Source organism: Carya illinoinensis, chromosome 3 (genome assembly GCF_018687715.1).
Source record: "Carya illinoinensis cultivar Pawnee chromosome 3, C.illinoinensisPawnee_v1, whole genome shotgun sequence".
NCBI classification, from domain to species: Eukaryota; Viridiplantae; Streptophyta; class Magnoliopsida; order Fagales; family Juglandaceae; genus Carya; species Carya illinoinensis.
Genome location: NC_056754.1, coordinates 48,102,211 through 48,351,016, shown reverse-complemented (window position 1 = coordinate 48,351,016; position 248,806 = coordinate 48,102,211). Strand labels below are relative to the sequence as shown.

The 248,806-nt window shown below is 36.1% G+C and overlaps 18 protein-coding genes, 4 non-coding genes and 2 pseudogenes across 33 annotated transcripts; 11 read left to right on the top strand and 13 right to left on the bottom strand.

Moving 5' to 3' along the window:
* Positions 1 to 4,694: 4,694 nt before the first annotated feature.
* Positions 4,695 to 9,630, top strand: LOC122305003 (proline-rich receptor-like protein kinase PERK1). Of its 2 annotated transcripts, XM_043117266.1 has the most exons (8): positions 4,697 to 5,612; positions 6,468 to 7,040; positions 7,298 to 7,384; positions 7,496 to 7,566; positions 7,779 to 7,855; positions 8,206 to 8,347; positions 8,438 to 8,599; positions 9,141 to 9,630. In XM_043117266.1, exons 1-8 carry the CDS (start codon positions 4,952 to 4,954, stop codon positions 9,447 to 9,449), a joined length of 2,082 nt encoding a protein of 693 aa, XP_042973200.1. In that variant the 5' UTR covers positions 4,697 to 4,951; the 3' UTR covers positions 9,450 to 9,630. The 2 variants fall into 2 exon arrangements, with proteins under 2 accessions (XP_042973199.1, XP_042973200.1); XM_043117265.1 differs by having other exon boundaries at positions 4,695 to 5,612; positions 8,206 to 8,599.
* Positions 9,631 to 13,622: 3,992 nt separating this feature from the next.
* On the top strand, positions 13,623 to 16,211 carry LOC122305005 (ras-related protein Rab7-like). Its single transcript, XM_043117267.1, has 7 exons — positions 13,623 to 13,891; positions 14,352 to 14,378; positions 14,503 to 14,602; positions 14,717 to 14,863; positions 14,953 to 15,033; positions 15,339 to 15,484; positions 15,861 to 16,211. The coding sequence occupies exons 1-7, from the start codon at positions 13,839 to 13,841 to the stop codon at positions 15,925 to 15,927; spliced, it is 621 nt and encodes a 206-aa protein (XP_042973201.1). The 5' UTR covers positions 13,623 to 13,838; the 3' UTR covers positions 15,928 to 16,211.
* Positions 16,212 to 17,034: 823 nt separating this feature from the next.
* Positions 17,035 to 31,431, bottom strand: LOC122305000 (subtilisin-like protease SBT6.1). 3 transcript variants are annotated; one of them, XM_043117261.1, is made up of 11 exons: positions 30,673 to 31,431; positions 29,951 to 30,079; positions 29,673 to 29,825; positions 28,317 to 28,433; positions 27,894 to 28,078; positions 21,000 to 21,263; positions 19,803 to 20,874; positions 18,841 to 19,335; positions 18,651 to 18,711; positions 18,475 to 18,565; positions 17,035 to 17,614 (listed from the first exon to the last, which is right to left on the bottom strand). In XM_043117261.1, the coding sequence occupies exons 1-11, from the start codon at positions 31,270 to 31,272 to the stop codon at positions 17,509 to 17,511; spliced, it is 3,273 nt and encodes a 1,090-aa protein (XP_042973195.1). In that variant the 5' UTR covers positions 31,273 to 31,431; the 3' UTR covers positions 17,035 to 17,508. The 3 variants fall into 3 exon arrangements, with proteins under 3 accessions (XP_042973195.1, XP_042973196.1, XP_042973197.1); XM_043117262.1 differs by lacking the exon at positions 17,035 to 17,614 and adding an exon at positions 17,630 to 17,792 and having other exon boundaries at positions 30,673 to 31,430; XM_043117263.1 differs by lacking the exon at positions 17,035 to 17,614 and adding an exon at positions 17,630 to 17,787 and having other exon boundaries at positions 30,673 to 31,430.
* A 3,277-nt stretch (positions 31,432 to 34,708) lies between these two features.
* On the bottom strand, positions 34,709 to 37,695 carry LOC122305001 (receptor-like protein kinase FERONIA). Its single transcript, XM_043117264.1, has one exon. It carries the CDS (start codon positions 37,660 to 37,662, stop codon positions 34,879 to 34,881), a length of 2,784 nt encoding a protein of 927 aa, XP_042973198.1. The 5' UTR covers positions 37,663 to 37,695; the 3' UTR covers positions 34,709 to 34,878.
* Positions 37,696 to 57,298: 19,603 nt separating this feature from the next.
* On the top strand, positions 57,299 to 60,413 carry LOC122305002 (annotated as a pseudogene).
* Positions 60,414 to 75,928: 15,515 nt separating this feature from the next.
* LOC122304992 lies at positions 75,929 to 78,701 on the top strand (annotated as a pseudogene).
* A 3,425-nt stretch (positions 78,702 to 82,126) lies between these two features.
* On the top strand, positions 82,127 to 87,318 carry LOC122304986 (pentatricopeptide repeat-containing protein At5g21222-like). 2 transcript variants are annotated; one of them, XM_043117251.1, is made up of 5 exons: positions 82,127 to 82,289; positions 83,703 to 83,801; positions 84,075 to 84,341; positions 84,652 to 85,561; positions 86,117 to 87,318. In XM_043117251.1, exons 4-5 carry the CDS (start codon positions 84,689 to 84,691, stop codon positions 87,008 to 87,010), a joined length of 1,767 nt encoding a protein of 588 aa, XP_042973185.1. In that variant the 5' UTR covers positions 82,127 to 82,289; positions 83,703 to 83,801; positions 84,075 to 84,341; positions 84,652 to 84,688; the 3' UTR covers positions 87,011 to 87,318. The 2 variants fall into 2 exon arrangements, with proteins under 2 accessions (XP_042973185.1, XP_042973184.1); XM_043117250.1 differs by lacking the exon at positions 83,703 to 83,801.
* An 828-nt stretch (positions 87,319 to 88,146) lies between these two features.
* LOC122304984 (chloroplast processing peptidase-like) lies at positions 88,147 to 91,453 on the top strand. 2 transcript variants are annotated; one of them, XM_043117248.1, is made up of 5 exons: positions 88,148 to 88,895; positions 90,120 to 90,257; positions 90,568 to 90,654; positions 90,910 to 90,977; positions 91,102 to 91,169. In XM_043117248.1, coding segments are annotated over exons 1-5 (855 nt in total). In that variant the 5' UTR covers positions 88,148 to 88,334; the 3' UTR covers positions 91,103 to 91,169. The 2 variants fall into 2 exon arrangements, with proteins under 2 accessions (XP_042973181.1, XP_042973182.1); XM_043117247.1 differs by lacking the exon at positions 90,910 to 90,977 and having other exon boundaries at positions 88,147 to 88,895; positions 91,102 to 91,453.
* A 474-nt stretch (positions 91,454 to 91,927) lies between these two features.
* LOC122304983 lies at positions 91,928 to 94,119 on the bottom strand. The gene is made up of 4 exons (XM_043117245.1): positions 93,764 to 94,119; positions 93,169 to 93,664; positions 92,880 to 93,065; positions 91,928 to 92,479 (listed from the first exon to the last, which is right to left on the bottom strand). The coding sequence occupies exons 2-4, from the start codon at positions 93,631 to 93,633 to the stop codon at positions 92,201 to 92,203; spliced, it is 930 nt and encodes a 309-aa protein (XP_042973179.1). The 5' UTR covers positions 93,634 to 93,664; positions 93,764 to 94,119; the 3' UTR covers positions 91,928 to 92,200.
* Positions 94,120 to 94,857: 738 nt separating this feature from the next.
* On the bottom strand, positions 94,858 to 94,940 carry LOC122305939. The gene has a single exon (XR_006241368.1). It is a non-coding gene; the product is annotated as a small nucleolar RNA Z43 (small nucleolar RNA).
* A 552-nt stretch (positions 94,941 to 95,492) lies between these two features.
* LOC122305930 lies at positions 95,493 to 95,580 on the bottom strand. Its single transcript, XR_006241361.1, has one exon. It is a non-coding gene; the product is annotated as a small nucleolar RNA snR60/Z15/Z230/Z193/J17 (small nucleolar RNA).
* A 92-nt stretch (positions 95,581 to 95,672) lies between these two features.
* Positions 95,673 to 95,755, bottom strand: LOC122305949. The gene has a single exon (XR_006241376.1). It is a non-coding gene; the product is annotated as a small nucleolar RNA U83 (small nucleolar RNA).
* Positions 95,756 to 96,159: 404 nt separating this feature from the next.
* Positions 96,160 to 96,259, bottom strand: LOC122305940. Its single transcript, XR_006241369.1, has one exon. It is a non-coding gene; the product is annotated as a small nucleolar RNA Z43 (small nucleolar RNA).
* A 17,576-nt stretch (positions 96,260 to 113,835) lies between these two features.
* Positions 113,836 to 126,823, top strand: LOC122304980 (protein CONTINUOUS VASCULAR RING 1-like). Its single transcript, XM_043117242.1, has 7 exons — positions 113,836 to 114,123; positions 115,167 to 115,219; positions 116,897 to 117,006; positions 124,343 to 124,510; positions 124,597 to 124,694; positions 126,050 to 126,176; positions 126,523 to 126,823. Exons 1-7 carry the CDS (start codon positions 113,968 to 113,970, stop codon positions 126,618 to 126,620), a joined length of 810 nt encoding a protein of 269 aa, XP_042973176.1. The 5' UTR covers positions 113,836 to 113,967; the 3' UTR covers positions 126,621 to 126,823.
* A 1,895-nt stretch (positions 126,824 to 128,718) lies between these two features.
* LOC122304981 (dynein light chain LC6, flagellar outer arm-like) lies at positions 128,719 to 129,942 on the top strand. Its single transcript, XM_043117243.1, has 2 exons — positions 128,719 to 129,162; positions 129,351 to 129,942. The coding sequence occupies exons 1-2, from the start codon at positions 128,836 to 128,838 to the stop codon at positions 129,492 to 129,494; spliced, it is 471 nt and encodes a 156-aa protein (XP_042973177.1). The 5' UTR covers positions 128,719 to 128,835; the 3' UTR covers positions 129,495 to 129,942.
* Positions 129,943 to 130,217: 275 nt separating this feature from the next.
* Positions 130,218 to 135,524, bottom strand: LOC122304979. Of its 4 annotated transcripts, none has more exons than XM_043117239.1 (6): positions 135,223 to 135,524; positions 135,026 to 135,111; positions 134,885 to 134,931; positions 132,157 to 134,729; positions 131,814 to 131,958; positions 130,218 to 131,257 (listed from the first exon to the last, which is right to left on the bottom strand). In XM_043117239.1, the coding sequence occupies exons 4-6, from the start codon at positions 134,275 to 134,277 to the stop codon at positions 130,617 to 130,619; spliced, it is 2,907 nt and encodes a 968-aa protein (XP_042973173.1). In that variant the 5' UTR covers positions 134,278 to 134,729; positions 134,885 to 134,931; positions 135,026 to 135,111; positions 135,223 to 135,524; the 3' UTR covers positions 130,218 to 130,616. The 4 variants fall into 4 exon arrangements, with proteins under 4 accessions (XP_042973173.1, XP_042973172.1, XP_042973174.1 ...); XM_043117238.1 differs by having other exon boundaries at positions 132,157 to 134,280; XM_043117240.1 differs by having other exon boundaries at positions 132,157 to 134,280; positions 135,054 to 135,111.
* Positions 135,525 to 147,805: 12,281 nt separating this feature from the next.
* On the top strand, positions 147,806 to 161,253 carry LOC122304972 (transcription factor MYB3R-1-like). 3 transcript variants are annotated; one of them, XM_043117231.1, is made up of 12 exons: positions 147,806 to 148,001; positions 148,104 to 148,343; positions 148,432 to 148,486; positions 148,569 to 148,626; positions 149,197 to 149,291; positions 149,438 to 149,541; positions 151,073 to 151,201; positions 151,299 to 153,012; positions 153,474 to 153,757; positions 154,549 to 154,666; positions 160,460 to 160,687; positions 160,839 to 161,253. In XM_043117231.1, the coding sequence occupies exons 2-12, from the start codon at positions 148,243 to 148,245 to the stop codon at positions 160,968 to 160,970; spliced, it is 3,018 nt and encodes a 1,005-aa protein (XP_042973165.1). In that variant the 5' UTR covers positions 147,806 to 148,001; positions 148,104 to 148,242; the 3' UTR covers positions 160,971 to 161,253. The 3 variants fall into 3 exon arrangements, with proteins under 3 accessions (XP_042973165.1, XP_042973164.1, XP_042973166.1); XM_043117230.1 differs by having other exon boundaries at positions 154,543 to 154,666; XM_043117232.1 differs by lacking the exons at positions 147,806 to 148,001; positions 148,104 to 148,343; positions 148,432 to 148,486; positions 148,569 to 148,626; positions 149,197 to 149,291 and having other exon boundaries at positions 151,304 to 153,012; positions 154,543 to 154,666.
* Positions 161,254 to 163,080: 1,827 nt separating this feature from the next.
* LOC122304974 (rho guanine nucleotide exchange factor 8-like) lies at positions 163,081 to 166,284 on the top strand. The gene is made up of 7 exons (XM_043117234.1): positions 163,081 to 163,720; positions 163,870 to 163,986; positions 164,257 to 164,411; positions 164,504 to 164,578; positions 164,670 to 164,942; positions 165,034 to 165,354; positions 165,488 to 166,284. Exons 1-7 carry the CDS (start codon positions 163,423 to 163,425, stop codon positions 165,908 to 165,910), a joined length of 1,662 nt encoding a protein of 553 aa, XP_042973168.1. The 5' UTR covers positions 163,081 to 163,422; the 3' UTR covers positions 165,911 to 166,284.
* A 225-nt stretch (positions 166,285 to 166,509) lies between these two features.
* LOC122304975 (probable protein ABIL5) lies at positions 166,510 to 168,874 on the bottom strand. Its single transcript, XM_043117235.1, has 8 exons — positions 168,501 to 168,874; positions 168,344 to 168,426; positions 168,074 to 168,221; positions 167,794 to 167,893; positions 167,647 to 167,683; positions 167,204 to 167,334; positions 167,033 to 167,097; positions 166,510 to 166,946 (listed from the first exon to the last, which is right to left on the bottom strand). Exons 1-8 carry the CDS (start codon positions 168,609 to 168,611, stop codon positions 166,860 to 166,862), a joined length of 762 nt encoding a protein of 253 aa, XP_042973169.1. The 5' UTR covers positions 168,612 to 168,874; the 3' UTR covers positions 166,510 to 166,859.
* A 1,171-nt stretch (positions 168,875 to 170,045) lies between these two features.
* LOC122304973 (proteinaceous RNase P 1, chloroplastic/mitochondrial-like) lies at positions 170,046 to 175,784 on the bottom strand. Of its 2 annotated transcripts, XR_006241008.1 has the most exons (9): positions 175,644 to 175,784; positions 173,846 to 175,536; positions 173,677 to 173,766; positions 173,394 to 173,575; positions 173,132 to 173,252; positions 172,845 to 172,913; positions 172,546 to 172,675; positions 170,316 to 170,807; positions 170,046 to 170,210 (listed from the first exon to the last, which is right to left on the bottom strand). XR_006241008.1 is itself a non-coding variant. In XM_043117233.1 (8 exons), the coding sequence occupies exons 1-8, from the start codon at positions 175,690 to 175,692 to the stop codon at positions 170,569 to 170,571; spliced, it is 2,571 nt and encodes an 856-aa protein (XP_042973167.1). In that variant the 5' UTR covers positions 175,693 to 175,784; the 3' UTR covers positions 170,182 to 170,568. The 2 variants fall into 2 exon arrangements, 1 of the variants encoding a protein (XP_042973167.1); XM_043117233.1 differs by having other exon boundaries at positions 170,182 to 170,807.
* Positions 175,785 to 189,660: 13,876 nt separating this feature from the next.
* LOC122304963 lies at positions 189,661 to 193,517 on the bottom strand. Its single transcript, XM_043117224.1, has 3 exons — positions 193,266 to 193,517; positions 192,772 to 192,890; positions 189,661 to 189,941 (listed from the first exon to the last, which is right to left on the bottom strand). Exons 1-3 carry the CDS (start codon positions 193,421 to 193,423, stop codon positions 189,922 to 189,924), a joined length of 297 nt encoding a protein of 98 aa, XP_042973158.1. The 5' UTR covers positions 193,424 to 193,517; the 3' UTR covers positions 189,661 to 189,921.
* Positions 193,518 to 207,836: 14,319 nt separating this feature from the next.
* On the top strand, positions 207,837 to 217,837 carry LOC122304953 (peroxisomal fatty acid beta-oxidation multifunctional protein AIM1-like). The gene is made up of 18 exons (XM_043117215.1): positions 207,837 to 208,030; positions 208,129 to 208,200; positions 208,532 to 208,594; positions 208,700 to 208,756; positions 208,911 to 208,978; positions 209,627 to 209,708; positions 209,824 to 209,879; positions 210,489 to 210,791; positions 210,958 to 211,044; positions 212,166 to 212,340; positions 212,515 to 212,636; positions 212,886 to 213,049; positions 214,332 to 214,586; positions 215,072 to 215,193; positions 215,300 to 215,421; positions 215,582 to 215,730; positions 216,793 to 216,931; positions 217,585 to 217,837. Exons 1-18 carry the CDS (start codon positions 207,937 to 207,939, stop codon positions 217,627 to 217,629), a joined length of 2,175 nt encoding a protein of 724 aa, XP_042973149.1. The 5' UTR covers positions 207,837 to 207,936; the 3' UTR covers positions 217,630 to 217,837.
* A 2,245-nt stretch (positions 217,838 to 220,082) lies between these two features.
* Positions 220,083 to 228,338, bottom strand: LOC122304951 (protein tesmin/TSO1-like CXC 5). Its single transcript, XM_043117212.1, has 8 exons — positions 227,606 to 228,338; positions 226,372 to 226,479; positions 224,570 to 224,747; positions 223,425 to 223,784; positions 222,083 to 222,186; positions 221,913 to 222,007; positions 221,359 to 221,772; positions 220,083 to 220,754 (listed from the first exon to the last, which is right to left on the bottom strand). The coding sequence occupies exons 1-8, from the start codon at positions 227,914 to 227,916 to the stop codon at positions 220,483 to 220,485; spliced, it is 1,842 nt and encodes a 613-aa protein (XP_042973146.1). The 5' UTR covers positions 227,917 to 228,338; the 3' UTR covers positions 220,083 to 220,482.
* A 9,301-nt stretch (positions 228,339 to 237,639) lies between these two features.
* LOC122304940 (transcription initiation factor TFIID subunit 15-like) lies at positions 237,640 to 243,187 on the bottom strand. The gene is made up of 3 exons (XM_043117200.1): positions 242,855 to 243,187; positions 238,866 to 239,169; positions 237,640 to 238,422 (listed from the first exon to the last, which is right to left on the bottom strand). Exons 1-3 carry the CDS (start codon positions 243,057 to 243,059, stop codon positions 237,807 to 237,809), a joined length of 1,125 nt encoding a protein of 374 aa, XP_042973134.1. The 5' UTR covers positions 243,060 to 243,187; the 3' UTR covers positions 237,640 to 237,806.
* Positions 243,188 to 248,806: the final 5,619 nt, after the last annotated feature.

Genomic DNA, 248,806 nt, shown 5'->3' with positions numbered 1-248,806 from the left:
GAGACATTTTGATGCTGATCTGCCTAATCATCAAAATTCTATAAATTATCTTCTACTATGGGATTATTTTGTGGATTGATGGAGAGGTAAAAATCGAAGGCAAATAATCTTATTGATAGATTAATTCATCTTATTTTAATTTTTATTATATCTATAATCGCTACGAAATAAACATGAAAAGTTGTTAAAAAAAGAATACCCAACAAAATAGAGGATAGATTTTAATTGTTGATATTGAAAGGAGAATTTCTAGAACATAAATGCTAAAGACAAACATTAGGCCTGAAAACCGACCTTACCGGTTCGGTTTTGCGCCGAACCGACTACCCCAATTTTCTACATTTGCCGACCGACCACCGACCGTACAAGGGGATGGAACCGGCCGGAACCGATTCCGGTCGGTTCACCGGTTTGGGTCATTGTTTTGGGCCCCTTTTCAGAGGCATTTTGTCTGGTTTGGGCCACTGTTTTGGACCTCTTTTGGGCCCTTTTTGGCCTTTTCAGATAGTTTTTTTTTTTTTTATTTGCTCACTTCAATTATTTTTTGAGCCTTTTCTACTCAATCTATTGAATCTATTAATCAATATTCACAATATTTTAGACTTTTCTTCTTATATTTTTAAAATTCATTACTAGTTTAAAACCATAAAACTAATATTGTTTTAGAAACTAATAATAGTAAGTAGTAGTAATTACTAAATAATACTCTAAAATCTAATAAGTTAGTTAATAACTATTAACTACTAACTACTAAGTAATTAATAAAAATGTCCGCTAAATGAATAGATGTTTAATACAAATACAAATCAACACACATTGTTTTAAGTAAGAAGCAACCATGTGTCACACATGGTGGATCACGATTGTGGGTTTTTTTGTTGTTGTTAATTTATTGATTAATAAAATGTTTTTTAATGATAAAAATGAATTTTACAATATTTTAGTGCCACAAGTATTCTTGAATAATATTAAATATTTAATAATTATTATCAATTTATTATTTATGTCTATTTTTATGATAAAAAAATATTAAATGATTAATAAATATTATGATTCGACTTCTTATCATCTATCATTCATTTTAAACTCTAAAATTTAAATGTATATACACATATATATATATATATATATATATATGTTTTAAAAAACTTTGACCAAGAGTAAAATATCATTTGTGAAAAAACCTGAACCCCCATAAAGCGCTATCTATCTATCATTATTATTAGGTTTACAAACATTGATTGCTTTAATAGGGCAAATAATTTGCTTTAATTATTATTACTTTTTATATAGGACCTGTTTGGGATTATAATAGAAATTTTAAAAAGTGTTTAAATAGTATTAATAGTTTTTTAATAAAAAAAATTAGGTCGTTTGGATATTATATATTAAAACACTTTTAATTTCAAATAAATTAAAAAATAAGTTTGAGGAAAAGCTTAATGTCCTCAAATGTGGTTTTTTAGATAATACGGAACTTGATTCAAATTTTAAAAATATTGTTAATAGATGAAAAATCCATACAACTTTAAAATAATTATAATTTTAAAAATTTTAAAAATATGATCATAATTTTTAAAAATTTAAATAATCGTCACTTCTACATCAGAAAATATTTCTTTAATTTATTTTTAAATAAACGTAACATGTTTAAAAATGTTTTAAATATATGATTATTAAATAATAAATAATTTTTTAATAATTAATCTTGTTACTTAACTTATAAATTATAAATCTTAAAATTATAGTCTATATTTCCGTCCACAATTACAGACATGCACATTGTCAAGGAGAGGGTAATAAAGCCAGACCCATTCTCCAAAAAGAGACAAAAAAGCATGTGACAATTTAGAGTGTGTTTGACGCGGTTTGGTATATTTGGCTCGTGACCCGATTGTCATGCCCCTAATTATGTGGAAAATATATATAATAATTTTGCCATGTGATGTCAATCTTCACATGCTCCCACCCCCCATGCCATCAATCTATTTTACCTTGAAACTTATTTAATTATAAATAAAAAAAAAAATATCACAATTCCGAAGTCAACTGCCCATCTTTTTGAAAAAGGTTCCGTAATATGGAGATTATATGCATAAAAATTGCATAATTGGTAGTTAAAATCGGTAGACTTTAGCTCAATTGATATATATCATGCATAGTAATTATCGGATGAATGTCTTTTCTAAAAATTTAAGATTCTCGAAGAGAGATAAATAAATAAAATGAATTTTATAATATTTATTATTAATTTAATATCGGCCGGCTAACAATATATTTTTCCATGCGGTTCAAATTTGCATAGTGTTAGAAATGTCAAACTTTGCCATAAACGTTTTGATAGGATCTCCTAAGACTTTGTGTTTTTACAGTAAATTTGATCTAATTCCTTATAATTTCTTTCATTTTAGGAAGATATATAGGGAGTATTAAGCATTGATGGCCAGAGAAAGCCCTTGATGATAAAAGTGGAGGATGACATTTTCAAGTCAGATGTGCCCATGTTCTCAAATGCCAGCCGACTCACACGTCTGAATATGACTTCCCGCCGGCATATGGACGGCTAAGCAGCAAGGACTTCTGTTTTATATAATTGCATGCCGGCAGCTCATCCTCCCTTCCCTTCACACCCTTCATGTTTATTATTATAATATTCTTTAAAAATTTATTTATTTTTTAAAATGGATCCTATTCATTTTTTTTTTTAAGTTAAGTGTACAGTCCTTGTGCATTTAAGTATCATTTCTCAAAATAGAAATATCAACAAAATCTTCTCAATTAGATTAAAAGACTCAGTCCATATTACCAATTTGTAATAATTTAAGGATGCAATGTATCATTATTAGTTGGAGGTTGACAATGTGTAATCTTCTTAAAAAACCACTTTTTAAAGTTAATATCATTTGCTGCATGGACTATGCAGTGTCTTTGATATCATGAGGGCCGGTTTGGATAGTGGGTTAAGTTGAGATGAAAATTTAAAATATTATTTTAAAATTTTAAAAAGTTGAATTGTTTATTATATTTTATGTTAACAATTAAAAAAATTGTAATGATTAAATGAGATGAGTTGAGTTGAATTTAACTGGCTAATAAAATGAAAGCATATAATGTCTTATTCAAGGGCAAAGAAAATCAAAGAGGAAGTTTCTTATGTTTAGACAATCTACAGACATGCTGTACTTTTTATGTTTTTGTTGTTAAATTCAAATGAAAATTAAAAAAAAAATATATTTTTATCTCCTCAAACTAATTATTTTAAAATATTTATTTATTCATTTATTTTATCTTTGGGTTTTGATTTAATGAAAGAAAAATCATAATTTTTATTTCAAAACTACTCTAACATAATTTAAATTATAATATACTATCTGGTTAAATCTTTTATATATATTTATTTATTTGTATTTAAAATATTACAAGTTGAGTCTCACCATTTATTTCTTTAGATGGATAACAAGTCTACGTCCATTTGTTGGGGTTAAGTTGGCATCCAGCTGTTTTTATTTTTGCCCTTTACTTAGAGTAACAGTCACTGCCCCTCTGATGGATGGGCTTTGAAAATTGGGAAAATAAATACAAAAATACAAAATAAATAAGCTACCTAATCTTTGACCTTTTTTTAATTGACCAATCACATAAAACGTAGGCATATTTTCTTTCCTTTCGAAGTTTCTCAAAATATTAAAAAATCAATTTTTTGACAGCTCTCTTTCATATTAATGAAAATTTTCCATGATTGATGCCTATTTTTTAATACATTCAAAGATAACATTTTTTATATATATATATTTTTTCATTTTGGGTAAGAAAATAAAATTTAGAGTTCATGTACATATAATGAATTATTCTATTTTTAAGCTGTATGTAAAGCATATTATTCATATAATTTAAATAATAAAATTTAATTTATAAGATTTACTGTAACACACTGGGTGCGTGAAAAGAAAAGAGACCCTCAAATTTCTAGGCGTTTGGTTGAAAATTTAATGACTTTGTTGGGTATAATATTGAATTAGGCACAAACTCCCTTCATCTTCGGGGTACAAAGTCACGACACTACAAGAAAGAGAAAATAAAGAAGAAGAATTTAAAGTGGAATATTTGTAAAGGTAAGACTTCAGCTCAAAAATTAAAAATTAGAAATTTTTTAATATTTTTTTATATATTTTATTGATGTGATTGATTAAAATAATTATTTTATATTAAAAAATAATATAATTAATCACATAAATAGAATATTTAAAAGTGAATGTATATAAAATTTTTAAATTAAAAAAATTATTATTTAATTTGGAGGAACTTATAATTTATGATATTTTCATCTTAAAAAGAAGAGACGTATATTTTTTTTCATTTTAAGAATATTTATCAATTGATGACGTGATATTTTAAGTGATTATTATATAATTCTTTGATAGAAGAAATAATATCAAATATTATATATTATTAATTATCATTATAATTAATAAAATAAAGAATTGCAGAGTAAAATTAGTTGTTGAATGAATTAAAAAAAAAAAAAAAAGGGAAAAAGGACTGGAAATTTGATAAAATAAAAGAATTCTAAGCTAAGAGAAGCGCGGAACAGACGCGTTGGGCCCCGCCCACCCACAAAAGACACACAACACTACGACACGACACTCGCATCCCTGATCTGCTGGGTCTGTCTTCCTTTTGTACGCTGTAGTGATTAGATGGAATTATTTGAGGTGTTATTGCGGTGCGCGTCGCACAGCCGAATACGAGGTTATTCCCAAACTGTTCCACAGCTCTCGTGTGTTTTGTGTTCAAACTTCACACTTCCAATTTTCAAACCTCTTCCTCTTCCTCCTCCATGTGCCCTTACCATTAAAGGGCTCTTCTCTTTTCCATCCCCAATTCATACTACGCAACCTGTATTCTCTCTCTCTCTTTCTTGAGAGAAAGTTCCTTCTTTTTTTTATAAGCCATGTCTCAGGCCCCGGGCACGTCTCCAACCACTCCCTCCTCGCCTGCTCCTGCCACTCCCTCTGCTCCGCCTCCTTCCACTCCCTCCGCTCCTCCTCCGGCCACTCCCTCCGCTCCCCCTCCGGCCACTCCCTCTGCTCCTCCGCCCGCCACTCCATCTGCTCCTCCGCCGGCTACTCCCTCCGCTCCTCCTCCGTCCACTCCTTCTCCACCAGCACCTTCGACTCCATCTGCGCCACCACCATCCCCGCCTTCTTCTCCACCGCCGTCCACACCCTCTGCCACTCCCCCGAAAGCATCTCCGTCACCTCCTTCTACACCTACTTCCTCTCCGCCACCGAGCACACCGGCTTCCTCTCCTCCTCCTCCATCGAGCACTCCGTCACCCCCGGCGACGCGGAGTCCGCCGCCTCCGTCTAGTTCTCGTGACACCCCGACTGTTAGGAGCCCGCCGCCCCCGCCCACTAATTCGTCGTCGTCGCCGGACTCCTCGTCGAATGGTATATCTAGCGGGGTTGTGGTGGGGATAGCGATCGGTGGCGTGGTGATTCTGGTCGTGTTGAGTATATTGTGCGTGTGTTGCACCAAGAAGAAGAGAAGGCGCCGTGACGAGGAGGCCTACTATCCGCCTCCGCCTCCACCTCCACCTCCTGGACCCAAAAGTAAAAGCTCTTTTTTTTTTTTTTTTTTACCTAGAATAATAATTCTAGTTAATTGCATTGCATATCTGAAAATGAGATTTGATTTCATTCTTGGTTTTTTGAATTTTGACTGAACTCCATCAATTCTAAGTTTTTGTGTGTGTGTTTTCTCATTATGATTTCGTTGGGTTGTCGGAGAAAGGATTGTTTTGGGGAAGTTTTTAGTTTTGATCAAGTATTCTTGATTTCTTCTGCGATTAGAGTTTATAGGTTTTTACCTCACATTTAAGTTTTTTTTTGGTAATTTACTAGGTTTTGTTTATTTTTAGTTTTTTATTTTTATTTTTTGAGTTTGAGATATTGGATCTGGCCGCATGCCTGGAAAATATTTTATTAAAAAATAAGAGGATCTAATTTAGTGTGTTTTTCCTTTCCCAGGTAGTCATAGATTGACGTGCATGAGTGTTATTAATATGGGTTTGGATAAAGATCTGGTTAATGTGTAATTGTTGTCTAGTTGGACATTTTTCAGCTATAACATTCCAAGCTGTTTTATTATGTTTCTCACCCAAAAGATAAGTTTCGAATCGATCGCGTAGCAAATGATTTTGCGTTGTTGCGTTTCTTGTTGATCATTTTTCAGTTATTTTATTTTATTTTAGATTATTGCTTTCCATGACAATACCTGACTATTTGAAGCAATACCAATGCCTTTCTGCTACTGTTTTTTTTATTGCCATTTCTCAGTTGTGGAGCTCGTGGAAATGGCAAAATTAACTCATTAACTTAATTTTGATCAGAGCCTGACTGCAACAAAATAAAAAAAAAGCATAAAAATATTATTAGCTCATTTCTAGTGTCTTTTGGAATTTCCAGATGGCCCTTACGGTGGTGCACCGCAGCATTGGCAACAGCACAATGCTCCCCCACCTGCAGATCATGTTGTCGGAGCGTTTCCAAAACCCTCTCCTCCACCAGCAGTTGCATCACGACCACCCCACTCATCAACAAGTTCTCTTATGACACCAAAGGCCCCACCGCCACCACCTTTCCTGAGCAGCAGTGGAGGTTCGGGCTCCAATTATTCAGGGTCAGAAAATCCACTCCCTCCACCTCATCGAGGAATGGCATTAGGTTTCTCAAAGAGCACTTTTACATATGAGGAATTAGCAATGGCAACAGATGGCTTTTCGGATGCCAATCTCCTTGGACAGGGTGGATTTGGGTATGTGCATAGAGGAGTTCTTCCAAATGGCAAGGAAGTAGCTATTAAGCAGTTGAAAGCTGGAAGCGGGCAGGGAGAGCGTGAGTTTCAGGCAGAGGTTGAGATTATTAGCCGAGTGCATCATAAACATCTGGTTTCATTGGTTGGGTACTGTATGACTGGGTCCCAAAGACTGCTTGTTTATGAGTTTGTTCCTAACAATACTTTAGAGTTCCACTTACATGGTAAGTTTGTTTCTTCAGCAGTTTTTGTTGGTAATTAATATGTAGAGCTTTCTTGTTAAGCACCAAATGGGATGCTCCCCAGTTTCCTCTAAATTTAGATGCTTTTTTCTTTGCTGTTTTTACATGATTTTGGCTCAATTGTTTGTTTCTCATTTTGCTACTAATAAAAATAGTTGGTAGATGCTTCATGTGTTACAAAGCATTGAGGTGCTCATTGTTATGCTGTTGCTGAGATTGATAGAGGATTCTTATTGCAGGGAAGGGACGACCTACCATGGATTGGGCCACCAGACTTAAAATTGCTTTAGGATCTGCAAAAGGACTGGCATATCTTCATGAGGATTGTGAGTTCTCTCTCTTTATCTCTCTCTCATATTCGAGCAATCATTCTTTTGTTGGGGTTGCTGACGTTTTGTTTAAACTTTGATTAACATTGTAAAACTATATGCATGTAGGCCATCCCAGGATCATTCATCGTGATATCAAAGCAGCTAATATACTTTTAGATTTCAAGTTTGAGGCAAAGGTATCAATTTCAATACTGATTTCTTATAACCTGTCACCTTTTTTATTGTCATAAATGGAAGTTCTGCCTTTTTTTATTGAAACATTGACAATGGTCTGCCCATTGTTGATCTTTTTTATTTGAACCAACTTATTCTCTATTTGGAAATTTAATAATTCTATTGTTTTCCTCATGAGATCTGATTTAACAAATTTGGCAATACTGTTGCACAGGTTGCAGATTTTGGACTTGCTAAGTTTTCTTCTGATGCCAATACTCATGTCTCGACTCGGGTGATGGGAACTTTTGGGTAAGACCAACTCCTTTCATATTCTTGTTGCTTACTTTTGTGGTTTTGATAGTTAATATATTTGTTGATATGACCTAGTGTGAATTGGATTATCATAGTTTCTTCTCTTCCAAAATTATGTTTGTTGTAATCTCTTTATAGATTAATAAGCCTTGGTGCACCCAGATCTAGCATATAGGCTGTTTCTGCATGCAGTTGTTGCAACTGAAAGGTCCATGTGAATTCCTGCTGGCATTGGTGTGTTGCCAATTATGTTCATCTGAACAGTGAACTGTGCTTGATGCTCTGCCGTCCAGTCTTCTGATTGTCAGGATATATTCTCCAAGTTCTCACATACTCTCCTGTGGCAGGTATCTGGCTCCAGAATATGCTTCAAGTGGAAAACTTACAGACAAATCAGATGTTTTCTCCTATGGGGTCATGCTTTTGGAGTTGATCACTGGACACCGACCTGTTGACACAACCCATATGGAGGAGAGTTTAGTAGAGTGGGTGAGTGAGGAATTCTTATTTCTAATGACAAATACAATTTTTCAAAATCGGATGTCAGATATAAAAACTAAATCTCTGCTGGCATTACAGGCAAGGCCTTTGCTCACACGAGCTCTTGAAGAGAGAAACTTTGATGCTCTGGTTGATCCAAGGCTGAAAAATGATTATGAACCCAATGAGATGGCTAGCATGGTTGCTTGTGCTGCAGCTTGTGTGCGTCATTCAGCCCGGCGTCGCCCACGACTGAGCCAGGTAGAGTTTAAATTTTCATTTTTGATTGGCCTAGGTATTTGCTTGCCAGACAGCCTATTGATTGAGTTGACCAACTGCAGCAGTTGTATCTGTTGAAACAAACAAATAGTTTTTATTTTGGATTAGGCATACTAGAAAGTTTGTTCTTATCTAAAAAAAAAAAAAAAAAAACTAGAAAGTTTGGTCTAATGAGTATGGGCACTTAATATCTTGCATATGTACCTTGCTAGTCAACTTGGAAATTAGAAGCCTATTCCATGTATATTTTGGCTGGTGGATCTGTATGGTTTAAGGAAAGGGGTAGAATCTGACGAGACTATCCAATGCCATCTTTGCTGGCATAAAAGGTGGAATGTTGTCCAGAAAAGTCATGTTTTTTAATATTGCTCCTTTTGACTATACAGAGTTTCTGTTGCTGCTGGTGAGGGCCATGCTTGGGTCTTTACTAGCGTTGCCAAGACCTTTAAACGTCATCTTTGTATTTTCTATTCATTACAATTGAAAGGCTTCTAAACAGTAATTATTAACCGGAATTATGCAGATTGTTCGAGCTTTGGAAGGAGATGCATCTCTAGCTGATCTTAATGAAGGAATCAGACCTGTACACGGCACTGCATACAGTTCTCATGAAAGCTCAGACTATGACACCAGTCAATACAATGAGGACATGAAGAAATTCAGGAAGATGGCATTGGGAAGCCAGGAGTATGGTGCCAGTAGTGAGTACAGTGGACCAACCAGCGAATATGGTTTGTACCCTTCTGGCTCTAGCAGTGAAGGCCAAAACACCCGAGAAATTGAGACGGGAAAGATGAAGAAAAGCAGCCAAGTTTTCAGTGGAAGGTCTTGACAACTGATGCCCTTTCATTCTCATGTAAATGATTTTTACACTTGGTCAATTTGATCACAGGATGACATGTTCTGTATGAGTTAACACATTTTCTTTTTCTTTCAACCTATCGGTTTTTTCAATGTATTTATCAACAGTGCTTATACGAGAAAATAACAGAGAAACTTGTTCGATTCTTTTATTCTTTGTTAAAATCTGCTTAATGCCTTATCTCGATACGTTGTCTTGTCAGTTTTGCTTGTATTGGAAAGTTAAAATTAGGTGGGATGTTGTTGAAGAGGTGATGGCAAAGCACTGTTAAGTTATTTCTGTATTTTGTAGTTTTCATATCTGCAACTGTACCATGCTGACCATGGCAATCTATTTTAGGTTGAAGTAGTTGTTACAGATATGTTTGGTAAGCAATCTTTTTTGATCAGGGATCGGTTCCGGGGTTTTGGTTGATGTAATGCAACATCTGTTGGGTTTGCTTGAAAATAAACAATGGTTTTGGAGCCAAAATACTTATTTTTTTTCGGTTGAATTTGAAAGCGAGTCACTTCCTATCATGTATCGTGTATGTAAGCCAGTGAAAGGGAAGCACTCACAAATGCAAGCACGCATGCGTGCGCAAACGCACTAGAAAAGAAACACGTGAAGCCAGCAAATCTGCACACTTGATAAGGTCACAGACTCACATTCATGCCAAAGAAAGCAAAGTCTTGTTCCTCTCACGAAGTCAGAACAATGGTATTTCGTCAAATGATTGACAAAAAGGGGGACCAAAATGGTCACCAACATGGGTGAAAATAAGAAAACGATCATGGCAGCCAGTGGCTCTACAGCCACACATGGGAATCCCGACACCGTTTTTTTTTTTTTTTAATGCATTTTCTCAACATTAAAAATATATATATGTTTTTTAAATTACAACTCTATTAAAAAATATTTCCTTAATCATTAAGTAAAAGAAAAACCTGTTGGATCTTCCATCTGAAAGAGCAGCATTGCTCAATGGCAGCCAGCTCATATAACTTGGCTTTTCAACGAAATTTATATTTTCTTTTTGGGAAAAAAAAAAAAATCTATAAAAAAAATGAATTTTTATATGATCTCAAATGTGTTTTATTTTTTTCAAAGACCAACCCATGGCCTACTTTTGAGCGTGAACTGAACCCTACACCCATAACGCACATGCTTAAAAGATGCTGGGTTTAGTTGCTCTCTCTTTGCTTCTGCAATTGTCAATTGAGCTGACGATGATGATGCCAAATTGGTGTCGCTTTTCCTCTTTCTTCTTTTTTGGGTCGTTTGTGACCGTTGGTCAGTGGCCCCACTATAAACTGCCATATGTACTTTCGTCCTCGTCGCATGTGGAAGGAAGCATTTGCCATGGGAACCTTCTAGAGCTATATATATATATATATATAAATTTTACATCATTTTTTAATATTTAAAAAAAAAAGAAAAGAATTCATAATAATATTAAATAAAATTTTCTTAATCATTAAAAAAAAATAAAAAAGAAAAAGAAAAAGGGAGCAGTAGCTCCCAGCGGATCCCCAAGCAGGATCGTAGCTTTATTCTTTGCCATGTTCTTGTTATTGGGATTTGAGTTCGATGGGCCTAAATCCAACTTGCATGATACCTCGCCTTTTTTGTTTTTTTAGGAAATTTAACCCTTTGTTAGAATTTTTATCTTTTAGGAAGTTTGAGACTTTCATATTTTTTGAAGGGTTTACTTTGAGTCCAATTTTAATTGAATGCAATTATGATTATTTGGAGAAACAACACCATTGGGCAAAGTAAGAGAAGTAACAGTGGCTTTCCTCCTCTTGTTAGCAACCATACGGTAAAACAAAATGGTTGTGTGTGTATTATTACTCAAAATTATATCATATTCTTTTTCTATATTTTGTAAAAGAAACAGATTAGAAACAACCTTTTAGAGACTTGCAAACAGACCTTTGCAGCTTGTATTTTGTATCTTAATTTAACTAGCGTAAGGAATATAATGCCAAAAACTAGTGAAATCCATTCCTTGAGAGTAAGGATGGCAATTCGTATTTTTAGATCGTATTTGTGTCATGTCAAGTTACGAATATTCGATTATATTGATTAATTCGAATCCGATTTATTAAACTAAACGTATCAAACTTTCAAACACTAATCTAACCCATTTAGATAACAATTGTGTCGTGTCATACATTTTGTCCTGTTTAATAATTAATTAGAAATATGTTAGAATGACACGCTTATTTTAATTCGTTTCATGTAAATAGGTTGAACTAACATGCATAATTCATTTGACCTGATTAACATAATTTCACATAAAATTTAAAATCTATATTTATTGGTAGCCACAATATCTTAATATATATATATCAATATTTTTCAAATTTTAACATGTAATAAAACTAATATTATAAAACGTACAATAACAATTATGAGTATAGATCTAAAATTACAATCTAAATAATAAAAAAAATAAAAATATAAGCATACTGAGAGATACCAATATTACAAATTAACAATAATAAAATTATAATTTTGAAATAAAATCTAAACGGGTTAAAATAGGTTGATTTCGGGTTAAGCAGATTGACTATTTATAAATTATATCTTAACGGATCAATCCGTTTTGACTTGAATTGTTAATATCAAACCCAAATTCATATCATGTTTATATTGAATTCACAAATCGTATCACATATTACTATTTCTACTTGAAATAATCTTCAACCTTTTTTCCGCTTGAAAGCCAACTTCTTCGTACCAACAAAAGTGCAGGCTTGCCCCCAATTAGCAAAACCAAAATCAATAAAACCAGGATGTTTAGTCCACATCTTTTGAAAACTAAAGGAAGAGGGCCCAAACTTCAAAAGTTGTTTGTATTCAAGAAGCAAAGGACAATGCTTAGAGTATATTTTTTCGAAGTAAGAGAGGGAAGGGTGGCCACTTTGAGAAATTTTCAAGCCCAAACCGCAATCCGAATTTCAGACTACATCAAAATCGCTTTATGCAGTTCTCTTATGTGAGGACTGGGTCGGGCCAAGTTCTCAGCGTTAAATTCCTCTTCTTTTTTTTTTAATTTATTTATTGGGATGATTGTTAGAAACTTTCACCATTTCAACTCTTGCATCTTGAACTGTTATATATATATATATATATATCTATAAATCCACACATACTATGGAAAAAAAAAGGTTTAGATCATCATGACGCCATTAACATGCTTATCTAGTGCAGAACAGAGTCAAGCTTAATCTCCTCAAGCTTATCATCACCAGGCAGCCTCTCCACAGGAAGGGCATTATCAGGAACGAAAGCAGGTTGGGTAAAAACAACTTCTTCAGTTGTATTCATCCAAGAGAAGGAAGCAATAGGATTTGTTTAATCAAAATCGGGCAATAATGGGGTTGAGGCAGCTTGAGCAGTTTTCATATCATGAAGCCTTTTACAATCAATTATATTGTGGCCTTGCAACCTACAATGCTTGAAGAAACCAGGAAACCTCTCTCGTATATGAATTTTTGCCAAAACCAAACCCGTCATCACCAACCCCTAATAACATTTTCTTGTTTGATTGTTAAATCCATTTTTATACACACTATAAGTTCTGGTCGAGCACTTGTCAAAGTGGGTATATCATTGTGAACAAAAGCTTTTGTATAGGAGATTCATCTTTGGTTGTGAAGTTCCACTGTTGATTAGAGTCTGATCAATACATGTGGTTGTCGATAAGACCCACAAAAGGAGGTTGAGCAAGGTTTCGTTGCAACAGAGTATGGCCACAGATGGCATCCATTGAAGGTCTACCATTAGAGAACTTAGCAATTAAAGCAAACTGAAGAGGAGTGAGTTTAAGATCTCTCAACTCAGCAATTAACAAAATGTTAAGCCTATGGAAGATTTATATAAATAATACTTATAGATTGTAAAATATAATTTATTATAAAATAATTTTCACGTCTAAATTATAAATGTATTTTTTTTTTATAATTATCTTTACACATTTAGCAAATCAATCCCAAATCTTCGAGCTGTATGTGATTAATTGAGCATAATTTCATTATTTATAGTGGCATTTTTCAAATATTAATCGTTTAATCACACACATAAAAAATAAAAATTAATTTTTATAAAAAATTCCCTGTTTTTTATGGTACCTCTGACCAGAACTGGGCGTGGGAGACTGGTTGTTAGATTCCTAAGTCATTCTCTGATTTTTCTGATCATCTATTTATGATTAGTGTCGGGGGAAAAACAGAATCCTCGCCTTGTGTATTCTGAAACATACATATCTAGAAAAGAACTAGGAAAGTTTCAATTTTTCTCTGTTCTCCTCACTCACAGAGAAGGAAACCGTAATTTTCGCGGAAAATTTTAGTGGCCTCTTCATTTCAATTTATGGGTTCTCGAAGGCGTATGCTTCTAAAGGTCATAATCCTCGGTGACAGCGGGTGAGATTTTCTTCTTAAAAAAATTTGGGCCTCATTTTTTTTACCCTCTGTTTGATTACTCAGAAAGAGAACTGCTTTTTTTTTTTTTTTTTTTTTTTTCTTTGGTAATTGAAATCAACTAATTGCTTTAGGTAGAACTGCGAGGAGATCATTACTTTCTAGGGTCCCTGATTATAGATTAGGCTTGGGTCAAATTCTGGATACAATGATGTAGTAAATGGAATAAATGCTTGTGGTTTTAATGGAAGTAATCTGTGCTCTCTGAGAGATTGAAAATGAATAATTATCAATGGTTCAAATTGTTGGATGATTGCGAAGAAAATGGCAAACATGGTATTCAATATGTAATCTTTCCTTCACTTTTCTAAGCAACCAAACATCGACTAATTGTTTATGTTTCTTCAATTGTATTGGAGTAATTTTACTAATGCTCGTTTTGTTTTTTTCTTAACTTTGACAGGGTCGGGAAGACTTCTCTGATGAATCAGTATCCTCTAACGTGCAATATATGGTTTGCTTGCATATGCACATACAGACTGGCATTCAAGCACACACAAACACACATGTTGTTGCAATTTTTGTATCGTGATTTGCCTTATACTGGTTATTAGATTTGTTAATCGCAAGTTCAGTAATCAATACAAAGCAACAATTGGAGCAGATTTCTTGACGAAAGAAGTGCAATTTGAGGATAGGCTTTTTACATTGCAGGTTTATGATCCCAAACCTCATACATCAACTTGGCTTTTGTGCAATATTATTTTATGATCAGTAAGCCGATTCCTTCTCGTTTTAGACTGACAATCTGTGATACTATTATTTTAGATATGGGATACTGCTGGGCAGGAAAGGTTTCAAAGCCTTGGAGTGGCATTTTACCGTGGGGCGGACTGCTGTGTTCTAGTTTATGATGTGAATGTCATGAAATCATTTGATAACCTCAAGAACTGGAGGGAGGAGTTTCTGATTCAGGTAGTTATTGATCCATCAACATTTGACCAATGCGATTTTCAATTTGTATTGGTGATTGAATTCTTTCTGATTTGGATTTTAATATTTAGGCCGGCCCTTCTGATCCAGAAAACTTCCCATTTGTTGTTTTGGGGAACAAGATAGATGTTGATGCTGGCAATAGTAGGGTGGTAAGATGAGTTTCTTTTCTTCTGACTCAGATTCCTCATTTTATATTGGATATGTTATCCAAAGTTGATCAGGCAGGAACTCATGTTATTTACTATTATACCATTAGAGCGGAAGGAAGTGATGAAATAAACTTTTTATGTAAGGCTGCTTTGAGCAATTTTTGCATGCTGAAGTAAAAAGTTTAAATTTGAGGTTTCCGTATAGCGAGTCAATGTTTTGCTTTCTGGCTTTGTTTTTGTTTTTCTGTCCTCATTTCTCCCTGAACTCTCTTCTTATATTATGCACTTCTCATTCTAACTTTCAGGTATCTGAGAAGAAGGCAAGGGCATGGTGTGCCTCCAAGGGAAATATTCCCTACTTTGAAACTTCTGCAAAAGAAGGTTTCAATGTAGAAGCTGCTTTCCAGTGTATAGCCAAAAATGCTCTAAAAAATGAACCTGAAGAAGAAATGTAAGAACTAATTTATGCACCTGCCATTATTTTATTTTTTTGTGATAATCAGTTTTTGACTTTCCTGATTGATAGGCATATGGCTTTCCCATCACTTCTACCACATTGCATATGCAAGTTTTAAAATCTGTCTTGGTTCCATCTATGGCAGAGTTTTGTTTGGGGTTTTTAATGCATCATGTAAGATTACTGTGTTTGGCAGAACTTGGAAGGAGTATCCTAAGATAAAATCCTGCCATTTTTGTTTTCCAAATACTTGGGTTATTTGAATTTTTCAATCACTCCTTTGTTTACACTATCGTTTCTGCATCTGATAATGACACATGCAAATATCATGGTGGATGCTGATTTTCAATTTTCTCTGTTGATGATGAAGCTACTTCCCTGACACCATTGATGTGGTTGGTCGACAGCAGCAAAGATCATCGGGTTGTGAATGTTAGAAGTGATCTCGATCAAGTTGTATGCATTAAGCAAGGAAAATAGGCAACTGTGAAACTCTTCTCCAGTTGCCACCCACTAATGATATAGGGAAGTTTTTTGGAGGTTCCATGTACATTAGTAATCACCCGAGGATAGGGAGCTTGATATGGCTATCCATATTTTACTTGTTCTCTTTCTCATGTTTAAATTTTGTACTCTATTCTGTCTCTAGTATATAATCCTTCTGTACTGATCTCTGCAATCCTTCTGATCTAAGTAATTTGACTGTTTTATCCTCGGATTACTGGGGTGTGCGGTGCTTTAAGCTGAACTTTAATGTCATTACCCAATCGAAGACCGTCTTCTTGTTCTTTAAACCAAATTTTGCTCTCTCTCTCTCTCTCTCTCTCTCTCGTCGAGTACTCTGTGCATTGGAGTATGATTCCAACGTGAACACAGAGCATCCCAAGGTGGGGTTTTGCGATGAGCTCACTAAGGGAGGTGAAGGATTTATCTGTCAGGTGCACGCCGCACGGTGAGCACAGATCCAACTTTTCTTTTGCCTTTACCTGAACTCTCATTGCACAAAAGTTCAAACTAGTGACTGCTAAATTTTTCTCCTCTTTCCCTGTCGCTCCTTTGGGATATCTCTTCAAGCAAAAAATGGGATCTGCCATGTTTGATTTAGGAGAATGGCTTAGGCAATAACGAAATTTCACAAAAATAAATGTATAAAATGATGTAGTATTATATGATACGTTAGATTGTAATGCTATTTTAATTGTAAAGTAGATATTATATAAAATAATATTAATTTGTGATTTTACTTTTATGTCATCTCTTTAGCTGTATCAGTTCTCTTGATTTAGTGCAGAGAGCAGGCTTATTATTATAATTATTATTTTGAAATCAAGAAGAGCAGGCTTATTAGGATAACAGGAGGCCTCCCAACCAACCCTTCTTCTTTTCAGTGCATCACCTCATACTTGGAAATATGGTTGAAGGACAAGTAATTTCTCTATTAAAAATGAATTATATTCCCATTCCCATTTCTGGGTCACTGAGCTACTTTGCCATGCGTCCAAACCCTAGACTGGGACTCTCCATCTCTGCAATTGGCGATAAACTTCATTCATAAAGCTCAATATTTCTGCAGAATATTGATTAGAAATCTCTCCATCCAATCAACAAAGGAACAGAGGAAATACGATTGCCCTTAACAAAAACAGGAAAAAAAAAATTAAAATAAAAAAAGAGTGTGCATTCTTTTTCTCAAGCCTACCGCCTAAACCACTTTTAGACCGATGCACAAAGAGGATTCTAGAGGCAGGGTATTTCGATCAAACTATACAGAATTGAAGCTCCTATTCAATTTCTTGCCTGTTATCATCTCCATAATGATTGGAAAGAGAGAAACTTCGATAAATAGGATACTTGCAAGCTCACTTCTTGACTTTCTAGAAAATTCTTCATCCACCTTGTTAAGTCAGATCTCAATTTAAGTCTTCAAATTCAAACTTATTTTTTTGTTTTCGGCAAGAGATCAGATCCATGGACATCTCCTTAAACTCTAGCCTGCATTGCTTGGGTATCTGAATTTATTAAAGCCTCCCCCTCCGACCAGCAAACCTCAGCCATTTTGAAAGTTGACAATAAAACTCTGCCAGAGATGCTGGACTTTTGCAGACCTGGTTTTGTAGTCGAGTGCTGATATAAATTATAATTACAACTCTTTTACAATCATGCCACTTCAGTAAAAATGGCTTTCAATTTTACAAAGCTACTATTCATTTAGTATACAGTTCTAGGAGAAATGCAAGTTATTCATTTTCCTTTATAGCTTCCTCTTGAATGCATGTAAGAAACCAGAGGACCTCTGTCTATTCTGCCACATATTAACACATATTAAGAAGGAAGAAATATAGAATAATTCTATTTAAATGTCTTCACACCACACACTATCCACAGGACATAATTTAATTTGGAAGATAATTTTTAAATAATAGGCATCTTACATTTGTACCACATCTATTTGTTGGTTTTTTGTTACAATGTATCAATATATGTAGTTTGTGCAGCAAAATTTAAAATGTTTGATAAATTGGAAGAGTAGCACACATTTTCCCTGACTAATAACTAACCATAACATGACCTACAAGGTATCTGCCAACTCCAAAACGTATGCTAACCTCAAAAGCAATTTTTAGTTTTATTTCTTATTTATTTTTCCACGTTTTTCTTTATCTCAAGGACAAGGAACCATGATTTCTCTCTGCAAAGAAAAAAATTTGCCAGAAATTTGAACTCATAACTTTTATGCTCCACAGAGGTTAGAACTTTCCACTATGCTGATAACGGTGATTGCATGCTTCACTATATTGAAAAATTGTGCCACTGAAGAGCATCCTAGCAAAGAATAAAACTACAAACCTATGAAGAATACAAAACTAACTTCCTGTGGTGATGCCCAAAACAAAAATCTCGAACATGTGTAACATGTTACAAAGAAATTCTATGGTAGTGTAACAATGATACAGGGTTAAGCTACAGAAACTTCAATTCCTTACTACAGATTGGTAAAACGACCAGAGCCAGATCCTTTCCTTCGTCGGCGCCGCTTCTGTCGAATTCGCCAAAAGCTCAAAAACAAAAGAAGACCTGGCAAACAACAGCAAAACATTAGAAAAAGGACAGATATCTACAAGCATCAAAATTCAGAGATCATAATTCAATGATCACTAACCAGTTACTGAAACTACTGCAGGAACAAGCCAATGACTAGCAATTGTTACTGGTGCCTCAGCCTGCAAGCAAGAAGGAAATGGGTTAGTTGATGTTATATAAAGAAAAAAAAGAAGGAAAAAACAACACTTTGTGTTGGAAGTTGGACAAAGCCGTTAGGAAGAAATCCACCCGAAGTTTCTGTTTCTTACCTCATCCCCGTAGATCAGGTCCAAGTATCCCTTTCCCGAATCACCCTTATTTTTCACAGGCAACTTGGGATGCCTCAAATTGGAACTGTCTACTGTTGAATTTAAACCTCTCCCCAAATCAATGAGAGGATAACCAGGCAGTTTTCTGTTTCTTCCCCTAACCTGTAAATTGTAGCCCTTAGTCCCCCAAATTTCATATCTGGAGTCACTCCTGCAGATCAATTCCTTTCCCACAACAGCTGAATAAGTAGAGAAATTAACATCAGTTCTGCGCAAAGGTAACTGGTTGTCTTCTACATGCAAGCGTGTATCTCGTTTGACTGAATCAGAGAAAAGCACTGGATCTCTGATGTTCCTGCTAGTGTAATCCAATATTTTTCTCAAAAGCCAATAACAATTGGTGACCATGTGGCTGCTGTCCAAACAATTGGAGTCTCCATATACTGCAACCCGACCATCACCCACACCTAAAAGACCAAGAATGGGAGAGTCTGCCTGCCATTGATAGACCCCATATATTAGCATTTTCACAGACCATATACATATTTCTGAAGACAAAAATTCATGCCTGTATGATGGAATAATTATATTGCCCTATAAATGAGTTGGTTGAACTTAAATTTCAGATCGATTGTTTTATATTTGATACAGCTTTCTAAGAAACTGATTGACAAAATAATTTGCGATTTGCATGTCTCTGTTTGTGTGTGTGTGTGTGTGAGAGAGAGAGAGAGAGAGAGAGAGAGACAGAGAGACAGAGAGAGAGAGAGACAGAGACAGACAGGCGGACACATATTTGCACCCTCGTTCAGATATTAATCGTAGGTGCAATTTAAAGTACACATTAATAGATCGGTGGTAGTTCAGCAGTGCAAAACATAGTTTTCCCAATTTTAAAAGGCTTTCCACTCTTCAGAATCAATGGAAGGGGGAAAAAAAAAAAACACCCCTTGACTGCTCACCTTGGTCATGCCTGAAGTCAACAATACATTTTGAGTGGCCCCACTCTCTGAGCTATCCAGGAAAGGGAAGCTGTGCACAAAACCACCTGCTGGAAACCTCACTATATCTGTTCCAGATGCATATCGACTCTGCTCACCGTCAATAGAAAAATCACCATTAAGAATCTTATCTCCAAAAGCAATCCCAAATGGGGCCAAAAGATCATTAAGTGCGGGAATATTTGCACCTCCAGTAACTGGAGTCCACCAGCTGCGTGTATTATCATCAAAAAATCTCATTTTTACCATTGTTTCCACATTATACCACTCAGCAAATACAGCAAGCCCCAGCCCAGTACTAATAACATCATCTCTCAGCTTTTCAATCTCCTCCTCAAAGTACTCATCTTCAAGATCTACCAGCAGAAGTGTCCCGTACTGGTGAGCATCAAAGCATGTAAGAGGAGAACCAAGAGTTTCAACAAAGTATCCAGCATCTCGCAACATGTTGAACATGATGTGAAAATTCGTATGCAGGTGATCTCCATGCCAATCAAGAATGTCATTACGAACATCGAGAGAATCTCTTGGAATATAACCAGGAGGGTACTTAATACTGTGGAACTGATCCCATAAAACACGTTTTGACCTTTCTGGAGTTGGGACCACTTTTAACTTCAAGTGAAGCACACATGTACTGATTCGAGGGCGATTCTCTCCTAGAGCTGGAGGACTGTACACCTGAAGAGTTACATTGCCGTCAATCTCTCCAAAAAACTGGGAACCTTCCTCCTTAATTTGCATGTGAAGCGCTAAATAACCAGTCCAAGGCCAGATGACCTCAGAATAAGTAAAGTGAATGCTTAACAGATTCCCTTCCTCATTGGAAGGATGCCATGTTGGTGGACTTTCAACATAGCCAATTACACCCATCCCATTCAAAATAGTGGCATTAAAGATGACAGGCATGGCACCTGCATAGAGTGGTTGACGACAGAAAGGCCAGGAATAAGGGCAATCTGTATAATCCAGAACACCAGGGAAGATGCTTGCCCGTGGTTGGTAGTTCTTAAGGATTTCAAATGATTCTAACCTGATAAATTCCAAATTTAGAACTTGCAGCAAAACAACTAAAATATACTGATCATGGCAATAACTGATAACCAAGAAACAAAATCTTGCATAAGACCAAGGGACCCAGCTAACTAGGAAACTTACAGATCAACTCTGCCTGCACCCTGCTCATACATATTGGGACCTGAAAGCTTAGCAGCTCCCTCAACCAATGCTTGTTTCATGCTTGCTGGATTTAAAATGTCTTTCTGTCTGCTTTCAGGGATGACACTAACAAGCAAGCATACAACACCAGCAACCACGGGACTTGCCACACTAGTGCCCGATAAACTTTTACAACCAGTACTGATCTTGGAACCCATAATTTCTCGCCCATAGGCAACGACATCCGGCTTTATACGACCATAACTGTAAATGCAAATTTAACAGAGCTAAAGCTTTGTACAGTCATAAGCATAACAAAGCAAGCATGCACAGGGATAAAATAAACTACAGATCCAAGTACAAAATTGCGACCGTTGTTTAGAGAAGCACTGATGACAAAGGAAGGGGATGTTTGGAAAAAATTTCCATCTCATCCCATCACATCTCATCTCATCTCCTCCCATCTCATTTCCTTCCCAAACATTATTCAAACACAAACACTTTCAAACTAATCATTACAACTTTTTCAAACAAATCATTACAACTTTCTCAAACTTTCAAATAAAAAAATAATAATTCAGCTTTTTCAAATTTCAAAACAATAATTATATTAAAAAATTATATTCTAATAATATTTTTACTTTATAATATTTTTTATTCAAAATTTTCTCTCTTCTTCCAAAACCTAATAAATTTGTTTTTTGATAAATAAACAAATTGTGTTGATCAATGGCAAAGCCAGTATTACAACACTAACGCCCTAACTAGGTAGGCACATTAGAGATAAGAAAATCATGCATGGCCATGCCATTAAAATCCACAGCAATGGCCCAGCTATAAAGTGTTCTAAAAAATAACAGTTTAAGCTCCTCCACTGATCTTTCTTGATCCTCAAAGGTCCTCTCATTTCGCTCCTGCCATACGCACCACATAATGCATAGAGGGATCATCTTCCAAATATCTTTGATTGGTTTTCTGCCCCTTATATTTGACCAGCTGGCCAGCGCCGCCTCCACTGTTTTAGGCATCACCCAAGCCATATCCAGTCGCGATAATACCTCATTCCAGAGTACCCTTACCATATCACAGTGTAAAAGGAGATGGTCTACCGACTCTCCCCCTCTTCTGCACATGCAACACCAGTCGGCGATAATGATCCTCCTTTTCCTCAAGTTATCTGTAGTGAGTATCTTCCCCATGGAAGCAGTCCAAACAAAGAATGATACTTTAGGAGGAGCCTTATTTCTCCAGATTTTTCTCCAGGGACATATAGAAGTGGGCACATTGGTAAGGGCCTTATAGAAAGATCGAACTGAAAAATTACCTTTGTCTGTTAGAGTCCACCACAGCACATCCTCTTGCTGGCTACTTGGTCTTATAGAGTATAAGAGGCTATAGAATTCTGCGAAGATGCTTAATTCCCAATCTTGTGCAGCCCTACTAAAATTAATATCCCAAAGAATCTGACCCCCCTCTAACTCCATAACATCTGCCACTGAAGCTTCCTTATCTCTGGCCAACTGGAACAAGGGAGGGTACATTTCTTTCAAGGCCCTACTGGCACACCATACATCGCTCCAGAATTTGATCCTTGATCTCGTGCCCATACAAAGCTTAACATGCCAGTTAAAGACTCCCCATCCTCTTCTTATATGTTTCCATAACCCCACTCCATAGGCTCCCCTTACTTCTCTAGTACACCACTCCCCCCATAGGCCACCATACTTCTTCTCAACCACCAATTTCCATAGAGAGTCATGTTCCTTGGCAAATCTCCACATCCATTTGCCTAATAGCGCACGATTGAAAGTCCTTAGGTTTCGAACCCCTAAGCCTCCCCCTGATAACGGACGACACACTTGCTCCCACTTAACCAAGTGGAACTTGAACTCCTCCCCCAAGCCCCCCCATAAGAAATCACGTTGGAGTTTCTCAATACGTACCGCCACACTTGCTGGAATTGGGAAAAGAAATAGGAAATAAGTAGGTAAGTTAGAGTGTGCTCTTTATCAATGTAATCCTTCTACCTTTTGACAAGTACAACCTCTTCCACCCCGCCAATCTCCGTTCTATTTTTCCGATTACTGAATCCCAGACCGCAATCGTCCTCGAGGCACTCCCTAAAGGAAGTCCCAAGTAAGTCATAGGGAAAGAAGATACCTTACATCCCATTGTTCTCACTAGGTGGCGGATATTAGAGACTTCCCCAATCGGCACCAACTCTGATTTTTCCAAATTCACCTTTAGCCCAGAGACGGCCTCGAAGCAGAATAGTACAGTCTTTAACACTTGCATCTGATTTTGTTCTGCTTCACACAGAATGAGTGTATCATCTGCAAACAGTAGATGAGAAATGATAATTGTATCCCTGTCTGGATTACCGATCTGGAACCCTTTTAAGAGTCCATGTTCAACCAAGACCGAGAGCATCCTACTTAGGGCCTCCATGACTATCACAAACAGTAGAGGTGACAATGGGTCCTCTTGTCACAATCCACGTGAGCTCTGGAAGAAACCAACTGGTACTCCATTCATCAACACAGAATACTTTACCGTGGATATACACCAGTGTATCCATGCCCTCCACCTTTCCCCAAAGCCACATCTTCTTAGCAAGTGTAAAAGGAAGTCCTAGTTCACATGATCATAAGCCTTTTCCATGTTGAGTTTACACATGATCCCTGACTTGCCGTCCTTCAGTCTACTATCAAGGCATTCATTGGCAATTAGCACCGCATCCAAGATCTGTCTGCCTTTTACAAAGGCATTCTGGGGTTTTGTAATAAGCTGCCCCATAACCTCACTCAGTCTGTTTGCAAGAACTTTTGAAATTATCTTGTACAACCCATTCACTAAACTGATAGGCCGGAACTCCTTTAAATCCATCGCCCCCACCTTCTTGGGTATCAGTGCAATAAAAGTGGTATTTAGACTCTTCTCAAATTTCCCAGCCATGAAAATTTCCTGAAAAACCTTCATAAGATCCTCCTTTATTACTTCCCAACAATCTTGGAAAAAGCCCATAGAGAAACCGTCCGGTCCTGGGGCTTTATCCCTGGCCATCTTCCTTACTACTTCAAAAACCTCCGACTCCTCAACTCCCTTTCCAAGCGAGAAGCATCATATAACCCAACAGTGTCAAATTCCATCCCGTTTAGGGGAGGCCGCCAACCCTCCGGCTCTGTCAGTAGGTTCTCATAAAAATCAACTACATGGTTGTGGAGTACCTGCTCATCACTGCACTCCACATCATCCACTATCAGCTTCTCAATATTATTATTTCTCCTATGGGAATTTGCAATTCTGTGAAAGAAACTTGTGCTTCGATCTCCTTCCCGCAACCACAGTGCCCTGGACTTTTGCCACCAGGACATTTCTTCTAACAGGATCAACCTCTCAATCTCAGTAACCAACTCTGATCTCCTGTCTTGTTCTTCCTGCGTGAGTGGTCGTACCTCTTCTAGCCTCTCAAACTCCTGAGAGTTCCAACAACTTGGCTTTCTTGTTTACTCCAACGTTACCAAAAGACTCCAAGTTCCGTTCTTTTAGGTCTCTTTTTAGGGCTTTCAATTTACCTGCAAAGATGAAACTCGGAGTACCTTGAAAATAATAAGAAGACCACCACTGATTGACCCTCTCCACGAACCCTTCCGATTTTAACCACATGTTCTCAAACTTAAACGGCCGACGACCATTATGAACTCCTCCGCAATCGATCAAAATAGGCCAATGGTCTGAGCCAATACGGGGCATTCATTTCTGCCAAACATCCGGGAAGTGACTTTCCCAATCTGGCGAGATTAAGAACCGATCCAATCTTGACCAGGACTGACTGTTTGACCAAGTCGCGATGCCCCCAGCAAGTGGCAAATCCACCAAGTTCAGATAAAAAACAAACTCCGAAAAATCCTCCATGGCTGGTCTCAATCTTCTAGTGCCCGAGACTTCACTCGGGAATCTTACCACGCTGAAATCTCCCCCTATACACCATGGAAGTCCCCACCATGAGTGAATCCCTGCTAGTTCCTCCCACATAAGTTTTTTTGTCGAATCTAGATTAGGGCTATAAACACCTGCAAAAGCTCATAAGAAATTATCGGAGACACACTTAAACGAGCATGCTACCGAATACTGCCCAATGCAATCCTCCACTTTCTCTACTACCCTTCGATCCCACATTACCACAACCCCTCCTGATGCCCCGTTTGATGCCAAGAAAGACCAATCCACATGACTACCCCTCCATAGGCTCCTCACAATTTTCCTATCAATCAACTTCAGCTTCGTCTCCTGTAAACACACAATATCCGCCTTCCACTCCCAAAGCAAATTCCTAACCCGTAGACGCTTATTTGCCTCATTTAGCCCAGGGACATTCCAAGACACAATTTTAGGCTTCATTGAGGAACAGACAGCCCCTTCCCTTTCACCCTTCCCCTACTAGCACTACTCTCCGAGTTCATCGACCAACTCAATCTTTTAAGCTCCCTATGCTTCTTCGTTTCGCCTTTAGATTTTTGTTTGTGGCCCTCTTCGATTGCTGTAAATAGAGCCGTAAATTGCTCCTCAAACCCTTCACATTCAATCCCCACAAGTTTTTGAATTTCCCTCACCTTGTGGAAGACCCAATCTGAAATTTCTGGTTGCGCTGGTAATCGATAGTTCAATGGCTCTGTTCCGGCCCAGGAAGGACAGAGGACTCTGATAGACTCAGATGGTTAACTCAAACTATTATTTCACTACTATTCACAAACCATCTTATTACCATTCACAAAATTCTCATCTCATCTCATTTCATTCCCCAAACATCCCCTAAGATATGGTAATAGTCCTCAGTATCAGTTTAAAACCTCAAGGGAACGACACAGATTATCTAGTAGAGAGAGAGCAAGGATTGAACTGGTTTACAACCAGAACGCTAAGTAGATGGATCACATATCCAAGAAACCCAATTGACACACTCTAGAAATACTCTGGAAACCCAATGGACACACGCTAAGTAGATATGGTAATACTCTGGAAATATTTAGTGACCATGGTGAAGTATCGCCACAAAGGATCTTCCAAATGCCCATGCCAAATGACAAACATAATGCTAAAAAGAGAAGCAGAAATATAGTTCTCGTGGTTTTTTCCATACTTTTCAGTGTTAGTTAATGGAGATCCTTGTGGCTTTTGCTGCTGGATTTTTTTTTTTGGGGGGGGGGGGGGGGGGGGAGGGATCTGATTGTGGGCAGATTCAAGCCTTAAGGGCTGTGTTATTATGTTTTGACTTAAGGTGAATTTGGGCAAGTTGGAGATGGTTCCAGCAGGGGGGAGGTGCGGAATATTAACTGTTTGGCAGATTTTTTGGGGTGTAAAGTTGCTGCTTTATCTATGAAATATCTTGGCCTTCCGTTGGGGGTGTCTTTCAAGGCTAAGTCTATTTGGGATGGAGGATTTGAGAAGATTGAGAAAAGGTTGGTGGGTTGGAAGTGGTTATACTTATCAAAAGGGGGAAGAATAACTCTTATTAAAAGTACTCTTTCCAATCTCCCAACTTATTACTTTTTTTTATTTATTTATTTCCTTTGTCTGCAGGGCTGGGAAATAGGATTGAAAATTATTTTGTACATTTTTTTGGGGTGGAATGGGTGAGGAGACTAAAATCCACCTTGTTGATTGGATTAGAGTTTGTTCTCCTATTTCAAATGGTGGTTTGGGGGTTCGTAATTTGAGTAGCTTTAACAAGGCCTTGTTGGGGAAATGGTTGTGGAGGTATCCATTGGAAGGGGAATCGTTGTGGAGGGAGGTTATAGATCGGAAATATGGGTGTGATTGGGGGGTGTTGTTCTAAGGAGGCTAGGGGGCCTTATGGCACGAGTCTTTGGAAATTTATTAGAAAGGGATGGGAGAATTTTGTTAAACATACGAACTTTGTTGTTGGTGAGGGTTCAAGGATCCATTTTTGGTTAGATATTTGGTGTGCTGATTGAGCTCTTTTTACTGTGTTTCCGGTTATTTTTGATATATCAGCTCATCGGAATGCTTCCGTTTCTGATTTCTTAGTCCATTCTAATGGAACCTTGCAGTGGGATGTTGGTTTTTTCAGCTTCTTATATTCCTTGTGGGTTGGGGGTAATGAAAGGGATAAAATGATATGGAAGCATATGGATAGCAAGAAGTTCTCAGTACGGTCTTCCTATAAGGTGTCGACTGTTCAGCATTGTTCTCCTTTTCCTTGAAAGTGTATTTGGAGTTCTCATGTGCCTTCCAAAGTTGCTTTTTCATATGGACAGCATCACTTGAAAACATTTTGACGATCAATAATTTGAGAAAGTGTGGATTTGTTATTATGGAGTGGTGTTTCATGTGTAAGAAACATGAATCTGTGGATCATTTACTTCTGCACTGCAAGGTGGCAAAGGCTTTGTGGGATGGTGCTTTCAGTAGAGTTGGGTTGGTTTGGGTGATGCCTATGAAAGTAGTGGATTATCTTGCGTGCTGGATGGGGCTTCGAAGTTCTACTCAAGTGGCTGCTGTGCGGAAGATGGTTCCACTGTGTCTCATGTGGTGTATATGGTGTGAAAGGAATGACCGATGTTTTAACAATAAGGAGCGCACCATGGAGGAAATCTGGAAATTCTTTGTATTTTATTTATTGCAGTGGCTTTCCACAATAGGGCTTGATGAAGTTTCAGTTCATGATTTTCTGTTTTCATTTTCCTCTTTATAGAATGTAATTAGGTGTTTCTTTTGTATACTTCCTGTGTACACGGGCTTTGTCTATTACATTCGTTGAATAAAATTCTATCTTACTTATAAAAAAAAAAAATTATTTTTTAACCCCAAAAAAGTAACAATGTAATACTGTGGACAAATTTAAAGTCTATGACATGAATGCTGATAGAGTACCCATGAGGAATCTCCCAAGTACTCATCCCACGTGAAGAAAATGAGGCTATGTGGTCATTGTAGTCGATGCCACCAACGCCGATGACGTCACTTTGGTCTGCTGGATTGTTTAAAGTACCATAAAGTGGTCCATCATTTCCAATTGCCGAGACCATAATTATGTTATTTGCTGTTATTTCCCAAACCTAGAGAGCAAAGCAACAGAAACTATGTAAAAGGGGAAAAAGTGATAGCAACAGCATTAACTTCTACAAACCAAAGCATAATTTGTGAAATTGAGTGGTAATAGCAATGCGGTGGAAAGGTATGCTGCAAAAAAAAAGGTTATTATATGTGATGGAGATTATATGATTCTGATACATATTTTTCCCCCTTTTTAAAATTACTATTATATCAAATTATATCAAGCCAATGGCATCTTACCTTCTCTACAAATGGGAGATCCAAGTAATCAGGTCCTCCTATACTCAAATTGAGTACATCCATATTGGTTGCCATGGCATAGTTGAACGCATCAAGGAACCATGATGTGTATGATACCTGCAATAGGCTGAATGAAAGTTTATTATAATCTTAATAATTTTCTTGACAAAATCCAAGTGTTCAAAAAATAATAATAATTTAAAATACAGTTCTTCTAGGGACAGTCACTTTCATGCATGCCTGCGCACTCCAAATACTAGATTTATATATATGGGACAGGTCGTTTTATGTTAAAAAAAAAAAAACTGCAGAAAGAAGAATATGACGACAAAGGCAAAGCCATTTGAGCCCCCCCAATCCATCTTCCCATTCCTCCGTCGTCACCCCGTTTTATCTATCGTATCAGGAATCACCTTACAATAGTAACGGCTAACTGCTGAGCTAACCAGAGAATACTGATCACAGAAAATTGTGACTGGGCAAAAACCTGAATATAAGTGCAAGATAAAAACCGTCTGTGTGATTCTGAGTGTGTGTGTGAGAGAGAGAGTAATATGAAAAGGGGTAACATGCAGCCCCCCAAAAATTCTTAATATATATTCGTTCTCCCACAGGGTACATTGGTACAGCTCCACACCACTGAGGAAGATTTCAAACTTCTGCAGATTTACAAATCCAAACCCAGATTCGCAATATTCATGGCTTTTTGGGTCAGATTCTAAAAGAAGATCCCTTTAAAATATAAGGAAAAAGAGATGAAAAGAATAAACTGGAACAGAGAAGCAATGAATCAGCTTCATCTTTCACCATTTTCTCCAAAAAATGGAAAAACCAAACCCAGTGCACAACCTAATCTTCATCCGAGCATGGATGTTAGAGATTGGCAAGGAATTGTGAGACCCGTCTCGTGGTTGAAGCCAAACTCCTCTTCAGCTTGTTGCAGTAGGCTCTGCAACTCAGGTTTTTCCCTTTGTATTTCGTCTCCTGCCCATGTCACTGTGCACCGTTTCATTAACCAGCCATGCCATGTCATTTTTGTGCACAAGGGGTTCGTGAAATCGACTTCATGTAGAGCTTTTGTTTAAAATATATACGAATACTCATAATTAACAAAATCCAAACTTTTCAATAACCTGCTGATATGAATTTAGTGAACCATCGAGAGAGATAAATCCATATCCATCTGTGAAGTATAAATCTTATGGACTAACTACAAAGCAGGATTGCACATAATATACCAATGTGAAACCACATAGTGAGGAAAAAAAGTGACGCATAAATAAAACTTCAAGTTAAATGGGGCAGACAGAACCTTAAATATACACAAAGCTGTAAAACCTGTCAAATTTGCTTTACCTGTGCATCAGTAAACACACGAAAAGCATAAATCTCTGTATCTGGAGCAAAACCAAGACACTCTGCATCTCCACCAGCTATAACACCAGCAACAAATGTACCATGTCCGAGATTGTCATTTAGTGTATCCTCATTGGTCCAGTTTGTGCGCTCCTGATTATAACCTCAATATTAATAATCGGTTTCTCCACTAAAGCCTCATTTAAAAGCACATTTTGTTCCAATCTATAAAAATACAGAAACACAACACTCCAGGACATTTTCACAATCAGTGTTACCTTGATATTACGAAAATGTGGATGATTAGCTCGAATGCCAGTGTCAAAGATTGCCATTTTGACCTTTGCACCAGTGTAACCTTTTGACCACAGAACTTCAGCTCCGAACAAGGAAGTAACTTGAGACTTCTGCAACAATAAAATAATCCTCAGAGCATAAGGATACATCCAGAAATTGAGAGCTTGTTCTACCAACTGTATCTCGAAGTTCAAAAAATTAAAAGGAACTTTTCAGTACACATGTAAAAGGTTCAGCACGTTCTTAATTGTTTATATCCATAAGCAGCATAAGTTTACAAAAGTTCAGAGGTGTGTCTTCGGAAATTATTTTGTTGTTGATAAGTAGGTGTGCGAGTGTCTTCGAAAATATAATATGGATTGTGCCTAAAGGAACAGAAACTCTCGGATTACAAGCTTCCAGCATCGTATAATCTAGATATATTACCAATGACATGCACGACGCTGACAAATGCTCCCTATCAGTAACCAAGAATTTGACCGATATTAAATTCCACTGACTAATAAACGCGGGGCTCTTCATATCTTATAAGCAACCAAATTATCCAAAAAAGAAGAAAAGCATAAAACTTCCCCAGATTTCAATCCCTTCCCCTTCCCCTCCTCTCTCTCCCCCCCCCCCCCCCCCCCCCCCCTCCCTCCTCTCCCTCCTCCCCGGCCCAAACCAAACAGAATCCAAATCATAAAGTTCAAGGGAAAATTACCTGCATCAAAAAGTGGCGTCCCCACCTAATCGAAGAATTGCTAATCGCAGAATAATACTCCCCCCCGCCATTGCCCTCGCTAAACGACATCGCCGTAAAAATCTTTCCTGGTCGCTTATTCCCGTCGACAAAAGCGCCAACCCCGGCCCTATCCCCAGCGCCAGCCTTACCCTTCCTCTTCTGCCCAAGTAAGCCCCTCCTGTAGGTCAAGTCCACATTTACATCCTTCACCAGCCCCAATTTCCTAATCTCCCCAATCACACTCTCCCTCGCAATCTCCTGGATCGAAACCAACCCGAAATCGGTCGGGTACTTGGATGATGGATTCTTCCGTTCGATCCATTCCCAGCCATCGGATCGAACGCTCGACTCGAGATAATCCCGATGCTCCTCCGCGGGCTTGTACTGGAGAAACCGGACGATGTAGTTGTTGCAAGGGGGAGGGGTTTGGGGCAGAGTTGAATTGGGTTGTGAGGAACTTAGGGTTAGCGGTTGAGAAGGGAGAAGAGAGGGTTTGAAAGGGAGGAGAGAGAGAGAAAAGAGGAGGAAAAGGATAGAGAGTGAGAAGGAAGTGAAAGCGGAGGTTTGGCGTCTGATCATGGCGGAGAAGACAACGTTATAAAGCTCGACTAAGGGTTATAGATTCGGCGGGAATGTTCCCACATCGGAGAGATTGTTTTGTTGAATCTGACGCCTACGTTCAGTTCAGGTGGTGGGAGATTTGTTTTGATCTCCAGACGATGAGTTCTTCGTTCGTAAAATGGTTTTGTGGGGGAAAAATGGACAATTTAGTAAATTAGCTTTTCCATAAATTATCCGTTACGTTCCAATATATTATCTTAATTATTGATTTGTTAATCTATATTTTTCGTGTTTATTTAGATTAATATTAATTTTTAATGTGATTTTTGCCTCTCCAATCATGCCGTTTAATGAAATTAACTAATGTGATTTTTCCAATAATAAAAAAAATTAATGTGATTTTGTTTTAATAAAGAGGTTGGCATTTCAATTTCCTTTATTTATATATACTAATGAGTAATGATATCAAAATGTAAGGCTTCAGTACTCCATTTAAGTTGAGAGGCAAACGGTACTGTAGTGCGAGTCTCCCTCTCCTTCTCTCTCTAGAGAACAAAGCCCGATAGTCCTCCCAAGAGGGAGGTGGGAGCCTCGGCCTCCCCCTCCCTCCCATCTCTCCGTTTCCTTTTGGTTGTTTAAAGTACTAAAAATAAGGCTTAAAGTGGCTGTTTAACGGTGGTTTAAGGGCTGTTTTGTGTGTCTCTCGCGTAGTGGATCTAGAAACCACCTCTACTCCGGAGTGATGGTTTTGTGTTGGCGTTTGGTAGGCATTTGAAGCCGGGTTTCGGCATGAGCTTACGAGCTCTGTTTTCGTCTAGAAAAACAGAGGGCTGAAACACGTCTGGGATGGAGGGGTGGTGACATGAACAGATCGTCCAGCCAAACCGAAATGCTACCAGCCTTTCCGGGATTCCCTGGTTTGTGTGTTGGAGTTTGATTAGCCTTTGAAGCTGAGTTTCGGCATGAGCTCACGAGCTCGGTTCATCTAGAAAAACAGAGAGCTGATTTACGTTCGAGATTGAGGAGGAGGGCAACATGAACAGATCGAGCCAGCCAAACCAAAGCATGCTACCAGCCAAACCGAAGCATGTTATCGGTCATCCGAAGTTGTCTGCGAGTGGTCCAAGGCACGTACGCCAGACTGTTTTGGATTTCCTGTGATCCGAAACTTCGTCGGGAACATACGAAGCATGCTAAGCAGATACACCGGACTGGGGTAAGACTGGGCAAACGGCGGCATGAGGGCGAGGGCCGGGCCGATCTTTCAGTAATCTTGTGAGGAGGCCTTCCAGTACGCTGGTGCAGGGGACTCGGCGGGGGATGATGCAGAGGAAGGAAAGAGGAGATACGGGTGGCGGCGGCAGTTTGTTTTTGGGAACCCTAACGGGTTTGGGCCGGGCCCCCACTAGCACTTAGTCTGGGCTTTTGTCTCAGGCTGGGCCATTTGATTTTACAGCCCATAAGCCAGTTTTATTTGTTTTTTTGTATTTGTTTTTTTTGTTTTTTTAGTTTAGTTTAGTTTAGTTTAGTTTTTTTAATAAAAAAGAAATGGGTTTGTGTCCCACTCCTCTTTTGGAGGTAGAATGTGGGTGTTAGTCCTACTCCCCCTTTGGAGGAATGTAGGTGTTTGTACTCTTCCTCCTTGGGAGGAGAGAGTGTGGTGGTACTCCTCCTTGGGAGGATGGAGCTTGAGTGTACCTCTCTTCTTTGGAAGAAAGGTCGTTAGCTCTGTTTTGACAGAGCGCTTTCTCTTTTGACTGCAGTCAAGAGAGAAGGTGTTAAAAGTTTAGACAATGTCCGTCATAAAGAAATTTGTTGACGGGGAAGCTCCTGAGCAGTTGCGTTAGTTGACTTATAGTCTGGTTTTCTTGTATTGATAAGTCACAGTTGTAACTTCGTTTATGAATGAATGCAGTGAAGCATATTCCCATCAAAAAAAAAAAAGTTGAGAGGCAAGCGATTTCACAGCGCAGTAAAAATGAAACAGGTGGGGAATATGTGTGCACTTCTGTATGTATAGACCAGAAATTTTAAGCACGGATACATGAAATGAATCTAACTTATATTTAGTGCAGAACTTAATGACATCTTGTTTAAAAAAAAACTCAACCACATTTTGTCTCAACTCCATGTCTTTCTAGTATTTCATGTCAGATACTCTTCAATGGTCTAAACGGTCTAAACGATATGTCATTTATGAGATTCAACTACACTGATGAGGTTTTATTATAAACTCAATTATCATTTATATGTTGGTTTGTTGAGAATATCCATTGAAGTCTCCTAACATTTCTTGTCAATGGCCTCATTTGTTGACCCAATTATATAACCATTCTTTTAATTGGTTATCTTTTCAAGAGAAAGAATAATTATTAGCATTCTCCAACATGAGAAATTGTCCTTAATTCCGCTAAAATACGAGTGAAACAAGTATCACAAGGACATTAATATAAATTTATAAAAAAATTTGAGGGTGGTCAAGGCAACCCCTGTTGCCCCTCTAGCAGTAGCCATAATGGATGGGGTGGCCATGGGATGCCCGGATTGTCTTCGAAAGGCTTTGATAGGTGGTGGTCCGGTCAATCCTAGGCTTTTTTATAAGTGGTCGGCCACCATTTTTTTTTAATTTTTATTTTATTTGAAATAAAAACTTAAAATAAGAAAAATGGCATTTTTGTTAAAAAATTATGAAATTCTCACTTCAAGTCCTTTTCCAAATAAACATGTCTTGACATCGATCGAGAATGGCAAGTAGCCTGAGTCACAGACTCACGCAGGTATAATGTGCATATAATTTCTCCCTTCTCTTAACTTGATATAAGAAGTACTATCCATTATTTTTAAAATCGTACCGTACCGGCCGGTACGGTTGGTATATTCCGTACCGGCCACCGGACCGGTACAAAAATTCTTATATTTCGTACCGGTTCAAATACCGGCCGATATTTCGGTCTCGATTTTTTTTTTTCATTTTTTCAAACTATAAATTTATTTTTTTACTCCCAATTTAGACTAAACTATTTATAATTTATATAGATATATGTATTTATGTATAATTTATTTGTATATAAATTATTATTTTGAAATATAATTAATATATATATTTATATATATAATTTATTTATATATCGACTATTTCGAAACAGTACACGAAACGGTACTGGTATCAAAATATTTCGTTTCAGTACCTTGACCGGTACGGTATCCGGTACGGTATTTAAAATATTGGTACTACCTCACACGTTGGGAAGGAAAACATAGAAAAAGAAATGGAAACGATGACTGAAAATTAAAAAGAAATACAAGTAAATCACTTATACGATGCAAAATTAACGTGATTATATCCATGTAATTGTAAAAAATATTATTTTTTGAGGAATCATAAAATATATTTTTGAGACAAAATTTTACTATTTAGAGCAATCATGCTGTTAAAATAAACATATATGGAACTTTCATTATTATTTATAAATAATTTTATTAATATTTATAAAATTCTTATTTTATCTCAACCCTCAGATCTCCCTGTGCTACCCAAACCCAAGAAAAAACCTAAGCAAAGTTGCTGTTATCCGTGAACAAATCTTCACACCTATCCGTATCGATTAGACTCAGGTAGCTAGGTCATCCCTTGGAATGGGACTGGCTCGGGCAGCTGCTGCTCAGCAGTGCCGCTCTCGACGATGTGACCGTATTATGACTAATGAACCAAGTCCCACTATCGGATTCCGACACATGTCCACTAAAGACGTTATCGTATCGACAAGCTCCGGTGATGTCGGAAACATCGAATGTTAACACTTCCGTATAGGCTTCCTTGTCGGCTGGATTGGCCTTCTTCACGTACTCCGCTTCCTTCTGCAGTCGCAATGCAAAGTTGAGGTTTTCCATAACATCGTTCATGGTGGGCCGTTGGATCCCCTGGTCACGTACGCAATTCTCTGCGACATTCATGTAAACCTTGAAACACTCCGGAGCTATATTGCCCTTAAGATTCGGATCTATGATCTCACCCATGATCCCCTTCTCTATGCATTTCTTGGCCCAGTTGGCCAAGTTCCATTGCTCCTCCTCCAGTTTTGGGTTCAGTGCTTTTCGGGCACATAATACTTCAAGCAGGACTACGCCGAACGAGTACACGTCCGATTTTTCGGTCAGTTGCCGACGTCTTGCGTAATCTGGATCCAAGTACCCGAACGTGCCCTTTACCATGGTACTAACAGCCGCGTTTTCCAGACCCACTTTGGACAACCCGAAATCCGAAACCTTGGCCACGTAGTTTTCGTCCAGCAAAATGTTGGTTGTCTTTACGTCACGGTGGATGATGGGGTGCTTCACTCCCGTATGCAGGTAGTTCAGACCACAGGCTGCTCCGATGCAAATATCGAGCCTTTGTATCCACGGGAGGGGATCCCTGTTCGTGTCGTAGAGGTAGTCTCGAAGTGTTCCATTGGCCATGTAGTCATAGACGAGGATCATCTCGCCCCCATCATTACAGTAACCAATGAGAGAGACGAGGTGGACATGGCGAAGTTGCGAGAGCATCTCAATCTCTGTCAAGAACTCTTGGCGACCTTGCTTTGACTCTGGGTTCAAGCGTTTGATCGCCACGGTCATTGTACTCTCTTCAACGAGACCCTTATATACCTTCCCAAAGCCACCAACGCCAATAATCAATTCTTCATGGAAGTTGTGGGTTGCTGTTGTGATTTCTTCTAGGGAGAATCGGCGGCATAGCTCTCCGGGCAGTGACGAGTCTTTTCCCCGTGTTGACTTTCCTTTGTCAGGCCAGCACCAACACTTCGTTAGTGAATTGTAAGAACCACAGTCCTTATCCCTCGGTTTCCAAAGAGCCTTGCAGCAGCACACTAGAATTGCGACGGCCAAGAAGCCCGCAACACTTCCGATGGCAATTGATATTGTTTTCTTTGCCCATGACGACTCGTTGGTTATTAAAGCAGCTGGATCTTGAGCCACAACCGTCGTAGTAGCTTCTTGAGCCACAGTCATTGGAGCAGTTTTTTTAGCTGGCAGTGGAGAGGTCACATATTCAAGATTGGATCTGGGAAGGCTCTGCTTTGATTTGCTAACCAACTTGAACACTTGAATCACGTTTAAAATGTCATTTTTGTAAGTTGTGGGAGTTGCTATAGGATGTAGTGCAATGAAAAGCTTACGCTTGCCCTCAACTCCCGGATCATTTTGGATCATTACCACGTAGTCACGATAAACAGCCCGCGTATTCCTACCTTCGCTCCAAAGCATTACATCAGCGACATGTTTGGCTGTGGTATTATCTATATAGATGATAAATTGCCTTTGACAAAAGCTTGTAACGTTCCGCTCCGCTTCGCATAAATGGAGCCTCACCAGATACTCAAATCCCGAATCGACGTGTAAACCCCAAGTCAAATTAGAGAGCATATTGTTGGTACTCATGTTATCATGACCCATGGATATTGCAGACCAATAGACCTCAGTGGGTGCAATGTAATTTGAGATTTGCGTGTATGTGAGGTTCAAGTACGGCTCACGAGGGGGTACGGCGCCATCATAATTTCCATCCCCGGACCATTCTCTATACATGTATGCATCTTCAATCAATGAGATAAATCTCCCGTCCACATGTAATCGAAAACCCATCTCCAGTGCCGTGTCGTAGAATCTGTAGAACATAGAGTTTTGGCCTATGTAAGGTATGCCTTCCCCTTCTGGCTTGTAGTACAGGTCGTCTGGCATGGAGACAATCTCAATTCCATTAATAAAAGCATAGAAATTAGTAGAAACACTTGGACTTGGGATGAAAGTTAAAGTCAAATTCTGATCCTTTTCAATATTGAGACAGAACTCTTTAGAGAGAGTATATTCGCCCAAGTGATTAGCAAGAAGGGAAGCACTGAAGTTTCGAAGTAAGATGAACGAACCCACTTGGACAGTGAAGAAGTCCTTAGACCTATCAAAACCAAAGTAAGAAGCCGGGTAAAAGTACAAGCGAAGGATTTTTTGTCCGGAGGCCGTGATTGGAAACACGTACGTGAATGCGGAATTAGATAAACGGGCAGTTGAGTAGGGGACAGCATCGACGATGTCTTGTTGTTGGGCTGTAGAGGTAACAGATTTGGGGTTCTGATGTTCGAGGGGAGTGAATTTGGAGTCCATTTCTCCGATCCATAGGCGCCCATTCATAGCCTTTGATTTGCCAAAAGCACCGCAGTTAAGTGAAATATCATCGTCATCTGCAGTGTAAAGAGGTGTAGGAGGAGTAGCTATGAATATATGACATAGAAGCTGGAAAGCTAAGAAGACGAGCAAGATCTTCATAGGAGTGAGCATGGAGATCGTGTGTAATAACTTGAGAAACGAATAAGAGAGGATGAAGAGCTCCGATCCGTTTTGTTCCAACTCCATAAAGCAACCTATTTTAATTTACATGGTTTGATCAGGTTTCTCCTCCAATAATTCAGCACTAACGTCCCAATTACGATTAACCAACTTTCTTTAGGCGACAAACTGAAAAGGAAAGAAAAAAGACAGACAAAATAAAAAAATCCACCATCTTTCCGATCTATTAGTACTTAATAATTTAAAAAATAAATAAATTATTCAACATTTCTACGCAATATATCTGTTTTTTTTTTTTGTTTTTGGTTTTTTTAACAGGTATATAGTCCTTAATCTTATGATCTTGTACCAACGAATAAGGTGTAGTGGCGTACGTTAAAAAAAAAAAGAATTTATAGCTAAATTCGGCTGAAAGCCCAATTAATTTTGGTTCTTTCTTTTGTTAGCTTTTTATATTTATAAATTAATAAGATTATTTATTTTTCTTAAAATAACATTGTGTTGCGTTTCGAAAGTTAATCCATCGTCAAGTGGTTTGCCACGTACTCTGAAAGCGATTCATGATATACATACCAACTTTAGCTTTAGAAGTGGACCATATTTGGAAAGTTAATTTTAGCCTTTTAATTTACAAATTCTATAAATTACCTATTGACATCAAAATGAAGCAAAATACATACATATATACATATATATATATATATATATATATATATATAATCTATTATACAGCTGGTGGGTAGAGTATACCTAATAAAATAATTACATTACATAATTTAATTTAAAAGATAATTTTTAAATTTTAAAAATCAAATATTATCATTTTAATCATATAGATGGTATACGCTACCCATCACCTTGAAAATAAAATAACTCATATATATATAATACATTTTATTCAAATTTTTCTCCATTCTATTACCATCGGCATGTTTATGCTTTCTTAAAGATAACAAAAATAATTAAAAAGAAAGTACTCCTAAAGCAAAATTTTCTATTGGTCGCATTCATCTCTGTATTTGCAAGTAGAAAGATCTCTATCCATGTTGCTGGAACTTAACCGAAATGTGCAACATGACATTAATAGTAGTGTTTTGTGAGTCTCATTGAGATGCATTTGAATGTAAATAAGTTGAGATATGCATTTAAATGTAAATAAGTTGAGCAGAAACGCTTCAAACCGGTCGGGCTATTAATCACACAAAAACAGCCAGCCAATCATCTTATGCCACGTAGGAAAAATGACTAAAAGGTTAGTAGACCGTGAAGCAGGGAATCAGAACGTAGCAGCTTGAGTTTACGTCTGCTCTTCCCACGATCGCGAGCCACGCGTTTTCTCCCTTCTGCCATTTGTCTCAGCCCGACGCCGACGGACGGCCAAAATCACAACCCATCGCCGACGAAAGTATCTCAGCCCGACGCAGACCGGTCCTAAGGATTTCTCAGATTTTATAGAGATTTGCGCCGTCGTTCCTATGCTCTGTTTTCTTCAGTTTTGGTCTTCTAAAATCGGTCTGTATCGTAGCTGTTCTGCTGAGTGTTTTGAAAATAAGTTAATCCCGAGTTTGCCTCTTGTAGGGCCGGAGAAAAATCTTGGCCATAGATTTCTAATCCCATCAATCTGTTGTGGGTTATATTTATTTGTATATCTTACAGTAAATAATTTCTCTTACTTTCGCATTTCCTCTCTGTTCTCATTTCTGTTTTAGAGTGGAGGGAGAGAGCAAGCAAGGTTGCGGTAGCGGATTTATGTCGGCTGAGTTTGTTTTGTTGCTGATCGGGGCTCTATTGCAGCTCTATGTTTTAGCTATTACTACTCTCTCTGCGCTGTTTGCTCTCGTCTTCTGCTGGTGTATGTTTCTCTGCTGTTTCAGGCAGAGATTGAATCTGGTGCACCGTTCCATTTCGATGCGTTTGAGGTCAAAAAGGTATTTAATATTATTTTTTTGGGGTTATTTTGTTAAATCTTAGTTAAACCCTTCATTGGTTTCTGGGGTTTTTGGTTTGTTATTCTTTGCTGAATCTCAGATCCGTTTGTGGATGCCATTGGATTTCTGCAGGACTTGTTCTGGAGTGAAGTGTTTTGGGGCCTTTCATATAAAGCAATTTTCTTTCCTCTTCTTGTTCCTGAGAGTGGGTCTCACTTGATAGCTTGCGATCCTGGGGCATATTTTGCACTAGTTTTCAATTTCTTCCCATTTTTGGGTATTTGAGGGGTTTACGAGAGATTTTTTCCATTTAAAAAAAAAATTGAGTGAGCCCAACAAACGACTTGCGAATCAAAATTTCTACAAGAAATCTAGAAAAGCCAAACTTCTAGTAGAAATGATGAGGAGAGTCCGTATAATTTGAAATGGCGAGCGACGGCAGGCTGTTAATCGGTCCGATCGTGCAAACGTGAGGGATCGCTTCGTGGTTTCACAGGCTGAGATCAGAGATGAATATTGGAGAAATCACAGGCTGAGATCGCGTTAGGGCTTCAACGTGAGGGAGGGTAGAGGGCTTCAGGGTGAATAAGGGCAGGGGGCTTCCACGTTCGGGAGAAGGGCCTCAGGGTGAATGAGGGCAGGGGGCTTCCACGTGATGCTGGTCCACGAATTACTCGGTGGAAATCCTACGTGGCATAAGATGATTGGTGGGCTGTTATTTGAGTATAACCAGCCCGACCGGTCCTAAGGATTTCTCTAAGTTGAGATATGTATTTGAATGTATGAAATAAATTGATATGAGTTTATTTTTTTTATAGAAAGTTGAAACATTAATGAATTCCATGATTCGAAATGAATTAAAGCAATCTTGACATCTGCACATAGAGTTAGGTACAAATAAACTATAGAAGAAAGAAAAAAATGTTAATAAATTTTCCAAAAAGAAATGTTAGGTCATGACTCATACAGTCAAAGTCACCAATTAGAAAGTTGAGTCCACTCGTGTAGGAGTAGCAGCTATGGATATACATATTATGACGTAGAAGGAAAGCTAAGAAGACGAACAAGATCATAGGTGTGAATATGGAATCATGTGTAACAACTTGAGAAACAAAATAGAGAGGATGAAGATCAGCTCCGGCCGATTTGTTCCATTTTTAAGCATTATGCCATTATCAACTTTAGCATTACGTCTAATTAGTAGGCCCATTCCCTTCGGCAAAAGCAGAAAAAAAATCTTTAAAGGTAAAGGTAGCATAGCACTACAAAATTATAAATGCATTAAGCCCTAGTGGTGCCATCTTTTTAGCTATAATTTCTCCTTTCTCACTGCGCTTTTGCCTTTCTCCTTTCCTTTCCAGGAATGATCACCACGTTCCTAACATTTAACCCATAAAAAAGAATGCAACGGGAGGTTTGCTAAATAATGAAAGTTAGAGATTGAGATTAAAAAAATAAATAAATAGAGAAAAACTCTGAGATAAGCTCTGATATTAGGATTTCTTAAAAAAAAAAAAAAAAAACGAGCCTCTTATGAAACCCATAACCTGGGCTTAAATAGATAAAGAAAATCAAAATTCCAATTATAGCCAAATAACAAAATTCGGAATAAGCTAAGTATCTCACTAAAATCCAGTTTAAAAATTATGAATAAAATCGTTCATAACATTAAACATTATCATAAAAGAAAATAACTTAAAATAGAAAAAGTAACTTAAAATGATGATTAAGAGGAAAAATAAAGAGGATGATTTTGGGATCAAAATGGGTATTAACAAGCATAGCATGGTGACAACGATGTGCACACCAAAAAGAACTTTATGAATTTGGGTCATATGTGCGATTCTGATACTCGTAGTCAAAGTTATAACCAAACTATGACATGTGCGTAATATTGCTTGTTTTCTTCACCCAACTGAGGAATGCTAACGCTAAACCGAGGAATCTTCACCTTTTTCACTTTGGATTTCCATTGATCTAACTTCTCAAGGTAGTTAATCTCTCTAGGTTGTAACAAACTCGCCCTTGAGTTCACGTAGGCATTGATAAAGCACGGACTGATCATGTGTTTAATGTTGAACACGTCAGAAGTCTTTATATGACTGGGAAGAAGTAACCTGTATGCATTGTCGTTGATATTCCGGAGAACTTAACAAGGTCCAATCTTTCAGTCCTTCAACTTATTGTATTCACCAACAGAAAAATGATCATGGGTTAGCATAGTTCAAACAAAATTCCCTACATCAAAAAGTACCAGGTGACGACGATTTTCGGCTTGAGCCTTGTACTTTGCATTGCACGCCTGGATTGCTTATTTGACTGGGTCTTGTACTCCCTAAAGGTGCACTGCCATCTCCTCAGCTTTAATGTTTAGGCAACCAATACATAGAATGGGTGCTAAGTCAAGTATGCTTGACGGATTCTACCTCTACACAACCTCAAATGGGCTCAGCTATGTATAGTCATGTTCTTTGATCGATTGTAAGCAAACTCGAGCTAAGATAAGGTGAGGTACTACTATTCCAGCTTAGTACCTGCCAAGCTACACAGAAGATTGCCCAAATTACGATTCACCACCTCAGTCTATTCGTCTTTTTGAAGATGTAATGCACTACTAAAGTTTAGTATCGTTCCCATTTTCTCCAACAAACTTTGCCATGAATATTTACTCATGAACTTTGTATCCCGATCTAAGGTGATGGACCAAGAAATACCATGCAAGCTAGCAATTTCCTTGAAATAAAGATGGGCAATCTGTGTGGCATCATTGGTCTTTTTACAAGTTACAAAATAGACCATCTTGGAACATCTGTCAACTACAGCCAATATTGAATTCATGGCTCATTGGGTTTGGGGTAAAATCCATGCTAACATCTAGTCATGGGCCCTCAGGTATAGGTAACGAAGTATAAAGCCCAACATTGATGAAGGTCTCCTTGCGCTCTGGCACATAAGGCACCTCTTCATGTAATGTGCAACGTCACTGGTCAATTTCGGAATATAATAATCTGTGGTGATCAAAGCTAAAGTCTTTTCTCTCCCAAAGTGTCCCTCGGTATGTAATTCTCATATAATGTACTTTCTCAAAGAACAATCTGGAACACACAAATGTAGGTGATGAAACTGAAAACCATTGTGTAAAAGAAAATCACTCCACTTACCCTTAGTTACCACTATAAAAATTTTCCAGAATGAAGGATCTTTTGCATATAGATCCTTGAAAGTGTCAAGACCCACCACTCAGGCGCTTATGGTAGTGAAGAGTGACATCTGTAAACTCAAAGCATCTACAACTCGATTCAAGCTCCCTGATTGGTGTCTTAGTGACAATGTGAACTCTGGCAGATAGGCGACCCACTTGGCATGTTATCTACTTAGCTTCTATTGCCCATTAATGTACTTCAATGCCTTATGATTAGTAATTAGAATAAACTCCTTTAGAACCAAATAATGTGCCAATGCTTTAGAGACTATACAATGGTGTAGAACTCCAAGTCGTATATAGAGTAATTTTTCTCCAATCCTGAAAAATGCAATGGGTTGCCCTTCTTGTCTCATAATACTGCCAATACCCACTTCAGAATCATCACAGTTTAGCTCGAAGATTTTCTAAAAATTAGGGAGTGCAAAAACTATTGCTTCTATCATCTTCTACTTGACTAGTCAGAAACTAGTCTTTGCTTCATTGGACTACTGGAATGCTCGGCCCTTCAAGCACTTTAGGATGGGAGTAATTAGAGTGCTAAAATTTTAGATGAATCGACGATAAAAGGATGCCAATCCTTGGAAACTCCCATATTGTGTAAGGTCTTGGGTGTTGGCCACTCCAAAATGGCTTTTACTTTGGACTGATTTGCATGGACACCATCAGTAGAAATAACAAATCTAAGAAATGTGATAGAAGTAGTGAGATATAAACACTTCTTTTGATTAACGAACAAACACTCATTTCCTAACGTCTCAAAGATAGCTTGGAAGTACTCTATTTATGTCTCTCACATTAGACTATATATGAGATTGTCATCGAAGTATACAATGACAAACTTCTCCATAAATGGCCGCAATACCTGATGCATAAATCTTATAAAATTCTCCATAGAACTCCTCGGTGTATTCCTCAATAGATCTCGCTCCCTACCTCAACGTCGTTGAAATAAGGTTTGGGTATATTCGAAGGTCAAAAAGTAATCTTCTCCGAATCAGCAATCTTGGCCTTGCCTTATCGCTCGACTCTCTCCTGTGACCCCTTCAAGTGCTCCCATGAGTAGACGTTTGGCCCTTAAAGTCAATGGTAACCGATTTCACCTTCATATGATTTGGGACATCTTTGTAATAAAAAATACGCTCACCTCATGTAACCATTTGATTAAACCCTTAGCCTGTAGAGTACCAACAAATTTTGGTAGGTCAACTCTAAAGCCTAGGTCTCCATCTCGCTCCTCCCTACCACAATACTCTTGAAATGGAGCACGATTTTGATACAGGTTCTCGAAGCTAGAGTTAGAATATTGATCATATGTTTGACCCTCCAAGTTTTACGGCTCTAGACTCTAGGATAATTTTTCTATCTGACTATGCGATCATTGTGTCTTTTACGTTACAATCATGGTGAGGAACTTCCTCACTCGGAAATTCCATACGCCAACCATGACCTCTACCACCAATCATAAAAACTGATCATAAATCACCCCAGGGAAATGCTAAAGCTTTGATGTTAATTGATGTCGAAACAGAATAAAAATTATATTGACAGCTATCTAAATAGCGAAAGCTAGAGATTGAGATTGAGAAAAATGAAAACAGAAAGAAAACTCTGAGATTAGGGTTTCTTTAAAAATAATAATTGAATCTCTTCTTAAGCCCACAAGTCAGGCTTAAATAACTAAAAAATAAGCAAAATTTCAATCATGGCCTAATAACAAAATATGGAATAAGATAAGTATCTCGCTCAAATCTAGCTCAAAAATTTGGAATATAATCATTCCTAAAAATAAATAGTACCATAAAAGGAAAATGACTTAAAAGAAAATAAGGAACTTATAATGACAATTTGGAGGGAAAAATGGATGATTTTGGGATCAAAATGGGGACCACCAGGCATAGTGTGTTGACCACAACATATGCGTCGAAAAGATTTTTTCGAATTAGGATCATATATATAATTCTAATATTCGTAGCTAAAATTATGGCCAAAATATTAACGTATGCACAATATCACCCATTTTCTCTTCAAACCGAGGAATGCCAACCTTTCCTTGCCAAATCAAGGAATCTTCACAATTTCGTATCAGATTTGCATTGATATGTCTTTTCAAGATAGTCCAATACTATTAATGTTGAATTTTTCAGCTCAGTATAATCAGATCTGATGTCGAACTCGGATCCATGCGTCAACGATTCAACTACGTACTATGTAACACGTATTATATTCTAAATTGTTGAGCTACTTTCCAAGGTTTGCTAATCACACTTTTCCAAATGCACAAAAATATCCTTTCGACTCCTACAGTATTCAAAGCCACCAATTGGAGAGTTGAGTCTGCTAAGGTAATAGTGCACTTCAGAATTGACTTGTTCGAAGCCTATTCAAAGTTGAAGGAAATGTTTGGAAAAAATTTCCATCTCATCTCATCTCATTTAATTTTATTCCTAAATATCATTTAAATACAAATATTTTCTCAACTTTTTAAATAAAAAATAATTTAACTTTTTCAAATCTCAAAATAAAAATAACATTAAAAAATTATATTTTAATTATATTTTAACTTTATAATATTTTTTGAAAAAATTTTTTTCTCTTCTTTTCCAAAACTCAATAAATATTTATCCGATCACTATTATTCATAAATCATCTTATTACTATTTATAAAATTTTCATTTTATCTCATTCTCCAAGAATCCCTAAATGTTTGTAATGTCACTTTTCTTTATGGGTCTTGTGAACGAATCAAGTTAGAACTTTATTATAAATCAAAATCGATAGTCTTTTCTATGGAATCTTCATGAGCTGTATTCATGGGGAAAAAAGCATTTGGAGTCATGTCAAGAAAAGAGAAAAACTTCGGAAGATGCATTATTTCCACCACCTAAAATAGATATTGAGGATTAGGCTCATGTTGCACTTGATGTATATAATACTTAAATCTATCCATTTACAAGCTAGCTACTTAAGTCTTAACACAAATTAATAACTAATATTTAATATTAGATCCAATCTCAGGTCCCAAAGATCATCTTATGATCATTTACTTTAGATTTGTAAACCATGATTCTCACGGAACAGTATTGAATTGGTCCCAAGGATACAACTTCACTAGTGCCCCTTTTGAAGTGAACGCATCATCCATCTATTCATAAAGTTAAAACTCATGAGTAGTGCAACAATAAAATAATAAACGTAAAGTATGTCCCCTTGCTCGAGTTAGCTTAGTAGTGGTGGGCTAGATAGAGACTACTTTAGTGTATGAAATGCTTGATCGAAGTCGTCGTTCCAAGGGTATACCTTGTGCACGATCCTAAAAAAATGATAGGCATTTATTTGTCGACCTGGACATAAACCTGTTCAATGCTACTACTTTGCCAGTCAGTCTCTAGGTCTCGTCGATGTTTGAGGGGGCTTCATATCCATGATCACTTTAATTTTCTCTGTGTTGGCTTCTATTCCTCTTCCAGACACTATGAAACCTAGAGATTTTTCGGAGTTAACACCAAAGGCACACTTGGCTTAGTTCAGATTCATTTTGTATGGTCATAACATGGCGAAGGCTTTCTTTAAATCCTCTAGGTGTTGGAATTGTTCTTTGCTTTTAACCAGCAGGTTGTCGACATAAAACTCCCCCCCTCTTTCCAATCTACTTTTTGAACATTCTATTTATGAGTCTTTGATATGTTGACCTAGCATTCTTCAACCCAAAGGCATGACTTGATAGTAGCACAATCCTTGATCTATTATGAACAGGTCTTCTCCTTATTTGCCGGGTTTATCTGGATCTGATTGTACCCTGAGTAAGCATCCATAAAGCTCATAATCTGATGTCCCTTCGTAGAGTCGATTATCAAATCGATCTGCAGCAGTAGGAAACTTCCTTTGGGCATGCCTTGTTGAGGTTGGTGGAATCCAGGCACATCCTCCATTTCCCATTAGATTTTTTTACCAATACTACATTGGACAACCATTCGGGATAGTGAGCCTTGTTGATGAATCCTACAGTGAGTAGTTGGTTGACTTCTTTGACAATGGCCACATACTTCTCTGTGTTAAATGACCTCCTCTTCTGTGGGACCTTATTGATGGTTCGGTTAACACAAAGGTGATGCTTAAGGATTGCGTTGTCTATCCTGAGCATGTCTTCGTGCCTCCAACTTTGAGGCTTTTTAAGAACGAGCACTCCAGTATAGCATTGTAAGATAATGGGGCCTTGACCATTAGGAATTTGATCATCGCAGTGGCGGTTTTCAACCTCTTCTCGGTTATGTTTGGTAGGGTTATTGCACCCAAATATTGTACTATATCTCCGGAGAATCCCTTTAAGGGTGTGGATGATGGTCGCAATTTGCTAAGATCGATGCCCATCTGGGCAAAAGCATCCCAAAAGAGAATATATGTTGAGCTTCCATTGTCGATAAAAAATCCTCCTGGTAGTATAGTTGGCAACTGACAATATTACCACTAATGCATCGTCATGTGGATATAGGAACCCTTTGCAATCTTCTTCCCTAAAAGGGATGCTTTCTAGGCTCCTTTGCCTTGGTTGCTTGGGTAGTCTGTCTGTCGTGTTTAGTTCTTTGTATCTCATCCTGTGAGCATGCGCCTTTCTCCTGGATGCAAAGGTTCCTCCCAGATGAACCCTCCTGCTATTGTACAGATTTTGCTCAAGGGTGCCTTGCTATGGTTTGGGTTCTATCAATGAGCATCTTAATCATCTTCTCTTGGTGGACGCCGCCTTTTTGGGCTCATGCTTCGTCAGTCATTTCAATCTTGCTTTGTTCTCCACCCAATTTCTTGCTTCACAGGCTTTGAACATTCCATGACCAGCGATTTCAACTTGCGGCTTCCCTACAACTCTTCGACTCTTCTTTTAATTGTAAAGCAGTATTTTGTCCAGTGATTGTCATTCTAGTAGGTATAAAAATGTCGTCCTCTCCTGGCCCCGTTGCCTTCACTTTGGTCCAATGACTCTCTTTTGATTGCATATTCAGATTGTTAAGAACAGATCTTGAACCTCGTTCGTGAGGAGGTGCTCATCTTTCTCACCTTTTGTCATGCTGGTTGTGCCCCAGTTTCTTTAAGGTTTTTTGTTTGCTCGATCTCTGAGGGTCCTTACCTTCTCCTTTCATCTCTACTTTCAATGGTGCAATTAGGCTTGTAGTGTGTTTTCGATATTGACAAAGTCATCGACCCTATCTATGAACTATCTCAGTATTGACGGAGTCCTTCGTGCTAGCTCTACCATGAATGGACTTCGAGGCCATACGCCCCTTAAAAGAACTGGCAGCATAATTTTCTTGTCTTGATCATTAGTGGTTAATTACTATTTGTTGAATTGGGTGAGGTATGCCTTCAAGCTCTTTTCTTTTTTCTGTTTAGTGGTTAGGAGGTATGCTACGGGTCATCTTTGCCTCTTGCTGGCCATAAATTGTATCAGGAATTACTCGGCCAATTCTTCAAATCTATCTATTAATCCCAGTCATAATGTTTTGAATTAGCCTCTTTCCACACGTTTCAACGTTAATAGGAAAGCTCGATATGCTATCTCTTCGAGGAAGCCGTGAAGGGTCATGTGCTTTTTAAACTTCTCTAAGTGGTCAACTGGATCTTGCAACCCGTCATATAGCTCTATCTGTAAGACTTTAAACTTTGATGAGAGCGACACAACCATCACCACCATGCTATATGGCAAATCTATGCAGTTAAGTAATTGATCAATGGAGGATGAGCCCCACATCTTCTTAGCCATCTTCTCATACTTATCAACAATACTGTACAATTTGTCATGAGCTTTTTCTTTTCTACCTCCTCTCTATTCATTTCACCTACACTATATGCCTCTTTTTCTTGTTGTTCATTGTGGTTTGGTGCGACACCCACTCTATAGTCTTGATTTTTCTGTCCCAGACTCTTGTTTTCTCGCTACACAGCTTCCATCACCACACTCATCTTCCTTAATTGTCTTTCGATCTCCAACAACCATGCTTCCATATTTGTAAAATCGATTTCTTAGTCATGAATTATGTGGGAGTGTGTAGCAGATATTTGAAAACCATGTTGAAAAGTCTTTACAAAATGTAAATAAAAAAAGTTTACAAGAAAGAAAAAAAATGTAAATAATAATTTTACAAAAAGAGTTGTCAGTCATGACTCACAGTCAAAAGTCATAAGCAGCTTTACACACTGACTGGGTTCTGCTACATATTATTAGTGAATTCCATTTATTTAAACAAATTAGAAAACGAAAAGAAAGGCTTTTAGTTTTATTTTTATTTTTACATAATATTCCTGATAATCACGAAAAGAAAGGAGCTACTTCGTTTTGGATGATATTGTATTTTCCCTTACAAAAAATAAAAAATAAAATAAAAAACGTAGGTATATAGAAGCTGATCATGCATGAACATTCAAGCTGATCATGTACATATATACGCATGCATATTATATGCATTTAAGGCCCCCAGGTTGATCGACTGACCATTTTTTTTTTCCTCCCTTCCTTCCTTCCTAAGCAAGCTTAATATCATTACACTAAAAAGATGATACATAAGAAGGGGGTTAAGTTCCCTAACAAATATCCCAAAATAATAAATAATAATACATAGAAGTGGGAAAAAAAAGATTTATTTGAGACCAATTTCTTGGTCCCTACTCATGTCTTACAAGAGAACGCCGTCTTATAAAAAGACGGATAAAAGGTGTTCGCATAAAAGCGAACAATGGAACCATTGCTTGAGGTAGTGGGACCTTCGCTGGAAGCGATGGAGATGGCAAGTGCACTGTCACTTGTTGTCTTGAGATGATTTTTAGAGAGATCCTTGATCCCTCTTGCAAGATCATGGTTTAGGAAGAATAGTAACATAGGGTAGCACCCGAAATCTAAGTCGAGTCGCCAGCGAGGGGACAACACCGTCGGTGGTTGCGCGTGCAATACCCATGCTGCCTTAAGAGGAGAGCGGACGAGCTGATCCAAAGGATCAAGGGTTGGTGAAGTTGAAGAGAGCGTGCGTGGCCACAAAAGCTACTCCAATACGTAGCTTCACGTGAAAATGCACACTGTAGGGGCTGTGCATGCATCAAACGCGCCGAGCAGAATCATAGTTTTCTACTGCGAGCATGAAGATCAGCGGCTGTAGAGGCGGCACGTGTAGGAATGAGGATGCCGAGAAGCAGCAGATTGGCGAGAGTCTGCACTACAGAGAGAAAACAAAAGAAAAAAAAATGAAAAGAAAACAAACGGATGAACATATAAACAGAAGAGCCACTGGGGCTGGCTAGGGGAGGAGGTGGTCAGAGCCAAAGCTCTAAACCTCCTCTGCCCAGTGATGGGTGGAATATCCTGAAAACGATTGAGGTTCGATGACTATATAGAGAGAAAAAGAAAACGAAAGAGATTAACTGACTTGGATCAAATTTAGTTTGATCAACTGACTACTTCTTTAGAATTGCATGCATTTCTTTGTTGTATGCAGTTTGATGATCTAGCTACTTCTTCAGAATTTTGACTACTTCTTCTTCTGCAGTTTCATTTGCATGCATGCATTATCCTGTCCTTTATATACGATCTTCAACTTTGCATTAGTAATTGTGATCTAGATCGATCATCTTAGCTATCTTAGGTACGATTAATGATTCAGATGAATATGGATTGCACATCTTTGAATAAATTATCAAGTAAAAAGGAATAATAGGATATTGAAATTAGAATATTAAGGATGTGGGATGCAACAACTATAGCAAATCAACAATGATCTTTTTAGCCTTGATTTGATACTAACAGATATTAATGTAAATTGTTTTTAAATACTTTTTCATAATTAAATTTTACATTTATTTAGACCCTACTAAATTTGTTCTAATATATCTTTTCATTTTTATTTTAAATGGGACTTTAATTCATACAAGCATAAACAAAAATTTGGTTCAGCGATTCTGACCATTCTTGACATAACGGTTTACATATGTAATAAAAAACTTTGTTGTTGAAGAATGTAAAGGGAAGTATCTTTCGGTGGCTACAAATGATAAGATTCTCTCTACATCAACGACTTTGGTCATTAAGCTTGATGGAATAAGTCAATCAAATATCACATTAAATAATATTGCAAATAAAAAAATATTAATGACTTTGATCGTTAAGCTTTATTAAATCTTATTTATCAAGAAACTATCGTAGACACCGATCTCAACATCAACTCAAAAATATAAAGGAAGAGGATTATAAATCTCAGGCTACATCATCCAAGAGGAGAAAAATTTAGAAAAATATTAATTGAACAATCGTGTCTCATATTAATTCTATCTATTTTACATTGTTTTAAATTGAACAACTATATATATATATATGTATTACATTTTTAATATTATAAATTGACCATCAAATATATATTAGTAAAGTGAACTCTTTTATATATGCATGCTCCATTTCATATATATTTGATATACATTTTATTTATAGTTGTAGTAGTGATTATATACAATAAACTATTTAAAGTTATAAAATTCAGAATAAATAACGGTTCACGTATTGTGCAGGTTATAAGCTTGTACAATTTATGGTACGAGCGTTACACTCAGTTCAGTTTCTCTCTCCCCATTTCTGTTACAGTGCCGTGAAACCCACTCAATGCCTCTCTCTCTCTCTCTCTCTCTCTCTCTCTCTCTCTCTCTCTCTCTCTCTCTCTCTCTCTCGCTTCTCAAGTTCTAGATCTCAAGTTCTAGAATGCAAAATTTTGTCTGTAAATTAAACCTCAAAGTTCACAGCTTGTATAGAAGATTTTTTAGGATCCATATTGTTATTTTCTATTGACTAAAAGCATGAATTTTTGTTCTCTGGAGTTGAGTAATTCCGCTACCGCTTCTGCTTCAGTGAAATTGCATTATTTAGTCTAAAATGATGCCACTCGGTCAAGCCAGTAGCTAGGGAAGGCTCTCTACGTCTGTGATAAAGCCTGGTCTCACGGATACTTGAAGGGTCTTGAGAGGATGCTTGATTGCATCATTCTTAATCCTTAAGAAAGTTTTGGGGCGTTAGAGACTCACTTGCAGGAGGTTGAATTTAAAGACCTCAAGCCTACCTCGACTGTCCTCAACCACGTTGAAGAGATTGGGTGGGTGATGATTCCAAATGCCTTCCTCTTGGAGGATGATGATCCTCTCAACCTCTCTCCTAAGGACGATGCATGGTGCCGGCTTCACTACAAGAAAATTGCTTATTTGCGATCAATTATTTTCAGCAAAATGACTATTTGTAACTAAAATGAGTTTATTTTCATCATAAATAGTCTTTTTGATTGTAAAAAATTAGTCGCAAATATCTATTTTTCTTATAGTGCTTAGGGAAATGGAGCTTCAAAGAGGCCGGGGTTTACCCTGTCAAACCTAGATAGAAGCCGGGTTCTCCCGAGGTGAGCCCTTCTAACCCTGAGGAGGATAAAAGAACTTCTCAGCCTTGACTCCACTTAGTGCCGTTATCTTCTTCTTTTCTTTTGTAACTTTTTACCTTTGGTTTATGCCCATAGAGATTGGGTGCACCACATGTCTTTTTTTTCCTGTATGTATATTGGATGTAATAATATATTCCCTTTACACCTTGATTGTCTTCCAATACCTTTTGTTTCCTTTTTCATACTGTCTATTTGTCTGTCTGCCGTAGAGTTTCCCTTTTCTCAAGCGTGAGAGGGGGCGATTCGTATTTCGCCTCTCTAGTTTTCTTATCGTACATTATCTTTTAGTTTTATCATGAGAATGGTTCAGTGGTCGATGTCCTGTTTGTGAATCTGCAAGGATCTTGAGCGGCTGGCCATTTAATGTACGCCTGTTGGTGTCCGCGCATTTATGGCGTTGGATAACGAATGGCTATGTTTGCCTTTGTTGAATCACGTTAACTTTCTCTTAACTAGATCTAATTTGCTACTTTCTTAACCTAAATCTCTATTATTTTTTCTTAGGTTGTTTTTTTTTCTCTCTCTTGAGAAATTAAGAAGAAAATAGAGACGTAAGAAAGTGATTAGCTTTTCTCAAAATGTTAAGAGTTTGAACATGAAAAATGTTGAAGAGGATGAAAATGACGATGATAATTATTGTGAAAAAAGAACTGAAATCTTCTTGATCTACTTATTGCTTTGCTGCATTATTTGTTGACTGTGTGAGTAATTGTATAAAATCAATAAGAAATTTTGAATTGATTGTAAGAGAGAGAGAGAGAGAGAGAGAGAGAGAGAGAGAGAGAGAGAGAGAGAGAGAGAGAGGACTCAACAGTAGGGCAAAAGAGCAGATAATATGTAAGGCAACCCACCATAAGTATCAAGAATTAATAATTAATGATGTGTTTCTCTTCCATTGGAGGGTGTAAGAGCATCTTCATCCCATTCCTTATCCTCATTCCTATAATTTAACTCAAAATCACATTTCCTTAAATTTTTTCCTAAATTTTATTCATCTTTCAAAAACTTCCTACATCCCATTCCCCATCCATATCTCTATTCTATTAAATAATATTTTTCTATTCTTTTTTATTACTTTTTTCTTTCACTACTATTTACAAATTTAACTACTCAATATTTTTTTCTTATTTTTTGAACTATTACTCTACTGAATATTTTAAACAAAAATTTAAATTATTTTTTTGTGAATATGATAATATTTTTAAAATGAATTTTTATATATTTTCATAATTAATTAAATTATTTTTAAAATTATTATTTAAAACTATAATAAATATGAGTATGAGAGAAAGTGTAGATGATTGAAAAATTATTTATTTTATATATTAGAATAAAATATTGATAAAAATGATTTAAGAAATGAATAATGAGTCTCCAAATACTGTTTATTTCCTAAATATTTTTCCAAAAATAGAGATCTGGATGTGGGAGGTATTTTGATCAAAATCCAAAAATAAATCTCAAATTATAAGAAATTCTTTGCTTTGGAAAACTAGATGGGAATGCTCTAATTCGCCCAAAAACACCCTAGTACTACAGTTTGAAGATAATCTCATTTCTAAAAACTTCTAGCCAAACTCGATATTTAATGATTTTATTTCCTTAAAAAAGTTTAGGATCCAATATTACACGTTTTGTGTTTTTCTAGATCATGTGCCTACTTGTTTCCTTAATAATATATTATTTTTCTAGATGTACTAACAAATAATTGTGATGCATTTTATATTTTTTTACAACAAATTTAAATGATATAAAAAGTTATTTTTCTTATAGTGATAATACTTGCGATAAAAATAGTGTTATAAGGTATTTATTTTTATAGAAGTTATTCTATTTGCGAATTGTTGTGGAAGATAGACCACCCTCTATGCCATCATAAAAATCTAAAATAAAAAAGATAGTTGTATAAAATGAATTTTATAATATTTTACTGTTATAAGTGTTCTTGGACAATATTAAATATTCAACAACTATCATGAATTTACTAGTTTATATGTCAATTCGCTATGATAAAAAAAATATTAAATGATTAATAAATATACATGTATCTATATTTTACAAAACTTTGGCCAGAAGCAAAATATCAAAGAACTGAACTCCATAAAGCAATATCTATATGTCACACCCTGGTCATGCAGAGGTCAGAGAGGAACTTCATATCAATTAAACTCATATTTTAACAATATAATTATAGACTCTAAATTCGCAATATCATAAAGATATTATGATATAAACTAATTTTCTTGACATAATTAATTTTCTAAAATGCTAAGTCAACAAAACACAATAAAATTTCTTAATAAACTTCGTCAATACACACAGAAACTTTCTAAGCTTAAACCACTATTCTTAAATCATTTTACCCAATGCTTCATAATTTGATCGATCCTTAGCTGAAATATCTAAAATTATTTGAAAAATATTGTGGAGATAAGAGGTGAGTTATCAACAACTTAGTAAACAGAGCACATATATTAGTGTGTACAACATGAGCTTTTCCATAAAGTTTCAAATATAGGAAACAAAAATATTTCATTTTCATATGTAGATATCAAAATATATTATCAGGAAAAATAGAACAACATTTTAATTTTTTCATATTTAGAAAAACTAATTGATCATATTCAAAAACACTTTGATATAATATAACTTAACGTTGAAATATGAATTTAATTGATGGGAAGTAACTATCCGACTTATGTGGGATCGAGACATTACACTATAATTATTATTTGGTGTACAAACATGGATTGCTGTAGAAGGACAAATAATTGGAAAAATTTAGTTATAAACACATTTGTGTATTAATATGTATATTAATTTATTATAATTGGTCAAAAAGTAGATTTTATTAAAAATAATATTAATTTAAATTTTAAATATGAAAGAATTAGTATTGATATTTAGATTAATATGCGATTTTATTTGTAACTAACAAAACTCTAAATAATTTGCTTAAATTATTATTTTCTTTATAGCCAAGCCAATCCTCTAATAAAAAGACAAAAAAAAGCATGTGACAATTCAGAGGTTGCTTGACGCGGTAAGTCGGTCTTTTTCTCCTACAGTACCATTGACTCATGACCCGACTGTCATGCCCCTAATTATGTGGAAAATTATATATAATAGTTTTGTCACGACCCGATTGCTGCATTATTTGTTGACTGTGTGAATAATCTTATAAAATCAATAAGAAATTTTGAATTGATTGTAAGAGAGAGAGGACTTGAGAGAGTACCGAACTCCGAGAGAGAGAGACAGAGAGAGAGGATGAACGGACTCAACAGTAGGGCAAAAGAGCAGATATCATGTAAGGCAACCCACCAGAAGTATCATGAATTAATGATGTGTTACTCTTTCATTGGAGGGTGTAATTCGCCCAAAAACACCTAATCCGGTTTGAAGATAATCTCATTTCTAAAAACTTCAAGCCAAACTCGATATTTGATGATTTTATTTCCTTAAAAAAGTTTAGAATCCAAAATTACACGTTTTGTGTTTTTCTAGATGTGCCACTTGTTTCCCTAATGATATATTATTTTTCTAGATGTGCTAAGAAATAATCATGATGCATTTTGTATTTTTTATGACAAATTTAAGTGACATAAAAAGTTATTTTTCTTGTACTGATAATACTTGTGATAAAACTAGTGTTATAAAGTACTTTAGTTTTATAGAAGTTATTCTATTTGCAAATTATCGTGGAAGATAGACCACCTTCTATGTCATCATAAAACATCTTGTTAACGTCGTGTTTCGTATACCCTTAAATCGGGTTGTTAGTGGCGCGAGTCTTCACTTGCAGCGGGTCCTGAGGAGGGAGAGAGGTGGCTTTGCGGTAGCCTAGGAAACCTTAAATGCCAAAATTAGTATAGAGAATATATAAAAATGTTTAAAAAAAAAAGACAACATTTGTGTATAATTAAGAATAGACTTGAATTCGTCCTCCCTTACCTCTCAGTTCTAGGCGACCTTTTATAATGGGTCCTTTAGGTTAGGAGGGCCAAGTCTTGTGTTCTAGAGCAGATGAATGCCTTTCCCTAGAGTCTCTACCACCGTACTACATTTAATGCAACGTAATTTCCTTGGTATCAGTCATTTAATGCGGCGTGGTTCTCTAACAGAATTGCCGGATGCTGTTTCTTCCCTTTTCCCCTATCATGGTTTTCCACATCCTTATGCAACATCTCATCTTAATGTTGATGATTATCTTCGACTTGCACAGGTTTAGAGTCCACCCAACCTACATAGGTCTAGGACCCGTCCTAGGCTATCAAGGGGGGGCCCTTCCGAGCTCTGGCCGGCATTCTTGGAGCTTATGGAGCCTGCGAAGTAATAGGTCTGGGACGGTATTATGAGTTTTAGGCCCTGAAGAAAATATCCTCTAACACATATTTTTAAAAACTTTGGCCAAAGGTAAAATATCAAAGAACCGAACCCCATAAAGCAATATCTATATGTAATGCCCTAGTCCCACAAAGGTTAGAGAGTTACTTCCTATCAATTAAACTCATATTTCAACAATATAATTACAGATTTTAAATTCCCAATATCATATAGATATTATGATTCAGACTGATTTCCTCAACATAATTAATTTTCTAAAATGCTAAGTCAACAAAACATAATAAACTTTTTTAATAAATTTCGTCAATACACATATAGAAACTCTCTAAGTTTAAACCATCATTCTTAAATGATTCCATCCAATGCTTCATAATTTGATCATTAACTGAAATATCTAAAATCATATGAAAAATATTGTAGAGATAAGAAGTGAATTATCAACAACTCAATAAGCAGAATATATATACTAGTATGTACAATATAAATCTTTTCATAAAGTTTCATATGTAGGAAACAAAAATATTTTATTTTCATATACAAATTTCAAAACATATTATCAAAAAAAATAAATTAACATTTTAATTTTTTCATATTTAGAAAAATTAACTGTTGATATTTAAAAAAACTTTAACGTAACATAACTGAATGTCAAAATATAAGTTTAATTGATAAAAAGTAACTTCGATCTCTGCAGAATCGAGGCGTTATACGATAATTATTATTCGGTGTACAAACATGAACTGCTGTAGAAGGGCAAATAATTTGCTTAAATTATTACCATTATTTTCTTTATAGCCAAGCCAATCCTCCAAAAAAAAAGAAAAAGAAAAAAAAGCACGTGACAATTCAGAGGTTGCTTGACGCGGTAATTTGGTCTTTTCTTCCTACAGTGGCATTGACTCATGACCCGATTACCATGCCCCTACTTTACGTTTATAGAAGTTATGCTCATTCGTTTCTCAAGTTATTACACACGATCTCCATTCTCACACCTATGCAGATCTTGTTCGTCTTCTTAGCTTTCCAGCTTCTATGTCATGTATCCATAGCTACTCCTCCTACACCTCTTTACACTGCAGATGATGATGATATTTCACTCAACTGCGGTGCTTTCGGCAACTCTAAGGCTATGGATGGGCGCCTATGGATCGGTGAAATGGACACCAAATTCACTCCCCTCGAAGATCGCAACCCCAAATCTGTTACCTCGACAGCCAAACAACAAGACACCATCGATGCTGTCCCCTACACAACTGCCCGTTTATCTTATTCCCCCATTCACGTACGTGTTTCCAATGACGGCCCCCGGACAAAAAATCCTTCGCTTGTACTTTTACCCGGCTTCTTACTTTGATTTTGATAGGTCTAAGGACTTCTTCACTGTCCAAGCGGGTTCATTCATCTTACTCAGAAACTTCAGTGCTTCCCTTCTTGCCAATCACTTGGGGGAATATACTCTCTCTGAAGAGTTCTGTCTCAACATTGAAAAGGATCAGAATTTGACTTTAACGTTCATCCCAAGTCCAAGTGTTTCTACTAATTTCTATGCTTTTATTAATGGAATTGAGATTGTCTCCATGCCAGACGACCTGTACTACAAGCCAGAAGGTGAGGGCATACCTTACATAGGCCAAAACTCTCTGTTCTACAGATTCTACGACACGGCACTGGAGATGGGTTTTCGATTACATGTGGGCGGGAGATTTATATCATTGATAGAAGATGCATACATCCATAGAGAATGGTCCGGGGATGGAAATTATGATGGCGCCGTACCCACTCGTGAGCCATACTTGAACCTCACATACACGCAAATCTCAAATTACATTGCACCCACTGAGGTCTATTGGTCTGCAGTATCCATGGGTCAGGATAACATGAATACCAAGAACAAGCTCTCTAATTTGACTTGGGGTTTACATGTCGATTCGGGATTCGAGTATCTGGTGAGGCTCCATTTCTGCGAAGTGGAGCGGAACGTTACAAGCTTTTGTCAAAGGCAATTTATCATCTATATAGATAATACCACAGCCAAACATGTCGCTGACGTAATGCTTTGGAGCGAAGGTAGGAATACGCGGCCTGTTTATCGTGACTACGTGGTAATGATCCAAAATGATCCGGGAGTTGAGGGCAAGCGTAATCTTTTCATTGCACTACATCCTATAGCAACTCCCACGACTTACAAAAATGACATTCTAAACGTGATTCAAGTGTTCAAGTTGGTTAGAAAATCAAGGCTGAGCCTTCCCAGATCCAATCTTGAGTATGTGAGCTCTCCACTGCCAGCTCAAAAAACTGCTCCGATGACTGTGGCTCAAGAAGCTACTACGACGGTTGTGGCTCAAGAACCAGCTGCTTTAACAACCAACGAGTCGTCATGGGCAAAGAAAACAATATCAATTGCCATTGGAAGTGTTGCGGGCTTCTTGGCCGTCGCAGTTCTAGTGTGCTGCAAGGCTCTTTGGAAACCGAGGGACAAGGACTGTGGTTGTTACAATTCACTAACGAAGTGTTGGTGCTGTCCTGACAAAGGAAAGTCAACACGGGTAAAAGACTCGTCACTGCCCGGAGAGCTATGCCGCCGATTCTCACTAGAAGAAATCACAACAGCAACCCACAACTTCCATGAAGAATTGATTATTGGCGTTGGTGGCTTTGGGAAGGTATATAAGGGTCTCGTTGAAGAGAGTACAATGACCGTGGCGATCAAACGCTTGAACCCAGAGTCAAAGCAAGGTCGCCAAGAGTTTTGGACAGAGATTGAGATGCTCTCGCAACTTCGCCATGTCCACCTCGTCTCTCTCATTGGTTACTGTAATGACGGGGGCGATATGATCCTCGTCTATGACTACATGGCCAATGGGACACTTCGAGACCACCTCTATGACACCAACAGGGATCCTCTCCCATGGATACAAAGGCTCAACATTTGCATCGGAGCAGCCTGTGGTCTGAACTACCTGCATACGGGAGTGAAGCACCCCATCATCCACCGTGACGTAAAGACAACCAACATTTTGTTGGACGAAAACTGCGTGGCCAAGGTTTCAGATTTCGGGTTGTCCAAAGTGGGTCTGGAAAACGCGGCTGTTAGTACCATGGTAAAGGGGACGTTCGGGTACTTGGATCCAGATTACGCAAGACGCCGGCAACTGACTGAAAAATCGGACGTGTACTCGTTCGGCGTAGTCCTGCTTGAAGTATTATGTGCCCGAAAAGCACTGAACCTAAAACTAGAGGAGGAGCAATGGAATTTGGCCAACTGGGCCAAGAAATGCATTGAGAAGGGAATCATGGGTGAGATCATAGATCCGAATCTGATCGGCAATATAGCTCCGGAGTGTTTCAAGGTGTACATGAATGTCGCAGAGAGCTGCGTGCGTGATCAGGCGATCCAACGGCCCATCATGAACGATGTTATGGAAAACCTCAACTTCGCATTGCAACTGCAGAAGGAAGCAGACATTGTGAAGAAGGAAGCCAATCCAGCCGACAAGGTAGCCTATACGGAAGTGTTATTATTCAATGTTTGTGACATCATCGGAGCTCATCGATACGATAACGTTCTCAATGGACATGTGTCGGAATCAGATAGTGGCACCTGGTTCATTAGTAATAATATCGGGGATGACCTACCCGAGTCTAATTGATACGGATAGGTGTGAAGGTTTGTTTACAGATAAAGTGCAATTTGCAGAGGTTTTTACTTGGATTTGGGTTTGTGGAGCGTCTGCTACTGTGGTGATGACTCAATTTGAAAAGATTTTATTATAGTTTTTTGGGTGTATTTTTAATTGAGTTCTTCTACATAATAATAATTGTAGTAGCTGCACACTTGTACACCATACTTGATGTCTTTTTTTAAATTTTTCTTTTTTTTAATAATTCAAAATGTGCGTTTTTATAAAACCTTATATTTCGGTTGAAACACAATTTCAAATTCCTCCTGCGAAATCCCTCCTCCCTCGCCCCCGCGTCACCTTCCTCCGCCCAGCGCCACCGGCGACGCCGTCTCTCTGCCCAACGACACCGAGCGACGCTACTTCATCTGCATAGAGCCGCCACTGCCTGGAAATCATTGAACGGATGAAACAGTTGGAGTGGGAAGACCCCCTCCCCACGTCCCTTGCCTCCGTCGCTGCTCATACGAAGGTAAAACACATGAAACTGAGAATGGCGGGGTCAAACCATTCTGCTGAGAACTGAAAATGGCCTGCACAAAAGTGTTAATATTGTAAACGTATATGAACCAAAAAAAAAAAAAAAAATAAGAAGAAAGAAAGAAAGGGTGAACATTTAAAAAAAAAAAATAAGAGTAGAGAAGTTTCGAAATCTCATGCCTAACTCGCGGTCTCTCTCTGCTGAGAACTGAAAGTGGCGGGGTCAAACCAATTTCAGTATCACTAAAAAAAAAAAAATGTAATCATCTAGACCCGATCGTGGTTGGGACTCCGGAAATCCCTAGGGCAGCTCATGGTTTTTGCGTCCTATCAGATCTCCTTAGGACTACATCTCTGTCTGGTTTTTATGACAATTCATCTGCCCCATGCAATCAAAAGCAATCGACATTGGAGCTTCGCAAGTCAAGCTGAAACTAGTTTTCCAAATAATGGCTTAAACTTCTACGAATATCTTCATTTCTTAGGTTTGAGAGAGCTTTCCTTTCAATCTTGCGTATCCACTCCTTGGTGACGTGGAGAAGCCTCCCTGTCTCCTCAAGTGACTTGGGCTGGTAGTCCTTGAGTCCATACCTTAGGAATACAACTTGCCTCTCTCTTGAATCCAAGTTTTTTAAAAGATCATGAATTTCTTTTCTCATGTGCTGCCTCGTGACAGTTTCTTCAGGACTTCTTATTGAAAGGAAAGCTTGGCCAGACCAAATCACTCAGCTTTGGGTTAAAAATTTCCTATAGCTTGTGCGAGACGAGGGGGAGAGTGGGTTGAGAGTGCTGGTATACGAGAACTGAGTCGAACATCGAGAAGGAGAGAGGAGGGAACTGGAGCTCTGTTTCTCAAAAGTTAAACAAAAATCAAATGTTTGCTGGAGCTGAGGGAGGGAACGGAAAGTTAGGGACAATTTTGTCATTAGTCAATGCCACGTATGGTGTGCGTCCGGCTGCTCCCAAACAGGAGTTGACGCGAAGATTAATTCCTTTTAATTAGGCTTGTAAAATGGAGTGCAGACTTTGGTGGATAGGCTTATCTGACGTTGCATAAGGTTGTTGAGATTTGTTAAGTTTTTTTTTTTTTTAATGAATAGTAATAAGTTGAGATTATAAAATGAATTTTATTAGAATCACTTAAAATAAGTTTAGATGTATTTAAATATTAAAATAAGTTTTGATAGATTTACAGAAAGTTAAAAAATATTATAAATCTTATGTGTAAAGAGATATTAAATTAAAAAATATTGTGATTCTTACGTGAAAAAAGATTTCTTTTATGCTATTATTCTAGGAACGATAAATGAAGACATGTTTATTAGGAAATGTAATTAAAGTTAGAATTTCTCAAATTTTTTTTTTTTATAAAAACTCCATTTTTCTTACTTTAAAGTTTTCATATAAAAAAAAAAAAAAGACCTCACATTAGAGTGGCCAGCCACCTATAAAAGCCTAGGGGGTGACGGGACGCGGCCACCACCTATCAAAGCATTTCGAAGGGGCAACAGGGGTTGCCTCGACCACCCACAAATTTTTTTATAAATTTATATTAATGTCTTTGTGATACTTGTTTCTCTCATATTTTAGTGGAAGGACAATTTCTCGTGTTGGAGAATGCCAATAACTATTCTTTCTCTTGAAAAGATAACCAATCAAAAGAATGGTTATGTAATTGGGTCAACAAATGAGGCCATTGACAATAAACGTTAGGAGACTTCAATGGATATTCACAACAAACCAACATATAAATAATAATTGAGTCGATAAAGAACCAATAAAACCAAACCGATTTAGTTGGATCTCATAAATGACATATCGATTAGACCATTGAAGAGTATCTGACATGAAATACTAGAAAGACATGCATGGAGTTGAGACAAAATGTGGTTGAGTTTCTTTTTAAACAAGATGTTATTAAGTTCTGCACTAAATATAAGTTAGATTCATTTAGTGTACCCGTGCTTAAAATTTCTCGTTTATACACATAGAAGTGCACATATATTCCCCACTTGTTTTATTTTTAGTTGTAGAGACTCGACTGCTAGAGAGTAGTAATATTGTTTTAAAGAGGAAGACTACAAACATAACATTAAATCGTTTCACTTAAAAGACATTTTTTTAAATGTCCCATAATTCGGTATTAACCCAATATCCACATTATAATTCGAATACCCACCTGGATGATCCAGTTTTCCAACATTTGGATTGGATTAGTAAAAAACTAGCCTAGATGTACTAACCTCATTACGAATAGGCCACGAGGTGCAAGCACATGACTTCTTGTTGGAACATATTCATTAATGGTTGTTAATTAGATTGGGCATTGTAAACTAGGGGTGTAAAAATAAATCAAAAAACCAATTGGACCAACTCGTAATCATCTGGTCTGGTTTCGGTTATTAAAAATAGAAACCGATTCGGTATCAGCTTTTATATCTTGAAAACAGGTTTGAACTAAACCGAATGGATATATATTTTTAATTTTTTATATTATATATAAAATATTTGTTATATAAGTTTCACTACAAGAAAAAGGGCCTAACTCGGCGATTTTGGAACTGCTGCAAATTAAACCGCTGCAAATAATCATTATCAGTAGCGATTGCATTCTCGCCGGTCTTATTTTACATTAAGCTCACACGTGGGCCTGATTTTAATTTTTGCGCCGATTATTAAACTAAAAGCAATGATTTACGTCACTGCAATTAGAAAAATAATATCGCGGTGGGGGTCCCTACTTCGAAACAAGCTCACGCGCGAAAATTAGCCCAATTTTATTTTCCCCCCTCTTCTATTTTCCTTCTTCACCGTCCCGACTCTCACACCCAAGCCGATTTTCCTTCTCTAATTTTCGCCTACCTGCAAATCCACCCACCCAAACCATTTAATCCACTCAAAATTTCTGAGTTTGTGGTTTGGCCTTCCGCAGTTCATATGACCCATCGTTCCCGAGAGCATACGAAACCTATTTGCTCTACCTCCATCTTAGTTTAGCTTGTGACTGGGCACAGGCATTCCACCATCGTCATCGAAAAATCTGTGGCTTCAAAGCTTGGGCCTCTGTTTCGTGAACCACAGGTATTTCATTGGGAAATATCCCCATTCGTTGCTTTCCAAAAAATGTGCATTTTTAGCTTGTAGAACAAATTTTTTCCTAACTGATTGTGAAAGCTTGTCCGGCATGGACGTATACAATGTGTTTTACTGATTTTTGGGGTTAATGTCTTACTGCTGCTTCCTGTTTGACACCAAATTACATTTTTCCCCTCTAAGAGTAAATATATAAATATAGATATATGGATGTAGGCGTCGAGTAATTTGCCCTTGTTGACCTTAGTTGCTCCGGTTGTCTTCCTCAGCTACATTAAATTAATCAAATTCTAGTTACGTCACTAATATTGACTATGATTATTTATTGAAAAAATCCATTGGAAGTTACTCGAGGCAGGTATTGTGGATAGATAGTGGTACTTTTTTTTTAATCCAAACATGTTGATGGATGATTGAATCAATAGATGTTAGTATGATTAGTTTATTTCTTTTCCAATGATTAAGTTGCCTACCATCAAAAGAAACTTGCCCAAAATCTCTACTTATTGGGAAAATTAGTACATTGAGAGAGGATTAACTCCTAAAAAATTGCTCCTCTTAACAATAACATTAACGACAACAACACTAACTGGTTGGGTTTCTCTCTCTCTCTCTCCTCACATGACCATGGAGATTTCTTTAGGCCCTCATAACCATCAGCAAATGCATCCTCCCTCAGCTACTCTTTCTATAGCAGTCTCGGCAATCTTTTCCATTCGGGACCTCACTTGTACTGTTATATTTACCATGGAACTAAAGGAGATGCTAGCTTGTATGCCCCTCTATCTGCAATACCACTCAAGTATAGTGGCATTGGTTTGGTAAATTCCAAACCAACTAATTTGTACAACTCTGATATTGATGGCTTTTCTTGTTGGTCAATCAAGTAAATTAACAATGATTTGAACCCTTTCAGTGTTCGAAATCCTGGTGTCCACCTAGAAATTAAATGACATTGTCAACTGTTCTTACGTCATTGATTTCTTTATATATTCTAATATTACGAAAGAACAAATTTATACAAGTTGAAATATATTTTTCGAATTGAAATAGTAGCATGCTGCATGTTGCATGTCTTATGCAGTGTTGTAGTGCAATGCACAACTGCACTATGGAATTGCTAGCCTCTCAATTTATGCTACAGTGCAGTGCACAGTTGCACTTTGAAACAGGTTGTTTTTTTTAAACTGCTTGGCTCTCAACTTATGCAGTACTCAGCTGCACTGTGAAACTGCTTGCCTCTCAACTTATGCAGTGCATAGCTACATTGTTGTGGTGGTATGGACACACCAGGTTATATCAATCTCGCTTTCAAATTATACAAATTACTGGTGCTTTATTCGAATAGGATATATGCATGCTTCTTCAAAGTGTTGTGATCTTCATAAGATGTTAACATGAAGGAAAATTATATTGCTACTTTGGAAAAGGACGTTATGGTCCTATGGGCTTACAAACTAATAAAATGGAAAAATGTTAGAAATCAATGGAGGTGGTAAACTGGAAAATCCATATCGAGCTGGACTAGATCGAAATCTAAAAAATCTAAAGGTTGGACATTTCAAAATAAGGACTCTGATTTTGGAAGGGACCACCAAGGAGAAACATAAATGAATATGAAATTCACTTTTTATTTTTTTATTTTTATTTTATTGAAATAAGATATCATTTTCTTCGAGATCATGTGCAGAAAGGCGATATAGTACTAGAATTCACAAACACACACGATCAGTTAGCAGATATTTTCACAAAGCCTTTACCAGAAGATAGATTATGTATGATCAGAAGAGAAATAGGTATGATGCATGATATGAATATCTTTTAAAAGATAGACCAGAGTCAATAAAAATAGAGATAAATTTTTTAAATATTTTTACATAAACTTGAGATTCTTAACCTCATATTTGAGACGCTCATTCTCCTCATACAATATCATGTCATTATTATCCATGGGAACCGGCAAGTGGAATGAAGAATCTAATAAAGATTTCAACTGTTTATTCTTCTGCCGAATAATTCCTTCCCTTGTGTGAGACTCTTGAACAATTCGTTGAAATACAACAATTTGTTCTTTGGGCTTTTCAATTTCATGATTTTTGGCTTGTAGCCGCTGGGAAAAAACAACAATAGAGGAAGAGTAGCGAGTCCCAAGACTCACCAAGTCATAAATAGCATCAGAATCTGACTTATTAGTCAGATTATTATTTTCTTGCTGCAACATGGCACTAATGGTAGCTGCAGAAAGGACAGGAAGTTGAGATGCAGAATGCCTCATGGATGGATCTAGAGAAATGTTAGAAAAATGAGCCATTGAGAAAAGAATAGAAGGCTTAAAACGAGAATGTTAAAGGAATGCAGATGAGTTATAGAGATGAGAAGAAAACTTGATGCGGATTGGATGAACTTCAAGACTGATTTTATAAAGATAGCACAAAAAACCAGATGAGCTATCATCCAAGTCAAAGAGCAATGTGATTTTTTTTTCCGATCGGTGAAAATGCAATTTTTTTAGAAACTCGGAGCCTTCAATCTCGTTTGTCAACAACATCAGACAATTTTTTCAAATCTTCAGCCACACTTGTCGGGTTACGGACGAATCAAATTTATTTATTTTAACTATTTACAGTGTCTACTAACGCACCGTTTTCTTCAAGTGCATTTACTTGTTATAGATCCTTTTTAATGATGCCAAAAGGGGGAGAAGTGTTAGATTAGAACATTAATATTGTTTGAATTGCTAAACTTATTATATATGCTTGGAATTATATTTATACTTTTGCTTGAAAAACTAACGCACATTGTCAGGGGGAGCTTAACTATCAATACAAGTTTTAGCTTTTATCAAGTATTTGTCATCATCAAAAAGGGGGAGATTATTGAACCCAAGGTTTCAAATTTTGTGTAATTATATATCTACACGTGAATTTTGATGATAACAAATGAATTCAAAGAATAAAGAAGTCTCAATCTCAAGTTGTCTACACAATGGAGTCAAGCACATCAAGTAAACAAGCATGAGCAAGAAGGAAACAAGTTCACATTAAAGTTATAGAATAATGTTGTAAATCTCTTCAAAATTCGAAATTATGATTAATGCTCAAAATTAATATTTTATCATAAAGCATTAAAATACATTTTCTACATGTGCATGAATATTTTTGAAAATTAAATTTGAAAATTTTGAAAAATGATTGATTGTCATCTTTTACATGTGCATGCCTTGATTAAAGGGTTGAATTTTGAAAATATTAAAAATGATTGATTGTCATCTTTCATATATGTATGTTTTATTTGAATATTTTCAAAAGTGATTGATGCTTTTCTTGACTTATGCAAAAGGTAGATGATTTTGTTTAAAATATTTGAAAAGTAAAGTGAGCTCCTTTTGTCATATGCAAAAAGTAAAAGATTAGGTTTAAATTTTTTGAAAAGTAAAATGTGCTCCTTTTGTCATATACAAAAAGTAAAAGATTAGATTTGAATTTTTTGAAAAGTAAAGTGTGCTCCTTTTGTCATATGCAAAAAGTAAAAGATTAGGTTTGATTTGTTTGAAAAGAAAAATGTGCTCCTTTTGTCATATGCCAAAAGTAAAAGATTAGATTTGAAATTTTTGAAAAATGAATGATGTTGCCTTTGACAATTGAAAAAAGAAGAACCTTTTATTTGAATTTTTTGAAAAAGTGAATGATGTTGTCTTTGACATGTGAATTTTTTTTAATTTGAATATGAAGTCTCATATGTCTATAAATAGATCATTTGAGAGCTTCACATTTACAACACCAAGAGCATACAACATTCATTCAAAGCTTTCATTATCTCTTCTCTAAGCATTGAACCTTAATCCTTGTTCATTTTGAGAGATATAGTTTGCGCTGTATTATTCTTATTTCACTCATTGAGGAGTATTTTCTGATAACCTACCCACTATCAGCTTTTGTATCAGAAAAAGGGTGTGTATAACTCTTGTGCGTGTAGAAAGTATTCTACACGGGGAATAGTCAAATCACCACGTGTAAGGTGATTGCAAGTGTAGAGGGTGTTCTACACGGATCCTTTGTAGCGGTGTTGTTCAAATGTGTAATAGGTTTCTATCTCTACCTGAAGGAGGTTGAATAGTGAATTTGAAAATTCTCAAGGGGTAGCTTTAGGCGAGGACGTAGGTAGTGGGGCCGAACCTCGTTAACATACTGAGTTTGTTTCTCTCTTACCCTTACTCTTTATATTTATTGTTATTTCATATTTTGTTTATAGTTTATATTATATATTTGATTTATAATTGTTATTTTTTTAATACAACTCAATTCACCCCCCCTTTTGTGTTAGTCATCTGGGCAACAACTTTAATTAGAGTCTCGTAAAAATGAAGCCTAACCAAATAAAAGAACCCAACATCCACAGGAAAATCCAAGTAAGGTAGTATTGCAAGTTCACATTAGAATCCTTACCCTTGCACGGGAAATACTGTACACAATCTCCGGTGTTGTGTATGGTGGAGTGTCAATATACCTAATTGAAACATTGGATGGGTGAGGCATGGTTCCAAGTGCCCTCCCAAAGATGTAATCCTCATCCTCATCCCACACTCAGAACATTCCAGTATCATCCACATTTGAAACAACTGCGCCACCCACATTTAACCTATACAACGTCTCAAGAGTGAATGGGTTATTTTAGAAATTGAAGATTGCGCTCAGGCTGCTTACAAGGGTCACTGTAGATATGTCTTGATTATGAATTATATATAAGCTATTTGGCATGGAAACAACCTTGGGAGCATTGATGAAGGCATAAGAGCTTGGAGATGGAATGAAGGTTATGTCAAGGCTTTGATTGTTTTGCACGTCGATAATGAATTCCTTAACAAGACATGCCGTGGAAGGATTTGAAGAGAAGACGAAGAAATAGGCGTTGAAGTTGCTTGAGAGGGTGAAATTATTGGTGATGACAGAGAAAAAGAATTTGGTTAAATGTCACGGTTGGAGTATGATGCAAGGTAAAAGTACAGGCGGAGAAACTTTGGGCCGGACGAGACAGGGAAGGAATATGATAGGTCCCAACTTAGAAAAAATGCGAAAGTAAAATAAACAAGTATCTCTTCGGGTGAGAAAGTACCGCAAGGTTTGAATAACAAATGATTTCTTGGCTCTTCATTGACGATTGTAGGCTGCTTCGTGTGAGAAAGTACCGCAAGGTTTGAATAACAAATGATTTCTTGGTTCTTCATTGATGATGTAGGCTGCTTAAATAAGCAAAACCTCATACAACGTAAACCACGTAAACCGAAATAATAGGACTAACCACAAGACACAAACACACGTAAACAATACAAGAAAAACATAACACAACTACATGAATTAAAAGGAACGTAAATCACGCAACAATAACTACTGAAGATCCATTTGCAACTGAAGACCGACTCATTCGCACGTCTCTCTACTAGACGACGACCCAGTCTTGCCCTCCACTTTCCACGTGCCTTATTGGTTTTGTCGACTGCCCACTATGTTGCATGCAGCATTCTTTCACGTATGGTTTCATCCCAAATATCTGGGATTTGGCTTATGGGCCCTCCCAGATCGCTGTGGCTTATCAATGCCTCCCCCAACAAGCGGATCCTTGTCCTCAAGGTCCAGACTCGAAAACATTTCCTTCAGCTTGGCTGTTGATTCCCAAGTTGCCTCCTCGGCTGGAAGATGTTTCCACTGCACCAAGCCTTCTTCAACCAGCTGAGTTCCTTGCTCGACCCAACGGTAATCTAAAATAGTTTGAGGTTCTAAGATGACTACCCCATCGTCGGAGAAGGGTGGTAGCTCAACTTGTTTAGTTTCAGCCATCTCCCCGTTGACTTCCCTGTTAACCTGGTAGCGTTTAAGCAGCGACACATGAAACACCGGGTGAATGCGTGCTTCCTTCGACAGCTGTAATTTGTATGCAATTGGCCCAATTTTCTCGAGAATCTGATAGGGTCCGTAAAAACGGCTAGCGATTTTTTGGTGTACCCATTTAAAGACCGTTTGCTGACGATATGGATGTTGCTTCAAAAGCACCCAGTAACCGATATTGAACGTAATGTCCCTCCTCTTTTGATCTGCCAACTGCTTCATTCGATTCAGCGATCTTTCTAAATTAACCTTCAATTGTCGTAGCAGTTCATCTCAGCTCATGAGTTGTTGGTCAACTTCGTGTACTAGAGAAAGGCCATCCTTGTATGTCAGAATGGAGGGTGGTAACCATCCATACAGTGCCTGGAAAGGAGTCATCCCAGTCGAAATGTGGTATGTTGTATTATACCAATATTCAGCAAGGTAAGTAGGAACACCATTTCCGTGGCCACTGATGAACAAAACACCGTAGATACTGTTTGACGCAATGGTTGACAACTTCCGTTTGGCCATCCGTTTGTGGATGGTATGAGGAACTGAGCTGCAGTTTGGTGCCCGACATCCTAAAGAATTCTTGCCAAAAATTGCTGATGAAAATCGGATCCCGATTGCTAACAATAGACTTAGGCATCCTGTGAAGCTTGATAATGCCTTCCACAAATTTTTCTACCTCATTTTTTGCAGTAAAAGGAAGACTTAAGGTGAGGAAATGTGCAAACTTACTGAATCTGTCGACAACTACCATTATGGTATCCCTTCCTTGTGAGATTGGTAACCCTTCAATAAAATCTAGGGAGATGTTGTCCCATACTTGGCACAGAATTGGTAGTGGCTGAAGGAGTCCGGCTGGAGCCAAGGTCTCTGTTTTAATTTTCTGGCAAACTTCACATCCTTTTACGTAATTCTGCACTGCTCCATGCATCCCAGGCCAGGAAAATTGTTGTCCCAGCTTCTTAAATGTACGTAAGACACCTGAATGACATCGTGGGCACCGATTCTAGCCGCTACTCGCATGGTCTTGGGCACTGACCAACCCGTTAATGCATGCAACGTAATCTCTGGTTCGAGATTCTCCTCCTGGTGTCTTCCCGTATTTCTTTCCTCATTGACGTCATCACAGATAACGTTGTTATAGTCCTCGTAGCCCTCCAACATGAGTATCCGGGGCCCCTGACATCTATGACCTGAAGTAAAACGTTCATTACAATTAAACATAAACCTTGGAGACGTCGTCACTGCGTTTCCTCCCAACTCAGTCGTCGAACTGGAGCGACAGGTGCTGCCCGATTTGCTGGTGGAAGAGTTGGGGGAGCTCGTAATGGTGGTGCAGCTCATAAGAACCTCCTTTGTCTCATTAGTTGGTCATCTCTCATCCTTGCAAATCGTATAGCATCTTTCAAAGTCTGTGGTTTAAACATATGGATTCCATCCGAAATTTCTGTCCTCAAACCACCCATGAAGGTGCCCACCAGAGCCTTCTGTGTCCAACCTTTGACCCGGTTGCCTAATTGTTCGAATTCCCGTTGGTAATCACGCAGGGAACCCGTCTGCCGAATTCGGGACAAAGCCTCGTCAAAGTCTTCGCAGTCCAATGGCCCAAAGCGCGCCCATAGTTCCTCTTCAAAATCGATCCATGAAAGAACTTGACCTTTCTCTTGAAAAGTCCTGCGAATCCATTGCCACCACTAGTTGGCTTCTCCTTCCAAATGGTAAGATGCTAAAGAAACCTTTTGGTCGTCGAGAGTGTTTTGGAACTCAAAATACTGGTTCACACGGTTGAACTACTCCGTCGGATCATCTCCTGAAAATCGAGGAAATTCTAACTTTGCCGTTTTGGAGGATACCACAAGCCGTCCCCCATTGTGACCTTCACGGTATTGAATTCCCTGGTTTGGAGGTTCTTGGTCGGCAAGGAGCACATCAGAGAGACGGTTAAGAGTCTCTTCAACATGCCCAGTCGATCCGCCATGCCTAGCTCCATCCAGTGTAGCCCCTCTTGAACTTCACCGAGTCCAGCCTCCAGATGTTCAATTCTCTCTTTATTGGTTCCCATATTAACCTGGCTCTGAGGCCAATGATAGGTCCCAACTCAGAAAAAATGCGAAAGTAAAATAAACAAGTATCTTTTCGGGTGAGAAAGTACTGCAAGGTTTGAATAACAAATGATTTCTTGGTTCTTCATTGACGATTGTAGGCTGCTTAAATAAGCAAAACCTCATACAACGTAAACCACGTAAACCGAAATAATAGGACTAACCACAAGACACAAACACAAGTAAACAATACAAGAAAAACAGAACATAACTACATGAATTAAAAGGAACGTAAATCACGCAACAATAACTACTGAAGATCCATTTGCAACTGAAGACCGACTCATTCGCACGTCTCTCTACTGGACGACGACCCAGTCTTGCCCTCCACTTTCCACGTGCCTTATTGGTTTTGTCGACTGCCCACTATGTTGCATGCAACATTCTTTCACGTATGGTTTCATCCCAAATATCTGGGATTTGGCTTATGGGCCCTCCCAGATCGCCGTGGCTTATCAGAATAGGTCAATTTTGACTGCTGATCAAATATACTAGCCATCATGTAGGGGACTTGCGAAAGTGAAGGGTCTTGTTCAGAGGCTTTGGATGACGATGAAGCGCTATAAATGTTGCGGGGGGGAAACTTTGAGTTGGAATCACCTTCCCAGCATCGGCTATCAAGTGAGGTAGAGTTGGAGGAGGGCCACAATTGAGGAGAAAATAATCGGTTGGAGTGTAAGGAGGTAGGGTTTCAGAGGTGGTGATGGGGAGGCTGATTTTTAAGTTGGAAAGAAAGATGCATCTCAGTGTTTAGGATGAGTTTTTGCTCTATATGTTCACTTGCTAGGTTTATCAGGAATTAATGATCTTACATGGGTGATTATTTTGATGGAAAGAAATGCCAGGAAATCAAAACATGTTAAATAATGAATGCATGCAATCAATTTATTGGACGCTGGATCGTATTTTTCATTCATGTTACTTTTGTGTTTTCGGACCACCCCTTGCACTGTTAAATTAAGAAATAAAAAATAGCACACCATGTAAACTTTTTCACAACCTGAACTTCTCTCGATGTAGAAATATTTAGCATTGTTTTGTATGTGCCTAGGTATTTGCCACACCATTTGGATCCTTTTGGCTAAATATGGGTGCAGTGTAATTTGTCTCCTGCGTTTTATCAGTAACCAAGCAGAGTATATGGTTAAAAAAAAAATGATCGGTCAGACTACATAGCAAAAAATAAATGAATTAATCTTTCAATAAGATTATATGCCTTCGATTTTTACCTCTCTATCAATCCACAAAATAATTTCATAGCAGAAGATAATTTTTAGGATTTTGATGATTAGGCACATCAACATCGAAATATCTCAACTTTGAAATATTGCATTAATTTTTTTCAACGTAGAAAAATGAACAGATGATAATATTCCGCCATAAGTCTACATGCATTTTCAATATCAAAAGGTGAATAAGCACCCAGCTTTGATCTAAAATGTTGGCCGATAGTGATTGATGGTACAACCATTCACTTCAATTCCTTGAAAACCGTCAAATTTATAAAAAGAGAAAATAAAAGAATCTATAGAATTCGTATTCCCATCTCATCGTCTCGTGCCCCCGGTGAATGCGGATCCACCTCGATAGGTGACAGAGATTGGAATTTTCGGGCATTCCAAATTCCATTAGAAAATGCTTTTTCAAATAAAAAAAAAAAATGACTTAGACTTATCTGACTATTAAATTATAAAAAAAAATAATTATAGTCGTGAACATGTATAATCACTTAAAAACAAGTAAATAAATAAAGAACTTATATAGAAAAAATTAAATTTTTCTAATAATGCATCTTTTTTTTTAAGTAACTGTACAGTATTTATACAATACTTCACGACTGTATATAATATTTCTGTTAAATTTACGATAGTGTAAGTTTGATACATTTTTTAGAAAAAATGATGAGATATATTATTATAAAATAATTTTTTTTTTTTTTTTAATAAATTGGAGAGCTAGTTTCGTGAGTACAAAGACGCCTATAAACAAGGCAAGCCCAAAAGGCTTTCTTTTTTCACGATATACCAATCAGAATGGAGGCCCTACCTACATACATGATTGATAGAATCACTGCATAAGGGGAGTTGGTCAACTCGATGTGGGAGAGGCATGAGTGCACTTAGATTTTGTTGTGTATTCGTTTGTAGGGCGTAGGGCTTCTTTCTCGTTAATCAGTTCACCTCCGCCCATGGGAAGAGTCGCTTCTTTCTTGCTTGATAGCGGGGCTTCCATTCACCAACACAGACGAAAAGTGCTCTCCAAACCGTGCTGGATAGTCACCCATCACATAGCTCTCAAACCAACCTGTGGTGGATCCAGGGGGACAAAGTCAAATCGCTTGATCCTTAGCCCCATACATTGAGATGCTCCTCCCTGTCGATCAAATGAATAAAAATGTATTTACAAAAAAAAAAAAAAAAGATTTATATAGATCATAATTTATTAAGCCAAAAATGTATTTATCAAGATTCTTACCCGGACAATGTTAAATTAATAATACATATTATAAAATTCAGTTTATGTATTTATCTCGTTCAAGAATCATATACTTTTGAAAAAGACCTTCATCTGTAGTGGCAGAACCAACAATTATATTGAGTGGGACTAACTTTTCTACTTTAACACATTTATGTATAGAGTAATAATAGATATAATTGTAGGGTTGCAAATATTATGCACTTTCTTTGAAAAACAAAGTAAAGTCCACCATTAAAAAACCATATTTTCATGGGAGTTATAAATTTTCCTACTTTTTTTTTTTAAATGGAATGTGTGGAACTTACACATCTTAGGACTACTAATATTATTTCTCATACGTAAATTAAAAAAAGATTGAAAAATCATAAAAATATAACTATATATAAAAGTATATCTCAGTAATCTGCTACGTATATGTAGAAATAAAATTATAAAAACACAACTTAATATATGTTTCAGATTCTGAAAATAATGTTTCATGAAATAATATTCATCCATTGCTATTTTTGTAATGAAATATTTAGAATTTATTTTTTTCATATAAACTATCTATAGATCTTTTAAAATGTCATCTTTTATTCTATTATGTAAGCTACTTTATCAGATTTTATATAAAATCTAAATATTTTCATATCACATTAAACATATAATGTTATAATTGAAAATTTACATAAATTTTTCTCTTACTCAATGAAGTCTAGAGAATAAATTCTCGCAACTATTTTTCATATACGTCATCTATCTTAAATAATTTTTCTTATATTTTTACTTTAAATTCCATATTAAGAAGTCAAATATTGTATAAGAAAAAATTTTGGGATCTATATATGTTAATAAGCTTATTATTTCTCTTAAACTTAATTTTAAGTTTAATTTCGAAAAGGCCATATCCTTAAAAATAAATCATTTATAGAAATTAAACGAAATTTTGGGACTATATAAATAATAATAATAATAATAATAATAATAATAATAGAGAGATGCATTTTTAGGTATATTAAAATTTTAAAAAAATTTAGAAAATATAGAGAGATTATAAATTTTTTTAGAGTGCCATTTTCTATATTTATATAATTATATATAAAATTTAGAGTGATATATTGTGTTTTCAAACAGTTTGTGGGGGCCATGGCCCCTCAAGGCCAACGTGGGTCTGCCACTGTTTATCCGATAATACACTATACATGAAATATATCAATTGAGTTAAATTCTACCAATTTTAACTACCAATTATACAATTTTAATGCATATAATCTCCATATTACTGTACCTTTAAAAAAAAAATAGGCCGTTGATATCGGAATTCTGATTTTTTTTTAATTATATATCTTGAGATAATATTTGATGAATTTGAAAGAGATGGGGGGGGGGGGGGGGGGGGGGGGGGGGGGGATGTCAAGATTCACATCACATGTGATGACAAAACTATCATATATAATTTTCCACATAATTAGCGGCATGATAATCGGGTCATAAGTCAAATTTACTGTAGAAGAAAGAGACCAAACCGTGTCAAACACCCTCTGTCACATGCTTTATTTTTGTCTTTGTTTTTTAGGATTGGCTTGGCTTTAGTAGCCTCTCCTTGAATATAAAGAAAATAACCCTATCTTGACTTATACAGTCAAAAAGTCATAAGCAGCTTTTCATACTGGTCGGGTTCTACTGCATATTATAAATGAATTCCAAGGCAACAACAATATGCAACTCTACCAGCACCCATGGTAATCTTCGTTCTCTACCTCTCCACCATCCTCAATCTTTTCTCGTCCCTCCCCATCACCACCTCTGAAACCCTACCTCCTTACACTCCAACTGATTATTTTCTCCTCAACTGTGGTTCCTCCTCCAACTCTACCTCACTTGATGGCCGACGCTGGGAAGGCGATTCCATCTCGAAGTTTTCCCCCCGCAACATTCATAGCGTTTCATCATCATCTGAAGCCTCTGAACAAGACCCTTCCCTTTCACAAGTCCCCTACATGACAGCTCGTATATTTGATCAGCAGTCCAAATTCACCTATTCCTTCCCCGTCTCGTGCGGCCCAAAGTTCCTCCGTTTGTACTTTTACCCTACATCATACTCCAACCGTGACATAACCAAATCCTTTTTCTCAGTCATTGCCAATAACTTCACCCTATTAAGCAACTTCAATGCCTATCTCTCCATCTCTGCTTCAAATCCTTCCAAGACATATCTTGTTAAGGAATTCATCATCGACGTGCAAAACAATCAAAGCCTTGACATAACCTTCATCCCATCTCCAAGCTCTTATGCCTTCATCAACGGTCTCGAGGTTGTTTCCATGCCAAATAACTTATATATAAGTCGTAATCAATACATATCCACAGTGACCCTTATAGACAACCCAAACATGCCCTTCTATTTCCAAATGAACCCATTCGCTCTTGAGACGTTGTATAGGTTAAACGTGGGTGGCGTACTTGTTTCCAATGTTGATGATACTGGAATGTTCCGAGTGTGGGACCAAGATGAGGATTACATCTATGGAGCAGCGCTTGGCACCATGCCTCACCAACTCAATGTTTCAATTAAGTACACCATAGACACTCCACCATACACAGCACCGGAGGTTGTGTACAGTACTTCCCGTACAATGGGTGAGGATGCTAATGTGAACTTGCAATACAATCTCACTTGGATTTTTCCGGTGGATGCTGGGTTCTTTTATTTGGTTAGGCTTCATTTCTGTGAGACTGAAATTGAATTTACGCATGTAAATCAACGGGTGTTTTCTATATTCATCTATAACCAAACAGCAGAAAATCAAGAGGATGTGATCGCACAGAGTGGCGGCAGTGAAATTCCAGTGCACAAAGACTACGTCGTGTTGGTTCCCAAAAAAACCCAAGCTAGGCAGGATTTATGGCTCGCACTGCATCCATATAGATCTAGAGGCAAGTTTTCAGGACCACAGTATGAAGATGCTATCTTGAACGGTGTGGAGATATTCAAGTTGAACCAATCAGACGGTAACTTAGCATCGATGGTGGGTCCAACATCCTCAGCACCGGAGAACAAGATGAGGCTATTGATGAGGCATAAAAATCGCCTCTCGCCGTTTATGATGGCAATTGGCTTTCTCATCGGTGCTTTGCTTGCATTACTCAGCTATATGTGTTTCTTAGCTCACTATAAGCGAAGGAGGAGGAGACTGGATGAATTCAATACCGGCTAGGCAAAATGCCTGTACGTCCCATTTTCCAAGATGTGGAGGTCCACAGGCAAGAATGTTTCAACATTGCCATTGAATCTATGTCGTTACTTCTCGATCATGGATATCAAAGTAGCCACGCAGAACTTTGATCATCAATTAGTCATAGGAGCTGGAAGATTCGGAAACGTTTACAAAGGGTACATTGATGGTGGCTCCACCGTGGTTGCGATCAAACGGCTAAACCCACTATCAAAGCAAGGGACCCGTGGGTTTTGGACGAAGATCCACATGCTCTCCAAGCTTCACCATGCTAATCTCGTAGCTTTAATAGGATACTGTAATGATCAAGATGAGATGATCCTTGTGTACGAGTACGTGGCACGAGGGACCCTCTATTCTCATCTTTATGAAACCGAGAACCCTGTGCTTACATGGAAGCAATGCATTCATATTTGCATCAGCACGGCGCATGGGTTGAACTACCTTCATACAGGTGTGAAGGACACAATAATTCACCACAACGTGAATCCTACAAACATACTGCTAGATGAAAGGTTGTTGGCTAAGGTTTCAAATTTATGTCTGTCAAAATTGGATCCCACAAGCATGTCCCAATCCCACTTCAACACCCTTGTGAAGGGTGGTTTTGAGTACATGGACCTAGAGTACTACCACAGACAAAAGCTAACAGAAAAATCTGACGTGTGGTGGTTCTATTTGAGGTATTGTATGCTAGGCCAGCATTAATGCCAGACCTACCAAAGGAGCAAGTAAACTTGACCCAATGGGCCAAGAATTACCATAGTGGGACCCTTGCTGAGATCATTAACCCTTGTTTGAGGGGTGAGATTGCTTCTGAATGTCTTCATAAGTTTGGGGAGATTGCAGACTGTTGCATACGTGATCGTGAGATTGATCGACCAGCAATGAAGGATGTGGTGTGGGCCCTTCAACTTGCACATCAGGTTCAAGATAATGCTGAGAAGGACATGGACAATGTAAACAGGGTTGAGGTTGGGATTGAGGACGATGGCTTTCTGGGCTTTGACACAAGTGGGACCAAAGCTATCCCATCTACATCACATGGACACATTGAAGGAAATGCTTGGGAAGCTTAGCTAGCTACCTAGCAAGGAAGGAAAGACTAAGCATACGTTTAGATAGTGATGTGATTTTAAATGATTTGTAAATAATAAAAAAAAATATTAAATAATAGTAAATTATAGTAAAAAGTAAAAAATAAATAATGATAAAATGATAAATAATAGTGATTTTGATAGTGAATTGAAATGAGATAAATTGAGATTATTTGTAAATAGTAATGAGATAATTTATAAATAATAATGAGATAATTTGAAAAGTATTTGTATTTATAATGTTTTAATATTGAGATGAGTGTACAAAAAAAATATTGGGATGAAATGAAATCATTCCACTATCCAAACAAGGCCTAAAGAGTTTTCAAGTAAGATCAAAGTTTTGAAGACCGTTTTGGTGACTGTTTCGGTTAAGGCACTGAACAAAATATTTCGATATCAATATTGTTTTGGGTATAATTTCATAATAGTCTATATATAGATAAATTACTTATATATGTATAAATTATATTTCAAAATAATATCAATACAAGTCTTAAAAAATTAAAAACACATATTTATAAAACTCGAAGATACTTTTAAGTTCTCAATCCAACTATTTAAAAAAATAATCACTCATTTTCATCGTGAAAAAGGGAGCGGAGATTTGATTTTAGTCATCAAGAAAAGGGGATTAAAAAAAAGTTAAGAAAATAGTTTTTAAATATGAGAATTTGAGTGCAAATTACGAAAAAGTCAATATTTTTACATTAATTATAAAAATACAATAATTTCAGTAGATACACTGAAAATAGACCGGTATTGTCTAAATTATACCGAATAGCTGATATTTAACTCAATACGAAATACATACATTCTCTTTACCGGTTACTCTTTTTAAAAAGAGAAACCCGAAAGGAAAATGACTTGTGCATGCGTAAAGCATAACAGCCAGTGCGTTTCTCTTGATAAAATGTGAAACCTACTAAAAAGAAAAGTAAAAATGTGCCCCCCCTTTAAAAAAAAAAAATAAATAAATAAATAAATAGAATTTACAAAAAAAATGATAAATGCTTTTCTCCATCCTAAATTTTATCATTCATAGTCACTTAAAATATGGGCATTTTTAAATGGTTATTATATAGTTGTTAGTATATGAATCTTCTTAAAATTTGCCGTATCCATAAATGTAACTGTAGATGACATGATTTTAGATGAAAACTAGAATTGATCTCATAAAATAAGCTATAAAGTATAAATATATAATATTTCATGATCTTTTTAATAATTATCCTCTCAATATTTTTTGATATAAAATTAAATAATTTATTGACAATTGAAATATTAAATAATTTTTTTATCTTTTAATAACACATCATAGGATGATAAATCTATTATTATATAAAGTATTTATAAGAATAACATTATTTTACAAAAAGAAATGATTGTGCCTGGTTTAGTTACTAAAATTCAAACAATCTCATATCATCTAATATCATTTAATCATTATGATTTTTTTTAAACTCTCATTTAAAATATAATAAATAATTCAATTTTTAAAAATTTTAATACAAAATTAATATTAAAAAATTATATTATAATAATATTTTATTTATTATTATTCAAGATAGCTCATCACATCTCATCTAAATTATGTAATCAAACGAAAACTTTTTAAAAGAATTTGTAAAAATAGTTATATACATATCACGTGTCCATATTTTAAGATTTTTTAATAATTATCTAATGTACAAATGATTACAAGATTATAAAAAAAATTATTTAATAATCATTTCTCCATCAAACAAACGTGATTAGGATGAAGGGGAGTGAGATTTACGGCTTGATTGGGATTGTCTTTGGAGTCTTAAAAATATTTAAATAATTTTAAAAAAATTTTAATAAAAAAATTAAATAATTTATATGTTATATATTAAAGTAATTTTTAATCTCAAATAAACTAAAAAATATATTTGAAAAAAATTATTATTTTGATGTTTTTCTTCAAATATACTTTTTTAGATAATCTGAAATGTAGTTTAAATTTTAAGATTATTGATGCATAAAAATATTCATAAAATTTTTAGATAATTACAACTTTCAAATTTTTAAGAATATGGTCACAATGTTTAAAAACTCAAATTATCGTTATTTCTACTTTAAAAAATATTTTTTTAATTTGTTTTCAAATAAATATAACATATTTAAAAATATTTTAAACATATCAAATTTATTACTTAAGTTATAAGTTATAAATCTTAAAATTATAAATTATATTTTCTAACGTAATTACAAACATGGTCTTTTAGAGCACTAGCATTGGACTCATCAAATTCATCTTTAAAATTTGATAAAAAGTACATATTTTTCATAAATCCAAAACTTTCATATCTAAAATTTCACATTGGATTAGCCATTAGATTCACCAAAATAATAATATAATATTAATTTTTTAATAATAAAATTTTTTATTTTTTTCTTCATATTTTTTAATTATACTAACTATATGGACATTAATAGTTTAATTTAGTACTTAAATAATTGATTTCTAGCTAATTTAGAATAAAATAAAATAAAACTATTGCCTATTAAAATTAGAATAAAATATTAGTTTGAATGTGGAATAGTAGACCTTTAAATTTGAGAGAAGAATAATAATTACTGTAACTTAAAATTTTTTGAATACCTTTTTAATGAATCTAATGTAAGTTTATTTTAAATAAATTTATTAAAATTTAAAAATATATTAATTTTTGATAAAGCTAATGCCAGCGCTCTTAGCATGAAAATTCCCCGTCTCTTGAAACGACATGCATGAAAATTCTGAAATCGGCCATTCGAAGTAATGAGAGGTGTAGCAAAGGCCACAGCCCCTAACCCAAAATGCCGCACAAAATCTGATCTGTGGAAAGACGTTGACCTTGCTACAAAAAGCTGGCGTGGCAAAATCTGCACATCAAATTATCTACTTAATTTTTTTAATAATATTATATATAATTATAGATTATATAAACATTATATAATTATTTAAAAAAAATATAATCTATAAAAATTTTGCTACATATAATTACTTTTACGTATTTATTACATATTTCATTAATTTAATTGATCAAAATAATTATTTTATATTAAAAAAATAATATAACTAATCACATCAATCAAATATATAAAAAATATATAAAAATAATAATACATAGAGTTTTTGAATCTACTAATCAATAATTAACTTTTTCAAGTTAGTTTCATATTTATTTTTAAAAAAAATAAAAAAATTACATGACATGGGCTAGTTTAGATTGAGAGATGAGATAAGATAGTTTCATATAAAAATTAAAAGTGAAATAAAATTTTATTATTATTATTTTAAAATTTTAAAAAATTAAATTAAAATTTAAAAATATTAAATTATTTATTATATTTTATTTAAAAAATTTTAAAAATTATAATAATGAGTTAAAACATTCTCAATCCTCCAAACGAGCTATTAAACAGATTCTACGATAATATAATTTCTGACTAGTATCATTTCTTTTTCTTTTTCTTTTTGGGCTTCTAAAATGTCCACAGCCACAGTAAATTATCCGAAATCTCTGATTCTGAATAAGCACTTGTGGATGAGATTCTGTGGTGGATAACCGGCTGTCGCAGCACCAACACAAGAAGGAACACTACGCTACAGAATGCTAACTTCTGGTATTGCTACTTTTATATATGGGCCACATGCACTGCGCTGCAGCCAGCCATGCAAATCTCTCTCTGGCTACTCTCTCCCTACACCTCGCAGATGCCAGACTAAGGAGGTACTACCTCCGAACTCTACTTCTTCGGTTCATTTGCGTCTGTTTTCATAAAAATCTTTGGTTTTTTTTTTTTTAATAGAAGTTTCTGGTTTGGGGTTGCTATACATATCTAGTAATGTTGCAATTCATAATTAGTAAGGATACTTTGCCCAGAAAGTGTACAATTGGGTCTTCTAGTTCTGTAAATTTGGTTGCTTGGAAATTATTTCGTAAAGAATATTGAAGAATGTATCATGATTAACAATTAGGGTCAAGTTCTTCAGCTTTGCTCATCATCTGTTCCTATATTCCTCTTCCTGACGATTCCATAGTATCTTATGATTGTTCTGGGAAGAGAAAAAGAAAAAGAAAAAGAAAAAGAAAAAGAAAAGAGCATAATTGGGTCTTCTGGTTCTGTAAATTTAGTTTGCTGTACCTGTTGCTTGGAGATTTTGTTGCAATGTCCTCTTGCTGGAGTATTCCTGTTCCTGACGATTCCAGAAAGATTTGTCTCACTAATGAAAGATTTGAGAGCCCCCCAGCATTGTTTAAAAATTCCACCTGGGTGAAAACTAAAATAGCCCCTGAACTACACATAAAAATCTGTAATTATCATATTTTAAAAGAAAATTAGAAAAATATATTTAGGTAAAACTCAAAATCTAGTCCCATATCATTTTTTTAAAATTATTGTCATTAAAACTTAAAAGTATGTCCCTAAAAATTTTGTAAAATTCAACAACCATAAATATATTTTGAAAAATGTTGAAAGTTTGTAATCTTTCTTTAATCCTAATTGTTAACTCTATTAAAAAAATTTCCTTGTCAATGCTGAACATATTATGTTTTTGGTTAAATAGGTAAAACCTTTATCTGTATTTATTGTGTCTATAAATGCACGCCATATATTCCTAAATTGACAAGTATATTGAGAATAATTTGTATCTTAAATTATGTTTCTAATACCTTCTGTATTATATATAGAGCACAATGTACTTTATGAGAGATGTTAATATAATACTAGTTCGGCCTCAAAAGATGAATTTTGGATCCGACTCATCCACCTCTGAATGGTATGGCTCCAGATAGGTTGGCTGGGATCCAGTTTTTCTAATTTTGTGTCATACATATAACTTTCAATTATTATAATACTGGTTCGGCCTCCCATGAATTTTGCGGAAGAGGAGCATAGCGACGGGGCTCGGTGGGTTCCATCTGAAATGGCATCTCTATCTGAAATTTTGGTACCTGAGCATACAATCTTCCCCTAATGTTTCCAATGAATTCTTATAAGGGTTTCATGAGCAGTCCTGTAGTCTGTTGATTCATTTTATTATCAAACTTCACATCATATATTGTTCATCTCTGGCAGAAGATTAGATCTGCTGATTCAATAGAATCCAGTATATGACTGATTATTGCATAAAATCGCAGTTTCTTCTCAGTGATTCTTCTCCGTCTAGTACTGATCCTGTGGAAGAATTGGGTTGTTACTTGTTCCTGGTATTCCTAGTTCTATTTGGTGAAGAAATGGTACATACATAACATTTTTCACAACTCTTTCTACAAATTTGTGTAATACGGAAGGCGGTTAGATGAAATTTGAAATTTAAATCAGGTGGGAAACTCAAAACTAAAAAAAAAAAAATACATGAATAATTTTAATGAAGTGGTATTATCATGTAAAATGGGTTGTAAAACAGTTGTATTCATATGATTATCCATTCAATGAATGCATTCTGGAATGCTACAGGTCATATGACTCATTCTCTTATTCAAACGTTTGTTATGTTTTGATCTTTCTAGGTTCCACCTAGGAGAAGATGCTTTATTAAGCATATGCGTAGAGACAACAAAGCTGGGACAGGAAAACAATTTCTGCCCTCGTGTATATGGTATGATAGCAAGAATACAGATCCAACCAGGGCAAGAAAGCAGTAGAACAAATTATTGAGAAGCAGGTAGAGAGGTATTGAGACATTTTGGCTGGGAGAGACCCATATTTTCATCATGGGTAAGCGCCAAGAAGGAACAACCACAGGGAAGAAACAAATTAAAGCATAACCAGTAAAGGTACTAACCACATGACTTGTTCATATATCCAGTCAACTTAATTAGTCCAGCTGCCTTGTTGCACTTTATGCGTATTACATTAGACATCTTATTGCTCCTACCCAGTTGGTTCTAAAGTAAGAAAATCAAGATCAATTCTCTTTAGAATTATCTCAGCTGCTTACTTGGCCCTTTTTTGCTTTTGAGTGGTTGTCTCCAAGAAAGATAGTCACATACAGGAACTTTAGAATTAATTTAAAGTTACTACTTTCATATTATTTCCATGTATCCACAGTGACTTCCACATTCTTACCATCATTAAACCTCTCAGGAACCATACCTCCATAAGCAGGACCAAAATACATTCAATGTCAACGTCAGATTCACAATTTCAATTGACTTGCCCTGTCTGTTTGGATAAACACAGTTGCCAAACAGTTCGTTCAAGAACAAAATTGATGAGTATTCTGATAGAAAGGAGGAAGCCTCAAGAAGCCCATAGCGTTTTCAAGAGCATGGCAGAAGAGGGACATAGGCCAACTCTTATAACGTATACGACTCTTGTAGCTGCCTTGACCCTTCAAAAGCGTTTCAAGTCCATTCCTTCTCTCATATCTAAAGTGGAAAAGACTGGTTTGAAGCCTGATTCAATATTCTTTAATGCCATGATCAATGCTTTCTCTGAATCCAGAAATGTTGAGGAAGCCATGAAAATCTATCACAGAATGAAACAGAGTGGATGTAAGCCCACAACCAGCACTTTCAATGCCCTAATTAAGGGGTATGGAATTGCTGGTAAACCTGAAGAATCTACGAGACTGCTTGAGCTAATGTTAGAGGAAGAAAACATTAAACCCAATGACAGGACATACAATATTCTTGTTAGAGCCTGGTGTAACAAGAAGAATATTACAGAAGCATGGAATGTGGTATACGGAATGGTGGGATCTGGTGTGCAACCTGATGTTGTCACCTACAACACATTAGCAAGGGCTTATGCGCAGAATAGGGAGACAAGTAGGGCTGAAGGGATGATACTGGAGATGCAGAGAAACAAAGTGCGGCCTAATGAGCGTACTTGTGGCATAATCATTGATGGGTATTGTAAAGAAGGTAATATGACCGAGGCCTTGAGGTTTGTGTACAGAATGAAGGATCTTGGTGTAAATCCAAATCTTTATGTTTTCAACTCACTTATCAAAGGATTTCTAGACATTTCAGACAGTGATGGAGTCGATGAGGTGAGTTCCCGCATCCATTCAATTGTTATATTCTCCATCTTTTTGGTAGATTTATACTCTGTAGATTTCATTCTAGAATCAGGCACATCCTAGAATCAGGGAAGTTATTTGTAGGTTGTAATCAACTTTAATATGATTGAGTGGTAAACAAACCTTATGAGTTTATGATATGAATGTTAGAGCAAGATTGGCCATAACAAAGATTCAATCACCTTGCTGATCTTCCACCCAAAAGGACAAATCTTTTATATGCATCATTAAAAGCCATATAGTTGTTTACAACTTCGTTTACCACTCTGAGCTTGTAGAGATCTACAAGGCATCCCCATAGCTAAAACATATGGTCTCCTGTGGTGGGACCTGGGGCTGATTTTGCTTTATAGTTAGGCTGCACTCTGAGGAAGTTAGATGATGACAAGCCCTGGAAAGAGAGATAAATTTTATCACAATAAATAGAGAATTCATGTTTCATGTTATATGTATCCCAGCATTATGAATGTAATTAGTTTCCTCGCTCTTTCTATGTAAGAATTCACTTTGTAATAAATTGGACAGGCACTGACAATGATGGAAGAATTTGGGGTCAAACCAGATGTGGTAACATTTAGCACCATGATGGATGCATGGAGTTCAGCCGGGCTCATGGACAAATGCCAGGAGATCTTCAATGACATGGTAAAGGCTTGCATAGAACCTGACATTCATTCATTTAGTATTCTTGCGAAAGGTTTTGTGCGCACTGGAGACCCTGGTAAGGCAGAAGCCCTCCTGACTTCAATGGGCAATTTTGGTGTGCATCCAAATGTTGTTATATTCACTACCATCATCAGCGGGTGGTGCAATGCAGGCAAAATGGAGCATGCTACAAGGATTTATGAAAAAATGTGTCAAACGGGAATCACCCCGACTTTGAAAACATTTGAGACTCTAATATGGGGGTATGGAGAAGCAAAGCAACCCCAGAAAGCAGAAGACATTCTCCAAATCATGGAAGAGAAGGGTGTTGTTCCTGAAAAGACCACTATCCAGCTTGTTGCTGAGGCTTGGCGTGCCATTGGCTTAGTTAACGAAGCCATGAGAATTTTAAATTACTCAGAAAAAGAATGTGAAGATGTACAAAATTATAAGAGTGAGGTCCCGGAGTGTTTACCTGGATTAGTTTATAAGAAACAAAATGTTAGTGCTGCTTATTCTAATCTTCTGCAGATACCTGAAGTAGTTGCAACTAATCAGAATGGGTCATCTGTTGGTAACTTGAGAAGCAGACTGGTGATTAAAGGATCTGAGATTTCATCAGAGAGCAAGCAACATGCGACCATTTCCATGGATCTCGCTCGTAGATTTGCATTTGGAGTGCAACCAACGATTATATGTAGGAAGCAGTTCCAGAGTCGGATCAGCACATGCAGGCCTTGTGTAAATACATTTGGAGTAGTGTTTATATACTGATGAGCAAAGATACGTGGCTGCATTGATCCTATCTTCTTCTATCTCTTGGCAGAAGCAACACATGCCACCAACCATTCTTGTACAAGGAAGGTATATGCATACAAAGACAGTTCATTTATTCCAAGCATGTATATGGTTACTATTAAATGTATTATATAAGTGGGTAAATAAGGTGATTACAACTGTGTTTATCATTTTTTTTTATTTATTTTTTTGTCATTCAAGTGATGAAAAATCAATCCTTGAAAAAACAGAAGTTTATGTGAACAACGTAAATGCATCCTTTCTGCTACACATTGAACAAGATATTCCTCGAGTCTAGCCCAGATTTTCCTCTGATAAATTTTACAATCTGAATATCTAAACGACGCATCGTTCCAATCTCTTTGTCCGTTATTAATTGAACCCAAAATTGAGATGACAGCAACCATCTTAATGAGGCCTTTTACAAAATTACTTTTAAGGAATTTCAGTATTTACTTTCTGGATGTTTTGAAAACATTGTTCCGTTTTTCCTTTTCCATTTAATAGTGCATCTAAAATCTTGTTTTGGAAACTCGATTTCACCTAAAATTTCCATTTAATGTAGTTCGTGAATCCAAATAAGAATAGACATAAAGTTAAACAATCACAGCTTCTCAAATAGTTCTAGAATTTTGCTACTTTCACGTGAGTTAACAAAAAGACCATTATCCTTGTGATGGCCTCAGTTGTGAGAGACGACAACGGATTGATCAAAACGTTTTGAATGTCTTGTCTACATAACCTACAGTTTCTTTCATTAAGATCTCAATACATTTGAAGTTGGGGGTGTAGGAAGTGATTCCGACAGTAGAATAGGCCAAATAAATTAATACAGAATTAGCTAAAGTGAAAAATAAAACACAAAATTATAGGAAAGTATACAACTTTAATGGTTGTTGAGTTCTTCCGAATTAATAGGAATGTCTATGTTTATATAATTTATTTTATTTTATCTTTTTAAAGTATAGGTTCTCAACCGAGCTGGAAATGAATAAAGCTATTCGACAAATAGCAAGATGCCAAAGATCAATTCAGATATTTTGTAAATAAAAGAATATAATCAATTATTAACTCATACAATTCATATAATACTCGGCGTAACTCATTCAAGCACGTAGAAACTCGATGATAACTGGATAAGGTTAGCCGTAAAATGTAAGCGGCCATCGTACCGGTATCCAATATAGGCCACTAGGATTTGACAGCAAAAACTCTGGACTCCGTCAATACGAAATCTGTTGACTTTCAAATCTTTCAACTTTCAAGACTTTGTAAACTGTGTTGCTCGACAGGAAGAGAGATGCTATCTCTTCACTGTCTTCACGTCCTCCCTCCATTAGCTTCGGTTCAAAACTCAGACTCTAATTACCCCTCGAACCCATTCCCCAAACCCACGATAAGTCCAATTTTCCCGATCTTCAACGTCCACCCGATTTTATCCGCTCCTTATCCCACCACACAAGCCCAATGCACCTGTCTTTCCACAACCCCAAATTTCCTAGTATTTAAGCTCAAAAACCACGTGACCCACTTCCAAACTCTCTACTGCTGTGCTTCTAAGGACTCTGTAGAAGATACCAATGCTGTTTTGGAGTCTGCTAGTGGAGAAGGTGGAGGGGGAGAGGGGGGTCGTGGCGGTAGTGAAGATGGGGATGATAGGCAGCTGGAGAAGAAGAAGAAGAGTGGAGGTTCTGGGCCTTTGCCAGATTGGTTGAATCTCACTTCCGACGATGCGCAGACGCTGTTTGCGGTGCTGGCTATATCGCTGGCTTTCCGATCCTTCGTAGCGGAGCCGAGGTACATTCCTTCGTTGTCTATGTATCCTACATATGATGTCGGAGATCGAATTGTCGCAGAAAAGGTAGGTGCGGTTGTTATTTTGGGGAAGCTTCGTTTTTCATTTTTTGGTATTCTGTGTTTTTTTATTTTTACTGTTTTTATGTTGATGAGGTTTGGATGGTAACATGCTATTGAGAGGTGTGAGTAACTTACTAAGTTCGGACCTGGATTGCAATGTCGCTATTTAAGAATCTAAGGGGATGTTTATGTTTGACTGTTATGTAGTTTTGAATTATACAGCTTGGTGATGACAATTATGCATTATTTTTGGAGTTGTAATGCCATGTATGTATAAGCTCCATTGATAAAGAGAAGAAGGGAAAATGTGCTAAAACTGAAAAGTAATAAACAACCTGTGGTGGGCTGAAAAATATACCCTCAAGTTATTGTTCAAACTTGAACCTTGGAGAGAAACACTTGAAGTGGGCCTTATAACGTTTATTGTTACCCGTATAAATATTTTGGACAATCGTAATAAGTAATAAATGTTGTGGGACTCATTTCATGTGTCTCTCTTCCACTTGAGGCCCTTAAGTTTGGACAATAACATGAGAGAACCTTGATCCATGATGCAATAGGAAAAAAAAATCTATTTGACAGCAAAGGTAATGTTCTTTTGTTTTATATTTATAGTGGGTCATTGAGTTTCTTGAAGAATGATATCAGTTAAAGTGATGGTAAATTGAAGGTGACAATTTGTTTTTGGGGGGGGGGGGGGGGGGGGGGGGGGGTGGTGAGGTTTGAGGGTTGAGTTTGGGGAGACAGAGAATACTTTCAGTGGAGTAGCAAAGAATTGACTTGAGTGTAGAATCGTTTTGTGGGATCTTTTACTAGGTGATTGCAACTGAAAGTAAAGAATGACATGTAAGTAGGTGTTTCTCTTACAAATCCATGTAAGAAAAGAATGCCAATTGCCAGACAAGCTTTGGTATTCTCTATTCATGAATCTCGTTATATGACAAAACTTAGTTTTTAACCCCATAAGCTATCAGCCAAAAATTCTATTCGGTTATGCATAGGGGTGAGACTGCTGACTTTTAAGCTTCAATCTTCATTTCCAAACACTTTAATCAATATGCTGTTTACAATTGGAATTTTAGAACTGTCAAAAGTGAGTGACTCCTCATCGGAACTCTTATAGTCTGAATGCTCATAAGTCCAATACCAGTGTGTTGTGACTGTTTGATGAGACATTTAATTTTGAAGTATATGCGCATAACAAGTATATATGTCTCTGCATTCTCAGGTCTCATACTATTTCAGAAAGCCATGTGCAAATGATATAGTGATATTCAAAAGTCCACCAGTTCTTCAAAAAGTGGGATATACTGATTATGACGTTTTTATTAAACGAATTGTTGCCCAGGAAGGTGACATAGTGGAGGTGAGATCGATAGATAAGTACTTTCCTGATTAACATTCTGTAGTTTGCTACTTTATTTCATAATTTTTACAACTACTATATATCTTTTGTCTTTGTGTTGAAACTCTTCTTCATTAAGAGACTCACACGGTTAAGCCTTACTTTATACATTATCTCGTTGTTCTTGTGTGCGTGTACATGGAATTGTAGCTTAGAAATAATAGTTGGTAATGAAATCATGGTATGGTAAATGAGTACTTGTTACCAACCACAGCTTTCTTTTCATATCTTGATTGCTAGAATCCAACTTTTGGTAATTGTCTGCTTGCAGGTTCGTGAAGGGAAGCTTATAGTTAATGGAGTTGAGAGAAATGAGGACTTTATTCTTGAACCACCTTCTTATGACATGACACCAATTGTAAGTAAAGTAATGCCTTCATGTTTTTGCTTCGCCCACTCTCCTCTTTTCATCGATAGAAAGTGGGAAGCATTTGCCATTATATCTCTAGTATCGGAAAATCCAAACCAATCTTAGAGTAAAAGCCACAAGAAAATTACCATCCGAGCCAGAAATTGGTGGTTTCTTATCTTTGAAGTTTTGAACCATGGGTTGTGAAATCTTGGCAAGCACTCTTGATTTCAAAACTGATAATATTTAGCATTTGCCTTCCAGAGTGTACCAGAAAACTACGTCTTTGTGATGGGTGACAACCGTAATAATAGCTACGATTCACACGCTTAGTAACATTATCTAATCCCAACAACCTCTCAGTTGCAAAAATCATGTTGTCTTCGATACCATGGTTTTCTTTCCCTTATCATCTTTTCTTGTTTCTTGCTTGTTTTGTGAATGGAATTTTGATAGGGGTCCCCTGCCAGCCAAGAATATCATAGGAAGATCAGTACTTCGGTATTGGCCCCCAAACAGGATTGGTGGCACAGCTCTTGGGGCTGGCTGTGCTGTAGACAGGCAGGAGAGCAGTCCGGTGACGAAGTGAAATAGCCGCCTGAGGATGGTTACCATGTGTTCCCCTCCTTGGAAATCACCTTTCTTTGTGCAGATTTCCTCATGTCTGTTGTTTATAAGGAAGCATAATGTTTTTATGAGATGGGCTTTATTTATTTTTTTCCAGATGCCCTCATTCTCGATCTTAGAGTATATAAATGTGAATTGAATCGATATGTATACCTAGTCTCATTTAAAATTAATTGCTAAATCCTTTTGCAGATCAACACCAAAAGTGATGAAAACAACTACCATAACACATTAAACTACCTCAGTTTTTGGGTTTACTTTATAGAATTGATCTGTTACAAAAATAAAGTCACAAGTTATTAAAAAAAAAACAAAGCCGACTATTTAATTCTCAATTCAAAATAATATAACTGAAGTAATTATTATGTTTTACTTAATAATAATATGGTAAGATAGTCAAAACTTATATGCATAAGGACTCAATTATTACATATAGGTTGAATTTTGGAGGCAAAGAAAGTCTTCTTTGCGTGCTGATAAGATACCGTGCACAAATTTACATACTTAAAAAACATGTAGGTACCATTATCCTTAAAAAAATAAAAATACATAAATATTGCTGAAGGACCTATCAATTTAAGTTTTCCGGCCACCATAGTGTCCCATATAGAAACAAAAACAACAAAGAACTTCGCTCGTTCTTGATCACACAACATTAGCATAATAAGCTGATCTTCATAAACAACTGCGACCTTTTCAAAATAGGGTCTTTTTTTGTCGCTTGGCTATTTTTCAAACCAATATTATCACATATATCCTGCCTTAATGGCAGGGGGAAGGGCCAAATTATCATTTTGGCTATTACTACATTACATAGAAACTTAGGCGTTTTCTTCTCTGGGTTAGGAGCAACAAAATCAATGAAATAAAACTACACCTTCAGAGCTGTTTGTAGTTTGTACAGCTTCCAACAAAACCTCAAAACAACTCAATCATATGTACACGAATTTTCTTTCAGTTTGGTGGGTTTGTTGTTATGAGAATCGATAAGTAAGGAACAACTTACATGCCTGCGATGCTTTGACCTCACCAATCTTCCCACCACATTCCCTCGTGATTTCACTTCAAAGTCTAGCAGCATTGGAACTTCTCCATTGTTTTCAGACAAAGCCAAGCTCCCCCCAGCCCCATATAGAGGAACCTTGTTTCCTTGGAGGTTCACAGCCAGTGTCCGGTGGCTCTTTCTTGGTTGATAATATTTTCTCAACTGCAAAAATACGTACCCAGAAACGACATAAGCTGAATTGAATAGCTTAAAACAATGCATGCATATATAAAATTAGTTTTACAAAATTAGTTTTATTCTCCACTCACTCAAGTTTCTACCCAAACTGGGTACAAAAAGAGTCTTTTTGAAGTCCATGAGTTTGGACCAAATCATATGAAATTGGTCTCTCTTGTTACTGCTATTGTGAGACTACCCTCTCACTCTTGCGCAAATCGCATTCACGTCTGTACTTCAACGTGTTAAAGTTTTCTTGATCTTTCACAAGCAATATATCCTGTTTTACTCAAAGAGTGTTTACAATGACGTGCTATTTGCAATTGCAATGCCATACCGTTCGTGTTTTAGCTTAATTCTACTTATCAAACCAATGTAATCTTACCTGCCCAGTAGCTACTGCAATTTCTGAATACATAAGTTTGACAGGCGCGGAGCTGACATGAATGCCAAAAAATGTAGCTGGGTTGTAAACACTCATCTTCACTGAACAATTTACTGTCAGCATCTTGGTCGGGACTCCCGTTGAGTCCGATCCTTCCCCAAAATAGAAATTATGCACAGTCAAGCTCTGGAACAAAAAAGCATTCCACATCAGAGAGGATTAGAATTAACATCAAAATAGACTCCAAACAAAAGAAAACTCGTAATTATTTTCCTCATTTTGGACTTACCTTGACACTGACGCTAGCTTTGTAAGGGCGACTGGCACCCCAAAGGATCAGACAAAACACGCTGAAAATCGCGAAGAACCCAAACACGGCAATCATAGCCTGGCAACGTCTGGAAAACCCTCTACGAATCCCATAGAACTCGTCGTAGTTCCCTTCCTCCTGGATCACGTCGCACTCGGGCCACGCCTTGTCGTTTCGCTTCCGACCGGCCTTACGCCCATCACCGAAGCGGAAATTTCCAGAGAATCGGCTGGCGGAGGAGGCGCGGGAGTGGCGGCCGTAGGAGGGGTGGGAGGGGCTCTCCATGGGGCTATTGGAGACCGGAGTGGGTTGCATGGACAAAGATTTGTCGCCATCGTGGGAATCCCCGGAGGGGCTCTGCACGTAGTATACAGCACGTTTTGGGGACCTCGGCGACGATGGATCTAGACTGGTCACGTCGGAATCGGACTTGGCGTGCATCATTGTGAAATTCTCTAGGTTGGGGGGTAGAATTCTTCAAAATGAAATTGAAAAGCATCAATCGCAAAGCAGGTAGGAGTCAGTTGGCTTCTCGAAAGAGCATAAGAGAGATGATAATGGCGGCGAGAGTTACCTATAATATAGTTCAGTGGTGCTACGCTATTCTGTTGGGCGAAAGGCAAAAGGAATTTTATTTAGGGAAGGAAGGGGAAAAGAAATTTTGATAAAAAACGGTCGTGTCGGGAAACAAGCCTGTGGGCTCGGGTAACAACTAACAAGTGTCGGCAGGAACAGACGCAGAATAGACAACGACGGCGTCGTTTCCTCAAGTGGCGCGCGTAACGGTCAATTAGGCTGTCTCCGTGGGCGACATATTCGCTTAGATTACTGTCACAAGTAAAACATAGTGGACTTCTTACTAATTCCTTGCAAGCGTATTACTTGATCAATTCACAGTGAAGGTCTTTTTCTTCTTCTTCCCCCCCCCCCCCCCCCTTTTTTTTTCCTTCTATTTTTTCCATTTTGTACTTAAAACGCTCAGTGACCAACCACATTCTGACAACAATTATCGATGCTATTAAAAGAATTTGAATAACAGCAGATAAAGATTATTACAATGTTACAAAACTCAGCACAAGCTTCATTTGATTTCGAGTAACGATTAAAACTGCCACAATGATACTACAGTTGGTATGCTGCAATGCCATGCTATCTCACCGTCTCCTCCCTTGGGACACTGCAATGGGGCATAGAAGTGCCAACTCAAGTGATGAATAAAAACGTGACTGAAGAGAGGAGATTCCCTGGCATTTGAACCAAGAACCATATGAGCTGAAAATCTTATCTACAGCAAAGGGTGACGGATATTCCGAACTCCCAAATCCCAAATCACTCGCGTCTTATTAGAAATGTCTTCCGAGTGTTTCAAAGCAACACTTGCAGATGAATTACTTGGCCGACGAATGACTACATAGAGCAAAACAATACTGCCGTAGTAACAATCGTTATCGGCAAAAAAAAAGTTTTATAATATAGCTTTGGCAAAAACCACGTATTCCAAGCCACATATTCCTGATTTTACCAAGAAACACTAATCAGAAAGAAAAGTTGGATAACATGAGTAGGTCAACTCGGAATCTCTAATCATGAAAAAGACCCAACAGTAATAAAACTCAACATCATTTATAAAGAAAACTAGATATGCTGACAATTATATTGTTTAAGATGGGACTCAGATTATATCAGGATGGTCGGCAAGGCAAACCTGCCATTACGACGAACGAGACCATTAACACAAATCCTCACAGTCCTTGTGGAATACATGATAAGATTTAATATAATAAAAAGAAAAAGAGCATTAGCAAACATTATGTTATGTATAACGCAATAGTAGAGCATTATAAAACATGTTGAAGGAAATCATCTACATTAACCATACCTGGTTAGTGCTTTATAGAAGTTGTAAAGAATATGACCAACGCCAACCAAACAAAACAAAGGCAGAGAATCCCTCAGATGAGCATGGTGCATCATCAAATCCATCTATAACAAGAATAGGGTTGTTTTCAAGGGAAGAGAAGAGTGAAGGGGAATTTGGCCTCATAGAGAAGATTAGTTTGTCAACAGAAAATGATTCAGACATATGCTTGTCTAAATTGGTAAATAATCATTGGCCAATCCACAGCACATCAAGAACAAAACAAACGGGTACACAAATAAAACAATGATTCCTATACATCCAATAGGATTGGAGGTATCAGATAAACACAATTATTTTCACAACCAAATGGAACCTTACCGTATAAAATGAAATGTTAAACGACTTTTCCCATTGGTAAAAAGACATAAAGGACTATGGAGAAATGGGTCATCAGATAGGAGCGAAAGACGTGCAATGTGATAATCACAGAGTATCATCTGAACTATGCTGCTGTTCATCACACGACCCATATGCCATTCATAAAATAAGAAACATTTCAATCAACCCTCATTCAAAGAAAAATAAAGGAACAAGTAATTGCAAAATTGAAAAAGAAATGTAAGGCCTCAGAAGGAAGGCAGTAGGTATTAATGCAATCATGAGCTGTCATTCGTTGCGAAAATACCGTTTGTTTCATCTTCGGCTGCAATTTAATTACACAACACTAAGATTTTTAGTTGATGGCAAATAAAGAATTGTAAAGTTGAACCACCAACATTAATAAATCTAATAAAAGGATCGGCTTTTACTCTGCAACTACTAACTAACTTCATGCATTTAAAACCAAAACTAACAAAACCCAAAATTAGATGTCTATTTATCAGTTTTCCCAGCAACCATACAGCAGGCCTCAGAGAGAAGATTAGATTAATCGACAAAGATTGATTCAGACATATGCTTGTCTTAATAATATCTATTTAATCATCGGCCGACGCAATATGCGAAACAAAACAGAACTCAGAACGAAAATTAAACCAAATAAAATTAATAAATTACTAGACGACTAGAAAAAAATGGGGGGGAGAATAAAAGATTCTATTGCCATGTAAGGACCTCGGGATATGGTGGTGATATGTCAGGATGATCGGCAAGACCCGTTGAGCCAATTACGACGAACGAGACCTTAAGTTACAAAGAATATCATCGTCCCCTGAGCTCTCAAACACGAATCTAAAAGAGCAAAAATGGATTAGGGAAAAAGGTTTTGAATATTGAATCTTAAAATAGTGAGACCGATAATAGAAGCTAACGCATCAGAGACGCCATAACTGAGAGATCTGAGTGCCGTTTGCTGCTACTTATAGAGCGGCGTGTGGCCATGTTCTAGGGTTTGCGTTGTGCTAGGGTTTTCTTTCGAATTTCGATTCTGCTATAGTACGCGGGGTTGGGCCTATGGCTTTGGGAGTTGGCACTGACATGCGCCCTCGAAACGGTGTGCTTTGGTACGTTTCCAAATGTCCATTCATTAAGTTAGATAATATGAGAAATAGTAATAAAATAATTTATAAATAGGGATGAAATAATTTAACTTTTTCTCGTTTGTTTATATAGTTTGGATAAGATATTTTGTTAAAAATTAAATAAAATATTATTATAATATAATATTTTAATATTAATTTTATTTTAGAATTTGAAAAAAGTGAATTATTTATTATATTTTATATGAAAATTTTAAAAAATTTTAATGATTACGTAAGATAAGATAAGATAATTTAATTTTATGTAATCAAACCAGCCACTGTGTGAAAATTTATGCTTTCAATTTAGAATTAATATTTATTTTGCTTTTAAAATTGATTAGATGGGTTTCATCTCTTTATAATGTATATATATTTTAAAATAATTTGTATAATTTTAAAATATGTAAACTTCACACAATTCTTTTAAAAAAAATAAGACACACTTAGGACAAGTGTTAAAATCTTTATTTTTTATGATATGCTTCACTTAAAAAAAAAAAATTACATGTTAGTTGCATATATTAAAATAGTATCTGACATTACATGTCTCAACACAAAATAAGATATATTGAAATTATATAAAAGTTCAACAAGATTGGTTTGTATTAGATAATGATATATGAATCAAACTGTTCACTTAGGTTTTAGATTGGATATTTGGGTATACCCAATCCGAAAACGGGGTTTCAAACTTGAGTCGAAACCCAAACCGAGTTATCTCAAGTAATGACCTGGGCTTGAACCTGGTTAAAACTAGGAAATCCAAGTTCCAAGCTGTACTCCTTTTTTTTCTTTTATACAAAAGCCTAGATGTTATTAAATTTTTTTTAAGAAGAAAATAATATTGAAAAGCATAATTTCTTTTTTATCTAAAAGCCTACATTTTATTACAATTTTTTCAAGAAAAAAAGATTGTTAAAAAGCATATTTTTTCATATATATAAAAGCCTATATTTTATTAAAGTTCATTCAATAAGTCATGTTGAAAACAATAATACTAATGCATTGAACATTGTCTATAATAATAAAAATATCTTAAAATAGAAAACTAAATTTTATGTCAAAATAAATAAAGATAAAACTACTAATTACCTCTTTAACTAAATGCATGTAAATATATATATATATAGATATATAATATCCATCATGTAAAATGCATGCAATACAAAATGCAATCCACTACATATTACATTATTTTGTATTTATACATTACATTATAAAACAAAATACAAAATTACAATATATGAGTAATATATCAGTAACATGATCTTTCATCAGTGATTTAATCTCACACCACATAGTAACTTTAAGTCTGTTCTCTACAGCCACCTAAATTGAAGACAAAGAATGTATTTTAGTAGAGAAATACACAAACTATGGAAAGGAACACCAAATTCACCACATTTGAAGATTACCTTCCATGCATACATTCCAAATAAGGCTATTATATCTGCCAACCAGACATTGCACTTCCAAACAAAAAGTTCAATGAGATTAGTTTAAGCAACAATGAGACATAATTTGGAAGAAAAGAAGATATTGCACCCTAGAGACCAAAGGAGAGGTTCCTAAAAAATAAATAAGTATCCACATAATTTATAAAACCTTGACTATGTTAAATCATTGTTTAGGTATAACAACAATCTCAATTTAAAACATTTTCTCGACCCAACCAAGCAATTTTTCTATCAAGGACGAGTTTTCAAGAGATTGGAAACTCAATACTTTTTACTTGTTCTAAAGTAAATTGATATGCGAATGAATCCTTTTATAGGGTACCTGTATACAATTATCATACTACTAAACCATGTATTATGTCAAGCTATATATATATATATATATATTTAAAGTATGTATTATGTCAATCTATATGTCTGCCATTAACCCATGTACCCCCATATTCTTTCACAAATGGACATTTTGTTCCTGTTTACCATGAGATTAGAAAACTTCCCTCAACTTATTGATTATCTGATGTTTGAGTCAGTGGGTGGACCGTGGAATTCACAGATTAACCATTTCTTTGAGTTCATCTTAAAACACTGTGGTGAACCATGTGAAAGATGTAATCTATCTTGAACAACCTTAGTGTATCCTTTTCAGGAAAATATGATCCAATCAAATGTCTACTTCAAAATCTATTAACTCTCACGTGAATTTTATGTGTCCCCATTCCCTCTCTCTTCTCCCTAAGCTTTTTACTAAGTAGACTATGAGGCTTTTGAGTACTAATATCCAACCCCAATTTAATAGGACCCATCTCTGATCTCTTCCCAACGCAAAAAACTACTCCAGAAACCCTTTTTTTTCATTCTTCCTTCCATTGTCCTCCTTGTACTTGATATCACTCCAATATTGGCCAGCTAATCCTCCTCCAAAGGCCCTTTGCCCTTTTTAAGTTTTAACCTTTGCTTATTTCCCCTCCTCTCCGTCCACAAAATTTCTAGTTCTTGGCCCCTAAGAAGAATTTGAAAATCTACTCACTAATTCTCAACTTTTCTCTATAAATTGAGCAAACCCAATATTTTCCTCAAACTTAAAATGAATCTCAGTCCTTTTCCTCAAAATACCACACACCTTGTTACCCAATAAATGCCTATCTCTTAAAGCAATGCATGATTTAAGAACATTGTATGATTTTCATCATTTGACAAGTTCATAGTAAGAAAAATCTCATTCAACAAGTTCCAAAAACAAAGAAGAGACCCAATTCACTAAATCTACCAAATATACCCAATAAATATGAATCTCTTAAAAAAGGAGCAGATTAAGTAAAAGAACTACTCATACTTATACACATAAGATATGTTCAAAGATTAGCACCACCAATCCTTTCTCACATGCTCATAGATCCCCATGTTTATCATTCATTGTTATTGGGAGTGCTTACATGTTAGAAGAGAGAGTCTTATCGAAAGGCAGGCACAGAGAGAGAGAGAGAGAGAGAGAGAGAGAGAGAGAGAGAGAGAGAGATGTGGGTTAAGAACTTAAGGGTCAAGGTTGACGATTTTTTTTATATAAACCCAAGTATCAGATTTTAAAATTTAGAATCCAGTTTTCATACCAACATTCGGATTGAGTAGGTCCGAGTTTTGTAATGTGGGTTCTAGCCCATGTTTAATCCAAGTTGGAAACCAGAACCGGAACCCAATTTTCCAAATTTTTGTCTGGTCCCAAAAAAAAAAAAACGACTTGGATGAACAATTGTATATATGAACATTGCGTAATCCTCCCCTGAGACACATTTTCCTTTTTGAATATGTCACAACATGGCATCCTGTCCTTACAACTAACCGATTTATTTAAAAATATTATTACTTGTCCTGATGATATTTAATTGTATGTACTTTTTTTTTTCTAAGCAAGCAAATATCTATTAGAAACGGAAAGGATGATACAAGAGGAGGGGATGGGGTTCCCTAACAAATGTCCCAATACAAAAAACTACAGTGCAAAGAGGTAGAAAAAAAAAAGAAAGAAAAACGGATTTTGGAACCAATTTCCTGGTTCCTACCAATGCCCTACAAAGAGGATGTCGTTCTAAAAGACAAAATTTAGCAGTTTACAAAATTATGCAAACTGTGGATCCAACGTGTAACCTCCACGGTGATGGTGCACTGTAGTTCGTTATCCTGAGATATTTTTTAGAGAGATTTGTAGTCTCTTTTCCAAAATCATCAATTAGGAAAAACGATAATATAGTGAAAAGCAAGGCATCTGACGGTTTGATTTGTAGTTGGTCATTTGCCTTCCTGCGCATCTCTGGTGGCGCATGGCAGCCACGTGCTGGTGGAATGGAGGCGAGGCAGGCCAAATTTGGAAGATCTCGATGAGGGGAATTTGTTGTAAGGTGCGTGTATGCGTCTGAGGCATCATGGCACATGAAGAAAATGCACAGAAACAAGCCACATGTGAGGGCCACATGCTGAGATTTTTGGCACGATTCCGAGTGGTCCCAAAAGATTGGCGGCTAGCAGAATAATTGGTGGGGCACGTATAAGCTGATTGCGGACAAAGAGCAGTAGATATGACCAAGACCGAACTGGTGGAGGGAGAATGAAAAAAACACTACCATAAAAGTGTATACACATTGCAAAAAAGAAAATGAGAAGGAAAATAAGATGAGGGTAAGAGCCACATCTCCACCCTCTTCTCCGGCGAAGGCACTCAATGAAAGAGTTTTCTAGAGAGAATGGAAAGGTTATTTTGATTTCTTATATCAATTAATTAAATGAAAATAATATTTAAAATAAGTAACATTAATTTGTGTTATTGAAAATAACAAAATAAGAATGAAAGATAGGATAGAAATTTTGTATATTCTATATTGTTGACATGATATAATTTAATTTATAAGATAATTCTGTTTTAAATTTTTTAATAAATAAAATAAGATCTATCAATGTTGAACCCAAAGTTTTAAATTTCATATAATTATATATGTACATATTAATTTTGATGATAACAAACGAATTCGAAGAATAAATGAGTCTCAAAATCAAGTTGTCTACATAATAGAATCAAACACATCAATAAACCAAGCATGGGGAACAAACTCACATTAAATCTGATATAGTAATTTTGTAAATCTCTTAAAAAATTCAAAATTAAGATTAAGACTCAAAATTAATATTTTCTCATAAAGCATTATATTATATTTTCCACATGTGCATGATATTTTTTAAAATTAAAATTGAAATTTTTGAAAAATGATTGATTGTCATCATTTACATATACATGACATGATTAAAAGTTTGAATTTTAAAAATATTAAAAATAATTGATTGTCATCTTTCTCATGTACATGTTTTATGTAAATATTGCTAAAAGTAATTGATATTCTTTTTGACTTATGCAACATGTAGATGATTTTGTTTAAAAAAATTTAAAAGTAAATAATACTTATTTTGTCATATGCGAAAAGTAAAAAGATTAGTTTGAATATTTTAAAAAGTAAATAATATTGTATTTGACAATTGCAAAAAGGAAAAACTTTTATTTAAATTTTTTGAAAAGTGAACGGTATTGTTTTTGACATGTGAATCTTTTCAAATTTGAATATGAAGTTTCATATGCTTATAAATAGCTTAATTGAGATTTTCAAATATACAATAACAAGAGCATACATATATCATTGCAAGTTTTGTAACATTCATTCAAAGGTTTTAATATCTTTCTCTAAGCATTAAACTTTAACCCTTGTTTATTTTGAGAGATATATAATTCGTATTGTATTGTTCTTCTTTTACTCATTGAGGAGTGTTTTATGATAATCTACCCACTATCAGCTCTTATATCAGTAAAAAGAGTGTGTATAATCCTTATGCGTGTAGAAAGTGTTCAATACAAAATATAGTTGAATCACTACATGTAAGGTAATTACAAGTGTAAAGAGTGTTTTATACGGATTCCTTGTAGTGGTGTTGCTAAAATGTGTAATAGGTTTCTATCTCCATTTGAAAGATGTTGAATAGTGAATTTGAAAATTCTTAAATGGTAGCTTGAGGCAAGAACATAAGTAGTGGGGCCAAATCTCATTAACATATTAAGTTTGCTTTTCTCTTACCTTTACTCTTTATATTTATTACTATTTCATATTTTGTTCATATTTTATATTAAACTATCCACCGTCTCCAAAATGTCCAGCAAAGCAAGCACGTCTAGTACCTCATCCAACACACCATCGGCCTCTAGCAGAGCAACCACGTCCAGTACCTCGGCCGATAACTCTCAAGAGGATTGTTCTAGAATCACCTAGAATAGGTTTTGGTGCCTACCCTCTGGGTATGGCTGTTGTACTACCTTTTGTATTATTATGGCAGACACGTTGTAACAAATTCTGTACAATCTGAGGACATTCTGTAATGCACTGCAAGTACTCGAATATTCTCTTATGAGAAAGTTGTTAGACTATTCTCTCCATAAATTCATCATTGTACACAGCAAATGATTATTGAAGAAATATACAAAAAGTTCATCTCCTTCCTTCTCTGTTTTACAAATTCTCACATGGTATCAAGAGCTAGAATCGACTAACGTCTTCATTCCTTTTTTTTTTTTCTCTTTCAACTCTCTTCAATGGCTGCCAAAAAACCGTCCTCTGAAAAAGATCTCTCCCATCCCTCTACCCTCCAACTTCCTAGCAACTTCTCCCATATCGTTTTTATCAAACTCAGCACTGATAACTATTTATTGTGGCATGCTCAAATTATCCCCTATCTCCATGGCCAAGACTTATATCAATTCATTGATGGATCCAATCCTCCTCCTCCCCCTATTCTTCCTATTCCATCACCTTCGTCATCTGGACTTCCTCCCCCTCAACCAAACCCAGCTTACCTTAAATGGCGTTAGACTGACCAAATACTCCTCAATAATTGTACAACGGATTTTTTAAACATCTTATTCTTATTATAGTATAAGATTGATGTTTGATTTTTTATTTTATTAATCTTTTTAATAGTTAGACTGACCAAATACTCCTCAATACACTTCTTTCCTCCCTCACCGAACCCATTCTAGCCCAGGCTGTCACCTCGTGCACCTCACGTGAACTTTGACTTGCTTTAGACACTATGTTCACCTCACAATCTCAAGTCAAAATCTTCCAAATTCGTCACCAACCTCAAAAAAGGTTCTCTATTCGTGACAAACTACTATCGCAAAGTGCGTCTACTCTCAGACACTATGATAGCTGCTGGTGAACCTCTTCGTGACTCTGAAGTGGTATCCTACCTTCTCAATGGCCTCACTTCTGAATACAAATCATTTGTTACTTCCGTATCAACTCGATCCACTCCCATAACATCATCAGAACTCTTCAATCATCTTCTCACTTTCAAAAGCCATGTATCCCTTACCAATATTCATCACAGTCTTCTCCCAACACCTTCTGTCAATATCACTACTTTTTTCTCTCCCCAAAATTCATCTCACGGTCGCAACACTTACCGTGGAGGTGGCCAAAATATTTCTCGAGGTGGCCATCCTCGTGGAGGTCGCAACTCATCTTCTCCCTCACATTCTGCCTCCCAAACCAACAGACCCACATGTCAAGTCTGCAACAAAGTTGGCCATGTAGCCCTTCAGTGCTACCATCGATTTGATCAGGCATATTAGTTTGAACCTCATCGATCACTCTTAGCTCACTACACAAGTTCACAACAGCTCTCGGATAACCAATGGTATCCAGACTCGGCTGCAACAAACCACATTACCTCTAATCTTCACAACCTCAATATTTCAAGTGAGTCTTATTTTGGACCTGACCAAGTTCAAGTGGGCAATGGTGCTGCTCTCCCAGTTACTCATATTGGTGACTCAAAAATTTCTTTCTCAAACTCCAATTTTTCTCTTCCTAAATTACTCAGTGTTCCCCAAATCACCAAAAATTTAATTTCTGTCCAAAAATTCTGCTATGATAGTTCTGTATTCTTTAAGTTTCATGATTCTATTTGTCATGATTCTATTTTTTTTTTGAAGGACAAACATACGGGAAAACTGCTCCTCCAAGGTCTAACGTATAATGGCCTTTACTTGTTTCCTCCAGCTCTATCACAATCAGCTTCTATTGCTTTCATTAGTGAACGTACCACTCTTGCACAATGGCACTGTCGAATTGGTCATCCCAACCTTCAGGTCGTCTCATGCATCCTACGTACAAAATGTTTACCGTTCATCCCGACTCAACATGACTTTTTTTGTTCTACATGTCCTCTTGCCAAATGTCGGCAATTATCTTTTTCATCCTCTAGTTCTCGGTCTTTAAGACCCCTGCATTAAATTTTTGTGGATGTTTGGGGTCCATCCCCTTATATATCAAGAGACGGTTTTCGTTATTATATTTCTTTTGTGGATGACTTTAGTCGTTTCACTTGGTTCTATCCGTTAGCCTTAAAAGGTGATGCCACATCTATGTTTCTCATCTTCCAAAAATACGTTGAACGTCTCTTCAATACAAAAATTAAAAATATTCAAAGTGAGCGGGGAGGGGAATTTAGGCCCCTAACTCGTGTTCTCCAATCTCAAGGAATCATTCATTGCCTCTCATGTCCTCACACCCACCAACAAAATGGTGTAGTTAAATGGAAACACCGTCATATAGTTGAAACGGGCCTTGCTCTACTAGCCACGGCCTCGCTTCCCTACAAATTTTGGGTCGATGCTTTCCAAACTGCAGTCCACCTCATCAATCTCCTTCCTTCTCCATCTCTAAAAAATAAATCACCGCATCTACTCCTCTACCATAAAGAGCCTGACTATTCTTTTCTCAAAGTTTTTGGCTCAGAGTGTTGGCCTAATCTTAGGCCTTACAACAATCACAAAATCAATTTCCGTTCCTTATCTTGTATTTTCTTTGGTTACAGCCCCAGTCACAAAGGCTATAAATGTCTTCACCTTGACTTTGATCGAATATACATCTCTCGTGATGTATTGTTCAATGAAACATCTTTTTTGTATGCCAAACTCACCTCCACGACCTCTATAGCCTCTTAGCCTTCCTCCACGTTACTTCCCATTACATCTCTCAACTCATCTTACCATACAACAAGCCCATCGACCACTCAAAGCCCATCTCACACCAACATACAACACAGCCCAACTACAAGTCTAGTAACCATCCAATACCCATCGGCCCCCATTCTTCCATCTTCTTCTACCTTCGATCCCTTAACCAGATCAATCAATCTCACACCCTTCCTCGATCACCCATTATCACTCACTCCAAAACCAACTCCTCCCGTCCCAAAAACTTTCTAGATGGCCAGATCCCTTACCCCCCACCTCGGCATGCTCTAACCTCATCCATCGAAATACCAGAGGAACTAAGCTCTTTCACCAGTGCTTCTTGCTTCACTGAATGGTGAAATGCCATGACCACAAAATTTCAAGCTCTGATACAAAATTGTACTTGGACCCTCATTCCCCCTCCCCCTTCCTCTAACATTGTTGGTTGCAGGTAGATCTACCGCACAAAATATCAAGCGGATGGCTCCACAAAATGACGCAAGGCATGACTTGTTGCCAAGGGTTTTCATCAACAAGAAGGTGTCGATACTCAGAAACTTTTAGCCCAATTATTAAACCCACCACCATTCGGTTAGTCATCTCTCTTGGTTGGTCACTAAGACAACTAGACATTTCAAATGTTTTTCTCCATGGTGACTTGATTGAAACGGTTTACATGTCCCAACCAGTTGGTTTTGTTGACTCTGATCACCCTCATTACGTGTGTAGATTGCAAAAGGCCATTTATGGCCTTAAGCAAGCACCCCGTATGTGGTTTGCTCAACTAAGTTCCAAACTGTGTGAATATGATTTTCTCCCATCCAAGTCCGATCCATCTCTTTTTGTCTATTCTTAACTCGATTATCATTTATGTTCTTGTGTATATGGATGACATTATTGTCACTAGTTCTCATACTACCCAAATTGAGCACCTTATTCTTTTCCTAGCATCTGCGTTTCCAACAAAAGATCTCGAAAAATTGTCCCACTTTCTTGGTCTAAAAGGTATTTTATTTATCTAATGGCATTCATCTCTCCCAACAGAAATACACCCGTGATCTTTTATCTCGCACAAACATGTTGTCTGCAAATGGCATTACATCTCCCTTGTCTGCCTCCTCACATTTATCCATTACTAATGCCCCCAATTTTTCTGACCCAATGCTGTACAAAAGCACTGTGGGTAGTCTAAAATACTTATCTCTAACCTGCCCAGATCTTGCTTTTGCTGTAAATAAATTATCCCAATTCATACATGACCCAAAAATGTCCCACTGGCAAGCTGTCAAGAGACTTTAATACCTCAAGCACACCTTAAATTTTGGTCTCTTCATTCAGAAATCCACATCCCTTCAACTACAAACCTTCTCGGACGCGAATTAGGCTGGTTGCCTAGATGACCGCCGCTCTATCGGTGGTTATTGCATTTTTCTTGATCCAAATTTGATATCCTGGAGTTCCCGAAAGCAACAAACTATTGCTCAATCCAGCACTGAGGCCAAATACAAGGCCCTCGCCAATGCTACTGCTAAAACACTCTGGGTTCAATCTCTCTTAAAAGAACTTTGTATCTTTCTTCCCAAACCTCCTATTCTTTGGTGTGATAACCTCGGTGCTACTTACCTTTCCGTCAACCCGATCCTTCATTTAAGAACAAAACACATGGAAATTGATTTCCATTTCGTTCATGATAAAGTAGCAGCAAAAACACTACAAGTTGGTTTTCTTCCTTCCAAAGATCAATTAGCATATGTTTTAACAAAGCCAATTGTCTCTTCTCGTTTTCACATGCTGCAAACAAGTCTCATAGTTATTGACACACCGTCAAACTTGTAGGGGCATATTGAACTATCCACTGTCTCCAAAACTTCCAGCAAAGCAAGCACGTCTAGTACCTCATCCAGCACACTATCGAACTCCAACAGAGCAACCATGTCCAGTGCCTCAGCCGATGACCCTCAAGAGGATTGTTCTGGAATCACCTAGAATAGGTTTTGGTGCCTACCCTCTGGGTATAGTTGTTGTACTACTTTTTGTATTATTATGGCAGATACGTTGTAACAAACTCTTTACAATCAGAGGACACTCTGTAATGCACTGCAAGTGCTCGAATATTCTCTTATGAGAAAGTTGTTAGGCTATTCTCTCTATAAATTCATCACCGTACACAGCAAATGATTATTGAAGAAATATATAAAAAGTTAATCTCCTTCCTCCTTTGTTTTACAAATTCTCACATTTTTTATTATGTATTTGATTTATAACTGTTAATTTTTAAATACAACTTAATTTACCTCCCTTTTGTATTAGGCATTGGGCAACAATCAACAATATGAATAGTATATTTTTCAGTAATTTGTAACTAAAATGTTTCATTTTTTAATTTCATATGTAAAATTTCCACAACATTGTTGATATCATTGAAACATTTTAATTATCTTCAAAAATTTATAAATCAAATAGAAAATAATTTAAAATGAGATAGATTATAAAAAAGTAGTGCTATATCTCTCGAGTGATGTAGCATGAAAACCCACCAAATAAGGTAAATTTTTTTAAATTTTTTTATATTCTTAAATATTTTTTAAAAATAAAATATTTATAATATCACTAAAAAATATTTCTTAATCACTAAAAAAAAAAAAAACATTCGAGATTCAAATTGAAGTCTCAAAGTATTTCTATTTTGTTTTCGAGTAGTACTACATCTCCAAGCAAGGAATGTAGCCCGAGAATCACCGAAAAAGGTGAAATAAGTTGTTTTTGTTGTAAAATAAATTGTATGACCACCTTGAGCTAGCCGTCAAATGCATAGTGCTAGCATAGTACTAGCATAATGAGTTGGCAGACATATGCATAGTGCATAGTGCTAGCATAGTACTAACATAATGAATTGGCCGACATATGCATAGTGCATAGTACTAGCATAGTGAGTTGGCCGACATATGTATAGTGCATAGTACTAGCATAGTGCAGCATAGTAAGCTAGCATAGTTCCCTTTGTACGCCTATATATATCGTTGAATTCTTTAAGAAATTCATAAGTTTCATAACCTCTCTGAGCTCTATCTCTCTCTCTCTCTCTCTCTCTCTCTCTCTCTCTCTCTCTCCTTTCGATAGTTTTATAACATGTTATCAGCATGAAAGTTCTGACGATTTTGAAGCTAGTAGTCCTCTACTTCAAGTAAGTCTTTCAATATATTTTTGTAGTTTTCAAAATGAATATGAAATATTAAACATACTTATGTTCCTGATTTATATATATAGAAAATGTCAAATCTTACAAAATTGGAATTCGTTGCTCTTGACATTTCTGGAAAAAATTATTTATCTTGGATCCTTGATATTGAGATCCATCTGGATGCAATGAACTTGAGAGATACAATTAAAGAAGGAAATCAAGGGTCCCTGTAGGACCATGCTAAGGCAATGATTTTCCTTCGGCACCATCTTCATGAAGAATTAAAAACTGAGTATCTAACGGTGAAAGATCCACTTATTTTGTAGAATGATTTAAGGGAGAGATATGAACACCAGAAAACTGTAATCCTCCCAAAAGCTCGTCATGATTGGAAACATCTGAGGTTGCAAGATTTCAAGAGTGTTAGTGAGTATAACTCTGCACTCTTTAAAATTAGTTCGCTATTGAAATTATGTGGTGAAAAAGTCACTGATGATGATTTGTTAGAGAAGACATATATTACTTTTCATGCCTCGAATGTGCTCCTGCAGCAACAGTATCGAGAGCGAAAGTTCAAGAAATATTCTGAACTTATATCTTGTCTTCTATTAGCTGAGCAAAATAATGAGCTTTTATTAAGAAATCACCAGTCACGTCCTACTAGTTCTATATCATTCCCTGAAGTGAATGGTACTAAATTTACATCATTCCCAGAAGCGAATGGTGTATCTTTTCAAAGAAAAAAGGGGCGTGGACGTGGTAAGAAAAACTATAGAAGTGGAGGTCCTAGAAGTGACCACACTAAAAGGGATAATAATAGATATACACCGTACCACCAGAAGTGGTTCAACTCAAAGAAGGGCAAAAGTCCTCAAAACAAATTTTTAAAGAAAGATGAAGATGGATGCCATAGATGTGGTGGTATGATTGGACATTGGGCTTGTACCTGTCGTACAGCTAAGCACTTGGTTGACTTATACCAATCTTCTATAAAAGAAAAAACAAAGAAATTTGAAACAAATTTTGCTGAACCATCATATGCTTTAGATTCTATAGATGGAGAAGATATTACAAGTCTTGATGTTTCTGATTTCTTTGAAGATTCTAGTGGTAGAGTTAATCATGGAAGTGTTCCTTTTTAATTAATGTATTTCCTTCATATTATTGTAAAATATTTTTATTCTGCAATGTTTTGTAGTAATGAAAGTTTTATATATTTTGTAGAATCACGAGTCTTATTGATGAACTTTCTATCTCCGAGATGAATAATAAATATGTATGTCTGGCTGACAGTGCTACAACTCACACAATTCTTAAGGATAAAAAATATTTTCAAAATCTAACATTGAGTAAAGCCTATGTTCATACTATTTCCGGTTCATCGAATCTAATTGAAGGCTCCGGAAGAGCTTATATTGTGTTGCCTAATGACACCAAATTTTGTATTGATGATGCTCTATTTTCTTCACAATCCAGAAGAAATTTATTGAGTTTTAAAGATATACGTCGTAATAGTTGTCATATTGAAACCATTAACGAAGACAAGAAAGAGCATCTTCTCATTACTAAAATAATTTTGAGCCAGAAACTCATATTAGAAAAACTGTCTGCCATCTCATCTGGATTGTATGATACAGAAATGAGAACAATTGAATCACACGTTGTAATGCACCAGAAGTGCATTGATCCCAAAATATTTATGACTTGGCATGATCGCCTTGGACATCTGGGATCAATAATGATGAGACGAATAATTGATAATTCGTATGGGCATCCTCTAAAGAATCAGAAGATTATCTTACCCAATGAATATCCATACTCTGCATGTTCTCAAGATAAATTGATTATCAAACCATCTATCTCAAAAGTTGTTTTTGAATCTCCATCTTTTTTACAAAGGATTCATGGAGATATATGTGGGCCTATTCAACCATCAAGTGGACCGTTCAGATCTTTTATGGTTTTAATTGATGCATCAAGTCGATGGTCACATGTTTGTCTACTTTCCACTAGAAATGCTGCATTTGCTAAACTTCTTGCACAAATAATTAAGCTACGAGCATGATTCCCTGACTATCCAATTAAAACTATTCGATTGGATAATGCAGGAGAATTTACATCTCAAACTTTTGATAATTATTGCATGTCAATAGGAATAGATGTTGAACATCCAGTTGCCCACACACACACTCAAAATGGTTTAGCTGAATCATTGATTAAAAGGCTTCAGCTAATCGCTAGACATTTACTCATGAAATCAAATCTTCCTATTTTTGCTTGGGGACATGCTATAATTCATGCAGCATCATTAATTCGAGTTAGACCATCAGCATATCACAAATATTCACCATTACAGCTTGCATTTGGTCAGCAACCAAATATTTCTCATCTTCGTATTTTTGGATGTACTGTATATGTTCCAATTGCACCTCCACAACGTACAAAGATGGGCCATCAATGTAGACTTGGGATATATGTTGGGTTTGATTCTCCATCTATTATCAGATACCTTGAGCCTCTTACATGGGATATGTTTAAATCATGTTTTGAGGATTGTCATTTTGATGAATCCATTTTTCCAATATTGGGTAATGAGAAGTCGATGCCTGAAGCATGACAGGAAATTACTTGGAAAAATAAAACTATTTCCCAATTTGATCCTCGTACAAAAGAATGTAATCTAGAGGTTCAAAAGATTATTCATTTGCAAAGTGTTGCAAACCAATTACCGGATGTATTTACTGACACTAAAGGTGTGGTAAAATCATATATTTTTGCTGTTAATGTTCCAGTAAGGATTGCAGTCCCTGAAGGACAAGTTGCCAAAATAGCAATAGGCGAGTCTAAGATACGCCTGAAGCGTGGACGACCTATTGGTGCTAAGGACAAAATTCCTCGGAAGAGGAACATACAAAATGAATTTGGTACTCCTGAAGAGTTCATACCAACACAGGCCATAAGAGTAATTGATGCTCCTGAAGAGAGTAAATCTCCTGAGAAAGAACCTCCTGAAAAGGTATTTCATGAAATGTCTTCCCTTGAAGAGGGACATGTACCTGAAAATAACGAGATCTCGATACATTTCATGAGTACAGGAGAAATTTTGAATAGAAATAAAACTGTTGTCGACAACATATTTTCATATAAAATGGCTCTTGACATTAACAAAAGTAATGAAGAAATTGAGTCAAGAACTGTCGAAGAATGTTGACGTAGAGATGACTGGCCAAAATGGAAATCAGCTATTGAAGCTGAATTAAACTCGCTAGCAAAGCGAGAAGTCTTTGGACCAATTATACAAACACCAAAGGGTGTAATACCCGTTGGATATAAATGGGTATTTATACGTAAGCGTAATGAAAGCATTGAAATTGTGCGATATAAAGCACGACTTGTTGCACAAGGTTTCCTGCAGAAACCGGGGATTGATTATGAGGAAACATACTCTCCTGTTATGGATGCAATCACATTCAGATATTTGATCAGTTTGTCAGTTATAAAAAGATTGAATATGCAATTGATGGATGTGGTCACTGCATATTTATATGGATCATTAGATCATGACATATATATGAAAATCCCTGAAGGATATAAAATGCCTGAAACTTCTAATCTGAGTACATCCAGAAGTATGTATTCTATTAAACTTTAAAGATCTTTATATGGGTTAAAGCAATCCCGACGCATGTGGTATAAATGCCTTAGCGAATATCTATTGAAAGAAGGATTTGAGAATAATCCAATATGCCTATGTGTTTTTATTAAGAAATCAGACTCCGGATTTGTTATTATTGCGGTTTATGTTGATGATCTAAATCTTGTTGGAACTCCTGAAGAGATCAGAAGAACCGCTACATATTTAAAGAATGAATTTGAAATGACGGATCTTGGCAAAACGAAATTTTGTCTCGGCCTGCAGCTCGAGCATTTGCCAAATGGAATTCTCATTCATCAGTCAAATTATATAGAGAAAGTCTTGAAACACTTTTACATGGACAAAGCTCATCCCCTGAGTACTCCAATGGTTGTTCGATCACTTAATGTGTAGAAGGATCCATTTCGTCCTTGTGAAGACAATGAAGAAATTCTTAGTCCTGAAATACCTTATCTCAGTGCAATTGGAGCCCTGATGTATCTTGCAAATTGCACTCGGCCTGATATTGCATTTTCAGTTAATTTACTTGCAAGATATAGTTCCGCACTAACTCGAAGACATTGAAATGACATTAAACATATCCTTCGATACCTTCGAGGTATGGTTGATATGGGATTATTTTATCAACATGGTTCAAGTCCACAATTAGTTGGATATGCAGATGCAGGTTATCTTTCAGATCCACACAGAGGTAGATCTCAAACTGGATATGTATTTACTTATGGAAATTCTGCTATATCATGGAGATCTGTCAAACAAACACTATCTGCTACCTCTTCAAATCACTCAGAGATCATTGCAATTCATGAAGCAAGTTGAGAATGTATTTGGCTAAGATCAATGATCCAACATATTCAAGAAAAGTGTGGTCTTCCAGTAATTAATGATAGCCCAACAACTTTATACGAAGATAATGCTGCTTGTATTACTCAAATTAGAGGAGGATATATCAAAGGTGATAGAACCAAACATATTTCACCTAAATTTTTTTATACTCATGAACTTCAAGAGAAAGGTGAAATTAAAATCAAGTAGATACGATCAAGTGATAATCTGGCAGATTTATTCACAAAAGCATTACCAACTGCAACATTTAAGAAGATTGTACAGAACATTGGAATGCGGAGACTTGAAGACCTTTTATCATGCACTTTTCAGGGGGAGTAATGTCTTGAAGACTTATACTGATTGTACTCTTTTTCCTTCGCTAAGGTTTTATCCCACTGGGTTTTCTTTTGTAAGGTTTTAATGAGGCAATCTTAAAACATTTTACGGTACACATGAATATTGTACTCTTTTTCCTTCGCTATTGGTTTTTTCCCACAGGGTTTTTCCTTGGCAAAGTTTTAACGAGGCATATTCATTATATGTGGTCATCCAAAGGGAGAGTGTTGTAAAATAACATTATTGTAAAATAAATTGTATGACCACCTTGAACTAACCGTCAAATGTATAGTGCATAGTGCTAGCATAGTGAGTTGGCCGACATATGTATAGTGCATAGTGTTAGCATAGTGAATTGGCCGACATATACATAGTGTATAGTACTAGCATAGTGAGTTGACCGATATATGCATGTGCATAGTGCTAGCATAGTAAGCTAGCATAGTTCCTTTTGTACGCCTATATATATCGTTGAATTCTTTAAAAAATTCATAAGTTTCATAACCTTTCTGAACTCTATCTCTCTCTTCTTTCAATAGTTTTATAACAGTTTTGATTTTTTTGATTTATTTTTTTATATTCTTAAATATTTTTTTATAAAATAAAAAAATTCAAAACATTACTAAAAGAAAACATTTCTTTAATCACTTAAAATAAAAAATTCGACTACCAAAGCATTTCTGTTTGAAAAAGGTCTGCTGGAGAGGACGAGAGATTTCCTTCGCAATCCATTGATCTTTCTTCAGCAACCTCCTCTCCCCCCCCCCCCCCCCCCCCCCCCCCCTCTCTCGCTGACCGGCACTGTACCATTGTGGGGGTGGCCTCGTAGGCCGTTATTTACCTTTTTTTTTCTTCTATTGAATTCCTTAAACGGCGTCGCTTTCTTGTTATGGGGGACGAGAAATCGGCGATCGTCATGGCCAGCAGAGAGAGAGATCGAGAGCTTCTCATCCCTGTGGCAAGCTCCGGTGACGACGACGTCTCGTCCTCCTCCGCCTCCAAGCCCTCTTCCTCGTTCTCGTCTTCGCACCACGCTGGGCGGGAGGTGATCCCCCCCTCTCTCTTCTCTTCCTGTTGGGCTTTTCTAATCTTTGTTTGCTCGTTACAAAACTGATGGAAAATTGAAATTCTCGTTTGGATTGTGCTTCAACTGTTTTTATCTTTTGCTATGTGGAGGTTTTATAACTTACTTTTTTGCCCCCGTTTACCTGTTCTTATAATGCTTTCGTTTTATGCTGATTTTGGTACTAAGATTAATGCTTTAGATGTTGCATTCATAAATAAAACAAGTTAAACTTGAACTCGGTTGCTCAAATTGTCAGCTAATTCTGATATGATCGAAAGACTGGTATTTAAACAACTCATTTCCGAGGTTTGTTCGGAATTAGGTTTTATATCTGAATAGTTTTTTTATCGATCGAAAAAAATATCTGAGTAGAACGAACTTGTTTAGAATCTGAAATATTTGAATAGGTTTTCGTAGGAATTCAATAGATATTTAAAAGGAAAATGATTTGTACAGGCGTATGATATGCAAAACCTGCATAGACCCTTTTATAAAAGTGAGATCCATACGAAAAAGAATTAACCTTTTTATGGTGGGTCCCACTTTTTTTCAAAAGGACCTGCACCCGGTTTAGGTTTGTACACCCTAAGGCTGTATCTGTAGTACTTTGTTTAAAAACTCTATTGTTCTTGGCACTTGAACTATGCATACCCCTCCAACTTACGGAATTGAATAAGGGGATTTTCAGGAAACCTTGGAGACAATTGCTGGCAGTATTAAATGCATCAGCAGCTCATGCTCATACTCGAATATATAGTGTTAGATTGAAATAGCTTTTACCAAGACAATTATGTTCTTAGGCTTATAGTGTGTTCGTTACTAATTCAAAGTAGTGCTGTGAATGTTATTTCACTAATTTCAACTGTCTTGTCTACCCGTTTTGAGTTACACAAATTGACATTCCTTCTTGTAGTTGTGACCCTAAATACATATTTTTATGTTGGTCTTAGTGCTCTGAATGGCTCCGTTTTCATGTTCCTATACACTACTGACAGTTTCTGTACTCTGTATTCACTGTGTAGACCTTTTACAAAGTTATTAGGAGCTGGGCTTCAAAAAAGTTCATGACCGGATGGTGCGCAATTCTTGCCTTCTTCTCATCATTTCTCATCAAGACATCTACTAAACACTCATTATATTTGTTCAGTTATGCAGAGGATAGATGAACACACATCTAAACACATCAAATCTGTGGAAAATTTTCTTCTTTCTGTTGGTTCAGCATAACAATATATATATATATATATATTTTTTTTGCGGATGAAGGAATCTTTTTGGGATAAATTCATATTGCGTTGGCATGTATTCAAATTTTAACTATACCAGCTGTGAAATTATCAATTATAGGAACTGTGGGTTGTCTTATAAGAAATTGTATTCTAGGAATTAGTTTTAAATGGGTTGGTAGTTTCCTCGGGAACTTAATAGTCTGTGCATAGAATGATTGCTTAATATATGAGCTCAAGGAGATTGAAAGGAACCTAATCCTTGCGAAGGGGAACTCTTGTTGCTACCTTCTTTTTTTGATAAGTACTACCTTTTCTTTACTCACGTGTCTTGGTTTGGATAATTTGCATCATGTTTTGGCTTTCTACTGTGAAGGGGTGGCATACTTGTTCCCCTTGCACTTCTAATCTCAACTTCTGACCACAGAATTTCATCTCTAACCTTATTAGTTTTTCCTCATGGGGGTTGTCTAGGAGTCTCTAGGTTAGCAGAAACCATGGTGATATGTAAATAATAAATCTAATTCTGAACAACTACTTGGATATATTTCTTGAAGAGGGTCTCAAACCAGAACTCCTGCACATTGTTGCAAAAATTAACCTTGTTTACTCGATGGATGGACCATATGAGTTGTAGTACAAGATGATTTTCTCTTCAAAAATCTTTTAAAACTGTAGAAAAGGCAACTTACCTCTTCTTTACTTTTTAAAGATACATATGGTACCTACTCTTTGGGACTTTCGAAGTTTTAGGCCTCATTTGTTTTCACAACACTTCTCAACTCATCTTATTTGATCTTTACAATTTTTTTCAAATTCTCACACAAAATAAAATAAGCAATTTAGCTTTTTCAAATCCAAAAACAAAAATAATATTAGAAAAAATATATTCTAACAATATTATATTCAATTTTTAACTTTCATCTCAACTCATCTCATTTCATCTCATCTACGAAAACAAATGAGGCAAAAGCTTGTTTGGATAGTGAGATGAGATGAGATGGTTTTAGATGAAAGTTGAATAAAATATTGTTAGAATATTATTTTCTAATATTATTATTTTTTTGAGATTTGAAAAAGTTGAATTGGGATTTGCAAAAGTTGAATTGTTTATTATATTTTGTGTGAGAATTTGAAAAAGTTGTAATGATGAGATGAGATGGTTTCTTAATCCAAATGGCCCCTAAGTAATTTGAATATAACCTAGTGTTACTTGTTCATAATGATACGTATTAAAGGAGTTGTTCCTTTAGTAAATAAGACTGCCATCCCACTAGATGAACTTATAATTTTGGAAGTTTTAGTCTCTAATACTTGATTTCAGAATTGTACTTGGAAAACTATGGGTACGGTGTTCTTCTTCTTCTTCTTTTTTTTTCTTTTTTCTTTTTTATCATTTATGTTTAGTCATATGGCATCCAACTATTATAAAAGCTATACTTTTATGGATGTGCTCTCCTTTTAAGATGTGGGCTTATTGTACGTTTTTCTATTATGGTAGTTGCTTACTTTTAGCTGTTTTGCAGCGTCATCCTACTTCCAATAGCGATTACTTTCTACATAACATGGTGGTTTATTCACTTTGTTGATGGCTTTTTCTCTCCTATCTATGCTCATCTTGGAATTGATATCTTCGGTAAGTGTATTGTTACTATGAAATCGGTATCTTTTCCTCCATTCATAGCTTGGTAACGTGTCTGAGATGTATTGATTTCTGGGAAATGATCTTCTGAGTTATGAGGGAGCATTTGCAGGTGCATGGCTTGTTTTGCCTTGCTTTGCTTCTGCAGAATAAAGACTACTCTGAGGAAAGCATTTCCCTTTTATGATAGTGCAAGATACTTTGATTGTCAATTGCTGTCACGTTCTTCTGTTGATTAAACACATGTTGTAGCTCTATTTTATGTATAATTTTATAAATGTTAATATAGACATTACATTTGTCTTGTTTTCTGAAAGTTCAAAATTCATGATATGAATTTAATGCCACTCTATCAACATCCATTCCAATGATTCTTTTTCCCAGGAGATCTTTTTTGCTAATATGTTCGGTTTGGTGAGGAAACAGAGATACTGCTTCTATACCTAGCTGTAAATTCTATTGCTCTAGCCTCTAGTTATAATTTCCTCTGTCATATGCAGGTTAAGGGAGGAACCTTTTTTTTTTTCTTCTGATAAGGATGAAGATTTTATTCATTAGCACATAGTATGCATGAGAGACACTTGGTTCGTAGAAGAAAAAGATTCTAGAAAATCATTTAGACTAAGACCATTAAAGTTTATAGATACAGTCCATAAGAGAAGAGTGTAAATATAGAAATTCTTGAGCTCCTATATTTCTGCATCCCAACTAGGTGTTTTCTTGTGTATACATCTAGTGTACTTGGCTATGCCTATTGCTATTAATAAATTTTTACTTATTAAAAAAAGAAAAGAAATTCTTGAGCTCCTCCTTGCCTGCTTGCGATCTGTGAAGATTCTATCATTTGTTTCATTCCATATGCACCAAAAAGGCATGTGGGGACTATTTTCCACACTGCTGCAATTTTTCTCCTTATTACAGACAAGGTTCATAAAACGGTGACTCAAAACATCTCTCTAATACGCTCCATGGTGAATAGGACCATCTCTAGGAACATTAGTATTCACTCTATCTTTTGGTCGGGGCCAGGCTTGTTCTCAATCATCTAAAGCCAGGGAGTGGAGTTCATCACCATGTTGTTCGTCAAAGGCTGGTCTTGACACAACTTCATTTCGGGGGAATGGTAGTGGGACTACCACAGTGAGGTTCCTTCAAATTTCAGTAAGTTAAACAACCAACTTGCACAGATAAGATATTCATGATTAAAGTTAAACAACCAAATCTCATTCTCATACCATAAATCAAAGCCTAACATCTTATTCTACCTTCCAATAAAAAGATGTGGTAGAGGTACTCACTAATTTGTGGCTTACGAAGCTCTCAAGATCAAACTCACTCTAAGGATTTCACTCTCACCATCCGGTTTCACTCTCCTCAATTCTATGGATGTTTTGCTCTCAAGAAAGCTAAGGAATGCTTGAGGATGGCATGGGATGAAGTGAGGGAAGGGGAGTGCTATATATAGTGTGAAAGTGAGGAAGCAAGAGGTGCAAGTGGGTGAAGAGGTGCATGGTTTGGCTGAAGTGAAGTGAAGGTGATTGGTGTAAGCTATGGTGGACTGCATGCTTGAGTTTCCAGATCTGTACAGTAAATCCCATCACTCTATTGACCCATGGACAAAGACCAAAGGAGGGTGATAGGTGCAGTCTTGCAGAGGTTGAGTGGTTTTAGAAATTGGGACAGAAAGTCAAATGATTTCTCAAGAGAAACCAAGTGTAGGCCAATGGTTTTGGTCTTCAAAACCTGTCCAGATTTGATCAACTCTTGTCCTATCCTTGTGGTAAGTTCTTGGTCCCTATTCCATATTGTTTGAGGGACTTTTCCAGAGGTGTAATGAGGCATGAATGTTGGACACTTGGTGTTTGATGTGCAGCAAAAGGAACTGGGTTGAATGGGGGAGGGTTAAGTGGAGAGTTTGCACATGGTTTCCCACCATTGGGTCCATCGGTTTTGATCATTACTAGGGTGGGTTCTTAGGGTGATTTGATGACACATTTACAGACCTAGATATGGTGCTATAGGCATGTGAAGATGGCTGGATTTGTTGCAGAAATGTTTTTTGAAAACAGTGTGCAGTTTGGTTGAGACTTGTTTCATTTACAAGGTGAAATAGTTTGGTGTTTGGAGTGCCTATGGGAGCTGTTCTTGGCTTCATCTTAGGCCTGCATTTTCCACAGCTAGGTAGCATAAAAGGAGGTTAATCAAGTGCAGAAAATCAATTGATGAAGTGGTTGAAAGAACAAGATCTTGTTGGCTTGTTCTTGGAGTTCATCGTACATCCAATTGGTGGGTTTTCTTGGCATTGACGTGCCTTCCCACTTCATGACATGAGTTGCAATCTATCTACCATTCTAGAGCTGTGGAAGATTGATCCAATTCAAGCGATGAAGACGAAAATTTCAGCAAAAAAATGGAGAGAAAGCTTGAAGAAATTGGCATGCATGGTGTCAAAGTTACTTATATACGGCATGATGAAGGGTTTTGGAAATGTAAACTTGGACTCATGGTGGAGGGCTGATAAAGGTTGAAAAATAAACCTTAGGGGCATGTAGGAGGTTTGTAAAAGAAAGAAAAACCATTTGCTAGATGGTGGTATGTCCTATTTGCATAGTGATGGGAATCCTAGGCTTATTCTCTAAGTGGTGCACTCTTATTGGGCATAAAATTTCTATTGAGCTAGACCTTAAAGTGAGCCTTCCCTTGGGCCTCATGTTCAGGTTTATTGGGCCTTTCCTTGGGTCTCAATAGTTTACTAAGTTGGACGTTAGCCTTGGGCCTCACGTTGGGCCTTGTCTTGAATCTTTCTTTGGCCCTCTATCTTATCAAGCTTCTACCGTTATTTTAACCAACTTTTGGGCCTTCTTCAAATCCATCTAACTTCCATGGTTTTCTATACACCAATTACCAAGCCCATTAAGGTGGCAAATCTTCTTTATGCCACTTGTCATCCTACTATTGGCCCCTTGGCAACCTATTTTCACAAAAAAAATTATTGCTCTAAAAATCCTAACTAAGGCCTTGTTTGTTTTCGCAGATAAGATGAGATAAAATAAATTGAGATAAAAGTTGAAAGTTGAATAAAACATTATTAGAATACATTTTTTAATATATTTTTATTTTGAGATTTGAAAAAGTGAATTGTTTATTTTATTTTGTGTGAGAATTTGGAAAAATAATAATGATTAGATGAGATGAAATGACAAATTTTGTGAAAGTGTACGAGGCCAGCAAAGGTAGAAGTTATTTTGCCAAATTATGAGCTCACTTTTCTTAGGGATCATAACTTCCACTTGACTAAGGTCATGGATTACTATTGTCAAATTCTCAATGTTTGACAATGTTACCAAGTAGTCTTCAGTGGGGCGTTACATACTTCCCCCCCTTAAAATAAGATTTCGTCTCAAAACCAGGGTATACGTCAGCATATAAGAATAGTACACACACACATATGCATATTTATACAAATGTATCGTACATACTAGAGAAACTATGGTTTAGTGCTAGATGAAGAGTTGTCTGTGGGGGGTCAAAATCCTCATCATCAGAGACTTCATCTTGGGTAAAGTATAAAAAGTTCATCTTCATATGGATCATAGTACATGTTGACCTGCTTTGCTAAATCCCTCCATTCCTTTGTTGCCTCATCTTCAACTTCTGAAGTTCCTTTTTCCTAGAATCGGTAGAGGTGAATAGAGGAATTAGAAGATATGAGGTTTCCTAATGAGGGACTTGGGGGACCAATGGTTCTCAAGATGCTTGTCGTAGCTCAGCCACACGACTAGATTCTGGCTCATCGTGTGTAGGTTTGACTATGTGTCATAGTCGTATTCCTGTAGTATGACTGTGGTTAGGGTCATTGGTTAGGTTGGGAGTATTGGGCCTTAGGCGTTCTTCCTCGTGGCGTTGGAGCCAATGGGTTTAGGTTTCATTAGCCCGAAAGATTGGGCCTAAGGGTGGTTGACGTTCTGAGTGCAGTAATGCCTTTCTCATCCTTATATTTCCTTGTCCATCAAGATCCATCACATGTGTCCCATGATTTTCCAACCTCTCTCTATTGCCAATATGATGTAGTAAAATGGTCCAATTCTCTTCTCCTATGTTCCTCTCTTTGTCTCCTCATATGCCTAGGAGATAGATCAAACCGTTGCATGACTCTCTTGGTTTGTGCCATACTAAGCTGAAAAAGAACATATGAGGGGATCGAATTATGCACATGTAGAAAGGTGAATGTTTTCAGTGCTTTCCATTGCTTGAATGCCATGATTACATTACAAGTATGGATGCGAATGCCATGAGGAATGATGTAATAAAATGTTACAACCCAAACAAATAAGGTTACTTGGCTTTCATTTCATCCTTCTTTTCCCAAGTGGTTTCTAGGCATCTTGATTATGCCATAGACCTTCACTAAAGGAATCGTCCGGTTCCTAAGTTCCTTTTCCTTCTAATCCATGATCTGTAAAGGAACTTCCTCATATGACAAATTGGGTTGCAACAAAATGCCTTCTGCGCTTATGATCATTGGTGGCTGTTCCCCAAACCTTTCTTAAGAGAATATATGTGGAATACATCACGGATTCCTTGGAATTCAGTTAGATGACTCAATCTATATGCAACTGAACCCACTCTTTCTATTCTTTCATAGGGTCCCACATATCTTGGGACTATTGCCCTCCTTTCAAAAATGGATCACCCCTTTCATAGCTGATACTTTGATATAAACCCAATCACCAACTTCAAATTCAATGCTCCTCCTGTGCTCAACATAATTTTTCTATGTCCTGAGCTGCCTTCATCTTCTCCTTTATCAATAGAATTTGCTTTTTTATATCTTGTAGAATCTCCGAACCATAGGCCTTTCTTTCTCCCACTTCATCCTAGTATAAGGGAGATTTGCATTTCCTACCATATAATGTTTCATATGGCGCCATTAGAATGGTGGCCTGGAAGTTATTATTATAAGAAAATTCAATATCTTAGGTTGATCATCTAGCATGTCTTCGGTTTTCACTTGCATGGAGGTTATCTTGTGATATCATGATTAAGTTTCACAAAGCATGTGTTATAAGCATCTAGAAGCCTATTATCATTATGATAAGAGCTAGAATACATGATCCTTTAGAGCTATAGGAGTTCATATGTTTAAGATAATTTAGATACATCATGCGAAGTACTCGGTTGAGTGATTTGCATGATACCTTGATATTATTCATCACTTGAAGGTTGATATGATTCCATATGGCTTAAATCTAAGTTGTTGGCATGTTAATAAGTTAAGATTTAATGTTTGGTTTTATGTTGAGTTTAGATTATAAAGAGTTCATAGAGACTATAGGCTTAAAATCACATGTAGTTTAAATGAGCCATATGCATGCCACGGGTTGGATGGATTTCTCATAATGGATGTTTGATTCATGGAATTCTAGGGTCATATATGGAATTAGGATTTAGAATATATGAAATTTGTGCAATTTGGCAGAATTTGGGGCCAAAATGTAAATAGTGAAAGTTTATGGCCCAAAAAGGCAATTTTGGGAAAATATAGGGCAGCTTTGTAAATATTGTTTTAGGCCCTCTTGAATCTGGAAATCTTCCTTAGTTATATATGATTCCTAACTTAGAATATTTCTTATTTCAACCACATTGATTCCTAAAATCCTAAGAATTTTGTAAGTTAGCTTCTAACTTATTCTTAGATAATTTATCTATGATTCTTGTATAAATACCAAATTGATGTTATAAATTTCATTTTGATCATGAAATTTCATATGATACATCATTGAGCATTCGGTTACTTGCATACATGACAAGTGAAATTTTCACTAGTTTGGCATGTTGCATAAAAATGTCATTTTTGCATGAAGCATACTACATGTCACAAAAGGAGCATGTCATGAAATATTTTTTTGTCATGAGGATAGCATGAAAATATTTTTGTCACGATCCAATGCTAGGATGGGGGGAATGTCCTAGTGGAACTCTTCTATCCACTCTAGAGTGATAACCCCTGGGTGGATGAAGAACAGCCAGCGAATTTCAATTGGGTCCTCTTTAAAGGATTCCATGGTGAAGTCGAGTATGGCATCTAACATTGATGGGTGCATATGTTATGAAATGTTTATGATCAATGCATTGATGTTAGATTGACACAACTCTGAAGACGTGGTATCAACTTAAGTTGTGCTACAGTCACTGGCAGGTACTCATGGTGCAAAATGGGGAACCATGATGTTACCATATGTTAATGATGGCTCTAATAAATAAGAAATGTTTTGTTTTGAAAAGTTAAAGCATGAAACATTCTCTATAAGAAAATGTGCATCAAATTTTTCTGAAAGATGAGAGACAAATACAATTATTCTACATCTTATGTATGCATCTCATGTTTATCATCAATCAAGCATATCTTATTTCTGTGCAAGTTGGTTGTTTAAATTACTGAGATTTCAAGGAATTTCACTGTGGTAGTCTCATTACCATTCTCCCTAGAATGGTAGAAGTTGTGTCAGGACCAACTTTGGACGAACAAGATGGTGATAAACTCCACCCCTTGGCCTTAGATGATTGAGAACGAGTCCGACCCCAACCGAAAGGTGGAGTTAATAGTAATGTTCCTAAAGATGGTCTTCTTAGCATGAAACATATTAGAGAGAAGTTTTGAGTCACCTTTTTATGAACCTTTTCTGTAATAAGGAGATTTTTTCTCCTAGATTTATGTTTGGACTTATGCCTTACTGTTTGAACTTCTTTTAAGTAAGACACTATCTATGGTTAAATTATATGTTGGGATGTTTAGTTTGTTCTAGCACAAAATTTTTAGTAGTCACTCTTTTTCTGCTAGGATTATTTTATAATGTTAGTTGCATATTAGGATGCATTGCAATTAATTGTCATGAACGGGAGTATGTAACCATGTGTTGCATGTTCTGACGCTCCAAGTCTCTGTTCCATCCTAAATGGAGTTTGGGGGTGTCACAAAAGTGGCTGCCCCCTAGCTTACTAAGAGGAACATGCAACTTTGTGGGGTTTCTAAAGTTGATTTCATTTGTTGTGCTGTGGCTGTCTTGCTTCATGCATTGAGCACCTTCCTCATGTGTCTGAAAACATGCTTCTATAGGTTATACTATATTTCTTCTGGTGGGTGGGATCATAGACTTGTATAACTAGAGTTTACTCCCCTTGGTGGGTTCAGACCCTGCCTTGGTGATGTTCTATGTTGTAAAAAAAGGTTCATCGTCTTTGCCATAATGATCTGAATCTCATTGTCCTATTGAAGTTTTCACTTGTCCTATACTTCTCGTGAGTTACTTATGTATAAAAAATTGTGCAGGTCTTGGGTTTGTAACTTCTATAACATTCATCTTTTTGGTTGGGGTGTTCATGTCATCATGGTTGGGTACATCTGTCCTTGCACTTGGCGAATGGTTTATCAAAAGGATGCCATTTGTTCGTCATATCTACAATGCCTCGAAGCAAATTAGTGCTGCCATATCACCAGGTGTGGTTTGTGCTCATTTTATTGTTTGTATTTTGAGTAAACCAGTTTTAGTGGGACAATTTATATCCTAATCTGTTTGGTTGCAGATCAAAACACACAGGCCTTTAAGGAAGTAGCCATAATAAGGCATCCCCGTATCGGTGAATATGCATTTGGGTTCATTACTTCATCCGTAACCCTCCAGGTCTGAAAAAAATTTATTTCTGAAATGATCGTCATTGAACTGCCTCCATTAAACTTTATCATTAGCGTGTGGAACTATTATTACCTCAAATTTACTATGCTCTTCATAAATATGCATGGCCATACGTGCTATTTTTTATGTCAACTTTGGGGGTTGTGCACAGGGTTTGACTCTGTTCTGGTCAACCCAAAGAAGCAAACTTTTTTTTTTTTTTTTTTATGATAAGTAACCCAAAGAAGCAAACTTTTTTTTTTATGATAAGTAACCCAAAGAAGCAAACTCAATAGGCCGAATCAGCTTGGGTTGTTTTTTATATGGGTGGAGGTGTTTTTCACTCTTGTTCTTCACGATTTGTCTTCATATTTGTGTTCGCATGGTATATTTCTTGCTTGCATGCTTCAGATGTTGCAAAAGCTATACAATATGTATAATATTTTGGTTGCTTGTGATGCTTTACTCTAAAAAAGCACAATGTCATGCTGCTCGTATCTCACCGGTTTGGATAGCAAAGTCCTCCCAACACATCTCATCCTATCCCATCTCATCTCATTTCAATATCCAAACACCACAAACCTCTCCACCTTTGTTTTAGCATGATTTCCCATGCAGACTAGGATTGACCCTTGTTTCTTCGATATGAAGACACATGAGCGTGTGTACACCACGTCTCCTGGACTGGGGTTGGGAGTCGCCCATATTTTGTTCTCTTTTTGATGTTCTATTATCCCATGATGGAGGCGACCCATAAACGTTTCACCTTCTCTGTTTTAAGAAAAACAACTCTCACAGATATAAAAAGTTCACAAACTAAATCAGTAATTGGTTTTAGTACAGTATTTTTTGCAATTATGTTTTTATCTATTTTTAATGGCGAGGAATTCTAGAGACTGTACAAACACCTTCTTTTTACCTGGTAAACCCGGGACCTCTGCAACACATTCCCATCAAATGGATTGGGTAAATTATTGGCTTTTCACCAATGGGATGTGGCCCTAGAAATTGTTTGCACTAAGGGTTCGAACCTTAGATTTGAAAGAGCATACCACCGAGGGTCCAAGCCATGGCCCTTACCACTTGAGCCAACCCTTAGGGTTTACAATTATTAACTCTATCTTTGAACCAGAAGTGTATTTTATAGTGCTTGTTTCAATTTTGACCTTGGATAGGTCACAATGGAAACCTTATTTCTTGCAAAAAATCGTCACTGGTCCTTGTTTGCTTATGTAAATTGGGCATGTCTTCTATGAGTTAAAAGCTGTGAAAGTATTGAATATGGAATTATAGCATAAGCTGATCTATGCTTATCAAAAGTATATAGCATTTGTACTGATTTTTAAATAAATAAATTAATGCAGAATTATTCTGGAGAGGAGGAGCTATGCTGTGTCTATGTTCCAACAAACCATCTTTACATTGGTGATATGTTTCTGGTCAATGCTAAGGATATTATCAGACCGAGTTTATCCGTGCGTGAAGGAATTGGTGAGTAATTTATTTCCTTTGGCTGTTATTTTATGGTCTAAATGCAGAGGAAGGAAAAAAGTGAATTGTTGTCAGCCTGATATCACCTTCTGGTCTGTATTGTAACCAGACCAAATCTAGAATTCTCTCTCAATGGCACCCGAAAGCCCATGTTGTTCATCACAGCATAGAACAAAAAAGACTGCAAAATTGAAGATACTTTTATTGGTTGAGGGGCTCTCCATTAGTAATATTTTGGGGGTCCTACAATAAGTTTTTTGTTATAGAAAATAAACAAAGAAAAAGTTCTTTATTCGCACTCACCATCTGGTTTAGTTTGACGTGATAATTTGCTCTTCAATTGCAGAAATCGTTGTGTCTGGGGGCATGTCAATGCCTCAGATCCTGTCGACTCTGGATTCACGGGTTATGCCAGTTGATAGAAGCAGGCCTAATAGAAGCTAGGAGTGAAGATATTAGATGTAGTGGAGTTGTTTGTTTAGTAACTTGGTTCATATTCAGTTGGAGTAATCACATTACCAATCTTTTGATAAGGCTGGAATTGGAATTAGATTTTCAATCAGTGGTCGTTGAAGTGTCAGATTTCAAATGCCTCTTGTAAATTGGTTTCTACGTGGAATATATAGCATCAAGTCTTTGCTTGGAGATATAGCATGGTTCGAAATTGGGGCTTATTACTTGTCCAAGAAAGGGAAATAAATGGGGTTTATAGGTTGCCATCTTTGGATTTCTTTTTCCCACGGTTACAAATTGCATTGCCTAAATCTCCCTACAGTGTGTACCCTAACTTCCATAGGAGGGTATTTCTTTTAATCTCCCTGGACATCAATTCGATTTTGTAGATAACAAAAGGTTGCAGATTGTCCTATATCCAAGTCGATGTACCAGGTAACCACCAAGCAGACTAGTTTATCCGATTGGAATGGCTGGCTTGTACCAAGATTTATGCATCGAGCACTCATTTGGAATGCATGTGCAAGAGGGATGCCCTTGTTTTATATAAGCTTTTTGAAATGGATTGTGTCAATAAAAGTTAAAACACACACCTAAAGCATCTCTCTTTAAAAAAACATGTACATCGAAGAAAGTGGCGTGTAGGGGAACTTGCCCTTGTGCCTCTCTCACCACACTAGGGCGGTGTGAAGGTGTTTCACTTCCCCCCTCCACCTTCCTTTGTGACAACCATATTGTCCTACATATCGGTCCCCTTTATCTTGGGGAAGATCTCTACTCTTTCCCATATTGCTCCGTGGGAAAAGTGGCAGACTAATTACTGTTCTTTGCCTGCATTGCACCCACACCTGAAGAGGCCGAAGGATTCGTTCCTTGGCATTACCGTTGGATGGGAAGAGGCGGATGGTGAATCCGCCACCTTGCCCCCTTGTTTGTTAAAATCAATTTAAAAAACAATAAAAAAAATGGAAAAGTTATACAAAAATTTGGTTATCCACACAAAAATTAAAAGAGAGTTTCTACACAGCAACCTGTATACCGCGCAGTTTATTTTTATGTTAGAACCTATAACATTTATTTGATTTCAATCTCTCTCTCGTCAATCTCTTCTACTGAACCATATCTCTCTCTTCGACCTCTCTCTCCTCAAGCTCTCTACCGCATTGAACCCCTTCTCTCAACAAGCTCTCTCTCCTCAAATTATCTCTCACCGAGCCCCCTCTCATCGAGTTCTCTCTCTCATCAAGAGCTTTCTTTGGGAATCCCCGTGCTCTCTCTCTTTCATCAAGCACTCTATTTTTCTCTCATCGAGCTCTCTCTCTCTCTCTCTCTCCTCAAACTTAGTTTTGGGTTGGTTTGATTTTCATATTTTTTTCATCAAATTTTCTACATGCAAGGCAAAAAATACTGAGAATTTGAAGTCGATTTATGTGTTTTTATATTTAATTGATGAACAGGTTTGGCATATCAAGTGCGTGATGTAGAATTTATAAACTGGCTGGTGAGAAGATTTGCTAAAATTACAAATTCAAACCAAAGACAAAGTCAACAAGAGAGAGAGAGGACAAAGTCAACTAGAGAGAGAGAGAGAGAGAGAGGGACTAGGCGTTGTTGACTACCCGGTTTTGGCAAAAGATTTGTTCGGTACCAGCTCGGTCTGCACGTACCGCCTACGTTGTGGCAGAGAACAGACCGCCAAAAGTACCAGATGATTGCATCTTATTCCAATCCATGTCGTCTACCCCGACAACAAACAATCCTACGGCTCTAATGGATTTGTCTTTAGATTTTCCATTTTGAATTTTGCATTTGCATTCACACCGATGAGCCATCCATAAGGAAATAAATAGTCTACCAAGTCAACATTATGCACTTCAAAGTTTCCCTTCTTTTTTAAAATAATAATAATAGTAATAATGGCCATAAGAAAAACATGAGTAATAGAGCTTAATGAAGTACATAAATTTTTAACAATGAATTACGTGCATTTTTAATATGATTAATAGAGCTTCATTAATCGCATTAATATATATATATATATATATATATATATATATATATTAGAGAAAAACATGGGATGCGTAATAATCAGAAGAAATTTCTCTGCAGTTCAGAAGTGATGTGTGATGGGATGAAAAAGAGGTGGGCAAAGTGAAGGATGCAGACAAAAAAGTGAACAAAAAAGTTGGGCGACGTGCCACCCTCAATGTTCTCAAACGCTTATAAATCAGTCCTTTTGGACCGTGACCATGGATATTGGAGGAGATGGTCAAGCTTCTTGTTGGCTGAGCTCCAGATTCACAGCCATAGATTCTTCCTTGCAAATATATATATAGGTGCTGTCATAGTGTATTTGAGAAAATCATTTCTGGGATTCCAAAAGGAGAGCCCAAAGATGTTGGAAGGAAAAGCTCGGATTAAGGAAACTGACATGCCAGAGAAGATGCAGATTCAAGCCATGGCTTGTGCTTCTCAGGCCCTAGATCTCCACGATGTGATTGATTGCATCTCAATTGCTGCTCATGTCAAGAGGGTATAAGAATGATTCTCTTTCTTTTTCGATTAAATAACTTCTTGTTCACTGCCCATCAATGTTTGTATCTTATTGATCGGTTGCTAATGCTCCTAAAGCTAAATAATTTCCAAATTTTGTGTAGACATTTTTGTGGTTTGATATTGATTATTGAATGTTCTTCATTTCATGGGTTCTTGTGTTTTTAGGAGTTTGATAAGATGTATGGGAGTGGATGGCAATGTGTGGTGGGTTCAAATTTTGGCTGTTTCTTCACTCATACACCCGGGACTTTCTTGTATTTTGCTCTGGAGACCCTCAATTTCCTTATCTTCAAGGGAGCCTCTTCCTAAAATTTATACACATGTATGCATGTATGTTGAGAGAGAGAGTCCTCGGGGCAGCAATATTCATATTGGGGTACTGAGAAGCCTCAATATGTCTCTTTGTAGTTTTATTAGAATTAGTTTAGAACTTCCCTATAAAAAAAAAAAAAAAAAAAAGGAAAAAAAAAAAAAGAACTAGTTTAGAACTGTCATCTGTTATCTGTTTAATTGCCATGTGTAAGTTGGTAGTATTTATTTCAAGTTTCGACTTTTTAATCTGGCATGTATTAGAATATTACTTTTCTTTAGTCAAAGTTCAAATCATGATGATGATGATCATCGTGGCCATGTGCTGGAGGAATGTATTGTTGTTTTCTTCTGTGCTTGTCACTTTTAATGGGCAGCTTTCTTGTATACAACAAGACAATTGCATTGAGCCAAGCTATACAATAAGACACAACTAGTTTTGTCTTTAGCTTCCGTGTCCTTTCAAATCGTAAATCTTAGCATGACAGATGGATGTTTAATGGCTGATTGGGGGGAAGAGTCAAGACTTCCGGCCTATATAATATATAAAGATTTAGATCGTTTTTCTTGATTGCCATCAGAGTTGTTAAGGAAGACGAAATGATTTTTGTTTACAGAAGTACACGTCCAGCGTCCCGCTTCATTTGTATGACCGCTTTCCACGTAAATCATAAAAACAATGATAATCCATACAAAATCTCTTCTTCTGGAATACTTGGGCTCCTTTTCTTTTTCTTTTCTTTTTTTTTTTATTTTTTATTTTTTTATTTTTTATCCTGGGGATATTCCTAGACAAGTATTCCTCTAACGTGAAGAAAATCTGAATTCAAATACATTTGTACTTACTGAGAACAGAATGAATTAAAATGATCTGCACAATCCAGAGACCCTATATCCACTCAACTGCCAGAATTCAAAGTTACAGTTCATTTGTTAGAAGATATTCATTTGATTGCTTACAAACAAGACATTCGGAAATGATTATAGCCTTGTGGCACTAGGGTTAACAGTTTCGGCTCTCCTGTCTTGTATTTAGCATTGCATCATTGTATATACAAAAAGCTGATTGGCCTCTCAAACCTATGTATCCAAACAAATATTTATAATACACCGATTTACAATCTATGTAAGGACCTCCTCAATCAACCCACTGAAAACTAGCGTCTCTATCTCATTTACCACTTGCTCTGCATAATCCACAGAGATTCCATGCTCCCAACCCAACTCCCAAATTCCATTTTCCACTCCATTGCAGTTTATATCTCTTCCCAATATTGCAAAAAGACTGTCTACAGAAAGACTGCCACCAGTAAGCTTTCTGTAGCTTCTCAGATTTTCAACACCATTACAAACTTCCTCCACTAACTTGTCTATTGATATGCATGCTCTGAATTGGCCCACACGCATCAGTAACGAATGATGGACTGCCTGTGACACTCGAAGGCCTTTGCGTTCAATGAGTTCATTTGCACATTCTAAAAAGAGTCGATGATTGGCTACTATCGAATCATCGATGTCAGGTATTCGTAAAATTGCAGAACTACTCTCATTGAGATCAAAAAGCTCCTCCACTCGACTGAGGAATGATGGACTGCTCAAGAGCAACGCTCTAAGATTACTTCCAGTTATAGAGCTTTTGATATCTGTTCTACCATGAAAGATGTGATTGTAAACTTCCACTGCAGTAGTTTTATCATCCCTTTCATGTTCGGGGCTTGATGGTGTGACTTCAGAAAGAGAACTCTGGCTAATACTGCAATGCTCTACAATAAAAAAAGAAAATAAAGTTACATAACATCTAAATTGGGCACATGAAAGCACATAAATTTAATTTTTCAAGGGAAATGTTCGTAATTGAATCAGTATTGTAGTTCCTTTCCTGATTTCTGGAGGTAGAACATGCAGATACTTGAGCCATGGAAATAAATATATTACCAATTTCGCATATCAGATCAGTAAAACTCAATCTTTTCTGCAGTTTCTAATGTGTATCATAAAGACACATGTCAAGATGTTTGCAAGGCGAATTGATACTAGCTTGGACAAAGCTATGTTAGGCTCTCTTAAATCTTGACCATTCAACTTTTATAAAAACTGAAAACTCAGATATCGCCTTTGTATGTATCCTTGTCTATGATCGAGACACGTGAGATGCCTTAAACATGCAAATGCCATATTATATGCATGTGTTCAGATGCCTTAACATACTGAAAACTCGGCCTTCATATGCAATCACACCACTTATTTCACCAGTATCACCAATTTACCGTAGTTCAGTATCAGACTTTGACCCAGCACAATCATACAATAGTATGTTACCTTCAAAATGGGATTCAGTGACTTCCTTTTCCTCCTCCATGGGGAGTTTATCCACAAGAGCAGTGTTAGTTCTCATCAGAGGAGAGCAGTGTTCACTATTAAGATTGATCATCTTGTCATCTTCTTTGGATCTGGAATTTTCGATCTGCAAAGAAGAATGCATTAATTTTCACAGCCCAAAAATTCTCCTTCATTCAAAGTTCCAATAACTTGCCAAAAGCTAAATACTAGGTTGTAGTTCTCATACTTCTGAATCAGCTTCGGTAGGTTTTACAACGAAAACAAAAGTTTCATCAAATTCATTAGGGCTGAATCATAGAGACTTGTTATAAGAAAGACTTACAATGGATTTAGCTTCAATAGGCTCCCTTACGGGCTTCGTCTTCTTCATCTGATTCCTTTTCTGATCAGAGGAATTAGCAATGAGAGTTTTTGTTGCGTGTCTTGAGATGGTCTTTTTGGTAGTACTTGGTTGCCTGGGAGCCTGGTTGTTTATGAGGTTGGATCCATTTTCAGGCTTTTTCAGCTTTATAGAGGTCACCTTGGCATGAACTTCAGATCTTGGGACAATTTTAGCTGTCACATTTTCCATCCCCAGTAGTCCCCTGCTGGCAGCAGCAACTTTTTGAATCTTACCAGTTGCCTTGTCAATTGACTCTTTTTTCTGCCGTTCGTGAGCTGCAGGACCAGCAGCTTTCAGCTTATTTGAAGCCTTTTCTTTAGGCTTGACTTCTTTCTCTTCTGTTTTCCTGACTACTTTATGATCCTTAGCTCCTTGTAAGTTATGCATTTTGAATGGCGTCTCTGCTGCATCCATTTTGGAACGTATTTTCTTTGAACTCAAAGCCCCTTCTTTGTGAGTTTTGGAAGGAAGCGCTTCTTTTACTTTTAGTTTTGGGAGAGTCTCTTTAGTGTTCAAAGATTCACCTTCCCGAAGCACTGGTGTGTCGTAATTCTCCAATTGACATGGGACACGCATAGGCTTAATAAGAACAATGGGGGGCATCTCATCAATCAACCTTTGTTTGGAATTGAAATAACTGGAATGGTAGGAATGAGGCTTAAGATCCCTGGCAGGAATGCTCTTCAGAAGTCCTTTATATTCCATGGTTTCAAGTATTTTCTTCAGATTCCTCCGCTCTGGATCCACATTCTGTGCCGTATATAGGGGCTTCCTTCCCTTTGGCATATCGATGTCAAACATAGGCCTTTGCTGATTTGAAATTCTTTCACTCTCTGAATGTTTCTGTAGGGTGGCCTGCATTGATTTTGAAGGGGGTTCTTCGAGACCCATAAGCTTGGCAATCAAATTAGGGGCTTTTGTCATGCTCTGTGGGTCTGTTGATGAAAGAAAGGAGTCAGTGGAATCAATATCACTTGCATGAACCATCAAAGACTTGTTCGAGCTTATCGAAGGGGTTTCTGAAGCTGAGTCCAAACATCTTTTGTGAAGAAAATCTGTTTCTTTAGAGGTTGGGTTTGGCAATAGATTCTGCCTAGCAAGGCTGTCAACAATCACTTTCTTAAGCTCCTCAATGTGATTCCTGGAACAGCCATTAACAGAAAGTCGGGGCTTTTGAAGTTCCATTGAGAAAATGTGATCCTCAAGTTGACTAGAATATGTTCTCTCAACCCCCACTTCATCAATTCTTCTCCTTTCTGACTTCTCATTCTGCCTTTTTAACTTGGCCATATAATCTGAAGCTTCCTGCAACTTTCCTAGCACGATTAGAGACTTCTGCAGATCAAGAGCTCCATTCAACAAATCTTTTGCAATATCTTCGGAATGCCCATCAAATGTTACTCCTTTGGACCATGAGTCAATCATCTGGGTCAGCTTCTGAGCGCCTCTGGAGACCTCCAACAGTTGAAAGGAAGATGGATTATGAACTTCTTCCGTCAACCCTTTTGAGAGCATTTCCCCTTCCTCTGCCTTGTATGCTATGGATGTATTTTGATCCTCATATTGCCTAGAATATGTTCTCTCATTCCCCACTTCATCTATTCTTCTACTTTCTGACTTCTGCTTCTTTTTTAACTGAACCATGTAATCTGAAGCTTCTTGCAACTTTCCTAGCACGATTAGGGACTCCTGCAGATCAAGAGAACTTTTCAACAAGTCTTTTGCAATAACTTTAGACTGCCCATTAAATTTCACTCCTTTAGACCACATGTCAATCATCTGGTTTAGCTTCTGAGCTCCTCTGGAGACCTCCATGAGTTGAAAGGAAGAGGGACCGTGAACTTCTTCTTTCAACCCTTTAGAGAGCACCTCCCCTTTCTCTGCCTTATATGCCATAGACGTATTTGAGTTCTTTGGTGTTCTTTGGCTTTCGATCTTGTGGTCCATTTCCTGAGAACTTTTCCTTGATCTTCTAATTGTTTTACAATCTACAAATCCTTTTGGATCATGACATGTGACAAATGATCTATAAACGGCTAATCTCAGACTGTCTTGAGGCATATTCTGCGCCAAAAAATTGCATTGATAGAGTCAAATGCAGCCAATACTTTAAGAACCTACCTAATAGAATACTCAAATACTTAGTCCGGAATATTCCAACCAACCGGTTGCAATGTTGTCTGTAAGAGACAAAAATATACTTGTTCGGTTCTGATGAAAAAGCAGAGGAACAAATAATAAGGTTCGGCAAAAATAAATGAAAGCAATTTCTAAAAAGAACGAATAAATCATTCTCCTTCTGAAACTTTTAAACAATAAATACGGGCCAAGTCCCATGCATGACATCCCACCTCCTTGTTCACCATTTTCTCATCCCTATTAATCCTTAACAAGCTAATCAACCACGTATCTTAGAGAGAGAGAGAGAGAGAGAGAGGAGCCTGGATGGGGGATTTCGGAGTGGGGTAATAAGAAAAGGACTTGAAGATTGAAGGCGTGGATGTTATCCCTCTCTGACAATTGAGATAAAAATAAGAAAATTATAGCAATTGAAGATGTGCTTAACAAATTGAAAGCAAGATTCATCAACCCATTAAAACTTGAAGCGTACTTTTTTCTTTTTTTTTGGATAGAGACAAACAGATTTACAAACTTGAAGCGTACTTACCTGAGTTCATAGGTTGTTCTTTCCTGGCATTGATCAATTTAATTCTTCTGTTATCGTATCAAAACCAAATATGTAAGTCAGAAAAATTCAGAGAGAGAGAGAGAGAGAGGGAATGCATGAAAACCAGTCATAAATAGTTACCGAAAGAATACGTGCATAGCTTCCCGACCTGTTCTTTCTAAGCAATGACGACCAAAATCTCTCCTTCAGCATTATTCAAAACCGAACTAACAGAAAGATAACAAGAGCAGAACACAGAACGCAGATGAGACGCATAAAGAATAGTCACAAAAGCAAAGCAGATTAAGACCCAGAACCGCTTTCAAAAGAAAGCTCACCTGCAAGTGAGCTGGGAGAGACTTTAATCAGATCCACAGAGCAGGAACAAAACAGTCGGTGCATTGACTTTGTGAAAGTTTACCAACTTTGATATCCCAAAGCAAATAGATTTCTAAGGCTATGGTGATTTCGGTGCTTTGTTTACCGGGGCTTCGGGACAAGGAAATCGTTGAGAGATTCTAGCCTCATTATTGGGAGCATTTTGGTTGTGAGAGTACACGTGTTTTCAGAGTGATAAAGAAGCCAAAAAATCACTTCAAAACCATGAAGAGGGGGGAAGTAAAGAATAGGACGACAGAATGGCAACAGAACTTGCTGACAAAACCACCTCTCCAGTCTTCGTAGTTATTCTTAATTATTTGTTTATTCATGTTTTTAATAATTTAACGTAGAGGAAGTAAAGTAGCATGGCTCGTTTCTGACCATTCTGCCGGACTGTCTCTTTAAAATATCATATATATATATATGAATAATTTAATAATAAATAATAACGTAATTTAATGTAATATATATTAAATTTTAAAATTATTTTTATTTTAAAATAAATATAAGAGATTATACGAAATCACGTCACATTTTTATATATATATATATATAAAATAATAGATGTAAGATATTTTTTTCAATTTTCTAAACAAATCATCTAACCATATTTTAAATTATAGATATTTATAAAAATAATCCTTAAAAATACTATCTCTCAATTTAAAATATAGTTATATAAAAAGTTGTAAAAGAAATTATACGTATATCATTATTTATATATATATATATACACACTATAGTGACTGAGGTCTCATATCTTTATTTTTTTAATCTTTTTGGTGTAATACAGCCAAAATTGGGGTATTGTTATATCTTCTTTTTTTCTTTTCTTTTATTTTTCATTTAATTATTAGTTTAGCTAGTCCCTTGTATTTAATAATGTTATTTAAGATAAAAAAAAGATTTTTTATTTTTGTATTATTAGAAAGATTGCCTTATTGCAATGCTTATAATATATAATTTATGAAAGAGGATAATGTATATAATCTATTTAAACTTAACTTGTAATTGCATGCATGACTCTGTTCAATTTAAATAATTGAAATCTATTAAAAAAATGTAGATTTAGAGATGGGTTTAAGATTTTAACTATATTTAGGTTTTTAATGTGCATCTCTCACACTTTGAAATGGTATATAATAATTTTTTAAAACGAAAATTACACAATACTATATACAGGTTTATGGTAGTAAATTAAATCTCGTACAAATCTTTTAAAAGAAAGTGAGATTTCGATCTCATTGCATGTAATGATCGATGAAGAAACACTCATTTTAAACAAATGACCTATGCATATTGCTGAATTTATCAACCAACATTTGGCATGAGATTTAGAGTACCATGGTCAGTGGGTAGTAGATATACTCTGGCAAAGCCACCCAGATGAGGCGTTGAAATGCAGTCACGAGACTCTTGCAGCATTGCCATTTTATTCTCATTTTTTGGTGCCCATCATAAATGCACTCAGAATCCTCCCCACTTTACATTAATAATTTATGGTTCTAGTCGTTGTTTGAAATTTAATAGTTTAACTACAACTTCCACTCGAAAGCTAAGTCAATAAATTTACCCATTTTCTTTAGTACAAGTGAAGAGGGATGAGAATGAGTAATTCAAGTAATAAAGTATGCAAATATTATATAGTTATTTTAAAAAAGAGTATGGTTTATTATTAAAAATTTAATTTTTTTATATAAATTTTGTATTTATTTATTTTTTTTAAAATGATTATATAGTGCTTGTACAATTAAAATTACAATTATCATTTCTTATTTTGAGATAATTATAAAAGGATTGGGATTCTATAATTAAATATTAAATATTTAAAAATATAAAAAAAATGTATGAAAAAAAAGTAAAAAATTAACCTGTTCGGTGTCCTTTTTTCCCTGTGGGCTGTGGCAGGGTCGATCTAATTCTACAGTCACTGGGTGTCGTTTTGCGACTGCAAAGGTCAAAAAAATCTTGTGGATAATGCCATTTATATTGGACATTGAAGTAGGTCGAAAGCCTTTGAAGCATTGCCGTCCGTTATCTCAGGCTGACATAATTTTGCAGGCGGTTTGTCCTTAGCCATGGCTTCAATGGGCTTTATATTTTTACTTCTACTCTTCTTCCATCTCTTTCGTTCAATTTGATATGACAGATCGAGCAATTAATGCTGTTTATACTTTATAAATCTACACGTACATTAATAAATATTGTACAATTTAATTTGTATGTCCGTCTTATAAGATTTTACATCCTAAAGTGGATAACAACTTTTTGATTATGTCGTTAAAATGAGATGATATATTTTGTTAAAAATTAAATAAAATATTATTATAATATATTTTTTTAATATTAATTTTATTTTAAAATTTATAAAAATTATAATATTTATATAAGATGAGATAGTTTAAGTTTGAGTATCCAAATGAGCCCTGAAATTTAATTTGATCTCACAGCACTATAATGTCCATTCGCATATGAGAAGTGCTATAAATATGAGAAATGTTATAGATATAAAAAAATTATATAAAAATAAATTCATAAATTGATATGAGTTCATATGATATGTTAGATCTATTTTATAAATTAACACTTTAACCTGAATTTTAATTTTTTTTATGGGCAAAATCTCTTCCCACAAGGCTCAATAACATGGCCTAGGGCTATCTTTGATTGGCAAGCATACCTCAACTTAATTCAAATTAATTCTTGATATAATTCATTATTTTTTTAACTTTTTTTTTTTAAATGGTTAAACTCATTTCAATCTCTTTCATATATTCAAACACATATATCAATCTAATTTATATTTAAACACATTTTAATAATTTATAAAATATTACTATTTATAAATCACCTCAAATCATTGAAACTATCTCAATAGCCAAATGCAGTCTAAATCCACCCTACCGGGTCAAGGCCAAGGGTTCAAACCCAAAGAAAGAATAAGCATTGCTTAGGCAAATATCTCATTATTCTAGGAGGAAAGTCTCTACTAGTGAGAGATGGCTCGGGGAATCATTGGTCAACCTTCTTAATACAATGCCAAAAATGGAGATATACAGTTCATCATCTTTTCAAAACTCAACCTTCTTAGTACAATGCCGAGTGATTGAAAGATTTTTATAAAAATATGAAGAAGATTTTTACTAAATTGTATTTATTATATCATGTTACATTGTTATGTCACTTAATGATTAAAAAAAAAAAAAAAAAATATTATGAAAAGAGAAGCGCTAGACCTACATACAATATTATATATACTTAATAACATTCCCATTTTTTTATTATTATTTTTAATTTGGATTTCAAGAATTTCAAATTTCCGACTACAAAATTTTTATCATTTTGAATAATTGATACATTAACACGTAATCAATACATTAACACGTATGATTACGTAAGTAAATTATAAGTATAGATAACAATTTTTTTTGTCAAAATGATAATGAATAATATTTTATTATAATGATTTGTATTTGAATAAAAAAATAACATTATTATATATATATATATGTAAAAGAAAAAATTATGATCACTAAATATATTTATTATGACATGTTTAATGGAAAAATCTTATTTCCATATTATGTTGTGGGGGTATAAAATAATAAAATTATATTAATATAATCGATTATAATGTCTATTTCAATCAATTTTGGATAAAATTGCACCAAGTACTCTTTATGTGTGCCAGTGCGAATACCGTACGATACGACAAATGTAATCACTCCAACACCACTTTTCAGTGACACCGAAATCTTCATGATCTTGTCCCTTGACGTCAGCGATAAATCGAGGAATAGATTGAGGATTCAGGAAGCACGATATTATTATTATTATTATTATTAATTTTTTAATTTAATACTATATGAAAAATAAATTGTTTTTAATAACTTTATAGAAGGACAATAGGATGAATTATTATGAGAATTTTCAAATAAAATATTTTTGAGAAATTTTAATGATTATATGTTAAGCATTTGTTTATTTTTTATTTTATTGTATTGACGTGGCACTATTGTAAGATTTTGGAGAATATCTAATAATAAAAGAATCGTTAGAACACTAACCTCTGGCCATCGCTGATCAAGTATTTGCAGGAACCAATTGTTTCTGGATTGTAAACCCTCACAGATTTTCTATATGGAGAGTATTGGGTAGGGGTTTTCAGCCTATCTTTTTTAAATCATGAAAATTGTGACTGATGGAAAATCACAGGCATTTATATATAGATAGGCCAAGACCCTTATCCACTGTTTTTCTAAGTGTTGCTTCCTTCCATCAAGGAATGTAACTATTGGATTTTACATGAGTAGTATCTTTATTTTAATTACCCAGAGTTTTAATATAAATATAAAACTATTAAATAAATATATATAATATATTTGAAAGGGTGTGGCACGTAAGCCACCTTCAAGTCTCCTACAAGGAGACGCGTGCTTTCATTCTCCCACTTGGCTTACGTGACAGTCATTTAAAATTATCTGGGTAACCAAAACTGAATATGGCCACAAATAAAACTACTCAAACCATAAACTTTAGTAGAAAGATATAATACATGAATCATGGCGGTTATGTTATTATATTAACATTTCCTTCCATGTATTACACTGTATTAGCCTCTCTAAATTAATTTCCATATATGAAATATCATTTTATGAATGACTTCCTATAAGTCATTATGGGTCTATACATCATAGATTAGGAGCAAATACTTTATGTGCACAAATAAAAATATTATTCTTGACAACAACAAGTACTGTATACAATAATTAAATCAAACATAAAATGAGCTCATTAATCCCATGCTCTCTACATGTTTCAAAAACATTTTTATTGAGAGCCCTTTTGTCATGGGATCTGCAATCATAAAGGATGTACTTGTATGTTCTATAGTGACTTCTTGTTCCTTAACTCTCTCTCTGACAGCAAGATACTTTATGTCAATATGTTTGCTTTTGCTCCCACTCTTGTTATTCTTAGAAAAGAAAACTGCTGCCAAATTGTCACAGTAAATTCTTAATGGCTTAGATATCGAATCCACAACTTGAAGCCCTGTGATAAAACTCCTCAACCATTTTGCCTGTGAAGTTGCTTCAAAGCATGCTATAAACTCTGCCTCCATGGTAGATGATGCAATGATTGTCTGTTTGGTACTTTTCCATGATATGGCACCTCCTGCTAACATGAAGACATACCCTGAAGTGGACTTTCTGGAGTCATGACAACCCGCAAAATCTGAGTCTGAATATCCAACCACTTCTAGACAATCAACATGCTTATAAGTAAGCATATGATTCTTGGTTCCTTGTAAATATCTCATAACCTTTTTAGCAGCCTTCCAATGTTCTATTCCAGGATTGCTTTGGTATCTTCCCAACATTCCCACAGCATATGCAATATCAGGTCTTATACAAACCTGTGCATGCATTAAACTACCAACAGCAGATGAATATGGAATGTTTTCTACTTCTTTCTTTTCCAAAGTATTTTTCGGACATTGACTTAAACTGAATTTATCACCCTTTAATATGGGTGCTGCGTTGGGTGTACATTCATTCATTCTGAATTTTTTCAACAGCTTTTCAATGTAGGCTTTATGAGAAAGTCCTAAAATTCTTTTAGACCTATCTCGGTGAATCTCTATGCCTAAAACATAAGAAGATTCACCTAAATCCTTCATTTCAAAGCTTTGGAATAGAAATTTTTTGGTCTCATGTAGTAGACCCAAATCATTAGTTGCAAGCAAAATATCATCAACATATAGGACTAAGAAAATAAACTTACTCCCACTAAATTTATGGTATATGCAGTTATCCAAGATGTTCTCTGTAAAACCAAATGAAGTAATAACATCATGAAACTTCAAATACCATTGGCGGGATGCTTGTTTTAGTCCATAAATTGATTTCTTTAACTTGCAAACTAAATGACCACCTTTATCAGAATGAAACCCTTCAGGTTGCTTCATGTATACCTCTTCTTCAAGAATCCCATTTAAAAAGGCTGTTTTCACATCCATTTGATGTAGCTCTAAATCAAAGTGAGCTACTAATGCCATGATCACTCTAAATGAATCCTTTTTAGAAACTGGAGAGAAAGTATCATGGTAGTCAATACCTTCTCTTTGTGTAAATCCTTTAGCTACAAGTCTGGCTTTATATCTATCGATATTACCATTTGAGTCTTTCTTGGTTTTATAAACCCATTTACAACCAATGACTTTAACTCCTTTTGGTAAATCGACAATTTCCCAAACTTGATTTTTAGCCATGGATTCCATTTCTTCTATCATAGCATCATGCCAAAATTTTGAATTTTCTCCACTCATGGCATGTGAAAATGAGATGGGATCATCTTTAGGTCCCACATCAAAGTCGGACTCTAGTAGGTACACATAATAATCATCAGAAATAGCAGGCTTCCTTGTTCTAGAGGATCTTCTTAATTCTACATTTTCATCTATATTATGTGGATGTTGCAATGTAGAGTCAAAGTTGGTATGTTCCTCATGAGATGATGGTGGTTCTTGAATTGATTGATCTTCAAGAATATCATATTGATTTCCTTGAATGACAATCATTTCATTTCCATTCACGGATGTAGTATCTGAATTCCGTGTTTCCTCCCACTCTATCTTTCGAGAAACATTATTCCAACTTATTCCAAAATCCTCAATAAATTTTGCATTTCTGGCTTCCACAATTCTAGGTGTATGTGAGGGACAATAAAATCTGTAGCCCTTAGAATTTTCTGCATAGCCAATGAAATAACCACTGACTGTCCTTGGATCCAATTTCTTTAGTTGTGGATTATAGACCCTAACTTCAACTTGACAACCCCATATGCGCATATGCCTTAAACTAGGTTTCCATCCTTTCCATAATTCAAATGGTGTTTTGGGAACAGCCTTAGATGGAACCCTATTTAAGATATACACTGCAGTTTTTAAGGCCTCACTCTACAAATATAGAGGAAGATTACAATTACTGAGCATACTTCTTACCATATCCATAATGGTACGGTTTCGCCTTTCAGCAACACCGTTTTGGTGAGGTGAACCTGGCATTGTATACTGAGCAATAATACCTTCTTCTTTAAGAAAATTTGCAAATGGACCCGGTCGTTGCCCTGACTCTGTATATCTACCATAATATTCTCCACCCCTGTCAGATCTTACGATCTTTATTTTCTTATCTAATTGTTTCTCTACTTCCCTTTTATATATTCTGAAAGCATCTAGTGCTTCAGATTTATCAAAAAGGAGGTAAAGATACATAAACCGTGAATAGTCATCAATAAATGAGATAAAATATCTCTGACCATTCATGCAAGGGGTACTAAACGGTCCACAGATGTCAGTGTGTATGATCCCAAGAATTTCCTCACTCCTCTTGGCACCTTTACTTGTTTTGTTGGTTTGCTTACCCTTTATGCAATCCACACATGTACCAAAATCTGAGAAGTCTAAAGTCTTTAGGACTTCATCATTTACTAATCTTTTAATTCTCTCTATGGAGATATGTCCCAATCTCCTATGCCATAATATAGAGGAGGACTCATCAACAATATTACGTTTAGTGCCAATATCATCATGCAGAGTTAATAGACTTTTTTCAAAAACAGAATCTAAATTTAATTTATACAAACCATTTAATAAGGCCCCAGATCCTACAAATGTGGAGTTTTTAAATACATAAACATTTGAATTCACAAAATTAAATTTAAATCCCAAAGGTACTAATCTAGATATAGAGACCAAGTTTCTAGAAAATGAAGGTACATAAAATGTGTTTTCAAGATCCAAAATATAACCATTATTTAAAATAAGTCTAAAAGTTCCTACAGCCTCGACGTGCGAATGCATCCCATTTCCTGAGTAGATGCCTTGTTCACTTCCCATCGGTTTCCTTAGGCTGAGAAAACCCTGCATGATATTGACAACATGAATTGAGGTACCCGAATCAATCCACCATGTATTATGATGAGAGTCTACAAAATTGGACTCATAGCACACAAGAGAATTGAGATTACCTTTCTTCTCAAGCCATGATTTATACTTTATGCAATCTTTCTTTTTGTGCCCTTTTTTCTTGCAGAAGAAGCATGCATCATTGTCTTTATAGCGTTTGAATGTCGCTTTCCCGTCCTTCTTCCACTTATTAATACCGACACTTTTGCCTTTCTTCCATTGTCCCTTCCTTTGAGTAACAAAATGAGCACTCTCAATATTTTCATGTTTCAATCTCTCTTCTTCTTGTACACACATGGTTAAAAGTTCATTGATGGACCATTTTTCCTTATGTGTGTTATAGGAAATCTTAAATGGTCCATATTCTGTAGGAAGAGAGTTGAGTATGAAATGGACAAGGAATGACTCTGAAATCTCAATCTCTAAAGACTTTAGTTGGGCTGCAATATCCCTCATTTCCATTATGTGCTCACGCACACTTTTGGATTTGCCATGCTTCATAACTGATAATTTATTCATTAGGGTGCTAGCCAATGCCTTATCAGAACTAACAAATTGCTCTTCAATAGCCTTTATGTAGTCTTTGACTTTATCACACTCTGGGATTGAACCTCTAATGCTCTTACTCACATGTGACTTGATGAGCATTAGACTTAATCGGTTAGACCGCTCCCACCTTTCATAGGTATTTTTATCTATCAATGAACTTGATTCAGTGGGTATAGGTGGTTCATCCACACGGAGTGCCAAGTCCAAATCCATGCACCCTAATGTTAAAAGAACCTTTTCTTTCCAGTCCGAAAAATTTTCCCCATTCAGAATTGGAATATTAGAAGATTCACTATTTAAAAAGGAAGACATAGTAGCTGCAATAACATAACCAATAACATATATCAATGCTTTGAATCAAACAATAACTATAGTTTGAATTGACCAATGTCTAATTCAAAAAAAAAAATCTAAATCTCCCTGTGGGTAAAGATTGCAATATGCATAAGATTTGCTTATATTTTCTTTATAATAAGACTAGTGTTTTACAAATACTTAGGAAACGAGATCCCGCACCTATGGGTATAAGAAATCTCATTTCCCTAATATTGTTTTCACTATCTTATTCTAATTAAATCATATATATATTTTTTATAATAATTACCTCCCTGTAGGGCCAAGTAATTACTAGAATGATTTAATTGCAATAGAAAATGCCATGATAAAATCAAACAGAATAATATATTAAAATATTATTATGTGTTAAGATGCTGTGGCCATTCTCAATACACAATAATATTTATACTCTAATATGGCATTATTCACTATAACGTACTTAATCATGATGCTAATACATCAATTAATAATCAAACATTAAGATGATTCAAAATATATATAACTAGTTTCTGTACACAATTCTAATTATGAGTCTTTGATTTGTGTAAAGTAACCAAACAAATTAATAATCATAATTTTGCTGACCTAATGGTCAGACAAACTTATATATATTTTTAATACAATTAAATATGACGTTTTATGCATTCTCCTTTTCATCAAATGTTTTATTATTTTATACAAACAATTAAAAAAAAAATCACTTTTTCACCAACTGAGACTCAACCATCCAGTGGTCAAAGTATCCATACGTGTCATTTGGCTTAAGGATTCAATTAATTCATGTCCTTTTAAACAAAAGCCACTGCACATTGCACGCGCATGAGACGCAACTGGGCTTGGTAGCAAGAGGGAAAATTCATCCCTAACCTTTAGTCGGGTCTGCAATTCAGACCCTGTTCCTAATCTGGGTCGAAACGAGAAAATTGATTTATTTTCTTCGTGAAGATCTCAGATTACCACAAATGATTAGTTTAAAAAATATTTGGGTACAAAAAATAACAGATCAAATTTTGAACCTAAACCCAGTTTATAAAGTTTGAACGTAAGACCCAAAACATAAATCCACTCTTAAGTATCAAAAATTCATAAAAGTTTTTGATTTACAAAGTCGAAACATTTCAGATCTGAAGGAAAGGAGTAAAAACACAAATCGAAATAAACCTTGATGAATAAAAAAAAAAAAAAAAAAAAAAAAATCTTTGGGTCAAAGACTCAAAAACGAAGATGAACTCTAATATATATTCGATCTGTGTTCTTCCGTATATGCCCCAACATACACTTTTTTAATTCACAGAAATGAACTCTAACCATAACGCACAGATCAGAATAATCCAAATATCCAAACATGTATTCTACCAATTAACAATCCGTGTAACAATCGAAATCCATACCAAACAACGTGGCACAAGAGTTGGCTCTGATACCACTATTGTAAGATTTTGGAGAATATCTAATAATAAAAGAATCGTTAGAACACTAACCTCTGGCCATCGCTGATCAAGTATTTGCAGGAACCAATTGTTTCTGGATTGTAAACCCTCACAGATTTTCTATATGGAGAGTATTGGGTAGGGGTTTTCAGCCTATCTTTTTTAAATCATGAAAATTGTGACTGATGGAAAATCACAGGCATTTATATATAGATAGGCCAAGACCCTTATCCACTGTTTTTCTAAGTGTTGCTTCCTTCCATCAAGGAATGTAACTATTGGATTTTACATGAGTAGTATCTTTATTTTAATTACCCAGAGTTTTAATATAAATATAAAACTATTAAATAAATATATATAATATATTTGAAAGGGTGTGGCACGTAAGCCACCTTCAAGTCTCCTACAAGGAGACGTGTGCTTTCAGTGTTTAGTATCTACCAATACTTATAATTTTTTTTTTGAAATTTTCAAAACAATAAATTTAAGAATTGATTAATAGAATTGCAAAAATACAATGTGACTAGATAATATAATGGTAGATAGTATTTTCTTTTATCGAAACTCCAATTTTTGAATTATAAAATATAAGAGATATAAAGGCCTTAATTGTACCTTGATTTACAATAATTAAGTTGAAATGTAAACATATGATAAATGAAATACTTTATGAGCTTAAATATTTTTGACAGAAGTGTCTCTAATCAGTCAAGTTTCCTTACTTACAAATATATGAAATAAATTTTGTATACTAGTTGATAGGGATGCTACCCGCACCATATAGCCACCCTTATCTCCCCATCTCAATTTAGACAAGGTGGCTATTTTGGCCCTAGCCCCGCCCACACCCATTGTCCATCCACCCCATTGATTAGACAAACAAGCTAGCAACACCATAGTTTGATCATCTGTCCAATCTACGATATCTAAACCAAAAATTGACCATCCATGCAAAAATCAATAATCCAAATGAAACAATCAACTATCCAATTGAAGGTTTGAGATTCATGGCCAAGACATGGTTTTGAACCAGAGAAACTATGGGAGTCTGCTAGACTAGAGACCCACTGCCATCACTCTTCATCAAACCAAAAGTCTTTTGTGCCTGTGTGAACTCATTTGCTCAGAGAGAATAATGAGATGTAAAGAATAGAAGAAAAAGAAAAAAAGAAGAGAAATACAAAAGAGGCTGCGAAGAAGAATAAAAAAAAAGGAAGCCGAAAGAGAAATAAATGGAAGAAGAAATAATATGATTTTTTCTAAGATGTATATATACTTTAGCGGGCGGGTGTGATACCACCCTTGTTGTACCCACTCCCGCCTGCATGATTAAAAAAAGTATCTTAACCTAGCTTGCACTTACACTCGGGGGGGCGGCCGCCCCCCCATTGCCTGCCTGCCTAGTTATATTAGGGTCCAAGTGATAGTAATGCTACTCAGTTCTATCATTTTACTATTTCAAAATTATTACCAGTACAATTGTAATTTTTTTTCTTTCAAATGTTTTTTTAAATATTTTATAAAAAAATATACAAACTCACTAATAATCACTTATTTAACCATTAAAATAAATAAATAAAATATAAGAGTAATTAAAATGAGATAAAATTAGCATTTTTTCCTAAGCAATGTGTTAGACAGGTTAGGTGCGGGGCCCACCCAGCACTGTTGCTAACTAATTTGATAAATTTTCCTATCAACTTTTACATTAGTCATTTATTTAGTTATTAATAAAGAGTTTTATTACTCATCATCTTACACATCTCATATTACACTTATTTTATTTATTTATTTTATTTTAATTTATTTTAATTTTATTATTTTTAAACTAATTAAATTCTTTTACTCATCATCTATATATTATAAATTTGATAAAAAAATAAAAAAATATAAAATAAATATATCTGGTGATCAGAATATGATGAATAAAATTTTTCATTAATAAATGGGCAATGATAGAATGACAATCTAACTAAAATTTATTTACAATTTGTCAATAAAATAATATATATTTTTTAAAATCTCAAAAAATCAAATCAAAATTAAAATTAAAATAAATATTTTTTAAAATACTATTTTATTTCAAAATTGTAGAAGAATTACAAAGGAGCTGTTGTTTTATCGTCTCTCCTAATAAATATAATTGTAAATAGAAGTAGTTTCAAAGTCATACGTTCCCGTGGGGAGCCGTTAAGATACGTTACCCAGGGCCTTGATTTTCCACGACTTGCTCGATATTTAATCATAGGGACCCCTCATTCTTTTCAAATTCTTCTCGACCGTTGCACTCCCTCTCTCTCTCTCTCTCTCTTGCTCGCTCTGTGCAGAATTGATAGTGCATTTGCAGATCCTTGTACGCATCAGAGAGTAGAACATATATCTCTTCAGTAGGATCTGCAAATTGCACAGACTGGGTTCAATTCTCTTTGTGAATTCTGAAGCCTTTTGCTCGGTGAGTTTATATACAGATTTATATATACAAGCGCGCACCATCCGTTTGAAAATTTTGATTCTGAGTTTGGGATGCTTTGTCAACCGATTCGATTGCTTTCAGGGTCTATCTGGTCTCCGCGTCTGTGGATTCTGAAGCCTTCTGGATAGGGTTATAATGTTCGCGGTGGCTTGCTGTGGACCGAGTCGCCATCGAGAGTTAATTGAAGCATGCGGGTTCATTTTTTTGTTGAGGAAGAACGATGACTAGGTTGAGGACGACAAATTGCAAGCGACCCCGGTTTCCGGTTACTGCTTCTGGCGGACAAAGTGATGGTTCTCAGCACATGAGGCCTTGGCATGGGTAAATATACACAATCATATTTGACACATTAGTATGCGTCATCCTTTTGATATATGCGTTCTTATGGAGAACAAAATGAATGTTTTAGGAGAACTACTGGTCCTACAAGACGCTCCACAACGGGAAAATGGACTGCCGAAGAGGTATTTTTTCGGATGAGCCTTAGATGGTATGAGAACTTCTTTCATGAACAACTTATGACAAAGGTTTGTATCTTATATGCAGGACGAGGTATTGCGCAGGGCGGTTGAACATTACAAAGGAAAGAGTTGGAAAAAAATAGGTATGCTTCAAGAAAGTGACTATCTTCGTGGGCAACATGCCAACATCTATCTTAATGTTAAACGTAAACACTGGACATGACAAATTTGGTTGAATGATTTATGAAATTCAGTTCAGCCTATGATCCAGAAAAAAATGTGTAGATCAGTTATAGCATTTGGTCAACATTATCCCCCCTCCCCTTTAGAAAATTTTGAATTAATCAGAGATTCCAGCAATTTTAAACCGAAACTTCAAGTAAAAGGATTGAGTCAAAATTTGAGAAAATATTTTCTTTTTTGTGTTCATAACTTTTATGCAAAAGTATATGGTTGAGTTAAGCTGACATATGTTCAAATCTGTAATACGTTGTGCAGTTTTACCTCATCTTTTAACATGTTGGCTCTTCTCACTGGTTTCTGATAAAGTCAAGAATCAACTCATAGAATTTTGAAAATAAAAGTCACAATAATCGTATTTTCTTCCTTCATTCACTCAGAAATTAAGTAGCGCTTAAAAGTTCAGATAGTGGAGGATGGAAATTTAAAAGTTCTGCGAAGATCCTTTTCATGCGTTATTTTGTAACATGCAGCGGCATATTTTAAAGATCGAACAGATGTGCAGTGTCTGCACAGGTGGCAGAAGGTCTTAAATCCTGAACTCGTCAAAGGCCCATGGTCTAAAGAGGTATGTTGTGTTGGAAACTGTCAGACTGTTCTATAATCCTGCCTTTAAATTGCTGGTTAGCGGATAGTTGACACTTCTCTAACTTTTAACTGATGCCATTTGTGATTCCATGGTATAAGTGGCTGATTTTGTAACATTATAAACAGGAAGATCAAATGATAATCGAGTTAGTTAATAGATATGGGGCAAAGAAGTGGTCAACCATTGCAGAAGCATTACCTGGACGTATTGGAAAGCAATGTCGAGAAAGGTGTGATCATTGATTTGCTTATTCATTCTATCTCTCTCCCTCCCCCCTTCACCTTAAAAGAGATTTTGTTCCAAACTCCTTTGAGAGTTAGCCTTAGAAACGCTGGGTGTGGTATTTTTTGGTTTCACTTGTTCATTTTATTTATCACTTTCCTATTCAATTTTTTCTAACATCTGATTTTGGAAAATATCAGAATTTTCCAAATCATTCCATTATTTGCAATAATGGAATTATATAACCCTTGGCGGTTGGCTCAAGTAGAAAGGTCCTAGGTCTAAGTTTTAAGTTGATGATTTACCTTATTCATATGCCGTGGGAGCATTATATGGGTTGGGGTTGATTTGTGTAAAATACATGTTGCATTTGTATAATCTTCAAGTTTCCCTATCATAAAAAGTAATGAAATTATATGAGGGCACTTCATTTGATCTTGCATGACTAGGCCTGCTACCAACCCCCGGCTGCCCGCCGGAGCCGGGCCCCGGCCCACATGGGTGGGTGATCTTGCCTGGATGCCTAGTGGGCAGATTGGCTTACCGGCCATCCGCCCACCATGTGGTATCGCAATGTGAGAGAAAGAAAGAGGTGGAGAGAGAGATTGAGTGGCGGCGACAACGAGAGAGGATGAGGCAACACAAAGAGAGAGGAAAGAGGTGTGCGGCACGTGGGGAAGGTTTAATTTAAAATTTAACCTAAAATAGAACGATGTTGTTTTCTATAAACCCGGGAGGGGCAATGCCCACCTGGTACCTATACCCAGCCCCCTTACTCATGACTTGAAATTAAATCTTAAATTTAAATGAGTTACCTATAATGGAACTTTTTAAGTGACACTTATTACTCCTCACTTTATAGAATCATAATATCAGAGAACACTTAATTAAATAGCATCGATGGAGCTACTAGTTTAGGGATGTGATATCCCATGTGATAAGAGGATAAAGTAGATAGTGTATGGGATTCTCACATTGCTTGAAAAGGAGAAATTCTTGCTCTTTGTAATATTTCAATGGAGCTCCAATTGTATCATTGACTAGTCCTTTTGATGTATATATAGGCCATGTGGTTTGGGCTTTCCATTGGGTGTTACAAATAGTATCAGAGCCTATCCCAACTAGAAATGTGGAACTTGAGCCGTGCCACTTACAACGGATGGGCTAGATGAGGACGTCGGGAATTTAAGGGGGGGAAATTGTGATATCCCATATGATAAAACAATAAGGTAGGTAGTGTATGAAATCCTACATTGCTTGGGAAGGATAAGTTCTTGCTCTTTATAATATTCTAATGGGGCTCCAATTGTATCATTGACTTTTGGGGTATAGGCCATGTGGTTTGGGCCTTCTGTTGGTGCATTACAAGGGACACACCTGTAACTAAAGAATTGGTCTTCCTGGGAATGTTGTTTTATGTGTAATATATGTGCAATATTAGTTCTAGTGATATCTACTTTTTTGGGATGTGATCATATATTGAAAGGATTATTGATGCAACACCGTGGCTTAGTTTTTTAGATTTTCATTGTTTTTAGGTGGCACAACCATCTCAACCCTGCCATAAACAAGGAACCTTGGACACAGGAAGAGGAGATGGCTTTAATACGTGCTCATCAAATTTATGGGAACAAATGGGCCGAGTTACAGAAATTTTTGCCTGGAAGGTAAATTTAAATTGCATATTTACTGACATGAATACATAAATACTCTTTGGCCAAAATAATAATTGCTCTGAAACATCATTGCGCTTGTTTGCATCAGGACAGACAATGCAATAAAAAATCATTGGAACAGCTCCGTGAAAAAGAAGTTGGAGTCTTATTTGGCATCAGGATTACTGGAACAGTTTCAAGGTCTGCCTTATGTAGAACATCCAAGTTCATTGTCTGTGGGGATGCAACAGAGCCAAGTGGATGGTGTTGAAGAAGCTGAAACTTCAGAATGTAGTCGAGGATCATTAGCAGTCAATTGCTTTCAATTTGATTCTGGAACAGCAGATGCAATGGAGAATGTTAGGAGTGAAGAATCTGATCATAGAAAGGAGCATAATGTGGAGCACTATTTATTACAGACGGCTGAAGCTCCTGATATTAAAGAGTGCCAGTATAGTTCCCATAAATTGTCCAACGTCTTTGTGGATGTCTTGCAAGAATCATCAGGGTTAGTTGGAACAGCTGAACAAGGAAAATGTGTAAATGAAAGCCACAACAAAGGCTGTATGCAGACACAGAGCTCTGCTGGATTGAACACCTCTGCTACAATTGAAAACATGCTTGTTGGTTCTGCTAAAATGGATAACCTATTATCTGAGAGTGATCTTCTTGAGATTACATTATCAGAGGCTAGAAGTCTTGAATGTGTTTTTCATGGGAATGTGACAGAACAATCAAATGACCTGGATGGTGCCACATTTATGATAAATTGCCAATCTGACTCTCAGAGCTCTGCAACCACCAGAACTTTTGCTTTGGAGTCATGTGCCTCTCCAAAGGATGTCGTAGGAGGAATTTCAGAATTTGAGGCCATTCCAATTTCAAGTGATGACTTCATCTATGTAGACTCTCTTGGTACAGATGCAGATGAAAAAGACAACTGTATGAAACTAGATGAGGCAAAGAATGCCCCAAAACTGGTTCCTGTGGATATATTTAGTACGGTAACCTCAGAATCTGTCAGAACCTTTTCCTCCAATGATGAAAATGCAAGCAAACTTTCAAACTCGGATGAGGCAAAGGTTACTTCGAAGCTGGCTCCTGGGGACGTTCTTGGTTTGGTGAATTCAGATTCTACGCAAGCCCTCCCCTCAATGGATGATGATGCTAGAGTGAATACAGTAGAACAGGATTCAGGAGCTCTATCTTACCGGCCTCTCCGTTTCCCAGGCTTTGATGTTCCTTTTCTCAACTTTGATCTCATAACATCTGGTGTTGATATGCAGCAAGCATACAGTCCTTTTGGGATTCGCAAACTGCTGATGCATCCAATGAACTTTGCCTCACCACGTAGCTTGTGGGATTCACCAATTCATAAAAGTCCAGATGCTATATCAGATAAGACTGCTAAAAGCTTCACATGTACAACATCCATCATGAAAAAGAGACTGCAAGAACCCTTGTCAGTTGAAGAAACAAACGGAGACAAAGAACATGAAAAGGACACAAATATGAGGACATTTAGCTTGACCAGTACTTTTTCTTCTCTGGAATCAATTTTAGAAGAGAATGGGATTTCTGCAATGTCCATATGCTCTATTGATTCTCCAGTTGACCAAAAAGTGGATTTTGAAGACACCATGCAGGATAAAGCTAATACGGAACATGCTTTTGAAGAGGAAAAAGAGAGCATTGGGAATTTGGAGGGTAGAATATCAGAGAAGGACATCGGGATCACTAATTCTCCAGAGAAGATTGTGAAGAAGGAAACCATGAGTATCAATCCTAAGTCCAAGATTGATGATGGCACTTCTGTCCTAATTGTGAGTTGTTTTGTATTTATTCATCTGTTGCTTTGTTTTTTTTTTTTTTTAGATTAATACATATTGATTCTTGCAATTCCAGTGGATGAGTTTAATTGTGAGTTACCATTGTTTCTTCATTGCTCCTTTTGGAGTTTTCTAGTGAGATCTACAATATTGGAATATAGATAATTGAAATATCTGACCAAATTTCCTTATGTAGTGATGGAGCATGTTTTGAGAAACCGATTTTCACAATTTTGGTCATTCTCTGATTATAAAGTGGAGAAACTCTTTTCTGCTGCTAGTACAATTGTTTACTATTGGATCCTATCACTTATGAGTTGGAAGCAAAGACTTGTTAAATAAAATTTCGCTTGTATTGCAGAACAAGCTGGCCTGAAATTTCTGTTACTTGTTCACCCTTGTGCATATTATTACTTACTTCCTGGTTTAAATCAATTATTTTTATTCTGTTACAGCCTACGGGAGTGCTTGTTGAACGTAACATAGATGAACAGCTGCTATTTTCTCCCAATAGAGATGAACATCAAACGACTAGAGCTTTGAGTATGGCAGTTTTAAGTCCCAGAGGCCAATATGTTATAAGGTTGGATGCTAAAGCATACCGGGGTAGCAATTTAGAGCCATCATCTTTGAAAAATGAGAACTTTGTAGCTGATGCATCTACAGAGTGTGCACCATCGTCACAGCCTCCAGAAACCACTAGCGGAAATGCTGGGGATGATGCTGATATATTTAGCATGTAAGTTACCATTCTTGTGTTGTTTTTTGAAATGTTTATAAAAATTTAATTGAAAAAATGCAAGAAGCTTAGCCCAAGTACCATACTTGTGTTTTATCATGGGAATGCTGTTTTATCATGGGATGATGCTGATATATTTAGCATGTAAGTTACCATTCTTGTGTTGTTTTTTGAAATGTTTATAAAAATTTAATTGAAAAAATGCAAGAAGCTTAGCCCAAGTACCATACTTGTGTTTTATCATGGGAATGCTGTTAATATTTCCTGTGTACTTACAGATACAATCATAAAACGTGATGATCAGTCATTGTTGCAGAAACTTTAATTTATTGAATTTTACTTAATAGATCAGAGCACATTGTTATAGTTTTATTTGATATAACATGATGAGTAACACTACAAAACCTGTGCTTCTTTCCCAGTTACTTAACATACAAAAAACACGATAGGTAACATGATACAACTGTTAATCAAAGAGAGTGCTTGTACATGCAAATTCTTGATCATATATAACTATTTCCCCTTCACATTTAATGTCAAGAATGCAGCAGGACTTGCCATCCATATGATGTGTATGCTTATGTATATCTATGCATCTGTGTATGTTCTTATGAAAATTGTAATACCTAAAATATCGTGCACTCTTGGCTGCATAGTCTTCTTGGCTGAGAGTTATGAACTCAGCAAAACTGAGAAAATTCCCATAGCTCATTTAGCCTATATTTCCTTTTTCTAGTTTGAGGTTCTAATAAAATTTCTTGTCTCATGTCTATTTTTCATTCAAGTTCTAGGTCTGATGAGACTCCAAATAGAAAAAGAGGAATCGAATCTCCATCAGCATGGAAGTCTCCTTTGTTCGTGAATACTTTCCTTCCTGGACCAAGATTTGATATGGATATGACATTTGAGGTAATTTAAAATTTTAAAGTCCAGTTGTTGCTGATACTGTTTGGTTACCTGATTAGCTTGTCGCTTCGTAGTTGATAACTTATGAGAATCTTTAATGCCCATTTGCTTTGAAAAGATTAAAAAAAGGATAATAACGTCTTACTAAAATAAAATTTACAAGGGCTTTTGTGGTAGGAGTACTACTAATACAAATTAGGCTGTTATCATTTGGATGGTGAATTGATTGGGGTTATTGATGGGAATACTTTAACGTAGGAATGCCATTTGTAACTTTAACAAAAGGCAACACAACCTTTACTCCCTCTAGAATGTTCTTCTCCACTGCCTAAAACGTACTGCCTTTTCTTTCTATAGAGCTCTACCAGATTTTACCTCCTCCACGTAGAATCATTTACAGATTTTTTCTTTCACCGTTACCAATGTAATTGTGGACAGCTTAAGCTTTCATCTTGTGTCTTACTGAAAGTGACCTGTGTAAGCTACAGTGTGAGGATTTTCTCGGGTGCATGAGAGCACTTGAGGTGCAAGTGTGAGTGTCTAGTGATAGTGTATTTTGAAGTATCCTGTGAGTGTGTGACTTGAACGTTAGTACTTGTTTGTCTGTGGTATTGTCTGAGTGTAACTATACTTCCATAATAAAGTGTGTTGTTCCTTTTTCGAATAATTTTTCAACAGTGTAACATTGGATGAATTTTCAGTGCTTTGGTTTTGCAATGTAGAGAAAAATATTCTAGAAGGAGCAATTTAATCAAGTACAACTTGCAAAGACTGAAAAGGTACACTATGATAAAAAAAGTACAACTAACAATGACTACATATACAAGCACCAATACTAACGCCAGACAAACTGAAAGGGACACTTATAAGCACACTTCTCTTCACTCGTGGATAGCACCCAACAGAATATTCTTGACAAAAATCACACTATTCATGGGCTCTCAACTACACTCAAGGAATTTATAAAGCTACTCAAGAATCTCATGAACATCTAGCTATATGATACCCTCACGCTAGGACTTTAAGGCTCACATTGACACATGCAATGGAAAGGCATGATGCTATTCATATTTCAATACCCTCAAGAATCTCATGAACATCTAGCTATATGATACCCTCACGCTAGGACTTTAAGGCTCACATTGACACATGCAATGGAAAGGCATGATGCTATTCATATTTCAATAGGCACACAAACCAGTGAGAAGAATAGTTCTTCTCCACACGTTAACTCAGTGGGTGGAAGGTTCAAGAAGGAAGAGAGAACATTCTTGAGTTGCTTCTAGGAGGTCGATATGCAGTGACAGTTGATTAAAGAAGTAAAAAATAAATTTCTGGAAAGGAAAGGTAAGTACTGCCACTCAATGTACTTGTAAAAAATTGCTCCCCCCCCCCCCCCCCCCCCCCAAAAAAAAAAACACGGAGTTCTTCTCATTCCAGAAATTCTGGAATCTAAAATTGTAAATATGCTGCAACTTGGTCATCCGTGTTGATGGGTTTCATCTCCACTACTCCATTTAGTGTCTATATTTTTTCTTCTCCCTAGTGTGCCATTGGATGCTGTTTTCTTCAATGATGGCTACATTACAATACTTGAGGTTCAGCCTTCATTGTCTGCTTGACCTTCTGGGTTATAGTGGTGATCTAACTTCCTCTTTATTCCTTGTATGATGTTTTATGCATACCAGTTTTCCACAAACTTTTGCTACTCTTTATGGAGCTTCAAAAAAATTTGGTTCTTGCTGCTCTCTTTGACCAGTTAAGGGTACCTGAAATATATGTTACACTGGTTTTCTCTTTTTTAAACAAAGTACGTCTATATCAAACACCACACAAATTTTAGTCTAGACATTACCAAAGCACCTAACCTCAATCCTTCCATTTGCTCGCTTTCAACATGCCAAAGAGGTTCTTGCATCTAGCTAACCATAGGAATTGTGGTGTCCACACATGGTCCTCTCAATATAATAGATCTCATCACATATTGTTGTGTCATCCAACTTAGCTCACTCAATACTGCATTATGTGCACATAGGATCGGAATGAGAAACCATAACATGGTTAGTTATAAAATATAGCAAAAACAACCAGAGCATATCTTTTTTTGGCTCAGTGCACTCACACTCGAAGTACTCTTCAATTTGCAGTTAAAGCATTCTAGCTAGGGACTTGTTCTATTTGTGGTTGGCCTCGCTTGCCTTGCTGAGAAGTTCCTGACCCATTTACACATGTTCAATAGCTAACCAGATTTAGTCATATAGGTTGAACGTTTGGGCTTAGCAACCGTAGGTGCTCAACCTCCATTCCAATTGATGTAATATACATCATCAAATGATTAGATGTTCTTGATGTATGTTAAATTCTACAGCATCGTCTATCGAGAATCGGGTAGTGAGCGCATCATCGCTGGACTTGCTACTCGTTTTTCAGGTTATTTTGAGTGCATCTTATAGGAGCCAACCTCATGGTTAACCTGCAATCCTGGAACTTCACCTCCAGTGCTTGCCACATCTTTTAGGTAGTGATGTACTCCTCGAACTCACCAATGAGATTGTTGTGCATGGTACTTTTAAGATAGTAATGGGCATGTATCAATTCTTCTTGAGTCAATTCTCATGGGCTTCACGATTCTTTTGGTATTGTTTCGAGTCCTCTTTTTCAAGGTTAGTTAGGGATTGAGTTAAGATCTTGTGATGCCAAATGCCATTGTTCCCCCATCCAATTTCTCCCCTTTGTTCAGGTTGACAACTATACTCTTGGATGCCATCTCATTACAAAGTCACATACCTTAAAATCTTCCGTGTCAATCTAAGGTAAAAGAAAAATTATCAAGACATGTCATAATATTGAAAATTCACTAGACTTTTTATGATCTTTTGCAATGCCTAAATATTAATGTTTAACTTAATTTTCAGTCATATGGAGATGGATCCTACTAAGACTATATTAACCTTTTGGGCTTGTGATACATCATATTGAGTTATGTGTGTAGGTAGTGTACGGGATCCCGGATTCCGTATTGCTTGGGAATTGATAAGTTCTAGCTCTTCATAATAATTCTAATAGTGTACTATTGACTAATCTTTTGAGTATAGATCATGTATGACTTGGGCCTCCTTTGAGGCATTACAGGGCCACTCTACAAAGATAGTTACTAGGACTATGGTAACCTTTTGGGCCAATTGCAATTATAGTTCTTTTGAGGTCGTCACATTCCATTTTTCTTATCCTAATATTGCATTTATTATTTTTACTAAGGTTTACTGTAATGTTTTGGCTATTCAATGCATTTAGAGTTCTTGTTGGGGCTACTATAATCCTTTTAGTATATTATATGCACTGACAATACTAACTAAGACTACTTAATGAGAATGATCTATTTTATTACTCTCCCAAATTTGAAGGCCTATCTCATCTCAAAACTTCTCATAATTTCCTTCCTAACATCACTCAAACACAAAATACTTTTCAATTTCAAATCTTCAACTTTTTCATATAATCATTATCCAAACAAAAGACCCTATACAACTTTTCCAAACTTCCAAACAAAACACAAAAAACAATACAATTTTTCAAATTTCAAAACAAAATAATATTAAAAAATTATATTCAAACCTTACCGTTTTCTTATCAAAAAAAAATTATATTCAAACCATTTTTTAACTTTATAATATTTTTATTCAACTTTTTCTCTCTCATTTCCCAAAACCCAATAAAGCATCTTAACTCAAACTATTTCATTACTATTCACAGAATTCTCAAAATTTCTCATCCCATCTCATTACCCAAGCATGCCCTAAATTTAAAAATTAAAAAGCTTAACAAATGTGATAAAATAATGTCATACATTCACATGTAAGGATGCCCATCCTCATTACTACAACAGCGTTGAGTTATTGGATATTACTTCAACTACACCAACATTATAATTTGGCATGCTAATTAGCTTCTCATTGTCTCAAGTTTATCTGATTTGAGCACCCTGCACTTACAATCTATAATCTTTCTCATATTCTCTAGCCATAGCTTGTGTGCAACAAGAGCTAGTTTCTGTATCTCTATACTTAGGCTCTTGCTTCTTCTTTAATTATAGTTTAGGAACATTGCTCGGCAGTTGGTCCATTGTCCAAGTATCTTCCTTCTGAACAAACTTCTCTCTCAAAATTTACTATGGCAAGGGATGCATGAACTCACTCTTATTGACATATGCATCTTGGTGATCTTTTCTATCTCTTGCAAGTGGCTTTTCATGCCACAATTGAAACATTTATCATTTATTCATTTGTATTTCTGGAGCATCCTTCTTCTTTATCATTTAAAGACTTATAATCTGTCCTTGCTCTTTTCTTTCTTTGACACGAGCTCCTTTGTCTTTTGGGTCGACCTTTCCTTACTCAACATTTGCCCCTCCTAGCTTTTCAATGAGACTATACCCAACTGTTTGGCTAAAGTTTCTTGGTTAGTTAATAACTTTTCCAACTCAATTGTAGAGAAGGCTGAGTGTAATAGATCCTCAATATTTTGGTCTCAACTGTGGATAAGGCGTCCTAATGCATTGTTCATTAATTTTACATAACAGAAGAATCTAACACAGACAATTCTTAACAAAAAGACTTTACCTTTGCAAAAATACTATGAGCTCCCACTAGTAGTCGACATTAATTTGAAATTAAGGAGTCGAAGGTTCATATCATTTTCCTTGACAAATGACCTTTAAGTGTATCACTTCTTTAAGTGTGCTGGCATTTTGAATGTGCTCCAACATCTTTTTTTTATTGTTCTCTCGGTTGCAAAATTAAAGTGCTATATCAGCACGGCATTCATTGTAACTTGGTGCAATCTCATTTGCTTCCAAGCTAGCAGCGTCCATGACTGATGATGACCTTCATAGTCCCAAATTGTGCTTGAGCAAGAATCTCCCCACACTTTCCCTTGACAAACAATCCCCAAGAACCTGACTTTGATATCATATGCATGGAATAAAAAGAGCACTTTATTATAAAAGTACAACTAGCAAAGATGAATTGTACAAGCGCTAATATTGAAGCCACATGCAAACTTTAAAAGGCACACCTTAAAGAGCACTTCTCACATGTAGACTGCACTGAACAAAATTCTTGATACACTCGCACTATATAACTAACGGGCTTTAAATTATACTCAAGGAACTCTCAAACGGCTAGCTATATGACACCCTTACTCTAGGAATAAAGCTTTTCCTTTAAACATAAAAGTGAGGGTATGAACTTACTATTTATTGGCACACGAGTCAGTGAGAAGGGTAGACCTTCTCCAAATGTTAAGTCAGTGGGTGAAAGGTTCAAGAAGAAAGAGCAAACAATCTTGAGCTGCTTCTAGAATGGGGTGATAAAATATGGTGGATAATAATACTACAGATGCAGTGACAATTGCTAAGGCAGATAAGAAGAACTTTTCCGAGAGGGAATGCAGTGTTGTCTCTTTAACATGGAACACCCCTCCTATTTCATCCTGAGAAATTAGTAAAAAGAAGGGGGTCATTGTTTCAATGAATCTCTTGCTCAGTCAGTTTGGTGAAGATTCATAGTTTAAGATTGCGCTGTATTTTATATCTTAGTTGGGGGCAACATACTAGCCTAGAGAACAAAGGTGACAATATTAAAATAGTTAGAAGTATGGATCTCATTCTTGCCAGTTCTTATCACCTGCATAAAGCAAATATTTAAACGCTGATGGACTAGATAGCAAAATATTAATATATCTATATATTTTTTATTACTGTAATTTGTATAACATTTTCAACTACCACCTCTGCAGGATTTGGGATACTTCTTGAGCCCTGGGATGAGAAGCTATGATGCCATTGGGTTGATGAGACAACTTAATGAGGACACCGCAACTGCATTTGCAAATGCTTGGGACGGTTTGGCAGGTGATGATCCTGTAACGCCCTCAAAGATAGTATTCTCCGGCGACCAAAACTTATCTGGGGAGGATAATTGTTTTCTTCATAACGAGCAGGAGAACATTCCTCCCGGTGACTCGGTAAGGGGCATTTCTAAGGACTGCAGTCTGCACTTGCATATGTGCATTTATTCTGAATCAATGAAGTTTGTAGCTTTTGGAACTCTTAACCTTATTTCTTCATGACTTTACTGTCTTTGATTTATTATTTTTTGTTTTGTAAACTGTATAGGCAGAGCAATGTGTTCCTGATTTCAGTGGATGTGGGACGCCTGGGAAGGGTACAGACAAGAAGTTTCTTGAGCACACAGGTACTACAAGCTTTTCAACCCCCTCATCCTATCTGACGAAGAATTGCAGATGATTGGCTCTCTCACTTGATACAGATAGTGGGTTTACGTATTTTATATTCCTTATGAATGTAGCTATGTTTGTATATGTGCGCAGTTTATATCATATTTTGAGTGGAAGTGGCAACTTCTAAGTTATGCAGGGTGTATATAGTATAGTTTTTCAATTACATATTAAAGTTGTGCTTGATTTCCAGACTTGAAGAGTGATGTTAAACTATGAATATTTCAAATTTATTAGTAGAGATTCTATGTAATTAATAATATTTTCAAAGTATGGGGCGAAATTTTGAGTCATGACTAATGTCCCTCGACCTTTCTCATTGCCTCTTGAATTCCACAACTTGAGGCAGCTTAGCTGGGAATTGGAAAACCCACCTAGGGGTGTGTAACCGGTTCAGTTTGGTCTGGTTTTATACCATTTTTATAACCGAACCGGTATATACCGATTTTAAAAATTTTAAAACTAATACCATATCGATTCACTACCGAAACCGAACCTTTTGGTTTTTTCGGTTTCGATTCACATTATCTATGTTAGTAATAATGTGATATTTACATATACTAAAAACTATTAATCAATTTAGATTATAGTATAAGTACATTACTTGTTATTTTATAACAAGTACATTATTAATTATAGTCTATATAAGTTCTAGATTTTTTATATAAGTATATATATATCAAAAGTAAGTTTATATTAATAATTTAATATTAATATTTTTATTTAACATTTTTATAATAATAATATTTTTATATTATAAGATTAAAATTTATATGTGATATTAAATGTTATATTATAAGATTAATTTTAGGTTATATCACATGGTACATTAATTTTATATTATAAGATTAATAGAATTGAATAATAAGATTAGAATTTCATGTTATATTAATTAGCAATTTATCATGTAATATATAATATAATATAAAAAAATTATAAATATATATACCGATCTGATTCAATTTAAACTAATTTTCATATTTAAAATATGAAAACTGATATTACACTAGTTTAGGACCAAAACCGGTTTTGTTTCTTAAGAAGAAGGCATCGGACTGCTTACAAACTGATTCAGTCTAGTCCTATCTGGTTCAACCGGTTTTCTAGTTTATTTTACACCCCTTCCCCCACCCACTAGGCTTTATACACATAAGACTCCATTAAACCAAACATGTTTTTGACTTGGTTTCTTTAATCATAAACGAATTCTCTCCCCTAAAAGAGAGGGAAAAAGATGGAGGAGTTGTTGATGAAGAAGCCTGAGTAGTAGTGCTCCATCACTATCATGAACACGCATTGACTTTTGGCTTATATAATCGCTTTAACGTTCGAACTTAGAAGTGGGGTATTATGATATTGGTTTGAATTATTAGTTTTTATCGAAGCTTAAACCAAGTAATAGACAGAACAACGACATTTTTTATTTGTCAGACATCGTGGGTCAACGAGGTTTGGACGTGCTGTGAGCATATGCTATCCAATTATTATAAAAACCAAAACCTGAATTTTCAAAACTTTCCTCACATATAAAATGATTAAAATCCAAAATCTTTATAACCCAGAGCCTGGTCTGATGGCATATAGCATGATTCTCTAAATGAAAAATTTAGAATCAAAACTGTCACCCCTTGTATGAAAAGAAATTCAAAATCTTTATTAAAACAACAAACATTTTATGACGGAATCTATTTTAACAATAAATATCGGACACAAAGATTCCAACAGTTTGGTACTTTTTTTGATGTCTATTTTAACAAAGGTCAAATCGAAAATATCTACAAATTGCGTTAACTTTCTAGAAGCTATTTAATGTCTTTCTTTGATCCACTTAACGATGATTTGAATTTCTCGGACACAGAGACCCTAAAGTTCAGGAAGAAAGAAATCCAAATACGAGTAAATGATGGTTAATCATGGGACTTGTGAGAGCTATCTGATAAGACTTTGGTGGTGGGATAAAATTAGAGTATGCAGAAATAAAAGTAGAAAATGTCAGTTAAGTTTGTATGTTTTTCCCGGGCTTTTTGTGAAAGCAATTGACCAGACTCTCATCCACTCATTCCCTGAACAAACACCCCAGCAAATTACCATTTAACGTTTTGTTAAATTCGTATTGTTCTTGTTTCGTATGCTGACCACCCCTCCTTTCTCTTCCTCAATCATGCACCCCACGTTCAATACTTGGCAAAAAATAGAATATTTGCACTAAACAGTTCAAAGTTCTACCTCTCTCCCTTCCTTCTCATTATCTTATCAACATTTGTAAAAATAAAATAAAATAAAAAGCCATGCAAATCCCATCTCTAGCCTCTCATTAATTTAGGAGAAGGGGTTCTCTCCTCTTTCTCCTCCTTTCCCCTAGAGAACAATCAATAACTTTTAGCTGTCTTGTAACCGAAGTTAGGTTGTCCCATATCATTGTCATTTGGTTTGTTTCTCCCTTGGTTTCTTTTTGTTAAACTATGGTCCGAGCCTTCGGACACCAAAACAGCGTACAGAAGTCAAGATCATTCAATTTCAAGAGGATGTTTGAGATTCCAGGCCAGCAGGTTCAGAGTATGATCATTGAGAATGGGCAGGATGGTTCAGAGGCTGCAGAAGAGAAGGTGCTTTCAAGAAGTCATGAAACGAGGTTTGTAGGAAGTCCATTGGAGCGCCACCATATTGGTTCGTCGGTTGATCGCAGGATGGGTCCAATTTCACGGTTGGATAGAAGTGGAGCCGGGGCAGGAAGTCCTCGAGCTGCCAAGCCAAATTCAGGTAGCATCTTCATCTTAATTGGCTTGCAGTTTAAGTTGCTATAGCTCCATGTTAATCTGATGACACAAAAGAAAATCATAATTGCATAATGTCTTTTTCTCTTTAACCCAATAATTTCTTCTTTTAAATATTTCTGTGGCTTTGTTCAGATATGGATATGATGAAGGACAGGTTTTCTAAGCTGCTTCTTGGTGAAGATATGTCGGGTGGTGGAAAGGGTGTTTCTTCGGCTTTGGCTTTGTCAAATGCCATCACAAACCTTGCTGGTACTTTTTTTCCCTTCTGATATTTGTTCCTTAAAATCATATATAGATAAGTTTTCGGTTTTGAAGGAAGAGGAAATAAAGTTGAGTACGTGGAGCAACTAGTGCATTGAATTTAAATATTGCCAAAAGTTGCGTAAGGCATGCACTCCATGCATTGTTCTCTTTATTGCATATTAAGCAATCGTTTACACGTGGAGCAATTAGTGCATTAAGCAATGGCAATGGCTGAGATATGTTGTTTGTCCTTCTTGTTTTCCTGCAATATTGCAGCTTCTGTTTTCGGAGAAGAATCGAAGCTGGAGCCCATGTCTCCAGAGAGGAAATCAAGATGGAGAAAAGAAATTGAGTGGCTTTTATCTGTAACTGATCACATCGTGGAATTTGTTCCTTCACAACAGAAATCCATGGATGGAACAAACATGGAGGTGATAAATCTCTCTCTCTCTACACACACTCACAGCCTGTGTAATTTTGACCATATTGTTTTCCTCAAACATTTTTTTCCCTATTTTCATAGATAATGGTGACAAAACAAAGAAGTGATCTGCTCTTGAACATTCCTGCCCTCCGCAAGCTTGATGCAATGCTCATTGTAAGTACTTATCGTTTCTATATGGAAGGATCATTCTTTCATATGGCCTAGATCAATTTACAACTTCGACTGATGGAATTATAATGAACAGGGCTACCTGGAAAACTTTGGAAGCCAAAACGAGTTCTGGTATGTGTCCAAAGATGCCAATGAATCTGAGAAGGGTAACGCCTGTAGAAATGATGATAAATGGTGGTTACCCACTGTTAAAGTTCCATTGAATGGGCTATCCAATGTCTTCCGAAAATGGCTGCTCTTTCAGAAAGAATCTGTGAACCAAGTACTAAAGGCAGCCATGGCAATAAATGCTCAAGTACTATCAGAAATGGAGATCCCTGAAAGCTATATTGAATCCCTGCCAAAGGTAATAAGATGAAATACCCTCATTGACTAGCTCCACAATGGTTTGGGTAACTGTGTTACATAGGTTGATTTGTGCTGTTATATTTCAACAGAATGGGAGAGCAAGCCTTGGAGACTCAATCTATAAGGGCATTACAATAGAGTACTTTGATCCCGGGCAATTCCTCTCAACCATGGACTTGACCACGGAGCATAAAGTGCTTGATCTTAAGAACAGAATCGAGGCCTCGATTGTGATTTGGAAGAGGAAGATGCACAGCAAGGATGGAAAGTCTTCATGGAGTTCAGGTGTGAGCTTGGAGAAGAGAGAACTCTTTGAAGAAAGAGCAGAAACCATCTTGCTCCTACTTAAGCAGCGGTTTCCAGGACTTCCACAATCTGTACTTGACATATCGAAGATCCAATATAATATGGTAAAGAACAACATTCAAATGCCCCCTTTTTTGTTTCATTATTATTATTATTATTATTTTCCTTTCTAGCTTGTACTATTTCTCAAACTACATAGAACTAAGAAACCCATTATTTTGTACTTAATCTGCACAGGATGTGGGACAGGCTATTTTAGAGAGCTATTCAAGGATAATAGAAAGCTTAGCATTCAATGTCATGTCCAGAATTGAGGATGTCCTGTATGCTGATTCTCGCACTCAAAAACTACTGCAAGTCGAACCCAACAGGAACAGTGTAGTGGATTCTTCACCATTGACTCGTGAAGAGATAGACAAGTGGTGTTCTGCCGAGGCACCGAATTCAAGGACACTATCGGATTTCATGGGTTGGAATTTGGATAAGGGAGCAACTGAAATGAAGAAGAATTACCCAACAAGCAATGTGGACAGCTACTTCAAAGAAGAAAATGACAGGTTTAAGAGCAAACTTGGGAACGTTGTGACTGCCAAGAAGATGTCCTATTTAGAAAAGCTTGAGAACCTGAGCGGAATAAGAAGTCCAACGGCTCGCCATTAGTGCCAGTAGCAAAAGATGACAAAAGGAAGAAAATTACAATTGAGATAGAGAGGGAGTGAAATGTAGGGCTAACAAGTTATATCTGCAAGTCAGTGTGGAAGACATACGCTGTAAATCAAATTTTGTCATGTCAAGAGTGTGGAAGGTGTGTCTTACAAAACAGACTTGCAAGTAGAAGGACACTCAAGCTAAAAACTAAAAGTGTAAATATCCAGACCCATGTAGGATTCGGTTGAGTTAGTAATTCTTGTCTTTGTGCTTCCTTCCGAGCGTGGAAAGGGAAGTCTGCATTTTGTTAGTGCGGTTGATGCACTTGGAATGCGCTTTCATTCTGGCTTTCTTGACTAGTACACTAATTTTTTTCTCTTGTCCTCTTTCCTGGTTTCAGCTTTTATCTCTGTACATTTGGTCTTGATGACAGCTCGATATTAACCACAATACCCAAGTCAGAAAGATAAAGAAAAGAAAATTTGATATCGACAAATTTCCATGAATTTGATAGTATCTGATCGGATTCATGAGGCCTATTTAGTTTAGGAAAGAGAACAAAATAAATAAATAAATTTCTGAAGGTTCCAGATTTCATCTTGACATTAAACTTCAGAAAGAAGACAAAAGTTGACTTGCTATATAATCTCGACTACAGGACAGTCTCAGATTTTAATCACATCTGTAGACTCTTGGAAATGACAACTTCGATGAATTTAAACCATCAAGAAAGCAACTTTCAAGAGTAAAATCTCTAAGGAAGCAACATACCATTAGCTTAGGAGCAGTCATAATGCAATAGAAATTCCTAAGTTGGTTCAAATACCATGGCATTGGGTGACTGTCCTAATTTTGTGATTCCTCCACACAGAGAAACTTCAAATCTCTACTCAAAAAAGCATTTCCACCAATGATCCAAGGAAGGCAAAATAAACAGATGGAGGTGGAGACCCTTAATCATTCATGTCGTTCGTTTGTTTCGCCGAATGAGGGATAAGATGTCACTACCCTGGAATGACTTTCGGCTTCGTCCAATCTTTTGAACACCCTGCAACAAAAGAGCAAAAAATGAAATCCGTATTCGTGGTTATGGAGTGGTATCAGAAGCAATACTGTATATAAAACCTCACTCACCTGGAAATGAAAAGTGGTATTTAGACCTTTTGACAATACAGACAAACCATCACGAACAGGCAATGCTATACCATGTGAAAGAACAAAATTAGTAATGTTCGAAAAAGAGAACAGCCCACCCATTGCTTGTTGATTAGAGAAGTTTTTTTTTTTTTTTCCTTTCTAAATTACCTAATGCTAGGTCGCTGTCCCGTTTCTCAAGAGAGGGCTTATGAGTGTATGTGTACAAGAAAAGCGGCACGTCCTTTCTTTCAAGTTCATGTTGGTCTATGATCTTGCCATCAGTTTGATCATCAGTATCCCTGCATTTATATCGAATCTATCATAGCATTAATGTAAACTACAGTTCTGTCCCAGATTAATTGATGTCATAGAAAGGTCATTGTGCAGGCTGCAATGCAAAGCTTATGTGTGCACTACATGTTCTTCTTAAATTGCTACTAGTTTAGTTATACTCGATGAATGATAAGAGTATTCAACACAGGGTTGAAAATGTGTTCTTGTTTGAAGCCTCTTAATCCCGCCACAATGTGAAGCCATGCATGCAGCCCAACAGTCCCCACAACCTTAATTTCAGTGTTTTAGAGGAGGCGTAGAAAAGGAAAAACTTTTACCTTGAACCTTCACATGCTTTCTCAACAGTTGTAATTGCTGATCCAAAGTAGGGGCATAAAAAGCATTAATTAAATTAAATAGGGAATAAATTATGCAAATTTTTTGCTATACTTGTAGAAAATATGAAGTTTTGTCAAGATAATTACGCATTGATAAATAACGACGATGATATCTTCTCATACTCTCACTCCACCGTAGTCTAGATAGAGCAAGCTTGTGAGCATACTGTTCACATACCAGAAGTCTCTGCCAAATGCACCAAACAAGTTTAAGTACTTGTTATAACTATATCATCTTACTGTATTGACATGCACCATGATCAGCACGAGCAATGAATCGATATGAGGACACACTCACTGTCCTGCTAATTGACATGATTTGATTTACAAAACAAGTTCAATTTTTCAAAACAATATCAGTACTAACTTGCTTTAGGCAATTGATTCGAAGCTCAGCATCAGAAAAAGCATTAGTCTGAGAAATTCGGCAGTTGAGGTCAGCAGAGACAGTCCCAAGGTGATCAACAACAGTGACCACGGACCTGCATATGTACTCTTTTGTGTTTTCCATCACCCTGCATACAAAAGATTGACCGTTCTTAAATACTAGAAATGGCGGACCTTTTTCATATGGAGTAACTAATTAAACTACCAGTAAACGGCCAACCGTTTAGGAAATTTCAATCAAGGTACTCACATTTTCTTCTCTTTGGCATTCAAGAACGTCGTTTCAGAATAATCGGCAGCATAATGAAGCTGAGCACGTAATGCTCTAAGTTCCTGCAATCAGAAAACTAATTAATTGATCATGAAATGAACAAAAGCTGCAAAATTCAGTGGACATGAAAATGCACCTGTAGAGACTTTTCAAAGCGTATGATATCCTCTGGCTTGGGATCATCCTCTAGACTTTTAAAGGAGGAAGAAGAAGAAGAAGAAGCAGCAGACACAGAGTACTCCTGCATTCTCTCTTTACTTCTTTCTGTAGCTAAATGCAGTTGAAAAAAAATAAAACCAGGTGGGTTTCAAGCCTCAAGAGAGAACAGCCTCCAAATACTACAAAAACTCTGTCTCGCTCTCTCTGGCTGTATTTCGAATAATGAAAGATGGTGCCGAGAGACAGAAAGAGATGTCGCTGACTGGAGGCTCGTGAAGTTCTGATGAAGAGTTTCCCACAATGGATTGAACATATATGGAAAAACAACCAAAGGCTTGCAGAGCACGTACGTACATGTTCATGGCGGAAGATGACAAAAACAGTTTCAGCCCCGTGATTTCGTGTTGGTTCCTTTCTAAAAGAAAGTGGCGTGGCTCACTGACAGCAAGCTCAGCGAGTGCCAGGCTCCTCTAGATACTGCCTGCCATAGCTTTCGAATAAAATATCATTTTATTTCTTTTTCTGTTTTAAGAAAATATTATACAGTCGATTTTGTTTTTTGGCCTATGAAATAATTTGTTAATAAAGATTCAAAATTTCTGTGATAGCCAATTGAATTAATGAATTTTTTCCACGATTAAAGAGATACAAATATCAATATTGATATCGTGCAATAATTATTTTTCATTATTTTTCTTTTCACGTAATGTGATAAGTCTCTATAAATGGCTTGTCTAGCAAAGATGAAGAAAACTTCTGTCTAGCTTTTTCTTATTTTGTCTTGTGTGATTTTCTTCCTTACTAAATTCTTTCTTATCTTCTCCTAGAGATTCAGCTTGTTATCAATAAATCCTCTCATCTTTTACTGTTCAAATATTTGACAGAAATATTGTCACTTAACATAAAGTCATGCAATGCTAATAGACTTCACGTCCTTGCTAAATGCTATGAATAATCTTTGCCAATTATTGGCATCTCGGTTGTGGCCCGGTCGAGGAGTGGGCCACCAGGTGGTGGGGCCCAACTCCTACAAACAGTGGCTTCAAATTGAATGTAAAAAATAATTTTACTTTATGAGAGTTGTGAAAAAACATAGCTTTGTCTAATATGGGAGCTTAGGTAGTGGAGTATTCTCAGTATATTTCATTACTATTTATTACTTTTCACGTACTTTTTACTATTTTATATTACTATTTACTACTATTCAATATTTTATCATTACTTTTTTATTACTATTCACAAAATATCTTAGATCGCTTCAGTACCCAAACACAACCTAAATAATAGGAACAACAGAGCATGATCTAATAACCCCACATGAGCTATTTGGTAAAATGGAACAAGCATGGAGCTTTTTCATAAGCCCAAAAGGAGCTGGATATGCTACTGCTCTTTTTCTTTCTATCCTATTTGTTTTCCTTCTTCAGTTCTTTTGGCTGCACCAAAATACTAAAGAATACCCATAATTTGCAGTGAAGTGATGAACATTGCAAAAAGGAACGACTGGCAGAGAGACAAATGATTTCTGAATCATACACATGGCTGCTGTAGGATTCTACCTGATTGATCATGGTTAATGGCTGAGCAGAATGATTTTGCACAAGAAATCCTAGCATCTAAAGCATCTTGGGCATGAGGCTGGCAGGCAAGACAACTGCTTGCTGTAAAATATTCCAGCAGAAGTTCTCTGCAAATTCTTTTATTTTTAATACTAGCTAAACAATGAAATGGCTATACAAAAGGAAGATAGAAAAGAAGACTACAACTTTTTTCTGAATAAAGAAGACAACACCTTTGCATGAATTGACCTCCTCTCGCACCCAACTAACGTGAGAGGAACCCCAGAAGGATTTCACAGCAGCCACCAAAAATATTCCTCCAATAAGGTTAACATCATGATGCCAAGAAGACTCAAAGAAGTACATTTAAATTCAGCAGCGACAACAAAGTACTCTGAACTGCAGAGCTTTCTGTCGAGCAAGATGGGTTTGGAGATAGGTTTCCCACAGCATCATTTGAGGTCCCGAGCAGGAAAGCCATATGTTTTATATTTGAAAATCAAGTACACAGTTACCATACATCTCTGCAGCCTCAATCTGTTGTAGTATAGTGTCATGATTATTTGAGCATGCAGATGCTAACAGGATCTCTCTCAGATTTTTGTAGATTTCCTGAGTTGGACTTTTATTTTCGCGTTTTGCATCAGAAGGTTGTGACTTTATTTTCACGTCAGTTTGAGCAGCTGACCTAGCATGTCCCTCGTTACGCTGAAGGGATCGAGTTTCTGTTTATTACAAGCAACCACAGTCCGACAGTCCGTCAGCAGTGAAGTTGAGTTGGCTCCATTAACACAAAAGAAGGTTACTATCAACTCATAGATGACAAGGAACAGGTGTGACTGTGTGCGTGAGAGTAAAAAACAATTTCCAGCTTAAACAATACATATGCATACCTCTAGGCCAAAAACAGAACTAAATCTCAATAAATATGTGAAGAACACTGCATACAATAACTAACGAAATTTTAGACATGTAAGCTTCTCAATATTTTAGTTCCTACCAAGTTAGGCAGATTGTGTTGAAGTTTGCGAAAAGGGACTAGCAAAAACTCACAATAAGTCATGAAATCCTATCGTACCCAGACAGGGACAAGGCTGCGGTGTCATATTATACTCTCTATTAAGATTCCAAGACTTTGGCCCTCCAAACTAGAATGACTTGAAGTTTCAAAGAAGTTTTCTTAATGAGACCATATTAACTTTGTCAAAGCCCTATTCGCATTTGCAATTATAAAATTTGAATAAGACATGGAAATTCTTTAGTAGTCTTTATAAAATTTATATGAAAGGCAGGTTACAGCAGAAAATTCAATATTTTGAAAATAAATACTGGAAACAAACTCATATACTACACTTACTTTCCCACAAGGATTCTCTGCATTTCTATCCTGCTTGCAAATACAAAAATTACCGGTCATATCCATGTATATATACCGAGTTTGTCTTGACTTGTCTATCTATACTCAAGGTTGACCATTCCAAGAAAAAATTGCCGGTCCCAACCCAGTTCTCAGATTTCTTCATAATAAAGAAGCCTCTGACTTTTTCCAAAAGAAAGAAATCATTGAGGATATTTGGCATTTAATATTTATATTTGATTTTATTTATTTATTTTTACTTGCAACCATTTTTATTTCATTGTTAGGATTCTAGAGGGCAGTGAAGATTGAACGGAAGAACTGAATATTTATTAGGATTTATAACAATCTGTGATGGAATGGAAGTGGAAACCTAACATTTTCTCTTTTCTACAATCTGTTTTGGCAAGCAAATGGAATAATACAAAGGACTCTTTTTCCTTGGTTTAGATTAGAGAAAAGATGAGGGACTTAGTAATTTCAATTAGGAAAAGGTATATGTTGTGCTAAATGCGACAAGCATTGAAGAATAATCTCAACATGCAGCACTTTTACCAAAGGTGGATATACGCTAGCTTTGGAGAGGGTTGGAATGACCCATCAACAAAGTGTTTACACAATCTGAAAACGCTTCAAGAGTAACTTAAAATATTTCTTCTATTATTTCAATGCAGTTTCTCATCTTATGACTTTGTGAAATCACATTAAGAATTTTGCAATGTATCTGTCTAGGAAGTCTCAGATACACTTTTGCACCACTTTGGCATCTGGATCTAAATATACATAATGCTCCCTTGCACAATTATTAAACACAGAATACAATAATCTGTCTTAGAGAATAATCTCTGGATATATGCTTTAAAATTTCTAAAATCCTATCAGATATTAATGATTCCCCAGGGTAAATTACACTCATTCCAGAGCTTGTGACTATTTACATTTCAAATTCTAAGTAAGAGACATTTTTGAACGCATTCATTTTTAATGGGATGTACGAAATATGCTCTTAGGGTTATTATTAAGCAACAAGGCATGGTGAATTTAGTGTTGCTGACCAACATGGTTAAAAATACAAACAATTAATTTGATTGAAATTAGGGAATTACCTTCGGGGCTAGAGGCAGAATCTTGCCTTGTCATACATGATTTAGCACGTGTAAAACACAGCCATATTCTTTCTGTTTCATAATCATGTTCTGATACAACTGGAATATGCCAGTGGCCATAATCAGATTCCTGTCAACATGTACAGTAATTGTAGTTAGATCATTGATTTATCTCCTTTCAATAGTTACTACTCATAACTGCAGAAATGCAAATATCAGACTACTCATAACTTTCATCCATTTTTTAGTTTACTTTGGAAATAAATGGTACCCCATACCAGGAATCAATTGGTTCTGACCTGAATTACAACAGAGCAAGGAGGAGGCATGTGAAAGACTGGACCAGCTTGAGAAAATCTGAAATGCACCTTATATTCAAAAAATAGATGCTTTGTTAGGAAAAATGCATTAAAATAAATTTTCCAGAAGAATAATAACTACTGGTCACAGAAATTAGAAGCAATTTTGGACCAAATTATCAAGAAAAGAAAACAAATTAACTCAAAATCATATTTATCTGCAACATAAACCATATAGAGTTGAGAAAGGCTACTTGAAAGCACTGGGGCTCAAGAGCTTCACTCACTTGGTGCCTCTCTTTCCATTTTGGGAAGAAGTCATTTCCTAGAAGTTGAAATGTATGGTCTCTCATCTCATCATTTGTAACGATTAAGCACTTAAACTTTATTGCTGCATACAACCAGTACCTGAAGGACAGGTTATTAATAAGAATACTGTAAATGCAAATGCATCATCGAAGTAATATAACATCAAGTTTAGTAAATTGAAGTAAATCATAAATGAATATCAGGCTAGCTAAATGGATTCCAAAGGTACATATTTCTCACCAATCGTCATTTGACCCAGTAGGTGTTGCATAGAGTGCATCAGCAGTTTTCCATTTCTCGATCAAGGCCCTATTTACTGGTTCATCCATCTTCCGTCCAGTTATACGCTTGTTATGCAAAACAATAAGAGGCCATTTCTTTGAAGGAAGCTTCTGGCGTATTCCATTAACAACAGCACTGACCTTAAGAACCCAAAAATACAAAAACAAAAACCATTAAAAATGAAAAAAAGAAAAGGAAAGGCTTATCAGCATCCCATTACTTGAGCCATCAGACAACATACCTTGGATGGTACAAATTTCTTCTGGTCAAAAAGACCAACATTGGCTGCATCTACGACTGCTTCAAAAGGTCCATAATAGTCAAGCCATTGCTGCCAATAGAAAAGTTGTTTACTTTCCATGTTAAGACCGCATACAACGCTAGAAACAATGATCAAGAAATTTTCATACTTGAAATTTCTGAAAGCTTGATTTTCTCTCTCTCTGTATAGCTATAGATGCAACAGACTCAGCAAAACTCTGTGTTTCTTTAGGATCAAGGTCAATCATTGCCAATTTCTCCCCACAGCATTGACACAAACCATCAACTCCAACAGTCGTATAGGAAATGCTCCACCTTCCTTTCCCCAACCAGCCCTGTCCATGCCAGCCTCCACCTCTATTTTCAGTTGCTTCCTTTATCAAACTTGGATCCCATTTTGTTTTACCCACTCTAGCAGCTGCTTTGCTATTAAACCATTTAACAATCAAATCTGCAGTAGTGGATGAGACCTTCCGTACGCTTGTTCTTAGTTTATGTAACAAGTAGTACACTTTATCACCTTTACCGGCTTCCACACTAGCTCTTAGGAGTGCCTCCAGTTCAGGCTCCTCTGGATAGACACCATTCTCCAACATGTGTTTCTCAACAGCAAATGCTTTGTCAATATCGCCACTATTGCAGAAAGAAGATAGGGCAGGACCATAAGAACGCAATCTTGGATTTATCCCCAATGACTTCATTTGCTTCACCATATCAAATGCCAGGTCACCATTACCCGTCGACATTGCCATTCTAGCTACTGAGGTCAATGCTGCTTCATTCATTGGGACATTATCTAAACACATCTTCTCGTAGATCTCAAATCCCCTTTGAAGTGCATACTTCTTGACATCTTCACCAACTTGAATTTTATGATCTTCTTGGTTACCACTCCCATAGTTTGTGCTTGAAAAATCATCACCGCCCTTTTTTGGATTACTTACTCCATCCAAAGGTTGAGGATTCAACTTTTTCATACTCTTAGAATACTGGCTAAAGCTCTCCTTTTCATTGTAAGTACTACCTAAATTGTTGAACCTATTACTAGAAGCCAACTCCATCTTATTTGTTGTTCCATTACTTGTAGAAAAATCAAGTAGATGCTCATTATTTGATAAAGGAATACTCAACTCCGTAGCACCTGAATTCCTGTTACCCTTGTGTTGCAATGCACTCATCCCCATGGAATTTAAACTAGCAACTCCATTGGCTGAGTCGATTGCACTCAAAGTCCTAATACCACTCCCACTTTTGGAAGGACGAATAACACCCACAGCCGCTGAGGAACATAGATACAAAAGTACAGTATAATGGTACTGCCCCATCTTAATCTCTTCGCTTAATGCTTTATCGTACAATTGAATTGCGCCCAAGACATCCCCTCTTTTCGAGCACATGTCCAATGCCATCCTCAAAGAAACTTCTGAAGATTCAGTTTTCTTAGATCCCTTCCCCTCCTTTCCCACCCGGTTATAATCACCTTTCTTGGGTTTCTTCTTTGTTTTTCCATCAACCACTATACTACCCCCGCCCTCTGAAGAATTAAACATTATATTCTCGTCTCTAGACCTCAAAGAAGAACTCCCAGAACGCTTCTTCCTCTTTTCTCTAAAACCCAAAGTCTTCCTTGCGTTTTTATCTTTTGTTAATGTCCTTTCTGTCGTCTCCACCGCTGAACCACCGAGGTTCTTCACATTTTTTCTTCCTGTTCTGCCATCTATAGCCCTGGCAGAAGAAAAGCCAGCGCCATCTTCTTTTAGAGTTCTTAAATTCACTGTTTTTGTTTGAGGTTGGTCCGTAACAGACACCCTGGTTTCAATGTGATTAACGCGTGCTCTAACTACAAGAAAGGGGAACGTTGTTTTAGTGTGTTTGGAAGGTGAGTAAGTGGAAAATGCAGAAAAAAAAAAAAGGAATTCAAAAGACTTGGAGTAGAAGAAGACTTACAGAGAGTGACGGAGAAGAGTTGCAGAGTGTTGAAGGCGAAGGACGCCATCTCTGGCCGTCGGAAGGACTTTTCTTATGTTGGTACGAGGCAATATTATATAATGATAAGCTGAACTGTTGTGGATAACACCAAAATATGAATCTTCGGTTAGGGGAATTTATTTTCATTCCTATTCTTCTTTTTGTTTTTTTTTTTTTTTTTTTTTTTTTTTTTTTTTTTTTTTTTTTTTTTTTTTTTTTTTGTGACAAAATATTAATGGTTTACTGAAATTGATCAAATAAAAAAAATTTCAAAAAAAAAAGAAAAAAAATCTTAAAATAAATGGCATTCCGGGTGCATTTACCAAGTCCATTAAATTTATTTTTTTAAATTATAGTTTTTGTTGAATTAAAGAGAAATAGTAGAGGAATAGAAATGTTGCAATATAAACTTTGTTCTTCTTGAATTCAATATTATTCACTTATAATTTTTTGTTATACAAATAATCCTCAAATCATCCTTTTATAGGCATTAGGGGATAAAGAATATAAAAGAGTGATAAATTTATAATATATATTAAGGAGATTAGGAATTCTAATAGTTGATATATAAATGAGCTAGAATTCTAAAAGATGGAATCTAAAATGGTCATCCACTAAGTTTATGTATGCATTTACAACACTCCCCCTTGGATGACCATACATGAAGAACGTGTTTCATTAAAATCATGTCAAGGAAAACCCAATGAGAAAAAATTAATGGCGAAGGAAAAATAGTATAATATTCTTATGTATCTTGAAATACTTTAGGATTGTCTCGTTAAAACCTTGCAAAAAAAAAAATCCAATGAAAAAAAACCTTCGTGGAAAATAGGGCAATACATATGATCATTTTCTCCCCCTCAAAAGCATATAGAACTTCAATAGTTTATAATAAAAAGTCATTTAGTTGAGTCATTTCAATGTTGTGTTCTAATTTATTAAATGTTGCAGTTGATAAAGTTTTAGTATATAGATCCACCAAATTATCACATAATCGAATTTGTTTCACATCAATATCACAACTCCTCTAGAGCTCATGTGTAAAAAAGAGTTTTGGCGAAATATACTTGGTTCTATCATTTTTGATATAGCCCATCTTGATTTGTATGATACAAACAGCATTATCTTCATATAATATTTTCCAACTATTTTTTATTGTGGATAAACTACATTTTTCTTGAATATATTGAGTTACTAATCTTAACTAAATGCATTCTTAGATTACCTCATTAATTGCAATAGTCTCTAAATGGTTGGAAGAAGTAGATAAGGCTTAAAATAAATAAATAAATAAAAATAAAATTGAAAAACCAAGAAATCGGTAAATCAAGCCAAACTGGTGGGTTCGATCCGGTATTAGTTCCTATTTAGCAAAATCGGTTGAAAGCCAGTTGGGTTCCAATTTTGATTTTTAGAATACTGGTTTGAATCGAACTTAACCGAACCAATATATATTATTTTTAACTTTTTATATTATATATAATTTTTTACATTATATTATATGCTAAATTATTAATTAATATGATATAAAATTTTAAATTCTTATTATTCATATCTATTAATCTTATAACATAAAATTTAATATAACATTTGATATAATATAAATTAATTTTATAATTTTTAGTATAACATTTGAATCTTGATATAGGATATAAATTTTGAATCTTATAAAATAAAATTAATATAACTTAAAATGAGGAATGTGGGTCAAACATTTGCCAAAATTTTGTTGGAGTGTGATTTTGTTTATCCTTAAAATAGGAAAAATCAGATCGGACCAGACCAAACTTAAAAAATTGGACGTTCCAAATTTATTGGTAAATTAGTCTAATATCTGTTCTTAAATTTTTAAAACTGGTATATACCGATTCGGTTATTAAAAAAAAAAGGTTTAAAATAGGATAAAACCAAACTGGTTAGACCCCTAGAAGTAGTAACTAATGTCTGCTTGACAGATCTCTGTAAAATAGAAATACCTCTCCAAGTAAACAGATATTTTGATTGTGATCTTCCTTTATGCGGACTAAAAAGGTAATCTAAGTCTTCATAACCGATTAATTCTTATATCCATAAACATTAAAAAAAATCACAACTTTATTAAAAATTACTTTATTAATTATTAAGTTAAAAAAACAGAAGTGTCGGACCCATCTCAAGATCAACTTTCAGGAGCTTTATCATTTTCCATTCAATAAAAGGGAGTATTCACCCTTGCTACCTGTCATGTGAAAGAAGGTTTAAAACATCGTAACAAAATAGATCAAAGTGACGACTCCTTAAGTAAAAGTAATAGTGTGAAGTGTGACCCTATAATAAGGGTAACAAAATGCTAGTTAATATAGCAAATACCTTTCATTGTAAAGGTTATCATTCAAACCAAAGTTTTGAATATCATACTAGAGGCTATATTGGTCAAGACTAGGGGTGGGCAGCAGGGCCCCGGAACCCACCGCCCCGCCCCCACATAGGGTGGGGTGGGGCATCCACACCTTAGGGCCGGGGGTGGGGCCCCCCGGCCCGTATGGTGGATCCCAGCGGATGCGGGGGAAGGAAACGGACTCCCCCCGATCCGTTTTTCCCCCGCCCCGTACTGGTTATATATATATAATATAATATATTATATTATATATATATAATAACCGGATGCTTATATGAAACGGCGACGTTTTGTAGTTGACAAAACGGCACCGTTTCATCTTAGGGGGTTTATTATTAACCCACTAAATGAAACGACACCGTTTTGTCCACCACAAAACGGCGCCGTTTCATTAATGGATTAACCCTAAGCATTCCCCCCCCCCCCCCCCCGCGTCCCCTCCCCCTCGCAGAAACCCACTCCCGTCGCCTTAGGGTTTCCCTCCTCCCCTCGCAACCAGTCCGTCCGCCGCACGCCATGTTCCCTCCTCCCTCTCTCTTGCACAACGCACGATGCCGGACTATTACGACCCCTATAAAAGTCACCTTGGGACAAACCTTGACACTGCCATTGGGAGGCAAGGACAGCAGCTTGGCTAGCCCACAAGCATGCCTTGGCTCGTGGGGTGACACACACGGGGCGCCCAGCATGCATGCGCGCCTTGGCCCGCGCGATGGCACACACGGGTCACCCAGCATGCGAGCTAGGGGGGCTAATGAGAGCTTGCTTACACGCACAACCTGGTGCCGCATGCCCATGTGAGTCTTAGTGCGCAGGCCCATGCGCACCATGGTGGGCCGTGTGGCCTTTGCATGCACCCATGCACTGCAAGGCCTTGCGCGGCACTTCCAACCCACCTGGCCACACTTCAGCAAGGCGAGTGGCATGCCCACTAGCCATGCCATCCAGCGCATGGCTCCAGCCCGTGCCTTGCAGAGTAGGTCAGTGGCATGCCCACCAGGCGTGCCATCCCACGCATGGCTCCAACCATGCTTTCCAGACTCAGTGCCTAGGCCACCAGCACCAGGCATGCATGGCTCCAGCCATGCCTTGCAGACTCAGCTCCTAGGCCACCAGCCTAGGCCATGCTGCACGCACACATGGTTCACCACCAGCAGGCCTTGCATGGCACCACGCCATGCCCACCAGCAGGCCCTTGCCTGGCACCATGCCATGCTCATCCGCAAGCCATGTTGTGCCACCTAACCATGGACCAGACCGAAGACCACCATGCACCATCCTAGCCACCATGGGCTCATGCATGCATGGGCCAACTTGGCCCGCCACTATGTTATTTCCTTTCATTTATGTTATTTTTATTTTATTTATTTCCAAGGGGCCTTTTGGGGGTTTCCAAGTTGTAACTCCTATATATAGGACCCTTAGCTCCTTCATTTCATATCTTTGGACAATTGGCTTAGGAGAGCTTTGTTTTGGAGATCATCTATTTCGGTGCTTAGCACTTGGGCTGTAACAGCCCGCTAGAAATTCAATTGTGAAATTTCTATTAACTTTAGGAACCTCGTGAAAACCCCATAAGTTTTCACGAATCCATTAATCGTATAGGTTTTTGTCTAACTACATAGTTAGTGTTATTATTTACTATGGTATCAGAAGTGTGTTTTTGATTATTGGAGATAGTTAGAAGTGTCAAAATGTATTATGGTTTGTGCCATTAGACTCGGAGGGTTCTTTAAAATCTTATGGCGCAATAACATTTTTTCATATTTTCGGCCAAAACGTCTGTTCAAAACTGTAGATATTATTGGATAAAAAGAAATATCTTGAGGTAATTTTCATGAATATTATTGGGTAAAAATATTTTGAGTTGATTTTTATAGATATTATTAGATAAAAATATCTTAAGTTGATTTTTTGTAGATACTATTGGATAGAATATTATGAGATAATCTTTTATAGATATTTTGGGTAGGAGAAAACTACACTCAACTCTCAACTCCAGCCTCATCTCTTCCATATCTCATCCATAAGTATCTTCAGCCACCTCTCCCCATGAAATTATCTTCATTTACACTTTCCATTGAAAGAATATCAAACACTCTCTCTCGGACAGCTTTTAGGAGGTCTTTTGCACGCCCATTTCGAAGCTGTTGTAAGTGTTTTATCATAAAGTCTCCTTCATATAAGTTGTTCCTTTTTTAGTCTAGTTTACATGGATATCTTATTTGCCTAATTTGAAAATCATTTGGTCAGTAAAATATTGTGTAAACTATAAAAAGGTCATTCTGGGAGATAAACTGGAGAATATGTTATAGTTTGGAGTTTTTGACCAAGCTAATGGATAGATATTGGTCCAAAATTTTTATGGAGTATTGTTAACATGTATATATGACTATTGGTTGAGGATTTTTGCATGATTAAAGGTTTTGATGAAATATTTTCTTAGATTTAGAAACTTAGAAACTGGAAGAGGAAAAACAGTTTCTGTTTTGAGAAAGTTTAACTCTTTGGTGGTCTAAACCTATTCTAATGACTTTGATAATTTTATTGGAGGATCCTAAACATGTTATATACATTTTATATTATTATTTTGAAGATATTTGATGTTAGTTTCAAAGATATGAAATTTTATGCAAAGAGATATTCAGATAAGCCAAAGTGTGGATATTCTTGGCTAAAATTTATGTTTTGGTTAATTTCTAACCATGTGATCTTGAATTAGAAGCTTATATATGTTTTAGGACATCTTTTTAAACCATGTGATGGTTTGGTTTGAAGATCATATATTTATAAGTCATAGATCAAGAGATTTATCAAAACTAGTTGAGGAAAAAGTTTCTGTTTTTGGACTAAGTGTAAAACCAAAAACTCCAAATGTTATTTTGTGATTTTGGTGACTTTAGTTTGATGATTTAAAGCATGGTTGATGTTAGGATGATATTATGAATATGTTAGAAGTAAGATTTGATTTTTGAAATTCTTGGAGATGTTTTGATTTAAGGTCAAAACTTGTGATTCAAGTGCTTGGATTTTTTTACAAAAAGTTTGGTGTTAATTATTAGCTTTTTCTAAATGGATGTTTTAAGTATGGTTTTGAACTTAGGATTAGAAGATGTTTGTTGCAAAATTTTGGTTTAAGCATGAGTTTTAAAGTTGGAAGGAATTGCAACAAAAATCAAGGGAAATGGCCTATGGATATTTCGGCCATAGTGTGTTCTTCATAGTTGTGTTTTGTTTTAAATTTTTCTGAGTTGATATTTATGTTTAGAACAAAATTTACATGAGAAATGTAAATTTTGAAAACTTTTGGAGTTAGTATGCAAAATCCTTAAGTTATGGGTAAAACGGTCATTTTCCCACATGTAGAGAGTAAAATAAAAATTTTACTCTTTAAGTTAGTATTTTCCATATTTCAAATTATTAGTGATTTAGTTCTAACTTTTAGAATCACTAATTACAGTTCCTCGTGGTCGCACTTGAAGTTTTATAAGAAACGCGGAGATCGAGGTAAGTTGGTTTTTAACTTACTAGCAGTCTACTGTGTATGTGTGCTAAGTAAAGGAACTACAGTGTATGTATGTATGTTATCATATATGTCATGCCATGCCAAGTTATCACGTAATTATCTATTATACAGAATTTATTCTGTCATCAATTTTTATCTATTATATAATATATTCTGTCATGTATTACTGTACATTACAAGTATGTCATGTTAAATATGTTGTCTATTATATGTTATGCCATGTTACGAAATATTTCTATCTCAAGTTGGTCATGTATTTCAAGTTATATTCAAATCACGTTATGTTACGTTAGGGCTCCAGTCCTTTCGTTTTCCAGTCACGTTTCATCTTGAGTACATTCAGTTTGTGTAGAATACATGGGGCCACAACAACTGTGGAGTATGTATTTAACTGCATTGTGATGTGTAGAATACATGGGGCCACAACAACTGTGGAGTATGTATTTTACATGTTAAGTCAAGTTTGCATAGAATACATGGGGCCACAATAACTGTGGAGTATGTATTTACACGTAGAATACATGGGGCCACAACAACTGTGGAGTATGTATTTTTCATGTTAATTCAAGTTTCAGAATAAGTTCATGTTAAGTCAAGTTTGTGTAGAATACATGGGGCCACAACAACTGTGGAGTATGTATTTACACGTAGAATACATGGGGCCACAACAACTGTGGAGTATGTATTTTTCATGTTAAGTTAAGTTTGTGTAGATTACATGGGGCCACAACAACTGTGGAGTATGTATTTTTCATGTTAAGTCAAGTTTCAGATCAAGTTCATGTCAAGTCAAGTTCAGTTCATGTTTCAATTTAAGTTATGTCAATTATGCTATGTTGTACACCAAGTTATGCTTTAATTACTTATGAATTTGATTATGCATTTATGCTTTTACTGTCATGCATGCATCATTAGCTTGTGTGGAAGTTTTTTGTTAACTTACTGAGATTTGTAATCAAATCTCACTTTGGTAGTCCCAACTACCATTCCCCCCGAATGGTAGATCTTGTTATAGGACCTGAAGGAGAATCAGGAGCTGATCAACTAGACACAGTTGACTAAGCGATGGTGCGACGTCAATATTAATATAGTAGTTAACGTAAATTACTACTAGTACAATGGAGTTGCATCTTTAGTATTTTTTGGATCATAACCATTTTGGACTAGTGTTGTGATCTACTCAATGGGTCTTTATGTATGAAGTATGTTTTAAGCATTTGAGATATTTTCAATTTGGTGCATAGTATTGCTAAAAAAAAAATTATCCGCTGCGAATATTGCATAATGTCATATGCATGTTAGGAACATTGCATTTTATATGTCATGAACGGGGGCAGGTAACCTTGTATTGCATGTCTCGACGCTTCAAATGTCCGTCCGATCCCAAACGAAAATTTGGGGGCGTCACGTGGGCTCTTTGGGGTGCAATTCGTGAATCCCTAAGGAGAGAATCACACTTTGCAATTCGTGAATAAGTGTGATTCAATCTATCAATCATATTGCTTTTGTCATTCAATCTTGTTTCTTCCATCTACTTTCTATTGTTATTGTTATTTTGTGTGCATTGTTCTTGAGTGTTCTTCGTGTTCTTCATATCGTTCCCGAGTGTTCTTCGTGTTCTTCATATTGTTCTTGAGTGATCTTAGTTGTTCTTCAAAGTTCTTCATATTGTTCTTGAGTGTTCTTAGTTGTTTCTTCAGAGTTCTTCATATTGTTCTTGAGAGTTCTTCGTGTTCTTGAGTGTTCTTTTGTTCTTGAGTGTTCAGTGTTTGTTCTTAGTGTTGATTATTCGTTTGCCTCATTTGATCCATCCAAGCACTTAGTGCCAACTACTAAAGTGTTTGCCCATTTCCATCACTCCATACACCCATCTTTGCCCAAACACTTAACCACACCATACCCAAGCGGTCATATTGACCACTATTATTTAAGAACCAAGCAAGAGAGGAACAAGAATCCGGTCATCACAAGACCACCATTGGCGTGGAGGACTTATTGTCTAGGGACTTGACCGGGGTCCCTAACACGGACGCACGCCGCACGGTACACAGTAAACAACTTTTCTCCTCATCTTTTGATTTTCTCCGTTGAATTTTTTTTTTTTTTTTTTTTTTGAGTTTTGATTGGAGAATCGGAGATTGGAGGAAGGATGGGATTGAATCGGAGATGAAGGATGGGATTTGTGAATTGTGTGCTGTGGATTCGTGTAATTGTGTGATTGTTTCGGATTGGTATATTTTTGGATTCATTGGATTGTTTTTTCTTTTTTGTAAATTTCATTGAAACCCTCCCCTAAATTGATTTAGGGGTTTCATGATTGAAACCCCTAAATCAATTTAGGGGTTAGGGTTTCGGATTGGGACCCTAAATTAAATTAGAGTCCCAATCCTAAACCCTAATTTTTTTTAAGGGTTTCATTGATCGAAACCCCTAAGACATAGCTTTGAATCTTAATTCCTTTGATTCCAAAATAGGAATGATCAATTTTTAATTTGTTGCTTGTAAATATGTAAACTAATTATGCTTTTCATATTGTAATTTAGACAAAAGATTCATACAGTCTTAGATTGTATAAATTTCATGTACTTTCTTTAAAAAAATTAAGAAAAATCAAGGACTCATATGAAAAGGAAAAAAAATTATGGTGGGCACCTCTTTTTCTCATTAATTTTATACGGGACTTTCACCTTTTGAGTTTATATCTAGCACTACTCATGATTAAATATGAGTTAAACATTGTTTATTTGTTCTTTTATTTTTATTTTTATCTTAAAAAGACAGTTTTCTCAAGTGATTGAAGATATAGAAGCTCAACATTTTGCACAAGTAAAATACAAATTAGCTTGTCTATAAAAATTATAATTAACCTTCAAAACTAAAATTACTCTTGCAATGTGATGATATATTCAGATCATTTGCTAGTTTTGAAGGGCAAAATTTAATTGAAAAGCTTGGTCACATGCTTCATGCATTTCAGCTTTGAAATAATGATGTGAATGCAAACATTGTATATTATGGTATTAATGTAATAACTCTGCCCAATAATAGGCTATGCTAGGTTTTTAATTTTCTAAAGAAAGTTTTCAAAAAAAAAAAAAAAATCCAACTTCAATCTAAACATCTTTTAAACATACAAAAAATTTTATTTTTCTCAAGTAAAATTCTCACATAATTATTTGCCAAGATTTTTGTGGGAAAAAAAAAACAAAAAACAAAAACCATATCCACTTTCACTAAAAACATGAAAGAAACACATCTCACACAATATGAATATTTATCCAACTATTTTGTCAAATCTATTACCCACAATGCAAACAACTTCTTATTTTTCTATTTTGTTGACAAAAATTATCAAAGATTTCATTAGCCATAAATGCTCAAATGTTGTAATTAATTTATGATAGCCATTCTAACTCTACAAAACTGGCTATCCAAGGAAGAAGGTAAATTTTCAAAATAGGAAAAATATCAAATCAGCCTTTTGCTTATTAATTTATGAGAAATGCTATATGTCTCATTGGGTTCTCTCGATGGTGGGTGTCGATTTTTTTTTTTAACTTAATGATTAAAGAAGTATTTTTTTAATGATATTGTAATTTTTTAAAAAATGATATTAAAGTATTTAAAAAAATAAACAGATTAAATATGCTAGCGAGAAACCCCTAAATCGATTTAGGGTTTCGGATTGGAACCCCAATTTGGGGTTCGAATCCGAAACCCTAATTTGGTGGTTGGGGTTTCATTGATTGAAACCCCTAAATTGAATTATATGGTTTCAATCAATGAGGGGCCTAATTTGATTTAGGGTTTCGGATTGGAACCCCAATTTAGGGTTCCAATCCGAAACCCAATTATTTTTTTGATGTATGCAGTTTTGTATGCAGTTTTTGCTGATTGTGTTGGATTGCACTTTGAATTTTATTTTTTATTTTTTTGTTGGAGAATCAGGAATGTTTTCGAATTTCAGTGATAGCTCGCCTTCCCCAGCCAACACCCCTACCCCAGAAACTAACCCTATTCCTATCCCTATAACGAGTACACCTTGCCCTGCTCCGAAACCCCCACAGGGCAAGAAACCTGTATCCATAGTTTGGCAACACTTTACCAAACTAGAGGGTGGTGACCCCAACAACCCACAAACTAAATGTAATCACTGTGGGAAAATGTATGGATGTCACTATAGAAAACATGGTACATCCCAGTTGAAGGTCCATCTAGAGGAACAATGCAAGAAGAGTCCAATTTTAAAATCTTTAGTAGAGAATGGTCAATCTAGACTAGATTTTAAAATGGCGGATGGGAGTAGTGGGGCCGGGGGGCCAACATTGAAGGGGTATACGAAGTATAACCACGATGAGTGTAGAAGGAAGTTAGCTCGTATAATTGTCATGGACGAGCTGCCTTTTCAGTTTGTGGAGGGTAAAGGGTTCCAAGAATTTGTCCAAGAGTTGGAACCGAGATTTGTACTTCCTTCTCGTCACACTGTGGCAAAAGATATTAAGAAGATGTACCTCCGTGATAAAGATGTTTTGAGGGGCCAATTGGCAGGTTTGGTAGTTTGCCTCACTACCGATGCTTGGACTTCTATCCAAAATATGAATTACATGTCGTTGACTGTGCATTTTGTTGATGCTGATTGGGTTCTGCACAAAAAGATTATTAAATTTTGTCAAATAACTGATCATAAGGGTGAGATGATTGGGAAGGCCTTCGAGGCCGCAATAAAGAAGTGGGGGTTGTAAAAGGTTTTGTCTGTATCAGTTGATAATGCGTCGTTTAATGATGTCGCTTTGGGATATCTAAAGAATTATCTTAAAGATGCAAATAAGACATTCTTGGGTGGTGAATACTTGCATGTTAGATGTGCTGCACATATTTTGAATTTAATTGTGACTGAGGGGTTGAAAGATGTTGATGACTCGGTTGCATGAGTTAGAACGGCTGTGAAATGGGTGAGTTCTTCTCCTTCTAGATTGGAGAAATTCAAAGTTGCTGCAAAGGCTGCGGGCATAACATCGAAGAATGGTCTTTGTACTGATGTTTCTACCAGATGGAACTCAACCTTCTTGATGTTGGAGGCGGCCCAAGAATATAAGGCAGCCTTTCAATTATTGGGTGATGAAGACATCCAATATGTCAAATACTTTGATGAGCACGGAGGATCACGAAAGCCTAATGATGATGATTGGGTGGTAGTTTCTACTTTCGTTGATTTTCTTGGATTATTTTATGATGTCACATTGAATATATCTGATTCTTTGTACCCTACATCCTATGGGTTTTGTCAACAAATATGTAAGGTAAAAGAAGAATTAGAAGATATGCGTAGGGGTTCCAATGAAAGGATGATGGGGATGACAGTGAGCATGATGCTAAAATATGACAAGTATTGGAGAGATTTGACTAGAATGAATATTTTCTTATATGTGGCTATTATTTTTTTATCCCCGTCTGAAAGTTTTAGGCTTGTTATATGGGTTGAGACTTGTTCACAATCAGGTATGGACTGAACTTATTGGTGAATTGGCCCAAGATATCCTGAAAAAATTGTATGATGAGTTTAATGCAATTAAGAGTGGTACTACATCGAAGACACATACACCGACCCCAACGCCTTCTACAGACACCGTGACTGGGCCTCCTAAAAAGAAGCGCAGAATGCTGTGGACTAAGACTCTCGCACAGAATCTCACACTAGTCAATCAATCTACGGAGGTCGTTTCTGAGTTAGACAACTATTTGTCAGCGGATATGGTCCAAGATGATGATGATCATTTCGATATATTAGGATGGTGGAAGAATGCCTCAAAGAAATATCCCATCATTTCTGAGATTGCCCGCTGTATTTAGGCCATCCCTATTAGTACCGTTGCCTCAGAGTCAGCCTTTAGTACCGGAGGTTGTATATTGAATCATTTCCGTAGTTCATTGTCTCCTACAACTGTAGATGCATTGATATGCACACAGAGTTGAACGATAGGAAAGAATATTCATGTTCCGGATATTTTAGATTTTAAGGAGACCGATGAGGGTAGTGATCAGTTTGGATTTGGACCACCTGGTAATTGTTTTTTATTTTATTATTTTAATTTATTTATATTCATTTCCATTTTATTGTTATTAATTTTAATATTAATTTTTGTAGTAACACATGAGACGTCTAGTACCTTTAAAACATAAAAATGTGCTCAAGCCCGGGCCGCCCCAACTGTCACACCCATTGACTCAAATACAAGCCACAATTGACAAGCCTCTTTAGAATATTCAATTTTTAATTATTTATTCAAATTTTGTATTCAATAATTTGTAATGTTGATACAATGTCCCTTTGACACTTTTATGTTTGTAATTGTTTAGCCTTTCAATTTTGTAATAGCTTAGTTATTATTATTAGTTTATTATGTATTAGACTATTAGACTAGTAACTTTTCTTAGCCATAAAATCAATTACCATCCATAACACTTTTTTTTTTTTTAATCTGGTTTTTAAATTTTTTTTCCTTTTTACTTATGATTTTATGGGCTGAAAATGAAAATAGTTTACAAGTTTTTTTTGAGCAAAAAATACAACTTTGTGGGCCATTTTTGGCCCATTGCTGAGGTGTCTGGGCCCAAAATGGCCCAGAAATTGCTTATGGGCCCAAGGCCTAGAAGGGGGGCGAACGGATTGCCCCCCCACATCGTACCCCGTCATGCGGGACGAGGTACCCCGCCTCCAGTGTGTGGGGGCGGGGTACGGGGAAGTTTTTCCCCATCCGCCCCATGAGGGGGCGGGGGGCGGGGTCTACCCCGCACCGTATGGTGCGGATAGCACCCCTAGTCAAGACACTGAAACGAAATATTTCGATATTTGTACTATTTTGAAATAGTCGATATATGAATAAATTATATATATAAATATATATTATATTCTAAAATAATAGTCTATATATGAATAAATTATATATAAATATATATAAATTATAAATAGCTTGATTTGAATTGAATGTCAAAAAATAACCTTGTAATTTGAAGAAATGAAAAAAAAGATAAAAGTCGAAATACATACCTGTATAGGCTAAAATATAGGCCAATACAAGCCGAAATATCAGTTGGTATTATCGATATTTGAGACAGTACGAAACATGTGTAATATATGTACCAGACCAATAGCTGGTATGAAATATACCGGCTAGTATATTACGGTATTTAAAACAATGCTTCAAACATTAGACTGATCAAGATAGTTGCACTTTTTGTTCAATATTTTATTATTTTTCATATATTCCAATTCAGAAGTATGATATTTAAAAGGGGCGAAGGGGAAGAGCACATCAACTCACTGAGCAATGTCTGCCCAAAATTGAACACCGCATGTATTGTAAATATTCTTACTATTTATTTATTTATTTTTATATCTGTGGACGTCCGAGCCAGCTTGCGCGCACCTTAACTAATCTCATGAAGCTCTAAAGTTAACGACTAAGTAAACCTACAGTGACCCTGAGAAAACTCAAACTAAATAGTCTTACTATATATTTTTATCAATGGATTTCGTACAAAAATACAACAAAGCCATTAATCCTCATAAATAAATGTTGTCCTCCGTCCTATATTTTGTCATTCTTAGATACACCAACTGATGTATCATATTTTACAGGACTTTCATTTAAGTGATTAGCTTATAAATCCACTTAAAATTTGCCACATCAATTGGTGTTATTGGACAGATGACAAGAATCAAGATGAAAAGTAGCATTTCTCATCGTCAAAATATTGAAACCAAAAGCATATCAAATTTGACAACCAGCCAAGACAATGTTCAAGATGCAAGCTTTAATCAATCCAGACAATAAACTGAAGAAAGAACTTAACCATCTTCAATAACTGAGTGACTGTGACTGCGCCACAAAGAACTACCCTTTCCACCTATTATGAGAGCCCCTCTTATATTTATTTTTGGCTGGCTTTCTCCAACATATATGACAGTAGTTCTAAACAGGTGGTAGTGTAAGACCAGTTTCTCAAATGGAAATGAATAACCTGATAAATGCCTGCGCAAATTTGTTAATATAACATGTAATAGCGAAAGAAAAAGGCTATATACTACTTCGTTAACATACAGAACAATGCATACTTCATTAAGGTTATCAAAAGCTCAGCCAAGAACCTGGAAATGAACGTTCCAGAAACTATATCCAAAGAAAAGATCAACTTGAAGGGGAGCAGTCTAAGCATCAACTGACATCCATTGAAGCCAATGCTCTTTATAAATAGCAGAAGAACAGTTTTGAGACAGGCCTCTAAAGAAGAACAAAAATGAAATTGCCATCAAATAGAAACCGCTGCCTTGTAAGAAGTTGGTGCTGCAACGGTCATAAAGGCATTGATATCCCTGCAATAGAAAAGTTTGGTAATTATATTAGAGGAAGCATAATGATGTATATATTGTTACCTACATACACACTTGTGATCAGAACTCACTCATATTGAGCAAACATAACTCATGGTTGACTGACACACGATTGGTGCCATTCTACTGTATATTTGCATATTTTCTGTTTTGGGAACAACTGTGTGCCCTTACACAGCTAGCAAAAAAATGCATAGCAAGCCACTTCAGGTGGGATTTTGGCCTCTCCAAAGAATTGCAGAGATTGTTTCCTTTTTAAATCTATCATCACAGCTTGCAAGAATTGTCCAACTCAAGCATTACTTAACCGCTTTCTGATCACTTAACTTTTGACTAAATAGAGTTACTTAACTGGAATAGTTAATCAATTTTTGACTAGTGAACTTCTCATTTAGCTTATTTGAAGTTTGCAAAGGCAAAGAAGCACTAGACCTAAAGATACCAATGTCATTGATACCAAATGGGTTTTAAAGAACAAAACTGATGAAAACAGTATTGTTGTTACGAACAAGGTTGGGTAAGTGGCACAAGGATACACACAATCGGAAGGTATGGATCTTGATAAAAAAAATTTTCCAGTTACTAGGTTAGAATCAATCAGGATAAAAGAGAGGCTTAAATATTCCGGTGCTACCTCCCAAGCTTCAGCTCACCATTCTGTCTGAACATATAAACTGTTAGTATCTACATATCCATGGTCCACCTCCAGTAGACAACTTAGAGCCTGTTTAGATTAGGGGTGTAAGCTGGTTGGACCGGATCAGAAAAACCGACCGGACCAAACTGTAGACCTGTTGGTCTTGGTCCCATAAATTGTGGACCGAAACCATTCGGTCCAGTCCAAGGGTCTATAAATTTTGGACCGGACCAGACCGAACCAAACTCCTATATATATATTTTAAAAATATTTTTAATAATTTAATATATTATTTTTATATAGTAATTATATAAGTTAATAATATAATTTTCATGAAATTTATTATCATTGACTATATAAAATATTTTTTTAATGAGTTAGTTACATAATCTACATTAATAATTCACTTATTTTTAATTTAGTAATTTAAAAAAAAATTATTAATTTATTTGGAAAAATAAAAAGAAGAAAAAAATCAAAAAAATAATTGGACTAGACCGACTGGACTGGACTGGACCAATGCTACCAATTCAGTCCAATCCCTATGGATGTTCGGTCAGGTCAAGTATGGGGAAAATGATGGGTTGAAATTTCCCCTCGGACCGGACCGATTTACACCCCTAGTTTAGATAGTTAGAATATCTCAATATATATGTGAATGGTAGTGAAATGATTTGAGTTAAGATATTTTATTGGGTTTGGGAAATGAGAGAGAAAATGTTGAATAAATATATTATAAATTTAAAAAATTGTTTGAATATAATTTTTTAATATAAATATTTTTAAAATTTGAAAAATAACATTGTTTTTTGCATTTTGTTTGAGTATTTAGGAAAGTTGTTATGATTAGGTAATGATTAGATGAAAAAGTTAAAAATTTGAAATTGAAACGTGTTTTGTGTTTACATGTTTGGGAAATATCTAATAATACTTTAGAATAATTGTGTTGCCAAACGGACCCTTAATCACTAGTTTACTCAGAGCAAGTTCCAACTAACTTCTCAAAGAAAATGGGGAGCTAATTTCATGGGATTCTTTTTTGATAAGTATTTAAATATTTTATACCACCAAGCCAATTATCTAATTTTTTATTTCATGGGATTCTATCAGGAAGTAATTTAAATCTTTTAACACCGATGGCACTAAAGACTTCAAAGAGATTAGCTCTGTTTCTTTTTCGCACTGGTTGAGTGCATCCTTTTGTATACTTCATGTGTACTAGGGTTGTGCCCCTCTGCAATTTTAATAAATATACATTACAGATTTAATAACAAAAGGTTGGTTTATTAAGTCCAGATATTTTGTATGAGTTCACTCATTAAGCGTGATTTGAGAGTTCCATAAGTCGAAATATTAAATTCTCCATTTAATGGTCTACTTTCTCCACTGAACAAGACCACGTGGAAGGTTAATCCTGTGGGATTCTGTTTAGAAGTTTGTAATAGAATTCAATAAATGCATTTGTGGAAAACTAGAATGGGCATGTACCATATAGGATAATTTGAATAGAAGGGGGGCATGGCACTTTAACAGCCTGGAATATAAATCGACTCATATTCCCAAGCCTAGATTAATTTTTTTATATAGGAAAATATACCCAAGCCTAGATAATTGCCACAGATCTTTATTATTATTATCATTTTTTTGACAGGGTGTCCAGAAATAGTGTCCCGACTAATCCTGGGGGTGCACAGATCCTCAACAAGGAGTTTCTCACAAGTGCACCTCGGGTAATTCAAGAGAAAAATCTCACAGTCCAATGGTTCCTAGAGATTGTTTCCACTCAAGGGGATTTGAACCTTAGACCTGAGGGGTAGCATACCCCCAAGCCCAAGGCCTTTACCACTTGAGCCAACCCCTAGGGAATAATTGCCACAGGTCTAAGTTAAGTCAAGATGATCAATATCTATCCTACCATATAGAGTTGCAATTCCGACTGTCTCAATGCAAGTAGGGCCAATGAGAGAAAAGCTCATCTGCATTTGGAAATACCATTAATGAAATTCTCCTAGTCACACTTACAAGCAGGCGGCGTGCACTAAGCTTCCTGTTCTTATACATTCCAGGTTCATGCATTTTTCAGCAAAGAACTCTAATGCAAATTATCTCTCTGCCACTATATGAAACGTCAAGTTAATGACCAAGCATCAAACAAAATTGGTACATGTGACATACCTTGAGGAACTAAACTCCAGCTCTTTGATTCAACAGACAAGCTAGATGTCAGTCGAGCTGACGCTATCGCGCTGTGCAATGGCATGATTGTCTCCAGGCTGCTTAACTCCACCGGCAATCTAAGCAAAAATAAATTACCACAAATACAACAGTAAATCGCTGTTCCGTTACAGGGAAAATTTAGGAAGGCAAAATACTAAGTTGAATCTTCTTCTGCTCTCGTTTCTTTTTTTTTCTTTTTTCTTTTTCTCTTTAAGATTGGAGGGAAAAGAAAAGAAATAACACAATTTCCCGTTAGACTCAATTTAGGGAAAACTCTTCGTTTATTAGGTCAGTTATATTAGGTCCGCATACTTATCAAAAAAGTTATATTAGGTCCTCTTATAAAGGCCAATCCGAAAAGATTCAAAATTTTCACTGCCTTTTCTCGGAAAATAGCATAATGTAAGAAAATAAATAAATAATACCTAGAGATAAGAGTAACGGGATCTCACCGAGAAATGCGAGAAATGCGTCTCGCAGAAACAGAGGTGTGCGACTGAGAGCAGGTATTGAGAGGAGAGAGTTCAGGTGCGAGCGATCTCTTACCGAGTTTGAGAGCAAGGGGCTGTAATCTCGACGACAACCTTGAAATCACCTTAGAGGACGCCATTGTTGGCTTCGTGTAGAGCTGCTATTAGCCTACTCCTGGTCTGTGCTGTTGTTTCGAGGTACCGAAGGGTTTTGACCGAGAAAGGGGTTTTTTTGACTGAGGTGGTCGACACCAATTTATAAAACGACGCCGCTGGATTCTCTCATTCAAAATTCCTAATAATTTTCTTCAAAATAAATAGTTTCAATAAATAAATTAATCATTTTAAATTCTGAAAAATTATTGGAAAATCTAACAGATAAAAAATTATTTAACCAAACAAAAAGTTTAGAAAGACAGAAATTCTAAAGGAAAGACTACAATGCACATCCATCCAATTAATATGTGATTTGTTATTTTTATATTTTTATTTAAATACATACATATTTAAGCATTAAAATAGAAAGACAAAAATAACAAATTACATATTTATTAGGTAGAAATATATTGTGTAAAAATTCCACTCAAAATTTTTCTTACAAATAATGTTACTTTGCCCCTCCATTTTAACCACTGATGCATTTAATTTGTTTTTAATTTTTTTAATTTTACTTACTAATTAATAAAGTGACTATTACTATATTGATATTTTTTTATTTTTTTAAAAATATTTTAAAATGTTTAAAAAATATGAATAAGAAAAATGAAAAAAATAAATAAAAAGAGAATTTAGCTTAAAGGACACGCGCAGCAGTCACTGCTGAGCGACACCTTAGCAGTACTCTTACTTAAAATAATCCTTCTCATGGGTGGTAGTCCCAGGGAGAGAGGAACCCTATATCTCCTCTTTATAGGTTAGCCTGCACAATGACCTCCCGATATAACACGAGACATCCCACAAAACTCATATCTTCTCACAGGGTGTCTCGCAACCACCTTGAACAGTCTATGGCATCCACAAGTTAGCTCAAAGTCACCTTAAGATACCAAATATTGTCGTAGATTAGTGCGAGCCACCCCTCAAGGTGGATGGGGAGAGAAGTTCTAATAGTTTTTCTTCCCTATGTGTGGCTACCACCCATGAGGATGGGAGGAGTCACTCCACCACAAGACTTTTTTTCTTTTTTTTTCCTAGTTTGATAATTTCTGTTTTGTTTTTTAGATTTTGTAACATTGTTGAGACTATAAAATATTTTTATATTTTTATTATAGTTATTTACAAGTGTGTTGATATGTAAGTTTTTTTTTTTTAAATAATAAGTAGAACCTTTATTAGAAAAAAAAAAAACCCCTTATTGAAGCAGAGGAATAACCATATACAAGTAATCAAGATGGTAGGGTTTATCTACATAAATAAGGCAATTTCAAATAGTTCATCCGCAAAAGACCCCACAAACTTCTAAGACCAATGTCGTTCCCTTCAAAATCCATGATCTTACTTTTAACACATTCATTTGCTAAAAAATAGCTACCATGTTGGCTTCTCTATATATGTGATAAATGCAGCAATTTAGAAGCCAGAAAAGAAATTGAATTTCTTCCAAAAAATCCCACATATACCAAAGATTGCCAGCACCAGATTTGAGCCATCCCACAACTACTTTTGAATCTGACTCAACTAACAGGTTTCTAATATCAATATGCTGTGCTATTCTTAGGCCATCCAATAAAGCATGTCCCTCTGCAACCAAATTAGTCAAGACATCGAGTGTGCAAATCCTGCCAAGGCATGACCATGAGCATTACAGATGATGCCGCCACTACCAGAAGGCCCTAGGTTACCATTAGAACCACCGTCAACATTAACCTTGAACCATCCACTCCTTGGTCGTGACCAAGCTATTGCTTTGGGAGGTTTAGTAATAAGAGGACAGTTAAGCTCCTTTAGACTACTTTCATCTCTGCTAGACAACCTTGAAAATCGCTGAAAATTCGTAGAGATATCTAGTAAGAAGCATTTCACAACCCGAACCATAACCCCCAATTGGAGGCTACATCCTTCATACGTGCTGTACATCTTGATCGCCAAAGAGTCCAAGTAATTAAATTGGTATAATGCCTCTATACAAACCAACTTGTGACAATTTTGATGCCCGAAACCACCAGACATTCACAACTCTCTGCCAAGAACACAATTGAGGAAGCCTAATGTTAGAGACAGCAGCAAAATAATCCCACACTTTACGTGCCACCTTTCCTTCATGCAACACATGATCAATAGTTTCAATATGAGGAGGAAAACAACAATTACTTTTGGAAACTATTGCAATACTGAGTTTCTTAATCAATTCATCCACAGTTAATGCTTCCTTTCAGGCTCTCCAACAAACGAAGGATATCTTTTTAGGAACATGCTTATGCCAAAGCCCTTTCCCCCAAGGACAAATATTTCCTCTCCTACGAATAAGCTCCCATGCCAATTTAGTGCTAAAAATTCCATCATATTTCGACACCTAGATGAGAATGTCCCTGCCAGCTCTCAACTTCTCTTTTGATGAAAGAATTTTAGTAACAATTTCTGCTAGAACAATTTCACATAACCTGTGTTCATCCCAAGCTAAATTAGAAAGAACCGAATTTACTTTCAGAGAGGGATTACCCCTCACCTCTATAGATTTTGCCAAATGTCCATTACCCAACCAATTATCATACCAAAAGTTGATCTCCCCACAACGAACCAAATGTTTTGAGTTACTAATCAACAAAGGAAGCACAAACATAATACCGTTCCAGAATCTAGTACCCCGTTGGTTACACAAGATCGCAGCCGGATGGGCTTCACCAACATTTTTTTTTTATTTGAAAAATTCAACCCATAAGAAATTTGTCACTAGTAATTTCCAATCAAATTTCATAAATAAAGAGGATTGTACTTCTGAGAGATCATGAATGCCCAAACCAACATCTTCCACCGGCAAGCAAATTCTACGCCAAGCCATCCATTTTCTTTTTTTTTGAATCCTCCCCAACACCCTAAAGAAAATTGGAGAAAATCAAAATTAAAGCTTTATATAAACCCTTAGGAAGATTAACATAGATAATATATAAATGGACATGCTGCTTAGAATATGTTTCATAAGAATAATTTTTCCCCCTGTTAGCAATTATATAAACGTACACAGCGGAAGAAATATCTCAAGAATAGTCTGTGTAGTTGTTCCACGAGTGAATCCAGTGTTCAAATAGATTTCTCCACTCAGTGCGTGAATGTGCTACGTAGATGAATCTAGAGTCACATTCAAAATGCCCACAGCTTAAGTATTTTCACTCACAGACAGAAAGAGATTTTTTCAAGAGAGAGTTACATTTGCCAAGGAATGGAGGACCCATTTATCAGTCGTCCGCGCCCCTTCATATGGTAACCGTTGGCTGGCCAGCCAAAGTTACGGCCCTTAACTCCAGGCATAACGCCTGGAGTAATGCCAGCATCCCTAAATGGTAAGAGGTAGGGGCATGCCCACTAAGGGCGCCCCTTCTTTATTACATCTCTCACTCGCACATAGTGGGCATCCCCAAGCATATATGTCTCAACATGTTCTCTATCTCGTTCATACAAAACAAATAGGTCGTGCGACCACCGAGTACACCTGAAAAAAAATAAAATTGGGAGCACTATACCAAATCTCTCCTCGAGAAGACCAGCATAGCATCATCCTTAAAGTGTCTCGTATGCCCTAGACTCATTCGATCGCATCTAATCAAGCATATTCGATCCCTTTTTGAGTTTAAAAATAAACCCAGAACTATGCTTTAATTGCTTCTTAGTTTTCATGATGTGTTCACAAAAATTGTCACTACCAAATTGTAGCGCCAAAGTTTGACGTCAGCAAACACAATCTAAATATGTTGTCGAATAGTCTTCCCTTCGCCCTCATGTCACTCAATGTTAGTCTAACTGCTTTCCCAACAATACCTCTTTAGACCTTTTCAATCATGATCATAGAGAGTATGCTAGAGTAGCAAACATCAGAATCTCCATCTTATGACATTGTCAAAAGTCATAAAAGGGCATCGTTTTAAAATATGAAATATAGGACTCACACAATGAAGAAACAGGGAACTATTCATTCACTTCCATATTTGGTCGCAAGAGCACATGTAGTATGAAATACATGCCACGGTGAATCTCTCTTTATCAAAGAGCGTATATCCATATCAAACACCGTACAGATCTTAGTCTAGACACATGTCTAACCCGATTTTCTCAATTTGCTCACCTCCAAGGTGCCAAAGAGAATCTCACATCTGGCTTACTACAAGCTACATGGATTATGGAGTGTCCATGCGCGGTTCTTTTAAATTTAATGAACCTCATCTTAGTTCTTACTAAGGCAACATATTTCTTGTGTCATACTTATCTCTCTCAGGACAAGTAACAAGTGACACAATGTCTTATCTTTGCTCGCTATCTCTTTACAGCGCCAAAGGTGATCACTCGTGTGAGTGAGTCGATCTAAGCCTATTAACATACCTTGTGTGTGTACAATTCATGCAATATGATCAAAAGAAAAGAAACACACTGCATTAATTTCTCCAAAGAAAGTTTACATAACTGTGTCAACTGAATCACAATCTACGCAGTCCTAAACTCCTAACATGAGTCATAAGAGTGACTTTCGCTATGGGCTTTGTCAAGGGATCAGCAACCATGCGATTCATAGATAAATGTTTCAGGACCACTTCCTTTTGTACCACCATATCTCTTATGTAGTGATATCGGATATCAATGTGTTTGGTTCTTTCATGATATTTTGGGTCCTTAGCATACGCGAGAGCAGCCATGCTATCGCAAAAAATCGTCACTGGATCAGAATAATCCGCGCCGATATCTAAGTGCTGAAGGAACCTCCTCAACCAAATAGCCTCCTGACCTGCTACTGAACATGCTATGTACTCTGCCTCCATAGTGGATAAAGCTATACAGGGTTGTTTCTTGCTACTCTATGTAATAGTGCCATTATTCAGCAAGAAAACATATCCAGTTGTCGATTTGCACTCATCTAGGTCACTGCCCCAATCAGCATCACTGTAACCATTTAGCTGCAAATTTGAACCCTGATAGCACAATGTATAGTCTGCAGTTCCCTTGAGGTATCTGAAAATCCTCTTGACTGCTTTCCAATGAGCCAGTCCAGGATTAGATTGGAATCTACTGACCAAGCCAACTGCATAGCATATATCCAGTCGAGTACACATCATTGCGTACATCAGACTACCAATAGCGCTAGCATAGGGAACACAAGTCATTTTCTCTTTCTCTTTTGGAGTTTTAGGACAAATTTCTTGGCATAAGGTCTTGCCTTTAGTAATGGGATTGTCAATGGGTTTACAATTACTCATTTGGAAGCGTTCAAGGACCTTCTTTATGTAAGTCTGTTGAGACAAACATAGAAGTTTCTTTGAACGATCTCTATAGATCTTAACCCCCAAAATATATTCAGCCTCACCCATGTCCTTCATCTCAAAATTGAGGGACAACCACTTTTTAATGGCGACAATCATCCACTTATCATTTCTAGCCATTAAAATATCATCAACATATAATGATAATAACACAAAACTCGTTTTGGACCGTTTTATATAAACACAGTGGTCTTCTGCGATCATCGTAAACTCATTCAAAAGAATGGCTTGATGGAATCGGAGGTACCACTGTCTAGATGATTGCTTTAGGCCATATATAGATTGTTTGAGCTTGCACACTTTGCGCTCTTGACCTTTGACCACAAAGCCCGTGGGTTGATCCATATAGATCTCTTCATCTAGTTCTCCATTGAGAAAAGCTGTCTTAACGTCCATTTGATAGAGTTCTAAGTCCAATTGTGCTACAATGGCTAGAATCAAGCGAATTGAGGCAAACCTTACTACTAGAGAAAATGTTTCCTCATAGTCTATACCCTCTTGTTGGGTATATCTTTTCGCTATTAGGCGAGCTTTATGCCTTTCTATTGATCCATCTGCTTTACGTTTGACCTTTAGAACCCATTGTTCCCAATGGCCTTTCGTCCTGGCGGTAGGTCTACCAGATCCCAGACCTGATTAGTCCTCATAGACTCCATCTCATCGTTTAGTGCTTTTATCCACTCATCTTTAGTAGAAGATGAGAAAGCCTCTTGGATGGTTCTAGGCTCATCATCATCTTGCAGTCCCACCATGAAAATCTCCCATTCAATCTCAAATCGACGACATTTCCTCGTGAGCTTCTACGTGGTTGAAACTGTTGTGAATAATCAACAAGTGGTGTTTCATTGCTCAGAGCTAAATCACTCCCACTGTTTCTAAGAGCTTGAGAAATTTCATCATTCTCAACTACGACACTTGGAGTGATTTCCTCTTGATCCACAAGTTCTTGGAGTTCCAAACTCCTATCAACCTCGCCTCTAATTGGAAATTCATCCTCGATGAAATTCACATCTCGTGACTCAATTTCAGATACCGTCCCATCAGGTTGTTCACCGATTAATACATATCCCTTAGAGTGATCAGGGTACCTTATAAAGATACACTTCTTTCGTTTAGGACCCAACTTTCCATATTTATGGAAAGAATTATGAACGAAGCCCGTTGAACCCCATGGCCGCAAGTTATTCAAGTTGGGTTTCTCACCGGTCAAAAGTTCATATGGGGTGGACGGCACCGATTTGGAGGGCACTCGGTTACGGATATAGGCTGCAGTCAAAAGTGCATCCCCCCAATATGATATTGGTAGGTTTGCTTGCGCCATCATCGATCTAACCATCTCAAGCAGTGTCCGATTTCTTCTTTCTGCCACGCCATTTTGTTGTGGCGTATATGGCATTGTCAACTGCCTTTTAATTCCTTTTTCATCACAAAGCCTTTTAAATTGCTCAGATAAATATTCACGTCCATGGTCTGTTCTTAGAGCTTTTATACTCCTCTCTAATTGATTCTCAACCAAACTCATGTATCGTCTAAAGCAATCCAATGCTTCAGACTTATGGGAGATCAAATAAACATGACCATATCATGAATAATTATCTATGAATGTGATGAAATATAAAGCCCCGTGTCTCGCCCTCACACTCATTGGGCCACAAATATCTGAGTGGATTAATTGCAACAGAGAAGATGCTCTTGCTGCTTTTCCAAACGTTTTTCTTTTTTATTTTCCCATCAAACAATGTTCACAAGTGGGCAACGTAACTTTAGCGAGATTGCCTATTAGGCCTTTTCTAGCCAACCGTGTCATCCTCTCTTACCCAACATGGCCAAGTCTAGCATGCCATGTATTCAAATCTAAATTATCAGATTCAGTGATAAAAATAGTAGATTCATTCACATTTGAATAATCCAAATCCATTATCATAAAACCGTCTGAAAGAAAAGCAGAACCATAAAAAATATTACCCAAAAATAGGGAAACACCATTGTTTTAAAATAAAATGCAGAAACCAAGTCTGATTAAAGTAACTACGGAAAGTAAATTTCGTCGTATTCCAGGAGCGTATAACACATGATAGAGTAAAAGAATGCGACCGCCTCGCAATACTAGCTTGTAGGTACCAACTCCCAGCACCTCGACACTAACTCCATTCCCCACCTTGATATCACGACCCCTAACTAGAATTCGACGATACTCAACAAATCCGACTCTGTCTCTTGTTATGTGCTCGGTCGCTCCTGAATCAACGGTCCGCATAGGATATGAGTGAGCAACCATCATATGACTTATTACATAAACAGAAAGAGAATAGTCAGATTGTACCTTTTTCGGCTCAGTACAGTCACGAGCGAAGTGGCCTTTCTTTCCACAGTTAAAACAATCCATATTGGACTTGTTCTTTCCACGCTTCCCTCTCTTGATGCGTTTGAAATATCTTGACTCTTTTTGCACACATCCAGTGGATACCCCAAGCTTATTATTCTTGCGTTTAGGCCTAATTGCCTTACGCGAGCCAAATTCAGCCACATAGGATGAATGTTTAGGCTTAATAGCCTCTAGGCACTCTGCCTCAAGCTCCAAATGACGCGACACATCATCAAAAGTTTTGATGTTCTCATTGTGCGTCAAATTTTGGCACATGGCTTCCCATGAATTGGGTAGTGAGCGTATAACCGCTTGGACTTGCTTCTCATCTGTCAGATTGTTTCTAGCCACTTTGAGTTCACAGATCATTGATGACATCGTTCTAAGATGCTGCTTTATCGTGTGTTCAAAACACATCTTATAAGAGTCAAACTTCATAGTTAGTCCGCGCAATCTCGTGGCAGAAGTTCCCTCGAACTTCACTTTTAGTGTTTCCCACATACTTTGTGTGACGCCCCCAAATTCTGTTTGGGATTGGACGGGCATTTGAAGCGTCGAGACATGCAACACAAGGTTACCTGCCCCCATTCATGATATATAAGATGCAATGTTCCTAACATGCATCTAACATTATGCAATATTCGCAGCGGATAATTTTTTTCTTTAGCAATACTATGCACCAAATTGAAAATATCCCAAATGCTTAAAACATACTTCATACATAAAGACCCATTGAACAGATCATAACACTAGTCCAAAATAGTTATGATCCAAAAAGTACTAGAGATGCAACTCCATCGTACAAGTAGTAATTTACGTTAACTATTATATTAACATTGACATCGCATCGTCGCTTAGTCAACTGTGTCTAGTTGATCAGCTCCTAATTCTCCTTCAGGTCCTGTAACAAGATCTACCATTCGGGGGGAATGGTAGTTGAGACTACCAAAGTGAGATTTGATTACAAATCTCAGTAAGTTAACAAAAAACTTCCACACAAGCTAATGATGCATGAATGACAGTAAAAGTATAAATGCATAATCAAATTCATAAGTAATTAAAGCATAACTTGGCGTACAACATAACATAATTGACATAACTTAAATTGAAACATGAACTGAACTTGACTTGAATGAACTTGATCTGAAACTTGACTTAGCATGAACTTGCTCTGAAACATGAATTAACATGAACATGATATGAAACTTAACTTATCATGAATTTGTTCTGAAACTTGACTTAACATGAACGTGATATGAAACTTGACTTATCATGAACTTGTTCTGAAACTTGACTTAACATGAAAAATACATACTCCACAGTTGTTGTGGCCCCATGTATTCTACGTGTAAATACATACTCCACAGTTGTTGTGGCCCCATATATTCTACACAAACTTGACTTAACATGAAAAATACATACTTCACAGTTGTTGTGGCCCTATGTATTTTACGTGTAAATACATACTCCACAGTTGTTGTGGCCCCATGTATTCTACACAAACTTGACTTAACATGAAAAGTACATACTCCACAGTTGTTGTGGCCTCATGTATTATACACATCACAATTCAGTTAAATACATACTTCACAGTTGTTGTGGCCCTAGGGCCGAAATTCCCATATGCTATTTCCATTGATTTTTGTTTCTAACTTGTTTGATTAACCTTTTGATTTATGACTTATAAAGATGTGATCTTCAAACTAAACCATCACATGGTTTAAAAAGATATCCTAAAATATATATAAGCTTCTAATTCAAGATCACATGGTTAAAAATTAACCAAAACATAAATTTAGTCAAGAACATCCACACTTTGGCTTATCTGAATATCTTTTTGCATAAAATTTCATATCTTTGAAATTAACATCAAATATTTTCAAAATAATAATATAACATGTATATAAGATGCTTATGATCCTCCAATAAAATTATCAAAGTCATTGGAATAGGTTTAGACCACCAAAGAGTTAAACTTTCTCAAAACAGAAACTGTTTTTCCTCTTCCAGTTTCTAAGTTTCTAAATTTAAGAAAATCTTTCATCAAAACCTTTAATCATGCAAAAATCCTCAACCAATAGTCATATATACATGTTAACAATACTCCATAAAAATTTTAGACCAATATCTATCCATTAACTTGGTCAAAAACTCCAAACTATAACATATTCTCCAGTTTATCTTCTAGAATGACCTTTCTATAGTTTACATAATATTTAACTGACCAAATGATTTTCAAATGAGACAAATAAGATATTCACGTAAACTAGACTAAAAAAGGAACAACTTATATGAAAGAAACTTTATGATAAAATACTTACAAAAGCTTCGAAATGAGCGTGCAAAAGAACTCCTAAAAGCTGTCCGAGGGAGAGTGTTTGATATTCTTTTAATGGAAAGTATAAATGAAGACAATTTCGTGGGGAGGAGTGACTAGAGATACTTATGGATGAGATATGGAAGAGATGAGGCTGGAGTGAGAGTTAAGTGTAGGACTCTCTTACCCGGAGTGAGAGTGGAGTGTAGGACTCTCTTACCTAATAATATCTACAAAAATCAATTCAAAATATTTTTACCCAATAATATCCAGGAAATTAGCTTAAAATATTTTTATCCAATAATATCCACAAAATTAGCTTAAGATATTTTTATCCAATAATATCCACAGTTTTGAACAGATGTTTTGTCCGAAAATATGAAAAAATGTTATTGCGACATAAGACCTTAAATAATCCTCCGAGTCTAATGGCACAAACCATAATAAATTTTGACACTTCTAACTATCTCCAATAATCAAAAATACACTTCTGATACCATAATAAATAATAACACTAACTATGTAGTTAGACAAAAACCCATACGATTAATGGATTCGTGAAAACTTATGGGGTCTTCACGAGATTCCTAAAGTTAATAAAAATTTCACAATTGAATTTCTAGTAGGCTGTTACACTTTGAGCAGTGTTATACTTCTCGAACTCACCGATAAGGTCATTGTGCATGCTGCTTAACATAGTAAAGCGCGCACACCGATCCTTTTTGAGCCAATTCTCAAAAACCTCATGATCCTTTCGGTGTTGTTCAGAGTTCCCTTTTTCAGGCTCAGTTAGGGAGTGAGTTAAGATCTCCAAGACCTCTTGCTCATTCAGGACATACTGGATCTTACGATGCCAAATGTCGTAATTTTTCCCATCCAGTTTTTCTCCTTTGTTCAAATCGGCAACAATACTTTTCGATGTCATTTCACTACAAAAATGCACAAATTAGATATATACACACACCTAAAAAAAATGCCGCGTTTATTTAAGTTAAAGAGAAAATAATCTAGACATGTCACAAGATCGAAAATTCACTAAGCTTCCTAATCATCTCTTGCGCCATAATGCCCAATTATTAACTTATTAACTTAATTTTTGCGCAATTTTAAATTGCATGGGAAATTTCAAAAAAATTTCAACCATACATCCACTAATTATCACAAAAAAAACTTACTAATTTAGTGATAATATTATAACTAATAATGTATTTAAAGAAATAATCATGCCAAAAAAAAATAGAAATGTTTTTTTTTTTTAGCACAATTAGATCATAAAAAAAATAGAACCCCCACCTATCACCAGAAGAAGCAGTAGCCTAATGGTGCGCTTTCATCGTGGCTCCCACTTGGTCATGGGTTCTAAATACAAGAAAACAATTTCTGCTATTTTAGTGAAAAAAAAACTTCACGAGTTGGGCCAGAAAACAATTGGGCTGGAGATAAAAATTTTTTTAAAACAATTGGGCCAAGTTCAAGCTTTGAGCAGCCTGTTAATTTTAAAACCTCAGCCCGTAAGTTAATTTTTTTTTTTTAATCAGCCTTCTTCAACCTCCGGAATTGGTACTGTTCATGTGAATAGTATAAAAAAAATAGTGGCTTAAAGCCACCATTATAGGCAGCCGCCGCCGGTGGGCTCGGTGGCAGAGCACTCACCAGAGTGCTCTAAACACCACGGGCTGCAGCAGCCGGAGTGGGCTGCTCCCAATGTGCAGCACCACTCCTTGGCATGCGGCAACCGTGGTGTATGCTGCCCATCTCGGTTGGGCAGCACCACTCGGTGCCACCATCACCACGCGGTGCCAACGGCACCATGGTGCGATAGGCACAACGGTGCGGGCTGCAGCACCATGTGCGCTCAGCACCAAAAAAATGGTGCTCGGTGCACCAGTGGGTGCTTGCAACCCATGGAGGTGTCCTCGGCACCATGTAGTGCGAGGACCACCTGTGTGGTGCTAGCAGCAACCGTGTGGTTGCCCAGCCACCACATATATACATATATATATGTATATATGTATACATGTACATGTATACATGTATATATGTATTACCTAATAATATAAGCATACCACTTTTATAATTAAAATATATAATATGTATTCTAATTACTTATGTCTATACAGTGAATATACTTCATATGTATATTTTATAATTTGTATAATAATCAGTCAATAAAATTTAATAATTTCATATACTAGTATGTGGGAACCATATATAAAATAGATATATGTTATCACATTAAGTGTATGTATTAATAATATATGTAGGCATATAATATATTGTTATTTTGGATAATATCAACTAGTTAGATATTAATTATTTATAAATTTTAAAAAATTTTATAATTTAATAGAACTTCTACTTGTTAGTTGTATAAATTCAATATTAGTTTTTTTATTTATTTAATTTATTAATTATTAAATCTTATTAAAAAAAAAAATTCAAGTTTGAGCTCGAGCTCGAGCTCGAGTTGACTCAAACTTGTTTGTGGGACGAGCTCGAGTTGAGAGTTTAGTTTATCGAGTTGAGTTCTAATGAAAAAAAAAAATTCAAACTCGAGTATTTTGAATCGAGTCGAGCTCGACAAGCGAAAAATTGTCTCAGCTCAGCTCGATTACAGCCCCAGGTGTGAGGCTTGGCATACCAGTTGATGAGGAGATTTTTAGTTTAGTTAATAGGTGAAGATGTCATTCAATAATGGAACTAAGAAGACAAGTCGGTCTACCAACTAAGCACTACCCTATATAGAAAAGAGTAATGCTAGGTACAAGTTTAAAATAGAGAAGTTCCATATAAGTCATTTATAGAAAAGTAAATCCCATTGATAAAAAATAATTTTTTTGCACTTTTTTAATGTGAGGTTTATTTTTTTATAAAGATTTATATGAGACTTGTTTATTTAAAATTTATACAAATCATTTCTTTGTATAGAATAAAAAAATATCTCTCATTTGATCAATTTTTACCATGTTTCAATATGGTAAGTTCTCATTGTCGAATGGAATTAAGTTGCATGCATGCTTCACTTTCAACCATTATTACTTTAGATTCAAAAAGGCGATCGACCATACTATCCCAACCCAAAGATTTTTATGTCATAAAGGTGTGCAACGTTATTGAAGCCACTATTTCCAATCCCTGTTGACATCTTTCATGATTAAGATTAAGACAATACGTGATCATCATTGAGTCCTCAACTTTTGATTTGAGTACGCTGACAAATATTTTTGCAGTTATTCGTCTTAATTCCATATTGAATTGAAATTGCATTATTCATCAAATAGATAACCCCTCACAATTTTATATAATGAAAAATAATAGAAACTCAACTTTCTTTACAATTTTTAATATAATTATATTTTAAATAATTTTTTTTATATATAATTATTTTTACGTACTTATTGTACATTTCACTAATATGATTGACCGCATCATTTTTTTAATATAAAATAACTATTTCAATCAATCACGTTACAAAAGTATAAAAATAATACACAAAAATAACTATATATAACATAACTATATTTTAAATCAAGAATATTAGATAGAATAACTTACAAAAATAACTCATTTTATAAAAATATCTTTATTTTAAAACATAATTTTATAAAATATTGTAAAAAAAAAATATACGTGAATGATTACTCTTGCACAATTACCTATTAAAACATTAAATTAAATGAAATTTATTTGGAGCTTATTTATTTTTAATCCATTTGAATTTAAGAAAAAATAATATTTTAATAGGTTGTTAAGGGATATTCCCACTGCTCCTAGCTCCCAGCTCAGCTACCGTTCTCATTTTTATTTTTATTTTATTTTTTATTTCGTAATTAAGAAATTATTTTTTAATAATGTTATAATTGTTTTAAAAAAATATTTAAAATAATTAAAAATATATATAAAAAAATAAATCACTATATATAACTAACGGTAAGTCACACGATAATTGGGAGTGGACGACGTATCACCGTCCAAGATGCAAAGAACCTAAAGATTCGAGTGGTTCTCTTCGCATCGTGTTTCATATTATAAGCATGTTTCGATATTCAGTAGAAGAAGACCTTGACTGATTAGCGTTCCCACGACGCCGTTTCCGAGTAATTCACCAAACAATATATAATTATTTGATCTCTCTCGAAAGACTAAAAAAGCACGATAAACGATCATATCTGAGATCTCAGGGAGTGTTTCAGCGGGTGCTACCACTGGGGACTCTTTCGCAGGTAAGCAACGTAAGCGAGATCCTATTGGTTATGATTAAAAGGGTCCCATTTTCTTTGACTTAAACTCAGACAACTACCCAATCAAAACTCAGTATTCTCCATGCTTATTTTTTATTAGCAACAGAATATCACTGCTCTGGAACCATTCTCAGTATTGGTTGGCCTGGACAGTCGAGAACGTCACCTTGGCCTCTATAAAAGGGTGGCCATACAATACTAATGGAGCGATCCTTCGTTGCCGTCGTTCGTAACTGAGAGAGCTTCTCTCCGATCTCGTAGGCTATTCATGGGGGAGGTTAAGGTTACCTTGGAGGTCGGAAGCGACCGCGTCGCAGTCATCACCATTTCTAACCCGCCGGTTAACGCCTTAGCCGTTCCAAGTGAGCTCCACTCCCGTTTTCCTTCCTTTTTTTTCCGATCATGTAATACTGTTGTTTTGTCTAGTTCGGTTTTGGCTCAGATTTGTTTTTCGGTGCAGTTATTTTAGGTTTGAAGGAGAAATTCACCGAGGCGGCGAGGAGAGATGATGTGAAAGCTATCGTTTTGACAGGTAACGTTTTTGAGCCTCGTTTCTTTATTTGGTGACACTCTTTCAGCTCGCCGTTGTTTCAGTGTTTTTTTTTTGTGCGTTTGATCGAGTTGAACGGTCTGTAAGCCGGTGATCGCTATGTAGTTCTAGGTGCTAATTTTCGTGGAAATCATATTTACGACAACTCGATTTGACTACATCTTGCTCCAATATGGACCATGCGCAACTTTGTGAATATTGTCGAATATTCTTCTGGGAATTCGTTTTATTAGAGTGATCGGTGCGAGATTTTCATTTACTTACTGAACAATGGGCTCTGTATTTTTTTTTGGGTTATATTTGTTCATTGAAGGCAAAGGAAGGAGGTTTTCTGCTGGATTTGACATCAATGTTTTCGAGAAGGTTCACAAAACTGGTACGAGTTAGTTTGACATACCCTGGACAGTTGAGCTATATAAACATACATTAGATTATGGCGTCAGTACTTGAGAATTCCCAACTGTATCGTTTGGCTTGGCAGGGGATATTTCGCTAATGCCCGATGTATCGGTGGATCTTGTGGTCAACACAATCGAAGGTAGTTTCACAACTTTAACCTTCAGGGTCTCGTGGATGTTGTTTCTGGGAAAACTTAATTTCCGAAAGTTTATGTTTTATGTTTTTAAAGAAAAAGTCTTGTACCTTCTCCATAAGTGCTTGACATTTTCAATCTTGTTTTTTCATGACCACAGATTGCAAAAAGCCTGTAGTTGCTGCTGTGGAAGGACTTGCTCTTGGAGGTGGCTTAGAGTTGGCACTGGTTTGTGTTTGTTGTTAGGCTGGAGCAGTTTCCTTTATTTTACTTCCTCTGCTTTATCCTCTTGTTTTATTGAATTTGATGGTCAGAGTCTCTGCACCAGTGGCGGAGCCACGTTGGGGTGTGGGGGCCCAAAAATTTGGAAAAAATATATATATATATATATATATATATATATATATATATATATGTTAATTTTTTTGATTTAATAAAATAATATTAATTTATTATGTATTGGCCCCTTCTAAAAATTATTTTGGCCCCTCCATAAAATTTAATATGATATAAAAATGAAATAAATAAAACACATTGCATATAATTTTGTTTATTTAAAAGAATGCAAGTTATAATTTTAGATACTTTGTATTTATTTTGTTTAATATATTTGTATGAATGTCTTTATATTATTTCAATGATATATTGTTCTTGACATATCAATTACTTTTTTTTAATATATAAGTCATATTAAACGTATTTTATTTTTATTGTAAATCTTTCTATCAGATTATTATATATCATAAAAAGAATTGTATAAAAATAGAACAAAAATTATTTTATACATATTGTTCTAGTTTTGTTTGGCCCCCTAAAATAAATTCCTGGCTCCACCACTACTATGCAGATTGCCTCATTCCAGTTAGCCTCTTGCAGGGATCACATGCACGTATTGCAGCACCAAGAACTCAACTTGGCTTACCCGAGCTGACACTTGGAGTTATTCCAGGGTTTGGAGGTACACCTGTATTCACACAGCGGTGCACGCACAGAGACACTAAATTATGACTGTTTATTTTTTCATATGTTATAATCATCTACCTAGTATTAAAACCTTGGTTGTTTTATATAAGGCACACAACGTCTCCCAAGGCTTGTAGGGCTGTCAAAGGCTGTTGAAATGATGCTGGTAGGTCTCCATTCTATTGATTTTGTTTTCTCACTTCAAATTGCTTAGAGCTTGTCAACTGACTTTCACACTTTCCAATTTACGTACTTACTGATATAGATGCTTTTTTGTTTTTGGAGAAGATATATTTTTGGGGAAAGGAAAGAGAAGATATGATGATAGAATCTCCATGGTCGGTTAAAGCGGTAGAGAAGGAGAGAAAATTAGCAGTTTGCACATAATAATGTTTCGTGACGAATTTGCTTCAAATATAACATCACATCTTTAGCACACTATTTGATTAGATTTAAGGAGAATTAAGTTGGAAGAGATGTTAAGAGGGCTCTCATTCCACATCCCTGTATCATGCTTTGATTAGATGGTAGTGTGACGGTGTATTTAGCATGTAATTCCAATCGCCAGTGATACTTAGCCATGAATTTTTGTAATGCTTTAAAATTTTCAAATACAAAAGTAAGTGCATTAACATTTCTTACTACAATTATATTATGGGAAGAGTGAAACCAACACGCATGCTCTTTATCTGAATAATCTTGGAAGGTGTGAGCTTATCTCTCTTTTGTGTGGTTCAATTCCTTTCTCGTTAATCCAATTGTATAACCTTTTCAGTTGTCGAAACCAATCATGTCAGAAGAAGGGAAGAAGCTAGGTCTTATTGATGCTGTTGTGGCCTCTGAAGAGTTGCTGAAAGTATCTCGGCTATGGGCTTTAGACATTGCGAATAGGCGCAAGCCATGGATGCGTTCCCTTTACAGGACAGACAAGCTTGGTTCCCTGTCTGAAGCCCGTGATATAATAAAAATTGCAAGACAACAAGCCAGAAAAACTGCACCAAATATGCCTCAGCACCAGGTCTGCCTTGATGTGGTGGAGGAGGGCATTGTTCATGGAGGATATAGTGGTGTTTTAAAGGTAATTAGGTTTTGGGAGCTACCATTAAATGTGTGCTCCTGTATAATACTAGCAATCTATGGTTGTCTCTCCTCTGGGAATCAGATATTTGTTGTTGTTTACTGGAGTGGTAGGCATGTTTGGTCACCCTGGAATCATAAGCTAATATCTGAAATTATCATTGCAGGAGGCGAAATTGTTTAAGGAGTTGGTCTTGTCAGACACTTCAAAAGGACTTGTTCATGTCTTTTTTGCCCAGCGTGCAACATCCAAGGTACTAGAAGTGATCATGTACTATCTCTGGCCCTTTGCTTATTTTTCGAATTTAGGATTTATTGATTTGCGTGATCCTTGCTTGGATGCTAATGATCTTGTATTTATTTTTGTTGTAAATGTTATATTTTGGTTCGATCATGCTAATTTCACCTGGATCGGTCAACAAATTCTTGTTAAAATATTGGTTTACACGATGCTTATAGATAATAAGGTTGTAGACAACTTAACGCATAGTTTGAATTATGTTAATAAGATATTTGTATGTGCTGACATATTATTTTGTAGTTTGTCTGCATCTGTCTGGATTCTTTCCTAGGTATGCTTTTCAATACTTGCTCAGAATAGGATTGGACTAAAAATTTTGCAAACCCTGTGTCTTTCTTCCAAATTTTGATGTTGATTGAAAGGAAAGTATTTTATGCCTATTCAAGTTATATACAGCCAGTGTACTTGGCTACACCTAATGATATTGATAAAGTTATTAAAAAAGAGATGATGTTCCTTTGAATGGTTGAATGGTTATTTTGCTTATGCTGCTCCTAGAATGTACTTCATTTGGGGAATCTTCTTTTTCTGTTCCAAAAGTTTGAACTCAAATTGCCTTTTTGTTCTTGGTTTAACAATTAGGAGTTTCCAAATTTATTTTGATTCAATAAAGTTTTATTTTACCTGTAAGAAGGAACTCAGACCCTTTCCTTTCTTGGTTCAACAAGCATGACTGTCATCTTTTGCTACCTTCTGCAAAAAAATTGCCTTTCTAATAATGGAAATGCTGAATTTTGGATTTTCAAGTTGGTAATAAGCAGCAATGTGAAGCCCTAAAATCGTATGACCAGTGTCCTTTCACAGAAGAACGAAAATTCAAGTTGTGGCATGTCTAAATTTTAAGAAACAAATATATAACAAAATTGCCATCATCGTAAATGTCTTGGTTTTTGGGCAAACAGTCGTAAAGAACCTTGTAAATTCATTGAACTTTTGAAGACATACAATTAATCCAAGCCTAATGTACCAAGTAAAAACATTCCTGGAATGATTTTTATCGAGTTGTCCTGATTTGTATTCTGTAAATTGAATTCATTTTTTTAACATTTCCACTTTTTCAACATTTTTTTACAGGTGCCAAATGTTACAGATCTTGGGCTCAAACCAAGGCATGTAAAGAAAGTTGCTGTTATTGGGGGAGGTCTAATGGGTTCTGGGATAGCTACAGCTCTTATTTTGAATAACATATATGTTGTTCTCAAGGAAGTCAACTCTGAATATCTTCTGAGGGGAATAAGAACAATAGAAGGTGATTACTTTATTCATGGAGTTATTGAGATTCAATGTTATTTCCCATTTGGTTTGCTTTTATTTGGCAAGGGCGTTGTTTAAGCAATCTTAACTGTAGTAATCTTTTCTGGTATGCTACTATTGTAATATTTCCCTGTAATAGAAATTTATGGCACTGAATTTTGTCTGACAGCAAATGTTCGAGGCTTAGTAACAAAAGGAAAGCTGACACAGGATAAGGCAGAAAAAACCTTATCAATGGTCAAAGGTGTGTTGGACTACGCAGACTTCAAAGACGTGGATATGGTCATTGAGGTGGGCTGATAGTGAAAAGCTAGAACATTAAACTTAAAACATCCTAGCGGCACTGTTTTCGGTTTGTAAAACGGATGTGGTAAACTTAATCTACAGCTGGCAGAAGCATCATCGTGATTATGTTTCCTCAATATATTCTCTTCACTCATTATCGTGTTTTTATCATAGTGAAAGGTCTTATTAATGAACAACCTTGATATTTTGTTAGTGCTGCCTGTTTAAAATGATTCGGTTTGTCCTCTTTTGTAGGCTGTCATTGAAAGTCTTCCTTTAAAACAAAAAATATTTAGTGAAATTGAGAAAGCCTGCCCTGCCCACTGCATTTTGGCTACAAATACATCTACCATTGACCTCAATTTGGTAGGGGAAAAGACCAGCTCTCAAGATCGGATCGTGGGGGCACATTTCTTCAGGTTATTTTATTCTCTTCACAAATGCATGCTTGCTACTGTTTGCTCTTTAAATTAAAGGTTAATATATTTCTTGTATATCTTCTTATTAGTTGTCTGAGGTACATGTTCAATAATAGCTGTAAGTACCGCACGGGAACATCTTGCTTTTAGTAATTAAAAAATAGTGGCTCGCATAGGGCCCTTAATTGCACTCAGCCAGCAGAAAAACTACTCAATTATTGAACTATAAGATTCTTACATTAAATAGATATGATCTGAGGCACAATCACCTCTGGATGACAGAAAGGTCTTTCTCATAAAACAAAAACAAGGATACTTATTAGTTTCTGAAAACTTTTTTCCTGAAGTTTTGTTTGGTTGGAAACTTGGAAATAATACATTGATGGCTCTTTTTTACCTCGGTAAGTCAGGACTCTTCGCCCCACAGGTTTTGTGATTTCTTCAATCAGGAAATGGTGTAAATCCCTTATTGAAGGGAGGATTAAGATTTGAATTTGGTCCTTTAAAATCCGAATGTATTTTTTGGAACATAAAATAATGATGGGATTTGGATTTGAATCAAATCCAAGCAGGATCTTAATCCCTTGAAATCTTGGATTTCAAATTATATTTATAGAAAAGGAATTTCAAATCATTCTAACAAATAGGTTACAATCAATTTCAAAATCCCTTCATTTCTAAAATTCATCCAAACAAAAAACTTTAAAATCAAGAGATTTGGAATCAACACAGTTCAAATCTCTTGATTTAAAAATTCAAATCCAAATTCAACTTGTTTATCCAAACACAACCTATGGGTTTTCAAAGAGAACTAAAATCTCAACATGCTAAGGCATAAGATGGGGTATAATTTGCAAAGAACATCTTGGAACTTATAGATTCTTTTCTCAAAACAGAATAACCATAATTTTTATTGCATAAAAAATTATGGTTCTTCTCTCTTGATTTTGAAAATTAAAATAGTAACGTGATTACAGGGCAATGCCCTTATTTTCATGAACTCACCATGGCTGCATAATCTAACATACTAATATATTTGAATTGCTTTATGCATATATTTTGTGGTTTATGTGTCTAACTTTCATGCTGTTAAGTTTATTGCATCAGTAGTGTTTTGTGGCAACAAATCAAGGCAGTCCAATTACTTTGCTGTCTTACTACAGTAGGCCTCTTCTTTAGTTCAAGCATTTATTCAATTGTGATGCCTTTCATATTTCCTTTGGTTAATTTTTCTCTATTGAATCATACTTATAAAAAAAATGTTTTATCTTTTGATGAACAGTCCTGCACATGTGATGCCTCTTCTGGAGATTGTAAGGACAGAGAAGACATCTGCTCAAGTTATTCTTGATCTCATGACGGTTGGGAAAACTATTAAAAAGGTCCCTGTAGTAGTGGGTAACTGCACTGGCTTTGCAGTCAATCGGACATTTTTCCCATATACACAAGGCGCACATGTTTTGGTAAATTTAGGTGTGGATGTGTTCAGAATTGACAGAGTGATCAGTAGTTTTGGCCTTCCCATGGGTCCTTTCCAGTAATCTTCTTCCCTTAACATTATCCTTTGCATTTATATTCTCGCTTAACATTTGGGCCATTGGACTAGGGGATTTTCCCCTTGAATTACCTGAGGTGCACTTGCGGGAAACTCCTTGCTGACCTGTACACCCCCTGGTTTAGTTAGGATGCTGTTCCTGGACATCCGGTGCCAATAAAAAAAAAAAAAATTATCCCTCGATTTTATGTCCTTTTGTTTTCAATCTTTCTAATCAAGTTTTTCTCTCGTATGCTTGGGCTGCATGGCTCTGCACTCTTAATAAAATTTCCTTATCAAAAAAATATTATTTTGCATATGTGCATGCAATGATCAAGTTTTTGCCACTGCAAAGCTCTTCCTGGGGCACCAATAGTGTCAAGCAGCTTGAGCTTCCTGTTTGAACCTTATCATCGAAAGCCTCAAACATTAACCTAAAAAATGATTTTGAACTGTGATGTCAAGTACCTTTTGCTCATGACTTGCAGGCTTCAAGACTTAGCTGGATATGGAGTGGCCCTTGCAGTTGCGAAAGAATTTGCTAATGCATTTCCCGATCGCACAGTCACATCACCGTTGGTTGAACTTTTGGTCAAAAGTGGAAGAAATGGTAATAAGACTTGTAGAACCACACATATGAATATTGCTTATGATTTTGAAGTTGTTAATGCCTTTTATGTTTTTACTTTGGCTACCTATCCATTCCCTTTTTATAGGTAAAAACAATGGAAAAGGATACTACATTTATGAAAAGGGAAGCAAGCCAAAGCCTGACCCCTCTGTGCTTCCAGTTATTGAGGAGTCTAGACGACTAACTAACATTATGCCTGGTGGAAAGGTAATCTTGCTCCACCTCAATACATATATTCCATTTACATGCAATTGTGTAGTACTGCTTCAAAGTTGTTACTGGTCCCATTTCTGAGGATGTTCATCTTTTCATTCCATATGAGACAAAGTTACCTAATGTGTTTGCTGGATTATTTTAATGCTGGCAGCCTATATCTGTTACCGACAAAGAAATAGTGGAAATGATACTCTTTCCGGTGGTGAATGAGGCATGTCGTGTTTTAGATGAAGGAGTAGTTGTTCAAGCATCAGACCTTGATGTTGCATCTGTTCTTGGAATGAGTTTTCCGACTTATCGGTGAGTGACTTCAGGACCATTTCCTTTCTAATTGGATTTATCAGTGTGTATGCTCAGCCATATTTGTATGCATACCAGTCTTCTCATGTTGAATTCATCTCTTGCCAACCTGTGAGGGGGTGATGCACACCTAATGCATAATTGAGTTATTTGTGCCTGTCCCCCTTTTTAAATAAAAATAATTAAGAGTCCCTCAACTGTTGTGACAATAAGTTGCATATATCTTGCCCCCGTGAGAAATCTGTTGTTAAATGCAGTCCTCGGGATTGAAATCTACAAACTTTAACCCCAAGGGGTAGCTCAATTGGTCAGGCCTTGGGTTTGCTTCCCAATGGTCACTAGTTCGAGTCCCCTCAGAGCCACTGGAGGATTTACCTGGTCGTTAACTTCAGGGCCCCTTGGGATTAGTCGAGGTGCGCGTAAGCTAGCCCGGACATCCAAGGTTATCAAAAAAAAAAATCTACAAACTTTTATTAATCAAAAGAAAGGCTGTGATATTCAATGGATGGTTCCTCTGGGAACAATAGAATTGCATTGTTAGAAAGGAGGAGTTGGTTTACAGGTTTTCACAAAATTCTTGTCCAAATGGGCTATTGATGTTGGGTTTCTGTGTGGAGCCTGGTTCTGCTTTGTGGCAGCTTGATTTGATGACCTGACCCGAAAAGAGTTTGTTGCGGTTTTGAGTGAATTTTCAATGGAAATTTTTTTGACCCGGTTTTAGCTCCTAAACCGGTCCGACCAGACCCTTATATATTGTATTCTTGTATGGCTTCTCATTGTACTGCTGCACTGTATATTCGACTTTCAAGAGAATAAAATTATCTCCAGGCATAATTTATTGAATCATAAATATGATATATCACAAGAGTCCCAATGCTCATAACACATTTCATATATTAAGATGCCTGTGAGTTTAAACATAAAAAAATTATTGGCTTGAATGCCTACCACACTGGATGTTATTCTTAGGGTTACAAGTATAATTTTCATCTTACAAACTTACATTTCCTTTATCTAGTAATTATTTCATAATCCCTCACAGCTATCATTTGTTTGTTGCAGTGGTGGCATTGTTTTTTGGGCAGATACAGTTGGGCCTAACCATGTTTATACTAGTCTCAAGAAATGGTCTGAACTATATGGCAGTTTTTTTAAACCGTCAAGGTTTTTGGAAGAAAGGGCCAGAAGAGGCATCCCGTTGGTAAGAGGAAAAAAAAAAGAACCCAGTTTCTTCTTCTCCTTCTTTTCCTCTCATACGCTCCTTTGCATGCATCACTTGAAAAAACCCTACAGATTTACACCTGATAGGAAGAGGTTAATTGACCCCAGCATTAATTTTGATGCTGCGTGGTTCAGCTTCTAGTTTAGTTGTTTTTCCATGCCAACAATAGGGAGTGGTTAATTTGTGATGATATTGGTACTAATTTCGCTACCTTCTTGTTACTTAAACAGTTGTTTTTCATGTCATTGATGTGATCTCTTGCTGAACTATTGTTTGTGAACATAGTGTCATTTCTAGCTCTGATATTTATTTTTACATATGTAGACTGTGGTTTGTAAAGAGGGGAATAGATTCTAGAATTAAATTTGAGAAAGTTGTCAGAATCAACTTCTTGTTTGTTTTATAGTAATATTTAAAGTTGCCTCAAATGGTCTAGTAAAATAGTTAGGTTCCTTGACACTTGGAATGGTTTAATTGAAACATTGTATATACACCATTTTAGTTCTCTCCTGCATAGGCAAACTCCCATGTGGTATAGTGGAAAATAGCAAAGAAGTTCACTCTCTTTCTCATATCTTTTCTTCCAAACAAAAGAAAAATGTAAATGACATTATTTTGACTCTCTGCTGCAGAGTGCACCTGCAACATCATCTCCATCATCAAAGTCCCGCTTGTGAGCAGTAACTTCAAATTCACACCGATCCGAAAAGCAGCATACGATTATGGAGAAGACAAATAAGTTATGGTCTTTTCGTTATTTATTTGGGCAAATAAATTAGTCACGTTCAGCTGGCTTGTAATTTTTCAAATATTCAGAAATTCTGAAGGTTTTGGTTGAAGCTTTCCTTTTGTTCTTTTTTCGAGTGGATAGAGCTTTTTTTATAACCCTGTTCTGTGACAGCAACTAAACTAAAGGAGTCAGCCCCACGGGCTACTCCAACGTTACAGTACAAACTTGGGTCTCTGTGGGTACAAAGTCTGACTAGGCCTAGAATACCTGCTCACTTGCTCTCCTTCCACAACCACTCGATTTAACTACCACTATCCTCTAGATTAGAAAAAAAGAAAAAACTACCACTATCCTCTCTGTTACTCCCATCCTCTTGAAGAAGACTTCACAAAGCTTTTAGTGGGCCTACAAATTTCATCTTTCTTTCTTTCTTCTTCCTATTTTTTTGTGTGTTAATATCAAGCAAAAACTAGCAAAGACCTAATTTAATAGAAAGCAACGCTCTAATGTTTTCTACATTAGCAAAACCAGTGCTCGTTAGGAATACTTTGTTCTTCCTTTTGTTCTTTCTTTTTTCCTTTTCTTGGGAAAGTTCCTATTCTAACAACCAATGTTTTAAATTTCCTTTTGGTCTGTTTCATTCGGTATGGTTTGGTAAGTAGGAATTTTGATACGAGAATTTTGAGTTTTAAGATATAATATTATTTTAATATTATTATTGTTTTTGGATTTGAAAAAGTTAAAGAAAAAATTGAATTATTTATTATATTTTGTATAGGAATTTGGAAAAATTGTAATGATGAGATGAAAATTTTTGAAAAAGTTAAGAAAAAGTTGAATTATTTATTATATTTTGTATAGGGATTTGAAAAAGTTGTAATGATGAGATGAAAATTAAGTTTGAGATGAAAATTTTTTTGAGCCAAACTGAACTGGTTTGGTAACAAAAAATTTTCATCATAAACTTAAAATTTTCATCTCATCATTACAACTTTTCTAAATCTTCGTACAAAATATAATAAATAATTCAATTTTTAATATTTTAATATTTCATTTTAAATTCAAAATTTTCATCCCACTTATCAAGTAGAACCTTAAATCTGTTTTGGAAAATCCTGACCACTCCGAGTAAACATTTAAAGTTGGTTAGTAAAAACTTGTATATATGGTTAATAGTTTGTTAACGTCGAGTTTTGCACACTTTTAGATCAAGCTTTAACGACTCGGGTTTTTGTTCTTGGGTCTACACATTGAAAGAAGACAGAGAATTAGAAACCTTGGTGGAGGCTAGAGTCTTTGATGCCTAAATCAGTATCCTCTTTGTAGTTTTTGTGATAGAGTAAAGGGATCAGAAACTTGTTCTTACTTGGGGATCGGCTTTTACACGAGGTTTCTAGAAGTCAATCACCCATACCCTGTATCCGGGAGACATGTCACATTAGCTGTTCTCTAGGTCAAAAGCCTTTAATATGGCGTGGCCTCCTGGTGTGATGCGATAAATAAAACGTGGCTTCATGTCCCTTCTGCCCTATCGAAAGTGCACTCCGTCAGTCTTCTCCTCACTTGTTGTCAAAAGATCAAAGGTTTCTAGTGTTTCCCCTCCTGCTTGCACAAGTTCTCTGAGGCTAAGCGTTGTAAGGGAAAGTCGAGCTAACATGTTCCTTCGTTCCTCGCATTTTGGGACTTTTGGCTCGATTAATGTCATAGGCCAACCTTAGCTTTATGGTTGGGAGCCGTTAATGGGTTCATGGGCCGTCTAACCGTCTAACAAGCTTGGGCTAATTTGAGCCAGCATTTTGGGCTTTCGGCACGAGGGGAAAAAATCCCTTTACATGGTATTAGTTATAATATAAATAATCTATTTTTTCAAAAATTAAATAGTTTGTAACCAAGTTTAAACCCGCTTGATAAATAGATAAACTAATGTTGCACATAAAATATAAGTTGAAGAAAAACACAAGTCTTTACTTGTGTAATAAGAACATTAATATCCGGATTGGTTAATCAAAACTAAACAATCTCATCACATCTCATCTAATTATTATAACTTTTTCAAATTTTTAAACAAAATATAATAAACAATTTAACTTTTCAAATCCAAATACAAAACTAACATTAAAAAATTATATTATAACAATGTTTTATTTATTACTATTCAAAACATCTCATCTCATATCATTTGAACTGTGTAACCAAACTAAGCCCTAAATGAATTTGCCCATCTATTACTCACTCGAACTCAACTCATTTACATCTTTCGATATCAATACTGAGATGCCGACCTTCAGCAGTCACTGGAGCATAAAAAACTGTTGCACTAGAAAATAAAATGTGCCTATTTGAATTGAATTGGGTTACAAGATATCAATCAAATACACACCAAACGTATAATTCTTGAAATTCTAAGAAACTCATTCCGTGTTAAATTATAAGACTGCTCTTTGTTTCTCTAGAAATGCGAATAGTTAAGAAAATTCCGAGCACCTAACAATACAAGCTAGATTGTCATTCGCATTAATAATCTAAATGACATCTTGAGCAATTACAAGGCTCAGCATTATACACCACTTTGTGCTCAAACTAGGGTTGATGCTGGAAACTAACTTGGAAATATAATAAATTAACAATGGCGCAGAGGAAAAGAATAGAAAGTAAAAAGAAACATGAATTAGATCCCTATCAGCTCTAACAATGAGGCCCAATACCATCTTGAAACTGCATTGAAGAAAACCCAACAATGGCGTAGCATTGTTGAGATGCAGGGGAATGCCTTGGACAAAATTTCTGTACTATAAATCTTTTACATATCTTTTTCAGTCTTATGTTTACTATCACCATTTTGGGGGAGGAAGGGAACTTTTGGAAGGAGATCATTACTATTAGTCTCAACTGCTGGAATGACCATCTGAGATGTCTTGGCTGCAGGTAGAACTACAGCTTTTGCAATACCATTGCTAAACGGACCATGTTGATTCCCTGCTTCAGTTCTGGAGTTGGCATTGGCAGTACCATTACTCGGTACTTCTTTATGATCCTCAAATTCACTTCTGGCCATTGACGAACAGTTCGTCTCTGTAAGGTATCATGGAAGAGGATGTCAATATTTCTCAATACAAAAGAACGAAATAATTACAATTGTTGTCGTCATTGTTGTTGTCACTGCTCTAGTCAATATTATTATTTTGTAAGATGTTTGGGACTATGCATATAATATAAACCTTACCCCCACCTCTAATATTGCATGACCACATTATTATTTTTTTTGAAAGGGGTGCTCTTTTTGTGTGGGGGGGGGGGGGGGGGCTTCAAGCTTGTATAATTTACAACTGACTGATTGTCGTTCTGACTGCAAGGAAGCCATCTTTCAGTTTTGAATACAACATAAGAAAGCAACCATCCCCCATCCCACCCCACCCCAACAAAAAGAAAAACCGATGACTCCTATTTTCAGACTCGAAACTGGTTTATTTGTTCAGTCAGCCATAACTTAGTTGCTAGTGTTGAATTTTAAGCATTAATAACATATATAAAATGCCATTACTTTATTTTGAGGTCTCTCTTGACTCTGTTGTTGAAGTTTTCTGTCTCAAACAAAATTTTATTTGAAAATATTGGTGTGCCTATTTTTCATTCATAGTTCAGCTAAATATCAAACTTTAGAGGGAGATTAACTTGCCTTTTATTTCTCCAAAAGTAATGAGCCTATTTAGACAATCTCGAAGCTTCGTCAGAACAATCCTTTCCTGCTCTGCATAGACCTCTGTCATACCTTGTCCATAAGACAACAGTGAAGACGTGTTTCGATGGCCCATCAATCCATCAGGTGAAGTAGATGCCATGAACATTGCATCTTGTTCATCACACATCAATGCTAAAGTTCCAGGAGACATGGGCCTTCCTTTTGGCACATCAGCACCATCTGAACTGGAATCTTCAGCCAAGATTTTATCTGCCTGGGTAGCACTTGAACAATTATCAGCCACGGCTTTCTCAACATTAGGTTCCCTCAGGCTTTGAAACCTTTCTTGAGTTGAGGAAGCAAGGGACATTTCCATCTGATCTGCCCGCTTTTCTGTTGCACTTCTTTGCTCTGGACATTTAATCAAATGTTCATCATACTCAAATGTTCTAGAATTGGGAAATAATTCATCAGTAAATGAGTCAAATAAAACCTCTAGAAGCACCTATACCTTGCCGGTAATATGAACTTCTACACAAATCATGACAAACCTGCAATTGTTCTAGCAGCTTCTGCTGATAGTACCATCAAAACTGAGCAAAGCTCCTTCACATCCTGTGGTTGGATAATGTCTGCTAGAAGAGACCTTCACCAATTACATACAAGTCAGCAAGGTAACCGACCAGATTAATGGCATTTCGCAGAAGACCACAATTTTTACCTATATGTAAATTTTGAAGGGCCTAATGCCGCAGCTCCACCAACACGTGCACCTGGGACTGAACACAAGGAAGAGGAGGGTGCAGAAGCTTTGAGATGGTTTGCCTGGCAAACATAGAAACATGAACTTAAATATGTTACCATAAATTCTGACTGTAGTTCCCAGAAGTCAAAATGAGAGCAAGTTCAGTGATATTAAGTAATTAAAAGGGAGAATTAGTAAATAGTCCCAGAATTTACACCAATTTAACAAATGATCGCTCAATTTTCAAAACTTATTTTCTAATCCTTACCCTTAGATTCTGGGATTTTTAAAAATGGTCTTTCGGTTAGCTATCTGCAAAAAAAACCCTAACAGCAAAGTGCCATGCAATCATGTTTATTGATGTGACAAGGCACCAGTCTTAACAAAATATAAAAATAAAACAAAAATAGTTTTTAAAATTAAAAAAAATTAAAAATTAAAAAAAAAAAAAAAAAACTAAGGGTGTCATCCCGTCTGCTCCACACGTGGGCTGAGAATATACCAGCCCCCATGCCATGGGGGCTGGTTCCAACCCTCTTTCTGCCGCACAAGGGTTGGCTATTTTCCAGCCCCTACACAATGAGCACAATGAGGGGTTGGAACACACCCCCTCTTCTTTCTCTCTCTTCCCAAGCCCCAAATGTCACAGGGGCTCTCCCCATCAGTGGCAGTGGAGATGGGGGGGAGGTCTCATTTATTTCTTCCCTTTTCTTTTTTAATTTTTGTTTTACATTTATATTTTTAATGTTCTTGCATGATTTTTATTTTTTATTTTTCATTTTATTTATTTTAGTTTTTATGTTTTGCAGGATTTTTATATTTAGTTTTTATTTCACGTGCTTTAATTTTTTCTAACTTTGACCTTTTGAACTATTTTGACCTTATTTTTATTTTTGATATTTTGTTAAGACATGTGCCACTTGGCACTTTGCTGTTAGGGTTTCAGACAAATTGTTAATGGATAGACCATTTATTTTCTAAACCCAAGACCAAAGTAGTAAAAAAGGTAACCTTGGAACCTATGGAAATTTTTTTAAAAGAGTTTTAAACCCAAGTACTATTAATTTTCCATAATAAAAAAATTCCATAATTTTTATCCACGCATTAAGGAAAAAGCAGCCATATCCTACCAATGCATAGTTGATTATTAATAACTGCAGCAACTTTATTTTTATAACTAAAGCATAACTGTGAATATCCATAAAACACATGGTCAAGTGATTTAACAGAAGCCTGAATTTTAATAGCAACGTATTCACCACTTTTAACCAGTAATCACTCAAAATTTCCTCCTCAAATATGTCAAGATCAAGTTCACCTGTGGAAATTGCCCATGCCGGTAAATGGACGGGTCCTTAGCTGCTGAATCAAAGAAGAGCTCCTGAACCTTTTTTTTCTTTGATATTGGAGGGGATGCATAGCCAGAGGAACCAATAGCTCCAGTTATGGCTGCATTTGCTAGCTGCTGAATATATGCCATATTGTTGCCTTGATCTCCATGAAATAGAGCTTGTCTCTCCTCACTACCCTCAAAATTCTTGCAGTCTATGCATTTACAATTTTCTGAGCAGAGAATGTTGGCTTGGAAACACTCACAGTATTTTTTGAGGCATCCGGACTTTTTGCAATGGCATCCCTTGTTGTGCTTTCCCAATATTAAAACTTCCCCGGCCTCCTCCTGCATATAATTCAAAACAACATATGTTTTTATTAAAAGCCAAAGAGAATGCCAATGGCCTTGCAGCCTGATTATATTTGCACCCTTCTCTCATAAGGGATGTGCAGGGCTTTGGTCTCCATAGGACCCCCCCCCAACACACACACACACACACAAACACACACCCCCTAATCCAAAAAAAAAAAAGCAACAAAAGAAAACAATTTATAGAGTATACTAAATCCATGTATTACCAAGGTACACGTTCCAAATTATTATATGAGAACATGTATTTTTCCATTTTCTAGTCCAATACTTTTAATAATGGCAAAAAATATTATCCTAGTTACATGTAAATCAGAAAAGCCAACAAAAACAAACACACAGCCAAAAAAGAATATGAAGCCAAAAACAGACACATCATTCCCAAGTGCAAAAGTAACAAAATAACAACTCTCTATCTACTAATCCCTAGTTATCATTTCACGCACAAACCACACAAACTGCAAGCAAATACTAGAAATTCCTGATGGCAGAGGTTTTAGCACTAAAGATCCCATATGAACAAGAGCAGATATTTGGAATGGTATCGTAGGAGTAGATCCATCATTGACAGTAACAAAGATGCCACAATGACTATTCTAGACACATGATAAATGGAGCCCCTTAGAAACATTGGTTAACTCCATTAATAAAAAGATAGCTAAATACTATACTTCTGGCATTTTTCATCCATACAACCACAAGGTTACCCGGTACTTGGTAAACAACAAAATACAAAATGCTGCATTCTTAGATTGACATACCCTATTATCCCGCAATCCATGTGGGCTGCTTGCAATTTTTGGCCTGAATGCATTTGGATTACGTTCTAAAGTAGCTTCTACAGCCTCTCGCCTAGCAGCTTCATTCTCAACATTGTTATAACAATTTACGCAGTTGCATCCATCACAGTATATTCCAGATGCAAAACACTCACAATACCTGATCATGATGACATTGACAAAACAAGCTTCACATTGGTAAAAAGTACTAATAAGAAATACTATATCACAAATAATCTATTGGTAAAAAGCACTAATATGAAATACTATATCACACACAAACTATAAAAAATGAAGTTGTTGTAAGACAACTCAAAATGATAACAAGAAGAAAAATTACTTAAGGCACAATGTAGTTGGCTCTAAGCCAATAGAAGAATAGAATTCAAGCCTCATATCTTCAGATGCTTCAACAAGCTTAGGTATGGCCTTACTGGTTTCCACGGGTATGAGCACATGACACGCACGTACTCGCAAAGACAAATATGTACTTGTACATGCAAAATTGTGGGCATGTTCCATTTTTTGTTTCCAATATATACAAATAAGCACATCATTTTATGGAAAAGGCATTTCAAATGCTGATTAAGTAAACAAACTTTAAAATTTTGTCCAAAAAAACAGTGAAAGAGGAAGGGTTTTTTTTTTATTAGCACTGGGTGTCCAGGAACAGTGTCCTGACTAATCCTGGGGTTGCACAGGCCCTCGGCAAGGAGTTTCCCGCAAGTCCATTTTGGGTAATTCAAGGAGAAAATCCCTCAATCCGATGGCCTCTAAATATTGTTTGCACCCAAGGGGATTTGAACTTTAGACATAGGAGAGCATACCCCCAAGCCCAAGGCCTTTACCACTTGAGCCAACCCCTACGGGTTAACAGTGATAGAGGAAATTTGGTCAACCCCATAGTTTGAAAGTCTTAAAGTGCCACAAGAGTATATGCACTTGGTTAAATTGAAGATGGAGCACACTTTTGCAGGCGTAAGATCTTTCTTTTACTTTTTCTTATCCAATATGAAAGACCACATTCCCATAAATTGCTAGGATGGGCAATATAGGTGGCAACATCAAAGCAATGAATGAAGCTTGTTTGAGATTTATAACAAATGATCAAGTTGAAGATGAATAAGTTGGACCTGGGTTGCGATCTTGGAAACCCAGCTTCAAATAAGCCCAATAATATGTGTAATAATAGTGCAATACAAATGATTTTTTATTTAATGATTTTTAATTAGCTATCTTATATCTAAGTTGCACTTATATTTGTTAGCACTTATGCCTTCAGCCTACCCCAAAAACATCTGATTTGCACCATTATCTATCACATTGTTCTATTAATCAAGGCATATTAAAAATATGAAAAGAAAATTACAAAGAAAATACACGTGATCATGACATGCACAAACAAAACAGAAGAAACGTGTAAATCTCATAGAGTTCTACAATAACGCTGTGTACTCCTTAGATAGTACCTAACTTGTAGCTACAATCTGGACTTACCCCTTGATGACCTCAAAGATTGCTGTAATATGTAATTTCTTGGTTAAAACAAAAAATAGAAGATTAAAAAGTGTATTAATTTTATTCCCTTTCTGGTTCACGAGTCTTAAGGCAAAATGTTGTCAGCTCAAGTTACATAACTCAGAATTAAATTGTTATGAAGTAGTAGGACCACAGCACCATATTAAATGGTATAATAATCAATGTTTGTGTGTGAGCAGAATAATTCAAGAGTAGAACCTAACAATGTTCAATATCAGGAGAGTGTAAATGGGTCATCTACTTACAACTTTAAGCATCGCGAGTGTTTGCAATTGCACTGTTTTTGCTTCTTTGGAGTACCATCCTTTACATCAGAATTGGGTCTTGGTTTTGATTTTGGCGATTCCGGTTTTCTGCAGGAAAAAATGGTAGGGCGTTATACCAAATTTAATAGAGAAAATCTTGAGTTTTCATATTAATATATACGTGCCATATCGATAAAGTATTTGTGTTTGTGGACAACTACTTCTGTGAGCTTCAAGATTGTGCAAACGCGTCTTCAATAAATTAACCAAATTTAAGATAAGAACTCATGGTATATCATTTCACCAGAAAAAAACTATTATAAGGACAAAGCAGTCTTGATAGCCATCCCTTCTTTTTGGGGGGGACCAGATACATTACAGTAGACTACCTGAAGAAGTTATTACAAAAGCATTAAGGGAAAAATAAAAGGGTAAACTATAACTGGCAAAAAAGCCAAGAAGTTCAATCTCATATGCGGTGCAACATAATACACCATTATAAATATTGGAGAATTCATACAGACATCAACAGGGTAGAACTTCTGCTGCTTAAAGGAAAGAGTTAACACGTTCTCAGAGAGAATAAATAAAGCAAAAAAGACTGTCGCACGCTACAATATGTAGATGGGTGGAAAATAAAATGCAGAGTTTCTGGTGATCTCACTATTTACGTATAAAAGGACTAAATTTAAGCGTCTACATGCCAGGCAATTTTTAGTGTAGAAGGACTATTTATGTCATTGGAAAGAATTTAATCCTCCCACTATTCTATAAATATGGGAAATAAATAACTTTAAGATCCACAAAACAACAAAGTAGCCTAATGAGAATAAGAGCCGGATATAGAGCAACAACTGTAATTTCAGTATATAGGAAGCCTCATAATATCAGAAACATAGAGAAAGTCACACTCCAAAAACAAATATTTTAAACAAATAAGCAACTTTCTCTATAAAACATACAAACACAATAACACGAACCTTACTTTTCCTTAGACAAAGCTTCCAAATCAAACAAATTCCTTCTCAACAAACCACAAGCACAAGTAACCAAATTTCACTCTTAGAAAGAACCAAATCTTTTTTTTTTTTTTGATAAGTAGAAAGAACCAAATCTTTCCAACCAATCGCGCAATTTTCTCAAGAACCAACAATCACAATTGCCCAAATAATAAATTAGAAAAAAAAAAAAAATCAAATTTCGCTTCTGGAAAACCAGAATTGCACACACTTACACAACCCTCAATGGCGGATGAGCAGCGTGAGGCGGCGGCGGTTGCGCCATCACTGGCATCACCATCATATGCGGTTGCGTCTGCGATGCGACTGTCACCGTCGCCGCCACCATCTGAGGCTGCGGCTGCAATTGTGGCTGCGGGTGTTCCGGCAAGACCACACTCCCCGAACCCCCACCACCACTGAAGGCTGTGAAATCCAGCTGCCTTGCCAGCTTCTTAGCCGCCGGAGCCTCCGTGGACGCCGAGGCCGACGTACCTTCCGATTGAGCCTTTTTCTGAGGGAAGTCGCTTCCCTCACCTTCCCCCATCAAAATGAAAATTAAAAAACTCAATCAAAATTCCAAATTATTCTCTTTTTTTCTTCAATAACTCAATCCACTGATTACTTCAAGACAATCGCCCAAATTTCTCAAATTCAGAGACTTTCAGATCCAGAACCAATTCGAGAGCCACCAAGATATTCTCAAATGCCCCATTTTGCAGCTCAAAACTCAAGCCGAAGTTCAGCAGCTAATGACCGAATTTGAGAGGGTTTTAATTCACATACAAAAAGGAATAAAAATAAATAAAAATTTGTAAGAGAGAGAGACAACAAACATATACACAGATTTCGGTACTGTAAGAGAAAGTAATGGATGGGATGAAGAAGAAGAAGGAGCATAGGGACTTTTGCTTTGTTCGTCTCTGCTCCCTCTCTCTCCCGAGCTTTTGAAATTCAATTTTGTGAATATTGAATGGTGAGATTAGTGCTGGTAGTCTGATCCAACGGTGGATATGAGCGAAAAGATCTAACGGTGAGAATTCATAGGGGCATGAGTAAGCAGTGGTTGATCGTCGGATTAAGGGGATAATGATTTTCCACAAAAAGCGGTGTGAGCGGAATTATACCGTGAAAACAAGATATTTATAATTTATCCCAAAAAAAAAATAAATAAATAATAAATAAATAAAAAAGAAATATTGGCGCTGCCGCTCTAATTGGTACGAGTCAAGTAAAATGCGGCCAAGATTTGAAGAGATGAAGAGTTCTTTGGTCCGATTACAGGACTGAGTGAGGCAAGAAATGGAAGAATTGGAAGACTTGGACATAGTAATGCCTATCTAAGGAAGAGAATTCAGTGATAAATATTGGAATAGAGCATCTAGCTGAGGTGATGAAGAGAGGAGAAAAAAGCTTGGTAGGGAAGCAGTGCTTAGACAGTATAATTGATAAGGAGGTAATTCAATCAACCATAGCCAAGATTTGAAAAGTGGTCAAGTTCTTTTATTTCCGAGGCATAAGCCCAAATTTATTTGTGATAATGTTTGAGGACCAGGTAGACAGAAGCAAAGTTTTGAAAGGGAAACCTAGATTTTTTTTTATAATTTTCTCTTCATTCTTTTAGCTAGCTCAATGTAGGATTTTTAATGTAAAACTTAGAATATTTTGCAATTCATTGGCATTTGGCTAGGCCAATGTCAGTGCTCTAACATGTTAAGAAAGGTATTCCCTTCCCTTATTTTTAACAACCAAAGTGCCTTCATATCTAGAATACTTATCATTGATAATTTCATCGTGCCATATGAAGCATTGCATATTATGAAAACCAGAAAAAAATGAAAGACGGGAAGCTTGGCTCGATATGTCAAAAACATATGATAGAATTGAGAGGTGTTTATTGGAGGCAATTATGAGGAAACTTGGTTTTGGGGATAGGTGGATTTCACTAATCATGGAGTGCATTACTTCAATGACGTACTCTGTGCTTGTCAATGGACAACTTGGGGAAATAATAAAACCCTTTAGAGGAATAAGGTAGGGGACCAATATCGCTATATTTATTTATCTTGTGTGTTGAAGGATTGAGTTTCTTAATTGACTCATCTTAAAGATGTAGAGATACAAGGGATAGCAGTCTTAAGCAATGTTTTGAATACCGTACTGGATGCCGTACCGGTCAAGGCACTGGAACAAAATGTTTCAGTATGGGTACCGTTTCGTGTACCATTTCGAAATAGTCGATATATAAATAAATTGTATATATATTAATTATATTTCAAAATAATAGTTTATATATAAATAAATTATACATAAATATATATATATATAAATTATAAATAGTTTGGTCTAAATTGGGAGTCAAAAAATGAGTTTGTAGTTTGAAAAAAAAAAATTTGAGACCAAAATATCGGCCGGTACATAGGTCGGTACAGGCTGAAATATCGGCTGGTACGGTCGATATTTGAACTGGTACAAAATATGTAGAATTTTTGTACCGGTACGGTACGATTTTAAAAACCATGGCCTTAAGAGGTGGCACAAAGGTTAATTAGTTACTGCAAATGACTAAGTCATCTTTGGAAGGGAAAAACTTACATAATGGTCAAAAATTCAATGGCTCTTGAATAAGTATGAGAAATGCCTCGGGTCAATTTTTGAATAGGCAGAAAGTTATCATTTTTTTCAGCTCCAATACTGAATGGTTGTCAAACAATAAATTCTGCAAGTAGCTGATGTGTTAGCTTGTAGTAGTTATGAAAAGTACTTAATTTTACCTTGTATGGTGGTTAGATCCAGTATAATACTTTTAAGTATCTAAAGGAGAGGATTTGATTTAAAATTAACAACTAGAAGAACAACTTTCTATCTCGGTCGGGGAAGGAAATCTTGATAAAAGTCGTGATACAAGCAATACTAACCTTTCTTATGAGTGTTTTCATGCTTCCAAGAAGGTTGTGCAAAGAGATAACCACTATGATGTCTAGGTTCTTGTGGGGCCACAAGCAGAAAAATAATAGAATTCAGTGAAGGGATTGGTCTAAGAGGAGGGAATCAAAGAAGATGGGAGGTTTAGGATTTAGAGATATTGAAAGTTTCAAAAAGGCTATGCTTGCAAAGTAGTGTTGGAGGATGTTAAAGAAACCTATCTCCTTGGTTTCAAAAATATTGGAGGAGAAATAGTTCAAACATGGGGAGTTGTTCGATGCCAAGCTTGGTATTGGGCCCTCATTTGATGTGGAGGAGTTTGTGTTCTTCTCTAGAATTGGTTAAAGAACAATTGTTTTGAAGGGTTGGCAATGGCAACCATATCACAATTTGGAAGGATAATTTGCTGCCAATACCTACTTCATATTGAGTTCAATCCCCTCTAAAAAAAAAAAACTCTAGATAGAGACTCAAATGTGAGTGAGCTTATTGAGGCAGGGATTGATCGATAGAAAGAAATGTTGATTAATGATACTTTTAGTAATGAAGAGGCTGAAATTATAAATAGCATTCCCTTGTAGACTCGATACTGATGATAAATTGATATGGGGCCCATCTAATAATGGGGTTTTCATTGTCAAGAGTACTTATCACCTAGAGCACACAAGAGTGAAATTGCTAAAAGGGGAACCCTCAAATGCTAATGATATAGAAGATGACTAATAGTAAATATGGAAGTTAAGGGTGTAAGGTATGGTGAAATATTTTTTATAGAAGGCTGGACATGACATACTCCCAACTAGACTTAATCTCTTTGAGAAGAATATCATTGGTACTAACTTGTATCCAATATGTGAAAGAGAATAAGTGTCAATTATCCATGCATTGTGGAGCTATCTTGCAGCAACTGATGTTTGGACTGGACCTAATAGTCTCATTCAAAAGTGATCCAGTACAAAGACAAATTTCTTGGATTTAAGGAAGAAACTGAATGTGAGGTTGAAGGATGAAGAGGTAGAGTTGGTGGCATATACAATGAGAAATATATGGATAAGAAGAAATTCTCTAATTTTTAAAAACAAATTTGGGCATCCCATAATGGTTTTTCAAGCTGCAAAACTAGGACTTGTCGAACTTATTTAAGCTCAAAGTCACCAACAAGATAACAGATGTTCAATAAGTACTAAAAAAAAAACTAATTAACTCAAAGAAGCCACATGATAGGTTAGTTAAAGCAAATTGGGATGCAGCTATGGATATCTTGTCAAAGAAAGTGGGAATTGGACTCATAATCAAAGATGCTAAAGGGGATATCTTGGCTTTCAATGCTCAAATATTAATCACATAATGAAACCAATCATAGCTAAAGCTCTTGTTTTACGAAGGGCAATGGTTTTATGCATATAATTGGGGTTGACAAGTGTGGTTTTGGAAGGTGACTCCTAGATGGTAGTTAAGGTAACAAATAGTAATGATGAAATTTGCACAGACTATGGCACTTTGATTGATGATGCAAGGAGTATGCTTTATGAAAGATCAAGTCGGAGTGTCAGTTTCACATATAGAGTAGCTAATAGTGTAGCTCACAAGCTTGTAAAGCTAGCCTTTCTTTTCCTGAAGAGAAGGCATGGATAGAGAAAGTTTCTATGCAGATTTTGAATTAAGTATTGAATGAGAAATACTATAATGACTAATTATTTGATTCTTCTTAATAAAGTTATTCTCTATTTGAATTTTAAAATAATAATAATAATAATAACAACAACAATAATAATAATAATGCATGGCTATTAAGAAAAAATAATAGTATTAATAGCAAAAATAAGTTGTTAGGTTTACTCAATTGTGCAAAGTCTTATGAATTTTGACTTCTATCATTACTTTCTAATTCTAAAAAAACTACATTTTATTTTAGTAGTGGGCGATAGGTCAACTGAACTGAACTTACTTGTCTAAAGTGTCCAACTCATGGATAATGAATGGATAACACACCCATTATCATTGGTCAAGTAGGAAAATGTTTTTTTCCAATTTTCTGTATGTGGGCAGGTGGTAAGTAAGATACCCATTTGTCCAGTTTTAAACTACTTATAAATAAATGTAATGTTTTTCTTATAAAAAAAAAAAAAGATTCTGTTATGGCCCTCCATGGAAGCGAAGCAAGAAGTGAAAAGAGGATGGCTCAGTCAAAGTAAAGAGAAAGAACATAAAGTGTTTCTGTCAAGATGGGGGAAGAAGGCTAAGTGAAGAGGAACTCAAGACGCAGCGTTTAAGAAAGTGTGAGATGCACTATTTTAGGGAGGTAAGAGGGGTTTAGTGGCTGCCTTGAAGGGCACCATTTTGTGGGATGACCAGCCAGTAGAATGCAGAGTTTCATTTCTTAGAATAATGACATTTGAATTCCTGTAATAATTTTATTTCCATGTAGTTGTGTTATTTTCTTGTACTCGATTATTTACTTACACATGTTGTTTAGCCAATGGTTCTGTTAATCATCCTTGCAGGGGATATAAAGGAAGTGGGGGAATTCATAAGGGATATCTAGAAACTTGCTTGTACTGGAACACACTGGAGGTTAAGGGATTGCCTCAAATCAACCCTAATATCAACACATTCTCCAATTCTCTTTTTCAATTTCACAAATATCTTCCTGTCATTCCATCTTACTTATTACATTAAGTTTAGATTCCATTATAAATGATCCATTCACACCATTACAATCATACATAGAAGTTAGACCTATAACAATTGGTATTAGCAGCACCGATCCTTGATGGCTGAGGGTACTAGATCCAAACAGCATGAGCTGGTTCAATGCTAGGATGCCTAGGAGGAACGGATGCAGGCCATGAGAGAAGACATTTCGAAACTTACTGAGATGATTTGGACCTTGGTGACTAACCAGGCTCTAGTATTGTAGCACAATCCAAACTTCCACCACCAAGATGTGGAGCCTTAAGACCTACGCAGGGGATTCCAATGAGGAGTGCGCTTGGACTGCCCTTGTTTCGATGGGGACAACCCAGCATGTTGGGTCTTCAAAACCTCTCACGATTTTAACTACAATCAAACACCACCTGCACAAAGGTTATTAATGGAATAGAGGGAGAAACATTAGTTTGGTATCAAGATACAGTAGAGGGAGGTCAAATTAGTAGTTGGGAAACATTTAGTAGAGCCTTACTGATTCGATTTGGACCAATAGCCTATGATGATCCAATGGAAGCACTAACGAGGTTAAAAAAAAGTTACTACTATCGTGGCCTATAAGGCTCAATTCAAAGCACTCTTAAACAGACTTAGGGGCCTTTTGGAAACCCACGAACTAAGTTTTTTTTTTAACCTTGGACGTCAATATATTCAAATACCAGTACATAGATAGAATCCATTTCACCCAAAGAGACATATTTCTTCAACACAAATGGATGAGAAGAGGAAGAGAGGGTTGTGCTACCATTGCGAGGAGAAATGAAATCCCTTTCATGTAAGTCTCCTAAAATCTATTTTTTTCAAGGAAGTGATGTGTCATGGAGGAAAAAGGGGAGGAGAAATAATATGATTCCAAGGAGATGGAGGAAAATGGGCCTAATATTGTGACAAAAGGTACCTTGAAATATCATCTAATGCTTTAACTGGTACCTCTTGCCCTAATACCATGAGATTGTGTGGCGAAATTGGAGATGATATGGTGGTAATATTGGTGGATTCAGGAAGCACTCATAACTTCCTTGATCCTTCAGTTGTCAGCAAAAATAAACTACCTATCAATGGGGGTGGGAGGCTTATGGTTTGGGTGGCAAATGGTGAAATACTGCAAAGTATGGGCAACTGCAACAGTGTGTTGACAAAAATACAAAGTACTAATTTTTGCCTTTCATTTTATGTTCTATCCTTAGCTTGATGTGATGTTGTCCTAGGGTATAATGACTCGAGACACTGGAGTCTATTACATGGGATTTCTCTAATTTATATATGAAGTTCTAGTGGAAGGGACATATGCAAGGGTTAAGAGGACTAAAATTGATAGAGACTACTTTTGACGAGGGAAAGAAGAAAAACATGTGGCACACTCTTAACAAGGGGAAAAGGCTTTTTTTACAGTTAGTCCCGAGAGATGTCCACGAGTTTAATTTTGTGTGCTACCCAGAGATTATGCAACTATTGGCTAACTTTAAACAGTGTTTCAAGAGCATGTGGGGTTACCCCCAAAGAGAATCCACAACTACAAAATAGCATTGAAAGAAGGAACTAGCCCATACCTACTAGGCCCTACAGGTACCGTAACTACCAGAAGGTAGAGATAAAAAAGATTGTCACTGAACTACTTAATGCAAGTGTGATTAGGCCCAACTCATGTCCCTTCTCATTTCGTGTGCTATTAGTGAGAAAACAAGATGGAAGTTGGCGTTTATGCGTAGATTACAAGGACTTAAATCAAGAAACTATGAAGGACAAGTTTTCCATCCCCATAATTGATGAATTACTAGATGAGTTACACGGGATAGTGGTGTTCTCTAAGTTGGACCTAAGATTCGGCTACCACCAAATCAGGTTGGTGCCTAAAGATGTACCAAAGACGGCCTTCTGAACTCATAAATGCCAATACGAGATTTTGGTAATGCCTTTATGTCCCTTCCACATTTCAAGGGCTGAACACAATTTTTAAACTCTCTTTAAGACAATTTGTACTGGTCTTTTTTCGATAACATTCTTACTTACAGTAGTAGATGGATGAATATGTGGGTCATTTAAAACGGGTCTTGGAAACTCTAGCTCATCATAGCTTGTATGCTAAGAGGTTCAAGTGCCTCTTTGAGGTAGCTGAAGCGGACTATTTAGGGCATATTGTGACAAGAGATCGGAAATTCATCATAGGGTATGGGCTAATTGCAGCCCCATTAACTAGTGTTTCTCAAAGATGGGTTTAAGCAACATGGCCTTCCTAAGGCAATCGTATCAGATCGAGATCCAATTTCTTTAGTTCTTTCTGGAGAAACCTATTTAAATTACAGAGGACATCCTTGAATTGTAGCTCAGCTTACTATCTGAAAATAGATGGACAGACCGAGGCCTTAAACAAGTGTCTGGAGGGATATTTGAGGACTTATGTAGGGTCTAAACCTAAGGGATGGGTTTTGTGGTTGCCAATGGCCAAGTGGTGGTATAATAGTTCATACCACACTTCGAACAAGATGTCTCTTTTAAAGAAAATTTGGAATTCGCATAGTAAAGAATGAAACTTTATGCAGATCGAAGACGAACTGAAAAAGAATTCAAAGAGGGAGATTGGGTTTACCTCCGATTGTAGCCCTTCTAGGTGGTCCAACAGCTAGGAAATGTGGCCTACCACCTTGACTTACTAGCCACATCTTGGATCCACCTCATCTTCCAAGTCTCCTGCCTCAAAAGGAAATTTGGAACTTAGATCCAGCCCATTCCCTCACTACCACTCTTAAATGTCCATGGTGAGATCCAGCTCGAGTTCGAGCTTGAGGCAATTTTTGGAGCGGCGATTCAAATGGCAAGGACATTGTACCATTACAGAAGTGTTAAGTGGGTCGAGGCCTCGCACGAAGTCAATAGTTGGGAACTCTTATGGAAAATGCAAGAACTTTACCCACACCTTGTGTGCAAGGTTCTTTAAGAGGGAGAGAGTGTTATGGCCCTCCATGGAAGCGAAGCAAGAGGTGAGAAGAGGAGGGCTTAGTCAAAGTGAAAAGAAAGAAGACAAAGTGTTTCTGTCAAGATGGGAGAACAAGGCCAAGTGAAGAGGAACTCAAGATGGAGTGTTTAAGGAAGTGTGAGACACACCATTTTAGGGAGGTAAGAGTGGTTCAGTAGTTGCCTTGAAGTGCATTGTTTTGCAGGATGACCAGCAAGTAGAACGCATCGTTTCATTTATTAGAATAATGGCATTTGAATTCTTGTAATAGTTTTATTTCCATGTAGTCGTTTTATTTCCTTGTAGTCAGTTATTTACTTATGCGTGTTGTTTAGCCAATGGTTTTGTTAGTCATCCTTGCAGGGGATATGAGGGAAGTAGGGGGAATTCAGAAGAGATATCTAGAAATTTGCTTGTGTTGGAACACTTTAGAGGTTAAGGGATTGCCTCGAATCAACCCTAATATCAATACATTCTCTAATTCTCATTTTCAATTTCACAAATATCTTCCATTTATTTCATCTTACTTATTACATGAAGTTCAGATTCCATTATAAACCATCCATTCACGCCTTTGCAATCATATACGGAAGTTAGACCCATAACAGATTCAAATTGATGTCATTAGATTCCATAGAGTTTTGAGATCATTCTTTCACTCTTACTTTCTTCTTCTTATCTCCCTCTTTATTTGTCTCTCATCTCCCCAAATCTCCTTACCTGTTATTTCTTCTTTCTTGTCATCTTTTCCATTTCATCATCTTCTTTATCTTCAAGGATTGGCTCTATTGAGAAAAGTACAAGAGATTCTTCATGTTTTGTCTTCACAGATGATCTTGTTGTTTTATGTTTGATTTGCTGAGTTTTGCGAAATTGATTCCAATATTTTTGTTCTTGGCTATTGACTTTTGTGAAATAAGTTTTGATTCTTTAGTTATTTAGGTTTTATGAAATAGGTCGATTCTTGATTCTTGTTAGTGGGGGAATTTTGGGTCATACCAGCATTTTAAGATTTTTTTTTTAATTTTAAATATTTTATTAATCTTTAATGTATGCATGTAATTTATTATTTTGATTTTGCAAAAATACGAAAAAATTATATGAAAATACTTAAGAAACACGTTTGAAAAATTAAACCAAATAGATAATATTCTCTTTTAAAAGTTTCCATTTGGAATAAATTAAACTCACATGAAAATTCCCTAAAGTTCGGTTAATAACTCCAAGATAGTCTAGAGTGAGAGATATACATATGAAGCGAATGTCATAACATTTCCTCTTTAGAGTCCACTTCATGTATTCTCTCTCTGTCTCTTGAGTGATCTAAATTCAACATACATCATATGCTTTGGATAAATAGTACTGGCTTCTACACGCGTAGCCAATGCGCAAACTGCGAGATAAACATCCTGCAAGTACGTGGCCCATGACAACGAAAGGAACGTAATCTCCATCGACTCCGAGGCATCTCGAAGCTCAGGCATCACTAACCAAAGAGAAAAGAGGCAAACCAAGACACGGAAAAGAGAAAAAAAACCAGCGCAGCAGAAGGAAGAGTAAAATTCAAACACCAATACTGATATTCTTGTGTCAACAATACTAATAAATTGATAATTGAAAAAAAGTGAGTATTTTTTTTTATTTTTTTTTTAAATTTTTTATTTTTATTTTACCAATTTAAAGTTATTAACAAAGAAAAAAGATTCTATTTAAAGAAGTACCATTTTACCATGGTCGGAAACAATTAGTCCTGAGCTGTGAATATTCTTCCTCTCTAAACAAAAACAAACACCTACTTAAAACCAAAATTACACCTGCAAAGTTTACTCACTCCCATCCCCTGGTTCTGTTTAATAAGCATCTCCAATTCCATCTCGCCCCATAGCACGCCGATCATCTCGTCCCCACTCCATGTGCATATTCCGGCGATAGTCTTTTGGTGGCAGGCCACCCCTCATCGGAGAGCGGCTCCTCTCTCTAACATCACGAGCCCAGCGTTCACGATTCAGGGGAAATGGTGCTGGTGGTGGAGGTGGAGAGGGTGGCCTCCTCTCGAATCCTTTCCTTTCATTGAAGAAGACATCCCTGCCTCGGTCCCTGTGCCCCCAGTCCATTGGGATTGGCCTATCAAACTTGTGCCTCGCCCGGTAGTCATCTTCTGGATAGTCGAGCCGATCTCTCCCCATGTAGTGACCAGAAAACCTACCTTCATGCCTGGGAGGTGGAAGACCACCAGCCCCAAGCTCCCTGGGGCCATCCCTAGCCCAACCACGAGGTGGGGACCTATAGCCATTCATGGTCCTTCCAGGAGAAAGTTCCAAGGGAGGTGGGCCGGGGAAGCGTCTTGGGGGACCGTGTTGAGGAGGTGGGCTAGGATAGCCTCTCCGAGGACTACCCCCAGGCCCATAGCGAAATTTCTTGCAGCTATTACAGTACTCCCGCCTTGCAAAATTCAGATTCCCACACCTAAGGCAGAATCAAAAAATAAGTCAGAAAAAAAAGGTTCACTTAGATTCTAGAAAGAACAGTAGACAAAGCTTGCTAAAACCAAAAACTGTTTGCACCTAATGCCTGCTGCAGAATCAGCAGCAGAACAGGCAGAAAAAGAGAGAGGAAGAGGAAGGGGAGGGAGGAAGGGGAGGGGGAGGGGAGGGGGGGGGGGGGGGATTCCAATCTGGCAAAATATAATCAAAGACCATTTGTCCTAGAAAAGCCATTCTAAAAAATCTAAAATTTGCAAAACATAATTACCAAAAGCCAGTAGACATTGTGAACTGAAAAACTGCCGCCCAATATAAAACATGATAGTCAAAGGAAAAAAAAAAAAAAAAAAAGAAAATCGCAACTTGAAATGTTTATTTTTTTACAAGTCAACTTAAGTCGTCTTAAAATTCAAGATATGGACTTACAAAGGATCTGGGCAAATCCAATCTCCTTCTCTTGGACGCACATTTGGATTATTTCTACTCATGCCTTCACCTCTGAATGGCCCAGGACCAAACCCAGGCCTGTCAAAAGCTCTGCCAAACGGCTTGCCACCACCCCTTCCTCGACCATAAGGGGGTGAATAGTCTCGATATCTACTGGGATCCCTTCCGCTGCCAAATTCACGGCTGCGTGGTAGACCACCAGAATGATTAAAATTAGGACTGTAACGATGATCTGCAGCTCTGTGGCGTACAGGAGAACCAGAACCTGCATGAATTCTATATCCTGGAAAAAGAAAGCCAGTGAAGTCTAGAGATAAGCCACCCCTGATCAGATGACAAGGGGAAAAGTTGAAATTATAGTACACTCACGAAGCTGAAGAACTTTGACCATGAAACTACTAAATGACCTATTTGAACAAAGTTTGCAAGGACAGTTTCCATCATTGGAGGTATCTTCCTTGCCACAGGTAGCAGAAAGCAAAAATTTATGTGAAAGGCAAAGAACTCAAATGATATCTGCCTTTGTTACTTCCCAAACAAATGGTCCACATCACCAGTGAATATAACAAAAGAATGACAAATCAAACAGTGGTTACTTGTACTCACCACCTATTGTAACTGCTCGTAGTCTTCGAAAAGAAAACAAGTCCAGAATTACTATCTACAAAAGCCACGTCCATCACCCCATGTACCATTACATAATATATATTTTTGAACCTAAACATCCGAAAATCAATGCTAAACATCATCGATCTGGTGAAAACATAACTTAACACAGAACCATAGTAGTGATAAGAAAGCGAACTTCATCCAGCTCGGCAGCCAGCAGATAGAGAAGATGGATATGTGCCTAATACTAATCCAGCAGATACAGAACACCTCCAGTAAACCTTGATCCAAAACCTCACAGTTGAAACACAGCAGCTAAAAGGAGCAGCAAGACCAATCGAGTGAACCCACAGAGGAAAGCAACAACAAATACCCACCAAACAGCAGCTAAAAGGAGCAGCAAGACCAATAGAGTGAACCCACAGAGGAAAGCAACAACAAATACCCACCAAATAGCAAGCATCCAAATAACTCAATACTTTACCGACCACCAACTTGGTGTGCTTCTTTTCAATAACCAATTCAGCATCTTGTTAAATACCCCCAAATTTGACTTAACCGAAACATCAATGTCAAAGTTTTCCACGAACCAGAGAAACAGTTCATCAGAATGAGAAAGTGTGGCGACACAGTAAAGGCATGTCATATTCCAGAAGAGTAAATTCATGTTACTGTCTGCCATTTACTATGCTTCCTATAAGTTCAAAACAATAGAAAGGAATGAGACCTTTAAGAAACAATAACCCAAGTTTTTAAGGACCTGGAGCCATTTTCTGTACCAACTCACCACCCATCAGAAATATGATTATAACCAAGACCTACTAGAAGCTCGGTAGAAGATAGAAAGTAACATAGACAGAGAAGTTCACAAACCTCCATGCATATATCATCCACCGTAACAACTCTGAAAAGTACAATCTCATATTGGTTACTATTAAGACAGTCCGACTAGCCTATTTTCACCAACCAAGGGGAATAAATAAAAAAGGAACCCCCATCCAAACCATCATTCCTCATCAGGATAATCCAAGTCTATATATCCACAAAGGAGCTGCTAGAATCTATCAGTAAAGAGGGTGTACAGAACCATACATTTCCATGTATTAAGGAAACCCATGCAAACCAAAAATTATAATGCTCAAGTAAACATCTTCTTCCAAAAACAATGCCAGCTTCCAGAGAGGTAGATTCAGTAACATTCTATCAGACTGAACTTCTTGCAGTTGAAAGTCTTTCTACTTCTCTTTCTTGTATATTTGTTTGTTTTGATCGACAATCAAGAAGTTTTATTCATAGAAATAGGCAGAGCCCAAGTACACAGTATACATTAACTTCTCTTTCTTGTTCTTTTGATTGATAATGAATTGGAAATATCATCACAGTAACGCTAATGAGCGTGTGTTTTTCAGACGCTTTATCAAGGCATATGATCCCCTTGGATCTTTTCAAATTAATAATAAAATGACTGGTAGTCCCAGTTGGATATTATTTATTTGAACCCAACCCATCCACTTCATTCCCAGAAATACCCAATCAAAAATTCCCATGACCATGACTTGCAACAAATGAGACCCGGGCCCTTATTCTCATTGGTTCTGCACTCCATAAATTCAAACACAATGAACAGTATCCACAGATGGCAAGTACCATAAACATATTTAATTCTAGTACAAAACATATTCCCCATACCATCATCCAAGACCACACACACCAACATGGCTCCCCTAAGGCCCAGGTGCTTGAAGGCAACATTCAGAGCTGTAAACATAATAGCAAAATTTATTCGCAGTTTGATACTCCATAAGTGATACTCGATCCACATGGTCAGCATGCAACGTAAGGAATAGTCAACGGGCTTTAAAAACACCATTGGGTATTACTAGAAATAATCCTGATCAAAAAAGTATTACTAGAAATAATCATCTGGCAATATAATTTCAACAGCAGTGCCTACTGGTAAAGATAATTGATAATGATAGGCTTACTATCTCCTACCACCCATTTACTACTCTATAGTGTAATTGAAAACTTTTCTTTTTTTATTATTTTCTTTTAAGTGTTTTTTTTAACATCCTTAATCATTAAGAAAAAATTAAAAAAATATACAAATTCACTAATAGTCACTTCCTTAACCATTAAATAAAAAAAAATAACAGTAGTAAATGGGGGGTAGGAGGTAGTAAGCTTATCATTATCCAAAGATAATATATCTTATATTTAAAATAATAATAATAATAATAATAATAATAATAAAACATAAAACATTTTTAACTCTTAAGTCCATGACTAAAATTTGATTAGATGCAAACATGAGAGAGAATCACAAATACCAAAATAAATATGGAGATCAATTGTTCCTCAATGTGACCCTGAATTTGTATAGGCTTTCATACAATTTCAGAGGAAACTAAAATTTATAAATGAGTCATTTTGGCAGGATTCGTCCTCCAAACTATGCCATTCATTTACACAGGCCTATATGGACATTCCAAAGAACTAATTGCTCCATTGTGTTTAACAACACAAATTCATCATTCAGAATGGCATCGTCAAAAGAATGGCATCATTGAAAATAAAACAAAGCCACAAAAAGCAGCCATCTCAAACTTTCACCTTCTTTTGTGACTAGAGTAAATGTTCATTTCAGTGTCCCTATTCACGGTTATGATTTGCTCATTAAAAGATACCACACCAGACTAATTCAAAGTCCAAGATAATACAGAGAAATACTTAGAGATGCTAACGCCTGCAATAAAGCTACTCAGTCTGTAACACAAGCTAGATTTCCAAATGGTTAACAGAGATTAAATATCACCACAAAATTTAAATATATAATAAAAAACCTTTCCCCATATCATAAGAATATAAAAATACTATTCCTTTTAAAATCAAGAATTTCCTCGAGCAAAATCAATGGGACTACCTTCCTTTCGCATCAATCAATTCTCTAAATTCATGCTCAACAGTACGCATAACAAAAGCTGATTCTTCTTTGAGATAAACGCATTCCCAATCACATTGAAGATGCGAATAAAAACCAATTAAACTCAAAAAATAAAATTTAAAACCAAAGATTAAAAAAAGGAAAAATAAGCAAAAAAACAAAATACTAAATCAGTCATAATTATTCGGAAACGGGCTAAAATCAGATACAAAAGAACTATACATTTGATTTGACAAAAAACAGAAGCAATCCTACTACACAATCTAGGGTTTGAAAACACGTCAATTCCTGTAATTGAAACCTGAATCTTGATACTTAAAAGCGAAGCATAATCCTAAACACTCCAAACTCAATCTGAACATTAGAAAAGCACACCCACACAAACGAGAAGATGGAGAGAGAGCGAGAGACGAACCAGGCTCATTGGAATATCGATCGAAGCGAGAGTACGGAGGAAGCTCACGACGGACCTCTCCTGGCTCGTAATCGCTGACACGACCTCCGGCGCCACCTTCGGGGCCACCGTCTCCAGCGCCTTCGTTGGCGGAGGGCCGGACGACGAGGCTGCTAATGAAAGGTTGGTGGTGCGTTGTCGTTTGGTCCTTGTCTCTCGAGGACATTCTCTCCGTGTGTGCAGATGAGCAATGAGGAGGGCGTGTCTGACTGCCGAGATGTCGATGACAAAGCAGATGTAAACCCTATTTAGGATTTCTCGGATTTCTAATGTTCTTGTCCAAAATCACGAGGTTAAAATAAAGGACTTTCATTCTCATCATCTAATATATCATATATTACATTTATTTTTATTTTTTTTAAATATTTTTTAGTTTTATTTTTCTTTAAATTAATTAATTTTTTCTACTTATATCCATACATAATACATTTAATAAAAAAATTAAAAAATTATATGTAGTGTATGATGTGAATATATTGAGTATAATTTTTTTAAAATAAAGGTATTAGGGTGTGTAGTCTTTGTTTATTTTATTTTATGCAAATGAAGGTTATTATTAAAAAAATAAATTTCTTTATATGAATTCTAGATTTACTCATTTTTTTTAAAAGGAATATGTGAGAACTATAAATTTCAAAACTGCAAATATCATTTCTTTAAAATAAATTGATCAATATATGAGATGGTCCACCAACATATATAATTTTAACTAAATAGATTAAGCTTTGTTTTATGTGTCTATATTTATAAGAGTAATGTTATACACCACACTACCATCATATTTTCATTCTACTATATAAGATGTGGCATATTTATTACCATTAAATAAAAAAAAAATCATCCAATAAAGAATCATCCAATTGTAATAAATGTGTCATATTTTATATAATGGGATGAAAGTGTGACGGTGGTATGGTGTGTAAAATTTTTCTACTTATAATATTTCTAATTGTAATAAATTCCTTAGTAATCTATATGTGCGACCTATAAATTGTAGAACTATTAGCGTTATCGGAATTTTGTCATGGAAGTTGACGTAATCTTAAGCTAACTATGACCAATACCATATTTGGTTTAGGTAGATGCCTACACACATGCAAAATCTAATTATAGAACCACTTGATCCGGGGTTGAAGGCAATGATTTCCATTTGAACCAAAATATGGAAGGCAAAAAATAATTCAGTGTTCTTGCACTTCTCTTGTGGAAAACAGACCAAAGAGTGAACTTCTATGATGTGAGAATGTAACTTGTCAGCTGTTAACTATGGAACAGTTGTGGGAGTGCTGTTTGAATAGCAGAAAATACTAGAGTGGACAAAAAAAATCTGTCAATAGGCACCAAGAATATTGTGGTGTCTCAGATAACATTAGGAAAGGGAAGGTTTGGTCTATATTTAATATGTATAATAGAACTGTAGAGAGGGGGCCTTTTTAAGTTATCATATCTTTGCATGCATAGGTGAAGTATATTCAATTTGATATAAAGGTTATACATTGCATATACAGGTTCTACAATCTCAATAGATGGCATAGCTGTATTGAGGCACCTCCATGATGGATCAATATCGGTTAGGATTGTTTTGGTTGCAAGCCCTTTACCCATTTTGTTTGTTTTGTTAGGGTTATCCCATATCAGTTATGTAAGGATTTGGTGGTTAGTTTATAAGTATGAGAGAAAGTCTCATCCATCAAACTAGCTTTTGGGGTTGAGAATTTGAGACAAGCTCATAAGCATCCAATACTGGTATCAGAGCTCAGATTTACCAACAATCTTGGCTCAATAGTCTGCGAGAAAACAGGTTGACGCCACTCTAACCCATGACCCAATATATGAGGGGTAGATTATTCGAATTGTCTCACATAGGTTGTGAAAATTCATTTTCTAAATGTAAGGGAAAGCCTCACCCTTTAGCTAGCTTTTGGGGCTGAGAAGGTTCATGACCACTTAACACTGGTATCACAGCCAAGTTTCGAGCCTAGGATCTGTGGGTTATTCAACACAAAATATTCAACAGTTATGACTCCGCTCTGATACCACTTTGTTGGGAGAAATCAATTATTGATTTGAAATAATCAAATCATCACTAAATAGAGGAAATAATTTTCTCCTACTTTGTGTGAACCTGTTAGGAAGCAATTCAATAAAGCACAATATAAGTCAAAATCACATACACACACAAACGATTTTTACGTGGAAAACCTCCCCGGTATTGGAGGAAAAACCAAGGGACCATAGTCCACCAAAATGTCCATTATTAACAAATAATGGGTATACAATTGTTCTCGTTAGATATAACCAGAGGCATACAATCGATAATAATTTCAAGAAACAATTTTCTTGACAACCAAACAGTATGATTATGAGAGATTTTCACCAAAATGTGTTATTGATCATGGCTCTCAACACCGGAAATAATGCTCCAAATTCGATCTTCACCATTCTGATTGTAGAGTCTTGCCTCATGGATGTGCTTACAAAAATTCAGCTCAATTGGACCACAAAAGACTCTTATCAAAGCGTATGATTGAAGCTGAACGAGCTTAGGGCTGAGCAAAAATTTGAAAATCCGACTCTGAATCCAACTTCACTCCGACTCCGACAAGTTGGAGTCAGAGTCAAAGTTTTTCTTTCCCCTTGTAAGTCGGAATCAAAGTTGGAGTCAGAGTCATTGATGAACCGACTCGGACTCCACTCCGATCGACTTTGACTACGCCTCCGCGTCTAACTCCTCATCCGCTTCCGATTTTATACATATTTTATAAAAAGATATGTGTTTTTCTATATATTAATTATTTAAATTTTATACAACTATATCTTATATAGTTAGTTAAACTCAATAATATACTAGTTAAATAATATATTTATACTATAATATATATAGACTAAATTGACTAATAATAGTTTAGTATATGACTATATGTAAATATCATACTATTACAAATTTACAATATTACTACCATGTAACACTAAATTACTAATGTATAAATATAATAACATGAAATACTAAAGTATATATGATATACTATAAACACTAAAATGCATAATAACATGTAATACTAAAGGATAAACACTAATCTATAAATTTATAATAATATATAATACTAATGTATAATAACTAAAGTATTATTCATATATAACAATATCTTATATTAATTATATTTTTTGGCCAAATAAATTCTCAGCATATTCTTTTTGATAAATATATTAGTAATACTAATATACATTAGTATAGTAATTAGATTTATTATCTAATACTATTAGTAATCCATTTTTAAGTCTATATATAAATTACTATATAAATCACTAGAATATTAGTTACTAATACTATATCACTATATGACTATTAACTATAGTGATATAGTTATACTAATATTTATACTAATATTATTCGGGTCCGGGTAGAGACCAAAGGTCTTGAGCGACCGATCCGGCAGAACAACTCAAAAGATAAAGAAGTATCGTTAATTTCTTCATGCTCGTTCCAAGTTCGAAGTACCATTTGTACAAATAAGAATCCCCTTCGTTACATGATTTCTTCTTCATATAGAGAGATATAGGATCTATGGAGCAATTACTTAGAAGTACGTTTTGTGCAACAGCCCTTCCTATCTGATAGAAAAGGATCCCATGATCATGAACCGATCTTACCTGGGATCATATAGTTATACTAAATTAAAATCACTATAGCAAAAACAAATATATAGTTATGCTAATCACTATAACTAATACTAATATTTATACTAATACTAATATAGACTATAGTTATACCTCTACTAAATCACTATAACTTATACTAATATAGTTATACTAATCACTATAACTATATATAGTATTAATATCACTATAGTATTAATGATAATACTATATTATCACTAACATATAGTAATAGTACTATACCAATAGTATTACTATATACTAATACTATTAGTGTATTACTAATATTTATATATATTAATATATGTCAAGTTTAAGAGATTAGAGATTTAATATATATATATATATATATATATATATATATATATATATTTATCTATTAAATCACTAACATACTAATAGTATGATACTATAGTATTAGTAATTATACTATAAGATATAGCGATAGAATAATAGTATATTATAGTAATAGTTCTTTTTTAATATTATATGTGGATTAGTAATATTATAATTAGTAATAGTAATATTCATATATATTAAATATATAAATATATGTTTTTGAATCTTCATTTCGTATACGGCGCCCTTTTTTTTAATATTCATATATATATATCATATATTTTTTTTATGAATCTTCATATCTTCTATATGTAAAAAGTGTCTGTAAAATGAAATATTGTTGTTTTAACAAAAAATCTTGTTTTTCAGTTAAAGTTAACGTTGTTTGTCTACGTCAATCCGTGTACTGGAATTAAACTTCATTAAATACTGCATTTTGATTGTTAATTTCAAAACAATAAATTAAAATTTGCAAAAAAAAAAAAAAAAACCAGTGCCACATTAATAATAAGTTCAGGCTGAGTACGGATACACCCCCTTTGTTTATTATGTTTGTGTCCATTTATATTCTATTCTAATAAGTTAAAATCTGCAAAATAAACAGTGCCACGTTATAATACGTTTAGGATGGATAGGGATATGCAATTGTCTTTTTTCTATACATTATAATAGCAAAACATTATAATAAGTTACAGTTTGAGAAAAACACAGTTTCATTTGCTCTACTTTTTCCCCTACTGTCCTTGTGCCAACAACTGAATATGTGAATATTCTCCATGCATTGGAATGGAACCTGCAAACAAAAAGAGAAAATATATTATATATTAGATAATGTATTATATTGCATGTTAGAGTAAAGACAATATATTATATTAGAAATTACAAATTCTATTATATTTATAAAAGTCTAACCATTAATTAGAAAAATTGTGCAACCAAAACAAAAACGTGAAGAGGCAACCAAATGGCCAAGCGGTGCAGTAGTCAAATTTAAAGTTTGAACACCAAGAGACATCTTTCATAGGAACCCAAGAGGCATTGAACTGTGTTTAAGAAAACTCTTATATTGTTTTTAGTTTCTACTACGCTCTATGTCTTTCAAATCAAGTATCTCTGTATCTCTTAAATCAAGTGTGGCCAGGCAGTGCAATGGTTCTATGGCTTCAAGGAAGATTTAAAAGGTGAGTCTAACTACCTTTTGTGTGTTTATAGTATCTATAGTCTATCTATGCATTACATATGTTATGTTTGTTTATATTTCTAAGAAATGAAGTAACTGATACATAAAACCTAGAAATTCATAAAACTTCTTAGAAAACTTTTAAGAAAATTCAAATAAGAAAACTTATTCATCAATCCACATATTCAATTTATCTTCTATTTCTTTCAGTTTCTTCTATGCTGTCTCTCTCAAATCAAGTGTGGCCAAGCAGTGCAGTGGTACTAAGGTTTGAAGGAAGATTGAAATTGTGAGTCTAACTACATTTTGTGTTTATGGTATATATAATCTATCTATGCATTACACATGTTTGTTCATATTTCTAAGAAAAGAAGCAAATAATACCATAAAACTTAGAGATTCATAAAAGTTAATAAAAAACTTATAAAAAAACTCAAAAACAAATAAAACCTAATCCCTATAGTCAAACAATAATAAGTAGAAAAATATAGCAGAAATAATTAGAAAATCAACCCCAAACACACAAAAACAAAAAAATAAAAAACAAAAAAACCCAAAAAATACCTGGAGAAAAGGGTCATTGTATAATGATGGACTGTACCCAAACAAAGCAACAAGTTTCAAAAATGAAGAAGAAGAAGAAGAAGAAAACACCAAGATACATCTTTCATAGGAAACTATGACAAACAAAACACTACACAAATCTGCAATGAGGAAAAAAAATTAGTAAAACAATT

Bases quoted from the DNA above. Each gene is read 5' to 3' on its own strand.
- LOC122305003 (XM_043117265.1), top strand. From the start codon at position 4,952: ATGTCTCAGGCCCCGGGCACGTCTCCAACCACTCCCTCCTCGCCTGCT. The intron at 7,041-7,297 runs GTAAGTTTGTTT...TTCTTATTGCAG, and splicing joins TTTAGAGTTCCACTTACATG to GGAAGGGACGACCTACCATG. The intron at 8,600-9,140 runs GTAGAGTTTAAA...GGAATTATGCAG, and splicing joins GTCGCCCACGACTGAGCCAG to ATTGTTCGAGCTTTGGAAGG.
- LOC122305005 (XM_043117267.1), top strand. From the start codon at position 13,839: ATGGGTTCTCGAAGGCGTATGCTTCTAAAGGTCATAATCCTCGGTGAC. The intron at 14,379-14,502 runs GTATCCTCTAAC...ACTGGTTATTAG, and splicing joins AAGACTTCTCTGATGAATCA to ATTTGTTAATCGCAAGTTCA. The intron at 14,603-14,716 runs GTTTATGATCCC...CTATTATTTTAG, and splicing joins ATAGGCTTTTTACATTGCAG to ATATGGGATACTGCTGGGCA.
- LOC122305000 (XM_043117261.1), bottom strand. From the start codon at position 31,272: ATGATCAGACGCCAAACCTCCGCTTTCACTTCCTTCTCACTCTCTATC. The intron at 21,264-27,893 runs GTACTCTATCAG...TTGCATTTACAG, and splicing joins ACTTGGGAGATTCCTCATGG to TTATGGTCGTATAAAGCCGG. The intron at 20,875-20,999 runs GTAAGTTTCCTA...GGAATTTATCAG, and splicing joins GGTGCAGGCAGAGTTGATCT to GTTAGAATCATTTGAAATCC.
- LOC122305001 (XM_043117264.1), bottom strand. From the start codon at position 37,662: ATGGAGTTGGAACAAAACGGATCGGAGCTCTTCATCCTCTCTTATTCG.
- LOC122304986 (XM_043117250.1), top strand. From the start codon at position 84,689: ATGTCAACGTCAGATTCACAATTTCAATTGACTTGCCCTGTCTGTTTG. The intron at 85,562-86,116 runs GTGAGTTCCCGC...TAAATTGGACAG, and splicing joins ACAGTGATGGAGTCGATGAG to GCACTGACAATGATGGAAGA.
- LOC122304984 (XM_043117247.1), top strand. From the start codon at position 88,335: ATGCTATCTCTTCACTGTCTTCACGTCCTCCCTCCATTAGCTTCGGTT. The intron at 88,896-90,119 runs GTAGGTGCGGTT...CTGCATTCTCAG, and splicing joins ATCGAATTGTCGCAGAAAAG to GTCTCATACTATTTCAGAAA. The intron at 90,258-90,567 runs GTGAGATCGATA...GTCTGCTTGCAG, and splicing joins AGGAAGGTGACATAGTGGAG to GTTCGTGAAGGGAAGCTTAT.
- LOC122304983 (XM_043117245.1), bottom strand. From the start codon at position 93,633: ATGATGCACGCCAAGTCCGATTCCGACGTGACCAGTCTAGATCCATCG. The intron at 93,066-93,168 runs GTAAGTCCAAAA...TTTTTGTTCCAG, and splicing joins AAGCTAGCGTCAGTGTCAAG to AGCTTGACTGTGCATAATTT. The intron at 92,480-92,879 runs GTAAGATTACAT...GTATTTTTGCAG, and splicing joins TTGCAGTAGCTACTGGGCAG to TTGAGAAAATATTATCAACC.
- LOC122304980 (XM_043117242.1), top strand. From the start codon at position 113,968: ATGGGGGACGAGAAATCGGCGATCGTCATGGCCAGCAGAGAGAGAGAT. The intron at 117,007-124,342 runs GTAAGTGTATTG...AAAATTGTGCAG, and splicing joins TCTTGGAATTGATATCTTCG to GTCTTGGGTTTGTAACTTCT. The intron at 124,695-126,049 runs GTCTGAAAAAAA...AAATTAATGCAG, and splicing joins CTTCATCCGTAACCCTCCAG to AATTATTCTGGAGAGGAGGA.
- LOC122304981 (XM_043117243.1), top strand. From the start codon at position 128,836: ATGTTCTCAAACGCTTATAAATCAGTCCTTTTGGACCGTGACCATGGA. The intron at 129,163-129,350 runs GTATAAGAATGA...TTGTGTTTTTAG, and splicing joins TTGCTGCTCATGTCAAGAGG to GAGTTTGATAAGATGTATGG.
- LOC122304979 (XM_043117239.1), bottom strand. From the start codon at position 134,277: ATGCCTCAAGACAGTCTGAGATTAGCCGTTTATAGATCATTTGTCACA. The intron at 131,959-132,156 runs GTAAGTCTTTCT...TCTTCTTTGCAG, and splicing joins CTATTGAAGCTAAATCCATT to ATCGAAAATTCCAGATCCAA. The intron at 131,258-131,813 runs GTAACATACTAT...TTTTTATTGTAG, and splicing joins CACTGAATCCCATTTTGAAG to AGCATTGCAGTATTAGCCAG.
- LOC122304972 (XM_043117230.1), top strand. From the start codon at position 148,243: ATGACTAGGTTGAGGACGACAAATTGCAAGCGACCCCGGTTTCCGGTT. The intron at 148,344-148,431 runs GTAAATATACAC...TGAATGTTTTAG, and splicing joins CACATGAGGCCTTGGCATGG to GAGAACTACTGGTCCTACAA. The intron at 149,542-151,072 runs GTGTGATCATTG...CATTGTTTTTAG, and splicing joins GGAAAGCAATGTCGAGAAAG to GTGGCACAACCATCTCAACC.
- LOC122304974 (XM_043117234.1), top strand. From the start codon at position 163,423: ATGGTCCGAGCCTTCGGACACCAAAACAGCGTACAGAAGTCAAGATCA. The intron at 163,721-163,869 runs GTAGCATCTTCA...GGCTTTGTTCAG, and splicing joins AGCTGCCAAGCCAAATTCAG to ATATGGATATGATGAAGGAC. The intron at 164,943-165,033 runs GTAATAAGATGA...ATATTTCAACAG, and splicing joins ATATTGAATCCCTGCCAAAG to AATGGGAGAGCAAGCCTTGG.
- LOC122304975 (XM_043117235.1), bottom strand. From the start codon at position 168,611: ATGCAGGAGTACTCTGTGTCTGCTGCTTCTTCTTCTTCTTCTTCCTCC. The intron at 168,222-168,343 runs GTGAGTACCTTG...TTTTGTATGCAG, and splicing joins AATGCCAAAGAGAAGAAAAT to GGTGATGGAAAACACAAAAG. The intron at 166,947-167,032 runs GTGAGTGAGGTT...CTTTTGTTGCAG, and splicing joins ATACCACTTTTCATTTCCAG to GGTGTTCAAAAGATTGGACG.
- LOC122304973 (XM_043117233.1), bottom strand. From the start codon at position 175,692: ATGGCGTCCTTCGCCTTCAACACTCTGCAACTCTTCTCCGTCACTCTC. The intron at 173,576-173,676 runs GTATGTTGTCTG...TGGGTTCTTAAG, and splicing joins AGAAATTTGTACCATCCAAG to GTCAGTGCTGTTGTTAATGG. The intron at 172,676-172,844 runs GTCAGAACCAAT...ACATGTTGACAG, and splicing joins CTTGCTCTGTTGTAATTCAG to GAATCTGATTATGGCCACTG.
- LOC122304963 (XM_043117224.1), bottom strand. From the start codon at position 193,423: ATGGCGTCCTCTAAGGTGATTTCAAGGTTGTCGTCGAGATTACAGCCC. The intron at 192,891-193,265 runs GTGAGATCCCGT...ATTTTTGCTTAG, and splicing joins CGCATTTCTCGCATTTCTCG to ATTGCCGGTGGAGTTAAGCA. The intron at 189,942-192,771 runs GTATGTCACATG...TTTCTATTGCAG, and splicing joins CTGGAGTTTAGTTCCTCAAG to GGATATCAATGCCTTTATGA.
- LOC122304953 (XM_043117215.1), top strand. From the start codon at position 207,937: ATGGGGGAGGTTAAGGTTACCTTGGAGGTCGGAAGCGACCGCGTCGCA. The intron at 212,637-212,885 runs GTGGGCTGATAG...CCTCTTTTGTAG, and splicing joins ACGTGGATATGGTCATTGAG to GCTGTCATTGAAAGTCTTCC. The intron at 215,731-216,792 runs GTGAGTGACTTC...TGTTTGTTGCAG, and splicing joins ATGAGTTTTCCGACTTATCG to TGGTGGCATTGTTTTTTGGG.
- LOC122304951 (XM_043117212.1), bottom strand. From the start codon at position 227,916: ATGGGGGAAGGTGAGGGAAGCGACTTCCCTCAGAAAAAGGCTCAATCG. The intron at 226,480-227,605 runs GTAAGTGTGTGC...TTTTTCCTGCAG, and splicing joins CATCCGCCATTGAGGGTTGT to AAAACCGGAATCGCCAAAAT. The intron at 222,008-222,082 runs GTAAAAATTGTG...TAATTGGTGAAG, and splicing joins CCTTCAAAATTTACATATAG to GTCTCTTCTAGCAGACATTA.
- LOC122304940 (XM_043117200.1), bottom strand. From the start codon at position 243,059: ATGTCCTCGAGAGACAAGGACCAAACGACAACGCACCACCAACCTTTC. The intron at 239,170-242,854 runs GTTCGTCTCTCG...TTCTTTTTCCAG, and splicing joins TCGATATTCCAATGAGCCTG to GATATAGAATTCATGCAGGT. The intron at 238,423-238,865 runs GTAAGTCCATAT...ATTCTGCCTTAG, and splicing joins TGGATTTGCCCAGATCCTTT to GTGTGGGAATCTGAATTTTG.